The following is a 288,358-nucleotide window of genomic DNA, read 5'->3' on the forward strand; positions in this document are numbered from 1 at the left end:
AAGAAACGACCATGTTTTTGTAGCCATTTCTACTTTTTTCTTTAAACACACAATTCCACAACTGAATGCACTCTTTCATATTACTAAGGCACACAGTAAAAGTCATGTGTGTGTGTGTGACTAAACACTCAAAGAATGCTTAACTCAAAGGTGAGGTTTTCTGCCCCATCTTCAGGGATCAGGAACTTAACAGTAATGCTGCAGGCCTGAACCAGACCCCACCAAAAAAACATGCATTAGAAATGTAAGTGAGCTTTGGAAATGTATAGACCATGAGCGTGATAAATCAGGAAGATATTCTGGAGGCAAAGATTTTATGCTGGCTGTGCAAGTAATAAGAGACTGTGATTTCACAGTGAGTCCAGCATGTCCAGGTGCATCATTTGTGTTGTACAGGGCACTGTGCCACAGGGTGCTGCACAAGCAGTTAGTCACGTTCTCAGAGGCCAACAGCACAACAACATGCCTCAGGCCCTACCAGATACTATCCACAATTTTCATCCAGAGTCTGAGAGATCCCAGATAACCAAGCTAGTCCAAAGCAACAAGGCAGCTCTGAGGCTGAGTCAGAAAGTTAAGCCCAGGGGTCAGAATCTGGCCCTGAACCAGCAGGGCACCCAGGCAGGCAGGACCAAGGGCAACAGCAGGCTGAGGAGGTGCTCCCAGGGCAAGGGAGCTGAGGCCTCAGCCACAGCTGTATGGGCTAGCACAAGCTTTTCTCCAAGAGCCATCACCAGGGCTAGAGAGTGGTGCCCCTGCAGCAAAACTGCCTAGAGCAGGGGAAGTTCAGGAACAACACACCTTCAGGAGGCAGCAGATAATCTAGAGGTACCTGCACATATGGCAGCCTTCCTATTTGTGAGGCAGCATTTGCTCACCAATAGAGAAAGATTGCTCTTTTCCTTTAATTTTGATACGAGAGCCCTCTCAGATCTTGTTTGTATGCTTTTCAGTCTCTGCCTTACTTCACAGGGCTATTTTCTGATGCTCTAATAATAGACCACACTGTAATTCTCATGACTAACACTTAATTCTTGATGTAATCCAGGTCCTACCTCTGCTTGTCTGGAGTTCAATCTTGACTGTCTAGCAATTGCTGGAAATGAAACTCAAACAGAAACTAAGCAATGGTTGAGTGAGCACAGAATTTATTATTCAGCTCCCTGCTAATATTACACATGGCTTAATTATCATCTACCGCCTCTTTCAGAACTCTGGATATGCATGATAGGTATTATTGACACCTCACAAGAAATAGTCATACTGTGTCTGAATCCTGTTCTCTCCCTTTGCTTCCTTGTTTCATTCTTGCATGATGCCTCACTTATTTAGAAACAGAATTACCGAAAGTCTCAGTTGGCTGATCTTCCCAAATACTGTTTTTCTTGGTTAAAAAGAAAAGTACCACCCTGCAGATAACTAGAACTTAAAGGTTTCTACTGCATGTTACCCTGACACCTCAGTTCATCCATTTGACTAGTGCTTTTTAAAACTTAATAGCTGTTTTACTGCACCATTATCAGGAGGCTTACAAAGCATTGCTTTCTCCAGCCAGGAGAAAGTGCAGTTTGTGCAGTCCATCATTTACACAATGACTTTTCAGCAGGTGCAAAAGAAAGGGTAAGTAGAGGACTGTATTACAACTGTATGTTTTATATAGGGTTATGTAAAAGATATTATTGTACAATATATGACCACATACTTTTGTGAATAATATATAATATGAAACATCAATGCATTAAAATTGCATTGATTCCTCCCTCCTGAGCCCTCTTTTTTTCTTTCAATAAAAATTTCACAGGGACATCTGTGGTTTTTTGGAAAGTGCTTTAAGGCATTTCTTTTAAATATGTTGCAAATATGGAAATTGATTGATTGATCGACCTCATTGTGAGGCTAATGTTAATAAAGCTCATTGGCAAGTTATCAAGAGACATAAAACAATGCTGTCTACATCCTTTCACCAAAAGGCAGAAGCACTTTTCCTGACTTTCTGTGACAGCTTATTTGTGAGTTTCAAGGTCACTGTGGCTAAATCTCCATCACTTATTACTGGCAAACTTCGACTGGTCTCACTGCTTGCTGTTTAACGAGCAATGATCAGAACAAGGAGGCTTACTATCAAAAACACGCCTAGTAGTCTATAGCCTGTGTAGCCTATAGAGGCTACACAATAAAGCAGGTTTCCATTGCCTTAAAAGTGGCCACTTCCTGTTGTGACATTGAAATGAGACTGCTCAGCACTGTGCAATGTCAAGATCTGTATGACAGGGACAATGCTGCATCCCCTCCACCACCCACATCTCATTCCCAAGGCAGGGAAAAATTTGAAGACCCACCTTTTACCAGCCTTCAAAAGAAACAGGACTCTTAAGTCAGGAAATCCTTAGGAAAGTGTTCCCTGATCTCTGCTCATAGGAAAAAAAAACTATGTATTATTTTTCTACTATTTTATTTTCCAGTGTGATGGCTGTCAGATATTGTCATGAAAAGTAATCTCAGTGGAATATTGCCTCAGACAGTTCCTCTACTCATCATGATCCCATCTCACAATTCTTACAATTTAAGATTAATGAAACCATCTTATCATTTACACTACCTTGTAACCCATCACAGTCGTGTCAGATTCAGGTATTTATTCTACTAAACACACTAATTTACACCTGCCTAGATTGGTCTATATTTTTTCCCTAAAAGACAGCCTGTCTTAAGACATCCAGAAATGAGAACCTGCTTCTGCCATTAGCACTTTTCTCTGGTGACTGATCAGCACAGCTCAGTGAAAACATTTACTTCACTTTCAGTTTAAATGGCCTCAGCTTTGTCAATTTTTCCTGTTATAGTATTTTTTCCACTAAATTCAATAGCCTTTAGTACCTGCTATAGTCTGTGATTATTGGGTTATAACTAAGATATCTTGCAAGCTGAATTTTGGTGAGGGAAGTGGGCCAAGTTCTTGAAGTCTCCTTGGATGGCATTTTCTCCAAACACAAGAATAATTTCATAGGCATTTTTCTGCCCAATGTTTTCTGTAAATTTTCTTTAAATGAGGAGAACAAAACTGGACTGACTTCCACTGTTGTGTCTACCAGAATCATTAACTCACCCCTCTCCAGTCTTTAACATCCCTGTTTATGCACTTAAGAGCCCCATTAGACTTTTTGCCACTTTATGGCTTGGGAGCTTCTGTTGATTTAGTCACAACTTTTAAGGGTTGCTACTTTCCATGATACCTTTATTAATTCTCTAAGGTTTGTCTGAATTTCCTTCCACCCTGTGTTCATCACTTTACAAATGGCTGTAAAATATGCTGTTTGATTTGGGGCACACCAGGAAAGCAATTCACACTGTTCAGTGTAGCTCAAAAATCCTCAGCATAATTTACTAGTGCTACTCAGGAAAAAAAAAAAAAAAAAAAGTTGAACTGGAATTTCCCTACTTCCCTTGGAGTTTTCCTAATCAAAATGTTTTGGGTAGATAGCTAGATTTCAAAGTTGTAATAGAAACTAGGCACAAGAATGAAGAAATGGAGCTGTGGGTCTTCCAGGGGTCTTCACCTCCACCCTGCTGTGTGGGAAATGTAAAAAGTTATGAAATCTCATTCCAAATCAGAGCTTTCCAACTCCCACAACCTGCAACAAAACCTGATTTGGAAGTTTGAGTCCTCTGCGAAAGAGGATTACCTTTCTCCAGAGCTCCATCACTTGCCCCTCTACTACTCTGTATCATCTGCAGCTTCTCACTAGCAAACTGGAAAAGCCATTGTTTATATGGAGAATAACACAAGGAACATCATTAATGCCTTTTTAATCTGTTTTGAATGTAGTACAGCAGCTGGGGACAAGGAGTTAAGCCAACCCTAGAAGCTCAGCCAACTCTATGGACCATTAGCAAGTGATGACTCCAGTTTCCAGACTGGGAAATCCTACACAATTTGTTTCTATTTACCCTTCTCATTGCATCTCTTCCTTAATATTCCTGAAAGTGGTGTCTGTTAGTTTGCCTTGTATTATATTTTGGAATACTCAGTATGATAATGTTGTGTTATATCTTCTACCAGCAAATTAGTATTTTGTTCAGTAATACTTTGTGTCAACTTTTACCAATATCTTGAGATTCAGGGGAAAAAAAATCCCACATCTAACTTTTCCTTTATCAAGTAAAAAGATTATTTGTAGTGTTTCTAAGTTCCCCATCTTCAAACAGAGGCATAAAGGTTAAGTAGCCATATATTCTGACATGCATAACCCTACCATGTAGCAGAAGTAGTAAGGATCACACATCATTGCTTCCAGTGGAGGTGTACTCCAAGTTGCAGAACAGCTGGTTTTGTAATTTGGTTTTAGTAGATGTTTTGTAAGTCTTTTTCCTCTCCTTTTCTCCATTGCTTCTTTCCTTAGCTTATTTCCTCTCTCGCCACTTGACCAGCAACAGCAGCTCACCATTCAGTAGTGTTATGGTTTAACCCTGTCAGGCAGCTAAGTACCACACAGCCACTCACTTGCTCCCTCACAGCAAGATAGGGAAGAAAATTGGAAAGGTAAGAGCAAGAACTCATGGGTTGAGATAGAGACAATTCACTGGGTAAAGCAAAAGCTCTACACACAAGCAAAGCAAAACAAGGAATTCATTTGCTGCCATCATACATCATGCATTCATTTGCTACTTCCCACCAGCAGGCAGATATTCAGCCATTTCCAGGAAAGCAGGACTCATCATGCATGACTTTTTTTGGGAAGACAAATGCCATTACTCCAAACATCCCCCCTTCCTCCTGCTTTATCCCGCCTTTTACTGATGAGCAGGTTGTCACAAGGTATTATACATGTATATCCCTTTAGTAAGTTGGGGTCAGCTGCCCTGGCTGTGTCCAGCTTCTTGTGCACTCACCCTCCTCTTCGGAAGGGCAGCATGAGAAGCAAAAAAGTCCTTGACTGTACAAGCACTGCTCAACAACAGTTAAAACACTGGTGTGTTATCACCACTATTTTCATCAAAACTCCAAAACGCAACATCATACGAGCCTCCATAAAGAAAACTAGCTCTAACCCAGCCAAAACCATGACAAGCAGAAAACAACTTGCTGAAGAATACTGATGATAAACTCTTCTCCATTCCATTCTGAGCAGGACCTGTTAGATGGTTGTCATTCAGGATGTGAGACCCCAAACAGACACCCCATAGGGTTAGTTGTCACAGGAAGGCTGTCAGTTTGCAAAATAATAATTCTCCAAAGGAAGATGAGTCTCAGGATACCTATAGCTAAGCCACAGCTGTACTGCAGGCCTCCTTTGGATGTTGAGCTTGCTGATTGTTCTCAGCCAGGGAAGGATAACAACATTTACTGGGTTATTCATTTCAATTATTAGCTTTTGGACCTTCTGATTGGTCTTTGCTACACATTTATCCACATGTGCACAGCAGGGCCTCCATCACATTTATATATAATCCACATTATGGATCCCATGGATTTCCTCAGCCCCACTGTGTAAAGAAAGCTTTATAGCAGTGATCCAAAACCAGACAAAAAGTGCCTCAAAGAGTCCTTTTAATAAGACCTGAGGCATAAGAAATACTAAGGAAACAAATATCCAACAATTACAAAAAGCATTTCTAACCCGCTGATTTGACTAGAAAAAGGTTGTATCTGCACACGCAGGCTGACCTACTGTTTGAACTCCAGAGAGTCCTTACTGCAGCCCAAGTCACAGATGAGTCTCTGCTCGAGCTTGAGTTATGTGCCCAAAGTCTGCCCCTTCAGAACAGAAGCACAGAACAGGTGCTCAAGACCTGCATTCATGAGGATCAACCAGGACTCGTCATGAGCAAATGACTCTTTGTACACATTGTTCACGCAAAACTCTGTCCTGAGCACTGAACTGCACCCCTCTGCTCCCACAAATACCTTAGCCAGCATTTCAAGTATTGTAAGGTGGCTGCCTCAAGCTCTGAGTGTCGTGTGTTGCCACAGCCCCTAGATGGCTTGAGAAGGTTCTCTGTAAGACAGGAGAGAGCCCCATAAACACGTGCAGAAGGTGCGAATGTGGTAGAAGAAACAGGTATTTGTAAGTGGTTTCATTCATCACTTGGGAGAAATAAAACAGCAGGAGCTATGTCAGCCACATCTTCAAAAATGTTTGCAAACACCACTCTTCCCTTGCCACCTCCCAGACCAGAGACAGAAAGCAAAAATACTAATACACCACACTCCTTAATATCAATTGAATCTGTTCTGGAATAGTGCTGCCGCCTCTCATTTTCCAGTATTTTGTTATTTTAAAATACTTGGACTTTAATCTCTTCTCTTTCTCTTGAAAGACCAGCAGAAGGACTTGTCAGCAATTTACCATGGGAGAAAGAAGTGGACTGATAGCACAGATCTCACCAGCTGTGAGGATGTACTTAACATGAACAAGGTGCACGCTCTGAATGCAAATACACAGCTCTGGCTTCTGTACTGAGAGCTTAAGGCCAGATGCTCAAGGCACGTGCAGAAAGATGCCTGCACTGCCCCACATTCTGAGGCTTGGTTCTCAGAGCTCAGAAAACAGTACTAGGACCTGATGGGGATCAGTAGATCAATATGTCTAACCCAACAGCTGTGAACATTGGGGAAGTACAAGGGGTGCAAACACGAACAGCAACCAAACTCTTGTTCTCCCTAAAGAGCCTCTTTTGTTTGTCAGGAACCAAGTTCTGAGCTAGATGATCAGGTTTGGCCTAGAAGCAAGAAACTTCAGGCTCACGCAAGAGTACAGAGCACGTACCAGTGCAGCACCACAGGACTGTCCATCCATGAGTTCCTAAAGGGTGCCCCCTCTCAGGCAGGGCAGCACTTGGATTTCACCGCGAGAACACAGCCTGGATTGAGGGTAGTCTTATCTCAGGCACATCACAAACACCATGCAGCTGGTTCTGCACCAGCCCATCATCAGGTCACCTCCACAGCTCTGCTCCCTCCCGGCACACAGAACAGCTGTGACCTGCTCGGAGCAGTGAGCTGGCTGCACAGGGTAGCGAGGCTCTGCCATCCACACTGTGCTGCTCAAACCACCAACACAAAAATCAGGCTACTTTTCCACATGCAGATTGGGAGCAACGAAAAAGAGTCCTTTTAAGGCTGGTGCAAACATTTCTGCAGGACGAAAATAAAAGAGAAACTTCTGTATTAGCTCAGAAATATCCCCCCGAACTCCACCTGCTTCCTTTTAAAAATCTTGTTGCCCAGGTCTCCAATGCTGTGCCTAGAATGGTACTAGTCTAGTTTGGGAAGGAAGAGAAAATCTCTAAAATGATTTCTACCATTACTGTGAAGAAGTTCATAAGCAGAAATAAAGGATTCCAGAGAGTTATGATGCATGGCACCTACCTCCCAGCATCTATTGATTTAAGCCCTTGGAACTTGGTTTCAGCCTTGACCTCTGAGCTGTATTTGCATTTGTTATGCAATACCTGGCAAGGCAGTGCCGTGCATAAGGTGTCAGCTATCCAAGTCTTCAATGAAATCATCAGAACAAATATGAAAGAAAAAGTCACCAGACCAGTATGGCAGCTGTATGTGGTGAGGAAAACTGTGTTTGACTTGAGAAAGAAAGTATAAGATAAGGCTTTAGACTGGGATAGAAAAAAAAAAAAGGAAAAGTATATATACTACACATAAGAAGAATGTCAGGAGCATGGGAGCAAGATGCTGCAAGTTCCTGCAAATGAGCTGCAATATAACTGTGGTACAAACATTTCAAAAAGCATTAGTTCAAGAATATTTGTGGATAATTACCCTCTATAAAAGCTCTAGGGACAGGATTTTCAAAAGCACTGAAGTGCCCCTTCCCCTCTGCTGCCAAAATCCAGGGGGCTTCTGCTATTGACATCATCAGGAACTGCATTAGGATGAAGCAGACTGCTTTTCGAAGTCCCTCTGAAACATATGCAACGCAGCCAAATAGCATAATTCCTATAGGCCTACTTATATTTACTAGGCCGTCAAACTAAATTTGCTATATGATCCATGAAATCATAAAAAGCAAAAAGCTATATACAAAGAAATAAGCCCAAGCTCTTAAACTCAATGCACAATTTTACACTATTATTTTTAAATATGATAGCAATGCCATAAAAATGCGAACTGCTGTCTTTGACACTGGTCACACTTTTAGAAGGCTGTCACTGGAGTACACTGCAGAAGCAGCACGAGTGCACCCCTTCCATAGGCTTTCACCATTTCCAAAGTTTGCTGGAGATATATCCTTCCCTCCTGTTGCTCTGTAAGGAGACAAAGTACGATGGGGGACATGTTTTGTTGGCTTTTTTTGTTGTTGTTTGCTTGGTGTTTTTTTTGAGAAGGAGGGTGGAGAATTGCTTAAGTAGTCCTTACAAGAGGACTTCAGGCACAGCTATCCCCCAAGACAACTCCCAGTGAATTAATTCTGTTATCCTGTGAGAAAATGTTGAGGAAGGAAGGATGGTCTTTGACTCACTGTAGGATGGGTGCTTTCACAAATGAATTCATAAACCCATAGACATCTGAAATGTTATAGCCCTTAAATTCACATTATTTTCCTTGTTTCTCTCTCATGCAGACTATAAACTGTTTCAAACTATTTTTTCTTTTTTTTTTTTTTTTTAAAAAAAAAGGCAGTGCTACTAGGAAGGTGTCAGAAAGTGAAACATAGGAGGCAAGCTCTCTCTCATTACCACTGCCTTGAGGAGGAGAAAGGGTACAGGTTTTCCTCATCACCATGCCCTCCTGCTCACCATTCCCTGCCACCCACATGCAAGGAGACTTTGGGGTCTTGGTGGCTGAGCCACCCCCTTCCACAGTGTTTTACAAGGATGCCAGACCCACCCCTCTCCTGAGGCCATTGACCATTAAAAAGAGCAGAAGCTCCATGATCCCTCTCTTGCTTCATGAGGCAGAGTCAGCTATGCACTCTGGATAAGAAGTGCAAAGCCTCTCACTAAGGACTCTAAGCATCAAAGACAGTGGGATAACTTCTATAAATACAACTCCTCTCACTTACCACGTCTATGATCAAATGCTAAAGAGAATGTGCTGAATTGGAGGATGGTCATTTGAATTTGGGAAACTCTACTGGGATGCCCAACTGTACTACAGATTTGGCCTTGTGTCTTTTCCCATAGTAATATATATCCCTGTCCAACTCCTTGAACACATCCACAGGCACTAGAACATCCCAGAGGGATTTATGGCCAAACTCATCCCAGAGTGAGCTCCCTGTAGTCAAGGAGAAACTGGAGGTGGCCTCTAATGCTGAATGACAAGCTGTGGCCAACGTGGAAGATCAGAGGTCATAGCACCACCTACCTGTCACAGCACCACCAGGACATGCCTCCTCATGGTGACTTTGTCCCATGTCATGCCTTCACGTACGCCATTCCCCAGAGGACAGGCATGAGTCAGGGAGCAGCTCTTGGCACGGCCACACAAGAGACAATAGAGAAAGGAGTGTATTATTGATGACAAAGAAAGCTTTTTGTTTGGTTTTGATATTTTCCAGCTCGAGGGTGGGTGCGGTTGTTTCATTTTTACAAGGCCTGCTCTTGAGGGCAGATCTGGCAGTCAGCCCCAGTAAACTACCAGCACAGCATCCTTACAGACTCGGTGTCCAGACTCAGTTGTTAATGCCCCAGCCCATTAATGGCTCCTCACATGGCTGACACCTCCATTTTCACTGGAGTTTATTTACAAACTGTACCTACAGAAGCGCCTCTTCACTGGCCTCATTCTCCTTCCACGTGGCTGTCCCCTCTTGTCTTTTCATCTGGGATTTGTTGTGTTTTGCATCAACACAGTTTTATTTGTGCCACATAAAAATTCATAAATAATGCCTTTGTGACCAGTGAAAAATTAATAGGGAAAGGCTCTGTGTTGTGCCACAGCTCAAGGGTATCAGAGATGAGCTCAGAAATCAGAACAGACACGTCAGCCTCTGTGATCTTACAAGGCCTTGTGCGACGATCTCTGGCTTCAAGCCACATCTCTGAACTCAGCTTCTGCTGGATGCCAGAGGCTGGTTACCTTCACTTCATCACTGCAAACCCAAACCAACTTCTTGTTTTGAGAAATGGAATCTGTGCTGCCCTAAGAAAGTTCATTTCTCCTGAATGATGCATCACACCTGCAGCAGCCAGAAGAGGCTCTTCTCCTTCACACAGAACTACCGTGGAGCTGCTGAAAGCCCTGACACAAATTGCTGCTCCCACAGAAGGGGGGGAGGCTGAGGCCAAATGCTTCTGTGATCCTCAGGGCCTCGGTGATCCTTGTTACATACAACTTGGCATTCCTCATTTTTTCAGCCTCCACTAATGTTAGGTGGCTCCTGAAACACAAAAAGCACATGTGCTCCCTGCTCCAAATCTTACACAGAAGGTAAAATAGTGAGGTGAAAGAACTGGGTGGAGATGGGTGAAGAAAATAACAGGATACAAATATTCAGCCATATCCTTGGTATTACTACATTACATACTGTACATGCAGTATATATAAATAATAATTAACCGCAAGTACATAAGAAAAGACCATCAAGAAGACAATTGCCAAACAAGAAACATGCCACCACTGAACATGATCATGAAGCCCACCAGCCATAGAGTGCAGAGTAAAACAGGGGTCTGTGTCACCATCACATGCATAGTGGTTACACACAGTTCCCACTCTGTCCATTTCTTTTCTCTGTAAGATTTTCCTTTGTGCCTGGATTGATACCACAGAGGCTTAGAAAGCTTTTTGAAAACAAACAAACAAACAAAAAATAACTATGCTTCTTCTGCATGAGAGATAAAGCATGAGGAATACAGCATGCATAATAGAAAACTCTTAGGAGACGGGGACATTGCATCTTCCTTGGGCTTGATTTGAGTGCTGACAGGAAAAAAGGAGGCAAAAGGAGGCTGCAAGTCTCCACACACTGGTAATTCTTGCCCTCACTGGTGTCCTCGGGTATCGGATTTAGCAGCCCAGCAGTAGCTGTGAACAGCACTCATTGATGACATCCTCCAGGACGTCACTGCACAGGCACAGATCAGCAAGCGAGATAGCGCCTGCCCACCCTCGTGGAAGAGACCATGCAGTCCAGATGAAGAACTTGTGATGGAGCTTCTTTCTTTTCCCACCACCAGTAACATTAAAAGGACCAGAAGAGAATGTGATGCAGAGAAGCAAATAACTTCATCCTAAAGTTAGATTACTTAATATTCCAAGTACAAGAATACGCGAGGATCCTCCCTGGCATCCAACCACACAGCTAACTCCTCCTGCAGAACAGGCTGCCTAGCCAGTCCCGTTTAGAAATTTCTTTAAAAGCTCATCTCTGTGCTTTGTCTCATTGCCCTCTCTGCCTGCCAAAAGCAAACTTCCCCAATTTGGCAGCTGTTTTGCATGTGATGTCATTTTTCAAGTGCTTTGCAGTGTGCTACAGCATTTGAACTTTCCAGGCTGGGTTCAGCACTTCCCCCTCACCACCACCTATGGAGAACATGGCCTCAAAGCATCAGGCACTGCATCAAGAAGGAAAAGCCCAAAGCCATGTGCAAAAGGGTGGGCTCAGCAATCAGTACATGAGGTCCCAAAAGGAAGAAAATGGCCACATAGTGCCATCCCTTCGAAAACACTACTGTTTTGTCATGATTACCTGAATCAGGGCAGATTTCCACACATCCATAGGGGACCAAGGTGCACAGCGACTTCACTGGGGTTGGCAGCACTACCTTCCTTCGTACATATTCCTACCTGGCTCTGCAAGACAAGAGCTATGCAGTTGTACTTCTAGTGCCTATAGGCAACACATTTTATGTTCCTTTTCACCTACCCTCCACACTGGCAGATTTCAGCCAGATTTGACAGAAAGCAGATGCCTCCAAATAAATTACTTTCCAACATGCTTTGGGAAAAGAGGTGGCATGGTGGCAGAGACACCCGAGAGATGAAACCTCAGAGCACCCAGTTGAAGGAAAGGCTGTAGTCAAGGCTCACTGCGTAGCACACAGAATTAACACAGGCTCTCCAACACCCTTCCTGTCTCATAGTTTTCACCAGTATAAACTTAAGGCCCCAAGCCATACTAAATGAGTTAAGGCTGACACAAGCACAGGATTTGTGCCTATCTGTTCTGAGAGTCAATTTTTATTGACTCTCAGAAAAGATAGGTTCAAGCCTCCGTCAATTTATTAACACACCATAAGTAAAACAGTGCACTAATTAGCAGAGAAGATCAGCACAGGCAGACACTCTGAAAAACATTTAGGTCTCACTTACCCAGACTGACTCCTTTCTGAAATATTGCTAGTTTACTTTTACTCATACAGGCAAGTGTTTGCCTATCATTTTAAAAGGCAACACTTCCTAATGCCCTTTAAAACACACAGCAGTGTCATTACTCTTTCTTTGTATGTAAATCCAACCTCTGAGCAAACACCAAGGCTTTCATAAGCAAGCAAAACTGTAGAGCAGACAGCACACTCATTGATGCCACTGAATTTCATCAGCACAGCTCTTATCAGAACATTTTCTGGATAAGTTTTTTTTTTAGTGTCAATTTGACACATCCCAGCACAAAGATCAACAGTCATTCCACCCTCAGCTGCTGAGCTGAGGGGTTTTTCTCCCATAGCAGGCCTACTGTTTTGGCAAGGGCCTCCACTGTTGGTCCATATTATAGCTTGCTTTAAAGTGCAGGGCTTCATGCACATTCACAAGTTAGATCTGCAGGACATCCCCACTGCTTTAAGTGCCTGCACAGAAAATAACCTGTGTACCACAGCTGCTGTCCTAGGGAGGACAGCACAAAGACTACAAGTCTTCTCCTGCCACGGAAAAGAAGGTTTTCCTTAGAGGTGAGGCCATCCCTTAGCAGAAGTCAACATCACTTGTGGGTGCCTGGCTATCTCCATCTGCACCCTGCCTCCTCACCTTCACCCATCCCCACCAGCTCCCTGTCCCCCAGCTCAGCAGCCTCCTGCTTTCCGTACCCATCCCACAGGAGTCAGCACCCAGACTCCAGCCACCTTCAGCAGGTGCAGGACCAGCCTCAGACCGCCTGTGGAGCAGGGCCAGGGTACTGCCTCCGCCCCTTTTCTAGGGCACCAGACATCCTGCCCAGAACCTCCACAGCCAAGCACCAGTCTTCCCTTTTACCATGTGGATATACAATATGGCACAACAGGAAAAGGCATCCCATAAAATCCTGGTTCCTCTGTCAGAGGGCAGCTGGGTCATCCTGCATTGGGTTAGGAGCGAGGGCAGGTCCCCAAAACATGCTACAAAGGAAGCAGCTGGCACAGGATCCATGGCTACGCACATCAAAACCCCAATGATGATCACCTACAACCTCAGGGTTCATCCTAGCTAATGATCCAAGGATGAATTCACTCCACAAGCAGGTGCCTTCATGGCTGCAGGACCAGTCCCAAATAGCTGGCAAAGCTGTTCACAGATTAGGTCCTGTGGGGCATAAAATGAAGAGCAGTGGCACTTGCATTCAGCCCAACCTAAAGGCTCCTGGCAATTCAAGTCCCTCCCCAGCTTACTCATACTGCCAGGGGAGAGCAAACAAACCTCACATCCGTGTGTCCACCTGGCATCCAGGAGACAGACAGCACCCATTTGCCGCATGGCATTAGGGCACTCTGTTAATCCCAACCTCTTTGAAGTGTAGAGATATGACATTTGCTCATCTTTACCCAAAGAGCAGCAGGGAAGACCTTCTCTTACCATGTATGTGGCTGGCAGCAAGCCCAGCAGCTCACACAGGTTTGGTCTGAAACCCTCAGAGCAGCTGTATCCCAAAGAAATGTTTAAGAATAACAAGCACATCAGCACTAACCAAACCCTGGTCATTTCATTGCACTTATCACTTGGAAAGCCACACAGCCAGCAAATTAAACAAGCTAATCCAGCCAGTGTCAAACACTGCCAACGCACATCAGTGAAGATGACGGCAGGCTTTGCCCTTGGCTTCTGCAAGACAGGCAGTGTGCTCTTTATTTGCTCTTCTGCGATAACAGGTATTGAATGCCACGCAGGTGCTAAGTCTGGAGAAAAAAAGCTGTCCCTGCAAGGTCTTCATGCCTGCAGGGAAGAGGCAGCATCAGTGCATCTTCACTGCCCCCATGCTTATTCAGCCACATGTTGTAATAGGGATCTCAGTATTGTGTGGCCGGCGTACAGAGGCATTTTGTCCGCAGCCACATTGTTGGTGTATCAACTGACATTTACCTCAGCTCTCTTCCTCTCCTTTATTGTGATTCATGCTCCATACTAATTAAACAGCACATGACAAATACATCATTATTAACAGCAGCTGGAGAGCTAGTAAATCTTGCAGCAGCCTAAACAGAACAGCCATGCACTGCAATAGCATCCTCTGGGTGCTGAGACAGGGCTAATGAAGAATGCTGAGCCGAGGCAAGGCACCAACACCTCCTGCCAAGCGCCCATGAAGAAGTTCCAGACCCTCAGCAGTGAAAGACATCTGCAGGTAATACCAAATCCCCATCTTACTGCTCTGGTTATGTGCTGCTGGATGAGGGTAGCTCAGCTGATGCCACCTCCCCCTCACCCAGCCTGCAGTCACAGAGAGACCCTTTGTGTGCTGGATGTCTCACTTTGCACAAGGATGCTGCTCCACATCAAGCCCAGAAAACATACCAACATAGCTTCAATTTCCATCCTCAGCTTTCTCCTCCTGTTCTAGGGCACCCCAGGAAAATGAAGCAGCTTGCACTGATGTACGCTGCAAGGGGACAACAGCAGATCATCAGCATCCTAGAGCCAGGCCAAAAAAAATTATAGGAAAACAAAATTATCAAGTTATTGGAAATGGTTGCCAAGAGTTAAAATTCCCATGCACATGCTGCGAAGCTCTTCTTTCCAGGGGGTGATTGCCCAACAGGCTTTTAGGATCCTGTATAGTTATTGCTTTTTTCTCTATTCATCTTCTGTTTGTCTCTATATACAAAAATATTGCTGTCAGACAACACAGCAATGAGGAAGCAGCAGTGATTTGTGATGATTTGGTGGAAGAATTCTTGAAGAATAAGAACTAGATGATGCACTTTTACAGCAAAAGCCTGCATTTTTCTTCACTGTTGTCACGGGTTTATTTATACAGAGCAATTCATGTAGAAAACCTCCCCCCAGCACTGGGCAATCCAGGGCACAGCCACACTGAACATCACAGCCCACTACTGCAAAGTAAGCCTGGACCAAAAAAAAAGAATAAAAATAAATGGTTTGACCGAAAGACCTTCAGGGATTTTACATTCTTAAAGGCTTCTAGGTTCAAGGGATGTTCCCAAAGCTGAAGTGTGAAGTGTTTGCACAGGATAACCCGGCATAGGAAGGGTGTCTCCAGCAAAAAACATTAGAGCCTGGAAAAGCAGACAGATTTTGACTCCTTGTTTAACTAGGAGAAGCTGGAGATTTTCTTTTTGTTGCTGGCAGAAGTACAACATAAAGGTACTCCTGCTAGATTTAGAAAATTGTTTCATGAGTCAGGCAAGCACGAGAGGAACAAACTGCTGTCAGCTCACTGGCAAGGAAAACAAAGCTGTAATCCCCCTCCTTTGGTTTCATTCCCTCCCAAATGCTTCTTAAAGTGCAGGTAAGCCAGACATCACAGAAATCCTTTTATCCTCCACTAGAAAACAGCAGCTTCTAGAGCAAAGAAGCCATCCGTATGCTGAGCAGAAGCAGACAGCAGGCTGCCACAAGCATTTCACACATGCAAAGCCCAACGCTGGGAGGAAGGCCAGGCAAACCCACTTAGGCAGCCTGTTTCTCTAGGACTCCTACAATTCCTTACGACTTCCAATCAATATTGTGACTAAATCCTCACAAATAACAAACTCCTCATTTCAGTCTGACAGACCTCCGCCAGTTCCTGTGAACATTTTGGCAGTCAGACCTCTTGCAGAAGCTACTAGATAACACGTTTTTCCTCTGTATGAATACCTACCTACATGCCCATTTTTATGTGTGCATGAGCCACAAATGCCAGCCCGGTTTCCCAGCACAGATGGAAAAAGCAAGCCCTCTAGATAGCTCCCTGGCACCTGAGCCACTGAAGTGTTGGAGCAGTTACAGCTTGCTTCTGACCATGGCAAGCTCTTTCATCAGGCCACATCCCATATCTAGAGGAGACTTTCCAAGTTAATCAGCTAAACAAGAGCAACAGAGACCCATAAAGTGGAGGAAGAAGGCGTCAGAACCAGCAGCACTCCAGCTGTTTCACCCTTGGCTTCACTGCAAAGCACCCCTAGAAGCTCTCCACATCCCACCTGCCTCCTGAGATGTTGGGGGCTGTCACAGTGCCCACCCAGCCGCCTGTCCTGCCCTGCTGCTGGGCTCAGGATTCACCTCTTGGCAAGGGAAGGGTATTAGGGTATTGGAGAGACAACCAGCATTTGGGAAAGATGTCCCAGGATACCACCAGTATAGCCAGCACATCTGCCCAGCAGGTCTGAGTCATGCCCGTGCCCCTGGATGCCTTTTCTTTGGGACCTGGCACAGAAACCCCTGCACTGGGCTGCTACTCTGAGGCCACGTGAGGCAAAGCCCTCATGCCACACTGTGACTGCATCTTCAGTCAGCTCCCATCCTGTAAGGCATCAGGTTCCTTCACCCTTCATTTTAACAGATCTCATCTACTACACCTGCCCTGCATTTCCTGCACTTGGGCACAATCTGCCAGCGGCAGCCCTGTGCATTAACCCTCTGCTTAAGCTCTGTAAGTATAGGACGGTTTGCTCCTGTGTCCTCCTGGCCCTCCAGCTGTAAATCGTCTTTCCATCATGACTCATCTGATTACTTGCTGCCAGGGGCTCGGGGACTGGTAGCTGGACTAAAGCTGATCCTTCCACCCAGGACACAGAAATTGGTGTTTTGAGACGCTGCATCTGCACCGGGCTGGTGGTAAGCATGTGAAGCCAGCCACTGCTTTCACCAAAAAAAAAATAAAAACAGAAATTGAGTGCTGGTAATCTTTCTATCACTCCCCTGCACCCACCTAGAAGGATCCCCAGGCAGAGGAGGGCAAGACAGACATGGCAAAGGCTGCAGGACCCATCAGGGCTGAGCAAATACCACAGCAGCCAGCTCTGGTGAGCTTTGTCACAGCTCCAACGCTAGCTGGTTACAGCTACCTTGGGCACACAGGCTGTAAGGTGATGCAGCAGGACATGCTTTAGGGGAATTTAGTGAGGGGATGTGATAGGGACGGCATCAGCATGCAGAACTTTTGCTGTCCTTGGCAGACCATTGGACTGAAAGTCACTCATCATGCTATAGGCAACACAGAATTAATTTGGTCGGGCACAAATGACATTTTGTTATCATTACCTGGTGACTCAGCGCTTTATATTTTTCATTTTCTGCCACTGCAAATGAGACAAGAGCCTCTGAAAAAGGGAGGCAGACAGATGTGAGTCCTGTGATAGGGACGATGGAGAAATGTGCCGAAGAGCTGGTACTGCTGGCACGACACGTGAGCCCTGCGACAGCTGGCAGAGGAATGAGTGCAAGTGATGTGAAGCCAAGCCATGTAAATTCATCATGTGCGCAGGGAAATCTCTGCATCTGCCAGCACCAAGTGCGTCAGAGCTCAGGCACAGAGCTGAATCTTACACCCGCTGAAGTCAGTGGTAAGGCTCCCATGCACTAGGACGCATTTCTTAATGCTTTCTGTGTAGGTAAGAGCCAGGATCCCTGCACAAGTCGTTCACTCTCTTACATCATCAGAAAGCAAAGCTCGCTTGGAAAATAAAACACAATGGCTTTCAGCAAGATGTTAAAGCAGCCAGCTCATCGACGCCACACTGCAGAGGTGAGGCTGCGTTTTACATCACTGAAACAACGTGTCGTTACTGGGGAAGAGGAACAGAGCCCAGATTTTCAAATCCAGAGGGGCTCTGCTGCGGTGCCGCTGGCACCCCCTGATGCACAGCACTGCCTGCTAGGCCCACGCCTGCCAGCCCCAGAGCACCCCAAGCGGAAGGGGACAGGTTGTCCTGGTCACTGCGGGGTGCATCACCCACAACAAAAGGTTAGCACAAGTTCTTACCATTGCATCACATCATTTCAGGTAACGTCGGTGGAGGTCTGATGGAAACTCCCACTCCTCCTTTGGGTCAGGACCTATAACTCGCAATGGGTTAAGGGCCAGTTTTATCCCAAGAAGCCTGCCCTCCTCTTGTGCTTTTACAGAACGGGTGTCCCATCAGAACTAGCTTCTTAATCTGTCAAAAGTGATAGCATCCTCATAATAAAACCAACAGCTCTCCTAGATTGCTACAGGCATAATTAAAAGAAACTGACTGACATTTTAATATACGCTGCTCTCGGATCATTAATGGGGTTGCTGAAAAGATTCCTTGGTCTTAAACTATAAAAAGTGAGCTTGTCAAGAGGGAAAGTGTTATGGCCTTAGCCAGCACTTGGACTTCAGTTATGAACTAAAACTAACACAATTCACTGCAGCTTAACTGAGACAATAAGCAGGAAGATTTTGTGCTCCAGTAGGTAAAGAGTTGGAAGCTGAATGGCTCCTACTTGCTTTCTGGAGATAGAGAAGATGAAATCATGATTCCTTCTATCCTGATTGAGACTTAAATTCATTGCTGTTGGTAGAAGCTGTCCCAGGGAATTCAGCAGAGGCATTCAACACTGCAAAAAATCCTGGAGGGACTCAGCAAAGAGGTGTTTACTGTGGATCTCTCTGAGCAACAGGGTGCAAAGTGCCCTCTCCTCTCTCCTTTTCCTTCACATGCACCCCTCTCCTTCAGGAGGGGCAAACATCTCAGGGAGGGAGCTGCATCGAGTGCTTGCAGGGCTCACGTTCCTTCATAGCCCTGCAAGAAGACAGAGCTCAAGCAAGGATAAAAGACAAATGCATCAAACTCACCAGCTTCCCTTACAATTGCTCCACGATGAGTCAAATGTCAAGATTTGGAAAATTTGCCCATCTGGAGATAAATGGATAGACAGATAGTTAATCTGTTTCACTCTGCAGAAGAACTAACCGCTGTTGTTTCCCCACGACAGTTCCCAGTCCCCAGAATACATCTCCACAAGGTACAACAGGGTCGAATTAAAGCATGAAGGCCGTACCCCTGCACCAGCCATGGATCAAGAATATATGGCAGAGCTTATTAATAACTTTATTCCATGTCAAGATAGGTTTCTCAAGACCAGCTACAATAAGTGTGTATTAAATCAATCACAATCAAAACCCAGTCTGCCTTGAAGTGACTTCCAATTAGAAAGCAGTAACATTATTAAAGGGCTCAGACAGCCAAATTAAAGAGCTACACTGCGGAGGAATCATTTCCCAGAGGGCTGATTTTCATCATCCTCAGAAATAAAAGCCTTCAGAAGCTCAGATTCCTCATCAAGAAACACATTATCAAATTAAAAGACTTGCTAACATTATGTCACTATCAAGTTTTCCTTTTTTGGAGACTTTTTTTTTTTCTTCTACCCAACTACCACCAAACTGAACGGGTAAAATCATGAAGCGGTGCCTTCTTCACATCTGAATGCCCACATTTGATCTGAAATCTTGATAAAGCACAGGGCATGGTGACAGGAAAATATTAATTGCAGCTTTGTTGAATGGATTATATTTTTAGCCGGGGAACAAAGAGCTTACTTGATCATTCAAAGAATCAGGAGCCAGTCTGAAATGAAGTGATGAGCTTGGATTAAGGCGACAGATTAGAAAGTGGAGTTTTGCAAACCAATTTCAAAACTACGAGAGCAAAGAGGACATGATCCACTTATCTGCTTACTGATCTGAGCAGTAACCACCTCGGTAACTCCCGGGTGCCTCTGCCATACATTCATAATGAACCAAGGGCAAAAGCAGTACTTTCCCTATGCCTAAGAGGGGAAAATATACACATCATATGCAATATTTGCCTAGCCTGAATGTTTAAATATAAGCCTAGAAAAGCCATAATCTTGTATCTGTATCACAGAGTTCACCAGATATTTGAGACATGTGGTAGAAAAATAATCTCCAAGAGACTACAAGAAAAAAAGCATCCATTATCTTGTCTAGTGGATGTTAGGTGAAGGCCTAGCAGAAGTCAGGAATGTCAGAGTTTTTGTCATATTCTCTGGCAAATGCTATATACATGTATGCACAAATCATCTCTGATCCAAGACACTTACAGTTTACAGTCATGCAATATAAGGCATTTTCTCAATTGGTGGGAGAGCCAAAACAACAACAACCACATTGAAGGAAACCCCCCAGTGTGCATCACTCCTGACCTACAATATTACCTCTCTCACCAACCCGTCCCCACCCCTCACATTCACTTGGCTTCCAGCTCAGCATTTGCTTTCATTCTCCCGCATCCTCAACCCTTTTTTTCACGTTTGTAATTGCAATTAGTTCAACCCCCAAACAAAAGCCACTGAGAAACAAAAGAGTTTTGCTAAAAAGTCCAAAATAAAATGCTTGAACTTTCCCAAGAGAAACTTCATTCAGACAGCTGGCTACATTTGACTAGCAAAGTCTTCTGGCTGACCTGAAGCTGCTTTCCACCCCCCTGCTTTTTTTTTCCTTTTTTTGAGGGGGAGGCGGAGGAAATAACTGGTTGCATAAAAATGATACCCAGAGACATTTCTGCCCCTGTCTCTCCCCTCTGGCATTCCCTTGCACCCACCCCATCTGCCCCTGTGGAGCCAAGGCAGCAGCAGCAGCTGGGGCAGGGCGAGCAGGCGGTCCCTGTACGTGCAAATTCTGTATAGTTGAAAATCAGCTGTCAGGAATCTCGTCCCCATTCACCCATGATGAAATATTTCAAATACAAAATACGTCAGAGCTGATGCCCATTCCTGACAGTACGATTTTCGTTTGAAACATACTTAATGGGGAGCTACCAAACCAGGCATATTTTGAGTCGAAACCGCAGCAGCCACAGAGACCACTGCTACTGCAGCTACAAACATCCGTGCACAGCCTGCCCACATGCAGAGCAGCCCTGGCCTCTGTTACAGGCAAAATACATCAATGGTCCAAACCAGGAAGGAGAAAAGTCTTTCATAAGTTACCATGCAACCTAGGGACGGACTGCACCTGAAAGAAGGGTGTTGATAACTCCGGTTGACATCTTTAACACCTTTTACATCTCCTTTTTGTTCTAGCTTTTGAAACAGCAGCTCGATTGAAATGGCAGAACTGGGAGGGAAAAATGGGGGAAGAGACAGACAATATTAAAAGAGCAATAAACCAGAGCTGAAGAAGTATAGATGAGGCTCTGAACGGCAGCCTTGGCTGCTGTGCAGCCGTGGGTCCAGCTGGCGATGTCTCCCTCACGCTCCAGCCTCTCCATCTCTGTAGGGGAATGGAAATTGCTCTCCACTTCTTTGGGGTGTTCCTCAGCTGTGTCTATTCAGTTGAATCCAAAATGGCTTGACTGAAAGATTGTTCCGTAGCAAAGAAATTTCATATTAAAAAAAAAAAAAATTTCCAAATGGTTTGGCCAATTAACCAGACTTACCCCCATGAGGAGACATAAAGAAGGCATATGCAAGTTTTGTCTTTGTCACCTGCCTTCCCCCCCTTCCCTCCCTCCTTGGAGGCCGTGCAGGAGCCCAGACACGAGGTCACATCTTGCTGCGGCGCTTCTGCAGTTGTGCATAATCCTAACCCTAAATGTTAAACCAGAATGGAAGAAACTGGTCTGCAGGTTCTCACACGGGGCTGCAGGAAACACCTACACTAATTTCGTACGTTGTTGTCAGCAGAATGAACTACACTTGTAGCAGCTGCTGATTTCACGCCTGGCTCTCCAATTTCACAGGCCTGACACGGCAGGGGTGAAGGACAGCCGTGACTCCCAGGCACACAGGCAGCCAGTTTATTCCACGGCTGCCCTGGCCAGTGACTTAGGTGGGCACTGATTTAACTAAGCAGAGCTTTTGGATCCATTGCACAACAGTAAAAAAAAATAATAATATTGTGGACTATATTAGCACTAGTTTATCTATACTGACAGCAAAAAGCAACAAACAAAGTTGGCAAGGCAAGACAGATGATGGTGATATGAATGCCCAGGCAGACAGCACAGCCTTGTGTACTTTGTCTAAGAACTCTTACATTTATGGCTTTATAACTCATGCCAAATTATTTCTCTAGAAGTACCCACCTTTAACATAAAATATACCTTAGAGCACAAAACTCTATCTGCAGGCACAAGGTCAGAAGTGTTTTGTGTGTAGAAATATTTTCAAGCATCACATATGGAATTACCATGCTTCCTATGAACAGCAACCCTGACAACTGCACCTCTTCTGCCTTGCCCTAGGCACCAGGAGTGCTTTATGCTGGAGGTGAGACATCAGATGTGGATGCCACAGCCCCAGCATCTGGTGAGCTATGCACTGAGGCCAACAGATTTGCTGCTTTTCCTTCACATTAAATCTGCATGTAGTCCACCAGCAGCTGCCAGCTATGACAGCTGTTTTTTCCTGTAGCATTTTGCTTGCAGCAGAAGGGACGATCTCTCTCCTGCAGTGACTGGCAACCAGAAGCCCTGATCCCCAGACACGGGCACTGACGCTGCCTCAGTACAGCTGCATGCATGGAGCCCAAGGTCATGGATGTTCTGCTCCTTCTACAGAAGTCAAAACGAATTTGATGAAGTCAAAGGATCCTTCAGCAATGAGAAACAAGCCAGTGTGAGCCAGCACACTTCCTGAAGATGAGAGAAAGTTTGAACCTAGCCCCCCTTGTGAATGCTGCATTTGGTTGTACCTCCCAAGCGCAACACCCTTGCCCAGCTCAGCAAGCCCCTTCTTTCTACCTATGTATTATTTCTTCTTCCTGAAAGGCATCATTACCTTTCTGAGCAACCTTCCCCGGCAGTGGTTTGTCATCTCCAGGTGCTCCCAGCCTGCAGGGGTGTTGCACTGCTGCAACACCAGGAGGGATGTGGAAGGCCAGAAGAGGAGTTCACTCAAGAAGCCCTCACTGCAGAGGCTAGAAAAAGTTTTGGAGATGTAGATGGAGCATGAGAGGGGCAGATGGACAGTATTTCTGCAGCCAGGGAAATAGTTTGGAGTAGAGGGAGCTGGTGCAAATGGCGATTCATTGCTGGGGCATCATACTTTTACAGTAAGACCCCTAATTCACTACTACTTGCCCAGATCACTGAGGCAGACCCGAGAGCCACTCCTCTCAGGGAACAGCACCAGCCAACAAGGTTTTAGCCCCTACTTGTCCCCATCCTCAGGAAAACACTGAGGGCAGCTGACACACATTTCCTCATCACATACAACTCCATGGCTCCCAGCTCTGGCCTGGGACCCTTCTCACCACCAAATTACCTTCCCGTCAGCACTGGGAGAGGGGCAGAAGGATGCAAAGAAGCTAAGGCTAGGACAGGATATGGCCAGCAGCATTCAGAAGGATAAGCTGGTAAAAGAAGCTGTGAACAGCCTGGGTTAAAGTTGAAACCATGTCCTTGAGTACAAAGCAGCTGTGGTTAGGCAAAGTGTGCGTCACAAGCACAGCTGAGAGTTGGGCACCTTCCTTTTCATCACACGCATTATCCTGCTCAGCAGCACCAGGCGTTTACTACAGCTCAGCTTCTCTGCATGGGGGTTGATAAAAGGTGAAATTTTGCAGAGCACCAAGGCTCCAAATAACTGAGCTAAAGCCAGGATTTGAAGGGAACTCTCCAACACCACAGAGCTTTCACCTGGTGAGCATGGTGTGCAATGAGAAGGAAGGATACAGCTCTCTGTAGGCTTCTGCTTGCTGCTCATCACCTCCACACTGGGCTACGCTGAAAGATCTGCTTTCCAAAATGCTCCACAGACATGGAGGGATGACCACTAAAGAGGTGTATACTTTCCCTCTCAAAGTATTCCCCATTTCTCCCAGCTGCTAGTACAGCTGGTGAGAAGACAGGGAGTCCAGCTTTGCTGCAACCCTAAAACGCCCTGCAGCTTGCCCAGCTGATGGAAAGGGGGCAGGAATCTGCACAACTAGATTTGATCAGGTGTCCTTGGCACTGGCATTCGCTGCTGGTCTGAGCTCCCCTTTACAACCAGCAGCAAATGAAATGTGAATTTCATCTGCTGTGAATTTACGCAGCCTGGGTGCCGAGTGGTGGAGCAGCAACTGGAATGGGAGCAGCTGCCCCTCAAATCAATAACGTGCAGAAATGCCATGGCATTTACTGTCATTTCATTGTATCTTTTCTCCATAAGGAGGAAGGATATTGTGCAGCAGGTGTTATATTTGTGGTATGCAGCTAAAGGCTCCTGCAAGGAGCTGACTACTGGCTACAAGATGCTTTTACAGTCAAACCCCGTGAAATAAGAGGCTCGCCTTCCAGTTCAAAGTCACCACTGGATGTAAGGACTTCAATTTCTTCTAAGTCACTGTGGGATTTTGCAGCCTAAGAGCAGAAAAATCAAGTCCTTTTTAGCTTTCTTTTCATCAGTAATAAATATCCTTTTGAATTCACATCAAGTCCCATGAAGCAGCCAGCAGACACAGTGCCTGTTGCTGCTGCAGAACTTTTGTTTCTCCCTTGTCCTCATCTCCTGGTCTGATATTCCGCACCCTTTGACTTTCCTTCCAAATTTCTGGAGGGGTCAGTGAAGGCAAACGTGCTTCTCCAAGGAGCCTTCCCCTGTGCTGCCTCAGCCAACCTGCCTCTGGAAACACTGAACTGAAAAGTTTGATATCTGCATTGCAGAAGATAAACACCTTGGCAAAGCAGGTCAGGCATTACCCAAGGACAAACCTCTGCTTAGAGGGAGGTAGATTCAGACCAGGACCAAGGGGAGGGTAAGTGGAGGAAGACAAAACCACAAAGGTGTTGGAAGTAGGAATAAAGATATTAATTGCAGGATGAATAAGGATAACATTAAAACAGCCTGAACCACAGATACAGGCAAATACATCCATACTGTGGGAGGGCACCAGTATCAGGACTGGCTTTCCAGTCTGATAGTTTTCCTGAAGTGGTAAGGAGCCACTTTAACCAAATGGTGCACTTACAGAGGGCAGACCCACAAGTGCTCCACACAGACCTCTTTGCTTTCAACCCTGATGACTTTTTGCTCACCCAGATGGAAGTGTCCTATCTTATTTTCACCTTTTTGCTAAGCAACACACCACTTCCTAACTTGCTCTTTGAGGTACTTTCAAGAGCCTTCGGGTGGGTGTTGCAGGGTTTTTCTGTACCCGGAATGTCCTTCCCCTTCCACCCCACGCCTCCATCACTCTGCAGCAAGTCACAAAGGGACCCACCAGGGGAACTCATTCCGTACATGACACTGACTCATTCCTGATCATTCAGCAGGTGGTTCAAGACAAAAATAATAACGCACATACTGAAAGAGACATTTCTAACTCCCCTAGCTGCACAGAACACTGGGCTCTAGCAGTGATGATTCGTGGTCCAAGCCTCAAAATTAATAACCACCACCAGAGTTGTTTCAGTCAGCCCAGAACGTTTGTCGTCTCCAAGCCACTTGACACCTGGGGCACTCATTGTACCAAAAGCACAGGCTATGAATAAGCAAAATCAGGCACAGAGAGCTTCCACGTAGCTCACATGCAAGTGAGACAAGGATTGTGACTTAGGAGACACACCTTGTTTAGAGAGAAAATGCAGGTAGAAGATGTTTTCCCCCAGGTTTATGCCATGATAACAAATGGTTGATAACCACTGCCATGCTGTGAAAAACCTTTAATCTCCACTCAGATAAATGAAGCACTAGCAAATACTTAATTATTCAATGGAGTTTAGTAAAAGCAAGGTTATTAATTGAATTAAGTTTTACTAGATGTGCTTATTCCTCAGAAATAAGCACATCTCAGCTAAGCGAGAAGAGGAAGAGAGAGTAATTATTACACAGCCTGCACAGTCACACACATTCATTTATTGTTTCCACTGTGGTTTGGGTTGGCTCCCTAGCATGCTCTGTGTGAAACAGCATGACAGAAATGACTTACCAGCAAGTGATACCTTCTTGCTCTTTTATGAATGATCTCTCTCTCCTTCCTCTTAACCTCTTCACACAGCAGGGAGCCCAGGTTGCTAAATATGCTGCCTGCTGTGGTTTTGCACCGTCTGCTGTCAGCCTTTTTTAATGACATGTTTTTCCACCCAGCAGCACTACCACCCCCCTGTCATTTTGAGTAGCATGGCACACGTCGAGGCACCAGTTGAGGCACAAAGGATGGAGAGCCCCAGCATTAGCTTTTCAGGGGAGGAAAGATCCACTACCCAGCCCTTATGGCCAGCTCCTCACTTCTACGAGTTTTCTGGTTGCAATTTAAGGTCCTGCTGCACTCACAGCTGTACCTAGAAGGACAACTTGGGGCTTGGGACTTCTGGGCAGGTAATGGTCTGTGAAGGAGCAGCCAGCTGCTGACAAGCACCCAGGCCCATTGCTTACAGCACACTACAGGGCAGGCCCCAGTGAAAATGGGCTCCTCGTCAGGCTGTGGGGAGGAGGTGCTGGGGCAATGGCACTGGCATGCACAGGGAAGGTCGTTTGGGGGAAAGGCCATGTAAACTCCATTTTATTTGCTTCAGTGTTTTACAATCCAATGTGCTTCCCATTGACTGAGGGCTGGCCTCCACCCTGCAAGCCATGCCAGGGGACAGCACGCCTGTTTCCAGTGGTGGTCTCCATTACCATCACCACTTATCTCACTGCCTGCCAACATCTGGAGTTTGGGTTACATGAGATTTATGGCTGGCAGTTTCCTTGCTGATGAAAGCCCAGTCCAAGCAAAAGGATTTCAACAAAAGGAGGAGGGTATTTTATCTAAACCCAGAGCCTGATGCACACAGACCCTTTCTCCAGGGCTTGCTTCTCAGCTATGTGCCCTATCTCTTCTTGGAGTCCTGTGTGCAGAGCAGCTGGCTTTTCAAAAGGCATGAGATGCTTTCTGTTCAAATCCACACACAGACTTCATGTGACCTTGACCAACCCTGCAGCTACTGTCCTGAGGGACGTAACCAAAAGGGCATTGCCCAAGCTTACTGCTCTCACTGAAGCTGCATCATTACAGGTGCCTCTGAAGTCATTTGAATTCAACACCACGAGCCCCACGTTCCCTATCTAAATAAGCTTTCCTGCCAAGCTCCTTTTAAGAAGCCAGGGCTACCAGACTTTAATTGCCTTCTTGTTTATGCTTATTCCAGACCGTGCAATGTAACAGATTTTGATGTACTCCGAGTTGTTCTTTATTATCTCTTTTCTGATTAAATGCAGAGGGGAAGAAAAAAAAAAGAAAAAAAGAAAAAAAAAAGTTAGAATGCAAGTAGCCCCATTCTGAGAGCAAAACATATCTGTGCTTTGACTATATTTCATTCCAGTTTTGTGAAAGGCAAAATCTTGCAAAATAACTTTTCAGCACTACAGAGTCAGAAGCAATATGTGCCAAGACAAATTTCCTTCTTATCAGGCTCTTTCCAAAGCAACAGTTCTACTTTTCAAAAAGCCATGAGAAAAATTTGTAGAATTTTCCAGCAATTAAAGTGACAATTGGAAATAAAGCTGTTCAAAAATCTGATTTTTCCATTCTCAAGACAAAGATATTCCCCCTCCTAGCCAAACCAACAAGCTAATAATTTTCTCAGATAAGCCTATTAAAACAGAAATCGATCCCCAGCTAAATGAAGGGTTTACAAAGCCTCAAACTGAGGTTTTATTGGAGACAAATTGATCCTTCTAAAATGTAGTAAACATTCAGTTTCAAGGAAAATAAAAGTAAGTACTTTGGAAGTGTTAAAATGCTTTCAGTTTTCCCATTTCTCTTTTAGAAAGAGAAGCATGAACCATATGATGAATTGATCCAAATACTTGAGCTCCAAATCTTCCTCCTCCTGTTCTCCAGAGACATGGACTGTAGGATGCAAAACAGTCTCAAAAATCTGTGTTGTTCTAGTTGGAAATCTGACCATGATGTCACAAGCTTGTGATTCCTACGATCAGATAATCAGAAGAATCAACTGAGCTCCCTAAAGCTTAATTTAGTGTCAGTACACATGGTATTATCCTGCAGAAACAAAGGGCACTCAGATTTAAAAAAACTCAGCAGCATATTCTCCTGTCAAAGACATCACATTCAGTGGTGCATAAACATCCTGCTAGCATGGATCAGATTTTAGAGTAAGATTGGCTATCCCGCTCCAACGGCAGAGGGAATTTGGCACCTTATTATGAAATAACAGACTGTAATAATCCAGCTGTGATATCAGTTTATGGCATTTACCTCAAGCCTACAAAAAATTCTCAGAATTCACTGACAAACACACCAGTTTTGATCTCTAAAGAGAGATTAGGCTAAAATTCATCCTCAGGCTAGGCAGGTACTCATGATTTGAGTATGAGATAAAACATCCACAATTTCCATGGCACCTCATCCTAGAGGCTGATTTCCCTCTTATCTCTTTGTGACCAACACCCACTTTAAGTCTGTTGAATTTGGCTTCCAGCTACATGCTCTGCATTTTCCTCACCCCTTCCTCCCCAGATACCACCCGTCTCCATTCCCAGACTTCCCCTCCATCTCTGATCTTCTCACGAGGGCTGAGCTTTTGAATTTTGGCATGAAAAGCCATTCTCTCTAAACCAGACCCCAGGTTTGTGGTTCTTGTCCGAAATTTTAACTTTTTTGGTTTTGTTGCTGCTAAACCACATACAGACCCACTAACGCTCCTTCATATGAACCACACACTCATCTCAGCTCTCAAGGCCTCCCCTTTTCATACACAGGAATGACACCAGCAGCCTCCCCCTCCATGTAGAAGGGTTCAGTCCCAGAAACTCATTCACAGACAACCCCCAGAAGATGCCAGGAGGGATGGAGGGTTGCAAGCACCATTTCATTTATTTCAAAATATCTAACCCGAATATCTTACCTGAAGTAGTTTTCTCCTCCTTCCCCAAGAGCATTAACAATTCCTCTGTCTTTAAGGTTTCCTCTTCAACAGGGACTAATGGGATACAAGACTTGACAAAAGCTTTAAGGCACTCTGATGTATATTCCAGTTAATTCAAAGCCAGTTTCACTCCTCCTTGTCATACACAGTTCACAGGCAATGACTTGGCAGTTCCAGATCCTCAGTAGAAAGTACAATGTACTTCTGCTGGGGCCTAGGCAGCAAACGAGGTCCCAGAGTTAGAAAAGGCCCTCATATACCACCTCCCACTAGCACTCAATAGCACAATTGATACAATTTTTATCTTTATTATTACCTTATTTTCAACTCCTGCACATTTTCATGATTTGGTTTTGAACACATTTCATGTTTTACATAGTCAGTCTTGAACCCATTAATATTTACAACCAAGCCAGATGCTGTCAGAAATGCTAACCCCTTGCAGCTTCCATAGAAAAAACTGTATCAAAGAGAGGGAAGGGGAGAAGTAATATGTAGCTTTCATCAAACAAAAGGCAGTGCAAGATCAACACTCATCAGAACCCAGGAAATCCACCAGTGATAGAAACAAGATCCCAGTTTGATGCCCAGCTGGACATCAGCAAACAAAGCCACAAGACCTAAACACCAGGTTTAGTCCTCTCCACCTGCAGGAGTGAATTAAACTTACAGTATATATATTTTTATTATATTTTTGTTATTATTATATATATTGTTATTGTTGTATATTATGATTGTTATTATTATTATTATTAATATTACGTTTAAATCAAGGCTGGATTGTGTAGTAACTACAAACTTGGGACCCTCAGAGAAAGTCTACTAAGGGCTTCAGTTCCAGTTTCTTCAACTCTCATCTCATCAGTTTCTTCAGCTCTCACAGGCGGGATCAAAAGCCTCTGGTTAGTAAGGAGAGCTTTTATAATTATTATTTGTTTCTCTCTATAACAAAACAAACCAAGCAATAACCAATCTCAGGAAAACCTGGCAGATTTGTCAGCTCTAATCCTGAACATACTGGGTTGTCTCCACCCAAGGTGACTTTGGTTTGCTAATAGAACAAGACAGAAGCATTATTGAGCAAGCAAAGCAGAACAAAATCTGTTTGGCAGACATAAACAGTTCATTCACAGTGTGCTCAAATGTGTTAGTTTGGCACACCTGAAAAAAAAAGGAAAGGTTCAGAGTTGGCTGAACATGCCCCAGTAGTTTACACTAAACATCCAAAATACAAGCTCAACAGGTAAAGCCTTTACGGATGTGGTTTTCTCCCCCAGCACTATGAGGCATCGTGCTGTTACATGAGCCATGTGTCCAGTTGCACATAACAGTATCAGGTCTTAAACCTTTAGAAATTATAATGTGAGTAGAAGATGTTTTAGAGTAGAGCCCACACCAGTAGGACCATATTGCCAGGCCTGTTTTCCCTCACTAGACACTAATGGACTTCAGGAAAGAAACATTCCCCATACCCCCGTGCAACAGCCCTCTGGGCCACACAACTTACCTCCCCCCAAAACACTCACCTTCCTCCCACAGCCCATGGGGCCACGACAGCATCCTGATACTTCCAGGTTCCTAACACACTGACCTAGAAATTAAATTAAAATAAAATAAAATAAAATAAAATAAAATAAAATAAAATAAAATAAAATAAAATAAATAAAATAAAATAAAATAAAATAAAATAAAATAGGAAAGTAAAAGAAGTTCTATCACTGCTACTAGTGCAGGAAGCCCAAGTCAATGGTATATTTTTAATTAGACTGCAAAAGCACTGTTCTTGTCCAGCAACACCAGCCAGCACCCCACCTTGCACTGGCATGGCCAGCAATGCAGCTGCTGAACTTTGCTCAGCACAGGCTGTGGGGCAGTGAGTCCTGCAGACTGGCACAATGTTTACTCTGCTTTGCAAAGCTGCTTTCCTGCCACTTAACACGAAAAGGCAAGCACTCAGGCAATCCATCTGAGCCACCGTGGTGCAAGAGGCAGGAACACAGGGGGAGGCAGCAGGTGTCTCTCAAGAGTCCGTAAAATCCCTCACTGGGGACCCCTAATCCTGTCAGAGTCAATTTGTAGTCAATTTTCCACAGTGTTTAAGTACCAAGAGAGAATTGGTTTATCACGGGAAACACTTCCTCTCCAAAGCTGTTTAATTATTTCCGTATCTGTTGGGTAGGCATAAAATGTGTGCAGGAGTGATTTACAGAGAGGGAAGCCAGAGAAAAGAAGAAAGATGCAGAGACCGGGCCAGATCATCTCCTTCATAACGTGTGACTGTTCCTTACAGGTTCTGGGGAATGGTCTGTGCCATCGGGTTTCTCCCGCTATAGAGGGCTGTAGGTTGTAAAGCTGCACTTGGCTGTAACATCAGTATTAATTTCTCTCCCCATTCCTCCATCAAGGAGCGGCACACATGCAAAGAGGAAGTTGAGCCTGACTGCAACATCTCAGACCACGGGAATTAACTTTGCTGCTCTCTCTCCACTGCTGACTTGTTGTGCAAATTTGGCCATTTTACTTGTGGCTTGATTTCCAGAACCAACTGTCCCCAAAAACCAGGTCACTAGCATCTACCAGCAAGTTTTGTGATCTTTAATATGACTGCAAGATCCTTTACACACCATCTCTCATGGCAGTCACGACACTTCAAGTACCGTTGGTAAGACTTTTGTGGTCCCACCAGAAATAGGAACGTACGGATCTCACGGCTGTCATTACAACTGCATGCCCCTTCTCATGTTAACGTTTGGTATGCAATACTGTTCATCACAATAGGATTTGATGAAATTCTTCCAGCTTCAGGCTGAATTTCTTCTCAAAACCAGAAACAGAGAAAAAGAGTCACACCAGAAGAACCAGATGAGTTTCCTAACCACCGGGCTGGTGGCTATGCTGGGTGGTCTCTTGCACTCTTTCATGAAAAGTACTTAAAAGTTCAAGTGTTACAACCAGATGTCATAACTTTGGAGAGTTGAGAAAAGAGTACCTCATTTCCCAACATGCTGTGACTGGTCTTCAAGTTCACCATGAGTCTATGAGAACTTCTGAGGCTCAGCGTTTCCAAAATCACATTTCAGGATTAATACCTAGGGAAAGCCCCAAACTGGACACACACTTGAAAATTTGGGGTAAATAGGCATCCTCTCCATAGCACAGGAGACATCTGGCACAACTTATTTTCTTATAATTCAGCATTACTCCTCATTTTCTTATACAGCACAAACGAATCAAATACGAACAAATGACTTGAAAGCTAGTATAATTTCTTTAAAGAGGCAGTTATAAGATTGTCCAGAGAAGAATGAATATTCTACATGCTAGTATGGTACAATTTGCCCTCTGGTAAATAATTTAGTTATTGAAAATGACAAAGAGTCCTGGGTGGTCTAGCTGCCCCATGGCCTCATGTGGTCAACAGACTCCGTCTTCAGTAAAAACGGCACTAGCTACGACATCCTAGAGGAATTCAAATTTGCACAGAGTGTTTCATAAATGCCCAAACAGTGTTAGAAATGAGCACAAGGCTTGTCTTCACTCTCCAACTTCTCCATTAACATCCACAGTACATTGTTAATCTGGCATTTTATCCTGGCTGGAGGCTGAGGGATATCTGGAATATTATTGACTCCTCCCTGTTCAAAATAAAAATCAGAGGGTCTTGGATACCACCCTGAAACTCACAATGGAATTTCTTTAATGAGTGTAAGTACATAATTTTCTCACTGAAAATTTAATGTACAGCAAACAGGCCACTCTGCATTGAAGAGAAAAAAGGAAACAAAACAAAATCCAAACCACTCAGTGGGAGATACCTCAGAAAAGTACCAGGAGAAAAAAAAAAAAAAAAAAGGCTTTTGCCAGTAATTGATGATTTAGAACATTTTGAATTAAAAGATTAGGGCTGGACATAGATTCACTTCCATCATTATGGAAATCACAAGGAGAATGTGCCTTTTTTAATATCATTATCTTGAATTAGTTAGTGCATCTACTTCAGATTCCTTCAATCACATTTTTCCTCCAATTGAGCTAAAAAACTTTTTTTATTTTTCATATCTCACTTCAGGAACCTTCCTCCTCAGTGGAGCAACATGCCATTCCTTGCTTCTGAAACGAAACAAGCTGTAGTTCTGAAATGTGTCTTTCTCAGTAATGGTGTTATAAATAAGGAGAAATAAACCCTGGGGCAAAAGAAGATATTAGCTGTTCTCATATCTCTACTGGCAGATTAATTGGCTGCACCATGAGCCTGGCTACTTGAATTTGCTATCTGTCACTGCTGTGGCAGGTTACAATTACTTTCTCTTTCCCCCTCTCGCTGTCCCTTTGTCCTAAGCTCTCCCTCCACTTGGGCTCTTGCCATGACCCCTCCTTACCCAAGTCTAATATAACAGCTGAGAGGGACTGACAAAAATCTCTCTTTGCATTGCCCTTTCTCATCTCTGTTACGTATAACATGATACAATGCCATGTGATGTCCAGATGAACCAGTTTTGAGCCCAAAAGACCTTCCTCTAGGAACTTCATTGAAAATTTCTCCACTAAATGACCCAGACAGTCTGCAAAGGTCAGCCCACTCTTCTCCATTTCTCTTAGGGAATCTCACAAAGATTTGTCCTGCTGTAGTGCAGAAATCAGAGCACCCACACCTACCCCCGTGGTATCTCCTCTTCATCCAAGGGCGGATAGAAACACCCCTTTTATTTGTCCTTTTCAAGAGAACCATCCCCATTTAGACTCAAGTGGCTTACAGAGTTGAAAAGAAGCTATGGAATGGGTGAGCCACAGGGCTGAGCAGTGCCTGACACCACTTCCAACCAGAGAGGTGCCCATGCAGCAGGGGAGGTGAGGGGCAGCAGCTCCCTTTGGGGTGAGATGCAGAGGAAGAAGTGACAGGCAGCTCAAGAGGAGATGCTGCCTAGGTCAGTCCGGCAGGATGAGGCTGAGCAGATGTGGGGAAGAAGAGAAAGATGAGCAAAGCAGAGCCATTTTTATTTACAGTGCCCTTTCCCCTTCTGTCAGAGTGTTACCAGGATACTGACTGGTCAAAGGCATGAAAAAAAAGCGGTAATCTGGATAATCAAGGATATGTGAGGAAAGCTGGTGTGACCTGACAAGTGAAACCCACCAGAGGCATTGCCAGATGAATTTATGATGGCAAATGAAGTAGCAATGGCATGGTGTGCCTAGGGGAGGGGATGGAAGGACAATGCTACTGATGCAGGAGGATGAGATGGGAAAGCTGAACAACAGCAATGCAAAGGGGACACTGCCAGAGGGCAATTCAACCATGTAAGAAAGTATGGTCTAACTTCCAAATTTTGTGTCCCCTCCATATGTGGGTTTCATCCACCTGTACTCCTAACTAGAACGGAGCTTGTATTGTTTGAACTTGGAGGTAGCGAGAAGGAGGATTTTAGAGCCGGAGCTGTGCAGCAGCCAAGTTCAGGGTGCTGTTTGCCTGCTGGACCCTGATAACAACAAGCTAAGCCTCTGAAGCACAGCTGCAGTCATCAGCTTGGCTGACATTGTGCTCAAGGTCCATGTGTGCAGCAGGGCTTGTAGCACTGAGATACTTGGTTGGTTTTGTTATCACTGGGAATTTCAGGGCAGGGAAGGTTTTCTGAGAAAAAAAAAAATATATATATATAAAATAAAATAAAATAAAATAAAATAAAATAAAATAAAATAAAATAAAATAAAATAAAATAAAATAAAATAAAATAAAATAAAACAAAACAAAACAAAACAAAATAAAATAAAATAAAATAAAATAAAATAAAATAAAATAAAATAAAATAAAATAAAATAAAATAAAATAAAATAAATTTACATGGCTTTGCTCCCTTGAGATGAAAACAGGAATCTCTGGGAGGAAACAGAGAAGGAGGCTCCAGTTTTGGTTCTCAAGGGGATGCAGGCTTCAGAGGTCCAAGGTGAGCAAACCAGGTTCCCACAACCTTCCTGCAGCCTGAATGCATGCGAAACTGGTTTTGAAGTGGAAGGCTGCAGAGAAAGGGGAAAGAGGCCAGATTAGTATCACTCCACTGAGCCCAGCAGAGACGAGCAGAAGAGGATAGTGCTGTACTCTGTGACCTGTATTTTCAATGTCCTTTTATTTATTAACAGCCTTCCAAAAATAAACTCTCAACTGGCTTTGCTGCAGAGCAGCAACATGGTCCCTCTGAAAACTGCCTGTTTTTGATGGGCCAGTGCAGTGTCCATGATACAAACACACTCCCACCTCCCCCTGGACAGGACATCAGCAGGTCAGTAAGCACCTTGCTGTGGCCCACACCTGAAATCCCCACAGGAGATATCTGGGGAAACTTTTCAAGAATAAGAATCAGTATGATGCCTTGGGTGCTGACTTTAACCCACAGAAGAGAGTCCTTTTGTGGATCAAGTACAGCCTTTACAAGAATGATGTTCCTTGTATAAACACTTGCTGTTTCTATCAAGATAGACTTGCTCAGTGCTTGTCTCTAAGACCCATCAGTCAAGACCTCAGTAGTTACTCTCCGCAGCACAGGAAGAAGGTGTGTTGTGGCTCTGAAAGTGGATCAAGGTCACAACCATCAGTCTGTGCTCTTCTGGGTTTGCTCTCAACCCTGAGTGAAAACGAACAGATCACAAAGGGGTTCACAGAGCTGCAGCCTTACACACAGGCTGACATCCTGGCCAAGCAGACAACAGGAGTGCTGCCAACAAAACTGTATAAAGATTCAGGCACTACATGTGCTGTAAAAAGGTACCATTTACTCAGTTCTCCTTGTTAGTATATATAAGCAGTGGCCTGTTGTCTTTAACTAAGAGCTGCTTCCTTCAGAGTAATGGGATCAACATCTGGTCTATCTCATGGCAGAAGGCAGAAGCCTGACCCCTAACCATGGCAGCAAGTCACTCTAGGCTGTGGCCTTTGCAGGGACAGAAAAGAAGCCTGACGAGGGCCAGTAGAAATTAACTTTGCAGAAATAAGTGATTGTCTAAAGCAATGAAGGGAGGCAGGAAAAAAAATAGCTAGAAAAGTTTGCTGTTTCTCTTTAACCTCTTTCTTTCTTGCAGGTGGCACAACCACTTTGCACCTATGGGAAATGGGAAAGAAATATTGCCTTTTCCAGCAGCTCTGTAGATGTCTACATCAGATGACTCACGGACCTTTTGGCAAGGAATCAAGCTGGGAATGTGTTACTCACTTTTGCTCCTATCCCCAGCTCTCACCCACGTGCTCAAAGACCTCAGCCCCTCCTGGCATGCCGTATGCCATCGGGTGAGTGGTTCCCTTAGGTTGAAACACAAACTATATTTTTAGTCCACTGTGAATGACCTGCAGCCATTTAGTACTTCCCGTGGAGCTCAGGCCCATGCAGGCAAAGAACAGAGCCACCAGAAGACTGCTGCAGTTGTGCTGGGCAGGCAATACACAGTTGTTTGTCTCTTTGAGTCCCAGAGAGTGAACAGTGCCCAAGCACACCTACCAGGTCATTACAACAGCCTAATTTCCTTGGATGTTTCTTGTCTGTGAGGTCACACTGCTATTCGCCTCTGGTGTTGTCTGACTCTGGAACTGAGGAAGGAAGTTACAACACAAAACCCAAACTGGGGGATTTTTTGAAGAACTTGAAGTAGCACATAATAAAAATGCTAATAATATGTCGCAATCCAGTTCTTCAGTCAGATGGTTTCGCACCAAGAGGAAACCAGTGCAGATGCCCTGCAACCTGGTTAGTGTAATATCTGGGCATGAGAGGACATCCAGAAACAAACTGTTCTTCTCTGACTTCCTCAGAGACCAATTAATGCTGAGAGCTCTTTTCTTTGGGACTGAGATGATTTCAATAATTTAAGCAGCATATTACATTTTCATGTTTCCAGTCTTCCCTTTACTAGTCCTTGGTGATGTGAAGTGGAGGGATCAGTGAGAAGAGCAAGCACAAGCCACCGGACAGACCTGATCCCACCTTTTTAAGCAACTCCCTATCCTTGACGTGCTGCTCCCTACTGCAGTAGATGCGATGAGAGACTAGCGACTGGTACGAGTGACCTTCAAAAGGATTAGCCAGAGATGTGTGACTGCCAGTGAATAACTCTATTCATTTATTATCCTTGATGAACAGTAAATCATTCTCTTACGATACTTTCCCATTCATTCGTTGCTTGAGAATGATTAGTAGCAAATAGATCTTAAAAGCTTTTCCAGTGGAGCTGAGCAAAATGTACACAGCGAGAGCCAAAAGCTTTGTCCTATTCACTTGTGGTCAGCTCACATCAATAGAGTTGGCCAAACACTGGAAAAAAATGGAGTGTGAACACACACACAGATGTCCTTTTATCCTCACTGTTATATCTTCTGGTCTCCTGACCATGCTTGTGCTACTACTGGAGACAACATTTGCCCAAATAGATTTTTGTTCTGATGGAGCAATGGCTACTCCCTGAAAAACAGAGCTCCTGTGTAAACTAAGATATTTAGTGGTAAAATAAATAAGTTTCTATGTATAGATATATAGAGAGATACAGAATATAGATAAAATAGAAAATTTTCCTTAACCAGATGGATAGCCAGTGGATGCCAGTGCTTACTTATACACCTATCTGTGAGTAAACACCAACAGAACTGCCATTGCCACACGCCCACAGGTGTAAATACCATACTAGAGTTAGGAAGAAAGATACCAGGACCTTGAACTGAGGTGTGAATCAGTGTCCCATGTCCTGTCCCCAGCCCCCAGCCAAGATACAACGAGATATTCCTGTGTCACGGTCACCAATGTGGTATGAAGGCACCACACTACCAGAGCATGGCTAAACTGGGTGTAGCTTGGCTAAGGGAATCAAGCATCGGTGTGCTCCCAGGTCTGCTGCATGGGGTGCTTCCCTTGCATGTGCACAATCAGTGCTCAAGTCGTTGCTATCTGATCTAGAGCAGAAGCTTGTCTTCACAGAGTAAGAGAACCTATGACTTGGCTGCAGGAAAGGTGACTCTCATGTTAAGGAAACATGTGGCCTAGCAGCTATTCCACCAGATGCAAAACAGGAGATCTTACTTTACCCCTTTCCAATGACCTTGAGCAATCCCATCTCTCTACCCTTTCCCACTCACCTTTTCCATTACTCCTGTTTTATTTTTTAGGTAGTGACTGCTTACAGGCTCATGCCAAAAGGACTTCTCTCTCTGCAGGCATGACTAAATTTTAAATAACAGCAAATGAATTTCTCTTTTCTGCTACACTTCAAAGTCTGCAGAGGCCATGTGTATATGGACACAAGTAGAAAATCAGCGAGGCTATTTGCTTCAGATAATAATGCTGTATTTCACAGCTCTTTTCTACAGAGGCAAAATTGTTGGCGTTTTGCTGATCATATGACTCTTCAGTAGCGAGGCTTCAATATATCATTTGGATGCAACAAAATAATTAACTGTTTCTGAGCACAAAGAGAAAGTCACAAGATTGCAGAGTAATGCAGCTACGTGGAAGAAGAAGAGAGGCTCTCTCTAATCTGACGATTAAACTAGGGCACTGACTGCGGCACTGAATCCCTTTCTGTCTATTCACAGCTGCTCTTGGCCAATAAGAACTGGTATGAAGGAAGCATGGGCTCCAGATTAGCTCATGTTCATATGCAGCTAATAATTACCCTTGGTTTTGACTGTTGCAGGGGACTCCACAGCTTCCTTCCCAATCCACACTCATATTTTCCAACCCTCAAAAATGTCATGAGCCCAGAGAAACAGTGCAAAAGAGTAGGTAGACCTCTCATGTCTTTCATGGGTCAGAGGGATTGCTCTGAGTAACAGCAATTTTCCCAATTTACATTTTTTCTCCATGTAACTTTACCATCCTTCTCTCTTTCCTCCTGAAATTCATGCTGCACAGTTCTTTTCCCAACAGCCATTAAGCTTATAAATCATTCACAACAAGTAGCTACAAGGAATGACTGATGTTTCTTCTTTAAACAAGGGCTTACAATGCTATGACTTCAAATGCAGAGTGGATTCAGGGTTCAGAAGGCTCCACCAGTACCACCAGTGGGGTCCCAAATCACACTTTGCCTTTCCTGCATGGCAGCCCTGAAGGCTGCTGAGCCTCCAAGAAGATTCCTCTCACAAAGACAACCAAGGATAACCATAACTTTTCCTGCTGGGCCCTCCCACACAGCACTAACTAGTAATCCCTGCTGAAAACAAGCAGACTTCGCATGTGAGTAATAACACATTAGTTTGAGAGAAAAAGGAATATTTAGTCATTCAAGTCAGAAGCAGGCGTAGCTTTCTAATTAAGGAGGCAGTTTGTTTTCTTCATACAGTTTCCTGAGCAGACGGATATCTCAGAGACTAACAACTGGTCTTTTCTATGGCTCAACTATGGAAAAGCACAACAAAAATGCATACCAGTCTGGATATTAAAACAAACAAACAAAAAAAAAAGCCAGCTTTATGTGCAAAATAACCACAAATGGTTCGTGATTGATTGATTACACATCATCATATGATAAGCCCAAAGCAAGTAAAGCACACTGATGAATAGACTCACATGAAATGACCTCTATGAAATAACCTACAAGAAATATTTTGTTCCAGATAAGCTTTCTAGACTCTATTAAAAATAAATAAATAAATAAATAAATCATAGTAATATTTAATACCTGGACTGCTAAATGATAAATAATAAATTCACAAAAACTTATTAACTGTTGCAATAAAAAGAAAAAAAGTAAAATAACAATAATAATTTAAAAAAAAAAAAAAAAAAAAAAGATTATTGATCTAAATGAGCCTAATTGTCTGGAGCACAAAAGACTCTTTTGACCCAAAATAACCCAGGGCTGTTAATTCATTGCAAGATCAAAACTTGTACAAGATTATTGCACTCTGGCTATACCAGAAGCTCTGTCCTGGTGTAGGGAGAGTGGTGCCAGCAATTGGTGAGGTCGTGGCTCTAGCTCCAGCCTTTTCTCAGCTGGTTTCCATCTCACTCAGGAGGACCCAAACATGGATAGAGCCATTTCCAAATGGCTGAAGTGAACAGCTCAGTTGGAAAACTGATCCAGTTCAAAACCTGGCAAGGATTTACCACAAACTCGTAGCCCCAAGCCATGTCTGGTTTGCACCAAGACATGCAGGTATACTTCAGCTGGAAACCCACGCACCAGCTGTCTATCATCCTGACTAGGACACTGCATGCTCATTCTTTGCCTCTGTTTTACAATCATTTCAATGGATCATCTACCCCTTTAAAAAAAATAATAAAAAGAAAAGAATATCCTCGGTATCAGCCAAATACTTTCCAATTCAGAGACATCCAACCGCACAGTTTTGAAAGCAGACAACCTTAAGCCAGATACAATCAAGCCTGAAAAGAAACACTAGTGTTTTTTTTAAGCACTGACAGACTCCAGGAATGCTAATACTGAAGCATGAGTGCTCATGGACATATTACACAAGTGAACAAGTATAATCAAAGTATTTTTTTCTCCTGCAACATCTCACATCCTGATATATCAAAGAACTTTACAAGCCAGTGATCTTTCCAGTGCACCTATTGGGTCTGCAAAAACTACACCCCTCTGAGAGATAGAAAAGCTGAGAAATAAAAAGACTATGCTTCTACCTAGCAGAAATCATTTCTTTCAGCTGCTATGAGTGAATATGATATTTTGAGTCTTGAAATGGCAAGTGTGAAGAAACATTCACCAGGTCTCTCATTTTCCACAGATAAGGCAAAACTGCTTCGAACAGCTGAGCTTTATAACACCTTGTAGAAATGATGGCACTTCCATAAAACACATTTGCAGGATTAGGCATTTCAAGCAGAGGTACCTTTTTTTCTTTCCTTGGAAAAAAAAAAAAAAAAAAGCTCCCTCTGATGGTTTTTTCATTGTTTATGTTGGAGTCAGAGTAACTATTTTCGCATTTTCACAGGTGCTCAAACAGCAAATACCTCCCTTGACTCTTCCACATTTTGAAAATCTCAGTAATAATTATAAATGATAGGATGAAAAAAAAGAGACCAATTTTTCTTCCACTAGCCAGCACAAGTGTCTAAGACACCTATGTGTGACACACAGTCCCAGCTGCAAATGAGCAGTTAGACCTTGAAGGCCTCTAGCCTGTGAAACTCATTTGGTATGTCCACCTTCCTGCCACATCACCAGCTCCCTCCTTCGTACCCAGACAACAAACGTCCACCCGCATCCCTTTAAAAACAGTGAGAAGGGGATCAGTTAACACATGAAAATTTTGATGATTGGTATAAATTCATCCATATCTAGCAGCTGCTCATAGAAAGCACAGTGGTGTCAAAGAAACGAGTGCTTTCAGGGGATCTCTGTTCATGTCGGATCACCCAGACTGTGCTGAGATGAACATCTACGTTTCTGCAGGTCAGTATTAGAGTAAAACTCATTGTTACAGAAAGCCTTATCTACCATAATATGGTGGAAGCTCCTTGGAGTTTCTTTACGTTGTACTTTTGATCAGACCAGTCTGCCAGTGCATTCTCCCCATTCTTGTAATGAAAGAGAACAATACCATTATCTTCCAGTAATCATGATGATTTGGTAACAGTAGGTTGTGGTGGCTCAGTGTGATGGAAAGTCCCTCTGGAAATCTTGTGTGACCTCCCATACTTGTTTTGTAAAGAACATTGACACCGTTCACCTCCATTGACACTGATCACTTGATACAGTGACATTTTCCCCAGACAGGGCAGTTAGAAAGAAAGCAAGCATCCAGAAAGGAAGGAAAGAGAAAGTTCATGGGCACACTGTTTTCTATGGAATTTTCTATTAAACCAAACAAGATAATCCTGAGGATCAAAAACAAAGTGTGAAAGTTCATTTCTACTAAAATTTACAATACCTGTTTACCAATCTGAAACAATTTCAGCAACATTTTTAACAGTAGTAGTCAAAATACTTTTGCTGGACTGACTTTATTAAGAGCTTATGAATTAAATTGAGAATGAATGCTTTAGTAGAGGTTTTCTGGCATCAAAGAACGAGCTGCAATAAGCTTTCTCGGATGAAGCTGAATTATTAATGTTGATTACATAAGAGTACCATTCACCTTTCAAATGCTGAGGGTAATTAGGGATCGCTCAGCAGAATAGCTGGGGAGAAATCACTCAAACAACTTTCTTATGCAGTTCTTTTGAAAGAAAAAGAAAATTAAAACCCTGCAAGAAAGGCTGCTGTGCAAATATGCATGCTTTAAGCAGATTTCAAAAAGACCAAAAAAAAAATAAAATTCTTTTCTTGTAAATTACATTTGTAGTTAAACATTCACTTTTGAAATTGGATGTTTTCAGCACCACAGCATTAGAAAGGAAATGGAGATGTTGCTCTGAATGCTTAACGATACACTGAGCTGCTTGTTTTTAATAAAATCTCATTTCACTAAGATCATTCTGCTGAAAAAGATGTGTTGAATAATGCTGGAAAGCCACCGAACCAACACCACAGTATTACATCATTGATATTAAATATTCTCCTTTGTGCATTCATGCCATGTTTCCATGCATTTGATGCATGAGAACTGAAAATAGCAGTGAGCTAAAGCACCTCTGTGTTCCCTTCAGTGTTAATCAAGCTTCCAGGATGTTAAATGCCTCAAGGGTTACATCTCTGACCCAGCCAAAAGACTGCCATCAAAACTTTAGCTCATACAGGCAAGAGGTATCACAAAGTAACTGATGCAAGGACCTCAGGCAGAACGGTCACATACAGGGCAATTACCAGCTGATTTCAGGTATGCTCATTTCCCAGACACTCTTTCTCTTAATCACCAAAAGAAGAAAAAGAACAGCAATAAAATGTGTCATTTAAAGAACTGCTTGCCTTTGAATCAGCCCTGAATGATCAGTGCCTCAAACAAAATGGAAGCCAGGGGCCTGTCTGCACCTCTTGTCTATGCTGAGCCTGCTTCATCCTGAAGAGCTAGCAGGGCTCATTTCTGGGATGGATTTTGGGGACCCAAAAATCCCCTAAAAGCCAGCCCCACATCTCCTACATACTATCGTACATCTCTCAGACCCTGTGCCTTTCTCTCCCTTCACTACCCAATCACAACTGAAAAGAGATCAGCTCCATCCTCTAAACACCCTACCCTCATTTATTTATATACATTAATGAGGTCTCTCCTCAATCTTTCACTGTTTCCTTCCTCTCGTGCTTGCTTATTCATAGCCAATATATTAAGGACATTGTGGATGCAAGCTCCAGATCATGAGTCCCCCCCCCCTCAGAGTCAAATTCAGAGCTGGATGCTGCTCTCTACCCCTCAGGAGGGACAATCAGCATCTGTGAAAGGAGAGGCTTTCCAAGGACCACCATCCCCACATGCCTTCCTCAGCCCTTTCCTTCCTCAGGGGGTGGGACAAGTGAGCAGCTCAGGCAGGAGGAAAAGGTGCAGAAGACATGAGTATCCTGCCTCTGTCCTTTTCCCTTGGAGAAAGAAAAGGAGGTCCCTGGGCCAGCTCTTAGCTCCATCGTTATGCGTATAAAACCCACATCCCCATACAGCAGTACTGTTGATCGTATCACTGCCCAATCCCAAAGCTCAGAGCTCAGTCTCCTGTAGCCTCATTACAGGCTAAAGTATGTTGCCCACATGCAGGTGCCACATACTGTAACTACACGACTGCTTTGAACATCAGGAGAACACATTACCCATCTGCATCCAAGCACCAAGCAAGATGACCAGGTACAAAGAAAAACCAAAAGCAATGAAATCTTTGAAAACCTTGGGAAGAATATAAAGTGTGCTACTTCCTGATGCACCATAGGGAATCTGGTGCTAAAATATATATATATATATATATATTTTCCCCCCCTCTGGTCAATGTTTCATAACTTTTTCTGCTTCTTTTCCTTAATTTTAAATTCTCACTTTCTTATTCTCTCTCGTTAAAGAGCACCCCACACTGAAACCTAGCAAAGCCTTCTCCCTGAAGAAAGCTAACTTTGTTTTTGTGTCTGGCAGTGTCCTGTGTATCTTTTTGCTTGGTTGCCTCCGTCAGACACCCACTGCTACAAAGACTTTACATGAGTGCTTGCAGGTACCTTCATCACAGGGCAGAAGCTACCCTACCACAAGTGGCAGTATGCAACCCAACAAACTTCAGCAGGCCTGGTGGCCAGAGAAAAAGCAACCTCCCTGTTTCAGGAGGGAGCAAATAAATCAAAGGCTTCTTAGACATACTGATTTTATATATTTTTTCTTACTGTATATAGGGAACATTTTTTTTCAAAGAGTCCTGTCATGAAGTAGAACACAGTTTGCGGTCAGCGTAGTGTTGGTCAACCTGAGCTGACCAACACCGTTTCATTTATCCACCTCTCCTGAGAAAAAGCGAAAGAAAGAGACACCCAAACTACTTCCAGAGTGAGGGCACAGAGTGAATAGCCTGTGGGAGGCAGGGAGAAAGGAGGAATGAAGTCAGGGTTCTTTGTTTTACATTTTTAAATCAATAGATATTCTTTAGGGGAAAAAAAAAAAGAATGAGGTACAGCGTATTTGGACACTCTCCTGTTCCCTCTGCCTTTACAAAACATTGCTTCTTCAGGCAATTGATTTGTGCCAGGAAAATCAGCCCACTGAGCACAGTGTTTCTGGATGGGGTAAAATCTGAATGTGTCTCCTGTTGCTGCCAGTCATACCTTGGCAGAAGGGTTACACATACAGTAACTGATCCTTCAGGACTTCATCTTTTGGCTCCTTCACCAGCAGAAGAGTGAGACACTTAATATGTGCTTGTGATGTGATACTTTAACAAATCCGTTGCCATCTACATCTTCATAGGCTTCAGCTCAGCCACCTGGGCTCATGTGTGCAAGAGTAACAAGATACAGGGCTACGAGGGCTACAAAGATGGTGAAGGGTCAGGAAGGGAAGACATATGAGGGGAGGCTGAGGTCCCTTGGTTTGCTCAGCCCCAAGCAGAGCAGGCTGAGGGGAGGCCTCATGGCGGCCTGCAGCTCCCTCAGGAGGGGAGCGGAGGGGCAGGCGCTGAGCTCTGCTCTCTGGGGACAGCGACAGGACCCAAGGGAACGGCATGGAGCTGGGACAGGGGAGGGTCAGGCTGGGGGTTAGGGAGAGGTTCTGCACCCAGAGGGTGGTCGGGCACTGGGACAGGCTGCCCAGGGCGGTGGTCATGGCACTGAGCCAGCTGGAGTCCAAGAAGCTTTTGGACAACGCTCTTAGATAGATTGTCTGATTTTGGTGTGGTTCTGTGCAGACCCAGGAGTTAGACTCAATCATCCTTGTGGATCCCTTTCAACTCAGGATATTCTGTGGTTCCATGATCCTATACAGGCTCTCCATTATTAAATGTACAACTTCCCTGTAAATCAGTGGGATGTGAACACTTTTCTTCTGATACAAGCCAAGCACTCCTGTTTCCTTCAAAGGTTAAAAAAGCAAATTTGCACTTGCCACATTGGTGCTACCTGAAAGAGACAAACCAGGACTCCCAATGAAACTCCAGTTCTAAACTTCAGTTACCCTGGAGAAACGAAGGCCTCATTCAAACCCTGACTTCGGGATCTTTCCATGTCCTTAATGGACCAACCCAAAATCCCACTTCAAACTACTTCTGAATCCCAAGGCAGTTGATTCTTCTGGCTTGAAAGAAGGGAGTTTAGGAGAGGATATGGGGGAACAGAAGGGAATTGTTTGTCAAAAACAAAAAGCAAGCAAGTAAACAAATGAACATATTCTTTAAATCAGAGCAGCACTCAGACTATGACATTAAGAAAAGGAGAACTACAAAAGCAGGATTCCACAAGTACGCCTACACTAGCCAGTGCTGACATGGGCCTGGAAAGGCTGGCAGTCCTTATGGGTAGCAGTAACCTTGGACAGACGTGTGGCACACAGGGAGCAGTGTCCTGGTTATTAGGTGGTTAAATAGGTCACACACATGGAGCCAGAAGACAAAGCTTAGCCTGAGATCCTTGTTAACTTGAACTTGGTTGCAGAACCAAGGACACATAACCTAGCTGATGCTGTTGCTGCTTTCCTAGTGATGTCCTTGTAATTTGACTAGCCTACCCTAGCAGATAATAAATTAGGGGACACGCTAACTGAGCACATGCATACAGAGAGTAACCTCATGCCTGCTAACATCAGTGATGGCTCTGCCAGGCCCTGACTTCACTGTGGAAAGTGACTGTATGCCATTTACTGCAGGGCAGAAAGAACAGCCAAGCTCAGTTCTCACAGATTTTACAGCATTAGATTGTCTACAGGGAGGGAGTTTCACTTTCCTTAGTACGCCATACAAGCATGTCCTACATTCAGACTGATGACATCAAACAGAAGAAAAGTCATCAAGAACACAGATAGCTCCAGGTGTGTGATCTACCCAGGCAGCTGGGGAACACCCTGCCCCTCTTAGAAAAACAACCTTCAAGTCATTCCCATCCTCACCTATATGCACTAGAAACTGCAGCTGTGCAAGGAAAGGATGGTTTGCGTCCTAAAGTCATCAGTTCATCTTTCAAGCATTTTACATGCGTTCATTTAACAATGGCACTCTCTGTGGAAGAAGTGTAGCAAAATGCAGATGGGAATGTAGTGTCTTTGGTCCTACCTGGTCCTATCTGTTCTTACAACATTATCAAAAATCCCTTTTGGCCCCAGATGCTGTGGCACAGGGGAAGCACATGCACAGTGCAGATCCAGATACCAACCCAGACTCGCAAGCAGCGAGGAGTCAGCATGCCCTGGTGCTCTCTCCAGACAGCAGACAGAGGGGTGCCTGAGGCTGGGCTCCAAATGGCACAACCCTGTGATATCTCCCCAGGATAGCTTCTTTTAAGGGGGTGAGGTAATGAAAGTGACCATACTCATACTGCCTAAGCACTCAGATAAGTCTGGAGTGTGGGATGTCCAATGTGTTTTTACTTTGCTAACATTTGGAATATGTCAGAGACACTACACCCCAGCACATAATTTGGAAACTGAGGCACAGGGCAATTAGGCAGTCTAAGAGGATTCTGGCCAGAGGTTTAACAGCCAGAAACATCTCCGAACTTTCACTACGCACCCCAGGAGGGCAATCAAAATTGGCATCACCCAAAGTCAAACACCAAAAAGCCCTGAAAAGTAAAGAAAAAAAGAAAGAACAAAGCATGCCACAATAAACAGGCAGCCTTGTTCTATTTAACAAATCTCTTAAAAATGCCATTAGATGGGAAATTACAAGACTAACCAAAACATTCTTGTGAGTGGTTCCACTGGCAACAAAGGCCAAACATAAAGGAAAGCATGCAGGCTGGAGAAAGAGGGATCAGCTGTATTAGGGCTATTATCCCCCTTATTTCACTGTGGCAAAGAACATTCCCTTAGTGTTCACACAGTGACTGGGATATGCCAAGCGCTTGCTGAATGCCAGGCGTGCTTTGTGGTGCCTTGAATGTGGTGGCGAGCCCTGGGCTCTTTCCATCTCTTGGATCCAGCCTGGGAGCAGCCTGTCCCCGCAGTGCTGGAAGAAGACACCATGCCTGCTCACGAATGACAGACTGTGGATGGGGCCCTGAGGGGTCCTCATTGCACCCCACAGCCAACGTGTAGCCTCAAGACAGAGACTTTTTGTACCTCCATCCTCAGATCTCCATGCTTAAATTGTCCATTCTGTGGACTAAAGTCTTCCTCTTTTGACTTAGCCATCAAAGAAAGAGTTTCTAAATGAAACAGGGCTCACATCTGTGCAGCCAGCACAACATAATGAGACAGTTTTGCCAGTAACTTCTCCTTTGTCAACCAGGGCTGGGAGAGAATTCCCAGCAAGGGAGACAAATGCAGCTAGTCTTTACAAGCACACAACTAGAGCTGATCAAATTTGTCTGAGCAGGCAAGGATTTACTGTGCACTTGTACCAAGACAGAGGCAAGGAGACCCTGACCTCATCTGGGACACTGCTTTTGTAATGTAGTATTAATAATGATGGTGACGAATCCACTACTTAACAAATAATTGGCATTATTGGGTGAGTGTATTTGATGTTCTTAGATCTTTCCATAGATAGACATAAATGATGTAGATGAATCACACTACACTGATCATTCACAATTCATGATTACCTTCTTCAGGGCCAGTACTTTTCCTTGCCTTCAGCTTCTCCCTGTGTACAACCACAACGTGTCATAAAAATCAAGTGCTAGCGGAGAAGTTTCCAAGTTGAAATTGTTTTTTGCCTACCTTGCTATAAAAGCCTCAGTGCCTCCACAGTTTCCTGCAATCTCTTTATGGATCCTAAGCAACAAATGGTATCAAGATTTATATCTTTTCATTTTTCTTTTTCCTTTTCAGACACAGCTTTATCAAAGCACTCCTTCCCACAGAAAGTAGATCCTAAGTGTGAGCTGTGTGTTCCCAGTGGTTGCTAATAAATTTAATCATCAATAATTGTCCAAAACAGATGAAACAGATGCTTGCGAAGATCAGATTACTTCTGGCTTCATCTCTCTGCGTGAGAACACTCTTCCCTCTATCATTTTATAAAAGGTGGTTGCAATGCAAATTGCAGTTGCTGTCTATGGACTTACTTGATAAGTTAATGCTTTTAGTTAGTTGACGAAATGCTCATGTTTCTTATCAGTGTGCAATCCAATCAATAAATAATGGTCTCACTAAAAAATTCTGCATTTAAGTAAAAAATAGTGTGAATGCCAATAAATTCTTTTTTTCTCATGCACTCAGAATGTCTTTCTCAAGAAACAAATTCTGTTACACTTGCTGGAAATAATAGATTTAGGTGGTGAATTCTTGTCCTCAAAATAGCTCAGCTGATAAATAAACTCCAATCTTCTCTTCCTTTATCCGCCTGACTTTAGGGAACAAAATACATCTTCATTTAAAGCCTTTCTGTCTGAGGAGCTGTGTCTTCCTTTTGGAGTGTGATGTCCCTCCACTGCAACCACCCTCAGCTCATCCCCTTTGCTGATGGCACTCTTGCATGCTGAAGTGTGGTTTGGGTATTCATCTGAGGTCTGCAAACTTCTGGCTGTATCTACTTCCATTCAATGTCCTTCTCCCTTGGGGTATCCCAGTAGGGATTACCCCTTTTAAACAGAACAGCATCAGAGGGAGAAACCAAAGTCTATTCCTTCCCAGACCCTTCAACCAAGGAGTCAATGACAAGATACCCACAGGCACTGCATTGCTTCATCTGAGGAGCAGTGTGTTTTCCACACATTTCCAAAACTCTTTCATGGTTTGGGGCCTTCCTCCACTGTACTGACAGGATCCAATGGCCAAGCAGCTTCCCTGTTTTCAGTGGACATGAGGCAGGTCGATAGCCATGAAAATGAGTGAGGCAAGTATGATATCCAGGGCTCCTGCTATACACTTGGTTCAAGGGATGGATGTCTCTGAATCTGAGGCAAAGTCTTTTGGATCTGAGAACGTACATGTTACTACAGCTTTTGCTTATACCTAGCTGCAGGAAATTATGAGCAACATAAAGAAAGGAATTTGGGGAATTTGGAAATCTTCTTTGGGCTATTGCCTGCTACACCACCACTCCAGCACAGTAGTACCAAACCCAAACCAACAAAGGCTGGACTCAAACATCTAAATCAGATTATAAATAAAGGACATGGATTAACCTGGCCACCAGCATGGTAGAAACTCACATAGCTCTTGTTCAAGGAGACCTAATATTATCCTCCCATTTTTCATGGCTTTATAGCCCCGAAAAGAATGATGAGAAGCTAATTCTAGAAATATAAAGCTAGTTCACTGTAAAATGAAAATGTTACTTTTGTCAGTGAAACTTTGCAAGCAACATGAAACAATTAATAATTTTTGAAAACCCAGATGAAGCACTCATCATTGGCCTGTCCAAGACAAAAAGAAACAGATTACACTTTTTTTTTTTTTTTTGAATTGCGACCATATTTTTCTACAGTGGTTTTGAGTACAGGACATATTTTATTTTTGATTTTACCGTCTAAGACCTTCAGCAAGAAAGCACTTGATCAGTCTGGAAGAATATTAAATGAATATCTACCTTCAACCACTATCACAGATACAAGATAGACTGACACCAGTCATGATTCCCCATGGAAGAATAAAGTATTTTCCACTATTGGTTCCCTTCTAGTTTTGAGATCCTAAAATAACTATGGAAATATTCCAGAGTTTCAAGAACACTTCCCATGACCACATAGGGCAGTGCAGATATTTGAAATTCTTCTTTAACATCTTAATCTACCTGTTATTTCAAATTCTTGAATTAACTTGGAGTTAATTTACTCATGAGGTGATAGCGCTTTCACCAGCACATTTTTCCATCCTAAAACTTCCAGTGCAGTCCCCAGATTGTTCCTGTGAAAATATCTCATGGTGGAGAAGAACAAGCCTCTAAAGACAAAGTCTCACTGACTTCCTCACACCACCTTTCTGACACAGTGGCATCTCCAGCACCTCAGCACACAGGTAATGAGAGAGGTGTCCGTGTTGCACCTGTGTGAGGTAGATCCAGTGAGCATGTGTTTCCACTTACTGATTTACAGAGATGAACTAGTGTCCCACATTGCAATGAAAATCTGATGTCAGGTCTCTTTGGGTTGTACCTCTACTGTCTGACTATATCCAATTTCAAGACTGGGTTATTACCTCTTTGCCTAGGTAAGATACAATTTGATACGAGGGGTACTTTGTGTGGGTATGGAGACCTACCGGGAGCAGTTGGTATGGAGAGTGAGCCTCCAGAAGTGGAATACTATATCACCATGAGATTATGTGGGTGGTAGAAAGCTTCCACAGTTCAAACAATAGTCCTGCTATCCTCTAAAAGCCATGAGCTGAGTGAGATATGAGGCCCACAAGTCTATCTCTGTGGAAATGCACCTATCTATTGTCATTAGTGTTGCTCACAGTTTAACAGACACAGAAGTGACAGGCACTGAATAAAAGCTTTTTTAAATACCTATCTTCTGCTTTAGTCAAGATTTATTGTAGAGTTTATACATGATTGCTCCAGTTTTCCGTCAGAGAACCATCACTGTGAATCAGTATCCAAGAGCCCCCTTCATACCGAATATGTAGCTGGCAAGAGTTAATAATTGAGTGAAATCATTTCTATATTTAAGAAGGAAGCAGAATATAGAACTTCAGGCAGATAGTGGACAGGATGACTCACTATGCTATTTCTCCTCCTTCCCTAACCCCTCTCCCTTCCTTTTCTTGGTTCATGTACTAGGTTATTCACAGTCTATAGCTGGCTGAAAGGAAAAAAGACATCAAAAATCAGATAATTTGCTCCTATTTATCTTTCCCCCTTGAAATAATGACTGTCTAAGTAAAATTCAAAAGCTAAGAACTGAAAAGATGTATCTGTGTTTGGTTGGAGGGCTGGATCTAGCTGAATATTTAAAACTCTCCGCTCCTACAAACTTCTACACATAGAAGCTCTTTAACAGAGATAAGACCTTAGAAGTTGTTAATTTTTGTTACTTTGTTCTTCTCTAGATATAAAATTAAGATAACTAGCTGAAACATTTAAGAGAGATCATTAAGACAAATAATTCAATTTACTTCGGTGGACTTTGGGTAAGGACTGGCCAATGGAAGACCATATTACTGCTAACTTACATGAAATGTATATTTACATTATTTTAGACCACTGACCCCATAGTCACAACAGTATGTGGCCCCATGTACACGTACCTTAAGATAAATCTTTCATTGCCTTTTTCTCTTGGGGTTCCAGGCCTGTGCCATACTGAAAGCAATCCTAAGTTCTAAGGATTCAGCTTCTCTAATTGATGCTCTTGTTCAGGTCTGTTCAAAGCTGTGAAAGAATATAAGCTTCATGCACTAGTTGTGCAGCCTGGCCAAAACTGAGCTTCACACTTCATTCAGCATATTCTCCTTAAATTTCAGCTTTCCTTCCAGAAGAGAGAAATTAATTCTTTACAGGATGTTTATTAATTTTGCTGTGCTGTCTGAGATTGTTCTGATAATTTCTACTCTTTCTAAAATCTTTGCCACAGTAAAAGAAGAGCAATCCTGATTTTGGACTGTTGTTGCCTGAACGTATATTGGGAGAAAGGGTAAATGGAAGAGCCATGTGTTAATTGCTTCAGAAATCAATATGCTCAACTTGAATATCCCCGAGCAAAGAGTGTCCTCTGCTATGTCAGACCACAGATACTTTGTGCTCACTCACTTTTTCCCCCAGCTCTGAATTCACCAACAACTTATTTCTCTTCCACTCTATTTGTGCTTCTAACCATATTGTCCTGAAAGCTTAAATACAGTAAATATTGGGGCAAATTGTCCCATTGGCACCGGACAAGTTTGTGGATTAGTCTGAAAAATCATATTTAGCTCCAGACATAGTTTTTTTTAATGTGCTTTCTTAACTGCTGGAAACTGAAAGCCTTACTTTTACACATGACTGTTACAGTGCTAGCCAGACAGCATTGAAGATAATACTTATTATATTTTTATTTATTATTATTTTTATTTTTATTATTTTTATTATTTTTATTATTATTATTATTATTATTATTATTATTATTATTATTCCTGTTGCACCATTCTTCTTTGCTGCAGACATTTGCTGTTAGAAGTTCAGGGACAGCAAAAGTAAATGTTAAACTTTGAAGCAGCCTGTGAAACAATATGCCTTCCTCATACTTTCACCAGAATTTATTTTCACCGTAACCACAGCACCTTATATATGCCTGGTTTAAGACTCAGCCAAGCAGTGATTTAAATTAATTTAAGGTCATAACAGTATAATCAACATCCTTAAGTCACTTCTTGTTCCTCCATGATGCTTTCTCATTCCAAAGTCTGTGACAAGTTTAAAACCATTTACTTTTCCAGGCGTATGTTCACAGAATAATGTACTGGAGACAAACTCTTCATGGAAAAAGTTCCAAGAAAATCTCGGTTAGTCTCATCAAGCACAGATGGCACATCCTTCCTCAGGACCAAACATTAGCTGTGGAGGACATGCTGTAAGACATCTACCCAGGCATTGCTCCCTGCCTCCCGGACACCAATCGTACTTTTGGATAATTTTATTTCTCTTTTTTTGATCAAGGCCATCTCCTGCAAGCGATACACCTGCCCATAGCCATTGTAGGACACCAACCTCATGCAGTTTCATATGCTTGCCAGCTGCCCAAGGGGAGATTGCTTCTCAGCTTAAAGTGCCACGCTTCCCACAGTGTACACAGGTCCTTGTTCTGCCATGCAGTGTCCATAGTTAGACCCAGTCGTTTCATCGCAGTGGGCAGCTGAGCGAATGGCAGCAGTTTCAGGGCTTTATTGAGCAGACGGTGCACTTAAGCACTTGCCCGAACTCTGAACACTTCCTGCCCATTACTGGGATGAGCAAAAAAAGAGGTCTCATATCAAATTATTTTAATCTCTGTGTACAAGAATAAAAACTATGTGATATGCTGTGAAACACAGGACAACATTTATCATGCCATAACTGTAAATGCCGTGTTGGTTTTGTGTCACTGTGCGCCTCATTATTGGAGCAAATGAGGCTCGGGTGACATCGGCTGCCACATTCCAGCTGCTTTTTGAAGCGCTCCCACCTGTTGTTTTGCCCTTCTTAGACCCCAAGCAGTTACATGTAATGAATCCTTGTCGTACCAGAGGAAGATCATTGTTGAACAGCTTCTGCCCGACATACAACGTCCTCAGGATTTACATAATTCTCTCTCAACAGCTCCTAGGGTTGGGCTGCAAGAAGCCTGCCCTCCCCAGGGTTCCTATGTGGCAACCAAAAATAAGCAAATAAATAAAAGAGGAAGAGAAGAGAAACCCAGCTTTCTCAGGGTTCAAAATAACATCAAGAATGTATCACGAACAACTCCACCCTCTGCCCACAAGTGAAAGAGGAAGAGCCGCGCTATTTCTCCCCTACCATTACCCGTAACTGTTGCGCATTCGCTCTGCTCTTCCTGGATGTAGTTCTCATGAAAGATTTTACTGTCTCTGGAGGACAACCAGTGCCCATGGGCACTGACCCACACAGCGTTACACACTGCCACCCGCAAGCCAGCATGGAGTTTGGGTCACTGCCCTGTGCTGCAGGGTGGGATGCCGCCTCCCTGGAGCCGGCCTGCAGAGCACACACATGAACATGACAACAGGGACTCACCTCTTGTGTCAATTGTACAGCAACGTTTCAAGGATTTATTAGCAAAAGTGACTTGTCTTCAAAGATACAGGTCTTTGAAGGTGAGACATCGCTTTTGGAGAGCAGCTATAAAAAAATAAGCGTTACAACCCTCTCATCGCATTTCACCCATTTCTTCCTACAGCTGCTCTCTGGCTATTGTTTTATTACTCATGTCTGTCATTGCAGCTTTTGGCAGATGCTGCTGTAATCTTCTTCCTGTAAAGTTCCATTAACATCAACATTAACTTCAATAAATAACTTATTTCCCTTAACATGCTCAAAGGCCCAGCTTTGGTAGCTTTCTTTTCTGCTTTAACCCACCATTAGAATTTGTTGCAAAATATCTGGACGTTCTCTCATCTCATTTCTTCCTTCATGGTTTTGTTTTACTTTAACTTTACACCATAGATTTCCTGTTCTTTTTATTTATTTTCTGTGTTGGTTAATTGTCTGTTCCAACAAAACAAATACTATAAATTCATAGCAGTTGGCGAGGACTTTTGTTGGTCTCTTAAGCGACACACCTTGTGCTTTGTGCACAGACATCCCTTTGTCTGGGGAGCCACGCAGCAGCTAACCCCAAGTTGTGTCACAACACAAAACCTCCACAAAGTGGGCATAGAGTTTCTACAGCACCTGGCTCTGTCTTCTGCTATCCAAAGGGGAGGGGAGGGAAGGGAAGGGCAGAGAAAATAGTGAAGCTCAACAGTTGTCAAGGAAGTTTACCAGCGTTATACTGAACACTGATATATTATACAGAATGCTTCACAAGCCATTTGTTTTGTTAAAGCGCGCAAGCTCTCATAGCAGGGTAACAATTGTACAAAATACATGAAAGTCAGCCAAAGCAGTTCAATAAAAGCGAAGCAAGTAACACACTGTGTAACAGTGAGCAGGAAAACAATTCTACCTATGAGAGAAATTAGGAAAGGCTCTGCAGGGATTGTATGTGTGATCCCAGAAATAACTGGGAATAAGCAATGAAACAAGTTCAGTCCTGAGGCCATTCCAAAGAAGCCAGTGGGGAATAAATGCACTGGGGAAAAAATTGGCCTTGTTGGAACATTTACAGGGACAGTGCAAATATTTTGATCAATAGCTAAAATAAACATGCTGAAAAGGGAGGAGCAAATTAACTCTAAAAGGCTGTAGATATGTTACTAAAGGAGAAGCATGTTGCTAGTTTTAAGAAACTAATGTTGCTTCTAAACATTGGGTGAATCCCCAAATAGCTATGCATGTCAGCCCAATCTTCTTTTAAACCACTATCATGCCACTGAAACTACATTGGCTTAATGTGAATCACTCCCTATTTACACTGATGTAAACAAGAGTTGGTCGGATATATAAGGTAGAAGAATCTAGCCCTCGATCTGTGAACCATACATTAGAGAAGGCTGGAGGAAGTCAGCTTCTAATCTAAAAAGCTGAGACAAGTTGATTAACATCCCTTTATGAAAAAATAGAAATAAAAATAAAAAAATAATAGAAACAACAACAAACACCTTCTATCTGCTAGAACAACTCAGGTGAGATTAACCTTATAGAAACTAGCTGTCTGTTGAGATATGATTCAAATGGGAGTTGTTCTTATATTTCTTTCTGTTTCTGGCCTAGAAGACAGAGGCTCTCAAGGAGGTTTCATAACAGTGAGATGCTCTAGGAAAATAAAGATGAAAAGGTTGTTCAGAAGCTTCTAAAAATGGACAAATGGATTATGAGTTTTCACCCAGTGATGATCCACAGTTATTTCAATGATGCTTTATGGAGGCTATAAAGTTGTTATACAGCCCCAAGCACAGACACTATTATGGATGTCCACATACACAAATGAACCTAAAGGAAACTGGCCACTTGAATCCCATGGCATTACTGTGGGTTTGGGCAGGAATGCCTTCTGCTCCTTGGGATTCCCCAGACATTTCTGCTGGATGAAATCAGAAACACTTTCTACTTCTACAGCTGAGCCTATGTGATTGCCACCATGCTGATTTACCATGAATTGCAAACAATTGCAGTTAACATCTGTGAATTTCTTCCAAAGGGTTGGATGACAGAGACCAGGGAAATTGATACGAGGAAGTACAGAGCAGAGCTTCCTCAGAGTTTCCTCCCAGTGGACTCTTGCTTGCATGCACCAAAACTGCTCCATGAACCAAACCAACACAGTGCTTGGGGGACAGGTGAGGATTTCCTTCCCTACCATGTCTCTGCTGTGAACCAGCAGCACACTATTCTCAGCTATGAGTGCTTTTGCTTAAGGCTGTGGTCAAACACACAAGCCAGAGTTGAGCACTATTGGTGAAGAAGGATATTGTGTTACTGCTAAATCAAAGCCAGAGAACCAGACCCTCCTCACCCACATTTAGTTGCTGGCTGGCTTTCTCTGGACTGCTCAAAGGCAATCCCCTGGGCACTTTTCAGGGGATGGTCCACTCTGAAATCTCCTCACAATATCACAGATATCATAATCTCCATGCAACACTTTACAGACTTTTATGATAATTCCATTTTCTAGAAGCTTTATGCCTTCTTGAATTTTGTTTTCACTTCCATTATAAATAGCCACTAAAAGAAAAAGTCCACCATTATGAAACTTCTGGCCAAAGGGTAAATCCCAGTGTCAGAGTCATCTCTGTGACTTGCTGCTTCAGAGCCCGGGCCTCTGGGGCTGGGTGCCTTTGGCTGGTAGTTAGCATCATAGAACAGAATCACAGAATGGTGTGTGTTGGAAGAGACCTTAAGATCATCTAATTCCAACCCCACTGCCATGGGCAGGGACACCTCCTACTAGATCAAATTGCCCAAAGCCCTACTCAACCTGGTTTTAAACACCTCCAGGGACGGGGCATCCACAACTTCTCTGGGAAACCTGTTCCAATGCCTCACCACCCTCTGAGTAAAGAATTTCTTCCTAATGGTTAATCTAAATGTACCCTGTTTTAGTTTAAAACCATTACTCATTTTTATTGGGAGACACATGCCTCGTTTTCCCAGAACTACTTTCTCAACCATTCCATTGGAAGTTTTGTTTTCAATGAATTCAGTTAATTCCCATTTCTGATGGTAATAAAATGGTAATCACCATTAAAATCAATGCTATGAAATTTAAAAACAACAAAAAAATTAATAAATAGATCTAGTCACAGCTTACCTTGTTACAGCATTACAGCAGGAGGGATACACACCATGGTCTGTGGGGGGGTTGTGTTGCAGAACAGTTAGGACCACGCATCTTTGTCACTGCAAAGGCAGAAATGTGAGGTTACCAAGAGCTCAGAATGGGGAAAGATCCAGTCTACTAAAAAAGATCTGTCTCAGCAAATCTTAGGATTAGTTTTCTTTAGAATTCCTTCCACTATTTTACACCTGTTTACCTGTTTCCATTACTTATTAACTAAATTATTTTCAAAATGTCAATTCCTCAAAACCACACAAAGCATCTTCCCTTTCAGAACATCACAAATTTACTTATTCTCACAAACCTCTCCCTCTGAACCAGCAGCTAAATGACCCAATTCTGCCAAAAGCGAGGGACAGGCCAAGCAAACCATGGCAGAGATGGCAATGAGGAGAAATTTGCCCCGAGTGCCATCAGGAAACAGCAAGCAGGTGGACACAGCATGCCCAAATGGGGCCATGCAGATGAAGGGGCAACGTGGAGGCACAGCAGTGGCACAGGTGATGCTGGAAGTCGGGCCAAAGCACAAACCCATTTAACTTCAAAGAGAAACAAAGGTGTCTCTAGCTGACAAGGTCTTTAGTACTTTTCTCTCATTTCCAAGTGATAAAGGACAACTGTAAGCCCACAGAAGTTACATGCAGTCTAAAAGAGCCCAAGATGACAAAGGATTTCTCAGCATAAAGGTCAGTTTTGATGGAAAAATATTATTCTCAATTTAGCTGCAAAGTTTTCCACTCAAGGAGCACAGCACAGAGCCTCCCACCTAACCTTTCTCTGTTAAAAAATGTGTTTGGAGTCTTCTGTCGGCATGCCAAGCAAAGCAAACTCTACGAGCTGATTTTTTTTATTCTTTATTTTTCGCCATAAATCATGATAGCATCACTCTGCGGAACAGAAAGCAGCTTGGGAACTTCAGGGCTTATCAAAAATAACTGTGTCCAGAGTGCAGTCCTGGGGAGAGACGTGAAAGACAAACCCAGCTCTGCAAACAGAGGTGGTGAGAGGCTCCTGGCCATTTATCACTCACAAGAAAGCATCATATTTTAAGTGAGATGCAATTGCAGACACAATCTTGGATTTACCTTGCTTCTTAAACCGTAGATTGCACAGATCAATCTCACAAGGTGTCCAAAGGGTAAAGTGTCTGAGTTCATGTGTGCTTTATATAGGGTTGACCAGGTAAGTCAAAGTGGCCAGGTTCTCTGGTACATTTAATAACATTTTGTACAGCACATGCATATTTCTAGTGAGGTTATAAAGCTTTAGCAACAACAGATTTCATAGTTTATGAAAGACATGAGAAAAGGGTACTTTGGCACTAACAAGAAAAAATCTAACTGCACTTTAGGAGTTGCTGAAGATGTTTAAATGAAGCTTAAATGAATTTCAGACCAAAGTGTTTTATTTTTATGGAAATTAAAAGCTTTGTTCCCGCTATTTTAAAATGTTTAATATCTCAGACCCAATGAAGGGCATAGGAAAAGAAGACATTTCCAACTAAAGAATCCAATAATTTTGTTTTGAAACACTAGGAGGGTTTTATTCCTTGATTTTTTACATTTTTTATCTAAACAAAACACCCAAATTTAGAAAGTGCACATATTTGAGTATTGCCAAATCTGCTATCTTTATCCTCAAGAAACATTCTTAAGGCTTTAACTCCCATGACATCTGAGTGCCTCAGTGCACTGTACTCAGCATCCCTCTCCTTTACAGGAGGAGGAAATGAAAAGGGAGGCCCGGTTACACGAATGCAACCTGCTCAAGATCAACCAGTAAAAGCAAAACAGATTGTGGCACCCACCCTGTCCCATGTTCAGAAGTACCAGTCTCCACCAGGCTAAAGTCCTTGCCTTACACTGTGCAAGAACTTTATATGGAAGCCTTTTTCCTTCCTTTCATTTGGTAGATATTATGTCAGATGTGCCAGCAGAAACCGGGAAGATGGGCTGTGAAGCTATGCACTGGACATCTTTTTGGCAAAGGCCTTTTGGAGCATTCCACATCCAAAGCTCATCTAGAAAATAAAGAAAAACCGAGATCCAGGCACGTAAATTTATATCTTCTAGAGCTCTCATGCAAGCCTGTAGGGCTGGTTCCAAGCCCTCAACAAACACAGCAGTAAGGATGTGATGGACTGGAGTTGTTTGGAGCACTTTAACCACATCCGTGGGCTTCAGCAGGAACCAAGGACTTGAAAACACAGCCATGAGTATCTCGTTGCAATTACCTGTCCCACTTGCGTACAGTTCAGTGCTTAATGGACATGAGAGAAGAAAACATAACACAGTGGCAATTATTTTAATGATTGCTTCCCTCTGCACAAGGCAGCACTGGCTCTGGCATGATATAAAGGATTGGTCAGTGAGAGAGGCTGGGAGCAGCCAGCTGAGCCTGCTAGAGCATTTGTGTAACGGGAACAGGCAGTGATGCAAACAGCTGAACTACTCTTTTTTTTTTTTTTTTTTTTTTGAGCCCATTTTCAGACTTCTTCAAAAAACATTCCCTGCTCATTTCATCAGAAAGCAGCCAAATTTACTCTAAAATGACTCAGTCACAGAGGGAAAAGGTACAATCTGCCACATGTGTCAGAGGCCTATGAGGTAATCCCATTCCCTCACCATATGAAATCTATTATTTCCTCATAATGAAAGAGCAAGGATGTAGGTGGCAATCCCCAGATGGACACAAAAGCAAAAAAAAAATAAATAAATAAAAGAAAAAAGCTCTTGTGGATTGTTAATCATGTTTTGAAAAACAAATGCTCTTAAATATTTCTCTGCATGGACAGTAGGCTTTGCTCCTCATCTGCAGCATCCACACAACATTTGGCATAAGCCAGAATCCACATCTGAGTGCATCTCATTCTTGATGCTGACGTTTCACAATGAGTTGAGTTACCCAGGCAATTCAGGTGCTGCAAAGGGTTAGTAGCCACATACAGCACATCTTTCGCTTCCCATGCAGTTCAATTTCTCTCTGGTAGATTTCCAGATCACATGAAATACAATCTTGCTCACCAATTTTTCTGGACCCTCAGCACTCGAATTAAGCACTCACAGATGTTCCCTTTGCTCTCTGTTCCTCTACGCACATGGATCCCCTCACTGCAGGCTCTCTGCTGAGGTACAGTTGTTTCCTCGCTTCGAAAGGGATTTCAGAAACCACTGCAGTTCATCTGTGGAATTTTCCATGCAAGTGTTGTTATTTATTTGCATTGTCACCACTCCTTGGAGGCCAGTCATTAGCAAGACCCCTGCCAGAAAGACACTGATGAAACTCCTATGGTCCCTACAAGTTTCCAAAGGACTGTGACAAAGCAGAACCCGGTGTTTTTTAATTACTTCAAGCAAAAAAGTGTGGGGAAAAGGAACCAGAACTACTGAGGACTTGTCCAGTGAATCAGTAGGCTCAGTGCTGTATCTTTGCTGCCTGGGGAAGTGCCACAGAGACAGAGAGCTGAGGAGCCATGCAGCTGAGCTCCCAAACCAGTGAACTCTTCGAGCAGCCTTTCACAACCTTCAGTTGCATTTATCTTCCCCAAGAGATGCTTTAAGTTCCTAATCTTAGTCTTTGGAAACACACAGGGCTGGGCAAATAGAAATGAAGAGAATGTTTCACCTGCGCTAAGACTTGCATTGAGTGGGATATTTTATACCCAGCAAGGACTTGGTGGCTGGGGGAACCTCAGCTCCTGTTCCTGCTGAGGTGGGACATGCACATCCCAACACTGCAGCACAACACTGAAGGACTATTCACCCTTTAACGAGACTCAGGGGTTCTGATGAACCCTGAAAACTCTCAGCACAGCTCAGTGTAAGCCCTGGTGAAACAGGAGAAATACCAGCCTTTCACCAGCTTGTGCAGAACGAGGTTTACACAGAGGCCACAACAGAAATGGGAGAGGAGCCTCATTCTCAGAAGCAGGCCTCGTTTTCACAGCAACAGGTGATTAACTGGCTTATTTGCTATCCTCCTAGCACTGACAGAGGTGACCTATCTGGTAGAGAATAATCCTTGTGCCTGCTTTCGTGGCCATTACAGCACAGGCTGTAATTTGGGCTTTGCTGTTGTCCTGTGTTGAGGAGTTCCAGCAGAGAGGGCCCAGCAAACACCAAGGGTAGCACAGCCCCGCTGCAGCTGAGGCCCAGCACAGGCATGAGGATGCACATCACCCCACACCACCGTAAGCTCACAACCTGCTGCCCGCCCAGGACAGAGCTGCATCACAACTCCCCCAGCACCTTGGACCCAAACCTGATTTTGTACTCAAGAAACAAAGCAAGAAGCCAACAATAGAAGCCAAAACTTCTCTAGTCCCTCTTGGACTAGTAATGCACCCTCCAAGCTACCTGCAGAAAGAAGTTTCTTCCCCTACAGACAGTCCCTATGTAACAGCACCTGGTACGTGTAACACCACCACACCCCGAGGCCTCTCACTCCCTTGGGGCTGCAGCCTTGCCAAACCATCAGCTGGTACTCGAGCCCTGTGCCACATCCCAGACCCTGCACATCACATCCCCACCAAGAAGAAGCAGGTGCCCTCACCCCTCCTGACTGCCCATGGTCACCACATGGGTGAGTGCCTGCAGGGGCAGCAGACGGTGCCACCATCACAGCCATTGCCATTTCTGTGCCCAGTCTTTAGACAGGAGTGAGGAGTTGTTGCTTCTATTTCTGGGTTTGGAGGGAAGTGGTGCCTGGTGGTTATGGAAAAACACAGCCCTCCATACAAACACATTTAGCCTAAGTACAAGCTGCCCACAAAGCCTGCCACGCAGGCAACCAGAGCCTGCCCCATGGGCTAGGACCTTGAACAGCATCTCCATGCCAGGGGACCCAGACAAGGCTGCCCTGTGGCTTTTCTCAGCAACAGCAGTTTGATACACACTGCCCTTCCTTGTGGCAGCTTGATTTGAACTTCAGCTTCAAACCTGTGCCTTCAGGTGCTCCGGAAGGTGCAAGCATGCTGCGTGACATCAGGGAGCAGGAATGGCCAGTGCAAGGTGGTGCTGAGTGACTGTAGCAGCAGGTCCCAACAGGACTTACTGCCCGTATAGGTGGGGATTAGGGACACCTGTACATCAGCCAGATCTAAGAACAGTCCTGCAGTGGCAGCAAGACATGGCACCTTTGCAGAGGTATTTTTTAGGTGCCTCTTCTAAACTGGAAAGTGTTCCTAGAGGAAATATTTTCAGAAGAGATCAAAAAGACTTTGAGAACCCAAACTATTTTCCTCCAGTTCCTGGATGCCTACTAGTTTACTAGCATTTTCCCCACCCCTGACAATTCGCACAGCCAAGGCAGAAAGCCAGCGTAAACAGTCCATCTGCCTGCTCCAACTGAAAAGAGGAACTTTTGAGGGTCAAGCTCAGCTCATCTGCAATGGTTGCTTCTATCCACGGTGGTCCCATGCCAAGATTCCCTGCTTTCTCCTCCCTGCCTTCAGGACAGCACTGTCATGGGCACCAAGGGATCTGCACAGAGACCCAGCACTTCTTGCGACAGTCCTCTGCAGGGTGCGGAGCCCCTGCGTGCTCCTCACAAGCACAGCTCCCCTTGCCCAAGGCAGTGAGCAGACAAACTTTACTTGCCTGTTGTCCTTGCACTCGTGCCCGTCCTGAGGACTGACGTCAAAGGCGCTGCACATCGGTGCTGGCAGAAATAGCAGGAGAGGAGAGAATCAATCCGTGCTCAGCCAAATACAGGTCACTTCTATCCCCTGGCCAAAAGCACTCACAGGATAGTGCACAATTTGGTCCATTGATTTTAATATATTGGCATCCCCTCCGTTACTGTGTGAACATTTTGTTTATGATTTCAGTAAGCCACTTTGGAAAATGCTGTTATAAATCAGGATAAATAAAACCTTGTCCTGTTTGCCTCCAGTGTGGAACATTGCTAGCTGGGGGGCAAGGCAAACTGGGATACAAAAGTAAAATTAAAAGAAAATGAAATGAAATGAAATGAAATGAAATGAAATGAAATGAAATGAAATGAAATGAAATGAAATGCAAAAATACCAAGTTCTTCCTTCTCTAATTCCTTAGTGTTTCAGGTAGGTCTGGACTGTTAGTCTGTTGAGCATCTCACTCATCATTTCACTCGTCATTCAAGGGGAGCCTTGCTCAGAGGAGGCATTGAACTCTTTTTACCAATTCATTACAGTAGCCATCAGTATGCCTTTAAAGTGGCTGTGGTTTGCATGCTAAATCTCTCGGCAGGGAGGCAAGCCTTGTCCACTTGCTCTGTTTGTGTGCTACTTTAAACCAAAGAGTAAAGGGATAATCTAGATCAAATGTGTATTCCGGCCTGGCTTGGCTCTGTTGCAGGGGGCAAGCACAGAGCTTCTCCTCAATTAGCAGAAGGAAAGGCAAAGCTGGATTGCTCTCTGAACTGCCTATAGCATTCGAGGAGACAGCAGAGGATAGGACTGTGCTTTCCAAAGCAAAGTGAGTCACCTGTTGCCTGCAGAAGCTTATGCCAAGAACGGTCAGATTGGAGCTCAAGGGAGTGCTTTCCAGAGAACCTCAGCCAGCAGCTGTTTCCTTTCAGCTGGATTGCGCTGAGAACCTAGCCTCAAGTTAAATCATGAAAAGAAAAGAAAAGAAAAAAATGGTACTAAATGCCAGGAGAAGTGTGAAAGCCAAATTTCCCAATAAAATGGAAACATGGATTGTTGGAATTGCCTACCCCACATTTCTGCTCACAGAGTATCCCTGGCTGAGCAACCACTGTAAAACAGAATTGGGGTTGGAGTCAACCAAGGGAGAGCCCTAGAGAGCTCCTGCTCTTTTCTGAGCAGCCCAAAGGACCAGTCACCAGAGCACATAATCAGTCTGATCCAGAAGTTCAAGCAGGTAAGTTCAAGCAGCCTTAACAAGCACCAAGATATCTTTGGGAAGGCAATTTCCACAGTGGCAAGAGAGAAGACAAGCAGAAAGTCAAGACGAGGCTGCAGGGTCCTGCTTTATCTCAGACTACCTGTAGGCACGTCACTTATTGCTGACCTCCTGAAGAGATCACGGGTGTCTTCCCAGCCTGCCTGCTTTCAGTGAGAGCTAAGTGCTCTGCATCTTCACAGACATGCAGCTTAGCCATCATCTTGGATAAAGTCAATTTTCTTCACTGTAGCTGGTATGGTGGTGTGGTTTGGATTTAGGATGAGAATAATGTTGATTACACACTGATGTTTGAGTTGCAGAGCAGTGCTTACACTGAGCCAAGGACTTCTCAGCTTCTCCTGCTGCCCTGCCAGCAAGGAGGCTGGGGGGTGCACAAGAAGCTGGGAGGGGACAGAACCAGGCCAGAAGACCCAAACTGACCAAATTGATATTTCATCTTTTTTTTTTTTTTTTTATTAAACTTTCCTCATCTCAGCCCACAAGTTTTACTTCCCCCCCCCACACACACCCCATTTTCTTCCCCCATCCCTCTGGGGGGGAGTGAGTGAACGACTTCACGGTGCCTAGCTGCCTGCCAGTCTAAACCACAACAGTCACCTTTCAGAAACAGGCCTACCTCTTTTCTCCTCCACGCAGGAATTACTGTGAGAATAGCTGAGGAAGCACAGACCTCCTCCCTTTTAAGGGCTGTGCATCAGCTGGGTGGTGAACCATCTTCCTTGCACAGCCACATCGTGCCCCCCACGTGGCAAGTCACTGCAAAGGCACAGCACTTGAAACCATTTTCTTCACCGTGTTGCAAACACAAGCTTGTTTTAAGGAAGATCTTCAAAAAGATCATCTTTTCCACTGCAGTTTTCAATGGAAAGTGTCATTTGAACAGTGCAGGATGCACACATTATTTTGCCTGCTTAGCAGCTGTAGCACTTGGCCAGGTCCTGAAGATCAGAGCAAACTTGTGCCCAGCACAGCAGTGTGCAATCACCCCCTGACCCTTCTCTTCCCAGACATGCACATGACTGTCACAGCAATCGTATTTTTGATGTCTTCAGCTCTCTGCTAGGGAGCCAGAGTGGCTTATATCTCATTTCAAGAAGTATGCCTCCCAGAGACAGGTGATTGCCAACATGGAGGGACAGTAGAAAGTGACTATAAAGCATTTTTTTCTGCATTAGCGCTGAAAGTAATTGGCCAGAGCTCAATTCTGAGTAAAGAAATTACCCCTGGATCAAGGAAAAGACATCTTTTTAATAGACTTCAAAACCAGGAAATATCACCGATCAAGTCTGATTCCCAGCAAAACACAGGTCAATGATTTTACCCAGCGAAGCCTGTATCCTGCCCTTGTGTGCCTGCAAACTCAGCCTCCCAATTAGTACTGCTTAGGGACTTCCAGCACAGAATCAGGAAACACCATTTCATTGGAAGTGAAATGTGTCAGCTTCAATTACCTCTTCATTTTGAGAAAAATCAGCCTGCATATTTCCAGGACAAGCCAAATGTAACATTGTTCTCTCCCCTTTTGTAATTTTGTCTAATTTCTCGGAGGAATGAATTGCACAAACAGATCCAAAAGGAAATGTTTTGATGAATGTTTTACTTTCACATGAAAATTAAACAAATATATTTATTCTTCTCTTTGGACAAAATGGAAAACCTCATTCCCCCAGTGCCACAGACAAAGCAAATACAGGATCATAGACGTACATGAAGGGGAGGGCAAATGGGATTAGCAGATGCATGGCAACGTTTACGCAGTGTTGCTCACTTGTATGCAGTAACCCCATGTTTGCACACAGATGGGCAAAAGCAGGAGAAAAAAGCTCATTGTGACTCCCTCAAAATCTCTTAGAAAGGAACAATTTGGCTAAAACGTGTGTGATGTTCATCCAGAAAATATTTTTTTTCTTCCCTGTATTCATGACAGTGATATGATGGGAAAGAAACACCATTTCTGAGACACAAAGAGGACTATTTAATCACTGAAAATTTTAATGAATTTTCACACCCTATGTCACAAAGCCTTGCTTACAAACATCAAATGATCTCCTAATTATTGAAGCCTTCTTTACTTTAACTATAAAGATGCTTTGAGGGTTTCCCACAGTGCTGAGGCTCTTACTTCTAAGCCAATTTCAAATTATAATGCAGCTGACTAAATGAACCTGCATCTACTGCCCTTGTTTGTGACTGTCTGGGACACCTGTAAGGAAGCATCACAGTGCAGCGTGTTTTCCAGGCATACTGTTACAAAGGCATTTGTCTTCTCATCAAATACCTACCTGTTTGTTTTTTCTCCTTTTCCCAATTTCTCATTTTACCCCTCACAGTTTATATTGCTAATTTTTCCCAGTGGAAATTTCAAAGAATTTGATAATAAATAGAGGAGAAAAATGTAGGCTTTTCATTGGTTGTGTTTTTTTTTTGTTTGTTTGTTTTTGTTTGTTTTTTTTTGGCAAATTATGTTAGTGATGGTCTTCCCTACTTCTTGAATGATAATAATAATTAAAAAAAAAAAAAAAGCTCTAGACATTCAAAACAAAACAAAACATAAAATCTGCTGTATATCATTTCAAAGTTCTTGTTTTCTCACTTCCAGCTGCAGTGAGTCTATCCTTACAAGAACTTGCCACTGTTTTCCTTCCTGAACACAGATATTTTTCGGAACGCTTGGCTTAAGCCTAAGGAGGGCCGGTGTCCTGTGGCATCTACACCACACAGGGGACATAGCATCTGATGGTCACAAGGACAAAACATGTGCAAGACTGAAGGAAGTCGTTCATTATTGAGGGTACTTAATGTTGACACACACTCCCTCTTGGTATGAAAACAGATTTCCATTACCAGAGTACCCTTCAATATTTAGTGATTTCAGGCACTTAGTCCCTCACTAGGAGACAGTGTAGTTTTAACAACCAGCAACATTTCCCTCGGATGCAAGAACCATCTGAAAGGGCAGATAGGGCCCTCTGCAACAGACCATGTCAATGCTAACACCCAGCCCTACGTAAAACAGAGAAGAAACAGACACCTGTGTGTTACAGGCACTGCCTAGGGGTAATTCCGTACCACCATATGGAGGTAGCAGTGGACTGGATGCTTTTTAGGCACCCGGAAAGTCTCAGCATGGAAGAGAGAATTTCTTCTCTAGTTTTTATGGACAAAAATGAAAGCCCAAAGCTGCTTTGTCTGTCAGAGTAATTATCTTCCTGCCTTAAGAATTGATGCTGTTGCTCATTACAGGAGTATGCACATTCCAGTTTAAATCAGCAGGAACAAAAAAATCTGATGGCAGTATTTTTTCAAAACTCCTGTCTTAATAGAAGAACAAATACATACCTTGCACCTATAAAGAATTTTTATTTCATCCGAGAGCCAGCTACTTCCTTTGTTAATGTTTGCAAGGACATTAAGGTCCACCGCAAAACCTGGGCTTGTATTAAACTGAAGCAGTGATGATGTGCCATCAATTAATTTGATAGAGGAGGGAATGAGCCACAGAGGGCCTACAAATGAACCAAGTACTGGTTTTAAATACTCATTTCTGTTGCCACATTTGCAGCTGCCAGAGGCACAGTAAATTCACCTTGAAGTTTCAGGCAAGTGAAGCAGAAACTCCTTACAAATAATTACGATGACAATAGAGGGGCAAACAATGACTACCAAGAAAAAGGTAGCATTGCAATATATGAACTCAGTAGTAATTGATGAAAACCCCTCTGGGTAACCTGTGGCCATTCACTGACATTTAAGGAGGTTATTATAAAAAAGGGGACAGACTGACACCTTCACCTGGAATGGGAAGCCCTGCAATTTGCTTGAGACCTTTCCTGACATTTAAGTCACCTCCTGCTTGATTTCCACTCCAGCTACAAGAAGATTGCTAAGTATCCCTGATGCACAGAGCTTGGAAATTTAACAACTCGTAGCTTATTGCACTAAATACAGCTTTTATGAGCATCAAGAACACCAAGAATCAAATACATGTAATTTATTGTCTCACACTTCATCTTTCTCCAAGAGCAGAAGGAAAAGAAGTCCTAAGTAAACATGTTTGCCTCTATTTCTTTTTCTTTTTTTAATTTCTTTTTTTTTTTTTTTTTTCCCCTCGGAGAAGCTCAGGCTCATCAAAGAACAAATCAGGGCAAGATACTGCATCCATCTGAACCCACCATTCCCTCCACACTTTGCTAAGGGCTGCTTGCCCTGCAACCAAGCTCAGTGCTGCCATTCTGGACAAGTGGGTTTGCACTCACACCCACCACAAGCAGTTTAGCTCAATACACTATCTGTTCTTCTGGATCAAAAAGTTTCTTTAACATCTCTTTGCCCACATACCACCTAGGAGCAATTATCTTGCCCACACTGAAACAAAATAAAACTATAGTCAATTTAGTTTTCTGTTCCCTTTCTGTAAAGAATCTCAAAGGCCTGAAGCTAAGCATGTCCAGGTTGCTCAGGATGGCCTCCTTGAAGCCTTCCTCCAAAGGGTTTTCCTCCTGCTGGAACTGCCCCACAACATTGCTCTGCTTGGGAAACAATTTCTATCCAGGAAAATCTGGTCTAGACAGTGGAAAATGGGTTATTCATTTACAGAATATGTTTTCTGCTTTCCTGGACACTCGTCACCAAGGCAAATGCAATGAGTGGAGATAGGAAACTCTCCAGGCTTGTGCAAAGGACACCACAAAAATTAACTTGGTGCCTCTTCTCAAAATTACAGGGACTAGTTCTGCTCTCAGTTCTATCTGTGAGACCGATTTCACATTTCTCCTACATTTGCCTCCCATGCAGTGCGCAGTTAACAAGCTCATTGAGTGCCAGACTCTGACTTTTCACAGCAAAGAAGTAAAAAAATTTAATATTGGACAATCTACCGCATTTGATGAGACCTTGAGACCAGACCTGTCCACTCTGCAGGAATATTAACTGATTTTACATGAATACTAATGGATTTAAGAATAGAGGGAAGATTTCCTCAGCTTCTCTGGTGAAAAACACTTTACAGTTACTCTCTTGCCCTGGGCTTTGTAGGGTTGATTTTCTACCAGGCCATCACAGTGTACTCCAAGGAGACTGTACTTATGTTGAGACAAATGGGTGAATTATGTATGATCATTTGCAGTCTTTTCACACAGGAGCTAGGCTAATCCGAAAGTGTCAGGGAACAGAAAAAGCAAGGGAAGGCAATGCAGGAGAGACCCCACAACCAGCAGGGCCCATCATCCCACCGCACTGAGCAGAACAGACCTGGATGGCAGCATGGTCCAACCAAGAATCCAGACCACAAGGCAATTCCCAGCAATGAACCAGGTTCAAGGTCAACTTGTGAAGTCAATCCATGAGTCAGGGTTAAAGATCACCCACAGCAACAAGGCACAGCTCAGGCTGAGCAAGGAAGTCATCCTACAAGATGAGGTCTAAATCAATCTGTCATGGTTGTAGCTGGCAACCACTTTGCAGTAGCTTCTGATGGGGATGATCAGCCCAGGGCTGAGCACAGAGCCCTGTGGCACAGGGGTGTGGGGGGAGCCCCAGCTGGGGCTGATCAGGGTCATTACGACCCATTGGTGCACTCAGTGCATGGACAGGAAACAGAAAAGAGGAAGGGAAGGGAAGGGAAGGGAAGGGAAGGGAAGGGAAGGGAAGGGAAGGGAAGGGAAGGGAAGGGAAGGGAAGGGAAGGGAAGGGAAGGGAAGGGAAGGGAAGGGAAGGGAAGGGAAGGGATGGGAAGGGATACGTTTGTGAATTCACTTAGAGCACACACATGGCCTACTCAAATCAATGGAAAGATCTGGGCCAGCCTCAGCAGAGCAACTAAAATGAACATGAAGATGCAGTGAGGTACCAGCACTCAAGCCAGTCCCACGCAGCTGTGGTTGAGGTGCTGCAGGTGATCATGTGGGGAAGCTTTTGTCATCCTCACAACTGATTGCCAGATAAAAGATTTCTGAGAATTGACTCAAGCCTTTTTGCGTAGAACCACCAAGCACCTTCTTTGTAACAGATATGCCACCTAATGCACACACACCCCATCAACGTGGGCTGTGAAGCAGTAATCTGACACGCCAACTCTCCTGGAGTCACTTACAAACAGACCGGGTGTGTGGTCTCATTCTTGTTTGAAAGTGAGAATAAATAAGTATTATCATTTTTGTGAGTATTGCTGCCAGCAGTGATTAATTGGAATAATGAGGCCTGACAGCGAGCTAGCAGAAGTGCCTAAAGAAGAAAGGTGTATCATGCTATGGAGAGAAAATCACCAGCCCTTACAAAAGACATTCACTCATTCACTGTCTTGGGGTGGGGGGCAAGAAACCATAGTGGCAATTAGAGCAGTACAGTATAGATTATCCCCTCCAAGAGCACAATCCTGAAGTATGATAAAATGGTATTTCACCCAGAGATTGTGAAACATTTGTTTCTGACACAGTGGGAGGCAATTTTCAGCAGCCTTGATTTGGTACTGCTTCTAACACAGGGGCTTTGGGGCAGTTAAAGCCTATCTGGGGGCAACACGAACACAGCCCCAAACAGACAGACAGGCGTGCTTAGGGATGTGGCCACTCTCTTGCAATCGTGTGGCTTTGCTTCCTCCTGCCCAAGGAGAAAACAACTGAAGTACATGCCTACCGCACAAGTTTCTTCCTGGGGGCCGTTCTTCAGAATTGACAATTACATTCACATCCAATCATTACAACCAAAATAATACATAAAACATCTAAAATATGTGTGCATGGTCTCGTTTTCCAGACAGCATGGGGCTTCAAACCTGTGACTTTCTTTACAATTGGCTGCACAATTTCTCTAAGGCCCAACCATAAAATTCTGTTCCCACCCTGAGCCCTGCTGAATTCTCGAGTTCCACAAGGGAATTATGCTTTGAGTGGAAGACAATTTTTCCTTCTGCTACTTCTACATTTTCAGCTTTCAAATCTCTTTGAGCGTTTCAGGATGAGAGATAAATAGGAGCATGTGATTTATTTTCCTTAGCTAGACAGAAAGCATGGCTTGAATGATAGATCAGGGCTCCAGACATGCATAACATCCATCAGTCACTGCTTTCCATGGGCGTGCAGCTCTTCTTAACAAGGCACTGTTTCCACAAAGTTCTTTAGCTGAGGGCCAGACCCTTGAAAACGTAACCTTAAATGTGTTTATCTTCTCAAAACTCCCCCCCTACCCTTTGGTGTGGGGCTGACAGTCTGCCCCCTCCCTACCCTCCATTGCTGACTGGGTGCAATTTAATTTCTCAGCAACGCATGGTGCTGGGGGATGGTGGGGATGTGTGGACCCTGCTGGCACTTGTTGCGGAAGGCTTGCAAAGACAAAAGCAAGGGCTTCAGTCACTCCACACAAATGGCAATAATAGCTACACATCAACCCACACCTTTGTGTGCCTGTCAGTACTATCTGCATCTATCAATTAAAATTGCTGATTTTCCTGCCAGAAGTCGAGGCCTTGGAAGGAGACGGTGACAGCTACCAAAGATAACGAAATTTTGAAAGGTGAGTGCTACCTACCTCCTCTTTATCTAATTGTATCAAGAAAGGTTTCATATGGAGCCTGACTCACTTCTCACACTTGCTAATTAAACCTCATTTCAGCAGTAATCCAGAGCGAATACTCCTCCCTTACAAAGCTATCTGAACAACTGGTAAAGACCTCTGTAAGAAACCTTACTGGAAGATTCATCCAGGACTGGACTGAGTCAGTAGCCTTCTGACACTTAACAATAATGGCCTAAGCCAAGGGTTGTCTCTCCCTAGAATCGCCAAAAGCCTGGCAAATATAACACCCTGGTCCTGAGAAACCCAGGTCCGATGCTCAGTTTGGCTTCCCGAGGGCATGGACAGTAGCCTCTCTCTTCACCACCCCAAGCAACTGCCAACCCCATGAGCTGCTGGCCTTGTTACAGCTGGCCTCGCCCTTACTGCATGGGAAAAAATAAAAATAAAATAAAAAATCGACAGCTCTTAGGTCAGTTCTGAAGTGAAAGGAGGATTATGATCCAAAATATTACTGAGATGGAGAACCACTTCTTGTAAGGTCCGAGGTAAGACACAGGACTATTTTGAGGAGCCAAGTGATGAAGAGACAGAAATGACACAATCACTGTGCCCTTTAAAGGTTGCTTATCTGCTGCCCCCTGGCCAAGTGGTTTTGATGGCCTTGGGCACACAAGAAAAGAAAGAAGAAAAAAAACCTGCCTCTCTTCACTCCCACCTTTTTGGCACCCAGACCTGACTGAGCTCCCATGGCAGGGCAATCAAAACCAAAAGGATTTTGATCCTACACCTACACTGGTCCTGGGGCAGCCTGACCCCGAACAGCCCACGAGAGCATGGTATTAGTTCTTTCAGAAAGGTCTGTCTTTTGCTTTGCTTTTTAGAAAACACAGACTCACATTCACGCAGTCATAGAGAGGTGGATCCTGGGAGGTGTTGCTCCACCAGCACCGGTCTATCCATCAGGGTAACAGATGTGATGTTGCATGCACTGTAGCCCTAATCAACCAGTTGCAATTATTTTTCAGATATGTTTATGTCTTGTTTGGCCATCAGCACCAAAAGCATGAAAGGACTCCCCTAGCACAGTCAGCATTATTTCTGTTTCATTGTTATGGCTGAAATAAAGCCTAATAGGGAAAGAGAGGATTTGCAGGGAAGAGTCTGAGATTCAGAGAGGATTAAAAAAGCTGTTCCCAGCTTTACCACAGACCTCATCTGTGACTTGGAGTGAAGCATTTCATTTTCACTCTGTACAATGGGGATTCTCCTCTCTCTTTGTTACCCTTATCAGTTTTGGGAAGAGTATGTGACAGTGTGAAGGCATCTAACAGCCAGCACACAGGCACCCGAAACAAGTTTATGACTTTGAGATGTTTCTGTAAAATGCAAAAAAACAACAACAAAATGCTGTGAAAGATGGATTACTTTGTTCTGTCTCATAAACGCAGTCCTCATGTAACATTAAGCAAGATGTTTTTTTCTTAGACACGTTATGCAGAAAAATGCCATGTTAGCATACTGAGGACTAGAGAGATCTACTGGGTGGGCACCCATGTTTGTGAGTTTAGGAGAGACAGAGAGAATAACCTGAAGAAGCTCAGATCCTTTCCGTTAGTTATTTACCCACCATAGTAAGCCAAGGGGATGAAACACTGCAGCAATGTGGGAAAATCTAAGCCAACTGAGTCTCTGTTCAGAGAACAGCTGATATCACAAATATTTTGCTAGTGTTAAGCTCAAGTGAACACCTTCCTACCTCAGCTGGATGTGAGATTTGGTCCCATTCAAAGGTTGTCTTTACCTTCTTCCTCTGCAACTAAGTAGAATCTAAATTAAACCCTTTTGAACTATTGCTGTGTGTTGTTTTTTTTTTTTTCTCCACAGCAAACACCTGTAGCCTATACTTAAATATCCAGACCAGTTCATCTTCATTGGCTTTTGGAGACAGAAACAAACTGACCTGCACTGGCTGTGTGCTGTTACACTCACCAGCTCTCCAGCACTGCTGAATCTGCGAGTTCTGACGCATGAGAACATTTTTATTCAAGCCATGCACAGGGGTTCACTATGAAATAAAACCCTGTAATGCAGCAAGATGCTCTGTGCCAGGCCAAATAATTCTTTGTTAACTTCAAAGCTCTGGCGAGAGCTTTGGAGCTGACAAGATGCGTTGGGAGCTGGCAGCTGGGACTACCAGGCTGACAAAGAAGCCTCCTGGACACACTTATCGTATAAACAAGAAAGGTCAGACCATTCTCCTATGGAATATGATACTGATACCACTTACCCATGGGATAACGATTGGGTTACATGGACTGGCATGACCTAACCTCTACGTGGGAGACTGAAGAGAGCAGCACACATTAGGATAGCTTTTGTACACCTTGCGAAGTAAAGCCTGATTGATGATCAGCTTTCCAGTGACAGTGCACAGAAAATACCTCTGGCCATGCCCTTCACTGGAAAGGTGAACATAGCCCTCTGCCCTCCTAAGGGAGCAATCAACGCCTCAGGGACCTGGCTCAGCTAAACCAGCAGCTGGCAAAAGCCCCAGGAGCAGGAGAAAAACAACTGTGAGCTGCTTCTCCATGGCTGATGTCTCTCAGGACCACTTCACAGCAGCATGAGGACAACAAGGAACACTCTGCCATCGCCTGCCTTAGCCACCGTCATTCCTGTGGGCTGGCAGCATGCTGGTCTCCCCAGGTCAGCACTCCTCTCTGCAAAAAGGAAGGACCCATCTCAGCTATCAGCTCCTGAGCTCTCAGCAGGGATCATATCAGCTATACATTTAAGCAAAGGAAAGCAGACTGCCGCCAGAGCTATGCAGCATAAACCTTCTTCTGGTGCCTCTCACTGGGGCAGCCCAGAAAAGAGTAGGATGCTTGGGTAGGCTGAGTCACACAGAGGTGAGGTGAGCCAGCAGACCTGCAGCACCACCAGGTCCCCAGATTATCAGAGGGAAAAAATGCGAAGTACATGTTGCAAAATGTGCCTCCCACAGAGACACAGTCACTGATAAACAATCTTCAACTATCATTGTTCAAATAACATTTGAATCATTCTCTGACTCAGTGATCAATGAATGATGAGTGACAGAAATAACAACAGTTAACTAAGACGGCAGAAAATGTTAAGGAAAGCAGTCAACAAGGCGCGGTTTTCGCAGCTTAGCCTTTAGTGAGCCAAGTCAGAAAGCTGTTGAAAAAGTCACAGTTCTGGATAAATCCTCTTTAAAGCTATAACAGTGGGGCTTGTGTTAAAAAATGTTCATCCACTGCTTTGCAGTCAATGGTAATTCTTAGCACTGGATAACATTTATACTTTGCTCATCCAGTTTCTCCTGATCTTCATGTGCTTCTCTGGCACTTTTCCATTTTCTTGCTCTTGATTAAAGAGCACTGAGAATCTCTCTCAAAATAGCAGTGAGACTCAAATTACATCTGCTCCAAAAGGAGGGAAGATAATAAGAAAATGAAGAGAAAACTTAGTTAAATGTTACTTAAGTGTATCGTTTAGGGCCTTGCTAGAGGAACTTTCATTTCAATGAGTTAAAAGTGGAATATAAAAAAAAAAAAAAAAGTTGTCCCATGAAGAAATCCATACAACTGTTCGCTCAGATCAATGGCTTCCTAATAACCTGATAGGAAAAATTAAAGGTTTTCAATAAATGACTAAGTAAATATGAATGTACATGACAAGAATTAGCCATTTCTGTAGTTGTCCAAGATGACCAAAAACCTCACCAAACCTCACCATGCAGTTCTTTTCTTTTTACAGAAGTAGTCCTACTCACAACAATTTACCATATGCAAGCAAGCCTGAAAGATCTGAAGGATTTTTGAGTAAAAAAAAAAAAAAAAAAAAAAAGATTAAAAATTAAGCTACTGCCCAAACAAACCCAGTCAGAGTTTAACACACCTCCTGATGGACTTAGCACACATCTCTGAAGAAAAACAAAAACTGCTGATCTTCAGAAGCACCAAATACCAGAGACACTCCCATGTATATCATCGGGCAGGATTTCAAGAGTAAAAATTACTTGTGATTTAAAGGTTTGCCAGACCACATTTTCCACTGTTTGGCAAAAGTTGCACCAGAAGAAAGTGTCAAAGCAGGAATTTAACCTCTGAACATTTGTCCAGACCTCTAACTTCCTGGCAACCTTACCTCCCTGCCTGATGAAGCCAGACCAAAGCACAGAAGATAGATGAGGCAATCCTGACCGTACAGGTCAGACCAGGCACACCAGCAGCCACTGCTGACATGTCATCAATGGCAAAATCCAGACTGACATAGTGTGCACCTTGAGTCCTTCCCAGGGCATTTGGGACTAGCTCCAAGGCACCTGCTCAGGGCATGGTGCTCCCAACAGGGTCTTCACTCAAGCAGGATGGGGAAATAACAAACTCAATTTCATGGTGAAAGATTTGTATTTGTCCTGATGCCTGTTGCTATTGTGAACTGATAGGGAAGCTTATCTCTCCTCACAATGCCAGCCTGATTAAAAGTGATAGAGCTCCTGTGACAACACACCAGCCTTTCAGAAAAGGCATTATGCTACCTTTACTCTTGACAGGAACAGTGAAGGGGAAATCAGCAGCCTCTGAGGCTTTAAAAGCTGCGTACCTTGCAAAGACCTAGCGAGCAAGGTGTTCTTGGGCTTGAAAGGAGGGGGCCGGGCTCAGGTGAAGTGGTGCTCTCCCAGCTATGGCAGCAGTCTCCAGACTGGGCATTCACTTGATCTCCCTGTGCAAAGGCTCAGCTGAGGTGAGATGAGTGCGAGGTGAGCTCATTTCCCCCTATATGAGATCCCCCACCCACCCCACGAGAGGTGATGTGAGGATAAACCGATGAACATGTGCGAGGTGCTTCAATCTCACCATGGCAAGCCCCAGAAGAGACCCACAGGCAGAAGACAAGATGCCAGCTGCAGTGTACATCTAGACCCCTGCAAGAGCTCACCATGGCTTTTAAAGGACCTGCTCCTGTGGGGGCTGATTTGTTTATTCCCATTCCCTTCCGATCCAATATGTTATCTTTACATCGCAAAGTTTATTTCTGAACATGTCAACACAGTTCTGAAAAGGTCAGACACATGACAGCATGCCTGTGATGGTGCACAGGGAGGCACAGACACAGCTGCATTCCTGGAAATCACGATTTGAAGGCTTTTCACAGGAAAGTCTGACACAGCACCTGGATTGACAGAAAAATGTAGGCAAGCCACCATCTTCCCCTTCAGTTATCACTCCCATTTCATTTCCATGCTTTGCATGAAAAGCGAAAGGTTGCTTCTAAGTATAGTATTTGCTGGCTTTGTTTGAAAGCTTGCCATAGCTCTCAGACATGATAACACCAGCCGGGTGCTAGCTGAACTATATTTATCAATGTATTTCATGAAGGAAAAACTTAAGTGGTTCTGAGGAGTTGAGGTATTTTCTTTTCTTCCTTACTTTGCCTTGCAGCAGACAGCTCAGTCCTGTTATTTACCAGATGTCACCCTGACAAGTCAGATAATATTAACAGAGGAGATCTGTTTATATGCCACAATGCTTTGGATAAGCAGCTTGTGTTTAAACAAGACATGAGAAATGTGTTTGTTCAGTTTTTCTCTCCTTTTTTTTTTTTTTTTTTTAATTTAAAAATAAATAAAGAAGAAACTCCAGAGCACAAGTGGACTCAAGAGTGTAAATGCACTTCTCTCCTTCCCCCAGTTACTGGTCTAACTGGGAATGACACCCTGTCAGCAAGGCTCCCTCACTCTGAGCAGAGCCACTTCTTTCCCTTGCCTCTTCAGCCTGCACCTTCGGGTCGCTGTGGACTGTGACACCCTGGCTGATCCCACCAGGAGCACTGACAGTGTCCAAGTACCTTTTTACCGGTGCAAACAGCCCTTAGAACAACAAAATAAGTGATATGCTCTACAAGCCAGCCAACGTACTCCGGGCAGGCCTGGGATCCCGTCAGGCCCTTGGAGATGGCCTAGTGCTGCCTGTCCACCCTTAGCCTCAGGAGCATGGCCGGGACCTCCTCCCTGCAGAACTGTGAAACTGCTGGGGTCCCACGTGCCCAGACTGATGAAAAGGGCAGCTTGGAGGATGAGAGTGAGGTCCTGAATGCCACCATTTCCCCCATTAACACATGGCTTTGCCCCACACGAGTCACCCAGGGGAGAGGCTTTCCCTGGTGGCAGCAGCAGGGGAGGCTGGAGCAGCACTGGTAGATCTCTGCTCCAGGTCTTCGGACCCAGAAGCACAAGCTTCCACAAAACCATGGCAAAATTAACAGCACTGGTCTCCATGACCATGCCTTTTGCTTCGCAGCCACATCCCACCAAGACAGCAGGGCTGGAAATAACAGGGAAAACACTCCTTGTGAGGGAAACGACATGGGAGAGCTGACAGATAAGAGAGTGCTGAAATGTTGGTACCCAGCTTGTCTGGTACGTCAGCACATTAATGCTATGGCGCAGATGAGATGTCTGCAAGTGGGCTGGCGAGAGCAGCAGCATGCGGTGCTGTGTGCTGTGCCTCCAGTCCTTTATCCACAGACCCCAAACACTTCCCAGCTGGGAACATCCATGAGCAGCCATGCTGGCTGCCAGAGTGCAGGGCATTTCCCAGAGGCCACCATAGCATCTCACCATGAGTCGCTCTGCTTTGAGCAACAATTCCCATTGTTACCTGTTCATTATTAGGTATTTCATACAGGTTTAATGCTAGATTCATCACATATCCAAGGAAATATAATCCCAACAAAATGAAGACAACAAATTACAAGACTAAATATTTGTTTCACCAGCCTTGGAATTTCTTAGCTCCAAATGATAACAAAATTGACTCCATCTATCTGAAGACAATAGTGTAGAAATGCTAGAAAGATCAGTTTTTGTGGTGGTTGTTTTTTGTTTGCTTGTTTTCAAAACAATATTCTGATTTGCTATGATTATAAAAAACCCCTTGTAATACCAATATTTGATAAATCACAGCCCAACCTCCAAACCATCTGTGGAAAATTTTAAAGAAATATACATTAAAATGTTCACAGTTATTCAGAAACATATCATTCACAGTTTCAAAACATTTACAAGCTGTACATAGTGTGACTAACTTGGCAGGATGGCAGGGCTGGATAAAACCCAGCATTGCATGAGCAAGAAATGTACCATGGCTCTTCATACAGAGATTAGCAATGGGGCAGCAACCTGTAATTTTTCATTGTTCCATCTCTCGTTCCCAAGGGTAGGCCATGCTGGGACAAAAGATGCTTCATTTGTACTAGAGACATGACCCAGTGCTCACTGTATCACAAGTCTGCAGGAGAGGTCCTTGGACCACAGCAACACACATGATAACTGCAGCAGTGAAGCTATTCCCAAACTGTTGGTCACATTACACCTCTCTGGTTCACGCCTTGAAATTGCACCGTGGAAAGGAAGGGAACACAATAAAGATGCCTTGTCTTAAACCTGGTAAATCTCTGTCTCAAGTCAAAGTCAACCAACTCAATGCAAATACAAAAATGTATCTTCACTCTTTTTTTTTTTATACACAATGAAAATGACTGTTGACTTTGATGGAACTGTTCACCATTCATAAAAGAACTGGAGGGGGCCACAGATTTATTTGCTGAATGCTGTTTAACAGTCATCATGTTCCATCTCCTAAAGAATCATCTCTAAAAATGGGAGAAAATTCATTCTGCTTCATTTCATTCCCATTGAGTACAGAGGTTTGATGAATACAATGCCTTTGTATTGTCAATGACAGCTCACCCCTTTTTAAAATAATCCCTATCCCCCAGACCTGAGTTTCTATGTATAGCACACACCCTCAGATGTTTAAAGAGTGAGACTCAATGTTTGCCATCATTTCAGACTTATCTTTGGCAAACAAGGAATTGACTCCAGTATAATCCCCAAAAGGAATATAACTGTCCTTCCAAAATCCACATTCAGCCTGGCAGCAGTTGTACTAAGAAATTCAGGTCCAAATCACATGGTAGCAGTCTTAAAATTGCAATTTAACCTTGAGTTCACACTCAGTTTATCTTTTAGACAATCATCCAGATTAGTACCAAATGAGTTTTTTACACCAAAAACAAAACTGAAGTAACAATAGGGTAACTTGGCCTCCTCTGAAACTAGAAAATCTGTAAATACAGCATTACAAGAGCAGGAGGGGAAGGAGGAATATGTATATATATAAATCTACCTATCTGTATCTGTTTCAGTATGAAATCCATCTCTAATAATGCTCAACTGCATGACTACATGGAATTAATTTCACCTTTTTGTACATCTTTTGTACACCTTGACCAAGCAAAATGGGGAAAATTGAGTTCTTTACGACTAAATTGCTATAATTAAGGATTAGTTCACCACTACATTTGAGGATGTTCAAAGGCTGGTTAAAGACAGGGTAAATGAAGAAAGCTCATGCCCAAAAGAGCTCACTGTGTTCATACTGCAGGAGAAAGCACGTAGGTGGGAGAAACAAAAGGGGCCTTGGAGGGAAGGATGAAACAACAATGAAATGACACTGCTGCAGAAACTGTTACAATGCATCATTAAAATTAAATGATAAACTGATTTGAGACATCCTCAGAGAAGGGTGCTCCACCCAATTTAATGCATATAGTTGTTTCTATAGCAACAAATTAGTTTCAATAAAAAATTAAAAGAAGCAAACAAACAGAACAAAACTAACAAAACCAGGCAAAGACATGACACATACAAAATGTGTGATGGGGCTATAAAAGTTTTATCACTGCTTATTTGGCATAAGCTGCATAATTCACCAGTGCTTCTGTCGCTCATATGTAGTGTGGTCATGGCTGTAAAATTTTACAGCCTCCTCACAGCTTTGCAAATTCTCTATTGATTTGCCTCTTGTAAACAGACCAAGTGGAAAATATGAAAGTGTTAAGTCACAGAGGCATTGCCTCTCTCCTCACAACCTGTTGCCACATGGAAGAACAACCTTAAATCAAACAGGGATGTCATATGTGCAACCTTTGCTAGCCGTTTTATATTGGATCTGTGCCTATGTTTTTTGGTCTTAGCCAAAACAGACCAAACAGTCATCAGCGGAGATCTCATCTGCATGGTGGATGATGTCAATGTGCCACATGTGAAGTTTGCTGCAAGCACCAGAAGAACAGAGCCAGGCCAGCCCAGGACATCTGTTTCTGTGCTTCCGCAGTAAGAAGCAGAACATTAGCCACGGGGTATTGGCAGTTCAGCTTGTTCAGTGTCATCAGTGATTCAGATCAACCTGTTGGTGGGAAAGAGGTGACTGCAATGGCACACAAAGTGTGCCTTACACAGTCAGGTAAGGTCCTCTACGAGGTGTGCAAAAAGTAATCACCCTGACACGGTCTCAGCTTCAACAAGAATTCATGGAATCACAGAATGGCTTGGGTTGGAAGGGACCTCAAAGACCATCTAGTTCAACCCGCCCTGCCATGGGCAGAGATGCTGCCCACTACATCAGGTTGCTCAGGGTCTCATCTAACCTGGTGTTGAATACCTCCAGAGATGGGACATCCACAGTCTCTCTGGGCAACCATCATCTGAGAGAAGGATTTCCTCCTAACCTCTAATCTAAATCTTCCCTCTTTTAGTTAAAACCATTCCCCATCTTCCTCTCATTATCTGATTGAGCAAGGAGTTGCTCCCCATCTTTTTTATAAGTCCCCTGCAAGTTCTGAAAGGTTGCCATGAGGTCACCCTGGAGCCTTCTCTTCTGTAGGCTGAACACCCCCAGCTCTCTCAGCCTGTCTTCACAGGAGAGGTGCTCCAGCCCTCTGATCATCTTTGTGGCCCTGCTCAGGACCTGCTCCACATCCTTCTTGTGCTGGGGATGTATCCATTAACACTGTTAATGGATACATTTAGCTTCCAAGCGTGCTGCAAGGCCTCCGAGTCTTCTGAAGGTCTTCCAGATTGACCTGTTGGAAAAGCTGTCACCTCTGTCACCTTACCTCTGCTCATACAAACACTCACTATGACCTAAATCTGGGCTTCAAACACAATTAGAGTCAGACAAATAGATAATTGGGGGGGGTGTCGACAACTGAAAATGCAGGTTTTCCCTTTTTCTTTGAAATGTTTTGTTTAACAAGACACACTTTGGTTTGTTCCCTGGTTTTGGAGCACTGTTGTTTATTTAGCACCTTGAAGATGGGGAGAGGGACAGTGTTCAATCTATAGAAATGACCCTGGTCTCTGCTGATACTGTTCTATGATTGTGCACATGGGAAATGATAGTTGTGTGTCCCAGTTTTCTTAGACAGAAAAACCACAATGGGCTTCAGGAAGGAAATGTAATTTTTTTAATGACCTGATTTAATAGATAAATGTTTTTTGAGAACCTCATTAAAAAAGTAGAAACAGCAGCAGGTCAGAGAGGTCATCTGCAGAATAAATATAACAGGTCAGGTCCTTCAATTGCCATAAAACAGATATAACTTCCATAAGCTGAAGACAAATCCTGCATTTCTAGGAGCCCCAGGGCGCAGTTCTCCCTGCCTCTCCTGTGAGCCTTGCAAGTTCCCTGCTGTTTTCCCTCTAATTTCAAAATGCCAAGCCAGGTGGAATCTGGGCTTTCAGTATTTGCCTAGAAGGGAGAGCAGTCCTTGTAAACCTGCCTGGTGAGAGACAGCTTCTGGGTTGTGATCAGCTAGCCATCACCCAACGGTAAATCTGTTCTCTGAAGTGCAAGACAGGACTGCTGCTGATGTACCTGTAGAAACGCCTTTGCTGCCCTTCACATTCCTCCTCAGTTTAACTGCAGCCAAGGCTGGTTCTTCCTGTTTCCATCCCTGCAAACCCAGGAGGTGCTTCTGTATTCCCACTCAGTGTCCTGTCCACCTCTGCTTGATACTTGTTTTGCTCACTGAGCTCAGTGAGGGGCTCCCTATCCAGCCACCATGACCTTCTGCCACACCAATTTATTTTCTTGCACATACGGGATGGACCACACATCCCTGGGCAGCCCAAAATAGGCTGCGGTACGGGTGATATTGCTGGGAATACTTCGCCACTGGGGGGAAGTGGTTAACAGCCCTCGCTGTGTTTGTGAGCTGTTACTGGTGGCGTCTGCTCTCACAGAGAAAAAAAGGCTCTCCCTCCAGACAGGGAGGGTTCAAGTTTCTCTAGAAGCACAGCTTACTTCTCCCCCAAAATCATATCAATATGGCAGCCACGTGGATGGAGCATAGCCCCTACTCTGAGACCCCCTACATCTTTAAGTGAGGACAAATTTCTGCTTCCTTCCTTACCAGAGGACTCATAAAATCAGGTCTTCATTCATCTGCAGGAAAGGAAACAGTTGTATTCTGTTGAGCCACAGAGAGATACCTGCGAGTGTGCGATCAGCTGTTCGGTGGTGTGGTCCTTTGCCCTGGCTATGCTGATGGATCACAGCACTTGTAGCAGGCAAAAATGAAAATAACTAGCTAAATTCTCCTAACCTTATTCACTGTGCTCCTAAAAGTGTTTGCAAATCATGTCACAAGCCAGATGTCCAAGGTAAGTAAGTGGCCCTGGCTTGTTGCTGTGCACCAGAGCTTTGCCATAAACCCCTTGAAATAGAGCTGACAGGTAGAGTTGTGCCCTCGATTGGACTTTGTGCAAGAGCTGGTGCTGTCACTCGGCCAGCAGCTGTGGCCTGCAGCATCGCTCTGCTGAGATGTTTGAGTCTCAGCAATGCTGGCTAGGGTGGGAGTTTCAGCTGTGGATGCAGACCTCAAAAACACCAGACAGCACAGACAGGCCCTTTGCTCTGTGAAGAAGAAAGATCTGACCTGCAAGGAAGGGAACAGCTGTAGCTGTTTTTATCTTGACTTGGTCTGATCTTGTCAGAGCCACAAGGATGATTTAGAAAGAAACTTGTATCAGCAGACTTAGAAGACAGAAGATGTATGCTCAAGGACTGCGGGGGGACTGTCAGGGGTGAATTTTCTCTACTCCATCCGTATATGATCCATGTGAGTATTCTACTAAGTGTTTGATGAAGTGTATGTTACTTACATTTCCATATGGATGAATGATTAACACTGAGCATCGCAACTGCCTTAAGCTTTAAACAAAGCTCTAGCACACACAACGGAAAATATAGTGGTCATCATTAAAAAGTGAGTATTCGCCAGAAAAAATTACCACACTGTGGTGTATGAAAAGACCACAGTTACTTCCTGCTCTAAGTATAAATGGAAAATGTGGTGTCTCAGATACCAGTAGGCTGGTAACTGTTAGCAAATGTTGACTTTTCTATGGTATCCCAAGCTGAAACTAAGCCTTTTTTGAGGTCCAGCCATTGCTATTTTCCAGCCCACAACAGACTCCATCTCACTGGTGCATGATACGATCCTTCTGCCATGTATAATAAGTCGTGTGACCCTTTGATACAGCACAGAGCTGCTCAATGCTTCTGTGCACCACTGCCCTCCGATGAGTGCAATCAGAACTGCTCTGGGTATCACTTAATCCCCTCGCTGCCCCCCACTTGGGGAAATTCCCCCACTGCAGGATGCTGCACTTTGGAAGCCAGCAGAGTTGTGCTCTTCCCCATCTGTTCCACCAGCTTTCCAGCAGCCACTATGTGAGACAACTAGAGCCGCTTGGAAAAATCGGGCTGGAAAGCCTTCTGATGAAAAACGGAAATTGTTTCCCAATGAAATCTTTGCAACAAAATGTTCTATTTCCTCATTAACTATAGAGGTGGTTGGAAATTTCCATTTTAAAATGTTTCCAATGGAAACCAGATTTCTCCCCTTTCTTTACTACCCTCCTCCCCCCCTTCCCAGTAAAAATTCTGCATGTGGAGAACAACATCATTTTTCAGTAAGGTCTTCTGAAGATCGTAACATTTTTCAGTGGCTGTGGATTAGAAGCAATCCTTAAGATAGCACTCTGTATCCTGTGGCTTAGTTGTTTCAGTTCTTCTCAGCTCTAGTATAAGATCCTGCTGCTTGATTCATTGACAAGGAGAAGACAACCCATCTTACTTCCCTGTTTGGGCCCTCACAGTCTACTCCTGGTTTTGGTTATGTGCACATTTCTTTAAAGTTTTACAAACAATGCAAGTACATCAGTTTCATGCGTCTGATACCATGCTAATTTCCTGATTATTTGTATCACCGTGAATTTGTTCTTAAATGTACCGATTTTTCACCAGTTAAAGTGTAATCCTCAACAACTTTTCAGATGGAGATCTCCAAAACCACTCCACTAGATTTTTAAAATTCCTTCAAAATGCAGATTGATAAAAATACAAATTGATCCAGATTTAGGCACTCATACTTCTCTTTCCCAAATGCATTTTATGCCTAGCCTTTCCAGCAAGCAAAAGGGCCAGACACCATGACATCTCTCTTTCTCTAAATACCCTAGTGAGCCATGTTAAAATTAATCACTTTTTAAGAGGTGCACTCACACAGTCTTGAGGGTAGGCTTGTAACTGGATTTTTTTGGCTCATTAGAAGTCAGCACAATGGCAAATGCAGAACTGAGTCTATGTTCTTGTGAGGAGGGGGAAAAGGGAGACACAGTTTTATACTTACTCAGAGGATACGAGAGGTGCCAAGAGCAACATAATGGGAATACAACCTATTATACCACATATGGTCTCACTTATCTGTTATTCATATAAGAATTCCACTTCTTTCCCAAACAGCAAATAAGAGACGAGTATATATAATACTTGAGGAGCAGAAGATTTCACTCCAGTTAAGCAAGCCAGTGTTGAACAGGGAAATAAGAACCGACACAACCATCTAACAACAGTTAAAACAGAGTTTAGATTTGAAGATTTCCTAATGCCCTGCAATTTTTGACCAATGTAGGTAGTATCCCAGAAAAATAAGAGACCTGCTCAGAAAAAAAAAAAATAAAAATAAAAAATTGGATGACATAAGCATCCTCTTGAAAGACTGTCAGTTAATTACCTTCCAGATTATCACATTCATTTTCAATTCTGCAGGACAAGAAAACTCTATTATGGATTACACAGATTTGCTAAAATGCCCATAAAGAGAAATCTATCTTGAGGACAGTTGTGAAAAACCCTGATCCTGCCCCCCAGCTGTACAAAAACCTCAGTCCTTTGACATGTAATCAATTTATCATGCCTTTACACAGTGCTGCCCACCAGCCAGCTCATGCTAACGAGCTGTCCATGCGTTGGCTTTAACCTGGAAGATATGAAAAGCAACAGGAGAAAAACCCAGGCAAGCTTGCACGTTTAGCAGCCTAAACCTAATCTCAGTTCTTGTTTCCTTTACATAGGCTGTAGCTTTGATTTAAGAGCAAGCTGCAATTCAGGATGAATGAGGGTGGTGGCTTTCAGCTCTGTATGATGTTGGAAAGGTCATGCTTCCCTTTGAGACATCAAACTACAAAGCATTATTTTTGTCTTATTTGACTAACTTGCTTTCTTATTGCTCTTTAAATATGGCAGCTTGTTTGATTTCTGCACTCACTTGGCACTATCACTTTGTCTAATAGTACTCAATACTTAAATATAATGAAAATGTATCTGTTTATGTCTGTGATTTTTCCACTTATATAAGACTTCTTTTGTTTCTACTTTATTTGTTGTAAGTAATACATAAGAAAATAAATCTCATTCATTTACAAAACAACTGGAAATAATGGGTGCTTGCAGCATGCTACTGAAAAAAGGCATTTTTAAGTGTCCTGCTGTGACCCATTCTCTTTTAATAGAAGTTGCTTTTGGATGGCTGCCTAATGCAAACATATTCCTGCACTGAATAAACAAATGAGTAGACAGTTGCTTCCACATCTTCAAATCTTTTGATACTTTCAGTTATAATCCTCAAGAAGTAAATGAGCAGAATATGATCCAAGAAATGCAGGCTGTGCTGATCTTTGGAGCTCCAGTTAATAGAAGTTTATTTGCATCCCCAGCTATGGTTGTGAGTTTGTCTCCTTGGCATTCACATTTGTTGTAATACTCATTGACCAACTCGTTGACAATATAGCAATGGAAACTTCTACTAATTTCACGTTTTCTTTAAAAATAAATACTAGAGGATGAATCAAACAATTGACGCACTTTAAAACATATACATATAAGTTTATTTAGTATTATTTTTGGTGCAGTGTGTACAGTGGAGTTATTCAGCTTCTGTCTAGACTGTGAAGCAGATACAACATACAGGCCACATCACAGCTGAGACGAAGCACAAGATGCTTCCTTCTTCTGAAGGAAATATGCCCCAGCACAGAAGAAGAAAGAAAGCCTTAAAGAGTCCAGACTTTAAAGCACTGATTTAAAGAGTCCACACTGATTGACTGTCATGAGAAGTTTGGATAATCTAAACAAAGGCAGAATAATCCTATGAGATTATATTTTGGGCTCAATGAGGTCACCTATCAAACTCCCACAGCTTCAGCTGAGCTAGGATCTCCCCTCTGAACTGTTAGGAGGTGATGGGAGGACACTGAGCAACACTGAGCTCGTGGGTCGAGGCCATGTTTCCAGCTCTTCCCAGTGACAAGTTTTGTTACCCTTGGCAAGTCTCTTAATGCTTCCCCTTCCTCATTTGTAATTGGGGATGACAGCTATTAGGTACTGTAAAATGTTTTAATGGACGGACAATGCCATATAATGCATGACATTTTAACTCATTCTGAGTTTCGTAGCCCTTTGCCATGAACGTAACAAAGAATCTAACCTGAAACTCACGTAAATCCGAATCTTCCATAACATTTCATCTAGCAAGTAGTCTGACTGGTGATTTCTTCTGGCGTTGACAGGGGCTGAAACATTGTAGTGCTGAAATGCTATAGAAAGGCTGCATCTTGTCAGAAGTTTGCAAGACTTCTGATAATCCTAGACAAAAAAGTGACAGTTTCAGACATTATGAATGGATTTTTCAGACCTTTCAAGATTCCTGTACAACTTTGAAAAAAGCCAGCCAGCAAAAACAATGTTAAAGCCTCTCTTTTCATCAACAGGAAATATGGTGGCCCTACAATGCCATGGATTTCCTCAGAATTGCATTTGGATGGTGCATGCTCTCATCTCGCAGGCAGCTAGGGGCAATCAGAAGGCAAGATCACTACTGGGAGAAGGGAAATGAGGCAGGTCTTCTTAAGGTGGTGTGGAGAATGAAACTCAACAGACTTGGATGACCACAAGTCACAGAAAGCCTGATGCTTAGAACACCATGGACTCTCTTTTTCACCTAAATCTTTTTCTCTGCCACATAAACCATTTTACACAGAACTGTGTCTGCTTCAGGACTCTATTTCCTGTGGGGAAACAGTTAAAACACTTTTTAAAAAATCTTGCCTCTGTTCAGTAACCAGATGTTTCACATGGAAGCAAAATTACATCTGCTAACACACAAGTAGTGCCAGGGAGCTGGATGGCTATGAGCTAAAGAAATGGTTGTACAATTAATTCTTAACTTAAACTGGTGCTTAAGTAAATTTGTTTGGACCTTTTTTCCTAGACAAAATAGACATAATTAATAGAACTGCTGGGCACCAGCCTGGCAGAAGAGATCACAGCTTGAATTTGGCTGGTTTGTTTCTACACAGCTTGGTCTTTCATGATGAAAGATGTGCAAACAAGAGGCATTTCTAGTGCAAAGTCCAGAAAACTGCTGGGGCTTGACAATGCTGCGTCTCAGAACATCCCGATCTGTTGTCCTGCGTAGACCAATTAAGGTTAGCAGATACTAAAAAACTTCAGTATAATATTCCAGATCCTATGGAGGCTTTTGTTATGCCCCCAACACTGGTCTTATCATGCTCCTACTAAAATCAAATATAACCTTTGGTTGGCTTCACTACTGGAATCAAAACCTTTGAGGTACCTGAAATCTGCTGGTAATCACTGACTTAAGGTACTGAAGTTCTTTAGCCTCTACTCTAGCACGAAACAAAATGTGCCCTAAATGTATATTACCCAGTCAATCATCATCTCTCTTCTCTTCTTGCCTGGAAGACCCTCAACAGTCTCCCCATTAGGCTTTCATTCTGAACAGGGTTTGTTTTTTTGTTTGCTTGTGTTGTGTTTTTTTGTTTGTTTGTTTGTTGTTGTTGTTTTGATTTGGTTTGGGTTTTGTTTGTTTGTTTTTCATTGATTGGTTCCCCTCCCCCCCTTTTATTTTCCCTTTAGTTAAATCATTTAATTTTCCCTTAATAATAACTTTACCTTAATAATTACTTTTCCTTTAATTGAACTATCCTTATCTCAAACTATGAATTGTTTTTTTCTTTTCTTCTTCCCCTCCTCTTCTGAGGAGGGGGAGTGAGAGCATTGTGGTAGAGTTCAGCTGCCCAGCAAGGTAAAAGCACCACAACATTTTCCACGGAGCCAGAAGCAGGGTCAGTTTGTAGCAGGGGATAGGACGATATCCTGTCATATCCAGAGAGGAACTATTCTGTATGAATGGAACCTCAATCTCCTCCTGCATCCTGTAACTACCCTTCAAGATGTTTCCATGCGATAGAGAATTATGACATTTTTGTAGCAAATTTTGGAAGCTTCCAAAAGCAACTAGGACAGTCTTAATGAAGAACAAGGCAAAGCATGACACCAAAGTATAGCTACTTCTGTTCTGCTGTCCTTAATTAACTGTATTCTTCATTGGCATGTAATCATGTGTCTGCAGCCCAAGGGTTGTTCTTGAACTCCCAGGATTGCTGCCATTTTCCATTCTGCCAGCCAAATGAGCATTGTATAAGCTCTGTCTCAGCAAGTGAACTCAATAAGTCCCTTTATTCTTCTCTGACCCTGTTATAATGGTTGTTAAAGCTACCAACCATTTGTTCCCTGTGAGTATTTCACGCTTTGATTTCTCATGGCTCCTGTGGCTTTCCCTTCTTTCTTCCCCAATGAAACCAAAGCAAGAGAATTCCCTTCTGCAACCCCACTGATCATTTCCTTCTGAAGATCTTCCCCTTTTGATCACTGATTTTATTCACATCCATGGCGCCTGCTCTAGAGCAAGAGATCCGGGGGCAGTGTATTCCCTCCCCCTGCGCTGCAGAGATCGCTGCCTGCCTAATAGGCAGGGATGATGTCATGCTGCTGCTCTTTACAACCCAGGTTACAGTCCAGCGATGTGCTCACACTGTACCCAAATCTACTAAAATACATTTTAACAAATTACACAAACCTACTAGCGTGACCTCCAAGCCACACTAAGGGCCCCGTGGAAATGAGCTCACTCGTCAAGCTGTAACAGCTCAGCCAACGCACAGGGCCCTGTGTTAGCCTTGTGGATCTGCCCTGGCTCAACCCCTGCATCACCTTCAGCAGCTCACCGAAGACTTCTGTGCCTTGGCTTACTCATCAGGAAACTGAAGACAGTATGTACCTGCCTCGCAAGGAGGGCAGTACATCTGCAAAGCTCAGATGAAACTGCAGCGTTAGGAAGTGCAAAGTAACTTATGGGGGCTGAAAAACAGAAATAAATGTTCAGGAGAAACAGGAGCCAAATCTTTTGATTCACAACTCAGAGGTAATTTCACAACCAAAAAGTAATTTGATTCAGCTGATTTAAGCCTTATTTCTTGTTTAATTCACCTGAGTATTTTAACTGCAAGCCTTTGGATTTTTTTTAATTCTCTCTTATCATCTGTTGTGGGAATCAAAGGAAATTTATCTCAACACAGAGTAATAAAAAATACACTATTAAAAGACAACAGAATGGCATGAAAATGTATTGTTTCATTCCAGCAAAAGAGAACAAAGTACAAAGTCACTTAATCACTTTATAAAATCACAGAATTCAGATCACACTATTCATTCAGAGCAACTGTTGCTGACGTGCTTTTCCTCAACCGCTCAGAAATAAAGCTCTATTTGCAAACACTGTCATCATAACTCTTAATGGAAGGCACTCCTGTTCTTATTCCAGCAGGACAAGTGAAAGCAATGGTGCACCAACAAACACCACTGCTCCCAAAGGCGCGTGATACTGCTCACATGGATTTCTTTTCATAACCTGAATACCACAGGTTCAGAGGTGTCTGCTCCACTCCTTACCTCTAGGACTTTCCCTATGCAATTGCAACTGCCATGAGGAGAGCTGCAATCCACAACTGTGTCCAGTACACTGCTAAATTAATAACCACAACATTCAAGTGATGTAGATAGAAAAGGGTGAATGACTCCTGTTATTCTGAGAAGAAACTTGGTAGAGGGACGGCCGCGTGACTTGCGCATGACCACCAAAAGAACTGGTGTTGAAGCTGCCAAAAGGGTTGTATACCTCCTTCTTCACCATCCTTGTGCCCTGAACATGCCTCATTAAAAAAGCAACCATGCATTTATCACCAAACCAGAACCTGGAGGGAGAGAGGGGCAGACAGAAGAAGATGGAAAAACTTCATGCAAGCAGATACCAAAAGAGAGATTTTAACTGGGAAGTAACTCGTTAAAGTCAGGACCGTGTCAGAGAAATCTAGAGCTTTTTAACATTATTTATCTAAAACCCTCTCTACGTATGCTCAGGGCTCTCGAGCTGAGCTGCTAGTGGTATGGAGGAAGTTTGTTCCCCATCCTTTTTGTGTTTTTGTTTGTTTGATTGTTTTTAATGGTTGTCATTTGTGTCATTGGGGAAAGACATAAAATACTCTGTGTTGAATCCTCCACCAAATTGTTCTGTTCTACTCCATGGAAGTTGATAATGCCTTAGAAGAGAGCCAAGTCCTCAGAGACTGACAGAAAACCATTTTAGCACACCAGAAAGAGTGGCTATCTGCAGAACTATTTTGAGGTGGATCTTTTGTGTCCAAATGTGGTGAAAAAATTTCAGCAATGCTCCTTCCTAGATGCTGAGCTGGGGAATAGGAGGAAATCAATAGAACCAATCTGAAAACACCATGTGTAAGACTACCACAAGCTGTTGCAGCTAGCACAGACGTGGTACTGATGGCACTGAAACACTTACAGAAGAAAAAGGTGGAAGGAAAAAGTCCAAACTCACAATCCCCAGATCTCATTGACACCTCTCAAAATCCTGTATCTTGAGCAACTTGAAGATTATTTTACATGGCACAAACAATGTGGGAATGTACAGCAAGTATCTCAGATTAAAAGTGACTTCATTGACACAAAGCACCTGATCTCACCCGAGCTCCTTGACTCCAGGTATGGAGCTCAGAGCACAGTGTGTTGTGGTGAAGGAGTTCACAGACTGTTCGCACACCCTCCGGCTGATTAACTACTGTAGAGATTGAGAATGAGATAGGGAGAGAGATGGAAAATTACCAAAAGCTAGTCCAATATTTACCTTGGAAACAAGTTCAGCACATTAACTGTGAAACTGAGTGATGTCTGACATCCTCCTCCATTCAATTGCTAGAGAGAAGGACCAATAAATTAAATACAGCCCAAATCTGCTACAGGCTTAGAGGAGTTTACATGTAACTGAGCCCTGCTGCACACCCACTGAGGGCATGTCATCTCAGAGAGAAGGGCCTACCAGCTCATCACTCTTTCTGATGCTGGTTACAACAAATATGAATGAACTTCTGTCTCTGGTTCAGGCCAGATTTCCAGTGGCACTTACTCAACAGCGCAGCCTCTACACATTAACTGTCCCCCCTGCTCCCCAGGTTGTGTGACACCTACTTTGTAAATAGCATACATGGGCACGTTGTGGATGGTGCGGGACTGATACTTCCCCATTATTATCCCAAAGAGCATTTCCTTTCTATCTCCCTCTTCTTAATGGGCCATCATTCAGATGCCATTACTCAGGTATGGACGAGAGCATTTGAAAAACAGATATCAGGCCACTAGGAAACTACTGCTTTTCTCCATGGCCAACACCAGATACTTTGCCATAGCAGTGCAGTGCTGCACAGCACAGATTGTTGGTACGTTCATACTGGGTGTTTCTAAGGTGTCTGGGAGAGAAGCTCACAAGAATATATCTAAGACCCTCCTATTTAGGACATGAAAATGAAGATGAGTTGTTTTCAGGTCTTCCTGCTTTTATTAATTCCCAAGAGATAGAGAAAGTAATAGCAGGAAAGACAAACCTCAGACAGTAACAGGGAATTATCTAGCATTGACCAAGGAACAAAACAATGAACTTACACATGCAACAAGTATGGAGTTACACCCAAAATAAAGTATAATTTGTTTCTGAGTAAGGTAAAAAAAAAAAAAAAAAAAAAGCGCTGTTGCAGCAGTAAAAGCTGCAGGGTGATAACCAGCCAATTAAGGGCAAAGGAAGCCGAGAGCTGTGCATTCACTAAGACGTGTCTAAGCTTTCTGCTTCTAGAGGAGTAGGCTCAGTGTCTGCGTTAGTGAGCAGAGTCCAAGACTGTAGCAATGCAACTGGGTGACAAATGTCTTTTTGCCTCACACAACTGTAAAAGGCAGACTATTCAACCACTGTCCATTTAGATTGTCAGGAAAAAAACACCTATCTTCCCTAGACCAAGTCGCTAGACCCAGTGCTGTTCACATCAAATACTAATATAGACAATCCCAGACACCACATCGTGCTTTCAGAGCTCACCCATGCATTTTAGCCAGCATTTTTCATTAATTCTTGTGGAATATATATATATATATATATCATAATTATATTTCTTCTAAATTTGCTGCCTTTCTCATCATTTTCTGTTTTTATCAGTAGCCCTCAGCTTTCTGCTGTGCAGTTTGCTGTGTCACAAAATGGTAGTGTGCAAGCACAGCAAAACCTTGGCTTAGGCACAAAGGACTATCATTCTGAGTGAGACTTCAGATTTTAGGCAGATGCTTTAGCCCAAGAGATTCCTTCCATTGCTTCCATTGTTATTTAATCATTATAGTGCAGTAGCAGGGAGGAAAAAAAAAAAAAAAAGAGAGAGAGGAGAGAGAGAGAGAGAGAACCCCAGTCATACTAGACACAATACAAACAGTGAGTTAAAAAATAAAATAAAAGAGCTTATCCCCCTCAAGAGTTTGCTGTTTGATAAAAAAGCAAGTGTGACATATAAGCAGCAAGGAGGATGAGGGTAATTGTGGTAGAGAATCTCTAGCTGTATTCAAATTGATTTTATAAATGCAGGACATAAATCAATCCATCTCAGACATCGCTCTTACTCACCACCCAAGTGAAAGCCTAGTTTCATGCAGAAATTAAGCATGATACGAGTCACTCTCCTTTTTAGGAGTGCTTATTAAGACTATCTCTACTGAAGCCCATAGAGTAACATAAATGTGTAGGTATTCATGTAAAAGGAAATTAAAAATAATAATAATAATAAAAAAAAAAAACCTATGGCTTGTTATTTCTGCCTATCATGTTTACAGGCCTCACTCAGGTCTATGCTTTCTCTTGCAGGACAAATACAAAATTTTCCTGGAAAAATGCTATGAAAGAATCTCAGTGATGCAGTGGTCATGTAGTATCATACAATCCTAGAATTACAGAATGATTGCAATAGGAAGAGACCTTTAAAGGTCATCTTCTGCAACCACTCTGCCATGGGCAGGGACATCTCTCAATAGACCAGGTTGCCCAAAGCCCCATGAGCCTGGCCTTGAACACCTCCAGGGATGGGGCATCCACAGCTTCTCTGGGCAGCCTGTGCCAGGGCCTCACCACCTGCATAGTGAAGAATTTCTTCATAATATCTAATCTAAATCTACCCTCTTTCAATTTCAAACTGTTGCCTCTTATTCTACCACTACACACCCTTGTAAAAGTTTCTCTCCATCATTCCTAAGTATTCTCTATCCCTTTAAGTATTGAAAGGCCACTGTAAAGTTTTCCTAGAGCCTTCTGTTCTCTAGGCTAACCAACTCCAGCTCTCTCAGCCTTTCTTCACAGGAGAGGTGTTCTGACCCTTTGATCATTTTTGTGGCCCTCCTCTAAACCTGTTCTAACAGGTCCATGTCTTTGTTGTACTGTAAATCCACACTTATGTCTTAGGTTGAAAGTGAAAATCATGTACAGCAGTATGAAAATCACCATTAGCAAATCCATGTTCTTGCCTAAATCAGATAAAATAATGCTGCAAAGGCAACAAACTACCCAGGAATAATTGGAATTGCTCCCATAGGAAAGACCTCTTTGCTACTTGGTTCAGAGCTACTCTGAATGGGAGGGATGCTCCTTGCCCATTTCACTTGCTGGGATCACAAACAGGCGATCTATAGTGTCCTGTGGCATGTCCTATTACCCACTGATCAAAGACACCAGCCTTTTATTTCTATTTTTTTCGTCTCACTCTATTTATTCTTTGAAACGTTATGATCTTATTAAATGCAAATGCCAACAATATGAAATACAGAAAATAAAAATAGAAAATGGATTTCTGCATAAATGCAGCATGCTAAACAAAGATTTCTATAGTTTTTGACCCAAACTAAGCATTTCAACATTCCTAGTATTTATTTGCCAATAATACTGAGTCATTTCAGTGCCTCCTGCAAGAGTTGTTCTGGATGCCCCAAGAACATAACCATCACATGGTGTACAACAGCAGCTAAGGTGAACTCGGATAAATGGCAGCCAGACTTGAATCAAAATTTAATTTCACCCTTCTGGTGGAGAATCAAAACATCTGCTTCCCTGCTGCGATTTTGCAGAAGCCATCACTTCCACAGGAGCCAAGAATTTTCTGCATTCACCAGTTTTTACTGCAATGCTTACTGTTCATACAAACTCTTTGCATGGATGTACAGACCAACTCCGATGACAACAGATTCTGGTCCAAACTGTAATTTTCTTCAGACAGTAGAGAAATTAATAGTTCAAAATCTAGAAAATTAACTTGAATCCCATCAACATGGTATTCAAGTGTTTGTTCTGTCTAAGTTCAGCGACATCAATGTGAGCCCCCTGCTCCATGATCTGTAGCATACTTGATCGGCATGCTAGAGAATATTAAAGAGCTGGGCACTGTAAGATCCCCTGATGAAGGCACACTCCCATGCATAAATAATTTTATTGCAGCAGAGACTTGTATTGCTGTGCACATCACTGTGTTGGTTGGTGATAAAAATTCTCCCTTTCCCCATCCTCTGTCTGACATGCTTTTCCACAGACTTCACATGCACGTGGCTGACTGAAGGCAGAATATTCAGGAAATAACTCCATCCAAATAAGATACTTCCTCACATCATCTTTGTTTCTTTTCTTTAGGTAAATTTGCAGCTTGGGCTATCTGCTCTGTTCGTTGAAGCAGAATAATGTTAAGGACAGTGTATTGCTCATTTTCATGCTGAGCATAAATGCCTTACCTGGCAAACCCAATAACTCACTTAATATGAAACAGTATACCTGATAAAGAGGGTCCAAGGGAGATGTTGAAAAAAGATATGGGGAAAATGCCCAGGTATTGTAGTAGGAATAATGTACAAGATTTAGATTAAAGTGTAATTTATTGTCTGAGTGATATGGAGAAGGGGATGCTAAATTGGTTCCTGGGATGAGAAAGCAGCTGCCACAAGCACTATGTTCTCTACGCACAGATGAATTGGCCCACACCATAATGCCTCTCTGCTCAGGTAGCTTTTTGTGGCTGGGTTTTTGGAGGCTGGGTTCTGCCACACAGTTAGAAATGCTTTCATAAACTGCACTGTCAGTCAAAAGCCACCTTGGATATAAGGTTGCCTGTCCTACACACCATATGCCTCATGTAAGCGTGGGCCTGTCGAAAAGCCTGGTGAGATACAACTTACTGTCTCCGTCAGTAGCTCCATCAAAGTACACACACATGGCTCCCCCAGGCCCTCACCCCTCTGTGCAGCAAGAAAGAGGACAGGATTGATCAGGTCACGTTTTACACTCACTTCGCATTGGTGAAAATTGACATGCAGTACTGAACGAGCCTGCCTGACCGGTGTTCTGCTTCTTGCAGAAATGCAGAAGAATTTGTGTCCTGGTACAGCTGCTCATGCTTAGCTGCAGCAGCTATGCACTGCCAGAATGGCCAAAGGCAGCCAGAGGATATTCAAGAACGAGGTTGTAGAGATCTAAGTCGTAATGCCTTTACACTTCTTTTTAAGTTCAGGTCTTATCTAGCTAAAACTTTCACTGGTGTCAAGTTAAGGTCTGCCAGGTTTCTGCAGGCTTACTGCAACTGGCCCACAGCACCGGGCCGAGAGTGGCTTTGTGCTCCCCCCTGCGCAGGTTCTCACTCTGCACTCACCACTGCTGGCTGTGACCAACTTCCACCAGGTATATAGTATGGGTGCACGTGTCCCACCTCAGGATATTTGTATACAGCTGAAGGATACTTTCAGTTGTCTGGATTCAGCTGCACGGGGCCATCCTGGAGCACCTGAGTTGTCCACACAGGCCTAGCAGATACAACACAAGATCCATGAGAGGCCCTCACCCCTCTGGAGAGACAGAAACAGACCGTGTGGTATTCTACAGACTCTCAGATGGCACTGAACACATAATGCTGTGTAACCCTGTCTCACTATAGCAGATATATTTCCTTCTCAAAGCCTTTTGAAAGTTTTTTGAAAGTACACATTATTCTGTTTTGGTTTTTTTTTGTTGTTGTTGTTGTTATAGAAAGTCCAAGAGTATTCATCCTGCCCAGACAGGAGAAGATGCACAACAGTTCACGTTGAGTTTGCCCAGAATCACCTCTTAAAAAAATAAAATAAAATAAAAAATCAGAAGAAAACATGTATAGAAAACACCTGACCCATGACACCAAGGGAGCACCTCTGCGAACCACCTCTTCCTCCCAGCCATCTGGTAGGTAGCTTAGGCCCAAGCCAGCTACACAGTTAAAACACGATCTTGTTTAGTAGCTGACGGAAAGCCAGGGCAGCAAGTACAATGCAATTAGAGGAGCTGCTGGGTCACTGGGAAGAAGACCTGCACAGTTTGCATCAGGCTGTGGTGCCCTGGCCATGCTGGTGTTGTGCCCACTGTTGTGCACCAGGCAATGCAGCAGCAGCACATGAGGTCATGGCAAGAAGCCAGGCCATTGTTTGTCGGGATGATACAGGTTCCCTTCTCCTCTGAGGATGGTACTAAGCCACCATAAATGCTGCTACTGAACAGCAGCAAGGAATCAGCACTCAGATGAGCAAATTGAGGGGCTTCACAGAGGAGGTCAGGAGGTGCAGAGCAGTTCTTTCAAATGTTTCCTCTACCTGTCAAAGTCCCCTCAGTCATCAAAGATGCCTGACAGCAGGGAAAATGAAGTGGTTAATCACATCCTGAGAATCTCACAGCATAAACCTTCCTTTGATTTTTGAGTATTAAGCTACAACTGCACTGATATATTTTCTTTTCTCTTTTCTTTTCTTTTCCTTTCCTTATTTCTGCCTGTACAGCAGAAAATACAATACAGAAGACAAGCAATTCCTTTTCCCTAAAAACATAAACCTTAGGAAGAGCTCATTTTAGAGTGATGCTGTTATCTTTTTAAGTTTGCATTTCTTTGTTCCTCTGTGCTGTTTTATTACCTCCCTCTATCAGCCATATCCAATGGCTTTTTAAATTCTGCCTCCAGCCACAAGGAATGTAAGCAAGTAGAGCTGATGTAAAATGACATCCATGCCTTCATTCACTGAGCAGTGATTGTTGAGTACTTGCAAGGAAAGTCTTTTTTTTTTTTTTTTCCCCAGTATAAATCCCAAGGCAGCTGAGGTTACACAACCAGCTTCATACTTAGTTTAAAATATGTCTCAATTTATAAGCCATCTGCAGCACTCGTCATTAAATGAGAAGGCCACAAACAGGAAAACTCATAACAACGATAAATAAGCAGGACTCAAATGAGCACTCTAGTTTGAGGCAAGAATCTGGGTTGATCAAAATGCTCTCTAAATGGTGCCAGCAAAATGAATGGGACAATCACATCACAAACCACTAGTCTGGGGCAAATGGCCCACTTTCCAAAGTCAGTATGTTCTCTGGCTCAGGAAATCCCCAACCTGCAAGTCATTAGAGAGTGGGAGAAGTATCATTAGATGCTTGTCGTTTTCTTTATTTTTCCTTATGAATCTGCTTTGGCAAGGAGAGATGGAGGTAGGTGGGCTTCTGGCTGGCCCCTGTACAACTGTTCTTGTGTTCTCACACATAGCAATAGGTCTGAGAGCAGCACACATGGTGTGCTACATAAAGGAAGAGGCAGAGGGCATTTCAATGGATAACCTCAACTCCTACAGAATCCTCTCTGTCAAAATTAGCATGAATTTCTTCATTTATTTAAGGTCCTACTCATTCAAGAACAAATATGTGGGGAAGATTTGTTACCAGGAAAAAAAAAAAAAAAAGACAAAAAAAAAGGACAAATCAAAGAAATTGGATTCTACATTTAGATCCACAGCTGACAAAGTTAGAGGCTGTCCTGGTACCGTTCACAGACTAAAGCACTCCCCACAACATCTGAAAGCATTACAGGATGCAGCCAGGAGTGATACCACCAGAAAGAAATGCCAGACTCATAGAAACTGGAGCCCTCATCTTTGAGGACATATGAAACCAAACATATTTCGATCCCATGATGAAAATTACAGGACAAGTGGCATTTATTTGTTTGTACAGTGAAGACTAGGCAACTTAGGTCTCTTGAGATTTCCACCAAATACACTGATTGCCGTTGGGATTTAGATTTGCAGAGGTTTTTATGACTGCATTTGAAGGCACATTATGTGCATATACTGAAAAGGCAGTATATGTAGGCAGTATATCTCTTCATTTTTGCAAGGCCCCAGAAGGTTTCCTAGATTTTTTGAAATTAGAGATGGGAAGATTTAGCTTTCCATCCAACAAGTCCACCAGTAGGACAGGACAGCCTACTAAAGCATACCTCCAAGGCTTCGTGTAGTCTCATGTGGAGTGACATATCTTGTATGTAGACAGCCCCATTATTTCAGAGGTTTTACTTTTGTGGTCCTTATCATCAGCTATTCCTTATTAATTCTACCTTTTTAACACTCTCTTCCTTTCCTCATTTTATTTTACCTTGTTTTAATAACAAATTCCTGTTGAGGTCATTAGGGTTCTCTGTACAGTAAAATCAGCAGGCTTTGCCTCAGAGCTCTCATGCAAGAAGAATGAATCAGAATGCACCGGAACAAAATCTGTTCTTATACTTTTGTCTAAAATTTTTGGTGTTACTATTTTCTTTCAAATCTCTTATGTTTGATTAAGGAAATTTCTCCTTGGTTTTCTGTTCTGTTTTTATTATGCTTGTAGCTAAAAAGCCTTTTCACGGCAGGAAGAAGAGCAACAATTTGCCAACTCAAGCTGCATTTGCCATCTGGTATCCAAGAATTTAGCAGACTGTCTGCTCCATCAATGTAATAATATTATGTTGTTTTAATGACCCCATGCTCTGATTTGAAGATAAGCAAGTTGGACTCAGATGACAGATATGGACATTCACCCTCTGCAATAGCCAGCATTTCCTCAGCTGTTGTCACCAATTACCACCACATTGATCACAGGCTGATAACAAAGGTAGCACAATTTCAGAAAATCAGCTTTCACTGCTTTTTCTTTCTTGTGCTTTCTCTAATTGGGTTTAGATGGCTGCAGTGCCAGATGGATGCAAGCTGTGCTGAGTAAGACAACAGCATCCTGTTTCCCTAGAGAAGGCAGGGAAAGGGGGACAGGGCCCTGCTCATGTGACTATAGACAAAAATTTCCAGAGGAACTGGCAATCCTGAAGGCTTGGTGTTAGGCACCTTATATGAGACCTATTTTCCAAAGAAAGATGATCAATGTATTATAATAAATAATAGTGATTTTTGAAACCAGGCTGGTCAATGATTGTGTCTGATATCAGATCTCCAATACAGAAGTGCAGCAAGTGAAACGACACACAGATTTCCCAGGATGAACACTGCAGTGTGAAAAGCTTGGCATGAAGTGGAAGGAGTACAGAATCACACCCCCATGAGATCCAAATGAGCAGTGACAAACAGAAAAACGCAGTGACAACCCATCTAGTCCGTGTATCTGGCATTCCTCGCTACCTGTCTACCCAGCTCTGCTTCTGCCTCCAGTGGCTCTTATTTACTGGAAGCCACGTCCTTCTCCTTCCCCATCCCCAAGTTACTCATCAACTTTTGCTGCAGTGAACAAGATGTGTATTGCACACTGGGGAGTATCCACAAATCTGTTCCTATTTTCAAGGACAGGGATGACAAATTGAATGTGAAGCAACTGTTAGTTTTACGGATAAGCTGCATGTCCAGAGTAGAGGGGGAACATACTCAGTGCAGGCTACTACTATATCACCTGGCGCTAAGTGATAACAGTGACAGCCACTAGCAACCAGCCATTCATCTTCCCGATAGTAGGAGCCTAAATAATGAAAACAAAGGATAGGGAGCTCACGCGAAAGAAGTCATTAACAAAGTGTTCCCTGCAAAGAAAGGCTTGGATTTGCTAGAACTGTACACAGAAGCATCATCCTTTAATAGACAGAGTAAACATTGAAATAATCAGATCATCATTTTTGAGACTTAAACAAATAAATAAATGAAATTAAGACTTACTCCCTTCCAGGGCATATTACAAGTAGAACTCCCTACCCTACCCCAGTTTCTGCATCTATCAAGTGAGAGAAAAAGCAGGACAGAAGGGCTGATTTCCACACCCTGTTTTCACATCTCCGTGTGATGGTGAAGGAGATAATACGGCAGAGGAACAGAAAGGGAGTGTACCCCAGCTGTCCCCAGCCAGGACATCCCTTTGGAGACCACTTTTTATAGGCACACTGGCCAATCCACAGGCAATTGAACAGGTGTCTAAAGGAGGAAAATAACAAACATTTCTACAAAATATGGGCAGGTTCTTCACATGGGATGAATTGTAAATTAACCAGTTGCACTTTGCCACATGATAAAGAGAGGAGATGATATAAGTCAAGGACATTTTTATCCAGAGCTGTCATAATGATTCCTTCCACCGTAATACATTTACTAAAAGAGTAATAAATAAAAGCTGAAAGGAAGGATACTGTCTGTAAGCAGAAGTGATGAATTTCAAGCCAGAAAGTGAATCTTGGCTCCCACCCATAGGATAATCGACTTCACAAGCATCTATACAAGTTTAACAAGACTACTCATAACGTGAGGGAACCCACGATGTGAGGTGTTCATGACACACCCACTGATTGAAAAAAGATAACCTTGACCTTGAGATATCTGCATAGTTTAGCTATGAAAACAGCTATAAGTAGGATCTGGTCCAGGGAAGGGTTTTGGAGGAAATCTCCAGCAATGCTGGCAGCAAAAAATGGGTGAAATTCGACAGTTTTTAAGTACCACAAGAACAAACTCTTATGTAATTCCTGCTAGAGTTTCCTAAGCATTATACGCCAGATATATATTATACAATGTCAATCTTTAATTAAAACATGATCTCATTTATGACTTGGTGGAACCTGCAACTTTATAAGGATCCTTTAGGATACAGCCACTGTACTGAACCCACTAGGATTCAGCAGGCTTCAGTAGGGAGAGATGCTGCAGACTTGTGGAAGGGGTGGAGATGTGCCAGAGCTACAGCTGATCAGACTGACCACAGTCCAATGTGGCTCTGACTTCCTTGGTCTGACTGTCTGTAAAGGGGTTGTTGTGCCCTCTTAATCTGTTATCTATGTGAGATAGATCAGTAAGGAAATAAAACCAATACTGACCTTGAGTTAAAGGCCTGGTAGAAAGCTTTTTATAGTTAATGAAAAGAATTACATAGACTTCAGGCTGCTTTGTATCAGTTCCTAGCAGAGAAATTGGCTGTATAATGCTGAAATGCGAGGCACAAACATATTAAAGTATTGTCATTTAACCATTGTTGCTCAGGCTAAAAATACCAAAAGCAGCTGAAATCCTTATCATCTAAATCCTTCCACCTTGAACAGTGACTCTGACTGAATAGTACAGCAGCCTAAAGCTATTAAGATTCTTTTGTTCATAGCCTTGTTACTACGAAATGGTTATTAGAGAAATGTCATTGGGGAGGAAGAGATCTTGCTTAGTTTTCTGGAACAGGAACTTTTTCAGAAGATAAATTCATATTATCATCTCTTACATTTTTCTCAAGTGTGTTTACTGATGTTCTGCCCACAGGAGAAGCCGATTGTTCCTTATGAAAGAGTAAGCTGTTTGAAAACAAAAAAGTACATCAAAGAGAAGAGCAAATCAGTGATGGAAGATGTTAGCTAAAGGAGGGGGATGAAAGCTAATGTGCCTCTGATTGAGGAAGCCATTTTTGTTCAACTCCACATACAAAAGATAAAAGCCAGGCTCTCTTTCTGCATATCTGTTCGTTTCACAAATTGCGATTTATTATTATTTTTTTTGGAATAGGTTTGCCTGGACAGAGGGATGTTTTGAACCCTTCAGCATCACAGAGACTGATTTTGAGGCAACAACTCAAGGTAACACCATACTCTTAGAAAATCTCTGCTCTCAAATAATGAATGTTCTCCCACCTATATTTGTTGGCCTCTTCACCAAGACCCCTTGCATAGTTTCATATGACCATGCCTCTTTCCTCACTTCTGAGCCCATCCACAGCACAGGGACACTTTCCATTTTCAAACCTGCCTAAAAAACTCACAATGTCAGACTTCCTTGGGAAATATAGGTGTTTTGGATTTAAAAATATCTACGTATTTATTCCTACCCTTTCCTAGCTGTTCTTAAACAAATCTCCTCAGAACAGGGACATTGTGTCCATATGTACACAGGCCATTTGGCAAGACATGAGCACTTCAACAAAAAAAAATGAAGAAGAGTGAAAAGTTGTTTATGCTAGGTCTTTCTGCCCCGTTTGTCCTGGCTATTTAGTATGCTCAGGCTAATTATTGATGGGTCTACTAAACCTAAGAACCAGGTATACACCACTGACTTTTAAAGCTCCTAGTATGAACTTTCAGTACAGGTCTGGATCAACTCACATTGCAGTTGACTGAACATCACTAAAACTATCACTGAGCAAAGGGAGAAGAAATTAAATGTGAATGCTGATGTGACTTTTGAGTCTCCCTCAGATTCTTTTAAATCATCCTTGAAACAGAGAAACCAGTACATAAAGCTGTTGTCTTGTTTGCTGTGGTGTTCGAAGATTTCCTCCTCCTCCAAAAAAGCCAGATGGAAAACTGATAAAGAGAACCTTACTACAGATTATGCTGCTCAACTGGAGGCTACCAAGGCTTGATCATGATTATCAGACTCAATAACTGGAACTAATTCCTTTCCCTTGAGCCTCTAAGCACCTGTAACAGAAACCCTCCTTATTGTAACAACAGTGTTTGGATTGACTTCCTACCACAACCATTAGTCAAAGTTCACCAAATGGTTTATAAAGATTGGTGCCACGATTTCCAAATGAAATGCAGGATAACAAGCTGAATGCAAATTAATGGATTATCCAGGTTCACGTATGGAATCAGCGGTAAGCACAGCTACACTCAGGTCTCCTCGCTCAAAATAAGCTGTTAAGTCATTGGCTTGCCATTACAAGCAAGGAACTTACTGGCTTGCAGGTATATCCAGCCACCTATAATGAACAGTCATGTCAGAATGAAATGGGCTGCCTGAGCATCCAACACAAAACCCACACCACCCACGTTAGCTGGGAGTAAAAGTGCCCTGTCTTCTTCGTAACATTGACTCAGATATGACACGGGACAGTTCGTGGTTATGCAACCCTTCCACTCAGAGCTGCAACTGAAATATTATTTCACATCATTTCACTCCTGCTAGGTGGCCTGGAAATAATTGGCTGGAAGAGACTGGCTTAATGTTTTTTTCTAGGGAGAGAGCACTTCTTCTAAAAGAGTGGTAGCCCCAGATTTAGATTGTGTCTAAAAGAGGGTTATATAAAACTCAGTATTACTGTATGTGTTTTCAAGGGATAGTTTTTAGATTTCTTTGGGATTCAAGCAGTTCCCCATGGATCTGCTCTAAATCTAAGCAGAGTGGTGTTGCACTGCTGTGATACATGATGCAGAATGAACAGTGGCACTGAAACTTTCTCATCTTCTGCAATACCCAAAGCAAGATCAAAAGGAGAAGGCCATTATAATACCAGCTCAGCCTTCTAAAAAGTGGTGTAGCTCTCACAGTATAAAACATTCTGATTTATGCCAGCTATTAAAGCAACTGGATTCCTAGTTATCTATAAGCAGAATATAGCAGATTCTTGCTACCCTGACATGGGATTTGTGGGAGATTGCTAGATGGGGCAGAGTAAAACTTCATCATTGAATCATACAATTATAAAGCAACATAGTGATTAGTAGTGGAAGAATGAATAATACAGGAAAGTCTTAATAGCCCAATAATCTCTTGATCATTCTTTACTTCCTATCCTTCTCCCATTTCATATCATGAAAGCAGATTAGCCTCACGCATATCTCCATGCCACACACACACTGGAGACAGCAAAGTAAGAACACAGGGACCTAGCATCCATCAAATCAGCTTGTAAGATCAGGTGAAAGGGCTCTCCACGTGGATCTAGGAAGATGTACCCCTACTATAGTTTTGAGAGGATGGACACTCACCTCTATGTTTCGAGACAAGCCACTGCTTCTGATCGCCAGAAACATATCAGTTTCCTATCACTATACTGTAAGAAAAATGTAGTGTTTATAACTCAGGAGAAAAGGACTACATCAAACCTGTGTTATCAGGGTAGTTGCGGTGGAGGAGAGAGCTGGGCCTCAGACATTGCATATTGCAGAGCCTGCCACTGAGGAATCTGGCAGTCCCATGTAACAGGGCTTAGCTGGCAGCCATCCTTGGGATTTTGGGGGCACATGCAAAAATATCTCCAAAGGAGTATACTCCTGCAAATTCTCTGATGGGCTACTGCACAGAAGACCATTCTTAGACCATTACACCAAACCTGCTCTTGCTGCTTTGAACAGCCCCCTTGAACTCTGATGGAAAAGCAAAGCTGGAGATGAACAATGGCCAGAGGATGGGAAGGCAAATCCCAGCTTTAGATTTCATTCCAACCACAAAGCTGCCTATGCTCCAAAAGGGATACCTGAAACACGTGTAGTTCCAACCAGGACATGCACCCAGACATGCAGTGAAGTGAGGGAGTGACTCCCCTGTGACCTGAGCCTACTTTCATTTCCAGACCAGAGAATGGCATCACCCCTTTAGAACTGACACTGATGTTATCCATCCCATTAAACTACATCTGGTCAGATTAACTAACAGTGGCCTCTGTTTGCTAGTGAATGCCAGCATTAACTGCAACACAATAGGAGCACAGGCCTAAGCCCTTTTTTTTTATTATTATTTCTTTGCAGATAGCAAACCTGTCAGCGGAGCGCGAGTGTTGATCTCATCTTCTGACTGCAGCAGCCACCCTGCATTCCTACACCATCAGCAACCCCTACCCAGATCTCACCTACTATTTGCTCACTGTCATTAGATTTTTCCTGCAGGTAGAAAGGAGCAAGGAGCAGGCTGACAACACCTCCTTATTAATAGATGGGTAGAGGAGAAGTAAAAGCTTGGGTGAGGAGGGAGCTGATGTTCTCACAGGGTGTATTCAGGAGGACGGGATGTCAATGAGCAATAATGCTTGCAGCCTTTTAGGGCAAACAAACAGCTGTCTGCCCAGTGGCAGTTTCTGAACCCTTGAACTATAGTTTACGGGTCTTTCAAGGGCACGATCACACCTCAGCGGAAAAAAATGGTGCCAGGGACAGTCAGCAGGAAAGGGGTTCATGTAAAAAGCAAAGTCAATTGTACCTGTAAAGGAAAACAGCAAAATTCCTTGGAGACAGGTTGTGATTCTGGCACAGCAAAGCAGTGGCTCCCACCAATGCCCCTATAGCCATCAGTGACACCAGGTGAGGGATCGGTGTGGAGTTTCTGATCTGGCTCTTGGTGCTGACCCATTCTAGCTTCCAGGCTGAGGCCTGCAGCTGGATGCAAATTGCAGCAGCTGAAGAATTTGAAATATCTCCTGTAATCAGTTGATCTCCTCCTCTCTGCTTGCCTGGTTCCTGATAACGGTTGGAAATGTTATCAAAGACATTTGATATTGAAAACTTTTTGTATTAAAACCTGCAGGAAATAAATATTTATTACAGCTCAGTGTTAGAAGCAATTACTTCAAGTCATATGAGATTTTCTTACTCTTTAAGTAGTTGTATGAGACTCTTGCTATTAGGTTTCCACAAGCAAGACCACAGGGTTACAACTTCAAATTAATTTGCTGTTAATCAACTGCTACATTAAGGTCAAATGCACTTTCCCAGCAAACTTCCCTACCAGTAAACTACAAAATTTCCCTACTGAAAAGTAAACCCAGAACAGGAATAAATGGAGTCGAAGCAAATTCATTAGAAAATGTAAATACGTATTTGTAGTTTTCCTGTTTCTACCAGCTGAAGGGAGGAGCTGTTAAACAAGTTTGAGTTAGCCAAAAAAAAAGAAAAAAAAAGAGAGAAATTAATAGGTACTCATGTTTCTAAGGCTTCTTTAATACAACTCCATACATATTGTTCCTATTTACCAGTTTCCAAGACATGGAGATTCCAGCACGAAGCCTCCTCTCAGCAGCACCACTGCAGGGTGAAAGATTTGCTCGTTTCTCTCAAAAAAAGTACAGAATATTTCAGTATTCCCTGCCAAGGGAACAGACTGATTTACCCATGCTCAGCCACATTGGCCATTCCTCATAAATTACCACTACAAAAACTAAGCAGAGGCCAAAGGCGGCCCAAACGTTACAGCTCAGAGGCAGAGCTGAGGTCTTGCAGTGGGGTAGCACTGACCCCATCAGTGAAATGCTGGTGCCTCTGCCACAGCACAGAGCAGTGCTGCTCCTTTAGGACAACCACACAACCTAAAGCACAACGCTAAAACCAGGGGCTCTCAACAGCACTAAAATGGTGTTTTTTTCAATTTCATTCTGAAAGTGCCATAAACTGAGTGGTCTAGTGAGAAGGAACCCTTTTAATAAGACAAGGGCTTTATTTTTTTCTCAGAGGGATGATAACTTCCCAGAAAGCAATTGCAAAACATCAGGTACAGCACATCCCTCTTACTTCTCTCTCACAATCAACCACAAACACAAGTTCAAGCAGCAGCCTCCTGCAGTGTCTTGCTCATGGACCTGAGTATCCTGCTTCCAGGTCTGGCACAAGATTCAGATAACTTAAGTCTTCCAGAAAGTCATTTTCCCTTTGCTAGCTGATTAATTTGCTAGCTTACTTCTGTTTTCAAATAAACCCTTGTTTACAATCCTCTCTGGGATTTCTATCAGCCAGTGCAAGGGGTGGGATGCCTCCTTCCCACACAGCATGCTTTGACCTTCAGAGTGCTGCCGTGCCAGGAGAGCTGGGCCATTTCCGTGCTCCAAGCCGACAACTGCAGAAAAGCAGCGGTGCTGCCTAACACCTGCAGGCACCTCTCACACCTCACATAGTGGAAAAGGACTAGAGCCACACTACACCATGCTATACACACACAGAATGAAAATTTTCCCTGGCATGTATAACTACAGACTTTATCCTAGGTGATAAAATTGTTTATGGTGCAGTAAGCATGGACGGGAATTCAATAGGTAGAACACCACAAATGTTTGTTCTTACTATTTTTATGCCATGGTTCTACCAGAGATAACAGGGTCTTCTGATTCCTGCGTTGATGTATGATGAACAGTAATAAAAATAGCAAAATACATTCATTTCACCTTTTTCATGCTGTTCGTACAATACTGTCTGCTACACACTGATAGTACCCAAGTGTGACAGAATATCCAGATTTGAAGACTTTGGGGGTCTTCACATCTAAAACTGGATTCTGACCTGAGTCTGGGCCAAATCCAGAAAAGTGAATCTGACAGATCTCTGCCCTTTGCTTTCCTCTGATTTTTTACAGTGTGCAAAACTTACATAAAATGTTCTCATCATACAGCTTTTCACAGCTTTATTTTTGAGTTTTTAAAGTTTTATTCCATTCTAAGAGAAGGACTATGAGTGATGAGCTACCTGTTGCTTTCTCTTTCCCTAAAAAATGTCTCAGTTTGAACTCAGCAGTACCTACAGTAACCACCAATTGCTTGGACAATCTCTGTAACTCACTGATATTCAGAGCCAGGTTCCTGATCCAAACTCTCTCTTTCAGTGGCATACACCAAAGCCTAGACTTTGAATACCTGTAACCATAGAGGGCTTTGATCCTGAATTATCTTTGAACTTTGCTATCCAGATTCACCTTTTATCACTATTAGCTTTGAAAATCAGGATCCTCAAAGCACATTGTGCTGCTCAGTAGTGACACTGCTGCAGGTTTTGGTATCTAGATATGTGGAAGAAACATGCCTCCTAAGGACAAAAAAAAAAAAAAAAAAAGACGAAAAAGAAGATAAAGCCACTGCTACCCAAACCTCTCTTCTGCTCTTCTGGAAGGTAGGAAATATACAAAATTTGAACTTTGAATAGTCTGTGGTTTGAAAATACTAAAGAATTTCTTGGGCCTAGCCCCTGAGTCCCATGTTTCAGCTAATGGCTATATTATTGTTTTCCATCAGATGTCTTCAGAGAACGTGCTGTCAAATAGGCACTAAGCTATGGCATTCTCATTTCCCCTGCCAAGGAACTGTTTACACAATAGTTCATATACATGTATTTGTTCAAAGAAGCTTTGAAATTGACCAGAGGCCAAATGTTTGCAGATGGGTTTTATAAGAGAGAACAGTTCAGTGCCCAGCTGGATGTAGTTCTGTCCACACACACAGCCTCCTTGGGGTCCAGTTCTGCCAGAGCACAAAATAACCCAACACCAGAAGAAAAAGCTGCACTGACAAGCCTGAGTGTCCGTGTGCTCGGAGCTGTTCCTGTCCCTCAGCAAATCTACCCCTCACCTGTCCTCCTGGTTTGCTTATTAGTGGATGATTTCATTTTTAGGGAACCCTAAAGCTACCTGATATAAACTTCCACTCGCTTGGCACACTGCACCACCTCCCTACTCCCTCAATAAAAAATAAAAATAAAATAAATGAATGAATGAATAAATAAAGCTAAGGTGTCTGTTCACCTGTTCAAGCTAATTTAAACTGAATGTTAAATTGAATGCAGAGCTCAGGCTGGTCCTGCAAAGCAATGCTCCATTTGCCCGCAGGATTTTCTATTTCTGTGCTGCTCAGGATAACAACAGATGGGACCCCTGATTCAAAGGAAGATCTCAAGGCTAGAGGCAACAAAACTAGACTGAAAAAAAAAAAGAATGCAAAAAGCAGGGTTGTTGCAGATGTGGGGGGAAAAAGTATGTTTTCAACTGAAAAAAGGGATGGAGTCCAGATGGCAGGAGAGGGTACTCTGGATGCTGAAACGTTTCAAGATCCTTCTGTCTTCACTCCTCCAAAAACCCAAGCCAAGGGTTCCACCAAGAAGGCCAAACTAACCATGAAATCCAAAGAGGGGTCTTTTCTAGAAGATCCGGAGCTGGGTATAACAACTTACTGCCAGCTCAGAGTAAGGAAATTCTGTTCTGTGCTGCCATCGCAGCTGTTTGGGTATTTGATGCCAAAGACTTCTGAAGGAAAACAGGCTTTTTTTTCTTTAATAAGAAAAACAATATGGAAGATGTTCCAGGTCTTCTTGACCCAATTCAAGCACTTCAGCTGACCCATTTGAAAACACTTATTTCTAGGTCAATTTTTCATTAATTTCTCTCTGCCTTGGCTACCACATTGCCTCAGAGGAGTTATATCCACTTTCTTCCTTTCTTTTTCCCCTGCCTCTTCCTTCCTCTGCATTCTCCAGACAGATTTGGTCTGAGAAGATGCTATGAGATGTCCTCCCCAGCTGAACATCTCCATGGTGTTCGAGCCACAAACTCGAACAGAGGCCTAAGGCACTACCACTGATCCAGCGGATGTGGTCAGCACAAGCTGAAATCAGATGCTTCAACTTTCAGAATGAAAAGAGTTTGGAACATCTGATAAATCCATGATAAAATTCAATATTTTCACTCTTTGCTGGACAGAAACAGCCCTTTCCCACAGGATTGGGATTCAAATTTGTGAAAAAGCCACGCATGGCTGTGCTGGTCACGGTGCTATCCCTGACCTCTTGGCTGCTTCTCCGCTGCTTGAGCTGGCTAGCTGCAGTGCCATCTCCTGCCTGCTGCTTCAGTTCATCTGCCCGAGGTTGCTGTTCTTTTGGAGCTGGTGGCAACATGAGGTCCCTACCCAAGCTGAAAGCCTCTCTGAACGTTGTTCTTCATGTCCCTACTGACATAAAAATAGCTTAGTGGCCAAAATAGCTTTTAGCTTCTCATGGTGGACTGTCTGGGGCAGCTGGCAGGCACCAGTACCGAGTGGGGCAATCCCAGCAAAGAGCCAGAACTTCTGTGCTGGACTGGCAGCCCTCCGGGGCTGTCTCAGCCAAGCAGGTGACACCAACACCAAGTGGTGGTGAAGCCAGAAAAGATTTCTTCCATGCAAATGCCAAGCAGCAGACAGATTCTTGCCTCAAGGCTGGTATGGTTCCTCAAGCTGCTATGCCCTTCTGCAACCATTTTAACTGGACTATGTAAAAAATAAATAAATAAATAAATAAAAATAAATCAGGGACATTCCTGAAAGAAGTGGCACCTTGAAACACATCAGTCTGTATGATTAGTGTAGATTGTGTAGACTTCGTATACAAGCAGCATGAATCAGCAACACTTTCCCATGCTATAAGTGCTGCAAAAGAAATCACATCCACTTTCCCCAGCCCTCACATTTTCCCTCTTTCTCTCCATGCCTCAGTTCCCTCATTGCATGCTTGTCTGCTCTGGCCACTATTTAGGCAGGTAAGGAGTGTCTCCCAGCCATGTTACGAGGCAGGCTATCACGCTGCCTTTAAGCACTGTTGTACCACTCCTCAAAATTCTGGTTTTGTATATTTTTACCATATAAATATTTTCTTGCATAGCATCTGTTCAGCTGCAAATTAGCAGGGAGGCAAAAATACCCGAGAGTGGTATTAAATGACATTTTTTCGTGAATGACTTCGATCTGTTGCTTTGCTGTTTTTCACATTCACTCTGTAAGCACAACTATCTCTTGTTAACAAAAGGCAGCTGCCACAGCGATTTTTTTTAGTAAAAGTGCGTTAAAAATATACTTAAAGACACGTGTTTTAGAAGCAAGGTGGTAAGCAAAATATTACTTCAATATTTTGATGTCCCTAACTGCAGTAGATGCCCATCGCACAGCCAGCTCCCTCTGGCACAGCAAGTTTGCAGTGCCCTCTGGAGGTGAGTGCTGGGCTGCTGGCAGGGAGAGAAATAAAGAGCATTACTCTTGAAGGCTTCTTTTTGGACTTTCAGGGAATGGGCTATAAACGTTGAGGAGCTTCTGATGTTGGGGTTCACAACGGCATCCAAGAGGATGCACAGGGAGCATGGATTTTTGTAAGCATAGTCAATGACATTGAGAAATACACACAGAAGTTAATTTGTTTCTTTGACCTTAACTCACTATCAATTTCCTACACACATATAGTCATAGGGTTAGAAGCACAGAACTTGGATCTCCAATTCTGAGAGATGTAGCCAGGAGAGAGAAAGACCTGGGGGGCAGGGGGACATTTGAAACACTAAGAGCCTATCGGGTTCCCATTGGACCCCTTTTACTGAACAGATTTCATCCATGCTGCAATGAAATTCCTACGTGAAGGACATTTTCTTTAATCCCATTTTTCATTTTAAGGAACATTTGAATTTCTAGGTGCTGTTTTGTACTGGAAGCAGAAGTGACAAAATGTTAGGAAAAATATAATATCATTCTTGTAGGATTCCTTTTGTAAGCTTTACAGGGTTTGTCCAAAAAAAAAAAAAAAAAAAAGAACAAAATCATCAGACTTGGAATATAAATACTTCCATCCTTGTTAGCATCCCTAGCTCTCACAAGTCAAGAGAAGAAGGGAAAGGTTCCACATCCTTCAAATACCCGTAGTGCTAAAATTCCTGCCAGCACCCCAAATTAAAAGCCTTGGAAAAGCCTGGAAAGCAACACAACAGAAAAACTGAAATTAAGTGATATATAAATAAAAGCAATTCAAAAGCTTGTACTGATTCTGGCTGGTCTCAGTGTGGACCTGGAACAAAAAAAAAAAAAAAAAAAAAAATACAGAAGCATTGCTGGTACCTCTAGTACCTCTAGATGCTTTAGTCACAAAGGTAACAATGAACGTGTCAAAAACTAACCGGATATATCCTAGCAGAAAACGGGAAAAGAAGAAGGCACCAGGGGAGAATGAGAAACAGCCTCCCTTATCAGCCACTATTACTCACCATTCCCCCCTGCGGGATCACGGCATCAATAATCTCAAGCAACTAAGTGATCTGGAGAAACTGCCGGTTAAATAATTCATCTCCTTTCTTATTCTGATGCAAGAAATGGGAGACAGCTGGTGATATCAGAAAGGCATCAACTTAAAATGTGCATATTAACCTCCCCCCTGCCAGAGTACACAGATAAGATGCAAAGCTGAGCGTGTTCCTTAAGCCAAGGCCCCAGCAGTACCAGAAACATCGCGTTCACTAGCAAAGATAAAATGAGAGATAGTCACAGCCCTTGCAAACCAAAATGTACGAAGTATCAACACTTGCCAGCTAAGAAATGCTTTCTCCCCCAGCCTAGACACACTTGAAATAGCAGAAACAGGATTTCCAGGGCTTCCAATTCACCTGCAGGCTGGTTAGGATGCACTCAGACCCACGGGGCAAGGGGCATGATTCACCAGCTTCAGCTGGCCTGCTGCAAAGGACCAGACCCAGCTTCCACAGTGTAGAGGAGCACAACTGCAGTACGTGGTCTGCTTTAGATAGCTTTACGTTTATTTAACACTATAGATTACGGCCCAAATGCAGTAACATGTTCTTAAGTGGGCCCAGCTTATGTCTTGCAATGCTTCAAGAACCTGGAAGGGGAAGAAACAATGCTTTCAACAAGAAGAGGATTTGTCTGCCCTTGTTTTTTTGCCATCCATTTCATGTATGAGATAAGCACTACAGTGAGAAGACAAAGGAAGCTTGCCAGGAAAGAAACAGTACATGAGAGTGTTTTCCAAGGCTGCACTGAACAGCCCGCTTTTACCTCATGGAGACTAAAACTTAGCAAATTCTCATGACCATAAAAAATTGTACTAGGCAGTAACATTTAAGGCCAGGAGCCAAGGTTTCTCCTTTGTTTTATAGGGATTTTAAATCTTGACAAGTGTTACGAAACTCCTTTAACCCCACAGTGCCAGAGCACCATCACTAAGGGGATGATCAAGCAGCAGGTAGCAACCGGGTTATCCAACCTGGCAAAGCCCTACAGCCACACCAGCAGGACGTCATCTCTCTTGCTGAGCTACAAACCTTACAGCCTAGCAGTGCCGTGGGCTCATGCACTGCCTTGGGACCCCATAGCTTAGTGCAGCTCTGCGACATGCAGGGCACCTCTGCCTGGAGCGTGGCGATAAGCCCATGGCGCACAATGCACAATCTGTGCTATTGCTCCCGCCTGTTTTAACCTTGGTTTTAGAACGTGAAATTAAAATGGCATTTAGCAATAAGTATGGGATGCATAGAAATGCATGAGCATGGCTCATATGAGGAAGGTGCATGTTAATATGTTTCAAAAGCTACTGGCAGAAAAGCAAAACACATTTCTGCATTCGAAGCAATGAGTTAAGCTGTACATTGTGTTGAGCACCAGGCTGGTTTATTAGTTTGTTTTGCAGATACCCTGGGAAGTAGCAGATATTCCACAACCACAGAGAAAGCCATGAAATTAGCCCTAGCATGCCACAAAGCCATGAAGTGATTGTGGAAGACAAGAGAGTTGCCCAGAAGAAAGCAAAGCTTCAGAAACATTTCTGAAAGCAAACATGCTCCTCTCCATAGGAGCAATGAGAGAAAAAAAAGCAGGGATCCTGCTGCTCAGCACACATTCAGGTTGGAGAGTTTTGTAGTCTCAGACTGGACATAAAATGAAATTCACAGTACATAATTGAAACCACATAAATCAGAATTGGTGTTTTTCAATATAGCAAATTATGCCGGCTTTACAACCCATGAAGAACAATTACGGACCTAGAAAAGACATTATGATTAGCAAAATAATGGAAGGGGGAACACAGTTTTCATTCTGGGTGATTGATGAGTTGTCAGGGATAAAATGGTCCTGAAAGAAAACACATCCTGTGTTTAGAATAACTGCATGCCCACTGCAGTGATGCTCAGATGGAAGAGAGGCACGAATAATTGGGGACACTCCAGCTTCTCTTGTCTCTGGAAGGGATTCGTTTGAATTATTCTGCTTGTTAACGGGAAAGAACAAGTCACTTGAAAATAGCCAACCCTTCACGTGGTTGAAATGAAAGGGGAACGGCATCCCGTTATTTAATCAACTTACATCAAATGCCGCACCCGGAGCTGGCTGCTAATAAACAAATTAATAAAGTCGCATAAATCTGAACCACCCTCTTTGTGAGTTTCACTGTGCTGCCAGATGAAAGGCTCAGCCTTGCAGCATGCTGAGTTACTCTCTCATCTGAGTTCTAGCTTTGCAACTGGACACTTCCCCTCCCGTCGCGTGCTAAAAGCTCTGGCTGTCTGCAAATGAGCAAGGTCCGGATGCAATCCAGCACAAAATGCTGCTGCCCTGGTAAGATCACCGGCTAGGTCCAGTCCCTGTATCTTTTTGGAGTTTCACAGAAGCTGGGTAGCACAGTGGTGGGACAGATGTTGCAGATGTACTTAGGCAGTCTGGTAACAGCGCTCTCTGGCTAAACTGAACTAACAATAATGATGACATACATGTTTTCCTTACCAAAACCAACAGGATGCGCTCCCTGCTTCTGATGACTAACACGAGAAATGCCACTAGAACTGACACCAGAGCAAGGGGTTTACAGTGAGCGTGGATGAAAAGGAGACGCAGAAACACTGAAGTAACCAAGGCCAGTTTGTGGCTGCTGGAAGGCTCAGGCAGGAGACAGCACGACATCGGCAGTGCCTGCCACTCTCCCTTCGGATCCCACCTACCTTTCACGAACTGCAATAGGCTCTAAGACTATCTTGACTGAAACAAAACTCCCTGGGCAAACACTACAACCAAAAGCTTTCTCATTAATCCCCAAGTTAATTAATGGAACTTTTTGACTACAGCTCAGAGTTCTAAGGATACCATTACCCAAAAAAAAAAAAAAAAAAAAAGTTCGGCTAAATATTTTTTGACCTCTGAAGTCCTGCTTGTGCTCACAGCTGAGCCCCGAGCTTAACTGGTAAATATGTCCATCCATACTACTGATGCTGTGGTTTTCCACAAGCTTTTCTGCTTCACACCAAAAAGGAAACAATATTGTTTGTGAATATCACTGGGTTTAAAATTGTAAGAGAAGACAGTCTCTTCTTTAGTGCTATACAACATCAGGAAACTCATTTGATTATCCTTTGAAGCTCAGCAAAATAATTCTGTGTAGACAAGGTAAGGTTTGGAGCTCTTTGCTAGGAGCAGAAATGAAACCATGCATTTATTACACAGACATAACTGTGCTTTACCTGTGCATTAGGCAGATGGTTTATTTCCTATTCCTAGCAGTGAGCGGGTCTGTCAGAAAATGCATAGATGGCCTGAAGCCATCTGGTCACCTGAGGGTAAATGAAAATGGGATACAGCTCCAGATAATACAGACTTCCTAAATGTTTCAAAATCAGCTCTGCTCCAGCCAGTTTCCTGATGTAGAAATTAGGGTTGGCATTGATCACTGAGTCTCAATTTGTTGCTACAGCTTTTTACATACGTAGTGCCCTATGTAAATGGTGTGCACTTTCAAAGAGCAAGGCAGAGAAAAAAAATATTGAGGATCTCAAGAAGCTGGATTATGGACTGTTTTAGCCTTCATCTGGAGGAGGAAAGTAGGAAACGGGCATTGCTGTGCTAAAACAAGTAACTGGGTTTTCCTTTTCTGTTATCTTGCATTTCTTTCTTTTGCATTTCCTGTAAAGATAAAATAACATGTGTTTCTGAGATATTACTTGAAGCTTTAAATTTATGATATCAATATGAGTTTACACATTTTTAAATTATAAGAAACATAGTTGGGTTAGGATAAGCCATGTACCAAGGCCACATACAGCTCAAATAAAATACATTCATTTCCTGTGGCCTACAAATGAGAAGTGTTTCTGACTTCCAATCACATAATCAATTACAAAAGCAAAAAAGCACCAAAAAAAAAAAAAAAAAAAAAAAAAAAAGCTCACAAAAGCAATCACAAAAGTCAGGCAATCTTTAGTTGGTAGAAATGGTGCCTTGTCCCTAAATAGATGCATATAAATTATCATAGAGTCACAGAATGGTTTGGGTTGGAAGGGACCTTAGAGATCCCCTAGTTCAACTCCCCCTGCCATGGCAGGGACACCTCCCACCAGACCAGGCTGCCCAAAGCCCCATCCAGCCTGGCCTTGAGCACCTCCAGGGATGGGGCATCCACAGCTTCTCTGGGCAGCCTGTGCCAGTGCCTCACCACCCTCTGAGGGAAGAATTTCCTCCTAACTTCTAATCTAAATGTTCCCTTATTTTAAAACCATTCTGCCTTGTCCTGTCATTGTCTGATGGAGCAAAAAGTAGTTCTCCACCTTTCTTATAAGATCCCTGTAAGTACTGAAAAGCTGCAATAAGGCCACCCCAGAGCCTTCTCTTCTCCATGCTGAAAACCCCCAGCTCTCTCAGTCTTTCTTTGCAGGAGAGGTGCCCCAGCCCTCTGGTCAACTTGGCCCTGGATGATCATATGGCAATGAAGCTTTGATAAGCTGATTAGACAGAAACACTTTCCATCCTGCCTTATGAACACAAAACCTCCGAAAGAGAGGCTTAAGAAAGACATCCATTAAAAATATAAATATATATATAAATAAATAAATAAATAAATATTTAGCCTTAAAGTCTATGGCTTTAATAGTTAAAAGACTGGCTGAAATCACTGATTACAACAGAGTGTGAGTACTATATCTGACATATAACTTTTGACTTTTTTTTTTAAACTTTCTATGCACTAGAGAATTTCAGGGAGAAAGTCAGTGATACCATGGATTCATCTCTTTTTGATAGGGCAGGCTGCTCGTTTTTATCCCTTTGTATAATGCTTTCAGACACAACTGTTACATAAGGAGGAGTATTAATTATGATATGGAAATAGTCCTTAAACGAAATCCATCCAGATGCAAATGTTCTGAAGCATTCATTGGGAGCCAGCATTTATAAGTGCAGACTGTAATGAGGAAAGCATTCCTGCAAATGATTTATTTCCAGATTTGAGGGAAATTGATATTTAGGATTTACACCTTTCAGAAAAGGTAAAGCTTTCTATTTAAGGTCAGTTTGAGGTCTGCGAGACCTCTAGCTGTTCCACAGGAACGTAACAGAATCGGTGATAGAAAAGATCTGAGCTAGGAATGCACAAATCGAGCAGGATTTCATTTTTTTTTTTACAAAATACATTTTTAAATATGAAAAGGGAAAAATACAGACTTGTTGGCTTAATGGTCATTCCCAAACAAAGAAAATATTGCAATATGCCCAATTACGGCAGGATCACAAAGTCTAAGCAACTTAAGATAAACATAGTTCTCTCCCATTTTTTAGGAAACAGATAAAAGATAATTTCCTGCTAGAAAACTAATCACCACATTTGTATTGTGAAAGCACTTCTGCATTACCTTTTACTTGACTGAGTCTTCTGAATCCTACAGTAAGAAGTTTGAGGTTTCTCCTGTTTGCCCTCACTTCTGATGTGTGCATTACTAGCTGAGCTTGCACTAGAAATCCATTACACTATAGCTCAAGAATGCAAAGGGGAAAACACTTAATTTCCTCCCATCTTTAATATCTTAAATGTTATTTCATGCCATCTATTTTATGTTATGTCTAGAGCTCTGGGTAACAGAAATGACTCACGTACCCCATGCTTAGCACGCTTTCTCTAGGTAGATAACCTGAGCCATAGCAAAGCTCTCTGACCCTTGCACGAAACCATAAACAGAAATTTCTTTGCACAACCAGCTGCTTTTGGGTGGTCTTTGCACAGGGATAAGTTTTATAGGTTTGGCTTTGAATCTGAAAATGCACTAGATCAAGTAGTGCTTTGGGAGGAGCCTTGTAGTTTCAGAAAGCTTTTACAGACTTCCCAAGTGACTGAGCAGTAGTTAAGACACAGCCTTGCTCCCATAAAAGCTGTCTCTTTCCCTAGTAATGCATCTACGCTACAATACCCAAATCCTGTGGGGTCCTTCCTTGGCAACCACAGCTCTGAGCGGGGGTACTCTGAAAGCTGAGTTGGCTTATTGCCTCTCGTGGCCGAACCTGCAGGAAGAAGGAGAGGTGTGGAAAGTTTTCTAGAGATGCTTTTTAATAGCATTCCCCTTAAATATGTCCACAGGGGACAATAAGGAGGAGGGGGCTTTGCCTCCCTGTTCAGGCCCTAAGAACTAGAATTGCTAATGGAATATACAGAAGGCTAAAGCCAGCTAAAGCCTGGAGCTTAGGGTTTTGTCAGGCTCATGCAATCAGGGACACATTTCACACTGGAGCTCATAAGAAATGGTCCACACAACTGAAAATGTCACCACTTTCTCAGCCAAATGCAAAACCAAAACTGATTCTTGGATATAAACGTACACTTGCTATATTTACATAGCAAACTCTAAGTGCTCCTCTGCATATGCACCGGGAAGAGGATGAATCCAAGCCATTCATCACCTGGTACATTACTCCCACATAACATAACGTAGCAGTAGTAGTTGTGCACTCAGGCAGCATAATGATAGCGCAACCCCAAAGACCAACATGAAGTAAAAGAGAAGACGATTTTCCTACACAACAGTGAATTTGTTATTCACTTATTGAAGTAAGTTTTTAATATTGGTACTAGCAATCTAGGTGTTCACTCCGGACTTGAAGAATTAAAGTGAACATAAGTCCTAAAAATCTTTAAGTGCTACTGCAGCAAAAAGGCAGGGCACAGTAAACCCAGATCTGCAGGCCTCCAGGAGAAGCTGGACCATTCTTCTACAGCACAATATCATGTCTGAAAAGAGGCAAGTCCATTTTGTTTAATGATCCCAGACCTAAGCACAGCAGGTAGGATGATCTCTCCAAAATGTCATACGAAAAACAAAAATACATTTTCTAAATTATGAGTCAATATCTGTTCCTTATACCACCCCCTGTTAATGAAAATAAATTGCAAAAAGTATCCTATCTAACCAAACCCCATTAAATGACATTTTTACGACCTGGAGAAACACATTTATTATCCAAGAGCCATACACACTTTACTGAAACACAAGTTGTAGGTAGACAGAGAGAGTAATCTATGCTGAATCCAGCTCACTTTTAAAATTACGGTACTTTCTTCACTGGACTTACACATCTGGCCTCTTCTAAGCATCCTAGATAGAGCTGCAAGGAAAAAAAAAAAACTTGGAGCCCCAACTAATACCACCATGCAGAATGAGAGAGAGAGAGATTTAATCTCTTCCACTCCTTGCTTTGAAAAGCAAGGAGCTTTTCTTTCCCTTCTCTTCCCATCCCCTCCAAACATCATCACCTCAACCTCCCCGCTTTGCCTCTGCAGCACTCCTTCAGCACTGCCCACCATGTTTGACACACAGGGAGAAATTATCATGTCATACACACACCAAGCAAATTATACGTGTTTGCAAATGGCACAAATCTCTCTCCTCATGCCTGCCGGGCAGATAGATAGTAAACATACTGATCCCCATTTTACAGATTCCCATCGGGTGTAAACTGGTGTAGCTTAATTGACTCCAGTGCAGCTGCCCCACTTGAAGCAAGTGTAGGTCATTGCTTAAAGCTCACAGAAGGGAAGCAGTTTGCCTTCCAAAAGGCCACCCACAAATATGGGATTTCAGTGACAATGTTTTATTCCCCAAGTCCCATGCACAGTTCCCTCCATCACCCCACCCAGCTTTGTTTAATGTCTCAGCAGGGAAGCCAGCTCCAAGGTTTGCTTTTGTGCTGGGTAACAGCCGTAAGAATCCACTTGCCTTTAATTACATGGCATTTATTTCACTTGCCCAGCACACTGAGACCATACATACTGGTGAGTATTTATGGTGTTCTCAAAAAGCCCTACTTCTGCGCACGGTGGGCCTCTGATTTTATGCTGCAAGGCACTGACTCCCCCCCTTACTCCAGCTCTTCAACAAGCTGCTGCTTTGTTTCCAGTGACTGTGGTACATTAACGCTGGCTGCCAGCTTGCTGGCACATACTGAAGTGGTTCCAGTTCAGCTGAACAGCTGGTGACTTGTGCTCCAAGTATCAATCCCAGGGCTGAAGAAGCCAAACACTCTCGTGGAAGGGCTTTTAATTAAGAGCTGGGAATGCTGCTTCAAGGATCTGCATCCGGCTTCTGACAGCAGCTCACGGCCCCGTCGGGTTGCACATCACCAGATCTAAGGACACTAATTGTTTCCGCAGGCTTGGAAAATGTATGAGAACAGGTGCCTAGGGCAGGCAACGGTAGTCCCTGAGTAACACCATGGCTACTGCTGGTATACAACAGGCCAACAGTTTTCTTCAGCGATAGCACAGACGTGCTTGGCTTCAAATTCTGTATCAACAGCTGAATTTCTGTGAAGTCTGATCCAGACCCACTTTGCAGTTTTCCACAACCTTACAGAGTGAGCAAATTATTTTGAAGTGTATCCAGAGAAAAACAGCTGAGACCACATGCATTAATCTTGGACCAAGTACTACAACTGCTTGAAACTCATTTAAAACTTCCTAAATGTTTGAGAAGCATTTGTTACCTTGTGTGAATCTTGACAGTGATGGTGACAAATGCAATAGGACTGTTTGGTCAGCAGGAACTCAGAGTGGCACATGTCAAGTTCTCTCCTGAGGAGAATCTCTCAAACTGAAACCAGCTCTGACTGACATTTCTTGTCCTTCTTCTCACCTGTCATGGATTTCCAGTCAGATTTGTCTTCAGAACCACATGAATTGTGAAGTGCCTTGTAGCCAGTAGAGTTGTCCCAGTGCTGTTCTGTGAATTAGTCCCTTATAAGATTACTTGGCTTTCAACACAGCTTCTCAGAATGCCCTAGAACACTAAAATTGTCTAACCTCTCTGTCAACTTCAATCAAGAGAGGTTAAGTAACCTATAAAGCACCACAAAACATATCAGAAACACATCCAGAAATTAAGTCTGAAGATTCAGACACCCTATCTTGTTATCAACCACTGAATCACCCCTAACCTCCCATCAAGCTGAGCCAGTGTCTCGTGCCAGGTGACAATACACAGCGTGCCTGCATCAGCTCCTTGCTGCCCATGGCAGCATGCTGTGCTATCCGCATTAGAGTGGGGCTGATTTCAAGGTGAATGTCATGGTCTGGCAGCTCATAAACATGTCATCTGCTGCCTATGTGCTACCAAACATATTGTTCTTGTTTGGATTTTGCCTTTGTCTCCTGGGGTTGCACACACTCTCCCAAGGCACCACTTTGACTGAAATTATCTATCCAGCCACCCCAGGATGGCAAACGCACCAGCAGTTGTCAGCCTTTTCCCATATGGCTCTACTTAGTTCAACCTAATAAAAAAAAGAAAAGAGTTTGTTCCCATTGGCTCTGAATAAAGCTGTCATTTGGATGGTGAGCTTTGCGTCATGGCCTCTGTTTTAGCCTGCCAGCTAAACCAGTGCAAGGCACTGTGCTCAAGAAGTTGCAGGACTGCAACTTTCCAGTGGCATACTGGAGCAGAACATCCACTCCTCTTGGCTGGCACACAGAGGACTGAAGATGACCTTAGCTTTTCTCACAGCTATTTTTAGTGTGCCCATAACCTGAGTCCCTCCTATCTCTCCCTAAAGCCACGAGCAGTAAATCAGATGGTTCTCCCACTCATCCTTGGCAGGATTTTAACCAACAACTTATAACAACTTCACACAATATCTAGGCATCCAGGTCCCCGAAAGACATTGCGCTTCACAGGAAGATGATATGCTGAGAAAATCATCCATGGTTTTCCACTCATTCATTAGGGGAGCAATAAAACATCTGTATTCATTTACTTAAACAGTTAAAGCAGTGAAACAGAAGGAAGTGACTTATACCCATATTTAGAAATTTGCAGTCTGCTCAACAGATCAGTTAGGGAGTAAATTTACAGCAGACAATATCGTAACACTGGTTAGTTAGCTCCTATTAACAGCTGAGAAGAGCTATAGCATCAAAGCAGAAAGCAGGGAATTTTTTTTTTTAAACTTCCCCACTGAATGACACACTAATTCAGCAAAGCAGGCCAATTCTTTGTGAACTCTCCCAGCTGTCTGGCACAAGGGTGACCCTGCTCATTAATAGTGACACTGCCAAGTTGTATCACAATCACAGTCAGGCTTCTGGAGCTGCCATCCCCTCTTGTGGGGAAAGGAGGAAGGCTTCAGACAAAAGCAAACAGAGTAGTCCTATGCTTAAACCAGTCGCAAATAGCTTCCATTAAACACAAAATTTTAAGAAACAGAGGTGTTATAATTAAACAAAAAAAAAATCTGCTCCACACAATTGCAGAGATTAGAAGTCTTTCCACACTGCTTTATTGATTACTTAGAAGCAGTCTGATATATTTAACTAAAAATCAATGGGAAAAAATAAAGGTCTGCCTATTTGACTCAGAGGAAGAATTTCATTCAGGGGATGAAAGAGCCTAATGAGCCAATTCAGAATTCAAAGAGAGCTATTAGCGATGAAGGAATGAAGTGGTTTTGTAACGAAATGATGAGCACTGAGTGCAGATGGAGGAAATAGTGTTTTGTAAATTCTGAATCCGGATTTTGTTTAATCTTTAAATACTTCATTGATATGCTCTCTGCAATATATAGCATGATTTAGGGCCTCATTCATGGCCATTTTTCCCCAACTGTGGCACCTGCAAAAATATACCTCAAGTCAGTAAAAGCACTTGCATGCAGTTAGAGACCACTTATTCACATGGGCATGCCCAGTACATCCTCTTAAGAGTCAACATTTTCAAGACTTCAGTACTTCCCCCAACAAAATAAACAACTAAAGGAGGCCATGGACAGCCACAGCTATCATTTGTAACTCTGTCTTGAGAGAAACTGATTTCAAAAACCACTGTTTATTTGGCTTGAGGGTGGGGACCAGGTTGGGGAGCAGGTTGGAGACTGAGCAAGGCAGGACTCTGTCCTTACAGTGTGGCACAACAAGCCCAGCTTGGTGAGCAGGGGATGAAATGAGGGCTGATGTTTCACATGGCTCTAATCAGTAAACTCAACCCAGCATCAGGCAAAAATAAATAAATAAATAAATAAATATATTGGCTGGCCTTTTGGGGTCCTAAATCTGAGATTTGACTGTAAATGTGCTGAATATAACAGTGGTCCTTACACCAAGAACCTAGTGTAGCCAAGCTACGTTATCTATAAAGCCTTTATTGTGGCCATCACAACCTGCACATTTTGATGCTTATAATTACAGTTGCCCAACATTTTCTATTAAAAGATGCTTCTCTCATTTGTTTGCACATCCATAGGGCTTTATTTGAGTGAAGAGCGTTTCATGTCCACAACCACCATGACATAAGAGATAAGAGCCTGACTACCTCTCCCAGCTATATATCTTGCTAATCTAGATGAAATCAGGGCACACATCCACTGTCTGCGCTACCCACCTCAACGCCAGGACAAGAGGCTTGTGAGAACACAGCACAGCTCTCCTACATGCTAGCTAGTATGAGAAGGAAAGCAGTTTAGCAGGGAAGGAAGGTTTTACAGGGAGAAGGAATATCCTTGTTTTACCGCCTTATAAAGCTTGGGAAAAAAAAAAAAATGGCTCAAATCCCCACATTTTCTCAGGCAACAAATAAACTCCAGACAATATACGCTTTAGACATAATTATTCTAAAGATTCACAGCTAGGAATCACGTTCTTTGTTAGCAAAATAACAAAAATAAAATAGGAGGAAGGTAAAAAAAATAATACATATCCAGAAGGAATGAACAACAAGGAAAACCTAATTATGTGACTGTATGAATCTATGGCTCTTCTATATCTTCAGTGCAGCATGTGGTTCTTTTTCCCTTATCTGAAAGAGGCTGTATGAGAATAGAAACTTTCAGAGAAAGGCAACTACAATGACCACCTCTATGGGACAGCTTCCACACAAGGAACAATTTCCATACAACCTGTTCAGTATGACAAAGGGTTGACCTTAGTGCGGATGTGATACTGACCTACAAACCAAGAGTGGCCAAGATCCAACAGGCAGGCATCAGATATGCACTGCCAATTATGCTCTCCACTGGCTGGAGGAGCCAGCTTCACGAAGGCAAAGAAGATGGCTCTTCATGCAACAGGGAGTTAGCCTGCACAACTTCTTGCTGAAGGATGTTGTTGCAAAAAGTTAAAAAGGGCTCCAAGTACTTGCACCTGGGCAAGTACCTGGAAGGAATATCAACTGAGAAAATGGACATGAAATAATTAAAAAGTCAGTGAAAAGCCTTGCATATGCCAATCCTCCAAGTAGCTGCCACTGGCTACCACAGGCAGAGGATGCTGGGGTAGATGACCTTTGTTCTGAACCAATGCTGCTGTGCTTTGGTGCATCTCCTGCTTTTTGTCCTGTACTTCTGCTGGGTGACACAGCCTAATCTGGCTGCTTGCTTCTGGATGGATCAAATGTCCTATTTTTATATACACTAATGAATAAGAATTGAAGTTATTTCAAAAACTCATCTTTCCCACTGTGAGGACTGCACCACAGGCCCAGGAGTGACTTTACCTCATGCTTGCAATGTCTGGCAAACCATTTTGTATGGAGCTGATGATAATGAACCCAGCAGCTTGTTTTTCTGAGAAACAGGAGCTTGCCATTTCTTTGTCCAGTAGGAAACTCATATCGAGCATGTTCAAGCTAGCAAGAGAAAGTGAAAGAATTGAACTTCAAAATCAAAGGATTCCTGCTTAGATATAAAAGCCATCTGAGTCAATAAGCACAGTCTTTTAACTCTTCCACTGCGGGTATCTATGAAGAGGCTTCACCTAACCTTTTTGGTACAAGAACCACCATGCTACTTCCTCATGAATATGTTTAGCAAATCTTTGCCCACTGACGAAGCTGGACATGCACAGATAGGCAGCACAGATATTCAAGGGTAAATAACATGAAGATGACTGACAGAGGAGTGTCAATGCCAGTTTTCCAACTGTACCTTTGAGAGCAAAAAGGTTGCCACTGGAAAGAAATTACTGACAGAACGACAATCCTTCACTTCAGTGTTCTGCAATGCAAAAGGAAAGTGAGAATGCTGGCAGAGGTTCACTTGGATAGTGCCATATCAGGATACATCAAATAAAATACGTCTTACTTTCTCCTTCAAGCTCTGACTGTGCCTGGCCTGACAGGGAATTAGTGAGACATTTCTATCTGCTGACTTATTTATTACTGAAACACTCTTGTTATAGTCTTTGAAATGTCGTTCACAGTTTTAGCCATTTTCTGACTTAAATTCGGTGACATTTCTGCAAAAACATTCAGAACCAAATGGCCATAATATGTTCTGCAGACATAGGAAATACCCTGAGGAGGGAGTTAATGGGAATGAACATAATAAGGCTCTTTGAGGAGAGTGAGATGTGGTATATATTTTATCTTAACAGATTTTAACTAAATCCCTGAAGGTTCTTTATGTGGGAGAAGTTTTTCTGTTTAAGTGAAAGTCTAGTTGAATTTTAAAGGACAGTCTCATTTTGTTTTCTCCCTGAAGAAAAAAAAAAAAAAGTGTTGATAGGTTTGTTCTGTTATTTTTGTTTGGGGTTTGTGGGTTCTGTTTTGACAAGGGTTGTCTAAGTGCTGAATATTCTTCATCAGCATAGACAACACACTAAAGAGAAACCAGAGTATTTAGATTGCAAACAAAGATTAAGACAGCTCTCCTTTCAGGTCTGTTTGTGTTTCCACGACACTACTTTTTTCATTTACATAGCTAGGCATCACTAAGGATCTGATTCAATTTCCAGTGAAATGAGTGGAAAATGTCTCCAAGTCAAGGATCACGGGAAGGCAAAAGTGCAGAAAGGCAGCATTGCATCTGCCCGCAATGTCAGTCCAACCCAGCCTCCCCTTCCAGTCTCCCCCAAGGGAGACAACAGGAACTAATAATATCTCACTGAGACCACCCTTTCCAGGGGCAGTATGCTCTCAGTGATGAAACTACAGCTTCTTGCCAAAGCTTGGCAAGTCTTTACCACTGAAATCCTCCAAGCCATTAAAAAGGCAGCCTCACAACACCCTTTTCTCTTTTCTTTTTATAGAGAAAAAAAATATATATTTTTTCTTTTTCCCTTTTCTTTTTATATAGTGACTATGCAGTCACTGTATATTTTTGCTTAAGACAACTTGGATGTCTCGTTCTAAGATAGTTTTTATGATGCATTGCAGAAAGGTTCGCTACATATCTATCATATCTTGTGGTTTTGATCATTTGTTTCACAGATGTGCCAAGAGCCTGATTTTACAAAATAAAGCAGGATAAATCCAGGATTTTCACAGGTGTTTTCAGTGTCTTTTGTCTAGTCCTTTACTCGCAGTGCCTCAAATGAACTCTGCTGTTCGTGCCCTTCTCCATAGTTGGACCAGCGTGCCAAGGTAAGGTAACTAACAGCTTTAGGTTGCAAGTTCATGCCCCAAACACTTACAGCATCGTCACACTTTAGGAAATGCTGACAAGAAACAAGGGGCTGCAAGTTTCAGTCTTGAACATGTGATCACTAGCTTCTTTTTCAGGTATTTAACGCAAAATAGCTTTTTTTAGTTCAGTCAATGGTTTCAACTTTCTGACCCCAGGTGGTTTCCACAGTGAAAATATGAAGGTCCAAAAAAAGAAGTATCTGGCTTAGAAACCTATTCACCAGCTGTGAGCAGGCAGAGGTGAACACCGCGCTGCCCACACACCCAACAGCCTGTGTGAGCATGCCCTGGATGCAGTATAAAACAAGACATGCTTTCTTTTGGGAGTATTTATCTTTTCTATTAGTTTCAACTTGCTAGTTAGGGACCTCTGCATATTATCATGCCAATTTAAAATCCTCTGTCTAGTTTGGTATCACTCACCTCTGCGCTATGGCCATGACTACAAAGCACCAAGACTGGCTCTATGCACTCAAACAGAATGCATTTTAGGGCTGAATACATTTCTATTTCTCCAGACAAGTCCACTGTGAGAACGGAAAGAACTGTCCTCCCAAGAAGCAGGATTATCCAGACTTACCTAGGCCTCCATATCAAGCACCCAACTGCTGCTTTCTTAGTCTGTAACCCAACCAAGTTCCCTTTGGACTGGTGGAACTGGGAGGTGATGTTATTTTCCCATGGGGCTCTGGAAATGGCAGCCTCCTTCAGCTCTCTGTGTACATTTCACAACGTAAGGCAATGCCTGCTGTTTAAATAAACCTCAACATGCAAAGCTTACCAACCATACTGAGATCTTTTCTCAGCAATCTTCTTGTCGCTGCCAAGTTAGCTGGCATGCGGAAACTCAGCGCTCTAACTTACAGATATTACAAAATAGGTGGAAGGAAGGCAAGAAACTTTTATAGACTTCTTTCTAGTTATATACTAAAGACAATGCATGCAAGTTTTAGTTTTGTGCAATACACATCTTAGCAGAAGCAGTACCCTGAGCCCTGCAGCAAATGTGCTTCATCCACCTCCAGTTAAAATACGGGGAGTTTATCACCCACTGAACTCACAGTGCTTCAGGCAAAACCTCTCATGAGGCTGCAAAACAAATCCAAGACTTCAACGATATATTGTAAAACTCCTTTACGGATATTTTTACTGTCATGACTAATCATTTCTTGGCACCGTGAAAAGTTCCTGCATTTCCTCTGTGATCAGCTGTCAGTCAGGTGGGTGAAAGACTTGAAACCTCATCAGGCTCAGCAGTTTAATATATGTTATTTCTGAAATCTTGCAAAGGGTTGTGAAGAAATTGATCCCGTTCTTGGAGCTGTGTACACTTCAAAAACCAAGCTGCAATGCAAACTTTTTCTTCCCTCAGTTGTAGCTTTGAGATGGGAGAATCTGATCCCCTTAAAAGATCAAGTGCAATGTTTCATGTTCCAATGGTTTCCCTGCTGAATGCGATAGGCAGATTAAGAGCTTATTGTTAGGAAACAGTTATGTAAAGGTCATCTCAGGAGTAAATCTTTGAAAGTTAATGCTCTATTTGTAGTTTCATTTGGTGACTTTTTATAGGATTTCCTAGTAATTTTGTTGTTTTCCACAGCATAATAACTACATATTATAATCATAAACCGATGATTAATTGCTCTGAGAGCCAAACACCATCAGCCATCAGTAACTGAGCTTAATACACAGAAGGGAACTCTCACTCAGTGTCGAACACTGAGCATGTTTCTAGAGGATTCTGGTGCTGGTTCAGGAGAGAGCTGCCATACCTGCCCTAGTGACCCCATCCGCTACCTGCAAGCAAGGCAGATGAGAAACACTTACTACATTTTCAGGCATGGAATATTTAACAGTTTAGCAGTGCTATCACAAAGGCAGCCTGAAAGGTTTCCAAAAAGTGCTGTTTAATCATCACATCTAGTATCCTCAGAGTACAGAGGCTGGCGCTGAATGCCAAAGGAGTGCAAGACTGGGCCCCACACTCGCATCTTGGTGTAGCCTCTATTTTCACAAAGCACAGACACATCCCTTTATACTTCCCTGTGCACTGACATGCCAGCATTTCTCCCTTTTTTACTGTTAAGGACTCACAAGAGTTTTGTTTCTCCTCACATGGGCTAGAGTGAGATGGGGGGAGGAGTTACATTGCTTCTTTTAATAAAGTCCAGAAAAAAAAGGCAAGTCAAATTTTAACTCCTAGATGAACAGATTAAACTGTGCTGTAAATCTTGTATAGACACTCTGTAGTAAGCACTGTACAAAATAAAGAAGGGTTCAGCTGTGAAATTCAACTCTGCCTATGCACAGTCTCTCCTAGAGTTTAGCAGTACTCAGCTTCTGGGCCAGGCAGTTGCTGTTTCTCCCCATTAACAGCAGAGGTATCTGTCCCATCCTTTAAATTACAAACCAAGCCTAGAACCCAAATTTAAGGATTCACAGGCCTGGTGTTTTGATTTGGGCATAACTGTAGCTCTTAGAAAAAAAATAATAACAATAGTAATTAAAATAAAAATTAAAAAAAAAAAAAAAAAATGAAAGGCATTTTTTCCTTTAGAAAAACTGTTCCAGAACAGTATTAAGGAGAGAAGAGAAATTATTTTAGCTAACATCTAATGACTTCTGCAGGATACAGAGACTGCTAAAGTAATTGCATTTTATTGCAATATTATTTTTTCATTGCAGAGACAAGGGAGGACCAATGCAAGTAGGAAGGGTGTCTGGATATCAGTCTTTAGCAAAGATGGACAGCATATGCCAGTGCTGCGTTATATTGCATTAATGAGAGTGTAATGTGCGAATCAAGTGAGATCATCCTGTGGTGTTTGGGCCTCATTTGTAGTGTTAGATCCACCTTAGACAGATACTGTATTTCATTTTGAAAGTGAAAACTAACCTGGAGTGGAAGAAAACTTGGTGGGAGGGTGATTTCCTTAAGGCTTGTACATTGCCTAGCACATCAGGAAATCCCCGGCCAAATACTTTATTTATGTACACCTAAACACCTGGGATACCTTACCCTTCTCAGTGCAAATCGGGATTGCTCTGCAAGGAGGGGAAGCACTACCAGTGGACAGTAAGTCAGTAAGGACCTGTGTCCTTGTGGAGAAGCCACCTACAGGTTAAGAGCTCTACCCTGGTACCAGCACCAAGCTGCCCTGCTCAGAGCAAAGGCCTTTGCCATAGTGCGGACACTCAACAAAGAGCAGAACTGAAGGGAAACATGGAAGAGCCCTGCAGATCTGGCTCACAGTGCTCAAAGGAATTATTCACTCTTATTATTCTCATTAGGTAAGAAGGACACTGCAAGAATGAAAGGATCTGCTCCCGGTTCAGTTTTGGTGTTTCACAACAAATTCCCCATGGCCAACAGGTCGAGTTACAGACCAGACTGGCAACTAAAAAGGTTCAGCAACCTGGCAATATACTTAATAATCTGGCAAGTAGACTAAGCTACCACAGGAGGTAAATATTTTCCTTGGATTTTTTGCCTTTCTCTACTAGGGAAAGGGATAAATTACGTACAGGAAAAATTTTCCATTTGTGTGCTGCATCTGGTAGCACATGCTGCAAATGGCTGATATCAAAAATAGTGATACTGTGGGATTTGAGCCCTATGCAGCTGACCGTGAATTTAAATGCAGTACCAAAACCCTCTCATAGAATAGGGGATCATTAAGATCTCCAGTCTGAAGAGGACAACTGCAAAACACAAAGGTGAAGTGACTTATCCACAAACATGCAAAGAGCACCAGCAGCTGATACAGGAACGGAGCTCATATCTGATGTGTGCCAGGATCATCAATTCCCCAAAGCCCTGCTTTTTTCCTCCCAGTGGGAATATAGCAATACTGTTGAACCTAACTCAGCACTCCCGAAAATCTTTCAGTGAACAGTTTTGATGCAAGCAATGAAGCAATGAGAATTATCAGAATAGGTGGAAAAAAAAAAAAAAAAAAAAAAAAAAAAACAGGAGCCCTGTAAATTTCTGCAGAGTGCACATGAGCATGCTACATGCCTTCAAGTGTTTCCAAAGAACAACCTCAGGTAGAGTGCACATGGCACTTGTACAAGGCACAAGAGATTCATCTCTATTTATTTCCCAGAGTATGGCAGAAGGAAACAAATTACCCCACTGACTATTTTTTAGATAACTGGATTTGAAAAGGAGTAGTCAAGCATTACGTAAATCATGCTAAGCACAAAGCCGCTCCAATAACAACATACTCCCTATTGCTTTTGCTTTACCGGAGTCTCGGAGAATTCAGCAATAATCAAATTATTTAAAACTGACCAGTGAGCAAGACTTCAAAACCATTTTCATTGCAAAACATTTGCCTGCAATTTAATAATAATAAGGACACTGCTTTAAAAAGAAAAAAAGAAAAAAAAAAAGCAACTAAACCAGAATTACTGTGGAACCCTTACCTTTGAAATTGTCCCATTCTTGAAGCCATAAAAAAATAAAAAGAGAGCAGGAATGAGAGACTTATGTAAACCCATTCACAGTGTAGTCAGAAGTATGAGAGAAAAATGTCAATACTTGTCAAGTTAGATCTAACAGACATGAGAAACTGGCCACAGATGAAAACAGAAGCAGACAACTGCATTCATATTAACATGGGAAAAGTGTCCATATCTTCTTACCTTGCTCTTCTTTGCAATGGTGTAAAAGCAGGAGGAAAGGTTACACTGGGAAATTGGAGTGGCTCTGATAGCCAACTGTGAGCACATTTATTCGTTTGGTTTGGAGCAGGCTGAAGGCCAAGTGAACTGCAATGTGTATCCAGATTTGTGCAATCTCCAGAGTGAGGGTGCAAACCCAGATGCAGAAAGATGTTCCTCATCCCTGTCGGGCTCAGGCCTCACATCCTACAATGTCTGGCACAAGCCAAAATGAAGACGCTAAATTTTATGGAGATTATCAGTTTGCTTCTGAGTTAGTGAGGTCTTCCAGGAAACTTGTCTCTACAGCTTCACCTGTTGTGTAAATACATTTCTGTTTGCAAGTGGTTTAACCTTTGGAGTCACAGAATGTAAAGGATTGGAAGGGACCTTGAAAGATCACCTAGTCCAATTCCAAGAACACAGTAAGAAGCTTCAGAAGCCCATACTATGCAGGCAGGCAGAGTCATTCTCTGCCCACTAAATGCTAGACACTGATGCAATCGTGGGTTTCCCATCTGTCATGGGAAAGAGTTCCCTCTAATGACAAGGACTAACAAACCTCCCGAAGTCTGTAAACACACAGCCTCCAACTTCACAGCTCCAGCCTGCCCAGAGCTGTCCTACGCTGACAGCATATATCTTTAGGCGTGTAATGGAAACTTGGAGGTCGGGTGACTTGTGTTCATTCTCCATCACACCAGCATAAATAACAGCAACACAACTGAAGCCCCAGCTGCACAAGCAGCAGCATTGCTTCCTCTCTGCCCTGCACAATGAAGTTAGGTATCACCTGTGAAGCATTAAACATGCACGTATTTATTGGGTTGCTTTAGTATGGAACAGAAAGAAGACAGAAGAAGTGGTATCTGGATTTGCCGTGATTTTATTTGGATTTCTTTCAAAGTCTCCCAACCTCCTTTTAAGGTTTTAACAGTGCTAATACTTGATGGCACGGACTGCTTTCTAGCTTCACATGCCAGATGACAGGATGTCATTTTTGCCTTGGTTACCCTTTGAAAATCATATTACACCTCTGTTTCTCATGCTGCCCTGATTGCTTATAACTGAGTATTTGGCACAGAAGCGAGTGTCTGCAGCAGGAGGCATTCCTGACTGCAGAAAAAGGACTTTGTCCACAACGTGGGCAGGATTAAAGAGGTCTTGTATGGATCAGCAGCAACTCTTTGCTCATCTGCAGAGACACTGGTAAGAGCTTACCCAGCACTGAATAAGGAAACAAAAGTAAAAGATACTATATGGCATTTGGGGACTGTTTTTTTTATAACCACTGTATCCATATGTGAATTATCAAATGTGCTAAAGGAGCATGAATAGAATCCAGAGACAAGTGCCAACTTATACACATTGCAGGTTGCACAGTGAAGGCTTTAGCATCTCTAGATGGGAAATTGAGGTATCAAAAGGCAGATGCCAGTCAGGAAATGAAACATCTGCAAGTTCATTTGAGGTGAAGAATTTTGCCAGAGAATGCATTCACACGAAGGCAGCAACCAGGCACTGTGTGGTTGGTCTCTGAATTCAAAGTGATAAGCCAGCTAAATGAGTTCCTTCAGCTCTCTGAAATGGCTCGAATTAATTAACGTTCAACTTCCTTCTAGTGCATGATAAGATGCATGCAGTGAGGATTGAATTAAAAGAGAAAAATGTAAAGGACTAATTATGTTTACAATGCTGTGCTGCAGCACAGCAAGCAAAGAGATTACCTAAGCACCGGAGTCATCAAAGAGACCTATATTTTATAAGAGATGTTTTCTTTGTTATTAGAAAACCCAAACAATGCAATTTGTCAAGTGGTGCAAATCAGTTATGTAATTCTCCTCAGATAGCCTCTTGATCGTTAAAAATGGACAGCTAAAACCTAAGAGAATTCAAGTTTCTTTGGAAATAACTTATTTATCACTAGTACAACATATCCCAAATACTGACATTTAACCTGCTCCAGAAAGCTAAAGTGCAGTTGTTCTCCCCATCAGCAAGACAGGGCGCACACACACACACAGAAAAGGAAAAGCACTTGGGCCAGTTCACCCAGTGAATCGTTTGTCAGAGCCAGTATAAGCAAAGTCTGAAAGTCTTTGTGTCTCAAAGACTTTGTCTCTGTGCTCCCCCGTGTACTGGACAAGAAAGCTACAGGTTGTGCTTGTAATGTCACTCCGCAGCCATCATGATATCAGTTACCTTTAATCTATTCACAAGCTTTTCGACAACATCGGGCAGGTGCAATTAGACAGCTACGGCTCATGGACTGGTAGGAAATAGAAATAAAAATTTATCAGCCTTTCTACTAGCAGCACCTCACCAAGAAATGAAATTTTACAGTGCCAGTTGTAAGAGCATCACTAAAGCCGTCTCTTCCATGACCTTGAGATTTTATCACCAGGCAGCAGAACAAAATCTGATAAATCTTCTGGGAAAAAAGTTATGAATAAATAACCTGCATTTTGGATGGTGTGTGTGTGTGTCTCATACACAAGTAATGCACATAATACAAATAATACACAGATTCCCCCCTTCCCCAATACTAGTTTAATTTTTAATGCATTATTTTGGTTGCATCAGAGCCCTTTTTTATTATTAATAAAGGATTATTTTTACTGCAACATGTTCTCCAGCCTCCAGACCGCATCCAGGAGACCATAAAAACACCTAAGAGTGCTCCTGGCAAATGTGTTCTAAAAGATGCTCCCTGTCTGCCATGAGGCATGAATAAACTAAATAATGTGGATGGAGAGAGTTATTTTCATGGCTTTTCTGAACAATGGGGGCCAAGGTTCTCCTATTTCTATGGGAATTACACGCAAAGTGCTTCACCTGTGGTCATGTAGAAAGTTGGTGGCAGAAGTGGAAACAGAACCCAGATTTAATTCCCAGCTCATTTTTCTAATCTCCCTTCCCTTCACATTCATTATGAAGATTCGGATTACATCTAGGTGGCAAGAACATATCAAAAAAAAAAAAATGGGCATCTTTCCTTTCATTAAAGAGAAAGAAGGCAAGACACCAAATAGATTTGAGACGTAGAAACCTTCATAAATCTAAGCTTCCCCTACCTCTTCCCAACAGAGCTCTCCGTGCGGGAGGTGCAGTTCTCTGCAGGAGGTGCTCTGGGGAGCAGCGCCAGTTCTCCATCCTTTATAGCAGTCACCATACTCGGTCAAATCTCTCCATCCACAGCCACTGTTTGTGAGTGCTGCTGGGGCAATGCAGCACTGGTGCATGTCCTGGTGCTTTGTGCTCCTTGAGCTCCAGGAGCTCCTTTTGCAACTTGTCATAAAACAGTGTAGCTTCCCACGTCTCTCATACTGCTGCCTGTAGTTTAGCTGGTTTTCTGCCTGCTTCTTGTGTTGTTTTCATTCATGAGAACAAGATCAGGACCCCATCATTCCCACTTGTCTCCTGGATTAGCTTTGCTTACACTTCAGCATCTGATACTGCATATGTGGCTCTTTTAACCTCTCTTGGGATACTCCGGTCCTGATAAAGCTCTCTTGCTCTCTGGAAATACTTCCCTAGGGTTGCACTTTTCTCACCTTATGATCTCTCCAAGGGTTTCCTCATCTGCCAGGCATCAAAGCTTCTCTTGTCTCTTAAGACAGGAAGGGTTTTACCTACCAGCCCCTAATAATCCCAAATGCTGACGTATTGAGTTTCACTGGTATGTTGCTTAACAAAAAGCATGAGATTTCTTCTCTGTTAAAAACACAGGAAAACTCTAGATATGGAAACAATAGCATCTAATTCAACTACTGCCCAAGAAACACATCATAGGTTTACCCATCATCTTTTACTTTCAGTAGCCTCATAATACTCCTCAACCACAATTCTCAAAGGGTACTGCCGTAGATAAATTTCCAGAATGCACAGTGGAGACAAGAAAAGCACACTGTGAAAACGCATGTGTTATTTTTATGATCAGAATTGACAAAATCTCATTGCTAGTTTTATAATAGCCTGCTAAAGCCATAAAAAAGAAAAGAAAAAAAAAAAGATGAGGGATATCTGTAAGTCAGTGCTTTGGCATCAGCTTCATGGTATGGAATATACGAGCGAGCATGCTATTGCTCTGTTCTCAAAGCTCACTGCACAATTACATGCTACAGATTTATCTGCCAAGCTGCAAATACTTCTTTTACAGCTACCTCAAAAAAGGCTTTTACTCATTCCATTGTATTGAACTCATGTATAGGTCTGCTCAGAATAACATTGGCAACCGCTTCTTCTAGCACCATCTTTTCGGTAAATTCTATTGAGTTTGGGCAAATAGATGAGCTCTTCACCAAGCACAATGTTGTCTTTGTCCAGGCGCATGAATCCGTTCCTGAATTTTCAATGTGTTTCATAGATTAAGGACAGAAAATGCCATCTGCTACTCTGCTGCTGCCACACACACAGAGTTGCTGCGTGTGCTGTTTCTGAGGGTTTGAGGTTATGGCCTTTCTCCGCTGCTTGGGAAAAATATGCAATGTATGTCATAAAATCAGTTACATTGGCTTCTTTGTAGTTTATCCCACATTGCCACTGTCTGCCAGGGGGTTTCCTGCTCACCAGCAGCCAACGAAATGGTTCTCCTCTTACATATCATGTGATAACCTGACCAGCTGTAATGGTTTTACCAGGCACTGGTATCCAGCAGTGCCTGCCAGCTACACAGATACCTACTGTGCTGCCAGAAACAAGTGCTTATGCAATTCTCCTGACTTCTTCTGGGCTTCAGCTCGTCTTTGGTCTGAAACACAAGCATGTAGATGCAAAGCTTCAGCACTAGCAGTGCTGTCTGCAGGTAGTCACCCATTGATGAGAAAGCACAAGGACATACAACATGGGAAGGAAAACACAATCTTTGATCAACCTGCACATGGCTTGGGAGGGCCTGTTTTTTGACAGGAGAACTCACGTACATAGCAAAGGAAGAATACATGTCAAGAAACAGATAGCACTGCCTCAGGACAGTCAGCCAGACATCACTAACAGCAGCAGCAGGGACACACAGATGAACTTCTCTCTTTCTAATATGAGAATTTCAAATGTCACTCCAGCCCATATTATGATTTTAAACCTTTCACTTCTTCGCAAGAAATGACTCAAAGCACCCAAGACCCAGGAATGGACAACCACACAAAGTTGGACCAGTACTACCTGCGTTAGAACCAGTGCCACCAAAAAAAGCATGAAAGGTGTTAGTAATGGGTGACTCCTCCCAGCTGGAGACTGAGACCTGAGAAGGAGAGCAATGGATCAGGTGAATGACTGGCTGTGCGGCTGGGGCCACTCTCAGGGATTGGGGTTCTGTGATCCCAGATGCACCTTTGAGAGACTGGGCATGTTGGCACTGGATGAGGCATACCTGACCAGGTGGGGCAGGAGTGTTCTGGGCAGCAAGCTGGCTGGAACATCCCCAGATGTAATAAATCAAGCAGGAAGGCAGGAAACCAACATGGCTAAGCAAGGACCTGCAGGTCAAAATGAGGTTTAAAAAGCAAATGCACAGGCAGGGGAAGTGGGAACAGGTGGCTGGGAAGAGTACAGGGATGCCATGGTCCCACATGGCATTCTGGAAAGATAAGCATTTGAAGGGTGGACCATTTGGTGGATAAGGCAGTGTTCAGCTCTATAAGCTCTATATTCAGGCAGTAGCCAGTGATATGTGGTGTCCCTCACAGGTCTATCTTGGGGCCACTACTTTTTAATATCTTTATCAATGACGTAGTGGAATCAGCAAGTTTGCAGATGACACCAAGCTGAGTGCTGCAGTCAATACAAAACAAGGGAGGGATGCCATCCAAATAGACCTTGACAATCTTGAGAAGTGGACCCACATGAACCTAATGCAGCTCAGTAAGTCCAAGAGCAAGGTGCAGCACCTGGGTCAGACCAGTCCCAGATATGAGTACAGACTGGGAGAAGAACTCATTGAGAGCCTCCCTGCAGAGAAGGATTTGGGAGTACAGGTGTATGAGAAGCTTGACATGAGCCAGCAGTGCATACTTGCAGCCCAGAAGGCCAACTGCATCAACAGAAGAGCGGGCAGCAGGGTGAGGGAGGTGATTGTCCCTCTCTCCTGTACCCTTGAGAGGCCCCACTTGGAGTGCTACATTTCAGGTCTGGGGCACCCAGAACAAGAAGGATGTGGGGCTGTTGGTGTGGGTCCAGAGGAGGGCCACAGGTTGCCCAGAGAAGTTGTGTACACCCCATCCTTTATGCTTTTTTCCCAGGCCCTGGGAAACCTGACTTCACGTCCCTTCCAGCCCACGCCATTCTATGATTCCATGATCATGGACTGGTCACCATCAATAGATACGAGAGGAAGAAAAAGTAGAACGCAGATATGAATACTTCAGAAACTTAACTAGAGCAGGTGCATCTGTAAATGGGATGTGCAGAGAAGGAGGATTATTACTTTTCTGATTAGTTCACTATCTCTAGCGACCACCTGAAAATCAGGCCTCTCCAAACTGTCATGACGAGCACTGCAAATCACTACTTTGAAACTCTTGACCTAAAAAGCAAATGTGTATTTTTAAATAATTAATAGCATTCTCTAAATGGAATTTTCCAGCCCAGAATGAGATGTACAGCTGGGTTCCCTAGAGAAGAGGTATTTATAATGGAAACACTGACACAACCGAAATGATAATGTATTGAGTAGCAATAAAGCTTAACACATGCTTAGTTATTTATTTTATTTTTTTTTTAATCAAATTGGACCTGTTCCCACAAAAACATCATGCCACTCTTCTAGTTTGCTTGACCTCAGTTTAAACATCTCTACAGCTTACAAAAAAACAACACTGACAGTCCAAATGGTTTCAAAATCTAATAAAAAATACAAGTAAAAAATACAAAAAAATACATGTACATAAAGAGAAAGGCTTGTACCCATCAAAAAGGGCTGGTTATCTCTGCTGTCACTTTTTAGTAATGTCCTTGTCCTTCATCAACAGGATGCTTTCATCAATTTCCATGAGACCAGGAGCCCATCCTCTGCATTCTGTCATGACTTAGACATGTGAGAATGGAAATCAAATGGCTGGTGATAAAATTCGGGGAAGGGAAGATAGAAAGTTTCCACCAAAATGCCAGTTTTTCAGCCAGAAATCAAAATACCCCAGCCAAAACCAGTAACAGCATATATACTTCCTTCACTCAGGAACCACGGGTGATCCTGCCTTACATTAACCATACTATTATAACCATTAAAATTTTATATACATAACCATTAGAATTTTTCTAAACTCTCTACCAGATTCACATCCTGCTCTCAACGATGGGCTAGACTACTTGTGTGTCAGACTCCACTTGCCATGATGAACTACAGTTTCTTCTTTGTGACAAGAACAAACACAGCCCAAGAAAACCACTGATACATTTGTCACATTCATGATGAAAAGCTTTCAGTGGAGATATAAACCAGATATTTCCCTTCTGGAGCTTAATGATCTTCTGAGGATATAAAACTGCATAGCCACAAACGTCTGTTCAGTCATCCTACCCATTCTGTTCCCCTTATACTCAAAAGTCTCATCTTTGCTCAAATGAGAAGGGAAACAAGACACTTCTGTAAGTATGCTTCAATATATTTCAGGAAAAGTCTCCTTTTAAATGACACCATTCAGCATTTTAAAGCCTAACAGCATAGACTTACTTACTCTGAAATATACCATGATTAAGTTATAGACCCAAAACATAACACTACAAAAATGTTACTGTAAAACAATCTAATAAGTGGCAAGAACCATTTTGTAAGGCATACCACAGTGGCTACAGACAAGAAATTCCTTCAGTGTCAGAGAAATGTTGAAAGATGAATCAGGAAACTGCTACATCAGCATCATCATGAATAATAAATTACATGCTGTAATATTTCCCTGCGGTGCTCTGAAGCCAGTCAAGAGGGTAAAAATAAAAATTAAAAAAAAGAGAGAGAATAACATTAAAAAAAAAACTTTTAACTGTATAACATCAGCCCTTAATATACCATTTAAATTACATTAGTGCTGAATTCCATAAATAAATAAATAACCAGAAGATTCAGAAAGTGCAGCTGAGCACGTTTTATCTTGACGTAAGTCCGTGATGTTTTATTCATCTGATGAGAAGAGAGAGCAGCTTGCAGCTATCCGGGGAGAGCTGTTACGCACACGTGGGGAAGCAGAAGAACAGGACGCAGCTCAGCAAAGCTGTTACACAGCAGAGATGCAGGGAGGGGAGCGGAAGGGGAAAAGTCTATTTTTCTTTAGATGTTCAGGTGGCTTCAGTGGGTATTTGTTAATCAAGGCAAGAACTATTTATTCCAGAAAGGAGGAAAGACAGCCACTCTGTGGAAAGCAAAATAAGTGAAGCTCAGGATGGAGCAGACTGCTGTTTGTGTCCGGTGGCAAGCATGAGGTGTCCCTAAGCCACACCATTACTGATGGCAGCCACGTGCCTAAGGAAGAGCAGAGAGCAAATCTCGGTTTAGAGGAGGGCGTACAACACTCCCTATGGGATTTATTTTCACGGGGCCATTTACCCTCACCTTCTGCAGAGTACAGAGGTATCTATCACATGGGGGGAAATTGGAGAGGTGTTTCTCAGGCATGTAACACCTGCCTGCAAGATCAGCACCCTACAATCAGACTGAGGCAAAGAATGGTGTTTGCTACAGCATGACATGCATCTTTTGTGGTAACTGCCCCTGAGGGAAAAAATAGTGGTGTTTAATAAACAGAGCAGGCTGCAGTGACAGAGGGCATCATAACTTTTGCAGAGCAACATCGTTTCAGAAATGATGAGCTGCAAAACCTCCCATTAAACTCAAGAGCGGCGGCTAACAGCACTTCTGAGAGGCAGGCCATGCTATGTAAGCAGTCGTGAACCTTTGGAGATTCAAACATCCTAAGTAATAAGCTGAAAAACGCAGATGATAATACAGAAAAGAGAAAAAAAAGCAGGACAATCTTTGCTGTGAAGTAACAGCAACGAAGTGCAATGACAAGTTTACTGCAGATTGCAGCATGAAATGATCTCCCTTATGAACCAGAGGAAATAATATCCAGGAGATGCAGAAAAGATCTGATCTTATGTTCCAGTTCACTGACCCTCTGTTTCGTTTACACTAGCCACACATAGGTGTAATTGCACATGGGGACTTAACAGCGCAATTTAAAACAACAGCAAGAAAGAACCAGCAGGAAAAAAAAAAAAAGAAAAAAGTAATGCTGCCTCCAGACATCTCTATTTTTCATATTCATAATCTTCCTGTCCATGTACCAAAGAACAGGTTATAACAGCAGGAGGCCATGCACTTCTACAGGAACTCTGCAGGAATATGAGCCATACTCCAACTGCTAGACACGTGGGTTTGATGGATTGGCCACGTGGTGGGTAAGGAATAGCCTGGATGGTCACGTTCACAGAGCTGCTGTTAATGGCTTGATGTCCAGGTGGAGACCAGTGACGAGTGAGTGGTGCCCTCAGGAATCTGTATTGGGACCGTATTTAACATCTTTTTTGGTTACGTGGGCAGTGGGATTGAGTGCACCCTCAGCAAGTTTGTAAATGACACCAAGCTGAGCAGTGCAGCCTTACAGTGGCTTTCAGTACCTTCAGGGGGCCTACAGGAAAGATGAGGATGGATTCTTCATCAGGGCTTGCAGTGATAGAACCAGTTTAAAGCTAAAACAGAGCAGATTTATATTAAATATTAAGAAGAAATTTACCCAGAGGGAGCTGAAGCACTGGAACAGGTTGCCCAGAGAAGTTAGGGATGCTCCAACCACGAAACTGCTCAAGCATAGGTCGGATAGGGCTTTGGCAACCTGACCTAGTGGGTGGCATCCCTGCCCACGCAGAGCGTTTGGAACTAAATGAACTTTAAGGTCGCTTCCAAGCCAAGCCATTCTATCATTCTGCCTTATCACCTAACCTTAACTTTGGGGTTTCCCATGGCACCTCAGAACCAGAGAAGAATGAAATCAGTCAAGTCACCTACTTCATCCAGGGCTGCCAGACCCTGGTTTCACACATCTCCATCAGGGAGCAGACAACCTTCCCAGATGCCCTAGAGGTACACACATTGTGTACCCACCTCTCTTCCCTTCCAGGTTGAAAAGACAAAGTCTTGAGTCATTACTCACACAGAAGTTATTCCATATCTATGGTAACCCTTTAAGGCTTACTGCCCTTCTCTGAACCTTTTGCAGCTTTAATATATCCTTTAGAAATGAAGAGAACAGCACACAGTAATCAAAGATTGTGTGAATCATAGATCTATAGAGTGGCACAGTGACATTTTCAATTTTGGTCTCAATTCCTTTCCCAGTCTTTGCAAATGTTTGATTTGCCTCTTCAACAGCTGCTGTGATACAGGTATCCCCAAATGAGCATCACAAAAAAAAATTATTTTATACTCCTCTTAATAAGGTTCACCATGGGCAACACTGCAGAAAAAGAATGTTTTCATTTCAAAACGAAATATTTCCGGGCAGATATTCTCCCACCTGTGCTCTGTTGTGAGCATAAGGAGATTAATAAACATAATTAGAGCATTCTGAGTGCAAGAAGGAAAAATACCAGAGGATCCTCAGCTCTCCATCCCTGGCATCTGACGTAAGCTGAAACTTTTGAGAATGAAGGGGTGTTGTAAACAGGCAGCTTTAACTGACATTACTAATGGAAGCCTAAGAAAAAAAAAAAAAAAAGAAAAAAAGAGAGGTTTGGTGGGGCCTCTCTCTCTGCACTCCTTTTTATTGAATTTGCCCCATTCCTTGGCCTTCTCTACAGACACAGTGCCCAGCCACCCTGGGCAGGGCCAAGCAGGATGGCAGTGCTCTTTGGCCTGCCCCACACAGCTGCTCCCCAGAGAGTGTGTCCAGCCTGTGATACTTCAGGCCTGACGTTCAGCTTCTTGCAAACAAATCACAGAAATTCTGGCATTAGGAACTCACAAGCCCCTGCCTGTCCTCTCTCATGTGAAGCACTGCATGCTAGGATCTGTCAGCAGCATCACAGGAAGACTCCATGAGTGCACAGTTGGCTATAAAGGTTTTTACACCACTTATATTACTGTTATCCCCCAAGAGTCACAGTCACCAACGTGAAAATTTCAGGACGAGCTGATGTTGTGCTGATGCATTTCTTTTACAACCTTCCTGTCTCAAAACAGCGTGGATATAGTTCCCTGCAGCTGAAGGATATGATAGAGCAATGATCAGCGTAGTCTGGAATTTGGCAATACAGAGACAACCTAATAAAATAGATAAAGAAACAGCTGACAGAAGAAAATAGTTATCTGTTAAAGCATTTCCTCTTAGTACACAGAAACCAAAAGCAAGAGACACCAGCAAGGAGAAGCAGTACTCTTGGGTGCTAAAGCCCAGGAAATGAGTGCCAAGAACAGCACCAATGGGACAATTTGAGAAACATCTTGTTTCATCAGGTCTCAGAAAATTACTAAAAGCAGAGTCTTTTGCAGAAATGAGCCTGTCTAACAAAAGCAGCCATAGCAGACAGTCTATGTTCCTTCAAATGCCTGATTTCCTGATATCACCCCTTCTCTAATCTCTGACCAATGGCCTCCTGTCTGGCATCAGAAATAGCATGTCGAGGAGGACTAGGGAAGGGATTGCGTGCAGTGTGGGGACCCTCACTACAATAATTAGTTGAGTTACTCAAGCACATGCAGAGAAAAGCAATGAAGCTGGTGGAGGGACTAGAAAACAAGATATAAGTGACTGAGGGACTTGGGATTGTTTAGCCTGGAGACGAGGAGGCTGAGGGAAGACTCTTTGCTCTCTACAACTATCTAAAAGGAGGTTTCAGTGAGGAGGGTGTTGGTCTCTTTTCTCAGATGAGAAATGATAGGACATGAGGAAAATGGTCTCAGGTTGCATGAGGGGAGGTTTAGGTTGGTTATTAAAAAGAATTTCTTCACAGAGAGGGTGGTCAAGCATTGGAAGAGGCTGCCCAGGAAAGCGGTGGAGTCCCCATCTGCAGAGGTATTTAAGAGCCGTGTGAATGTGGCACTCAGAGACATGGTTTGGTGATGGGATTCAGCAGGTCAGGCTGATAGTTGAACTTTGTGATCTTTAAGGTCTCTTCCAACCTAAGATGATTTTATGATACGAGTAATCCTCCAAGTAAAAAGAAAAAAAGGAAAAAAGTTCTGATCTTTTTTAATGTGGAACCAGGCTGACAAGTATGACATAGCCTCCTGAATACAAGAAGTAATCATATACAGCTTTCAAAAGTACCTTTGCCACTTGAAATTCTAAATCCTGCAGACCTTCAGTAAGAATTAGCATCAAATTTTCATAAGCACTGAGGAATTTATGCAGCATTTTTGTAACTCAAATTATTTTGAGCTTACAATGACATACAATGATGCAAGGCCATGAAGATTGAGTTCCTTTACCACTGCTGAGAATGGAACCCAAGGATCCTAAACCATGTCCACAGTGGTGGAATTTTTATTTATTTTTTTTTTTAAAAAAAAGAACATGTCAGGCACACATACCCTTGAAATATTTTGTTCTCCTAAATGTCCTGTATAAATCTGACCACACTGGCCAGGTCTTCAAATAAAGTAACTTAGAAATCAGAATACAGTAAGACAGATGTTCTTAAAACCCAACCCTCTCTTCTCCAGCTCCACCTCATCATACTGATCTATTAGCTCCATATATCACCCTGGCACTGCTCTCCTAGTGATTACTTACAATGCATTTGGCAGTGGCAGTAAGAACCCCCAGGGAACCTGTTTTCTTTCGATATCATTATTTTTCAATGTTATAAATGAAGTATTTAATAAAACCAGAAAAGCACAGCTTGGAGAACCATGGAAGAAGGAGGAGTGTTAAATCTTGGCCTATACTGTAGGTGGCTCACACAACTGAGATGCCTCAAGATGAAGGTAAGGAAGTGGTAGGCCACATTACAAAACGTTCTCCCAGCTTTCAGCATGGACACAGTCTAATAAGTGTCATGTATTTGCAATTCCTGGTTAGTCTACCTGTCTGCTCAGTAGTAGTCAGGGCCAGACTTGAGATGTGCAGCTGGACAAACCACATGAACTGCGGGGACACCTGGAAGTACCACAGGCAGCCTCCCACTCAGTCACAGCCAAGAGCAAACTGAGCTGAAACAGAGTACGTCAGCACCCAGGCTGATTTTCTAGAGATCAGTTTAAACAAAATACTTTAAGCTCTATTTTCAGATTTAACTGGGCTCCTGCCTTACAGCCCTTCAGCTGTTCTGTTAAGATGGCAAATTAGGTCAGAGTATGAGTCTGCAATAATGAAACCTAAGTTGTTGATAAGAGTACTTCGGTTTCCAGACCCAGGAAACTGCTTCTAGTTCACAGGACGAAAAATAATCTTCTGAGACAGGTGCAGCTGTAACATACTTATCTTGTTTAAATCTGGAATTTAAAAGTTTTTGGTTGTCAGCACAGCAAACAGAAGTGCTTCTAGGGCCCTTGATCTTATTGTGGATCTGGTTCCTACCACCAAATTTCTCTATATTGTGATTTCCCTCAATTTGATTTACCAATGAAACTGAACTTATCAAGAGATCTAAACAACCCCGTGAAAAGGTGTCCATACTAAAAAATACCACATTTCAGAGTGTATATGGGAGAAAAAAAAAATGGAGACAGATCTCAGGGGACGAGAAGGAAAAATATGCTCTGAAGAAAGTTGCCAAGTAGATGATAAAATTAAAATTGGATTTCAACAGGCTTATCATTTCAAACCTAGCCGAAGTTAATTAAATGTGATCAATAGCACACATTTTATCACCAAACAGTTAGAAACCACAGTTAAAACCTACATGCATTGCTATTCATTACAGTTCATTTTAAGAGATTTAGATTTAAAATACAGAGCCCTCTTAAAAGCACTGGTCGCTTTTAGCTTACATGTCAGTTTCTGTCCTCCTTTAACCTATTTTTGTGAGCCTTTAAATTTCATATTCCTCTCTTTTTTAAAAAGAATATAGCCTTACATAATTTCCTAAAATTTTGACTGTATTTTCCAGTATGTGTGCCCAACTGCAGAATCTCAAATTCTTAGCTAAATGCCTACATGAGGCCAGATTTTTAAGGGCAAACAATCCATCAGTTACAATTGTTCCTAGAACCCAACTGGTGTCTATTTCACTTTTTAAATCTTAACTTGTGGCTGAATTCCACAGAGGAGCTGGGAGCTCATAACACAGCACTAATTGTGTGATATAATTCAGCTTTAACTAGCCATCTCCTTGACACTTCTTAAAATAATTTGTCTAAAATTCATGTAAACCCATTTAATTACAGAATCAGTCAAAGAAATGTAGCTACATATCAACAGTCTGGAATTTTAAATAGCTCTATTTCTAATCTTAAATCTAGACAGACATCACCAGTCACCCTGAAAGACACAAATATGGACAAGCTGGATGTTCCTGCATGTTTGGAGGACTATAATATGCTGGCCTAAATGGCAATAAAAGAAAGGGTTGTGATCACAAAATCCTTTAGTGTTTGGTGCCAGAATAACAACAGAAATTGGTGGGAAGTAGGAAACCTCAAAGGCCACAGGTTCTCTACAAAGCATCAGTCTTTTGGGGCCATTTTAGTTACAGCTTGGAAAAGAGGGTCTTCGCTATTTTCTCTGTGAAATAGCAATCTGTCATGTCGCAGAGAATCAGAAGCTGTAGTCCCTTTTTAAATTTCAAATATCCATTCAAGACCAGGCTACTGGAATTCTTTATTAATGTAGGATCAACAGGGTCATCACTATTTCAAACAGTGTCAGAGGCTGAGCCTGTTAAAAATACATACTTTGTGAAGAGCCTGTCTCTTTGAACAGATGAGTAAGCAAAATCCCTGTAAGTCTAGAAGCAGTGGTACAGCAGAGCAGTATTCTGCATGTGTTAAGCCATTGTACTACACAGCAATCTAATCACCAAGTATACAGGATTTACCTCAAAGATATTTTCTAGACACAAGTTTCAAGAAAGAAGCATTCCCATCCTTCTGCCTGTCATAGCAAGGTTTTGGCTGAGGACATCCTAGCTTTCCCCTGAGTGATTCACTCTTCAGTTGTACACTATTTAAAGTATCCAGTGCTATTCCTCCTTCCCCAATAGCTTCAAAGGCAGAAAACACTGTACCTATTTGCAGCATTTATTCACCAAGGTTTATGTGGTAATCTGAGGAAAACAGATCGAGGGAATCATTTTTAGATGCAGTGCTGGAAGCTGCTCAGGGCAGACAGGGAATTAATATGCTTTTTCCCTTCAAACATTACTGTAAATCACTGCATGTTCTCCTTTGCCCATTTCCATTCAGACAGCAGTAACTTCTTGGCTTTTAGTTGGATGGCACCAGATAAACACCAGTCTCATTCACTGGAAAATTATTTTCCACTTCATCTTTCAAGATAGCCCCAAACACTCACTGAGTTTGAAGACTTCTTGAACAGATTTCACACGTCTTTGATTCAAGTCATCAATTTTGGAATAGACCCTGCCACATTTTTTTCCACCTCCCAATTTAAATTGCAAATCCTTTGCTGCATTTCATTTTAAATAGTCTTGTTTCATTATCATTTTCAAGCCATACTTGAAGACATATGCAATTAGCAGCTTTTTTATCTCACTGTGATAGCATGGGCTGTGTTTTAAATACAAAGAGCCATGAAAACATATACTAAGATAAGCAGCTCTGCTTCTCATGCACTTGCTTGAAAGATAGTAGTTTCTGTATAAAGTACATAATGAAGACAGCTCTCTGTTTTCTGACACCGTGCCCTTTATGTCACATAGACACATAAGATAACATGGAACTCATGGGTGCATACAGGCATAAGTGAGAGCAAACTATAAATGACAGTTTGGGGGTTCATAAAGTGTTCTTTTTTCCTGTCTCCATGGTGCCTGTGTCCCCATCACTTCTATTGCTTTCATATCCTGGATGTAAGCAGAACTTAAATGCCAGTGGTGTGACATGCACTGCCTTACCATGCTAGAAGCCAATTCCCTGATACAGTCTAAGAAAATCCTTTCTTACAGCATATCATGCTTAACTAGAGAATTACTAATAAGCAACGCAATTTGTTGCAGTGTGGACTGAATGCAAAACCTTTCCTTGTTTCCCTGATTTTCACTCTTACAGCTTCGTTCATTGAGTAATCCTTCAAAACAAATCAGTTCTTTCCTTATTATCATCATCAACAATGCATTTTTTTGGACTAATGGACTATTATCAGAAGAAGAGCAATATGATTATATGCAAAGTGGCTATTTAGCAACATTTTTAGAACTGAAATAATGCTTTTTCATAAACCAATATGATAGTTTGAGAAAATAGAAACCATTCTGAATTGCTTTGCTTCAAACTGCAAAAGGGTTATTTTATGCTAGCAAGCCAGTGCAAAATACAACAGGCTAATCTGACCTGACAGCCAAGAAACAGGGTGAGAGTCAGTTTTTTAAAGTGGAAATCACTCTCTATTTATCAGACAATCTATTTGAGAAACCCACTACCATTTCTTCTCCCTCGGGGCACAAGAATATGGGACCCTGCATCCCATGGCCCTGAAGGATTTGCTGATGTAATTGCCAAGTCTCTCTCCATCTTATTGGAGAAGTCCTGGTAGCCAGGTGAAGTCCCTGGTGACTGGAAAAAGGGAAACATCACTCCCTTTTTTTTTTTTTTTTTTTGAAGTGGTAGGAAGGAAGACCCAGGGAACTACAGACCAGTGAGCCTCAACTCTGTGCCTGGAAAGATCATGTTTGATATGTGAATCAAAGGCCAGGTTGGATGGGGCTTTGAGCAACCTGATCTAGTGGGTAGCATCCCTGGTCTTGGCAGGGGGGCTTGGAACGAAGTGATCTTTAATTTTCCTTCCAACTCAAGCCATTCTATGATTCTATGATACAGAAAGTGAGGCTGCACGATGCTGCACCTCAATCCAAGATGTAACCTGGCTTCTGTAGCTTCAACATGTTTTTCTATGGCATTTTTCATGCAACATTCTCAGACTAATTATTAAATGCACTCAACTTCATTAGTTATAAAATATTCTGCTTCTAATGTTTATACACCATTTTCCTGAAGAAGACAAATGTCAAAGCACATATAACAAGCTACTGATAGCATCCAGCAAAAACTAGGGTCTGGCAGTCTTTCCCTCATACCAGATGCAGTTCTCTTTACACGGGAACTGCATATAACATATTATCCACCAAAAAACATATTGCCACATTGGAACACATCACAATAATGTGTTACATTATTATTTAGATATGTCAGTGTTTTGCAGTTGTTAGCATCTTACTTACAAGGATCATTAGGAACTATTTGATTAGAATCTAAGTTTGATTCACATATTTATAATAAAAATATCTATTGTTTAAGTACAGAACACATTGCATTCTCAAAAATTATAGTGACTTTGGCTCTATTGAGGATTTTCTGTGATTTTAAACAGAAGATACTATTTTTCCAGGATCTAGAAGTCTTGGACAGCTTCTTCTTTGACAAAAAAATAAATAACCAAAAAACTGCTGCCTTTCTTGTCATTCAGGCCTGAATATTCTTGTGTGCCTATGATGCCTAGAGAGGTATGTATCACTTTTACAGAAGAATAATACAGAACAAGTCTAGAACAAGGATAAGAGGCAGTCTTGCTCATTTTGTTACATTTTAAGAGCAATAGTACCCATGTTTTTTTTTCCAGAAATTTGTTTAGCCTGTTCTTAAAAACCTCTGTAACAGTAGTTTATGCAGTCCTGCTGTTAGAAAGCCTTTCCCACTGCTTAAGACTTCATCCAGTGGCATTTTAGCCTACTAAGTCTTGTGCTATCAGCATCAGGCATTTTATTTTACTTTATGAAGTCTTGCATACCTGTGGTTATTTTGTCTCTAGATTAAATAAATTCAGTCCTCCAACCTTTCCTCACTGCCTGTGAGTTTTAGATCTCTGATGTCCATTCAGTACAAGTCAAGACTATTGCCAAGCTTTTGGCAATAAGTCCTTGCATTAACTGCATTGCAGGAACTTAGGTTAGGAGGTGATGGAGCATTCACGTGTCCACTGAGCATGCACAGATTTCTTAGCTCCATCTGGTGGGCACACAAGCTGTTTCTGGGCCACCACCACTTAATTCCTTTAGACAATTAGTTACTAAACTTTCTTCATAACAGCTATTTTTGCTTCCCTTGTGAAGAATTCAACTTATAAAAAGCAAAATATATCACTGTGGTTTGGATTATTTCTTTCACATCTCTATTTCCACATATACAGTCCTAAAAGGCAGAAAGTATGCTTTTACAGTCATCACTCCTAGGACTACAAATGCTGTGTTGATAGCAATCAATTTGTGAGCAGTTCCTATGCAAAAAAGGAGCAAATACACAATTCCTACAAGTCAACTGTGTTCTTATTACTGTGCATAACCACAGGGAAGTCCCTGGGCTCAATTTTTTCAGCCATTACCAAGGGATTTCACTCTGCCTGGAAGAACTGAAGGAGTTATAAACTGCATGCCCACTATGTACTTTTCCTCATCAGAGGCCTTACTTAGTTTTTCCACAACAAGACGGATGAGGACTCAATGAACTATAATAGCAGCCCATGACAAAGAATTCAGCAATACCTTGAATTTGTCCTTGTCCTCATGATTCAAAACAATGTAAACATTACACAGGAAAAGTTCTGTTGTCCAACAAAAGGCAGGACATTATAACATGGCTTCATTTAAGTTCATGATGAATTTAATTTGTTGGTCCCACTGGCAGGCTTTGGAGTAATTTTTCATCCTGTGTTGTCAGATTTTTATGCCAGAGAAACAATAGAGGTCTATTAATTGAACTAAAGAACAAGATAGTCCCAGCCATTTGGGCTACGCACCCCAACTAACGACAGAAGCAAAAAGAAGAATGTTTAGTTAAGTATCTTTGCCTGCAAGCTGGATGCAAACCAATGACATTAATAGCTCTCATTAAGACAGACATATGGACTAAAGCCCAAGATTATATTTCTGTGATTGCAATTACAACAGGTTTTTAGTCAGTGAAATGTGTTCCAGTTTATCAAGGTCCCTATTGTTACTAATTTTACTGAAGTTAAAGCAATAAACAATTCTGCACTCTCAATTCCTGATTTGAAAAGAAAAAATCCTGATAGTATTGCTGTGTCCTTTTCAACATCAGAGCTCCTGTCTTTATCCTTTTCATTACATTTGAGTTAATTACAAAACAAAAATATTTCTCCATCTACAACAAACCACTAGCAATAGCAATTGTATTACTTGATCCCAGGGTTGATTTAATTCATTTAGTTCTGCTGAGTAAAATGTTTTCCTATTAAGCAAATCTGTTCCTTCTTAGGGTACATTTACTCATTATCATAACCAAAATGCATTTTGGTATTTTTTAATTCCTGAAGATGCAGACTGAGCTCATCCTAGAAAGACTTGTCACATTAAAGCATTTTATAAAGGAAGATATTTTCCTTATTGTGTAGGTGATAGGATAGATGAGACAAAAAGATTAAGTGATTTCACCTCTGGAAGTGAATTCAGGAACTGAACCCAGCTCAATGGACTTCTGATGCAGCATTATGTCCCTTTAAGTGACGTAGATCCTTCTTGTACTATATTGCAAAAGCTGCTTGCTATGCTCATACACAAGCTTCTCAGTTTGCAGACATTCCTACTGGCAGCTCTGAAAAATGAATAGATTCTGCTTCAATTCTGCTACAATTTCTGCTTGAACTCACACCGTGGAAACCCTCCTGGAAAAAAGGAGCTGTGCCTCTTACTTGCTCATTAACCAACACACCGCTGTTCATCACCCACAGTATCTGTGTTTCTTACAGGAGACAAACTGCTTAAATACGCAGATACCTACTCATATGTGAACAGCACTGACGAGATGTATCATGAAATTTTACTTGTCTAACCTAATTAAAGCTATCTGAGACAGTAATAACACTAAAGAAAAAGAGGAATTTCGCAGCCTCAGTTCCCTTTCCCTTTTTTATAAAAAGCTCAACTCAGAGTAATACACTGGGGCAATATTTGAATGTTACAGTACACAGACGCAGTCACACAGAAAATTAGAACTGTTCCAAAAAAAGAGACAAAGAAAAAGCACATAGCTGCATCAGAACCAGCTTAACAGTGGAAAAGTACTTCACTTTAGTTTAGCCCCCTTTCTTTCTACTCCATTGTGACGTCAGCCAGGCCCTAATGAAAGCCCAATTAGCATATCACCTTGTGTGTTTGAATGCATAAGTGGAGCGGGTGATGATTCTCTTCTGAGATTTTAAGTAATCACCGAAGCTGAGCCAGAGCTGCTGCTTGGTAGGAAAGATTTAGCTTCATAACATGCTCAGTTCCTTATGCAACGCAAACAAATGTGCCAACAGAGGGGAGAAAAAAACAGCACAGATGTGTTTCTGAGGGAAGCAATGCAAACCAGCTTCGATTTTGCACAGAGCTTTATTCCAGAATAAAGATCTTAATTCCTGATTGAGTTTGAAAACTACATTGACTATTTGCACACAGAAGTGACGGTACAGTCCTCTGTGGGCTTTGGAAAAGCCAGCACCTTTTCTTAGGCCCTGACTCTTTTTCAGATGACAGTGACTAAAAAGCAAACAACCATGGCCTAGAAACTGCATCCTTGTGCTGTAAAACAGCAGCCTGCTACCACCCAATGCAGGAAAAAAAAAAAAAAGGTATTTGCAGACTAACTTAGTCTTTAGAGTGGAGTTATTTCATGGAGATTCATGGCAAAACAGGGACCATAGGGAGTGGTAGATCCAAGAGAGGACAGCAGTATATGGATCTTCTGTGATCATTCTTCTAATCTGAACACCTGTACCCAGCTATTTGTGCCATAAGCACTGAAATGAGCACTGCCATCCAAGGTGCTAGAAATCATTTTCAGTATAGAAATGCAACAATAACTGGCATTATTGGTTTCAGTCCGGATCAAAATGAATACTGAGGAAGGAGGTGAGACATGAAGTCAAAAAGGAACTCAGAGAGGCAGTATAACATTAACAAGAAAGAGTGAAAAAATGAAAAGCCTAAAGCTGTAGCTCAGAATTCTCTATTAAACACCCTAGAGATGGACTGAAAGCAGAGTCTGCTGCCAGACTTTAAGGAAACCCAAAGGGTACCACTGTTTTGCAACATTTAGGGGCTCGAAACTGGAATATCTGTCTCTGTCAATCCAAGGAATGACAGGGAAGTGCAAGCATTCTGTAGTGCTCTGATCAAGAGTTTCAACCTGGTCCTACAAAAGACTATCTAAAAGAAACAGGAATTCAAGCACACCTGGACTTCGTTTGGCAACTCTCTTGAAGAGACAAGGCTCCTTATGGTGTCCATCTGATTTTGTAGAGCACTGATGTTCATCATTTTGTCTAAACGAACAGCCTCTGTGAAAATCAAACTGAATACAACAAAATACAGCAAAAGTGAACCATTCAGTTCATATACACTTCTAAAGAGCTTCTGCCCACACCCTACTCCCTCCAGGTCTGACCATGTCCAGACAGGTGAGTCCACCTGTCTGACCATGGCACTCGTAGGACACAAAACAACCTGTAACCATCAGCGAACGCTTCACAAGTAGGCAAAGCTACAGCAGTTTTTACAAGGGCTATGTTAAATGAACTCATATCATTGACTGATTTTCAGCCTTGATCCACACTCCTACTCATAATCAATCATACCAACAGGTGCCAGATTTTCAAAAGAAAAAGCAGAATGCTACTAAGTCAAATAGGAAGATGATGCTGCATTTAGACCTTTATTAAACATGGCCACACTGCGTGAATGTAATTAAAGCTCGGGCTTGGACTTGGCAAGCAGCCTCTATAAATAGTCTTTCCATTACACTGTTCTTTCTCCTTGGTGCTTCATCAGAAATAAGAGATGTCCTTCAGCTCCCCCGCCCCCCATCCCTGGGATGATCAAATGTTTTATGGCTCTGCAAACCTTAAAACAGCCAAACGCTATAGCAGTAATATTTAAAGTAACTCATTCTGAGAAGAAAGAATTATCTTCAAGGTGCTTTTCTCTCAGTGGTGTCTTCCATTTTCTTGCCTGGGGTGGGAGACTTACCAGATAGCCAGAACAAAAGAGCAAGGCCCCACTCCAGAGTGCAGAATAAGGACAAAGACTCAGTATCATGGCTTTTTCCAAGTGGTGATCCATCTACTACATGATCTAAGGGAAATGGAAACAATATTAAAAATCATAACAGTGGAGCTAGCTACTTTTTGCCAACTGATACACTTCATATCATCCTTTCTCTTAGCATAGATTATTTTGCTTAATTATATCTAATACTTTTTTTTTTGTAAGAGACTGTCCAAAAGATTTTGCATTCGTTCTCATAGCACTGAGGAGATCCCATCATGTTGCTCGAAGTTTGTTTGTTTTAGCAAATAATGAGGGTACAAGTAGATTTTTTGAAAACATATAAATTGATAGAAATACGGTTTATTTTTAGGTTTGAAATATATATATATTTGTTTTGGAACTTCCCTCCACTGCACCAGACAGTAAAACACAACAGAAATATTGAATACTAAAAGGGCTCAGCTCAATTCATAAACTCAAACAACAAAAGTCAGGAAAACAAATACCAACTGCATAAGCAACCAAAAGTAATGTTGACATACAATGGTAATTATTTTAACACTTGAAATAGAATCTAAGATCAGCATTTAAAAAAAAAAATTACCTTGAATTAGCATACAAGAGTGTTTCTTTACACTATTCTAATTCTGGAGAAATTTAAAAAAATCTTTATTAATAGATCAGCTGGTAAATTAGTTCTGACAAAAGGATATTTGAACTGAGCAGCAGCCCCAACTGTATCTAATCTTTGGAAAAGCTTTCTCCCCAGACAGCTTCACAGTCTGAAAATCCCCAAGAAATACCTAGATACAATCCAAAGAAACAGCAATATCACAACTGAGACAAATATCACAAGATCTTCTCCACAAATTGATTTAGAGACTGAGGGTAAGAGAGATCTGGAAGCGCTATTGTCCATTTTCAAGTCAGTTAAAATCCCACAGAGTGCCAGTAAACTGCTGCCACATCCAAATGCAATGGTTTGTACTAACTTTCCTAATGCATCAGTGACTTCAAATGAACTTCCACAATGTCTCAAGTTTGCCTGTCCCCACTCTGCCCTGAAACAACATGCAGCTAGCTATAATCTCCATTATTCCAGGGGAAACAATCATCCCAATACAGTAAGCAGTTTCAAGAATGTAAAATGAAAGGAAAACTGAGCTTCTCCTTTCTAAATTGATAACGTGATTTGTGAGCTGCAATGGGGAATTCTTGCTTCCCAGTCCTGGAGGCAGGGTAAGGCATCTGCACACAGGGTATCTGAGAACCTGGAAGTACCCAGTCCTCAAAGACCACTGCTTAAAAGGATTGATCTCAAACAATAACATGGACACAATTAGATCTTTTTTTGCTTCCAGTGGTTGCCCTTGTTGGCTTACAGTGTACTACTTCTCTAGAAATCATAGGGCTCTTTGTTTGCTTCCAGAGAAAACACTTATTTCAGATAATCTTGCCTCTATAAAGTTATTTTTCAATGTTCTTCAGTCACAGCTATGCCTGCAGGAATGTCTGATTATCCATAAAATGCCTTCTGACAGCTCAGATTCATTACTAAATTACCACATTTGAATTTTCATGTGCACAGGGCAATTACTTTTATGAATGACTGCCAGCAACATTTCACTAAAAATGAATGAACTTTTAAGGCATTCTAATTGCCACTTAGATGCCCTATAACTCTTTTTTAAAGGTTTTCATTTCTTTTAGTCCTAGAGTTACTTGTGTTCAACACAAATGTGTTCCCTCTCACATTTCGTATCACTGAAAGTTATTTACATCATAAACAAAGAAATATGAAACTGGCAGTGTTACATAAACAGACTGAACAGCAGAAATGATTCATAGGCTAAGTCTTGAACATGAATAATTATCTATAACCCTCATTTGGAGATTTTGCGTCAGCTTACATTATTCATTTGGGTTTTGGCAGGGGAAATTAATGAACACCAAGTTGACAGACACCTTAAAAAAAATACATTTTTCAAGTTGTTAAGCCAAAGCAGTGTATCTAATAAAAGAAAAGGGGAAGGTGCTCAAGGAATGTGTTTTTACCATTGTAATATAAAAAGGCAGAGATACAAAAAGATATTCAGGGAGGACAGGAGAGCTTTTAATTACACCACTAAGATAGGCTGGAGTGCTCTTTTGTCTCCCTTTTGCTCTCTTTTGAGTGTCATCAGGAAATTTCATTAATACAGCCCAATCTTTATGACAAGGTAGTTCATGTAAATGCTAAACAATATCAGAAGCAAACTAATCATTGATGAACTACCTCCAGTAAACTCCAGCTAGACTATTGTTTCTGTTTGCATGCTACATTTTGCATCATGATCCTCAGCCAGGTGTTGCCCCACTTCAGAGACTCAGCTTCAGGCATGGCTGGCCAAGGTCCTTGCACATCCCCAAGCATTTGTCCCCATGCAGCTTTCTGATCTCCAGGATCTACCCCCACTTACAGAATCTTTTCTCCAGACAGGATATTCACCTTCTCCTTTCCACTTCTTTCCAAGGCCACTTCTTTTTGGGAACCCTTCTAATTGTCTTTCTTTTCTTTCCAGTCCCTCTAGCCTCTGTTTTTCCTAATCTAAATAGGTTAGTGCAGAAGCACAACATGTGATCAGCCTCCTTTATTGCTGGTTCTGTCTCAGGCTTGTTTATTAATTGAAGGATTGGGGACATTAATTGGGGGATCTGTAGTGTGCCATTATTTTCAGTCCAAGATGTTATCAAATTTACAACCAGAGAGTTATTGATAGCAGCTAGCAATTAGCAGCTTTCTGCTTAAGAGCTTGAAAGTTCAATTTCAGACATTCACACATACACACACAATTATCTGCTGGTTGTTTGCATTCACAGTTTAAGCTATTTTTTCACCTAAGAAATAAATATTTTAGCCGCTTTGAGACAAACTGAAACCTGCAGATCACTTCTACTTATGAGCCGTTTCCCCCAAGAGACCAGCAGGGTAGCTAGATTAGGTAACATGTCATCCTCTAGTTTTAGTGAACTCCCCACACACGCTCTGGAATCAGTTAAGAAAGCAAATTGCCTTAATTCAAAATGCACTAAAGTCTGCGGATGGATTTCTGCACTGCAAACAAGCAGATCAAGCCCTCAGCGAGGGCTGTCACACTGAACGTGCTGTTTTTGTCTAGCCTGCTCACACCAATAGCAGCAGTAAAGTATTGGCAAGGCAGCACAAAAACGAGAGCCCTGATTTATTTTGATTTGTTCATGTCTCAACAGGAAAGAAGCAATTAAAGATATCACAAGAGTATTCCCAAATGAATTTTAAAAAAGTTTTGAGACTGGTTAAACATTTTATTCCCAAGCTGACAAGGTATTCTTAATGGCTCACGATAGGAAGATTTAATGGCTTATGTAAAACCAAATGACAGTCAGAAAAATTAGAAAAGCTGTAGGCCTTCTGCAGGACCTATTTTGTTCTAGCTAGATCAGCAGACCTAATAAAACTTTCTGCCTCATATCCTCAGGCTACTAGAACTGTAAGAACACAATTATTCTTAATAACTTAACATCTTGCCAACACTGGGAATCAGACTTCACGACATGTTGCCTTTTAGAAAGGAGACATAAACAGAGGAATCATGCTTTGGAAGACTTAACCTGCCATTTACACGTCAGGAGAGGTATTTACATGGAAATTCAGAGCTATCCAATGGTATTCAGTTCATTTGATAAGTATAACTTAAAGTTCTCAAATGTGAAAATAGACAGTATAGCTGGTTTCACTGCTTTTTTACCCAATAGATTAAAAGACTCAATCTGTTGAGTTTATCAGTAGCAGAAACTTTCATTAGCTTACAAATAACCGTACATTATATGCACTCAGAGAAGAGGCCACTTTGCCCTGCAGCTTCCATCTGTCAAGCTACAGCCTGAGCACTGCAATATCCAAACAGTTCAGAAATCTCTCTGAATACAGCTCATCTCATGGAGAGAGGGGATATTGCATTATCCCTAGTTTGCAGGTAAGGAAGTCAGGCAAGGAGAGATGGTTGATCAGCCCACAGACATCTAAGGTCTGCCTAAAACTGCTGTAATCTAAGAACTGCTGTAATTTGAACTTTACTTATCTGAACCCCAAGATAACAATCCTCAGTCCTGAACACTCCCTCCTGGTGGATGGTCTTTGTCCTCCACAATTCACTTATGCAGGCCCTCTTCCTACCTTGCTGACAGAATTATCCATCCTGTTACTTGTCCTTTCTTCATGAAGAACTGATGAAATGTCTCCAGAGCTAAAAATCCCCCAAACATAGCTATATACAGCACAGACAGTCACAGCTAATGGTCTTGCAGTAGGACAAACAAAAAACATCAGGACAAGGAAAAAAGGTTATCTGCAGTTGTGCACATCCCTGTCTCTTTAATTACAGCAGCCAGGATGTGAACAGATGCTTACTGCACCCGGCAGCCCTATGATTCAGGCAAACTTAGCTATTAGCAAATCCTTTAGGTAGCTAGCTGACTCAGGCAAACAAGATGTGCAAATTCCCCCCAGCTGATTAACCACTGGGTTTGCACAGGCTTGACTTATTCACCACAACTGTTGGAGACACGAATGTCCTCATCTGACAGCCCTGTCCCCAGTTACATCATTGTTTTTGTCAGCATTCACAGACATCTTGCCTGGCATTGGGAGAAGTTTCCCCAAATTTGTAAGTGAGAAATTTCCACATGAAATGAATCACAGGTTACAGTTATTCAAATCATAAAAAATGGGAAGGGGAATGGGAAGGAAAAGGGAAAGGCTGTGGGCTACAGTGAGAGCCAGACTGCAGTTCTCTAAATAAATGCCATGGATTGATGCACTGCTTACAGACATCTCAGTTATGAGGCCTGGCCTCCCAAGGAAACAAAATCCACATCAATTTTCAATAATATCTAAACAGCATGTGAATTCAATTTCTTTAATTATCAACCCTGTGTTCCTGTTGTGGTGTCTCTTTTCAGCTTGTACAGGCTCTTCATCAGTCATCACTTACAGAGCTGATGTGACAACACATCCACTGGCTACTGCTCCCAAACCATCTCCAGTTTTACACCTTCTAGAAAGATCCTCCCCAGATCCCACGCTGCACCATGCACCTACCTCTTGACAGCCTCTCCTGCACCAAATGTGCACAGACACTTCTAGATAAACAGAAGCAATCCTACAGTCCTTCATCTCACATCACATCTGTCTGTGGCTGCTCCTGCCATATCTTGTAGAATGACCTCTCCCTCTGCATCCATAGAAACAACCCCCCACCTGATAATAAGGAGACTTTCATAACCCACGTGTTAATGAAGAAAAACAGAAATGGAAGCAAGCATAAATGCCTTTTTCCTTACTTGCTTTTAGGGTGCCACAGAATTTACCTTCAGCTCTGACTGGATGGATCTGAACGCTGAAGAGGTAGGAAATGAGCTTTGGGGTGCCTGTTGTAACAAAATAAGCATTATGTTTAGAGCAGAAATGATGGAAGAATGAAGTCAGGCTAACTGTCAAAGCTGAAGTTCCCCACTGTTTTACAGGTTTTTGAGGCATCACAGCTAATTCTATGAGAGTTCTGGACTCAGGCCCTGAGAACGGTAGCACAATGAAGAGTGCAAGACTGAAAGACGATCAAAGACAAGAAGTCTCTTCCTACAGGCATAGTAAATAGGCTCTAGATCAGATCCAGGGCACAAGGAGCTAGAAACCCATTCCCTCAAAATCTCTACTTGTCATCCAACGTTGCTTCTATCTAGCAGAAAGTCATAAAGGCATTTGTGAGTCACTGAAGCTAAAGGGTCGATGGAGTCCATTTGCCTGGAAAACAAAGATTTGCTTTTGCTGGTGAAAAAGGGTAAAAGGGGAAAGCAGGAAGAAACCCTTTTTGCTACTGTGAAATAAAACACTCTGGACCAATGACAGGAGCAAAAGAGAAAACAGCATTACCAGTCATCTCTCTGGAAAAAAAAAAACTCATCTTGCATATGCAAATGCAGTGCCTGGCAGTGACTTTTTGGATTAGGAGATTGTAGCATCACTATAACCCCTTATCAAATAGTTTCCAAATGATTTCCCAGGTCCCAAGGAACCAAGACAAATATTTATCATCAGTGCCCAGCACTAATACTCAGAGCATTTCAGCACTCTGAATATTTAACAGGAGAAATGACATTAATAATTATAATAACTCCACAGATTCTTAGCCCTGCTAAAATAAACTGTATGATATACTGTCCTATTATAATACAAAGACTTTGAAGTTTTCTATTTTCTCCCGGTGCCTGGAGCACTAACCTCCTTCTGAATGATAGGGAGGTCAGATAGTGAGGGGAGGATCTTGTAAAACGCTAAAGCTATGAGAGCTGAGGGTGCTTAGCACTCTTCAGAGTGCAAACAAACAGGTATAGAAAAAATAATAAATGAAAGAAATTTAAGTTACTGTTCAATCCTTACCTGGGCAGTTTTAGTGGTGTGTATTGGATTTTTACTGCAGAAGAGCCAAGCAAAAGTGTACAGGTATTTGCCCCTGTAGAATCCCACTGCAGAATTTGCTGTGTAATGAACTTTTTGCCCATGCCCAAGGTGGACATGAGCAGCAAGGGTCAGCCTAACTGAACAGCAGTGCTGACATCACGGTAAAAAATGAGAGAGGAAAGGAGAGTACTAAGAGGCTAGGATGGGCCTTCAAAGTAAAGCTGAGTGATTTCATATTTAATCTAATGGGCAGTGCAGGGAGAAACACAAATAGAGAAGTGACAGAGACAAAGGGACAGACTGGGAAAGTCTGCTTGATGGGAAAATTTCAATAAAAAAAAAAAAAACAGGTAAAAGGGGCCAAAGAATGCTGTAACTGAGAAACAAGGAGTTACGTGGTGGGGTGTGACTTCACTGGAAATTTTAAACAGGCTGAATCAAGGCTCAGACACAGACCTGTCCTGTTTTGTAATACCCAAGACAAGAAGAAACCATCTGTGCTTACAAATCTAACAGACAGGGATCAGTGCCCTGCACAGGGATCAAACCCAAAGCAGTACACAAGTTGAAGAGCTTGCAGGGGAAGATGAAAAGCTCCATGTAAATAAGGTTCTGCTTGAGCTAGGCTTGCATCTAGACTTGTATCTGTGACAGTATCTGTGACAGGGTGACTAAAACTGCAGCCTGGGTAGAAGATCAGCATGGAGGTAGATCTGTGAAAGCAGAGTGCCTACAGTTTATGCAGCATATTCCTTTTAGTCCATTTATAGAAATTAAGAGAGAGAAGGAAAGAGCAGACAACCGTGCATCTTCCCAACAAGCACAGAGGGTAGCAAGGGAATAAATTCCCTCACACTGTCCTGTAACTGAAGAACCAAGATCTTGGGGGAAGACATGCCAAAGAAACAGCAGCCCTGCAGACCAAAGAGCACCAACCCAGAAGCAAACAGGGTTTAAAATGTTTTTGTTTCCTCTATGACTCACCAGGCCATTCCAGACCATGTACTGGTACAAGACATTATGCGTAACAGTCCGGAGATCACTCTGAAAACTCACCAACACCGACCACACAATAAAGAGCAGTAGATTAAGAATCTGAACCCAGCCACCTTTTCCCCAGCAATGACCCCATCCAGCAGCGGAGAGAAGATGGTCACAGAGACACCACCACAAAGCTGTGGGCTACCCTCTGCAGAATGCAAGTTCTCTGCAAGAGGAAATCTCAGAAGAAGAAGGATGCTAGGGTAACCTTTACACTGCAGTCTTGCTCTAAACACTTCCAAAGCCCGATGGCACCAAAGCCCACACATAAGCACATCAGTAGAGAAAGTGAAAAGCACTAAATGAAATGAATTTAAAAAAAAAAAAGGAAAAATTAAGTTTGAATTGCACCTATAACTGATATAGATGTTATTGCGGGGGGTTATGGGTTGATCTGTGTTGTTTTTTTTTTGTTTTTTTTTTTGTTTTGTTTTTTTTTTAATGTGGACTGTTCTATTTCTTCTCTGTTTTAAAAATGGTTTCTATCAGCACATACGACTCATTGATTACCGGGTGTGCTATTTCACTGTAGCAGGTTATTCCCCATAATGGATATAGCCGTAAATTGCTTTCTTGTTAGATTTGAGCTTTTTCCCCACTCCTCCTGTTTTAAAAAAATGAAATTTTAAAGGGAATCATCAGCTTGTGACACACCTAAATGCACACCTACAAAAATGTTCTTAAGGGAACTGAGAGTTAAAAAATAAAAAAAATTACACAGTTGAGAGAAAGAGCAGCGTTTGCAGTTATCCAAAAGGGCATATGCTAATCAGCAGCTGGAATCAAAGAGGTTTTGTCACACCCCTTCTCAACACATTGCAACACCAACTAACTTAGGAAGCTGTTCCTCCAAAGCTGTACAATTCCCCAGCTTCCACTGGAGTCAGTGATAGCTGTAACCTCTCACAGATACAGCCCTCAGCCACATATACTTATAATATTTTAATAATTCAGTTTAAATAAACTTTTAAAAAAAAAAACAATTTTTGCATATTCCATAAGGATTAATTACTAACTTGGTTTCTTACTCAGCATTTCTGAATTCAGAGATTTTAAGCATGGAACTCTGAATCAGCAGCTACTCACAGGATACACCCAGCCATTTTGAAGAATAAATATTTAAGATCTTTTTTCAACATAGAGATTTCACATTATAAAATGTACCAGAAATAACCTTGTGCTCAGCAGAAAAGAACTGCTTGTGTAACCATACTGAGGAAATAAAAACTACATAGCCAGGTGAACTGCATGTGAAAATAAATTTATACTAAATGGCCACACTGACAGCTCTCAAAGTTCTAGCGGACAGTGTTACTCAGTTCTCTCAGCTGACCCTACTCAAAATCCAAGCAGTGAATAATAGGTTTTCTACAGATCTGCCTTTATCTTCTCATCTTATCCAGCAAGGGAAGTGAGCTTTTTACTTTCTTATTTTTAAGGCCATAATTTCAAGATACATCCCATGAAAGCATCCTGAGAGCATTGAAGCTTTCCATATCTGTGCATCAACACTTTACTTCAGTAAATGTCACGACTCTTCGTTTTTCCTCCATGTCAGATGGGCCATGTAACTTTAAGGGTGTCATCATTTCATCTTTACATGAATGGATCATACTCTCCTTTCATCCATTTCTCAGACTTCTGGATAGCTCAGATTCCTTCAAATTCCCTTATTACAATACCCTGTGCTCCAAAAGACTCTCTTCATTGTTCATTAATAATTTATCTTCACAAAGTTGGTCATGTTCTTCCCCTTTTTCCATACCTCTAAGTATAACTCCTACCTTTTGGATGTCAACGCATTGTTGATACAAAGGGAAAAACCTTCCTCTTTTCTCACATGACTTCTATGAGCAAGTGATGTTCTGTTTTATGCCAGCATTCCAATGCACACACAGTTCTCCCAAGAAGTCTCTTGATACGCAGGTAAGCCATACTGCTTATGACACGTCAAAACTTCCAGTTCCTTTTATTTATTTCTTCACTTCAAAGTAGTCTTCATCTAAGACACAATTTGTTGTAGGCATTATTCCTACCATCTGCTGTGCTGATATAAATTTTCCCTTTGGATCTTCAAAATTCCATCCTTTTAAGACCTTTAATTTTACGTTACTGGGGTTAGAGAGAGAGAGAAAGGTTTACAAGTTATGCCTTGGTAAAACACGCTTACCTCCAGTCCTTCCTACATAAGCAACAGGTTATAAAAAGTCTAACTCACACGCAGTATTTTTGCCTACCTGTTCAATGTCATTAGAATGTTAACACTGCTGTTGACAGGCGGTGTTACCAGCAATAGGCCAAGTGGAAACATTAATGTGACAGTTTATTAATCAATTCTGTCTCACGAAACTTAATGTAACATAAAGAAGCATTAATAAATGCCTGATGTGTTAATATACATCTTTCACACTGAGATGTACAACTATTCTACATTTCTTGGCAGTTTTAGTTCAGGCTGCTAACACTTTTTGGAAGATAATATTCTTACTAAATGTATTAATGGTTTAAGTTTGGTTTATGTTTGGATTTAATTTGCAATGAAGTTCACTACTGTTGAAAGGTGCTGGTTTTAAGGATATTTGTCTTAAATATATTGGCTGTCAGATGTGAAACAGGATTCAGCTTCAGCAGTACTTCATAAGGTACTTGCTGGTTTGTCAACTTCTGAGAAACAATACTAATGAAAAAATAACATGGAAAATAACAACCATGAGAAAGAGGCACCTTCCAGATGGGAATTCAGCCACCCAAAATATTTTTGTGTTGACTACAGAGAAAGCTCAAGACAAATTTTCACTCCTTGAGTACCCTGACTCCAGCTCCTTAGGCTGGCAATATTTACAGCTCCATGCAGGGTAGCCCCATTCCCACTCCCATGCTGCCCCTTCTGTTGTGCTGACACGAGGCTGTGCCTCCACGTGGGAAACCGATGGGAGAACTGGGTTAAAACAAGGCCATTCTTCACACAGCCACAAAAACCCTTGCAGCACCAGAAGGAAGGGAGCTGTGCAGGAGTGAATGGCCAGACAGAGTTTGGGCTGTTTCTTCCAGTAGCTCTGCTGGCTTCTTCCCTGATTAAAGAGCTCATGAAACCCTGATGTCTGTTTACTGCCTAAAATCAGACACAATGAGTCCAGATCTTTTTTTCTTTTTGTGGTACATACACAGACTGAAGTAGAACCGTAAGGTTCAGCTTGGACAACATTTTAATATGGGGTGATAGAGAAGCAGGCTAGATAACGCTTGTCACATTCTTTGTAATGCTTGCATGCAGATGTTCCATATTAAAAACTAATATTTACTGAAATACTTTCAAAGTTGCATCAGAGCCCCTCAGAGTGTGTTAAAAATAAGCACATGCAAAATATTACATTTAGCTGGGAGCCAGATTCCTGCACCAAGGCTACAAACAGCTATACAACTGTTTCTCCGCTAGCATGATGAGCCAAATCAACCCCCTTCATCTGAGCACCTCTGAACTCCGGGGCTGTTTTTATCTGAAACGAAATTTGGCCGAATGATTGTTACCCTCCAGTGAGTACATGACCACATAGAGAAAAGTTCACTGCATGATGGGTTTATTACATAAAGTAATGTAATAAACTGTGATCTCAATTTAATAGCTCTGGACAAATTTGCCTGTTTGTTCAATGGAGCGAACTCTTAACCTCTGCTCATTTACAAGGATCCAAGATCCCTCCACACTACACAGAACGATACATGTTGCCTCAGCAATTTGTTAAGAAGTATTTGTTTCCCCTAATAAGTAATAATAAAACAGCACATGTGGTTCTGATAAGAATGAGCTAAATAGGATGGCCTTGAATTCCTATCTGATTAAGAGGCCATCATATGACAAATACAGCAGAACCAAGTATCTGCCTAAAAACCAGGGAAAGCACTTGATTTACAGCACTAAGTGGATGCCTGCCATGATTTTCACACACTTTGCTATCTTGGCTGACCTCTCCCAGACTTATTTTCTGCACACCAACAGATTTCACATGTTTTTAAATATGGTGACAACTGGGAATTCATAAATAATCCATCTCCACTGAAATATAACTACCAAGTCTGAGCAGTTCCGGCTCCAGGCTTGCTCTGCAGCAAAAGCCAGACTGCTCAAGTTTGGAGCATCTCTCCACATTCTGCAGCCACACTGCTAAAGTGACTCCACTTGCACTCTGCTGCCCAGATGTGGACAGCTCAAACTAAATGCACCTAAACGTGAGCATGATACACTGCCTCTTGACAGGAAAAGCTACAGTCAGACGTGACAGTTCTAGGTAGGTTAACACTGCAGAAAAAAATGCAACAGAGGAAGTGTGTACATCAATACCTTGTTTCAAAAAAAAGCTTGTCAGATTTCTGTATTTTCAACAGGCTTTTTCAGAGTCCTTTATGCCAATGAAGTGGGAATGGCAACCAGCACTGACAGACTGGAGCATCACTCCTACAGTCCAGGGCACATCCCCTACACTCCTCATGCTCTGTCCTGGAAATAGCAAAGCATAGGAGTGTCATTTGCAAAGGGACTACAGATTTTCTGTTTGGATGCTAAATATTAGAAGTCTAGCTTGTTGGCAATACTGCTGTTCATTCTTGCCTCACAAATTGTCTGAGCCACGATCCTGGGTAAGAAATCTGATGAAAAACAGGATTCACTCTACAAGCCAAGTTTGTGATTCTAGCATTCAGGATGAAAAGGAAGTCAGAAATAATGTACATATAAGGGAATTTTCACAGTGGAAAGAACACATCAAGAGATATTCTGATCTTCTTACCATTTTCCCTAACTTATTTTTGTCTTCTGAAGCTTTTTAGGTTTGGTTTTGTCTTGATGTTTCCTGAATATCTACATTGAATGTTATATCCACGCTACTTGCTGCTTATGTTATCTCATCAGATTTATCTTGATCTGAAATCATCACTCACAGGCTGATTGATGAAACCCCTTCCCTCTGTTCCCCACTCCAAGATAATCAGAAGCCACCATGTTCTGCCTGATTACAACCATACGGCACCATCTGAGGCACTAACTGCAACCAGATTGTTGTTACTTATTCCAGATTCAACAGATTTGTAAATATAATGAAGTTCCACCTTTCTCCCCTGTAAAAGGCATGACATGACTTACTCAAGGGAAGCTGCTCAAAATGCAAAACCATCCCCCCTCAGTCAGGCGAGGTAGGACTTCTCATTATGCATGAAACTCTTACCATTTTTAATATCTCAGGTGCTCAGAACTACTCAATTTACTTTGAATACTCCATGTCACCCCCATGAAGATGACTTATAAGTGTCCTAAACATTTTTTTTAGTACTTAGGAAAATAATTAAGACCAGCCACCATGGCACCTTCATGTGCAAGAGCCTGGCATGCTGTGGATGTGAAAATCACAGGAGACAGACAAGACCTTTTGGCACAGAGAAAGGGAGTCCTGTTACTCTGTTCCCTCAAACGCACAATTCTTGAACTCAGACACTGGAAAGTCCAAGTCCATCCCCCAGTCTAAAAAGAATCACTTATTTCCCAGGGCTTATCCACCCACCAGTTTTTAATTACTCAAGCAAGGGATTCTTCTACCTTGTGTCCTGGGAAAACGTCTGTTGGTGTAATGAATCTCACAGCTACACAGGTTTCCTATGTACTCAGCCTAAGTTCTTTTGTCTCATTCCATCACTCTAAACACCGCTCTGAAAATGTCTTCTTGGGGCTGTTGACTCCCTTTCTATGCCTTCTAAAAATCACATTTGACTTTCTTATGAGCACGTGGTTCTTTTCTACTGTTAATGTTCTACTTACTGTCTTGGTGGAGGAGAAGGAGCACAGCCCGTCAACTGCCTCTTCTAGGTTTCCTAGTTCTTCTTTCTCCTCCCAGCTCTTCTTTTTTTCTAACTAGCTTTTTTCTAACACCAACTCTTTAAGTAGCACTAACTTTTTTTTTTATTACTCTTATATCCTAATGCTCTTCTATATCTCAATCTTACCTTTCCCTCCTTGGGGGTGGACATTTAGCATGATTTGGATGGAGAGTTGAATACTATATGTCATATATGTTTAGCATGTACTTCATTAAGCTCATTATCATATTCAGCAGTGTTACCTGTAATATTCATTTTACACATAATGAAAAAAGAGGTTTCACTTCAGGTCCTGTGGCCTTCAAGATTCTGTTCTGCCATCAAAACAGGGTCGTCCCCCCAGCACATTCAGCAGCCTCTCACAGCACGCCTGCAGACCTCCATCCACCAAGTTTGTATAGGAGATCAACAAGAACAAGCTGCTCAACTCCCCTTTGCCCAAGGCTGCTGCTTATCAGTGACAATAAAGATCTGACTGTTCTCCACACAGGTACCCAGACAGCGTGAATTATTTTGCCTTCTGACAATCTTGCAATGTAAGCAGAATAGATTCTTCTGACCCCCCCAAAAAAAGCCCTAGGTACCAGCCACTGAGGGACAAAACCAGCAACCACCTCATTTATGGTTCCCCTCCTGCCTGCTCCATACTCACCCTCCAGATAAAAAAAAAAAAAAAAAAAAAAAGCTGCTCTCAGCACCAGCTTTCTGACAAACTCTTGATTCCTTCCCCAACCACCAGACTGCCCTAACAGTTCCCAAGTAGACTGTACCAGGACAACTGAAGATACTTTTCCAGACATTCACTGGCACATTTGGCCTATGACGATCCTACCATGTTGGTAAGGTGTTAAGACATCACCAGAGCCTTCATGTTAGCTTAACAGCACCAGCACAGCCTGCAGCAGAGTTTGAGTACAGAAGGACACAAGGGCACAGAACTATGATGCTACTGCCATCACTGTGGCATCTGAGCCCCTTCTCGCTACACACTAGTGAGCAATTCCTCCCCCTGTGGTCTGTCCCTCCATCCTGTCCCAGAACAAACCACAGTGCAGGAGAAAGTTCTGTTTTGGCAGAGCTCATTCATTTTAATGTGCTCCTTGTCGTGTGTTTGTATCAGTCACAGAAATGTGTTGGAAGAGGGAGCACTCTGGCTTGTAGCTGTTATGTGGAAGATCAAAGCCATCACCAGAAGGACGATTAAGGTAGACCTGTGAAATCTAGGGCAAGGCCAGATGCAGTGAGTGGGTTATAAAACATGCGCTCCTCTACACTCACAAGCTAACCGCGTTGGCTCACTCTCATCTGAGCACTCTCTCCTGTGGAGAACTGTGACAACTCTTGCTGATATATGAAAGCCCACGTGCTAGTGCAGATACATCCACCTACTCCACTGAGCACAGGACAGCTCCAACGGCACAGCCATGTGTTTGCCTGAGTGCAGTTAAGTGCTTTTTAGTACCATATGCATGCACTGGGAACTGTAATGGCTCTTCATGAGACATTTTCCAGATACTTCCTGACTCCTTTGCAGCATAAGCAGCTCTTATTAAGATTTTAATAAATTAGGTCAGTAATTGCAGCAAAAACCCAATGCTCTGATATAGTGCTAAGCTGAAAAAGCACAGGGAACAGCACTTGTCTGGAGCACATCCCAACACTACACAAGGCCACCTCGCACTTAGCAGGGTTAGTACTTGTAAGTCTCTTCAAACTCAGTCTGAAGGTCATGTTCACCCTCTTGAAAAATCCCATGGTGGCGGAAATTGAAGTTGGCTGGGGACAGGCGTGTTTCGTGACTTGATGCCGGTGAACACCATCAGTGACAGGACCGCTCTAGAGAAAGGGCTGCAGTCAGGCAAGGGCAGGCAGGAGTCAGAGGAGCCAGCGAGCTTGTGCACCCAGTCAGCATTGCTACACAACAGGTAGCTCTCAGGAAGGCAAATGTGAAGGGGAGGCACAAGGGTTTGTAAGGGCAAGGTCATGCTCTCCTCTGATCCACTGCATGCCTTATTCCTTGGCTGTGATGGGTCGCAAGGCAGAGAGGCAGACCCTACATCCCACCATTCAATATCGGCTCCCTTCCACTGGGGGAAAATTCTAGAGCAATCTTTTGGATTTCCCATATTTTTCAACTCAGAGCCTGTATCCCAGCCACATCAAGCAGACACTCACCTTAGGATACCTGGCACTTTACTCAACATGGCAACAATACAATGTATATCATGCAAACTAACTGCTGCTGACAGCGAGCTTTATCATGCAAGACAAATTGCCCCAGATAATTGAATACAACAAACATTGTTCCAACACTGTAGAACTTTTTTTTTCCTGTGGGAGGGAGGAAAAAAAAAAAACACGAGTTGAAACAAACACAGAAGTTCTTGCTGCTCTTTGAAATCAAAGATTTCCTTCCTCACAGTGTCTTTCAGAAGAGTCCTAGTGCTGGTGGTAAGAGCATGTACTTCTACAATATAAATATTACTATCAAAATTGGCTGTGAAGCTGCTGCTAACTATTTGCCCTATGCTACACTTCCTCCAACAGCTGCATCTTGCCTTGTTGGCTTGCTAAATTACAATGTACAATCTCCTTTCTATTCCTGCGTGGCACATTGCCTTAACTGCTGCTGAAAAGGGATCCTGGGGGAATGGAAACACTTTCATTCTGCAGCACATATAAATGGTTGTCCATACTAGCTAACGCCTCTGCAACAGAGACTCTTCTTTGCTTGAGGGGATAACAAATATGTACAATCAAATATGACACCATTATGGTTTGTTAATTGGGAAAATTATGAGCTTTTATTTACTACTGCATTGCAAAGAGTAAGAACATTTTTATTCATTTTATATAGGTAGATATTTATACTTTAACCTAATTGTCATAGGCTAATCTTTGTCAGTAGTTTGTTCCTTCTGCTTTCTGTCTTGTTTTCAGATTTAAATCATTCCTCACAGAAAATAACTACTGAGGGGTTTTTGTTTGTTTCTTTGTTTTTAAGATAAAGTAGTCCAATTTTATGGAAGGCTATTCTAGAAGGGTACAAAGAAGGACTTGAGCACTTAAAGGTGATAAAAGTTCTGAGATTTAGACTTCTACCTCCAAACCACCCTAAAAAAATGACAGAGGAGTTTATCTTTTCACTCAGGCTATCAAACATCTCCTCTTTATACAGTTCAAGTTACAGGAGAAGTGGTCAGAATCAGCTTCTGCTGTAAATTTGCAAGATTTCCATTGATACCTCACCGTAAATGGGAACAGAGTTCAAACTGTCTGGAACAACTATAAACTCAGAGAGACCATGCCTCTGACCAGAAAATGTCATTTTTCTAAATGCACATAGTGAAAAGTACTATGAAATATGAAACAGTAGGAGTAAATGTGACATTTCACAATGTAATCCCTTGTCAGGTAAGCAGTTTTAAAAATTCATGCTGTTCAACATGTTGAATATCTTCTAGGACAGAGAATTATTTTTTTTCCCTGCATTAAAGTGTCTGATAATGCCCTCTCTGGCTTTCCTGTCAGTCACCTGCCCTGATATTCCAGTACCTTGCCTTTGCTTTCATCAGTGTGTGACAAAATCAGTTCTTGAGGAAAAACATATTTCAAAAAAAAAAAAAATCACTTCTTCCATTGAGAGCAAGAGCTGGCACCCACGTGTCTACAGTGGATTTTCACCAGCACAAAGCAAACTGCCCTTAAGTGGAATTCTGACTGAGAGGTTGCAAAGTGACAAGGCTGCTTTTAAACTCAAAAAAAAATTGACATCAAAAACATGCAGTTGCAGAATGAATGTAGAGCAAAGCCTGTTGTATTTTATTTTCAAACAAGCTACTTACTTTCTAGGAGAAAAAGAGGAATATAGGTTGAAGCCCCTCCGAAAACACCGACAACAGTGATGGTGATGAAAAGGTCATGTAAAAAATCAGAACAAACTAAACCAAATATTTTCACTGGAGCACTGCCATCACTTGCTCTGTTGTTGATGGCTTACCAGAAATGGGTCCTAATAGTAACTCAAATGCTGGTTTTATTTGAATGTTTGTTTTTTTTTGTGATAATGAGTAACTGATAAGACAATGTAATACAAAGGATGTTCATATTCATTCATGTTGGGTCACAGCCAAATTCAGCTCCATATCTGAACTCCAAAAATACCAAAGTTTAGATATAGCCAGTGTTTTTTTTTTTCCTGTATTCATTCTAATATTAATAAAATTATTTCTAATTTCTATTTCACTTCTGGTTTCTGCTGGGAACTGAGAGAAGTCTTGAAATAGGCATATGTTTTACCAACCATTTGTATACTTAAACAGGAAGGGAAAACACTAAACCCACTAAACCCTGGAATGTGCAACAGGACTGAGTCAGAGTTGCAACTGGAACCTGAGTTTTGTACTTCCGGCCCTTTAGCTATTTTCAACATGTAGCTGTAACACTGAGTTGGCACGAGATTTTGCATTTCTAATATAAGCAATAATTTGACTTCAGTAAGCAAATACAACTCTATTTTCAGGAGTTGTATAGGGACATAAAAGCTTTCCTGTAGCCTTGCTACTACCTAACCACATTTGTTTTGTGGTACAGCAAGAGATGTCTGACCAGGAGAGTCCTCCATGCATTGCAAAATGGTAATAACAGGTGAGAGGGTGAGGAAACTGGGTTCCAGGATTTTCTTCTAATTTAATAAATATTTCCATGAAGGTCTGTTTCCCTCCTCCGTCCAACATTCTGGACTCTTGCCTGAACTTGGCTGCCTCTTGGCAGCATCACTCTGGTGTTGTGGCACTGCACTCTTGCTGGTAAGGACCCTGCATCTCCCAGCCCCCTTTGTGCTGAGGAACAGCCTGCCCCTGCAGCTCCCTGACACTGCTCATGGACTTGAACAGCAGCCCCACAACTTTCCACCAACCTTTGACCCCAGCTAATCCCATACAATGTGCTGAGATCTAGAAGGATCTCAGCATGGTAGCCACCTGGCTCAGGAGGCTTCCTTTCATCCATGACTAAGTTCCCAGGGATTTGCTTTCTCTCCATATAATGAGAAAGGAGAAGGAATGTGGCTGTTGAAAAAAAGGCTGTCAAGTTTTGTATTCACTGAAGCTACCATTACACTGAGATCTAGAGATGAAAACCTCTCTTCTGCTTTCTGGAATAGCGCATCTTAACATCTCTTTTCTTTGGCTATTGCTTAAAAATGACGAAGTACCTCAGAGAGCAAACTAAGAATAGATGATAAAAGCACATTCAGTAAGAATCTTATACCATTTCCCTCTCCCTGTTGGCACTAAAACGACCGTATGCTCTGATCATTTATTTAAATCCTTAAAGCACAATCTCATATGGATATCAGATGAACAATTTTCAACCGAAATCAAACCAGTGGCCCATTACCATCCATTTTAAGACACTGCAGTGGAGAGCACATTCTAAAACAATACAGAAGAGGAAAACCCCTCCCTTTCAGAAATGTGTCTCTCACCAGGTTCATATCTGCTCTGGACTAGGCTCAAGGCGGTGTGAACAAGGAGTCACGATGCCAAAGCAACCACACATCATGACATCCACCAGAACGCTATCAAGACAATGAGGAGTGGTAAGAGGTAGGTATGATTTGACAACTAGGATTGGCACAGTACACAGGATTTTATATCTAGGAACTGCCTCTTGAAATATCTGCTGGCATGGTGAAATACAGCTTATTTGTAAGGACCTGGCACTGGTGCTGCACAAGCTGCAGAAAAACATAAATAAACTGACACAAGTCAGCATAAAACAGCTTTGTTGATTCATATGGGCTGAAAATTGGCCCCAAAGAATTTGTAAACCTGGAGTATTGGAAAGAAGCTAAAACTTCTTGTACCATCGGAATTGGCAAGACTGAGCTGTTTTCAAAGTCTGTTTTTGATCAACATTTTCAATTTTTGCTTTCTAAATTATTTGTTCCCTTCCAAGATGAACTGTATACGCCTTAACCCTTACTTCTTTTCTGATAAATTTTCCAGGCTTGTTAATCAAAGCAAGACATGGGGTGCTCTATGCAAGTGCAAACAACCCCATGATATCAGCACCCATCCATACCAGGTTTCTCAGTACTTTTTCAGACAGGCATAGCTGACATGATGCCTCCTTAAGCCCAGCTTGCCACCAGAGCATCTAGAGTCATGGCTCTAGCACTCTGGAATGTCCAACAGCATGGTGACATCCCAGGTTGTGCCCCTGGGCCAAGAGTTTCTGTTCATTGGTTCTGCTGGGCAAAGAGGGAGCTGGTTTCCCTGAACTGGCCATACTTACAGCTCTTGGTACCAATACTACTCCTTTTCAGCACACTGGCCAAGTACAGCTCTCAGGGATGTCTACCAAACAGACAAGGTTTTCAGGAGTAAAGATTTGTGTGCCTCTTCTTTCTCCCTTCTCTAACATGGAGCAATACAGGAATTGATTCTGTGCACACAATATCAGTAGAACTCAGCCAGGTACACAGCACATTCTTCAACTCCTGCATTGTATGGGAGGGTATTAAAAGGCAGAGTGAGACAAGCCAGGCCAAATCCTGGCACCACAGAATACACATGAGATTCTTAAAGCCCATGGCATACATTATCTTGAAAAAGATGCCATTCATTCTTCCTCAAAGTAAAACATGCAACGGATTCTCAGGGAGTTACACTTCATAAACTAGAATATCCTTTCCCATATTTCCCTGAGTTCACAGAACACACGCATCTGCAGACAGCATAGAAAAGACTGGGCAGGCTCATCTCTAATCATTATCTGACCTAAGTACTTGTCTTTGTAAGGCTCTGCCACTCCATTTGGCAGGATCTGAACAGAGCAGCAAAGAACACAGCAACTGGTCCAGAACCCACATCACTACAACGGGCACAGACCTGGTCAGAGTCCTGCAGGATCTGCACGATAGTTTTGGAAGGAAATTCCACATTTCAACTGAAAGGGACTGATACTTCATGTTCAAACAAGATGTTTTAGTCAGAGACCACACCACACTGCATGAACATCAAGCACAAACACTGTTACATTCTCACGTAATGGAAAATTCGTTCTATTGAACAGGCTTCAGTGAAGGAAAACTCAATTGTACATAGTTTGCCCAAATAGCGATGCAACATTGAGAGCTGGATGGAATGCTTCATGGGAAGTTCTTCCAGAAAAAAACACCTTTTTTTGTTTGCTTTGTAACCAGAGAGGTGGTTGTTTGGGATAATATCAGCATTTTTCAGCCTTCACACACTGTTCCACCAACATAGCAGCAGCTACAGAGCAGCACAGGACCTACACACATTTGCAAGGTACTACCATCTGTCCTTGGCACAGGGGCAATGTCAGGGAGGGGGACATGATTGAGGCATTCTGCACTCCCAAAACAGAAGCAGCTCGGTACAGCAGCTGCAAGAGCACCCACAGGGACTGCTCTAATTTAAACTGGCCCCTGAGCATCTGAAAAACAGAGGAATAGAAGCAGAGATGGCCTCAAGCCACTGTTGTACTCTCTTCCTGAAACTGCAAGTTCTGAAGCGCATCAGAAAACAACAGCAGGTTGTGTTCTGCCCAGTTCTATTCCTGGTTCTCTTACAGTCTCTTCACCCAACAGTCTTTTTACTCAGACATCAAAAAGACCCCAAAACTGCAGCCCTGCTGCAAGCTATCATTGCTTGCTGCGTCACTTAAATAAGTACTAGAAAGAGGGAAATGGCTCAGCTTTTGATCATGTTTATCCCACCTCAAGTACTGAATTATGCAATTTCACTTCCATGGCATTGCATCTGAGAGTTACCCCCAGGAAACCAGGAGGAGTTAGCCCCTCTTAGCACACAAAAATGATCAAAACTTGAGTTTTCATCCTGGCATCATACCAGGCAGTCAGAGCCATCACTGCTCGACATTTTCTAGCCAGAGGAGGAAGGTTAAGGAGGTAAAAGGCAAAGAATTCCTCCAAGTCTTACAATTAATGAATCTTATTCAAGCGTAGTGTGCTCATAGCAGGGCTGCCCTTGTGTGACAGACTAGATCAGCAGCATAAGTGAAACTGCTCTTTGATATGTCCTCAATGGGAAGAGCTGGGAAAGGGACATGAGAGGGGAGCAAAGAGGGGAAAAAGGTAATTCAGCATCTGCTCCATGACACATTGAACTCATAGAACCTGAAGCAGGGAGCCAGAAAGTCACCCATATTACACACACATCTGTAACAGCCTCTTGGGTGGTCAGGTCTGCAGGTGAAATGCTTTGGCAAATCTAGAGAGAAGGAAAGCATCCCCTTCTGGCACAGCTGACCACCAAACATCTGTGATCTGATGGTGGAGCACAAGTTCTAGCTCAGCTGACTTCATTTTTCATTTTGACTCATTTACTTTAAATCTGAGACTTGGGAGGGATCAGATAGCCTCCAGATGTGTCATCAGATGCAATTCAGGTTTGAGGACATTGAGAGTTCAGGATTTGATTTCAAACCAAATCAAAGTTCGGGTTCTCTTGTAAATTTAAAAGTGACTCTCTGGAGAGTCAGGCTGGTAGAACCTCCCATGGCCCACAGTGTTCCTGGACACGTTGCATGTTCTTAGGCTCAAATATCTCAAGTTTCATGCACACAAATAAATCCCTAGTCTCAGAACAATTTTAAACAGGAATACTTGTTTTTATTATTGGCCATAGTCTTGAAAACTGAATCAGCAATAGCTTCAGCATATAATTGAGAGCATTTCTCCAACTGTTCGTCTTGCCTTTCATTATCAGTCACCCTGACTCCCCTTGCCAGCACTGAATATAGATCAATGCAAAAGAAAATGAAAACTGAACTTCACTGCATGGAAAGCCAGTACCCTGATAGCCTTTGGGCCTGACAGCACAGGGCAGATGGACCACATCAAGAGCAGGCATTAACCATCTCCTCATTGAGAGAGGAACTTGCTTGAGCCCACGTGCACTTGGCCTGGGGACAAGAGTTGCCTCACAGCCTCTGATCTCCCCCCCAGGAATCATTTTGAGCTTTATGTACAGAGTTCTTCAACCTCCAAGAAAGAGAGCAAGCACACAAGAACCAGCAGTCATGAAGAGGCCTGCATGGTGCACTCCTCAGTGAAAGTCGTCTTCTCCTAAGTGACTTCATTTTTCCATACATCCCCTCATTGCTACCGTGATATAAACATACTGCCCTTCCTCACATAGGTGTTGCAAGCTTGTAAGACTTGATTACCACAACACTTAACTACCTGAAAGACAACATTAATTTGTTTTAAAAGTAAAGTGAACTTTGTACATTTATAATAACAGAGCAAGTAAAACAACAATACTGCTATTTAATGGTTTGGACTAGGGTGAGCAACTAGTCTTTTAGCAAAGACAAGGAAACTGTTTTTAATCTGATCAATCAAAACTAATGAGCCCCTAAAACCTTATGTTTTTCTCAATCAGCATACTATCAGCAGTGACACTATACTAGCCTTTCTCCATCAAAGAGCAGCCCAGGAGCCATCTAATGAACCTCCAGTGTGAGTGACTCAGAGTTTCTCCATAAACTAAATCTTGCCTAAATTTCCAGACCAGATGGCTGAACTGTGAGACAATCCGTCAGATGGCTCCAAAGTGTTTCATACAATTAAGGATATGCATTCTGGAAATGCCCTGGGCTTAGTCAATTTGTCCACAGATCTCTGTAAAGTTTTCAAAAACAAATCTGCCCACACTCCTTTTGAATAAGCTTAATGATCTCACAGCCAACAGCAAGGGAATCGGACATTAAGGAAAGCAAACTGAACACCTTTCTAATGCCTCCTCACCCCTCTAATGGGCAAGATAGTAATAGAACAGAAGATCAGTTGTTGATGGACATCATGAAATAGGATCAGTTTGACAACAGCAAACACTCAGTGTGCATAGTGCTTTTCATCCAAGCAATAGAAACATCAGTTCTACACTCCTCAAATATTTGTAATTATACCCACTATGCAGACAGCAGTGTGCCTCAGTTTTCCTACACAGCTTTTTCTCCATCCAGAAGTTGGCGAGAGAACAGCATGTACTGGGACTGCCTTCCTTTTACTCATTACTGACCCTCCTCTGCCTTTGTTTGCTTTCCATCTGCACCACCAACTGCCTAAGTGGGTGGCTCCCAAGCCCCTCATGATTTTCCAAGCTCAGGAAGACAGCTTGCCTTTTATACCAGGAGGGACAGATAGCTCCCACTGGAGGGGACAAGCTCAATGCTTCTCACTTCAGAACAGCAGAACTGCGTGGAGAGCAACTGGGTACAAAACCATACCAACACATTGTTCTAACTACCCTTTGTCAGCTGTCACACCAACAAGAGCGTCCAGGTACCAAGAAGAGGACTGTCTGCCCCAAGTGTCACACCTCCCACTTTTTTTAAACTTATTTTTACTCTGGAGTAAAGGAAGAGAGAATTATTACCCAAAAATGTATGCCCAAAGAGACAGGAGGAGGAAAGGAACTGGATGGACTTGAGGCAAACTGAGAGACTGAATTGCTGTAGCACAAAGCTAAGAACTAGTACCCATGTGTGAGTTCAACATCTCCTGCTTCTAGATGTGCTTTTGCTATCTGTTAAAGGGCAGCATGGAAATGAGCATAACACCATACCTGGATGAGCCAAATCCGGGGATTCCTCCTCTTTGATCTCCAAATAGAAAAACATGATGAGTTTGAGAGTGTTTACCGATAACTTCAGGTACACTGGGACATAAGGCATATTGCAAGTGTCCCCAAAACAAGGATATTTAACTAAATGAAATTTAATTGTGTTAAATCTGGGGGGCAAAAAAAATCATGGCTACAACTACAACTTGTGAGTAACCATATTTATCAGCTGTGGTTCCATGACTACTTCAAGGAAACCAGCTGCAGCTAAGACAGACTCATTTCCCACTCCTGACATGCCTTCCCATTTCCACTGGCAACTGGGAGCTGCATCAAGTTGTATTGGTTTTTGAATGTTTGTGTTGGCACTGGTAGCATGATCAGAGAGGCAGAGGTGGGAGTGAAGGGCTGGAATCGATTCTGGCATTGTCATCTCAAATTAAACTCATCTGCCTTTAAAAGATAAAAGTGACTTTTCTTCCTACCCCTCACACTGACCTCGTGTCCACATAGCCTCCTCTCTGGGCAAAGCTTCCCAGCACATTTCCTTTTGATCCTGCAACTCAAGAAGGATTTTTTTTGTATGGCAACACTAATATCATACTTAATGCTGCTCAATAGTGAAACAAGGGAAAAAAAATCACATGCAGTTGAGAAGTGTATTTGTTGCACATGCTCAGATGGACAACTCAGGGCCCATCTCATTCATTAGCTTCAGTTCCTGCACCACCAAACTGCTGGGTGTTTGTCCTTATCTCATTTCCACCTCAAGTTTTCCTTTGAGATATAATAACTCATACACAGAATATCCCCTCCTGTTGTGCAAGATGCCTGACACAGGTATTACTGGTCAAATAGTTAGGCACCACACAGTAAGTTCAGCAAGCATGCCTTTAACAAAATAGCATCACCAAGCTTGAAAGTGCAAGTCAAGGGTACCTTGCAGCCTTTAAAACCATGGGTTTGCAGCAGATCAGAACTAAAAGGATGACAAGCATTGCTACTGTAAATACCATGTTTTAAATCCCTCTCAGACTTGCCACTGAACGCAAGCAAAGTGCACAGGGATGTAACAGTAGCACTTACAGGGAGGCTGCTTGCCTCTTTGCATTACATTGCACATGAGTCAACCTCAATCGGTCGCTAGTTGGAAACCTCACCAGCTCATGATGACTTAGAAGTAGGGTCACACAAAGGCTGAGCATGGTGTGAGCTCCCTTCCAGTTCCTACATCACAAATTCACCACTACGTTTTGTTCAAGCTGGGAGATACACCAACAGGCAAGAACTGCAGGAGCCACACTGACAGAAGTGTCACCGTTCCCACCAGCAGATATTCTTGTGTTTCTTCTTGAATCAGTGTTGGACAAGGCTGGCAGGTTTACAAGGGTGAGAACTGACCTGATATAACCTTACACAGCCCAGTACTTTTGAGCTGTCCAACAGCATTAGATTTATAGAATTTTCATGCAGATTATTTGCAAGTGAGTTCAACAGACACAAGAATTTTAGGGTTACATAGGCAGTTGCACAAAGTTTAACAGAGCTTGAGAAAAAAAAATCTCTAATTTCTCTAATATATATTTGGGATCTTCTCACACAAGCTGTTTCACAGGCTGCTCACAAGCTACCTGTGCTTCACATTCTCACCTCCCATGATCTCACCCTACCTATAATCTCTAAAAAAAAAAATAAATAAAACTACATAGCTCCAGATCCACTCTCAACCTTCTTTATATACACCCTCTTTCCCCAAGCTCATGAAAAACACTTTCCCCAGACAGCTGCTTCAAAGAAATTCTTGCCTACAGTAGCTTTGATAAACAGCCTATATCTATTAGATAGCATAACTGGCGATTCTGGGATATAGTCCCCAGGTACCTTTCCCTAACATTTTATTACTGCCATTATTGAGCAGAACTGCAGATGGTGAGATGATGAAGATAAAAAATCAGTGAGATGATGAAGATAAATAGCAAAAGGCAAATAAACTCTATATGCATTGTGTCACTGCCTTTCTTTCAAAGACAGACAGCAAGCTGCAATATGCTGAGCTCCATTCAGTATGTGACCCAGTGGATTAGTGACACTGGGCATTATCAGCTGCCTAGCTGCAGCTGGGGTGTCAGGAACAGGTGGGATTATATAGGGAGAAGACTTATTTGGCCCCTGTGAGTAGTATGGAGGCTGGCAAATCACTTCATCCTGTTCTAAATCTGCAAGGTGTGACATTTTGGCTGACACAGACATCTCCCTTATTTTCTTTTTGATCAAAACTTTGGACAAATTATGGTATGTACAGTTTTATATATTCCAACTCTGACAGTTTCAGATGATGGCCCTCCCTGCACAGCAAGGTATGTAATTCAAATCTCAATTTCATAGGGCAATTGCAGATTACAGCTCTGAAAAGGTCCCAGTTTCTTCCCCTTGTGTCTGAGGTGAAAATGAAAAACAGAGGGGAGCACTCAATAGGGACTATGCTGATGGGATCACCTACAGTTTTCTCTGTTGGTACTAATCACAGCTTATAAATTCAGACATGAAGAATCATTTTTTTAAATAGCATCCCACGAGCCAAATGATTTCTCCATCCTACAACAATCATGAGAGTCAGAAGGATCTTAAACATAAGCAATGTAGCTTGAAATATAAGCACCTGAAAACAATGCCCAGATCCTGAATTACACAGCTAAACTTCTCATTTAAAATAACAGGCTTAGATTGTCATTGACTCAGGTTGTCATCTAGCATAGATTAGAACAGCGCAGTATAAGGCAGTACCTGTTCTTCACAACATGGACACAGTACACAGACTTGTTTTCTCCTAAAAGAAACTGTGTCCTTTGCTTCTATCTTTGACCTGTTACCCAACTTCTGTAAATTGTTCCTCTACAAGATACATCAACTGGATGTACCACAGCTCTGCCTCTAATGCAGGAACTACATTCAAGCTTGAACTCATGATCAGCCCAAAGAGCTTTGAGAAGCTCAACCTGTCATGTTAATTCTGAGTAGGAGATTCCACATTTAGAAGGGAGAATAATTCACGCTGCCAAGAGCACAGAGTGCCTTCACCTGGGCCTAACAAAGAAGGATTGCTCAGCTGGACCCCAGAATCTAGGATACACCCACAGGGACCTGCAAAGCAGCCATTGTCAGATAAGATAATCATCTAGAGTCTGACAGCTCCATCCAAGCATAAAAGGAGCACTTAAGGAAGAAGATTCCTCAAGGGCAAAGCTTTGTGGTCTTTCACAGGTGAGGACTGATACCATGAATGTGGGACTCCTTGCACAGACAGAGCCCACCACCGTGAGTAAAGTTGGTGGTAGCAGCATCCAAAACTGATAGGAAGATGGATGCACCCTATCGCAAACACTGTTCCAGCCTCTGAGGCTGTTGTCTACCATGTCCCAAAACACCTATATTTCAACCCAAGCTGGGCCACAAGCACATTGATCCACAGCAAGAAGTCTCAGCAACGCTCTTTTCACAAGTAATACTTAAAGAGGACATGATGAGCTGAGAGCTTCTTTTTATTGCTTCACAGGAGAGAAACACTAAAATGGGAACTGGGAGAATGATCCTGGAGAAGGCATTTAAGGGAATAACCGTAGGTCAGAGAGATGAGATAAAGGTTTTCAGACTCTGCCAATTCATCTAAACAACACTGTGGTCAGGGCCTAAGGGCTTTGGGATTTTCATCTACATAATCTTCATGTTTATTAGACTGGCAAGATTTCAGTTTTGCTTTTTTTTTTCTCCTCTTGGCAAAGTTGTACTTGTAAAAGGAGGAGTGTTTCAACTGAAGTGGAAAAAACAGTCCCTCCCTGCTTCCCTCAAATGCATAGAGGACACTAAAAGCACACAGCAGCAGCCAATAGCTGGTGTTATTGGTATTTTCTGTCTCCTAGCAGATCAGGTAGAAAGGGTCTCTGGTGTTTCTTCAGCTATGGTTTGATTGACCAGCTCTTGCTGAACCACATTGTTTCTGTAAGTGCTTCTCTAAACAAGCTAATTAACAAACCCCTACTGTTGTAGGGGTAGATTGTATCCAGTGCAGATTCCACAGCTAAATGCGTAAACTATCTAAATCAGACTAGAGTAATCACATCTACCTTTGATACAGTGTCCAGTGGAGAAAGGATATTAAGCTTCTTTTTGTTCACAATCTTTTTTCCTTCCCCTCAAACCTGATGGCCCTCTAGGGCAAAGATTTATAGAACTAATAGTCTGAAGGGAGTCAGACTGGGAGCAGGCTAATATGGAAATGGAAGAGGTAACTGGAGATTACCTTAAATCTAGATTCACGTGGTACAATTATTACTGCAAATTCAGGAGTTCAGAGGGGACACCAATGTGCTATTCCTAATCACCAAGCAAGCAGGAGTGATTTAGAACAAGCAACATTCAGTTCAGTTCAAAACAACAACTTAGTTGTGAAATTATCTTGACTTGCTACTTACGGCTTTAAACATAAGCTGCAATGAACCACCTTCAGTCTACAGTTGTGAATTCTCATGAGGACAGCCAGTAAGATCTGAGATTTTCAGCAAGGCATTTATAAGAACACCCCCTTGCTAGGATAGCTGAGGAACATTTACTGGGAAAGAAAAAAAGAGAAATGAACGCCAAAGAACTGAATGTCTCTTTGGATTGATTTATTCCCCAGTTCACATTCTTAGGCATTGAATTATCCACCCTCCATATGAAATGGTGTATTTATCATCTTTTTTCCAGACATCCCAGAATATATACCAAGAATTCTCCCTACAGAGAGCTCTCAGTCCAATAACATCTGTAAGGGAAAGGGCACAAGCAAAACCCCAAACTTCTTTGCCTTTTTTTTTTTCTTAACTTAGTGCACCAGCAAAACAACATGGGTCTGCATACGCTTCCTTAACAGACATGTTTAAGGACTTAAAACGTTAAACATGTGCATGTGCAATTATTGGTATGAGAATGGTTTAGGAGTGAACACGTGTTCTGCACACTACCACAAAATTATCTGTTGGGCTAGAGATAAAACTGGTACTTCTGTATTACTGCTGTTTCTTTTTCTGTTCTCCAGAGGACTTCAGTGTGTGTATTTGTTCTGGGAAGAATCCAAACAAGTTTCAGTCACTCATCCTATAAAACCACAATAACTGAATCTTGAAAAGCATTTATTTTTTTTAAGTACTATTTCCTCCACATATTTATTTATTTACTTGTCCCTTGTTAATGGTCACTAGTGCCTTCAAACCTGAAGCAAACCTGCTTCAACTGTAGAACTAAACAGAAAGTTAGTTAACATTATTGACAAGAAAATAGCGGTCCACTACTAGCCAGGAGATTTATTGCACTGCCAGAATTGCTTCCACCAGAAGAACAGCCAATTAAACAAGTGTGCAATTTCCTGTAGGTTTTTGTCTATAGTTGCAGTGGTGGAAAGGACACCAGAGCCTTGCCCTCTGTACATAAGGCACATCTCATCCCTTCTTCTTGTGATTTTTCTGGAACACTGATACAGAGTTTTCCTACCATGCAGAAATGCTAGCAGGGAAACAAGAATGTCTTATAAGCACACCCAGAAAGTCTTATGTCTTAATTGGAAGACTAACACTATTTCATAGATACTCTGCTAAATTATTGCCTACCTCATCAGGTAAGACACATTTGAAGAGCCCCAGACATATAAAAATCACCGTGATATATAACAGACATAAGGCTGAGAATGTTCAATGTGATCTATATTTGAATTGCCCTGCTGATAAGGAATGTGGTCTTAACACACTTGATTTCATGCTTGAGGTCATATTAGATGACCCTGCTCTCTGTTTCACAGTCAGTATTTCAGTAAACAATGAATCCTTCCTTCTCTCCTCATTCTAAATGGGGCTGACTGTGAAGACTGGCAAAAAAAAATACAAAAACAAATAAGACTTTCTGAAAAGATAAATCTGAAAAGTAGCAAGACATTGGAGCTGTTAAATGAAGGCATATTAGAAAGCAGAGAAAAGGATTATGGACTGTTATCATCCAGGCATTTCAGCACACTTCTGAATACCACAGATAGTGACACCACTTAAATATTTTGCTGATCTGAGACCTAAACAGGCTCCGATTCATATATACAGACTCCTTACCACCTCCACTCAAGACTGATTTGATTCTTATTTACAGGGCAAAAGTGCCTCTGTATCCTGACGCTGATCACTTCCTGTTTCCAACAACACAAATATTAACCCAGACTTTCCGCAGGCATTGAATCAGTTGTACTCCATGCTGTGGAAATCATGAGCTTGATAAATCCCCTGCCCTTCAACCAGACCTGACTGGAGGTTACAGATGAGTCACTTTTAAATTTACTCACATAATAGCTAAGTAAATTGGAAAGAGCATTTCCAAACACAGTAACACCATTAACACATCAGTTACCCAAGTGAATTAATACACTTGGGTATCTTCTTTACTCTATGGCAAGTTGCTGTATCCTTTAAAGAAATTTCAGTTAGGGAAAGAATTAGTATACATGCATAACCTTTGAAAAAGATCCATCATGTATGAAGAACAGCTGCTAATATTTATGCCCTGCAGAAGCTTGCTCAGAGTTTGATTACAACAGTCCAACTTTCTGATTTGTGAATTACAGTCAGTATTTCCAACTGAATCAAAAGGAGGAGAAATGGCAGAGGAGATAAAAACCAATTAGAAAGCTGAACTGTGGTACTGAGTTTAATCAGAAGAAAGAACATTTGAGGTTCTGCAAACAGTTTGGTCCTTCAGAAGCAAAGAAGAGACACAGCCAGTTACCATTTTTAAAACACGAGATTTATCAGCAAAAACATATTCTGAAGCAGCAGATCTGCCTAAACCCACAAGGAGGTCAGATCTTTGGTGCTCAGTTGGCAGGCTTATGGAAACAGTGTCAGAAGAGGAGTGGATGACTCGAAAGCTGGCCTTCAAATATTTCCAAAAAACGGTTCAGGAAAGCTTTACAGCAGCAAATTTGGGAGGAGAGGTTTCTAACAATTTCTAGCATAAAGTTTGAAGAAGAAACACAGCTTCCCAGCACTCAGTAGCCCAATGTACTGTCACATTAAGCCCTGAAAAACAATCCCTCCCCATCTTAAACTAGATTCAGCATGAGGAGATTAGCCTCTGAGTGAGAGAGAAGAACCAGTGAACACCAACAATTTAGAAAGTAACAGGGAAATACCTGTGAATTGTCCCAAAAGAATTAGGGAGGGCTCCTCTAAAGAGATAATAAGGCCAACAGCCCCACTGAAGTGCCTCCACACCAATGCATGCGTTATGGTAGACAAGTAGGAGGCATTGAAAGCCACAGTGCAATTAGTAAACTATGATCTAATTACTATCGCAGAAACACACTGTGATGAATCCACAATTGGAAAAGTAGAACAGAGGACTATAAGATTTACAGAAAACACAGGCAAGGAAGAAAGGACAGTGGTGCTGCCTCCTTTTGTCTTGCACATACCTTAACACAGCTTCCAGGAAAGCCTGTTCCATGACCCTCCCAGGCACTGAGGCAAGGCTCACCTCCTTTCGCTATTTAAGAACTGGATAGATTGTGCACAGCTGCCTCTGATAAACAGCCACAGACAAGTTGAGAACTTGTGGGTAAAAATCAAGGACCAGATAATCAAGGACACCTTGTGGCTGAGACCTGCTGCAGGCCACCTGATCAAGGGGTGGCGGCTGATGAGGCCTTCCGGCTGCAGCTGCAAGAAGCACCCCACTCACACGCTCCCATCCTGGTGGGGGACTTCAACCACCCAGATATCTGCTGGAAAGGTCACCCAGCAGGCTGTGAGCAATCCAGGAGACTCCTGGAGTGCATCAAGGATAACTTCCCAGTCCAGGTATCAGACAAACCAACCAGAGGAGAGGTGTTACTGGACATGGCGCTCACCAGTGCAGATGAACTCATTACAGAGGTTAAGACTGGAGGCAGTCCGGGCTGCTGTGACCATGCACCAGTTGAGTTCATGGTGTCAAGGAATATGGGCCTGGAAAAGCAACCTTGAACTTTCAAATAGCAAAAATCCAGCCATTTAGGGAATTAGTAGATGAAATCCCCAGAGAAACTGTCCTTAGGGACAAAGAAACATATCAGAGCTGGCAGCTCCTTAAGGACACTTTTCTTAGAGTGCAAGAACATCCCCAAATGTAATAAGTCAAGCAGGGAAGGCAGGAAACCAACACGGCTGAGCAAGGACCTGCTGGTCAAACTGAGATTTAAAAAGCAAATGCACAGGCGGGAGAAGCAGGGACAGGTGACTGGGAAGAGTACAGGGATGCCATGCAGATGTGCAGGGATGGGATCAGGAAAACCAAGCCACAGCTGGAAGTGAACTCAGCAAGGGATACAAAGAATAACAAGGAGGGATTCTGTAGGTACATTGGCCAGAAAAGAAAGATCAAGCAGAGTGTAAACCCTCTGATAAATGAGAAGGGGGAACTGGTAACAACAGCCATGGAGAAAGCTGAGGTGTTCAACAACTTCTTTGCCTCAGTCTCCACTGGCACTCAGGCTTCCCACGTCTCTCAAGTCCCCAGACCTCTAAGTGAGGGCAAGGGGAGCGAAGTCCTTCCCACTGCAATCAAAGAGCAGGTTCGGGACCACCTGATGGCACTGAACAGGTGCAAGTCCATGGGGTCTGATAACCACATCCCAGGTCCTGAGGGAGCTGGCTGATGGAGTTTCCAAGCCTCTCTCCAACATATTTGAGAAGTGCTGGCAGTCAGGTGAAGTCCCAGTGACTAGAAAAAAGGAAACATCACTCCCATTTTTAAAAAAGGTAGAAAGGAAGACCTGGGGAACTACAGACCAGTGAGCCTCACCTCTGTGCCTGGAAAGATCATGGAAAAGATCCTCCTGGAAGCAATGTTAAGGCCCATGCAGGACAAGGAGGTGATCCGGGATACCCAGCATGGCTTCACCTAGGGCAAATTGTGCCTGACCAACCTGGTGGCCTTCTACAATGGAGTGACTGCATCAGTCAGCAAGGGAAGACTGACTGATGTCATCTACCTGGACTTCTGTAAGGCCTTTGACATGGTCCCATGTGATATCCTGATATCCAAATTGGAGACAGATAAGAAAACAGAGCCAGAATATTCTGAACTGCATAGAAGAATAACACATGGCCACTTTTGTGTCTCTAACCCTCACATGTTTGTCTCTAGCAGCAAAACCAGTAAAAGAGCTGGGAAAAAAAAAGTATTTTCAGTTCATTTACTTTTCCTGGGAAAAAAAAACAAATCGCCTAGCTCTACTTATCATGTCCAGCACTTAAGCAACAGTTGGCTTTTCACAGTTTATGTACTATTTATTATACTTGCATCTTTCTTCCATCTACCATAAGAGAGCTCCAGAACAACTTATTTCTTGATTATCATACAGACTGTCTGCCTTTGAGACTCCAATGTGTTTCATAGGAAAGGGAATGTGAGCACTTGAGAAAGAAAAGTGCCTGATAATTGTGGCAGGATTATTTTTTTTTCCTTTACTAGTAATTGAAACACAATCTTCCTTGGGTAGCTGCATCTTCCGCTAAACCAAATATTCAAACCCTTGCAAATAGGACATGATTGAGACAACTACTTCTACAGTAGTGTTGGCCACATTGGAACACATGCCCATTTTCCTGCCTCCCACTGAGTTTCAAAATGAACTTAGTACCTGTAGTTTTACAGCTCTTAGAAGAAATCACCATAAAATATTTATGTAAAACAAAAATTCTGATGCTTATTAAGAACTGTTGTTCCTTGCATCTAAAAACAGCAACAGAAAAATTAAACTTTTTTTTTTTTTTTCCCAAGACAGGGAATTTTGGGCCATCCTGTTACATTTTTATTCCATTACAGACCACCATCTTCTGAGTCTATTTTTACACTAATAATAATACTTAGTATTTATAGAGCACACTACAAACAAAGACACACCATCCTTTTGTGAAGTCAGGAGGGAAATGCTGGACAGCTATGGAAACAAGGCACGAGGTTAAGTGTCAGAGTCCATCCTAGAGTATGGATCTCCTGGTTCCTCTGCCTCACACTCATTCCTGAATTGTCAATTTTCCAAGGAATGTTAAAGCTTGCTTGGAAAATGTGATTAGGACATTTTTAGCTTGGTTTTCCTTGGAAAAAGGTTAATGAAACTACACTGTTTGCCAACCCCACTCCTAAGTAACCTTCAAATCTACTAACTGGTCTCAGCCAAATTTGACAGGATTAACAACCTCAAAGATTGTCCTGCATTCCTCGCTTTTTGGAAAATGTACAGCCAAGGCCTTAAGGTTAGTGTCTCCAGACAAGAACTCAGTTGCTGTATACTCTACTTGGCAGCATGTAACCAGACAGCACAGCCATTGGTATGTATGTACACACACACGTATTTATTGACAGACTGACTGGCACATGCACAGCTGTGGGCTAGCTATTTCCTACCACGTGGGCTTCTAAAGGTGGCAGTGAGGACAAGAAGCAGGGCAATGGCAGCACACAGCTTTCAGCATGCTCTTTGGGGCAGCTCTCACAGCTGACATGCTTGCCAGGGCTAAGAGGCATTGTGCAGCCATGCTTAGTCTGCAAGGAGCTCTGGGTAGGTTTAACAAGGTTCAGAAAGAAAAAAAAAAGCACACCCAGGCAGAGGAGTGTGCACACAGCTTCACTGGTCAGAGCGTGGTGAGACATAGTTGTTACAGCACTTTCTTTACCCACAGATAACCATGTGCTTAAACACAGACAACCGTTCTGGTGGCTCCAGACAAGAAAGCCCAGAGATGTGAAGTCATCTTCTTCAGAGACGTGAGGTCATCTCTCTCAGTCCCTCCACATCTGGGCTTCTAGAGTGTCTCTGTCTCCAAGGCAAAGGACAGATGTTGTCAAGTCCTCTACATAGTGAAGAATACAATGTCCTATGGCTAGCACGATATCTAAGCGTTTTCAAAAAGGAGATATTTTTGATAGCAATGTACATAGACACAACTTATTTTTAATCCAGGGCAGGGTAGAAAAAATATTCTAGCTCTGTCTCAAACTGCAGAACTGTCACAAAAACATCTTTCCTTTGCAGCCAGTTCAGCTTGGAGCAGGTAACATCTCAATTTTTCAAAGATCTTAAGGATCACCAGATATATCACAATCAGAAACACTTTATTTTAGCAAATACCTTCAAATCTGATCTGGATCAAATAAATAACTTGGTTGCAAACAAAATTAAGTCAGACAACATCTCTTCTTCCCCTGCTTTAAAATGTGTGTAAAATGTATATTAGCCTGAAAAAAAAACATATATATATACTGCTTTATATTCAACAACAAGAATGCGCAATGAGGCAGAAACAGAGCTGTTACTTTGCAGTCTGACTTGAGAATAGTGATGGCTTCTCCAAAGAAAAGTAGTGATGCTCAAATATGAGTGATGAGCACCAAAACACCTATTAGATGAGCTGGCATAAGAGCAAACAGAGATACGTGGGAAAATGATCTTCTCTACAGGTCCCTTATGTACTATGCCATCTTCCTGAAAAAAAAAAAAAAAGAAGGAGAATTTAATTTTCATAAGACAATCAATCCCTGGCTCCCCTCCAGATCTGCACAAAATGCTGTTAAAAAGACAGGATTTTTTTGCATGTGACAATGGATATTTGTCCAAAAGATGACTACTGACACACCAAACTAATTTTGAATTGTCACCATATCTGCTGCATGTTTGAACTTCTTTCCTCTGGAAAGCAGAGTATCAGAGAGGGGGAAGGGTGCTCACCAGCATCTCATGCTAGAATGGAGTAGGGATGCAAGGAGCACACAAGCTCAAACCTGTACATAGGCTTTGCAGCCTCTGCTGCAAATGGTAACTGCTAGTGGAAAAAATAATGACAGGCTATTTTTGGTGGTTTTTATCTAGTCTTTTTGTTTGGCTGGTTATTTTCTGTACTCTGTGCTTCAAGCACAAGTGAATCATTCCTGTATAATTTAAATAACTTAAAAAAAAAAAAAAAAAAAAAAAAAAAGATTGCTCATTTCTAAACCACAGAACAGGACATTTCAGGTGTTTCTCAATCAAATAACACCTAAAGCTTCATATGCAGGAGAGCTTCATAGGCAGGACTCAACCACACCCTGAGATCCTTCAGTACCTGAAATACCACAATGACCAGCTTCAAAAGTCGCTCAAACTTAGCTGGAAGTGTTCCTCTGACTATAATTACATTTTATTCAAAAAAAAAAAAAAAAAAAAAAAAACTGTGCTTGAACAAAACAAATTAACCCATCAACACTTGATAATTAAAATGAACACATCAAACTTGGGCACCTTTCAATTACTACAGTTTCTTTAAGAAACAAAACTGATAGTACTGAATCTGTCAAATAACTAAAAGGCCCAGAACATCACATTTCACAGAAAGACTGGTGCTGTGCTGAAAATCCATTCTCATTGACAAGGAAACACAAACATGTGAGTTTTGGTGATCCGTACTTCTGCTGAGAATATCCCTGGTGCACCAGGCTGCCCTGAGACATAGAGAATGAGATGTAAAAAGGACAAAGGCAGGCAAGCCACAACAACCTGTTATGAGACACACCACATCTGCAGAGAAAGCTCTCACTGCTATTTATCTCAGACCGATGCAGCCCAAAGCTGATTTGTACAACAAAGAACTGAATTATGCAAAAACACCAGTAAAATTGAATTCATCCTGGATGGTTAGCCAGGCAAAGGAGTTTAGAGAAGAGAATACTGGAGTGTAGGAGAATTTCTAGGGATGAATCATGAACTTGTTGTCTAAAGAGTCAATCCTTTGGTTTGCTTCTCCTTTTAACAGTTGAATGTAAGTTATGACAACAAGATCATCTGGAATGTGTGTGAGATTAGCTCACTGCTCTTAACAGTGATGGATGTAAATTCACAGCAGCATGGTTGACATCTACAAACCAACATCAGCTTCACACACAGTTAAACATACATTTGTTCAGTGGTGCTGTTAAGGACATTCAGGGAGCTGATCAGGAACAACTAATTTTTTTATTTTTTTTTTAGTAATGGCCTTGGTGCAGACTGAGGGTAAAATTACACCTGCGCTTACACTGGCCATGAACTTTTCTTGCTCATTGCCTATCCTTGGTGTAGATAAGGTTTAGGATGTGTCTTTCAAATCTTGCTCCTTCTTAACAGCTTTCCTCAGGAAAGGAAAATGTGCTATGTGCTGCTCCCAATGACCTTCAGCATTCCTCCGTACCTTGGGAGTGACTCTGTTACAAAACTGTTCTGTATAAAAGAGAAAAAAAAAAAAAAAAAGGGTTATACCAGCAAGGCAGTTTACAAAGGGCCTGCCTGCTTGCTTTCACACTGCTTTTACTATACCACTTCTATTAGTCCTCCACTTTTATCAGCATTAATTCAGTGAACCAGACAGAAAAGAATGAACGTTTGGTAAAGGCATGATATGGCAAGGGGGACACGTAACAATTTTAATCTGCAAATCAGCAGAAAATTTACAGGGCATATATCAATACAGATTTTTCATGTTTGGAACATCTTTAAAGGTAAATTGTCCTACAGAATTATTTATTTATTTATTAAACCTGTATGTTAAAAATGCACACTTACCAGCATTCGAAGTCTGTTAAAACATGAACATTTTCCCCAAGCTTTCACGCAGTACTTAGGTTCCACCTAGTGGCTTTCAATGGCAATAATGTCAGCCTGAAGACTAAATGGGCTTTTTTTTTTTTTTTAATTGCCCAACTGCTTAACTTTCAAAATCTATATGTTTAGTTGCAGAAATATTCTGAGAGTCTTCTCCAGACATTTAATTTATCTTTCCATCTACCTAAAAGTTCTCTTGGTCCTCTGATGGGAACACTCCAGCTAGGTAGAGTGTTTATTCTAGTTTAAACATCTAAGCAAAATAGTCTTAAACTAAAGGTTATTCCCGTGCAAATGTGACTGAGAGGATGGCCTAGCTAAGGGCATTAGCAGCTTGCAGACAGGAGCTATGCGGTGCTGTTATGTCTGTTAAACATAGCAGTTACCACATCCATCCCACGCCATGCCTCTGCAGGATAATGCCTGGTCAGTAGCAAAACTTAGTTGGTAACAAACCTGTCAGCACCAGGGAGATCTGCCTCATTTAACAACTGACATTTTCAGCACAGACTCCCTTTACAGTCAACTGAGAAACAGGCAATTTCTAGACCATGATTCAGACAACCTACTTTAGTGGTTTACCTTCAGGTGAAATCTGTGAGAAGTTTCTCATTTCCTCATTTCTATTATAAAGAGAAGCTAAAGGTCTTACTGACAGCATGGTCTCTCCATCACCTCTTGAATCCTACCCAGGGTGCCTGACAAAGACTGTGTGCTACACTGCATAGAGCTCCCAGTGAGCTCGAAGCAGACAGTAAGGGAATCTGGAGGCAGGGCAATTATGGCATTTACAGACTTTGCACCTAAAAATCAACATTGACAAGTAGCCATACCACCACAGAAAACTTGATTTCAACACTGTTCAGTCCTCAGTATACATCTCACCCTGATGTTCAGCTCTGATAGATTGGTTAAAGTAGGTTTGTTTTACTGTAGGAAGAGTGTAAGACCATTCTGCTCCTATCTAGTTTAAAGGGAAAGTTACAACACAAGCTACAATTATATTTCAGTTCCCCTTTGCAGTAACAGAACACTCACCCCAGGCATTTTAGCTCTCTTTAGAAGAGTTTCACCAGCTCTAAAGAGTCACCAACTTCAAAGGGAAGGAGAAAAAAAACAACCATCAAAGAAATGTGAAACTTCACAAATATATCAGCTGTCACATTAGAGGTCAAAAGCATTTTGATAAGATATTTTAAAGTAATTTTAGCGTCTTACATAAACAACAAGACAGAGTTCACCAGAACAGGTTTAGTTTGTCCACAGAGATAATAGCCGTTTAAAGAGAAGGTATAATAAAATAAAAAAAAGACCTAGCTCACAATCTGTGGAGTGGATGAAAGGTCTCTAATGCCTTAATGCAGTTTTTTCTCTGCCTTCTTATTTCAAGGAGCTTTATTTTTGGTTACGTGCAATTTGAGGCTTGTACCTAGCAAATTGTGGCTGCTTTTCTAGATGTGATTCCAGCGTTCAGCAGTACTGCTCAGACTCACTATGCCAGAGCAGTGTCTCCCAGTTTGGTTGCCTTTTCACCTTCTCCTAAGCTTTCATGGATGAAGACTTGGCATACAAAAGACCAGCTCTTGTATGCAAAGAAAATTGGAAAATCTTCAATGGCTTCAAACTTTCTTGTGCTGTAAAAAATGAAAAGAGAAACGGAGGCTGTACAATATCTGTCGGGCTGTTGGTTTCAACATATGCTCGTGGTTTATTTGCAAGAAAATTAAGCCCATTTTTCGGCAACAGTTATTTCACAAAAGCTGTTCGGATTTACAACACCAGTTGTAATCTCTCAGTGTAAGCTGTTTGGGGTTTAGTTTGGGGGGAGGAGGGGGCTTTCACCCTGCACAGAGCATCACGCAGCCCGACCTCACAAAACCTTCACTCAGCTTCTCCATAGTGGGTTACGTTGCTAGGTGGTTTGGGGGCTGGAGAATACTTTAACAGCCCTTGAAGAAACACTTTCACAAGCCTCAGTTTGTCGCTGAAATACTTCTTACTGCAACAGTGTATTTAATTATGTGCAAATGTTAGTTTATTCCACATTTTTAGCAACTCCACACGCAGTTGTGGATACACCGGGTACTTCAGCCATCCCTGGGCAATATGGCACAGGTGAGTGTGCTGTTTGAGGGGGCTCGGGCTGTGATTCCCATTCACCTCAGCTCTTCCACCTCAGGGTAAATTTGGGGGGACACAACTGAGAAGGGGCAGGAAGACTGAAGCGCCCCCCACAAGACCCGAGAAGCAGAAGTGTGGAGCCCGCAGCTCCCTGGCTCTGGCCTAAACAGCTTCCAGCCGCTGCCGAGCCCCGGGGGCAACCGAGGTGGCCCCGAGCTGGCCCCAGAGGACGAGGAAGCCCGGCTGGGGTCTCCAGAAGCCTGGCTGGGGCCACCAGGAGCCCGGCTGGCGCCTCCACAGTCCCGGCTTCGGCGGGCGCCCAGGAGGGGCCGGTGCAAGGCAGGGGGCGCGGGTACAGCAGCCGTCGGCAGGGCTGGAAGTGATAGGTGGCTCCATAGCTCAGTGGTTAGAGCACTGGTCTTGTAAACCAGGGGTCGCGAGTTCGATCCTCGCTGGGGCCTCCCCAGCTTTTCCCGTCCATAGTTTGATTTTTTATTTTTTTTTTCTGCCGTTTCTGAGGAGGTGATTTTCTGCCGGAGCCACTGGCCCGCTGCTGGGCGGGTCCCGGTTCTACCCCGCTCCGGGTGGAAAAGACACGCGTGGCCCCCGGGCAGCAGGAGCCGTGTCGGCCTAGGGCCGGCCTCGGGCCAAGGCTGTGTCCTGGAACAGCCAGTCCAGAAGATGGCAGCAGGAGAAAGCCCAAGGCGGTTCCATCTTCAGCTGAAGCTGCGAAATGGTGCAGTTGGCTTTGGCTCCACGTCAGCCTGAGGGGAGGAGGTGCGGGCCCAGCCCAAGCCAGGCCATGGCTCCGCGAATCCAGCAGATGCACTTGTCTGTAACAAACACACCACTGCTGTTTGTTACTCTCCAGCTTACCCCAAGAATAACACAAAACCCTTTTTCTCCAAATCCTTGTGCACATCAGTGCCTGTGCATGAAGGAACTTTGCCATTGCCACGGTGTCTGCACCCCAGGAGCCCTCAAGGCTCAACACCTCCAACACCTCCCGCAACACCTCCCAAAAACAGAGAAAAGACTCGGGAAAGGAGAGGTGCTGTGCCCAGGAACCTGCCCCTGGCTGTACCACATCCTTGCTGTTCTGCAAGGTCCATGTTTCTGTTCCCTCTGGACACCTGTGCACCTGGCAATGGGGGGAAAATCCATGTGGTGCAGTTCATGCAGTGGAAGTGTTAAGCAACACAAACTGCCCCGTGTCATGGCACACAGCAGGACAGACTCCAGCTGCGGGTTTTGTGTTCAACTAGGAGCCAACTAATCACTCGATTTGGTAGCTCAGCTACAACTGGGTTTTGGGGGGTTGCCTGGTTTCTGTGCTTTCAGCTTGGGTTTTGATGGGTTGGTGGGCTTTTTAGATTTGCTGAACATTTCCAAGCTCATATCGAATCCTTCGGAACCTGTGGGTGGATCTACAACTCAAATAAAATCTTTTTAAAAAAATGTTAATTATATTGTCACCTGCAGGACATCTACTTTTAAAATATACTTGAACTGAAATTCAGTACCAAGGACCAAAAAACTAACCATACCAAAAGAAAGATGAGGCCAATGAAATATTCTTGTATTAATGATGCAAATCTTGAAATCTGAAGGCAGTTGGATTTATTAGACAGACAAACATGGTCAAAACTTTCCAGTGAATGTCCATCAGACTCTCTTATAACGACTTATGTCAGAAAAGGACATCACAGCAGCATTTGCAAAGCAAGTTGCTATTAGGAAGCTGGTGTTAAGGTTTAATGGAACATGATATAAAGACCGCTAACACTGACATAAACAGAGGAGCGCCTGAGAGCAATAGTGAGCTCGTCCGTGAAAACATATTGGCATAAGAAATCAACTGATTCTTTTTTAGTTAGTTGCTATTCAAAATAATTGTTTCACCATCTTATAAATATCTTTGGCTTTTTCAAAAGCTGCTGCTTAATCTACTCTCTTTCCTCCTCTTCTCCAGTTTCCCTTGGTTCGTGCTGCTTTCTTTGGAAGAAGCTTCTTGGTTCCAGTTAGGTGGGAGCTCTTCTTTTTTGGCACAGGTGGTGCTGGTGTAGTTCTGGAAACCCTTGCAACCTTCTTTTTCTGCTTTGACCTGTGATGTTCATCTTGAGCCTTGATTTTCTGTGTCTTTTTACCAGATGGAGCTGTTCTCACAGTTGATGCTTTTATTTTGGGGGATGGTGTCTTTTTAGATTTCTTAGAAGAAATTGTTGAGACAGCTTCAGCAGGGGTAGAAGATTTTTTCAGAGGTTTGGTTGCAGGTTCATTAAGCAACTCAAGGACAGTCTCTGAGAAAAGCAATTAAGATGTTTCATCATCCCTGCTTTAAGGCAGAAGGCTAATTTAGAAAATTACTGATATAAACCCCTAGTAGAGGTATAGCTAAGAAAAAAAAAAATCTAACATTCTAGGAAAAGAAATAAAGACTGTATAAACATCTTTTCTTCTACCAAAAGACCCTTGGGTTTCTTGGAAATTAAATTTGTTTAATCTTAGGAAGTATGAATTTAGGAAAATAAGTCCAGAAAGAATATGATGAGACCTTACACACTGCTCTTTGACAAACTTAACAGTATGGACTTTTAATGTTACGCTAATGTCTGGAAATCCCAGATAAAAAGACTTCAGCTTGCTGAACATTTTCTACTCAATAATATGATGCAACCCTTGCTCTGGTTGCAAAGGACCTAAAACAGAAAAGCCAGAGAAAGGATCAACTCCCCTAGATTTACGGAGAAGGGATTATGTTGTTTGACCCAAGGAGCTTGTCACAGAGCACTCCGGACAGGCTCTCAGAATTTCCCAGACCAAATGCTTACATCAAAGCCACCAATTCTTTTGTGATGCCCGTTTACACTGTTACTTGACAATATTTAGAAAAAATCAGAGACTGGGGTTAAGAAAAGGTACAGCATCTAGTAGACAAAAGAAGCACACGTTAAACATGATTACCTAACTTCAGGACACGTCCTGCTCAGTGCTTTCGTTTTTAAGATCACTAGCAATGTCAATCACATATACGTAAGACTTGACAGTTTTGTTTCTTGGTGAAATTTAAGCCGAACAACTTACTTGCACGTGGAACAAATGGTATCCGTTTACTCTTTATTTTCACTGGAACAGGCTTGTATTTACACTTCCCTGGTGGAGCTCTCCTTGAAAAACAAAAAGACATGCAGATATCTGAGAAGTTGTTAGGAAGTTTGTTTATTCCAGAGGCATATATCAGCCCCCCTACACACACACATCCCTTGCCTCCACCAGAACAGGTATAAAAGGACTTTAGGCACCTAGAGTGCTTAAAGGTATAATTTGAGAGCTTAATTCAGGGCACAAACTGTAAAATCCCTGCGTGAATAGCAGTAGCAGCTGGAAAACTACAGCTTCTCTTCTACCACCCTTCTGGTAAGCTTTCTGCCATCACACGGCCTGGACTGTCTTTATTCAACACTGATAGCTGAACCGTCACTCTACGGGATACCTGCCTGCCTGCATGCCCTTGTGGTTTACCACTGAATTCGAGGGTACTGACTCGGTGCGTCCAGCTACGTCCTGCTGCTGGAGGCACAGCACAACACTGGTTCCAGAGCCCTGGTGGTATAATGCATTGATTGAACTCCAGCTTAAAAAGCCACTTTGGGTTGTTCTCTCACCCTGCTTTGGAGGAACAGCCAGGTTCTGGTTGTTCTACCCCACGCTGAGGTAGAAGAATCTTGTATGTGCATGCTTGCACATGAGGCTTGTCAACGACAGTGCTTTCCACCCACTGATGGTACAGCATAAGGAACTCCATCCACATGGGGGAATATGCCCACTCAGCCCCACAGAAGTTGGTGTGATGTTCAAAGGGCGCTGCTTCAGACACAGCATGGTGCTGACGCAGGAGCTGAGCATGAGGAAGGAAAGGAGCAGGCAAAGAAATGCTATCCCAGCTCCTCTCCTGGCACTCCCCAACAGCTTCCTACGATACAAAAGCACCCCCAAAAAAACACGTTACATGACAGTAAGGTGGGGTGCAGAGACCTACATTTGCTTATGTTTTTTTTTGTTCTCCACCAAAGGATATGCTGTAAGATAAATAAGAACAGGCATTTGGCATGCTTGGTAGCACAGAGTAAAGCAGAGCATGACCTCAGGCATCACATTTTCTTGTAATTAGCATTCTCCTTCAGACATGGGCAACTGCCAAGGAAGTGCTTCCTCCATGCCATTTCAATTAAAAAAAAAAAATACTAAAGCAGGGTTGATAATGGCTTTTTTTTTTTTTTTTTTTTTCTTTCTGCCTCTCCAAGTTTTAAAGCACCTTCTAACACCTTTTCTTTCCAGTCCTAACTGGGGGGAAGATGGAGGTGTGAGGGGGTGCTGGTACCAGTCCAGGCAGAGGCACACCAGCCCCTCTGATGTCTCTGAGAGCATGGCTGGAGAGGCAAGCTGACATGGGGACACCAGGCTCTGATGCCCTTCATTTTCCTGAAAGGTTCATAGGGAAGCTAGAGCTGCCCTCAGGCAGATGCCAGTGCCCCCACCAGCATTTCAGAGCAGGTGATTGTGTGGCTTGCTACCCTTGTTGAAACATGAGGGGAAAGCAGGGAGCATCCAGGCTGGATGGAACACGACTGCGCCTGTTAGAGGAGCCTGTTGTCCCAGCCACAGCTCCCTGTGGGACGGAAAGGGAATAATCCCATGAACAGCATGACATCGCAGAAGGAAATGGAAAAAGCTCTGCACGTAGTAAGATCAGAAGACCAGCGTGCAACCAAGGATCTGGAGGTGTAAGGTCTCTGCTCCAGAAGCAAGCTTTGCACACCCTGGACAAGCTTGTATTTAATAAAACAGGCAAGGGCAACACTGAGCAGGACAGCTGCTCAGAGAGCCAAGGGAATAAGCGCCCAAACCTGCTCTAGAAATGATGGGTATGAAGCTCCACAAAGCCCCAGGGAAGAGCTGGCTTCTTTCCAGAAAGGCTTTCAGGGCAGTGATATCATCCTTTCTGCCCCCTGTGGAGTCAGCCTAACGTGGCGCATTACATCTCTTCCTGGAGAAGCTCCCACAGGGTGCTTGGGATACAGAAAGCTGGATGTCTGCCTTTACAGCTAGGAAGAAGAGGATTTATCATTCTGATAGGCTTCATGACAGAGTAAGGAGTGGCACAGGGGCTGCATGGCTTTTATTGATGAAACAGAGCATGCTCAAGTAGTCAATGTTTATGCAAGTTCACAGTATTTTATTTTTAGAGATTAAAAGGTTAGGTTTGGTTTGCCACAGTTCATGCAGCTCAAAGGGTTCCTGGCAGACAATGAGCTGCCAAAGACAGGAGGCTCCTTGTAAGCAGTTGCTGCAAATGCACCTAGAGTAAAGGACTCGAGGTCCTCTTCCCACCACCTTGGCACAGAGCTCAGGTCAACTACCTAGCTTGGGATTTAACTTCCCAAGAAAGCATTTCTTGTTTTCTTCATGGTGTTAATGTCTGAAATCTCAGCAACAGCAGACAGACACTTTATCTTCTTTACAGGGTGATTTGAAAAACTCATTTAATGCTTCCTTAGCGTGATCCAAAAAAATGCTTTAAGTAAGAGCCAAAAGTTTAGTAGGGGAAAAAATTGCATAAGCATGCTTATTATTGTAAAACCAGACTTTTGCAGGGATAACTTCATGGGGAAAAAACATTTTGCTTAGAAAACTTGGGTTCAGGCTCCAGTTATTTGAACACTGCATGAAGCACCAGATTTCTTTTTCCCCTCAATAGAGGGCTTCACAGCTAAACTGTTAACTGCTTTTTAAACTTTTGTTTATTAAAAATATACATCACAAATATGTCACTTCAGGTCTCTACCAATTAAAGAAACCTTTCAGAGATTCCTTATCAGACAATTTCCACCAATTTCAGGGAGAATTGGATATTCAATCTGCAGAAGTGATCTTGCAACCTGTTTCTCCTGTCAGCTTTAATTTTCATCTGTGTAAGATCTTCCTCAAGGTCTCTGCACTGAGAGCTAATCTTCCTTCCCAGTTTCCATGGAGGGCAGGATTTTCACATGGAAAATTAAACAAGGATTCAAAATTACTCATCTGCCCGCCACGGGGTGTTTCTTAAGGGCATATGATATTGACTCCTGCAAACCAATTTTCCTTTGCATACCTTTAGGGACAGACAGCCCTCCAGTCCTTCTGCCAAGTCAGGAATTACAGTAAATCATGGAAGAACCAGTACTTTTCAATTACTTAACGACCAGCAGAAGATCACTCTTAAATGGCCCGAAGAAGATTCATAGCTGATCTTGTCAAACACCGTTGGCATTGCAGAGTTCACAAGAGCCTAGGAGGGTGGCCCCAGTGGAGCTTTCTGCATCTGTTTTCCATTTAAATCACTTTAGCAGCAGGGAATGGTCAGTGCTGCTTTGACCATCCAGAAAAACAAAGTCCTTTGCAGACAGAAACTGCGTGGCAAGAGGGTTGGCAGTGCCTTCTTTTTCTGACAGATGCATGGTGCCCACATCTCTGGGCAGAAAGTCACCTATCCCTGCACAGCCCATCCTGTGCCTGCTTGTGCAGGCTGGGGGACAACATCTCAGGCACACCTGAGTCAGAAAATACAAGTCCCAGTAGGACACGTGGTAAAAGAACTGATTTATGTCTTTAATTTGCTAGTAAAAAGGAAATAGTTTCAACCTTTCACAGCTTAGTCTAGGTTTGAACTTGTGAGATGGACCAAGAGCCATAAAGACCATAACTATTTACTTTCATGTTGCCATGCACCAGTCGCCTTTCACTGTGTTTTACTATTTCATGGCTTATCAAATCATTTTCTGACCTCCATTTCATGATGGAAAGGTAATTGCTGGCCAGCACAAAGTGTTGTTTTTTTTTTTTTAAAAAAAAAAGAAAGAGAGAGAAAGAGAAATAGAGGGAGAGAGAGACATTAATTTGCTGTTATCAAGTTTATTTTGTTTAATTTCACAAAATCCTTGCTTCAAGTGTAGACAAAATGTTCTCCCTCCTGACCTTGAGAAATATGGATCATTGTCTTTAACCACCACTGTGTTATACTTTAGACATGCAAACAGGACAACATTTTGATCCTTACTGTCCCAGACCCTAAAGATCTGAACTTGGTCCACAGACATGATAAGTGAGGAGTACATTCACTGAACCTGATAAAGTTGCACCACATGTACAGTGGGTCAGCAGAAACCAAGGCCTGGATGTAGACACTAGTGAGATTATGCATTGGAAATACTTTGCATTCTGTCTGCTGTGATAGCTGAAGAATGCGAGTGATTATGAAAGAATTTGGCAATGAAAAACCATCTTTAATTACTAACCTTGCAGGATCCACAATTTTGTAGAGAGATCCATGGGGTGCATAGGCACTGGGATAAGAAGTAGACAAAAAATACAGCTCACCTAAATGGAAGTGAAAAAAAAAAAAAAAAGCAGTTTCAGATGCAAGTGCCCAAACTGAGTCCTCCTTCTCAATTTCAACTCTGTTTTCTGTCTCTTCACTGATTTACACGGTTAGAAAAGAAAACCACTTCAGCCATCCCCTCAGTTGTCTCTTACTTCCAAAAAGTGGGCTTTGGTCTCACCTTGCCCTATGCAGGTGGACCTGGGAACATCAGATGAGCCCCTGGTTGCAGCACAGAGCCAGCAGCCCTTAACCAAACAGTGCATGAGAAGGGCCTTCATTACCTCTTGTTGGTGCCCTACCAAGAGGTTACCTTCCTATGTAAAAATGTTTTTTTAATCTTGTTTACACCAAAGAAACATCCAGAAGCTACAAATTGGAAGGGGAAAAAACACACAACAAATATTTAGCCATCTCATAGTGGTACCAAATATATACTTATATATACCCAACGAGCTAAATTGGCTATCCATGCAAGACAGAAGCTTCTTATTACTGCGTGGCTGCTGAGACCAACTGTTCCTGATGCCTTTTCTTCAGCAGCCACTAAAACAACATCCAGGCAAATTATAGTAGCTTGCAAAAGAGGCAACACTATTGTTGCATTTCAAATTACATTACAATACTGTATTATTTTCTAAAATAACAATCAGTGGAAGAGACATTTAACATCCCCTCACTCTACATGTTGTTAGAACAGTTAAAAATTGTACATATTTTACAACAAAGACTACATCTGACAGATATAAGCTAGCCAACTGATCTAAGATCTTTGATCACGACAAGCAAAACTCTTTTCTGCTAAATCATGAAACACCAGAGCTCACTAAAGCACGTCTGAGTTCTGTCACTTTTTGCGTTGCACAGAACTTAGTCAGGAGACTGAGCAAAAGTTAACAACATATGCTTCAGTACTTCTACCCTGGTGAAAGTTCTGGACATCACAACCATAGTAATCCTTGGCACCGAGGCATTTCCACTAAGCTTTGAAGTTAGCAGTTGACTTCATCCCCAAATAAAGCCTTGATCTATAATGCAACCATGTGAAGTGCTATTATTGTTAATAAGACTGAGGAATTTGTACTAATGAAGAGAAAAAGATTCAGATAGATTATAAAATTGACAGTATAATTTCCAATAAAGCTGTGTCTAGCAAGATACTTCACCTGCTTCATCCTCAGCAAATGAGATGATGAATTTGCTATAAGAACTGATCATTCCAGGAAAAGCACAAACTTTTGTGCTACCAATACAGATATCTCTCTTCTTCCACTTATTTGTCTTCTCATCTTCCTGTAAAGCCATCAGTCGACTAGAAAAAAGTAAAATTCCTTGTTTTATGTTTTGGTTATCAAGATTAGTTCCTGGTAAAACCACTTATTACTGAAATAAAATGTCAGTGAGCAGGGGATGGTTGACTAGCTTTGTCTTTCAGAAAAATAAGCCCAACCATAAGCAAACTTATCCTAAGGACCCTACCTTTGAACAAGTTTATATCCTCACCAAAATAGCGTTATAATGGTCAAATGCCTTAACCAAATTTGGGATTCTCATTTACTGCAGCTCAATAGGTTTCAGAATGCTCTGATATATTTAAGGTAAATGCATGTACAGAATGGGAGATTGAGAGAAAGTGATTTGTGTTACCCATTCATGAAATCACCAAAAATATAGAGACCATTCAAGTTGGGTGATTCACATCCTCTGTATACGTAACCTCCAGTGACTGACTTCCCCACATTGCGGCCATATGCAAATATTGGAAGAATGTCATCTGTTAAACAAAGAACCATGAGAAATGAGAAAGATTACATCCAGGGAAAAATCAAAAAGCAACTGTTCAGTAACAGCAACGGGCACAGATGTAATGAGAAGAATTGGTACAGCACGGGACATGCATAAATGTGCAACCTACAAGCAACTTTTGCCATAAGGCCTCTAAAGATAAAAATTTTGTCTCTGGCAATGTTCACATTGAATTCAACCTTTTCTGGAAGCACAACATCAGAACCCACAGAATTTGGTCTTGTCCTCACTTTTTTCCCAAATATCTCATCTTTGATCTTTAATGATGAGCATAAAGACCACAAATGTAGCTCATTAAAAAATTAACAGGACAAACTAAAGTAGATGTGCTGTCAGTTGACACTTGGGCCATTGTTAAAAACAGTGATTTTTTTTATTTATTTATTTAGGAAAGCCATGTGGGCACCAGCATAGCAGAAGAGAAATGTTGATAACAAATACTTGGTGTGTACATGCTCAAGCAATATTTCAGAAACATGAGTTCAAGACCAGGTGTTTCCTTCCAACAGCTTAAGGAGCTTCATGATACAGAGTTCTTCTACCATGCTTTCCAGTAACCACTAGCAGCCTCTAAATAAACTAGCATATCATGTTTGTACTTAAACTCAATCCACTGCCTTCTTCCTTGGGAAAACTGTCTGCAAAAGCCACAGGCTTTGACCCTAACCTCCACCTTCAGAACAGTTTATATCAATGCTGCCCTTCCCTAAAGAGGAAGGGCAGCATTTTGTACCAACATTTAAATGCTGGGGAGAATGGATTTCTGCTCTTAACAAGTCAGCAATCTCCACTTAACACCCACTGGATTATTTAGCTACATGGAAGAAGTGATACTATAGTCAACCAAGTGCATCGAGTAACCTTCTGTAAGAAGCCTCTTCCTTACCCAAGGAGGAATTACGGCAAAGCTTTGTGTCGTAGCATTCAAATCCCTCCTTTGCTCTCCAGCCATAGTTTCCTCCTTTAACAATGATGTCAATTTCTTCAAATCTGTTCTGCCCAACGTCCCCACAGAATATCCTCCCTCTTCCTTTCTTCGTGACAGGGTCCCCCCTGTCAACACCACAGCGCCACATATTCCTGACCCCATAAGCATAAACTTCAGGGCAGGCCTCGGGATCAGACACAAAAGGGTTATCAGGAGGGATGCGATAAGGTTTGCCATCAGGACTGTCTCCATCCACATCAATCCTCAGGACTTTCCCCAACAATACGCTCCTAAAGAGAACAACAGATAAAGACTGGTTTATAAAACCCAACGTGAGAGAGAACTGAAAATATGGACAAATTACATGGACAATTCCCTCCTCTTCCCCACTTTCCAAAGGAAAAGTTACGTCTAAAGGTAATAAAACAACAGCTGGTATGCCTTCCAAACAAGTCACAGAAGACTCTCCCCCCTCCCCCCCCATTAATGAATTGGGTACCCACAACTTTCAAGACAAAATTTTAACTAATTTTGAGATACTGCATTGGACTGCCTGCAGACAAAAAACACTTCTAGGAAGCACTCTTAATTTACTCTTCCACATTGTCTCATTTCCAAACCTAGTGTCTTGATGGACAAGCTCAAGGTTTTTGTTTTTGTTTTTGTTTTTTTTTTTTTTTTTTTTTTTTTGCCTTTTCTACTTACTTGTTCTGAGCATTGCCAAATTTTCCAAAAGGGTCTCCAGCTTTCCCTCCGTCCCCTGTGAATACATACATATAGCCATCAACCCCAAAGAGCAGCTGCCCACCATTGTGATTCGCGGCTGGTTCTTCAAGTTCCAAAAGATTCCTAAAAAAATAAAAAATAAAAATAAGAATGACCTCCAGATGTAGTTACTAGAAAGACTTGAGGTAGGCCACAGAAATATTGCATCACTTCTGGAGAAGAAAGCAGCATTTCCCAGCCGTGCAGACCTTTCAGCTTGTCAGATATGGTGCAAGGGCTGAGCTGCACCCTATTTCCAGTGAGCCTTCAGTATGGTGCTGGCTGCATGCCTCACAGCAGAGCTCTTTCCAGTACGGCATCACTTAATGAACCATGTTTGCCACGAACCATACAGCACACTCCTGCTCCATGCACCATGTCTGTAAACTGCACTGCATTAACGCCTTTGTGCTAGCTACAGTTGTTGCCCTTTAAATTGAGACTGTGACAGGTGGCTTCTCTTTTATATGAGAAGCAGCTGGTGAACCTGAGGGATTCAGGACCATCTCTGGGGGCTTTACTTGTGAAACTTGGAAGAAAGTCTTCTATTAATAAATTTTTCTCCATAACTAAGAATTAGCCTTGGTGGAGGGATGAACAGGATGGGGACACGTCAGATCCAATGAATATATAGTGCTACAGTGAAACAGTTTCTACAGTACAAACAACTTCCAAGGCACTTGTTAACTCCTCAATAGGTTTAAAGCTATTACTGTTCTTTAAAAAGGCAGGAGTACAAGACAGGAGAATATGACCTGAAATCTTGGGTTCTGTTTTCTAATTCATGCCTTAGCTTGCTGCGTGGCCCTGAACCGAACTGCCTCTGGTAGCTTCATAACAGCCCCAGTCACATCCCTAGATCATGGTGACTGCACATGAACAGATTCTGCAATGGGGAAAGAAAGGGACAGAGGAAATTATTTCTCATCAAGGCATACAGCAGCATTCAACATGGACTTTACCTTTCTGAGTGTGGATCAGCTTTGTTGGCATCAGAGGCCAAAACCTTCAATTCGCTGATTCTGACCTTTTCCACTCGCTTCTTATCCATGTATGAATAGTAGATATAAAATTTCCCATTGTGCTTGTAGTTGGGGTGGAAAGCCATCCCCAAAAAGCCTCTCTCGTCCCCTATCCATGGCGTAGCCAGCACCATGCTTTTAATATCCAGAAAGGGTTCCTCCAGCCGGCTGCCATCAGGTAAGTAGACCCAGACCACCCCCAGCTGCTCGGCGACGAAGGTGCGGTGGGTACGGTCGTTGGCATGCAGCATGAGCACCGGGTTCCTCAGCCCGTTGGCGACCTCGGCCAGGCAGAGCTGGAGGCAGCCCTTGTGGCCCTCCACCACCGAGCCCAGGTTGCGGTTGAGGACGGCGTTCTTGAGCACGTTGGGGAAGCAGTAGTCCTCGTCGTGTAGGTGGAGGAGGTTGCAAAAGCTCGTCGTGTTCCTCTCGCAGCACTCCCGGACGTGCTTGTCGCCAGTCAGCAGGCCGATGGCGGAGTGGCAGTTGAAGTGGAACTCGGAGCAATAGTCAGAACAAAGCCCCGGGAGGTTCCTCAGAGGCGTTTGGGGGTTTTCAGCATCATAGAGATGTGCAGCGTATGGAGAACATTCCTAGGAAGTAGAAGAAATCAGATGTGTGGCTACGTACACACATCCAGGAGAAGCCAGGACTCCTCTTTATGGAGCAAAAGAAAAAAGTTAAAAATAAGACAGCACAATAAGTCATTTTTGAAGTGGAGTAGCAGAAAGTCACTCCATATATATGGCTAAACAGGCTTTAGAGGTCAGTAGCAGTTTCCTTTATCACAGCACAATCAGCTCCACCTAAGTTCCCAAAGGAAGGGTGTCTATGGGGGCTGTGTATTCTCCAGTGCTAGAGGTTTTTAAGGGCATGAAAATCTCCTCTACCAACCTGTTCTTACCTTCCCTTTTAGATATGCCCTTTTGTTGCCTCTACTAGATTTTAAACTTGGTACTCTGGAACTTGTTCCCAACAGACTGGGAGAAGAATTTTTTGCTCCCTTGCTGCAGTAACCCATTGCTCTACAGAGAACAGTGGACTTCATACTTCTACAGAAGTCTTCTTCAAGACTTCTGCAGACCAGCAGTCCCAAATGTGGACATACCCTTCAGGTCAGACAGTACCACTGCCTTTTCCAGATAAATTTAAGATATCACTTCATTAAACCACTTAAGCCCATACCTAAATCTAATCAAGCAGTAGGGAAAAAAAAAAAAAAGAACAGAGACGCATTATTGATTTTGTATCTATATTGAAGTTCCTCATCTTCCAAAAAATCTGGGCCAGAATTTCTGTAAAACATCTCTATTAAAATCCCACCTATTCATATTAGCAGGAAAAAAAAGTTAAAAGTGAAGGACCTAAATTCTACAAACAGATTTTACTGGTTTTCATGCTCAGCCTGAAACAGTCTATCCAGGGCGTTTAGTGGGCAGAGATAATAGGAAGTGCATGGACAAGTTCAAGAATGAAGAATTACTTAACTAGTATTTTTTTTTTCTGCTTTGTTAAATAAATCTACTTCATTAAATGAAAACAAGGCACATCTCACTGCCTCAGAGCTCCATCAGCTCTGTTTTGCTGGCAGCCTGCACTATGAGGGTCTCCCACAGTCTGTCTCAAGTAATTGGAGCCCCTGAGCTGCTACCATGCTTTTCCAGCCATCCAGTTCCCCAGGCATTATTTGCCTGGCAAAGAATATCCTGCAGTACCCAGAGCTGGCACAGCTCACAGGGTGGAAGCATCCCTTCGACTCTATACACACCCCAAGGATCAGGTGGCCTTGCTCTTGTTATTGGTTATCTGCATTCATTTTGCTCAAGCATGCACGAAACAATACAATACAGGGAAGTCACTGCACCAAGCCTGTCTGAGTTTAAGAAGCGTTTGGACTGTGCACTTAGTCACATGGTCTGAATTTTTGGGTAGACCTGTGTGGTGCCAGGAGTTGGACCTGATGATCCTTATGGGTCCCTTCCAACTCAGGGTATTCTATGATTAATGCAGCTACTTTATAGAGCAGAAACTGCCCAGATCATGTTAATATTTCTTTGCTATTTTAAATCAGTTTCTCTGAAAAAAAACAAAACAAAACAAAAAAAAAAACATTCAGCAATAAAGTTAGGCCTCAGATGGAAGCTGGCTTTAGGAGTAAGTTAATTTGCTCACACCTATTCCTTGCTACTATCATGGCTTTCAATCAGCTTGAAAAAGGCATAGCTGGCCCTTTGTTTTTCATGATCATTTGGTTTTTAAGCCTTTCCTTTAGCAGCTCTCAGAGCACAGAAAAATCCTCTCAGCCAGTGGCCGAACAGCTGTGCTAACGCATGTAGCAAAGTTTGCATCCGGGGCATTTCACAGCCATGCTACTTGTACATCCCCTTAAGAACATTTCGGGCAGTTTTTGGCACTGGTGGAACATCTGCCAGAGTGAGTCACTTTGTTACAACGCATCATTGCTCTCCCAATCTGCCTCAAAGACATGGAATTACATTAGTTTTGCTTTAGAGCAGCCACTGATTGTTCAGATGTATTAATAGGCACCTACAATATTTTTTTCTGTTTGTTCAAAAGAAAAGTGCATAGCATTTTGTCTGCCAATGCTTCTGAATCCAACCTTTCTGCCTCAAGTTCAAATAGCATCAGTAAGAAAACTTGCTACCAGGAACAGTTTATCCTCGTACTGCTGCACACAGCAAAAATAAGCATTCGGCAAAATCACATCCTGGTGATATATAAATGCATCTGTCATCGTGTATTTGAGGGTGCACTAAACATGCCAATGCTTCACAGGTAGTGCCCACAAATTATTGTGATACTGTGGAGAGAAGGTAGAATAGAGACTCATTATTTTCCATCCCTTCCATATGAGATCATCAGTAATAATACGACCTAGCAAAGTGACATCCCTGAAGTGGAACCACGCAGTAGATCTTTGCTTCTCCGCTAATTAAACAGCCAAATAATATTTGCCAGATAACCTGATTTTATTCCCATGGTTGTCACCAATGTGACCAGGAACAGCAAGATGTAACCCAACTGAAAGTTCCTCCCCAAAGGCTGAAGAGCAATCTTATTCTAGGAAAAGATGAAAAGAGTATAAATGAAAATGAAAAGGTGAAAATGTATAAATACATTTATAATAAATGCAAAATTCAAGTTGGTTCTGCAGAGCAAAGGCTAAAAAGACAGCAGTCACATTTTTACACTGTTTCCTTTCTACCTGCAAGATGCAGAAAGTCTTCTTAAGCCCACCACTGGTGGTTCTGCTGGGACCTGTAAGGCATCATTTGCTGGCTTGCCAATTACAAAATGACAAAGAGAAGGCAGCTGTCACTTTCTCACCCCTGGTGCTGAAAGGGTTTCCATCCCCCAAGCAGATCCAAAAATCCCTGCCAGCAACCAAGAGAAGGGAAACATTTTGGTGCACAGATACTGTTCTAGGACTAAGGAAATTTTAATGGGAAGAGTTTTTATATGTTCTCAGTAAAACTAAGTGTGGCTTTTGGCTGCTTGGTGTTTTGGCATGCAGCAAGTCCTGCTCTGCATGACTAACAGTTGTTAAAAAGACAGGTCAGGTCTGCCCTTTATTCAAAAGCTAGGGGGGACAGGCAGGGAGAGCCCAGACAGAACAGAGATTTGGTCTTTTGTCACTGCACCATGCCTGTTTCTGCCAGCCAGGTGCACAGCACCCATGGAAATACAGGGACTGAAGCCCCAGGGCCTTGCAGCAGCTGCCTGAAACCACTGCCTGATAGATGTTGTCCAACTTGAGCCACCACAACATTTGAAACATTCTCAGCAGGAGCACTATCAAAACACATCCTTACTGGAACCCAGGGATCTAAATCCCTTCCTGATCATTCTCGTGTCGCTGCATCCTGCGGCTTGTAACCCAGCCCCTAGCAGCTGCAAGCAGAAAATAAATATTGATCTGTAACTCTCCCCTTCGTTACAGGAAAACAGGCAGAGCAGCAGGATTCCCGTCATCACCTGAGCTGAGCAGAGCTTTCACATAAGCCATTATTGCTATTAAAGCATCAGTATTTATTGCCAGCTACCACAGAGTGCTGTCCTCACACCAAGCACTTGGCAGACGGCGTGCTGAGGATCCAGCACCATTACTCTGGCAGCCTGCTTTTCCCCTGCTCCCACCTCTTTTGCAGCAGGACAGCTAGCTACGAGAGGCTACCAGAACCACAACTGACTCAAGAATCAGCCAAAAGCACAGGATATGGGTACTGATTTTCCACCCTACCTGACAGAGAATATCTTTGACGTACGTCCCGCACAGCGCACGCCCCTGCGGATCCATCGAATCCATGATCTCCCGGTACCTTGCTGCAATGCTGCTGTCTCTCTGCTGGTCACAGCAGCCAAAGTTCTCGTAGGAGGAGCAGAACTCCAAGTGAAGAGGGGGCTGGAAAGGTGGCCCATAATCCAGGCACTGAGGGTGCCCCCAGAGACCGCCTGCCCAGCATAACAAGGAGAGGCAAAGAAAGGCACGTGAGCAAGAAGAGGAAGCTCTAGAGCTGCTGCTGCTCCTTCCAGCACATGGCCAAATGTGTAATGTCTCCAGGGTAGGTTTCCTGAGGTCAGATATAGGGAAATCCTGGGCCTCTTGGTGGTACGATTCAATCATCCTTTCTGCTTTATGAATTGCCAGCCAGAGAGATCAACATTTGCTCAGGTTTGCTTACATTCTCTCTTTCTCTCTGAAGTTTACTATTTGGCTGGAGAGAAACCTTCCAGGCTGCCTCCTTGGTATTTCACACGTCACATAGCTGAGCCCTCCCCTCTGGGCTTTTCTCATGCCCCTAGAAGGGCTCACTAATCTAATCCCTATGGCTTAAATAGGCTAAGAAATCACTCACCAAGAAACACAAGCGACATTAAAATGTAGCATATGATCCATACATAGAGAACGTGATCATCTCTTTCCATTTACAAAACACAAGATAAACAGTTCCCAATTACTAACTACCATTTCACCTGGCTTTTAAACTGGGTCCAACTTGGGTCTGGTTTCATACAGACTGAGCAAGGGTGATGAAATAGAACCAAATTAAGGCAGTAGTTGACCAGAGATAAGTCATTTTATGACAAAAATTTTTGCTACCCACAAATCTAGGTGCAGATTTATGGCTAATATGAGAAGAAATTCAGAAAGCATGAAAGAGAAAATACACATTAAGACATTAAGAACAACCGGAGCTTGACTGTGATGTTATGTGGTAGCCCCAACCTTAAGCTAATTGATTTTAGTGGTTCTGATCCCAGGGGATGTTAACTCGATTTCAAGACGCACAGGATTTTTGCCCACTTTCCCCTCTGGTGAAGAATGTGCAAATGCCTCCTCCACTTGGCTTGTGAAGTACAGCACCAGCTGCACACTCAGGTGTACTGTGCTGGCACACACCGTACTCAGCTTGGGTTTCTTGACACCACGAATGACACTTGCCTAGCTCCACTCTCCCCCAGACCATTCTGATCATAACCAAGCGCCTTTATCACATAACCAAGTGTTTTCCTCGCCTGTATGCACCCCTGCTCATAACCACACCAGAAACCCAGACCCACCTGAGCACCCATCACCCCTGTGCCATCACGGGGCAGGAACAGCCACACACCAGGAGCCGAAGAGATGTGGTGAAGAGAAGCAAGCTGTGCTTTCCCTCGCAGGCAGGATCAACGCAGCCCGCACGATGCGGTGCGCAGAGAGGCTTCAGCACACACTCCCCCACTAGATGCTTCCATGCGACAGACCTTACTAAAGGACAACACTTAGCAAGCTGTTCTTTTGCTTCTGAAATGTTGGTAAGGAACCAAGCAATCACAAAAAGCAGTTAGATATCTTCTTACCACGGATCCTAGGAGAAATGATTACAGCAATATACAGATATGCTTTAAGCTGTTTCTTCCAGCTTCCTACTCTTTTTTCTTGATGGGACACAGGAATAGAATGGGGAAAGGTAAACTGAAGGGAGATTTTCTTGTACAGGAACATTTCCACTCATCCAGAACTTCCTCTCTCCCCATACGAAATTTACTCCTATGGTCTTATCTGTGTGTGATTCCTGGGGAAGTCAAAGCTCCAAGTCCTAGATCCTCAACACAATCAGGGCAATGTGATAGCTGAGAATACTCTGTGATTATGAGTCTCCTCATGGGAAATAAGTATTTAAAAAAAAAGAATTATTTTTTTTTTTTAACCATCCCCTCTTTTACTGTAGCTCTTACTTGTGGCAGTTTGCCTGTCCAGCCACCTGTCAGTAACACCGCCTCTGCTTTGGCCTAACTGGACTGGAAATACCCCAATCACACAGCTCAGTTGTCACAAAGTTAAAGCATTTATATCAAAGTACTTGGATCTGTTCAAATATCAGCTTATCTCAGTTATTGCTCTTATACATTGCAGTTTTCTGAAATTAAGGCATTACCTGCATCCCCTGGCAACTGTGTCATTTTGAAATGGTAACAAACAGCAAGGACAATAAATAAGTTTTTCATTTATAACCACAGCCTAAGCTTTTTCATTCCTTTACCATTATCGTCCCTTTGGGGTAACTAACATTGTCCACTAGTTCAACTTTTTACTGCTAAGAGCATTTAACCCCCTCTCCTCCTTTCCCAGAGACATGCAGACAAAAAATAAAAGTAATTAAAAAAAATATTTATGCACTTAGAGAACTGCCCTTCCAAGTTACTGGAGATTTCAGACCAAAAGACAAGAGCACTCCTTGCTGCTCCCCTGATGAGGGTGGAAAGCTAGAACAGCTTTACTGGTATTTAGACAAGGAGAGCACACACCACCCCCCACAGAGCCTGCTCCTCACTTTACCCAAGCGCTCTTTGCAGCGGTCAGTCTTTTTTCTTCAGCTAACATTCCACCCTGAGCTTCTTTTTAAATGCAACAGGACACGTCTGAGTGGAACTTTCCATTTACCATCACATGTAAGAACATCGATCACAGAAATCCTCCTAAAACTTTAAATTCAAAGCAGTACAAAGTACATCAATGCTCTGATTCCACAGGGGCTACTCCAAGAGCAGCACATGCACCTGTTTAGTGCTAACAACCTGCATACACTGCTCTGAAGTCCTGCCTGAGTTCCAAGACAGCTGCTCACGATGCAGAGAAACTGGTGGGGAAGGCGGGGAGGGGGCCAGAACAGGTGGGGTCATTGTGCTTGACAAGCAGCTGACATCTCATTAGCTCACTTTTCTTTGCCTTTAGGAATGCAGTCTTAAAGCTGAGGCAGTACAAACACGAACAAACAGAAAGCAGAAGGTAGAGCTGAAATGAGTTTTGCGAAATCATCATGTTCAGTTTGAATGTTAATTGTACCAGAACAAGAGGTGGAATAACAGAAGGACAACACACACTGGGTGGGTAGCCCGGAGATGCGGATTCCCTTAGCAAGTTCCTTGCCTCAGCATAAGTGGGAAAAGCAAAGATATGCTGCGTGCTTCATGGAAGGGAAACAAGCACCTCACAGAAGTTTTGCACACAGAACAAAGAGTTAATTCAGAAGAAAACCAAACCCAGACCACAGAATTCAAAGCCAAAGCAGAATATTCCGATTCACTGGAAGTTACCATTCAAAGTCCAATGCACAGGCTTGAAACACAGCATGTGCTCAATAATCCACAGAGGGAATTCCACACAGGACTTGAGATCTGCAGGTAGTACTTACACCTGAGACAAACATGTGAGGCAGAACTCAATTCCATTAAGACCTACAACAAAACCCTACACTATTACAGAATGAGGCAGCAACATTCTTATGGAGTCAGAACTAAACTAGCACACAGGTTGAAAACAACTTGGATAATTGCTGGTCTTTTTACCTTTTTTTTTTTTTTCAGATAGAGCAAGCAGTTATGGCAAGTAGCTCATGATGTTTCAGATTCAAAGCACATCACAAGACTCAATATTAACCCAGACCAAACTCCCAGATAAACACTTGGCTATTAAAAGCACAGATGAACTTATCCATATACCACCATGCTCTTAAAGACATCTTTATTTCATGCCCAGGTGTGGTTCAGGCAGGTCATCCACAGGAGTTCTACAGACCTGCCATTAAGACAGCAGTAATATTTGGAAACGTTGTTGTTTTTAAATGAACCAGAATGCTAGCTTATGACAACACATTAACGTTTGCTTTCTAAACACAGCAGCAGTGTGTATTTCAACTCCTAGGCTAGACTGCAAAAAAAGGTTCTAGCAAGTCTCTTCCAAGGTGGTGAAGTTTTCAGTAGTTCTGCGCCTTTCTCTCTCAGGCACTGGCACGCGAGCTTTCCTCTGTAACCGTGCAACTGCAGCAACCTTTCCCTCACTGCTACCAGCAGCATGAAGAGGTTCCTTGAACTGGACCCAACCCACAGATGCCACATGCAGGAAGATTGATATTGGATACGTTGAAGTGCCTCATCTACTTGAACAGTCTGCAATAGACCTTCAGGACCTGTAATTCTCAATATACAATGAAAAAATAAGGTATAGAGCTCTCCTCGTTTTCCATATATTTCAGGAAGTCAGTTATAAGCACAAGTTAACATAACATGTACAGGTTGAGAGACTTGTTTTCACAGTGTACCACATACTGTTCCTAGGTGAAGACACCAGCCATTATGAATGCTACAGCTGGCTGTGAATCGATTTTGAACTACTTTCCAGCAGCCTTTTAAATCACCATCTATACGTCTGAACATAAGAAGGATCAACCCTAAAACATTTTTGATACAAAAGTTCTATACCACAATTACCAAATACAAGGTGTATTTGAAATCAGTGTTGTTTGCATTTCACACAAAAGCATGGGACTAATATTAAAGAAATTCTTCAGCCCCATATGTTGGTTGATATTCACTTTATTATAAAGTAAGTAAAAACCAAAGCACTTTCTTTTCAAAACAAATATATAAAAAACCTACTGAGTTGATAGGGTCTGCCTTGTTAGACCACTACCAATACACAAGTCAGTTTCACAGAGGGGGAAAAAAAAAAAACACAGCAAGAACCTCAAAGACACCTTCTGATCACAGCTGTACAGAAAAACCTCAAAGACCAGATATTCTCAGGCAGACGGGACCGTGCCTATTCACAAATTTCTTCAGTGTCCGAAATCTTTTCACCTGAGCTTTGCAGCCTTGGTGTGATACGTATTTAAAGTACTTACAATCTAAGCAAAAAGAAGAAAAAGTGATGTCAGTTATACCATGATACAAGTAAACAAAATCCTTCCACTTTTTAAACAACATGCAAACATCTAAGTTCTCAGTAACAAAAAGCAATAAAATAACCCAAGGCACATTAGCAACATAACTGCAGTACTAAATAAACTATCCTCATCTTACCCAGGAAACATTCTACATTTATATAATTGTATGCTGTATCTTGCAGAAAATTGTATTACTCTTCAGATACAATAAGAAATAAGATGCCAGAAGTAAAGAAATATTTACTTATCACATTGGATAAGTAAAATAGAAGCTTGCATCAGCACCAATACACACAGAAGCTCCATTAGAGAAACTCAGGACTGGAAAAAATTTATTAGACATCTGGAAATAAAAGCTGGGAGACAGTAACATATTACTGAAAGCAAGAAAGGTCTGCAACATAAGAAACTGTTTTTATGAATTCTGGAAGTTACAGAAAAGTTACCAAAATGTCTAATCAACCAGAAGTCCAAATTTGTCTGTATATTTTACTCTCTAGACCATATTCTCATTCTCAACTTCGCTACTGCTTCTCGGCCTGATTTACCACTTAGTTACAGCAGCATTTCAGAGAATACTACCAAAGAGGTCAGTTTGATAGGAAGATGAGGATCATGACTGTTTCCACTCAAGACCTCCCTCCTCCTCTTTCTAGCACTACAACACTCACTTGGTCCCTAAGGACGAGGGGGAATGGGCTTAAATTGCGCCAGGGGAGTTTTAGGTTGGATCTTAGGAAGAACTTCTTTACCGAAAGGGTTGTTAGACATTGGAACAGGCTGCCCAGGGAAGTGGTGGAGTCACCATCCCTGGAAGTCTTTAAAAGACGTTTAGATGTAGAGCTTAGGGATATGGTTTAGTGGGGACTGTTAGCGTTAGGTCAGACGTTGGACTCGATCTTGAGGTCTCTTCCAACCCAGAAATTCTGTGATTCTGTGTGATTCTGTGACCATCTCCTCCCCAGTATTTGCTGACACACTGCACCAACTGCAATCCAGCAAGCAAACTTTTCACAGTCCTCACAATACCCATTCAGGAGCTTGTCAGATACTTTAAATTGTGGTTTCAAGGTTATAAACAAGAGAATAAGTAGTATTGTGACTGCTCAGCAAGGCAAATAAAATGGAACCCTAAACCAGGATAAAACAAGTTACACAAAGTATGTCTTACTGAGGAATACCCAACCATTTTAAACAACTTTCTCATGTTCAGCTTCAAAGACCGTAGTCAATAAATGAATGGATCTGCACTTCTTACAGGGAGTCGTCCAGTTGCCTGTCTTGTTCAGGCTAGAGCTAGACATTATTTCTATCCTATGTAGTGAAAAAGGAAAGAACATTAAGTATTACCTTTTCCTAATAAGACTCCAGCCACCAGAGCTTTTTCATACGTAAGGCTTTCATTTTCCTGCCAATTCCTTTTTGCTGAATAGCGGCTAAAATGGAAGGCAGGCCACCAGTCCTTTCTGGAGTTCCACTCTTCCTTGATCCAGTCAAGATGCTTCTCAGAACTAAAAAAGGTAAACAAAATATAGAAAAACTTAAATTGGGGTGAAATGATGAAAAGGAGGTGCTGAATTTTATGATCAGCATGCTACAAGTCTCAGCAATTGCTAACAGACTGGTCTTACACTGCAGACTGAAATATTAATTGTAAACAGAAATGCCTTTATTTTTTTTAATTAAAGTCCTTGGCAGCACTAGTGAGGCAGGAGGTAAACTCAAACAGCTTTATTGAAAGTTGGCAGTAATGCAGATTATGGTGTGAAATGAAGTAAGTTTGACTCCTATGACAGTTTGTCAATAGTAATAAGACATTTGATTCATGTCAACAAATTAGTAGTATGAATAGGTTTGTTTTTTAAAAAAGGTTTGTGTTACCCTAGGCATACTCAAAGACTAACTTATCCTGAATACTTATCCCAGTAACTCACATAACAAAGACCTTAAACCAAGCATTTCAGAAATGTAAGCAACTTAGAATGAGAAAGTGATATTCCCCTAATATGACCAAGATGTCCTCTATATTTGAAGATACTCTGGAGTTGTGTCTTCAAGTAAAAAAATGCAGGAAAAGTTCAAGTATTACGCCATTTTTGTTAACTGTATGCAACACTCCCAGCTTTAATCCATTAACTTCTGGCCCTTAACAGCAGATGTTGTACTAAGAGATAGAAGAAGCAATGAATCAGAAAAATGGGTCAAATGCAGTACTGAATTAATTTACTATAAATATATTTAAGACTTAAAAATAAAATCTTGTTTGTTGGGAAAAAAAGTCTAGACGTTAGAGGCCTTCTGGGCATGGATTGCCTGGAGATGATTCCTTCTTAAATCAGAGTCCCTGTCTGGCAGCAATGAGACATCAATCCCCAGGCTCAGCTTTTAAGAATACACTAGCTGCATTCTGTAACAGTTACCATCATCACACAGCAAAGGAAAACACAACACACCAGTTTGTACACTATATACCGTGCCCCTATTGCAGCCCAGCAATTCTCAAACCACCTTCTAATAATGTATGCATAACAGAGCAGAAAATCAAACAAGTGTTTTGTTTTGTTTTTTTCCCCTTTAAGTGTTTGAGCAGTTCCTTTTACATAAGCACATAGCCTGGTAAAAACCTTTGTCAGGTGATGACAACACTGGAAACTTGAGAATTTCCTTTAGTAGTTTCTTCTTTTCTCCCAGTGAAAGCATAGTGAAGCCAAGCACTGCCACAGGATTCAGGTGAACTGACTCTTCCATTCACCAGCATGGAAGATGAAGGCTACAAATGGGAACTTTATCAATTTCCCAGAGATGAAGACCTCTAACTGACACACAAGTTTGGTTTTAGTATATTGTATCAGAGATAACACACTTACATTACAATTTGTTTCACCTGTCTTGCCAAACAACTCCATGCTTTTATGTTTTCCTTTGTGCCAGCATAATCCAAGGCTGCAAAAATTACTTCTAGCCCCAGTCGACGTTTTTTTCGTTTCTCTGGGAAGAGATTAGGCCAATTAACGAATTAGATTAGAACTCATTAGTAAGCAACAAATGAAATACTGTTCTCCATCCAGCCTTCCCACACGTTGCTGCTTTCCCAATTACTGAGAGCTCCCCCATTATCTTCTGCTTTTTCCAAGCCAGAAAGTTAAGGAAGACTTCCTGAGTCTAGAGCATAACTCATTAGAAAGATCCCCTCTCCCTACTCTCATCCTGCTCAAAAACTGCTGACTCAAGAGGCACACATAGTACTGCTCACTTAGCCCACACTGCCTTGCTTACAACAGTTGCTGCTGTTGTAATCAGAGCTACCAAGCTGGTGCTGGTGTTCAACATGTTCTTTCTACGGGAAGAGAACACAGTGCCCTGGAACACTTCAAGCCCTGAGATACCAAAACAAAGAATTTGGATTGATGTGAATAAAACAGGCATTTCACATCAGCAGCTAATGTACCAGAGGTGTTCTAAAAATGACCTATCACAGCAGGTAAATGTAGGGAAAGTTATCTTTATCATTATAAATTCCTTCTTCAGAAATCAAATTGTCCACAAGAGCTACAAGAACTTAAAAAATGTGTCATGCACAAACAGGAAAAGGGAGGGTTTAACCAAGAGGGTTTTTTTCTTTCCAGAGAAAAAAAAAGAACAATCTTGATTCCATGACATTTCATCAATCTGCCAACTAGCTGAAACATACCAGTTTGCAAGAAAATATGCAGCTTGGAATGCAATCAATGCATGGAAATTAGAAGAAAATTAGAAAAAATGGAAGTTAGTCTCCAAATTAGAAGACGTTTCTACCAGTCTGAAAATAAAACCTCCTCTGAGGAGGATCAAGATTTTGTTCTTTGATTGGTAATGATAAAAGAAGGCATAGATACATCTCAATTCCTCCAGAAGAGAAATAAGAAATGTCATGGAGGAAATGGCAAGCCTGGCATTCAGACTAGTGTACCACAAAAAAAGTTATTTTTGAGATCCTAGCTGTGCATTACAACATACTGCTCTGATCAGCCTTTAGACTTAGAAAGGTATTTGCTTACACAAGTTTGTAAGTGCCTGCTGACTCATATGCATTAAAGTTTCCTATAATCAGAAAGTCAGGTTTGGGGTTTTTCTTTTAATAAACAGAACTACTTTAGTAAGTACAAAGAAGGCTGCAGAACAATTTCTTATCATTCTAGATTAACAAAATCAAAAAGAACAAATATATTTAAAGACTTACTTGATTTTTGAAGCATGATATTAAAGTCTATCATTAGTTCATGAGAGGGAACAATATCATGCAAGATCTGAAACAAAAAACAGATAGATTATTTCAATGTGAAACCTTCAAGACTACTGCCTCATCAAGAGAAGCACTAACATCGGAGTTTTGGGTGTCTTAGGTAGGAAAATTAAGCGATCTGGTACCCAAGTATCTTGATACTAAGAATGATGATCAAGGGCTATTTTGCATGTCTTTGACACAACACTAACACAACGCTAAAAACTGCTGTGAAAATGGAATTTTAAACATACAGACTGCAGTTTAAAAGCCTAAACTTAATGAAGCTTTTCTTTGAAGTATTTGCCCTAACAAAAGCATTTTAGTGCCATCAAGTGGCAGAAGAGATTGAAAACCATTGTTGGAAAGAAGTCAACAAGATCAATAAGCAAAGACAGTGAAAGTGGGAATTTAAAAGCAACTCTGCAAAAGCTTAATGCAGCAAGGCCTTATCTGCCAGCCAGCAGAAGTGAACTTCTACTGCAGCTTAAATGAACGGCTAATTGAAAATAATGCAACTAACTGCTAGACAGGATCAATATGTGAAAAAAAAACAAACGTCTAATAACTTCTTGAATATTGTAAAGATCAAACTACAACAAAAAAATCAATATATGTTGTCTACACGCACCTTCAGAGCCATGTAAACATGCACTCTGAGCTCATTTCTGCCCCAAGTTACAGGATGCAATCATACAGGTAGAACAAAGACCTGAATACGAAGATGGTAAGGGATACTGTTTGCTCCACCCATCAGCACCCCTCCCACTAGCTTTCCTCTAACCCTCTACTTTCCACAAAGAAGAATGTAAGGTAAATACTGTAACAGAAGACAACTGAACTGTCAGACCACCACGTAACACAAATGACCATGGGCTGTATTCACTATTTAATATATACCTTGAGTGCAGATACGAGTGATTTCTTTGATGCGCCGTGTCTCTTTAGGAACTGATAGAAGTAAACGTGAGCATTGGGATTAGATGGAAACTTTGAGTTGTAGGCATATTCACTTAATACTTCGCGAGCTTCCTGGTGGTCTCCATAGAACTCCAACAACTACAAGAAGTTAAGTTCATCATTAGCTTGCCACGTTACCAATCAAACTTTTACAACTCATTTTGGGCTGCCATAGAATTATGCGATAGCATGGTCTGTGTCTAATAATGCAGCAGATTAGATGTAACACCAGCATATTTTAATTTTACTGGTTACTCTTACCACAGGTAACCAAAAAACCGCACATAAAGGAAAAGGAGAAAAAAATTACATAGGAGAAAATTATATCAACGCTTCTTTGATTGTTAAAGAATTACCATTACTGTTCACTGGAAAAAGACATAGAAGCAGCCTGCCATGTCTTTGAAGAGAACTCAGTGACAGAGCTTGGCAGCTGTCAGCACCCAGTAAAATTCCAGAAGAAATACTCAAAGAACTCAGAGCTTATCTGCATTTAGAAAAAGTAGATCTTCTCAAAGTGATTTTAAGATTAACTTTATTTCTTAGTTACAACTTCTAAGAAGATATTTGAAAAACAGGACTGCATGTTCGGCGTCCAAGATCTAGCATAGCAAGAAAAACATTGCCCTGCCAAAAAGAGAACTTGCTTTCAGGAATTTAAACAAAGCAGCTGTGCTCCTATTTCTCTGCTAGCACCATGAAAACAGAACACGCAAGCTGGTTGTCTTTCTTTTTCCTGGCAATGCAGAAATAAAGTCCTTTTTGTATTCTATGGAGGCTCTGCAGCCCTACCAGGAGCAAACACTCCAAATCAAAGCTAGTGAGGTACTATGTACTATGTGTTTTTAGAAAAAAAACTTCACTGTCACTCACCCACACACATGAAACTAAACTGCAGACAGACATCTTAATGAAAATTAGACAGGGAAACACAAAAGGAAGATGATCTGCAAAACATGCTCTTACATCCACATAGGATTTCACGAAGAGATCCCAAACTCCAGGTATTTTAATGATCTCCTTTAAGCTCATTGCTGCCTTCCGAAAGCAACTGTGCATTTCCCGTTCAACAGACGAGTCTTCAAGTCCTTCCTTCTCTAGGAAAACAGGAAAGAATGCCAGAATTAACTTTGCTAATCAAGAGAGTTCTTGAAGTGCTGTACCTACAAGACAAACATTTTGCTAAGCAAGGACTCCAGTCAAAGTTTTTAAGAAAAAAAGGACTCAGTTGCACCAGTATCGAAACAAGAATTTTTCATTGCTCTTCACTTCAGTTGAATTGATTGAATTTACAATCAATTTGTGGGGCATAGCAGGCAGTGTTCCAAGACAAGAACACTACCAGCACAAAGAGTTTAAACCAACAATACTTAGTTTCAGAGAAACAAGCAGAGATCCAGCCATACAGCCAAGCACGTATATGCAAAATTAGGCACCACACACACATAGCAGCCTACATATCTTTACCTTTAGAAAAAGGGAAAACTCAAATACGGGTTTTGGGAGCTTTTGTTAGCACTCAATTCTAGCAGCAGTAAAGTACTGATGCAAGAATGAAGAAGTCACTGCTATAGGTGAATACATTCCTTTGATGTTTCTTTTAGGTGATGTTGGCTGGATATAAGAACTGTGATTCGGGGTAAAAGCATTGCTTTGTTTGAGAATAGCATTTCAGGACAATAGAAAAGTGCACGAGTGTTCTGTTTTGGCACTATCAGTGTTGCTGGTACAGAATTACAATCCACACCCTCAACTTCTGAAACCTAGCATCTCACCTTGGTGCCTTCATATGTAGACACAGGCAGAAGAGTAGCCCACATGGAAATGCTGCTGCTACAAACACCAGAACAAGGAAGTTGAAGTTCACAGCTCAATACAAAAACAGTACTAGGACTTACCATACTCTAAGAGGGTGTTCTGCTTAGACCAGCTATAGTAGTCCAGCAGTCCCCTGTAAGCCTGAACCAGTTTCATCTCTTTATCCTGAGCGGTTGTTTGTTCTCCGAACCTCCAGCTTTCCGCCAGGGACAGGTTTTGGTACGCTTCATCTATCAGTCCATTACAAAGGAGATGGAAGGCATGCTCTAAACAAACCTGCAATTCAAACAGTCCATACCACAGTGTTTCACATCAAGAATGGAGAGAACCTCAGCAAAGGTCTACACAGATGTGCAGGGCAAGAACAGAGACTCATTACTGACACCCATGTAAAAATATTGCAAACATAGTAAAACATTTTAATTAGAAGCATGTTTTACACATTGTTTTTCAAACAGTATCTTTACAAGGAACTTTGGAGAAAAATGCAAGAAGGGGAGAATATGGGTGCCACTGGGGGACAGAGAGGTGCATCAAGAACCTAAGTCATTTTCCTGTCAGAAGGTGCTGGAGAAAGATTATTAATCAAAAGCATATCTGACATACAAAGATGCATCCCTGGGAGGGAAAAGGGCTTAAGCTCTTGAAATCTGTGTGGCAGGAAGTCATCATTCAAGTGGTAAACATTCAGCAGTACTTACCAGGGCAGCAAAAAGCAGCTGTCTCAAAAACCTACACCGCCATTAACAAGTGCTCTACCTATTTTAGAAGGCCTAGAAATGACCTGAGGAAAACCAGTTGGGTTACACTTGGTAGCCTACTCAGTTTGTTACCCAACTGCAAAATACCTAAAAGATGGATGTTCTAGCACCCTGTCATGTTGATTAGGCACTAAATCAAAGTCTGAGCCTTCAGTTAGCTCTAGTAAACTCTTGTACAGAACTTTCCTTGGAGGCCTTGAGCAAATACAACAGAATGAAAGAGAGAAGCATTGACACAAATGAGAAACAGTCAAGAAAAACAGAACAGCAGCAGTTTGAATATACCATCATAGGAAAAGAACTACAGCTGGGTGACACAGGGGCCACAGAATAATGCTTACTGTTTTATACACAGATTAGGTACTTGGAAAATGAGCAGATATTGATGGCAAAATTTAACTACAACTGTAGTCAGGAGCACAGTGGCCAAATTAAAGACTGGACACAAGATTTCACAGGTGTTAATGTGCAATTAGACGTTAACAGGCCACGCATGTAAATGAATTCAACAGTTTTAAATTAAGAATAACTGCAGAATCTAGGCACTACTAAAGACTGACATATGTACCTATGATCAAATACATAGATCAAATGAGAAGTGATCAGCTATAGAATAGCCCTTGAAATATCATGCAACTGGCACCATCTTTTTTGGCACTATTATCAACATTGAGAGAGCGCTTTCAGAGATAGCAATACTCAAGTAAACATTCAGGTAAACGTGTGGAAAATCATCAAGATTGCATTAAGTACACTCACCTTCAAATACCTTTTTACTCCTAAAGTTTTCATCTGTTCCATGAAAGAGTTGAACTCTCCTACGCTGCCATGTGAATGGTTGCACAAAATTTCTGTTCCTACTCTCCAAATAATCTGGGGAAAAAAGATTCAAAATAACCTTAGGATAAAAATGGGATCAGTCACCATATGCATATGTATAATCTTATCAAACTTGTAGCAACTGTAGCATATGCATAAAATGTACATTTGAATTGCAAATAAAAGATGAGTACTAAGTGTTGTCTACTGGTATTGTTACCTACATATTAATCTAGCATTGTTATTTATTTTTTCAACTGACATTCCATGGGTGCTTCGCAATTACTCATTATAAATACAGCACGTCAGTAAAGCTTATGAAAACTGTATCTGTTAAAAGGCTTCCCCTCCTCTTACTAAAAGCAGTATGTTTCAGAATTATTGAAAACTTCTGTTTTCCTTTAACGTTTTCCCACAGAGATGTGAGGTACATGGCTCTTCAGACTTATCAATACAGATCATTTCCAATCAGATGTAGCTTTCCCACCTACATGCATTTGTTTTCAAGGTCTGCATACAGAACATAAACAAATCAAATTAGTTTATTTATCAACTCTGTTTGATCCCCTTCCTCCTGCTTCTATCCCAATACCTGGTTGAGTTTTGGAAGCACTGGAAAAGCTAGCAGAGGCCTCAATGAGCCACTAACTTTCAAATAGATTCTGACTGATGGCATGCCATTTGAAAACTAATTTAATAAGGGACTAATTTAATTTATGAACATTTTCTAACTTTTCAGCTCTTACTACTTTTTAATAAACTTATGATTAACTTGCTAAGACAAATGGTGGTCTGAAGATGACAGATGCTTCTTGCAAGTATTTTTTCTCAACGGCAAAAAAAACTCTGATAAGGGACACGGACTTACCTCTGAGGGACCCATGTATTCCACGGAATAGTCTTTCTCTATTGACTCAATGTAGAAGGTTAGAAACTCCGCAGCTCTTTTCCACTGCTTCTGTAATATGGCATCCTGAATGTAACTTAAACATACTTCCTTGCTCTTCTTGAAGCTTGACTTGTGTTCGTGGGAAGATGCTAAACAAATCAAAACACAAACAAAGTGAACTAAACCCACTATTACGTTTTACTCAGAGAACATACCTGCTATTTTAGCTCTCTTGTATGATCTCTCTCAGACACTACATAGAGTCATCTTAAGCTACATGGTCTTGATGTTAAACACACCTATTTTCTGCAGTAGTAAAGATGGCAACAGCTGGAAATATGAAATGATTTATTCCACACACAGAATGCAACTGAAGGCACTTAAAACAGCAAAGCACCAACATCACATATTATTGCCCCACCAGACTTAGAAGGCCACAGTGCTTTGATAACTTCACAGTATGTTTTGCTATATTTTGGGGACCTCTCTCTTCAGTAATTTATTGTCAGCTGAGCTTAAGGCTCCAGCACACTGATGATTCATATACACACATGCAAACAGGCCGTTCCAGAACTAACAGTTAAATAATCCCCGCTATAAACACAAATACACTTAGAGAATTATTCTCTGAAGCACGAGTGTGGAAGGAGGCCACTTACTCTGTTTACATGGACACTGCTTCAAATTCTGTTATGGCACAAAACTGAATTCTTGTTCCCACATTTGTTTAAAGCTTACAGCTGTGTGATAGCTGCACACGACAGTCCAACACACCCCCACACCAAAACCCATGCCACAGGAGCCTTCTTCATCAAACCCACCCCCTACCTGAACGCTGTAGGAGAAGGAGTAACTCCAGTACTGGCTCACAGCACTTTTAATACAGCGCATTCTACAGAACTACCTCTAATTAACCTACAGTATCGTATGGTGTGGTCTTCATGCATATTTCTAACTTCACGGGTTTTAAATCCTTTGAAAACAGAACCCATAAGGAACACCCGTGGCTCAGAGGCCAGCAGCGGGGTGTGCCAGCAGCAGCACGGAGGCTGCACAAACCTGCAGCGCCCCGGGGAAGGAGGTCGGGGGGCTGCGGCAGCACACAGCGGGAGAACAGAAGGCGGCGGAGGCCGTCCCGTCCCGGCCCTTACCGGCTCGGTAGAAGTGCTGCGGCAGGCAGGGCAGGTGCAGGGCCGGCAGCAGGGAGCTGCCCGCCTCAGCCACCAAGCCGTCCATGGCGCCGGCTACAACGGGCAGAGCCCCAGGGCGGCCGCCATCTTTGACCCTGGCAGGGGAGGGGCGGCACTGACCCCGGCTAGTGGCCCCGGGTCGTCATAGCCGGCCCAGCCAAGCCCAGCTGCTGCAGAGGTACAGCCCTCAGGGCTCGTTGTCACAGCCACCGCGCCATCGCGAGCAGCTCTCGGCTCCCAGAGCGTGTAGGGCACCGGCATAACCCGCCGAGGTGCCGCATGCGCCCTGAAGGCGGCGGCGTCACCGCCATGATGAGACCGCCCCGGGCGCCTGCGTAGTGAAATGGCTGCCGGTAACCGGCCGTGTGCTGGGGCACCCCACACGGGGGGTATCCTAAACCTGTGATATCCCAAAACATGGGGCGTTTAAATCCGCGTTTGATTTTACAAGCGAGTCCGTCCAGCCCCCGTGCCCACCTCCGCCCTCCTTCCCTCCCCTAAAACTCAGCCACGTGAGGATGAGTAAATAATAAAGTACACAGCAAGCTGGCTCAGGTTAAAGGTTCCCCTCACCCAGCATCCTGGTTCAGCTGTAATCAGTAACAGATGGCAAGAGGAAAAATACCAGGCAGAGCAGCCGTCTGTGGTGTCTAAAGATTTAACCTCAGTATCGTACCTTAATATGACGTTTAACAAATCAGGGGGAGGCCGCAGATGTGTCCCTTTACTGCTATTTTTCTTAAAGCTGTGTTCTTCCTGTTTTTGACAACAATTTCAGTTCATAAATATTCTGTTTTATTTGTTGATAGCTAACTTGACCATAAACTGTCTTTGTTCTGAAGCACAAATTCTTAACCAGTGTCATCTTCTTTGTCTATCCTTCACAATTTGCCCTTCCTATCTGTGTCTCACTGATCACTGGTGTATCAAAGTGTGGCATCACATCCTATTACATTACACTGCATTAATTCACCTTATACTGTAATATACTGTAATATACCAGTATACTGTATACTACCCTAATTTCACTATCCAGCTTGCCCACAATTTATTTCTCAGATGTGTGTAGAAGCATGTTTACATTTGGCTTGCTAATTTTTATCTTCTTTTGCCACTCATGAATCTTTGCTGATTGTTATGTGAACATTGCCGATGGATCTTGTCAATAAGTATTAGTTATTAGTTTGATAGATACCTTTGTGCAGGAAAATTGCTTTGCAAATGTAGACACACACAAACCTTTACATTCCCCATAGTTAACGGAACACTCGTACTGGAATACATGCGTTTCCAATGTTGGGGTTGAAGGCTGAAGCAAATTTTGCCTGAAATACCTAAAATGAAGTGAAATATTTCTCTTTTACATCATGCACTGGGGAAAGCTGTGGGTACCTTGTTACTATGAGATACTTGAAGTTGTAGGAAATGCTACATGGTTGCAGTGATTAGACTCATGTATACATACTGACTGCAAGCTACCAATTATTGCACAATAAAGGCAATGACTTATGCAAGAAGTATGTGATCTTGTTTCTTTTCACATCTCCCTTTCTTGCCCTTGTCTTTATGACTACAGACACCGTTACCTTTATCTTGGTCTTTTACTAAAGATAAGCTTGATAACCTTTACTGACACCTAATTATCCAACAGCTCTGCCTTCACAAGCAAGTGGACCAAATGACCAGGCTGGAAATTACGTCAAGAAATAATAATAATAATAATATCAAGGGAAAAATCACTCATCTTTCATTCATCTCGTTGTTATAAAACGTAACTTGAATATACTTATTCCATATACAGTAGTGTTTTACAATCTTATAATTTTGTTATGTTTTTACTCCATTGTTCTTTGGTACAGCTTATGTTTGTATTTCTATGGTTATGTTAGGAGTTAAGCATTCTTATGAGGTATTTTTCAAGAGAAGTACAGCTGACAACTCAGGCTGTTTGCAAGTTGTGATAAAACTGAAATCTAAGCTTCACAAGTTAGGCTTTCCTAGAGCTTTCATCAGGCAGTACTAGCAATGACAAGTAGGTACCATCTCTTTTACAGAAGGTGAACTACAAAAATTTCAAACACAATTGAAATTTCAAAAATGTCAACAAAAATGTCAAACACAGTTCCAAAGCTTTTTTATAAAGTGATTAAAATACTAAATTGCTGTAGATGGAGGATGAAAATAGAATGGTTATGTTTTTCTCAGAGATGATGTAGCATCATCTAACTAAGCCTAGCATCATGTAGCTAAGTATCATCCAACTCAGCTTAGATCTCAGATCCCATTTGGTGAGGCTGTAGAAATAAGTGTGTGTAAACTAAAAATCAATAATTGTGATGATACGGTAAAAACATGAGCGGTATCTCTAATGCAATTAGCAGTGGTGATTGCAAACTCTTGTGATGGGAGCTGGCAATAAGTGCAGCAGTACAATCAACTGTTCCTTCAGCAGTTGCAGAACAAATTCCCAATAGCTAATGTTAAGTGTGCTTGCGGATATATCATTAGAAGAGGTTCTTAAAAACAAGGAAAGCCAACTTAGTTGTCTGGAGTTGCTCTTTGACATGCACGAAAAAGCAGAGTCCTTCACCTTAACATCAGTTCTGCCAAACACCTGTTCATTTTTGGAGCAGCTTCAGCATTTGCCCTTTGGAAAGTGTTTTTGTTTTTGTTGTTTTGTTTTGTTTGTGTGTTTGTTTTTGTTTGTTTCCTCCCCCGCCATTTGATAAGCCATCAATAAAACTCTCTGATCATACCTATCCCTTCCCGGCTGGCTTTTATGCCCTTTGCCCAGTCTGCGATGAATGAATGATATGGGTCTGAAAACAAAGGTGGAGAAGGTGCTTTATTAATTTCACTTCTGTCCGTGACTGTTGTGACTTCTGCTGCTCTGCCATTTTAGCAGCAGAAAGCCTCTCTAAAACAATATAAACGTACTAGATGCAACGAGGAGCTAACAGAAAGCTGTAAGCGTGAGCAGCACACTTTTGCCTTGCAAGCAATCACGACTAAAACGGGGCAGCAAGCGGAGACCGAGGCCGCGGAAGGCCGGGCCGGTGCAGGGTGCGATGTTTGGGGCACTTTCGCCCTCACCACTGTATTTGCATGCACTTTCTTCGCCGGGACAGCTGGCGGGGGCTGGCAGGCTGGCCCGGCGAGGGCTCCTCACCAGCAGCGGCGGCGGCCGTTGGGGTCCCGTTGGGGTCCCCTCACGGCCTCCCAGCCCCGTGCAGAGGCTCCGGGGCAGCCCCCAGCAGGGGCGGGGAAGGTGCCGGGGCCCCGTCTCGGCGGCGGCGGGCGGATGGAGGAGGGAGGGTCCGCGGCGGGCCCTCCCCCGCCACATCGCCCTCCCGCCGGCGCTGCTGACGTGTCTGCTCCCTCCCTGCCGCCGGCCACCGCCAACATGGCCGCAGCGCCGCCGCCGCCGGACCCCCGGCTGCTCCTCGCCCTGCTGCTGCTGCTGCTGCAGCCCCTGCCGCCGCCGCTGCTCTGCGCCGCCGCCGGGCCCGAGCTGGGCCGCCGCTTCGCCGAGCGCAAGCGCTGCGCGGACCCCGAGTGCAGCAGTGAGTGGCGGCGGCCGCCCGCGGGCCTCCGAGCCCGGCCCGCTCCGCCCCGCGGGGGGCTTAACGAGGGAAAGGGGGCGGCGGGGGCGCAAGGGAGAGGGGCCCGGGGGGTGCCGGGGGAGCGGTGCTGGGGAGGGGATCCCCAGTGATCCCCAGCGATCCCCTGCCCGCAGCTGGGCGCTCGCCAGCGGCACCCACCCGGCTGGGCTCTTGTCACAAGTGCCCCCCGTGGGTGCTTTTTGTGCTTGGGGTGATAGGAGGGCTGCTCTGCCGTGAAACAGGTCCCAACCCATCTTATTTAACGTTAGCGCTTAGCTCTGTAGCGTGCTTCTCGAGTAATCCTCGAGTGCTTTATCACGCACTCCATCAGCGAGTTTATTTCTCTCTAACCTCCCATCTTACTCCCTCAATCACATCCTCCGCTCCTGACCTGAGAGTTGCCCCCTGTGAATGCGGGGAGGCCTCGTTTTCGGCGCCTTCCCATCAGGCTGCCTTATTGCGCTGCCAACACTAACTCTGCTTTTCGTTTTCTCCCTACAGTGTTAATGTGCCGAGGGAAGGCAATGAAGGATTTTAAAGGTCCCGACTGCCGCTTTGTAAATTTTAAGAAAGGAGAAGCGGTGTATGTATACTACAAACTAATAGGAAAATCTACAGAGCTTTGGGCTGGAAGTGTAAGTACTGCAAAGCTTTTGTTCTCTTTGCTCTTCTTGGTACTTTCTTCTTGTACAAGGCAAAAGGAAAAAAAAATTACAAGAAGGAGTGGGGTTTTTAACATAGAGAAACAGCATAAGGAATGCCATTTTGCCTTGAGACCAACGTAAAATTGGATGGAGTTGCATCAAACTTGAGACACTAAGATCTGTGGGAAAATGGGTATGCTAATACGGGATAAAAACAGTGTGTTTCTTTTAGAAAGCTTCCCTTGTGTAGAAAACCATACTTTGCATCACTTTAAGTGGTGACCCCTGCGCTACCTAGAAGCTAAGCTTCCCATCCCATCTAGGGAGACTTAAACCTGCGCTTGTATTTACCCATGACGTGGTCTCATCCTGCCCTCTGTGGGATCTTGCTAGATTGTTCCACATACGTGTTTTAATTACATCTCTCTTCCTAATGTTCAGCTGCCGTTTTGTCCTTTTTGTCTAAGCTGCATGTGGAATTGAAGGAAGAAAAAGTAACACAACTAAAAAGAATTAAGGCAAATTGTATTTTAAAAGGTCTATGTCTTTCAGCTTTAGTAACTCATTGTAGCAGCTTGCAGAATAGCGACTGTATCTAGGCCGTCATTTTCTTTTGGCCATCTGAGAGAGTGACGTTAATAGGAAAGGAGTATCCCTGTAGCAAGCCCTTCTTTAGATGTGAACTTGCAGTTCTATTTATTAAAAACAAACAAACAAAAAACAACAAAACAGAACTTATCTCGGCTTTCATGATATACAACTTACTTGCCTGACAGAAGCAGAACTGAGAAACCCTAAAGGAAGAGACGGTTTTGTGGGCTTCCCCTGAAAATTGTGGCGGTTGTTTAGTCCCCTTCCCTTGCTTCCCCACACACCTTCTTTGTGTGTCCGAAGTGTTTATTTCAATCTCGTTTCTTACTCTGGCCTGCTACCAAAGGAAGGCAGTTGGCTGTGACAGTGGTCTAGACTGGTTGAAAGCCACAGCTGGGTGTTTGCTGTGGGCCCAGTGATTTAGTGGAAAGCAGGATGTATCACTTTCTCTAACCTGTTCAAGCAGGGTGTGGACAGCCAGGCTCTCAGCAGGAGCTGAATCCAATTAGAACAATACAGGAGAGAACAGAAAACTGCAGCAGTGGTTAAAGAAGAAGGATTTATAATTGTATGGTGCTGTTAATTCCCTTCTGACATGTACTGTACCATAAATAATCTGGTTAATTAGATGTTACAGGTTTCCAGGCCTGCCAGTTCTTGAGATGAGTGTTAGTAGCATGGGGCCAATTTTGCATCTTTTACTAACAAGATGTAGCACAGGCTCTAAGATCAGACAACATGTTTAAGGTAGTTGCTTTAATTTGCAGTTTAACCATGTTCACCGATAGGAAGCTCATGCAACAGTTAGGTGTGTCTCCAAGTTAAAAGGATTTTTGCTTTGAGTTTAACAAGTAAAAACTGAAGTTGGCACATCTAAAAGAATTGTGAAACTCCGACTTGTTTGTTGTATTTTTTATTGTGTCACATCGTTTTCTGTTTCTTACAGGACAGTGATATTAGGCTAATTCCATTCAGTCAGTTGCTGTGGTCTTTTTTTCCTCATTTCCCTGGTTTTACTGACTGCTTTTACACAGCTGGTAGTACTGAAACTAGTTTGTAAATGCTGCGGAGTGGTCAGAGGTGCCAGAGATCCTTGCACGTTCAGTAGGGGACTGTGTGAACAGGCCATTGACCCTACTTGCAAACAGTGCTGCGGTCTCTCTCAGGCTTTGTGACTTCCTATGCCAGGTTCGGCTGGCCAGCTTGATTTATGCAGGCAACCCATGCCTGTTGTGTGCTGCTGGCTAATTAAAAACAAGCTACCTGGTGAGCTCTGCGTTGAAACATAGTCCAGTGGAAGGCACGTTACTTTCTGCTACAGCCCTTTTGGTATCTTGTCTCATGACTTTGTGCCCATGTGCAATATTTGATCCCATGTGTCTATCCTACTGACTCTTTCCATTTGATGAAGTTCTGGGGGAAATTATTTATGAGGGTCTGTTATAAGCTATGAATTCAGGGGACAGCTTTGACTTTTTGACCTTCAGATGGGGACAAAGATCAGGAGAACGTCTGTATGAAAAGTCTGACCTACTGCAACCTGGGGTTTATTTCAAAAGAGTTATAAATACAGGCTCTAATCCTGGAATTGATTTTGAGGAGCCATGAAAATTGCAATAGTATTTCTGACCAGAAGGGAAATGATCTGTTAAGGAAAGATTCACCAAAGCTGAAAAATCTATACCAGTTGGGTTTGGGCTTTCTTTTCTTTGCTTATCAAGTTCACTCCACCCTTTTCAAGCTACTGTTGATTTTTGCTCAGTGTCAGTAAACATACTGTATTATAACAAAACAGAGCCTTTATACAAGACTTGGGTCATACTTCGTTGCTTGCAGAATTCCTGTTGAGCTCAGTATTTTGCACACGGAAAACTTCTGGCACCCAGCTGTAATACATATTCTGTACATGACCTGGCATACAGTTTTTAGCAGACCTGCTTAAACCTCATTAATACCACAAAGCCAAACACTAGGAGAATTCTATGAACATTATTTAACAGTGATTTTATGTCGTGAATTTCATGAGTAGCTCAGTCCTAAGAAAATGCTTTTTTCTTTCTTTTTTTTTTCCCAAAAGGCAGGGCGTATCTGGTACTGTCATTGTCCAGTGCATCATGTCCTACTGTACAAGTAGCCTCTTCTTTAGCATCCACCTCACATTGTTTACAATGTCAAGTTTTGCAATGTAGATTTTCCTCTTATGCAGTTTGCCTGCATTCTGCCTTCATCTTTAGTAGGGTCCAGAGCTCCGAAACGGCATAGATAATTCAAGTTAAAACCACTCCTTTTTATCAAAACATTTCATCAAAGAAGCTCTAAATTCTTGCTGCAGAAGATTGTTATTTAATCGTACAGCAAAGGGCTGAGGTTTATTACTTTAATTCAAGGTTGAGAAAACTATTTCTGGCCTCATGTTACAAGAAATGGATTTGGCTGCAGATCACACTTCCTCCCTGTTCTTATATGTGGGGTAATAGAAAAGAAGAAAGGTAAATTTTGGATAAGACAGGAAGGCAGAGTATGTCTGGAGGATCCAGAGGATCAGGAAAGCTGTTCCCATTGTCTCTGTGTTTTCTTAACAATGCCAGCATTCAGAAAGGGCAGACCAAATTGTCTCTCTCCTTTAATCAGTGTTTTGGCAGTTTTAGGTACCTATGGTGTTTGTGTCTGTTCTCTCATGGAGGTAGGTGGTGTAAGGGTCTGGCTTCTTAGCCAGCAGTGTTTGATGAAACTGCCACAGCTGGCTGTCGCATGTGGGCATTGGTGGGGATAGATGCTGTGTACACAGCCTCGTGGTTTTGTCCCACCAGGACAATTTGTCTGGGAAGGGAGTGAAACTGTTTTTGGAGTGGTGTGAAGGATGCATCTTTTTCTCCCTCATTGACTTGGCATTCATAATGCCTTTCCTCTATCATATCTGTATAGAATAAGGAATGTTTCCTTTATTTGCACAGTGGGGCATATTTTTTTTCTCTCACAAGACTGGACTTGTAGGGAAATAAACAAAATTTTGGGCATGCAGATCATGTATTGCTCATAAACCACATAAGTGGCAAACTGGGTCATTGCAGAGGACTTGTATGGTCAGCAGCTAGGGTTATACTAAATGAGTTCCAAATTGTGATGCCTAATTATAATGGTAGTCATGGATATTAGTCTGTAAGGAGGCTACTTTGAAGCTTCAGCTTTTGTTTTCAAGAAAGATAGTTTAAAACTGGAGTACGTGTTTGTAGAGAGAAATATGTCAATTTAAAATAAAACTGTGGTATTCAGCACAAAGACAAGGTTTTAATTTGACTTGTTTAGTTTAATTCCAATTCACAATAATAGGTTTGTTCTATTAAAACCTGCATACACGATCTCTCTTCCTTAAGAGTGTAATCAGTTGTCTCTCTAATGTGTGTTCACAAAGTAAGTGTGTGTGATTGGGGATGTAGTAGATTTTTTTAACCTCTTCTCTAACAATCTTCAGGGGTCTTAACTGTGGATTGTAGGTTAAGAATGAGGAATAGTTAATAAAGGAAATCCCATAGTGTACCTGTACTTACTTTGTTTGCTTAGCAAGCAAATTGGCAATTGTTTTCCTCCTTCAATAACAAAAATTGAGGAAATGACCAAATTTTTTTTTCTTCCAGATATTTTGGTGCTCTAGGAATGCTGCACCTTTCTGGGTGTGTCCACCAGGCTCTAATTGCCTGGATTATCTAATCTGTGTAGCGATAGCATGCTGTTAATATTGGCTTCTTGACAGCAGCTGTCAGAACTCTCAAGTGAGCATTACTGTGTGTCTTACCAGTGAGTGATAAGGGAGATTCATGTCTTCCACTGTTTGCCTTGGCGTAGCATCCTGCCTCTCGTTCAAATAGCCATCTGTAACTAATTGTTGTTATATTGCTCACTGCACATCAATGATGCATTGACAGGTGGGGATATATACTTTCCACCCAGTTTTCTAAATATATTATTATGTTACCTCAGGGACGATTTTTAACTTTCTTAAAATCTGCTTTAAGAAATATATTTTTTTCCTTGAACTACAATATAAATTTATTTACAATCATGTAATGTTGTGCACGAATGTAAGTCTTATTAGTCAAAGACCCTCCTCTACTTACTGCTTGAGAAAATACTCAAGGCAAATATGGCAGTAATGCGAGCACAGAATAGCAGTTAAGGCACATGTGAGCCAGAGTGCTTGGGCTTCTACTCCCAATTCTGCTAATAATGATGTCAGTCTTGGAAGCACAAATGATTAAACTTAGCAACTTCACAAAAGTACTGTGCAATGTAGGTATACAACCTCAATGAAAACTCTTGTAGAAACAAGGTGTTGCTAATCTTTTTCTTCTACTTACTGTGTTAAACTCCATCTAGAAATACTCAAGAGTGAGTCTGACGTGTTTGTGACTAGTGTCTGTAATAAGTATTTTAAGTCATATGATTTCAGAAACTTCCTCACTGCTTTTTGTTTGCTTGCTTATTTTCTGGCAGGTTGGAAGTGATTTTGGATATTTTCCAAAGGATCTACTTGAAGTAAATCATAATTATACCAATGAGGAGCTAGAGTTACCAACAGATGTAAGTTTTATTTTTTTATTATTTTTTGTGATGTTACTGTTTCCTCAGCATTCAATACAATTACTGAGAAAAAGAACGGAGATACCAGCAATCCTTAGTTATCTGTTGTTGGTAAGCAGCTACATATGTGCACATACATGTTGGGTGGCAAAATGTTTGTCACAGGTATGTATGTGGATGGATGTGTGATTACCAAAATGTGGGCACTGATGTTTCTTTTCTTGAAAAGTTCATTTTTGATCCAACAAAATCTGTTTGGATTGAGCTCTGGAAACACTGCTAACTGGCTCACACATAAGTTGTTTGGTATACAGAATTGTTTTCAAACTTTAGAAGTTTAAAGTACTATCAGAAACAAACAAAACTTGCAATGCTGGCCCTTTGATTTTAGAATTGATCCTTTAACCCTTACACAAATGGCTCTTGTGTACTAATAGTTAGTAACTCTGGAACTGCATGGATGCAGCTTCAGACCCTTATGAAATTGTATTCAGTGGTTTGCACGACTTTAATTTCTTTTTCAGAAACTGTGTGACAGGCAGCTCCTGCTTGGAGGGCTTAGTCATCTGAGGATATACCAGCTAATAAAGCCTTGGACAAAGAAGCTTAGTGGCATTTTCTTCTTGTTATTTGCATTCATCAATAGAATAGGTTTTAATTCAGGACATAGATGAAGAGTAAATTACAATACTGTCAAGTCCATTGCTGGCTTCCATTTTGTTCCTCGCTAGGAGGTCTTTGACGGGGTTAAGGCATGAACTTTTTATTAAGGTTTTTACGAGTCCTTGGGCAAAATTTCAACTGCTTTGAAAAGGAATTCTGAGGATGAAGGATTCTGCATGATTAATAACATTTAACATTTGCTTTGCTGCTGCATCTCTGCAGTCAACCAAATGGATTGGATCTCCTCACTGTAGAAAATAGAAATTGACTACATCTTATTTTTCATTTCAGGAAACAGACTTTGTTTGCTTTGATGGCGGAAGGGATGATTTTGATAATTATAATGTGGATGAACTTTTGAAGTCATCGAAAGAGACAATAGCAAATGAGAGGGAAACTGAATCAAGCGATCCAAGGACAAAAGCAGCTGAAGGAACTGAAGGGGAGGAGGAGGTTGAAAAGGCTGATACAGTACAGTCCCTTGATGCTTTGGAGGCAGACAATGTTGAACTAAGCATAGAGAAAGACAAGGAAGCCCTCACCATGACAGAGGAAGTAGATAGTTTTCTTATAGAAGGAACTGAAGGTACTAGGGTAGACTCCAGTGCCAGTAGTCATGAAGAAAACTCTCAGGGAGATCAAACTGCACATGAGCACTTGCAAGGAACACTAAATGAGAGACTAAAAGGGCTAGAAAGTGAAAATACCAAAAACACTAGTACTGCTCAGGGTGAAACCAGTCAACTTGACAAAGAGAGCGAAGAAGTCGATGCCTATACACTTTTAGACAGAGAGCTCTCTATAAACTTGAAAACAAAATTTGGCTCAACTGCTGATGCTGTTGTATCAGATGATGAAGTGACTCGTCTTGTTACATCATCGGAAGATGATTTTAATGAAGACTTGAGCATTAATGCTCACGATTCAGACAAGGAGTCAGACTTTGCGGATCCATCTGAAGAAATCCCTTTGCTGTCATTTATGGCGGAAGAGGAGGAATCCCTAGGGGATTCAGATGCTGATGAAAACAACAGCTTTGAGTCAAAAAATCATGAATTTGACGAAAATGAAGGTGCTATGGAGCTAAATAACCAAAGAGATGATGAGGAAGAACTTGATTCAGATGCATTAATTAAGGATGCCTTCACTAAGTCAGGTGACAGTATGAATGTGGACAGGTTTGAATCTGAGCAAACAAAGGAGAAACAGGATGAGGTGATGCTAATTAGCAAGAGAGAAGCACCAACAGCTCAACTTGAGGATTTCTCCAAAGAGCTCCTTCGAAATGAACCTATAGGTGCAAGAGATCCAGGTTCAGAAGAAAAAGCAAACAAAACCGAAGAGCTTGAAGAGCCGCTTATGGCTGATGAAATGGTGTTGCATACTGAAGAGCTGAAAAGTACAACTGTGCCTGATCCTCATGCTTTACCCAGTCCACGAGATGGTCTGAAGACCAAACCCTCTGTTGAAAGCAAGCAAGATGCTTTAGGTCTACCTGCTGGTGATGTGAACATAAGTCCAGAAAGAGTGCCACTTGCTGAAATAGAGAAAGAGGAGAAAAAGTTTGAGGACGACACCTTGGAAGAGATCTCTGAAAGTGACTTAAAGCACAAAAAGTTATGGGAGAAAATGAAGGAGAAAGGAAGAGATCGGTATAAGCCTTCTGCTGATGTTCCAACCAAACCAGTGGAAGAGGTACAAAATGGATCTCAAAGTGACACAGGAGATACAAAGCTTTTAAAAGCCAAACTGGAGCATGGAATGCCTTCTGTGGAGAAAGAAATTCTAAGACATGAAGAAGATTCAAAACAAAAAGGGGAGGCTGATCATGAAAGTCAAAAACCTGCCTCTTTTAAAGAAGAACCTGAAATAAAAGGGAGAAACATGAAAGAAACCCCTGCAGGTGAGGGAGACCCAAGCCATAGGGGAGCTGCTGAGCAACCTAGGCCATGGGAAAATGAAACTGAGTATTCAGAGGCAGATGTGAAAGAAGAGCTTTCAGGAAATCTTGGCAAGATGACAGGATTTGAAAAAAGCATTGAAAAAAGTTCCCCTGAAGAAAAATCAAGAAGTACTGCACAGAATACTAATAGAGCAAATTTTACACAGCAAGGAACTGCTCATACTGAGGATGAAGATTCAAACAAAGATCTTGGCACAAATATAGCTAGCGAAAAAACCCTAAGGCCAGAATTGCAACCTGGAGAGACAGATGCTGATGACGCTGACTTGAAACAAATGGAAGAAGAACTACTGGAAGATGAGAATGCTGCAAGTGCAAAGCTGTTGCATGCAAGGGTTGCAAATGTACAGGGTAATACACTAGATATTGAAAGAAGAAACCCTGAATTAAAAGTACCAAGTGAAGCTTTTTCAGGAACTGCAGATCCTACTTATGAAACAGGAGAGGAAACAAACTTGTTTTCTGAGGAGGCTAAAAAAATAATAAGCATGCAAGATGAACACGAGACTGGAAACAAAGAGTTTGATGTACCAGCGAATGAAGATGCTGAACTGGATGAGATGGAACATACTGCAGAAGATGATGAGGAGTCTTCTGAAGCTGAGGAACCATCATCTGTGGAAGAATATAATTTCAAATCTTCTGACATGGAGGACAGCAGTGACTTTCACCAAAGGAAAGATCATGTCCCCGAGGACATTCCACAGAGAGGCTCAAAAGAGAAGCAAAATATAACGGATACAGGAAATGACCACCAGCAGTCTGCACGTTTCCCCAGCCCTGCTGACATTTCAGCAGCCAAAAATGACACGGTGACAGAATACAGTGAGTCTGTGAAGCGGCTCACAATCATTAGAGGTTTCCTTGATGAAAAGCGTGTAATGCGTCTATACAAGTATCTGGGGCTCCAACACGTGATTAAGATAGAAGCCATGTTTCACGACATGAAGGTGGAGATGGAGCTTGCTCGGAAGGCAAGCAATAATAATGAAGACATAGAAAAAGCTTTGGACCAGATACTTGAGTTTTCAGAATCAAGCATTATGGATGTGGTAGGGAAAGTTCTGGATTCCAGGGTAGCAGAAAATAAAGAGGAGGTGGTGAAAGAGATGGATTTGTATGATGAAGAGAGTGCACTGATGGATGATATTCAGGAATTAATATATTCTTTAAGAAGTAAATATTCATCTGCTAGCGAGAGCGTCCCACTGGCATCTTTTCTCGAACAGGAGGATGATCAGCTGAATGCTCAAGGTAGGATGTTTAAATGCACATACGATGGCCATTCTATGTAGATTTCAGGAAAGCTTTGTGTTTTTCATTTGCACAGCAAAAAACAATCAAACAAGATCAATAAATCATTAAACCCCAAACCAGTCAACAGATGTAGTAAAACCATATCCCAGCCAATGCTATGTAACCTAGAGAAGCTTTAAGAGGAGGGTGAGGGAGCAGAATTGGAAAAAACCCTGCAGAATCTGCTGGCATTTTATTTCTTTTTAATGAATATTTTTGCCATTGTGCTGGGTGGGAAATCCTGTGAGAGATTGTGCTCGCTATGTTTGTTTTTATGGACCAGATTCTATGTAAGAAAGGGGGATCAGAGGGTGAATACAGCTGGGAGGAGACATCCAGCTCCCCTTTCAAGAAATGTGGATATGCATACAGTGAAGTGCTGAATGTTCTAGGATACTGAGAGGAGTCTTTTTTTCTGAACTAGCTAGCCCCTAATGCAGTGACTAATGCAGCATTCAGGCACTAAATCCACGCACCTAAAAATCTCACATGTCTCTATTGTCTTATTTTGGTCCACGTTCATAAAAAAGAGTAGAAATACTGAACAAACTGATCTTTTAGCAGGGGAAGAACCCGTGCTGGAGTTTGCTACAGTCTTGCTATTTTTTTTTTTTTTCTAATTAATGTGTAAGGTAGTAAGACATGCTCTTAGCAAGACTTCTTTCATGGTAATAAACATTCAGTATGTGATTTCTGATAAAGTCACATCACAGACAATGGAAATGTCTCATTGCATGGTCAGTGGTTGATACCTTCTGTAAATTCCATGTGAACATTTGATTAGATGCCAATAAAACTTGACTGAAAATATATTGAAGCAGTACAAGTTGAAGTGTCAAAAAGTGCCAAGATCGCTTTGCAAATGCAGTATTTCACTGGAGATTGCTGGGAGTAAGAAATGCACATCAGTTCAATACTTAAATTCGTGTCTTTCTGTTACAGGTGATGCAAAAGAAGATGAATATGACACAGATGCTGTCAGGAATCCAAATGCTGCTGATGAGAGCAATCAGAAATTTCAGCAGCTTGAAGATAAGAGGCCAGTTCAGAGTACTGAAGAGGAGGATGAGGAAAGTGTTAATGTTCCACCTGAGCTTGAAGAAGCCAGCTTTTCGGATAATACAGAAGCCAAAGAAGTGTACAATAGTGAAAGAAGATTGCCACTGGCTGATACTTCGTTTGGGTCAACTGATTCAGAAGAGAGTGCCAGGGAAGATACTGCTGCAGGTAACCTTTTTGAATCTGGTTGTCTTGTTATGTTGCTCTTAGAACCATTCAGCCATGCTCCTCTTATAGGCAAATAGCAAGATTTTTCACTAACATTTCCATTCTGTGTTGCTGTAATCCTAACAGATTTTAATAATCTGTGACAGTCCCTCTAGTGGTAGTATTGTGTAGCTGCCACTCATCTCAGCAGAGATTTTTCTACTACCTTTTTGTGCTATAGAAATGAGAAAAATAACGTTCTCTTGTAAGTACTGTAATCCTAACTCTATGCAAGGGCTGGTATACTGTGTCTCAGGGTGGTAGCAGATAAGAGCAGAAATGACTGGAAGCCCAGGTTTCCTCACTTGCAGAGTGGACTGGCAATCCAGCCATTAGGCTGTAGAATCATGATCTTGTTCTTTCAAACTTGTGACTCTGGGCTATATCCCTGCCAAAAGTACTTTTCCAGCAGGACTATAGCCTCACTTAAGCCACCTAGTCATTTCTGGCTAAAGGCTTTGTTGGAGGAGGAGAAAGGTTTGACTCAGTTCTGCTGAGGGGAACAAAATTAAAATCAGTCCCGCTCCCTCTGGAGCAAACATGCTGACCTCTGCTGACCGCTCCTTGTGCCAAGCAGGGATCCTGTTACTGTCATCGTCCCGAGCTCTGTTTTGGTATCAAATTGCCTGTGACCGTTCTCTGTGCTAAGCCCAGCCTTGCTGTTCTGCGTTCACCTCTGATGGTGCTTTGCTGAGCATTTAGCCAAAATTCAGGCGCTTCTTGCTCAGCCTGTGTGGGCCCCTGAGGTACTGAACCTGAGGTACTGCACCCTTAGCCGAGCATTTTTAAGCAACTGCTGAGGGGAAAATTTGGATGTAAAGGTAGCTAACGAATTTTAAGTGGCTTTTGGGTTATCTATGGAGTCGAGCAATGGGATTCAGTTGTATTTTAGCCCCTCTTCCACATCACGACGCGTTTCATTGCGGTTCCACGCTGTTCGCCGGCAATTCCTGCGAGAACGGCTGGCCAGGCAGGGAAGCAGCGAGCCGGCTGGGACCCCCCGTGTAACACCGGGCTGTCCCCGGGGGCGAGCTCAGGGCGGCGGGAGGCGCAGCTCGGTGCCTAACGCTCCGCTCCTCTCCCTCCCGCAGCCCCCGGAGACGGCGACGGAGGCGGCGGCGCCTCAGGGGCCGCGCTGGGCGGGGCGGGGCCCGCTGCCCGCCGCCTGCTGCTGCAGGTGAGTCGCGGCGCGCGCCGATGACGCGGCGGGGGCGGGGCAGGGCGGGGCGGGGGGAGCCGCGGGCTGACGTGTGCCTGGAGTTGGCTCGCGCCGCCATGGAGGCCCCCCCGGCACGGCGCCTGCTGCAGGTGAGGGGCAGCGCGCGCGGGCGGCCGTTAACGGACGGTGACAGCCGTTAGTAGCCGTTGGGCTCGGCTCGGCTCGGCTCGGCTACCCACCGGCCATGGGTGGGGGGCGGCCTGCTGGGCACCGCGGGGGTGAGGGGTCAGGGGGTCAGCCTTGCTCGGGAACGGGGCGCCGCGGCGTTGTCCCGAGGCTCCGACCGCCTCGAGGTGTGTGGGGAGAGCCGAGGGCTGCCGGCGCCCCGTCACAAAATGCACGGGGAGCCGCGTCCTTCGCCAGCGGGGGGTGGCTGTCGGGTGGCTTGCAAGCACTCGCTCGCTATCCTGAGCGCAGCAGCCTTGCGGTTTTCTCTCAGCGTTTTCGGTTTACAGAAAGGCTGCAAGAAAGCTCTAGATGGTTCTCTGGGTCTGTGAGAGGGATAAAAGCGTTTGTCAGGCTGCTTGTCTTACCCGTGTGCTTGGTGCAAGCGTGTTCACAGTTTTCAATGTTAATTGGTTTTTAGTTGGTTGCTACGCTGCCTGAGGATATTCGTCCTGGGCCTGATTTCCATGGACTTCCATGGGAGCCTGTTATTATCACTGCCTTAGTGGGAATTGCCACGCTCGCTGTAATCTTCTGGAGAACCTGCCTTTCAGTGAGTACAATTCCTGCTTAGGAGCCTACTGATACTTAACTGGCTGAGCGGTCTTCTGTGACTGAACTTCCAGCATTACCAACGCCAAAGCGATATGCAGTCTTTGGCATTTTTACCTTTTCCGTTTAAAGCATTAATATGAACCAAATGCTGGGGTTCATAGCTAAAGTAATTTGTAATTTTCTTCAAACTAAAAAGGCATTCCTTTTAAGCTGTTAATTGAAGATTTCTTAATAAAAGGTAGTTTCTAAAGCAAAGCAGGGGAACATGATATAAATCTAGAGGGCCGAGAAGAGAAAGGGTCAGTGAATATTTGCAATGAAAAGCCTTCTATATTCTGGAGCCTGTTGCTGTCTCCAAAACAAGCAGTTAATCACACCCTTCATATTGTCCATAACACCATACTACAAAACCTAAAAACCTGATCATAATTCTCACCGAAGATCCTCTTCCTCACTCTGCTTCTCACTTTGCGTTTCTCCCCTTCTTTCATGCGTGGATAACTTTCAGTGCAAGAAAAATGCCATCATCAGCTCTCATTATGTACAGCTTATATTATAGCTATCCAATTCAGTGATGGCATGCACTGGAAATCTGTGGAATACTTCCAAATATTATCTGGAGTAACACCGGTAATTTTTTTCACTGCTTGACTTTTGATGTTTAATGCACTATGTCAGTTTCAAATGCAAAATACTGTTGATACCTAACAGCATAAAAAGGGGAGCTTGTGAATTTCTTTAATGATGTTAGTTTTGAAATGAGCCCCTGTAATGCAAACATGCATTGCTTTAAGATGGTGGGTCAGGCTGGGGGTGCAAGTGTTTTTTATGTTTGCAGGTACATGATTGTTGTTTGATGCAAAGCAGTTCAATTTTATTTATTTATTTTTTTTTTATGGGATGTGACCAGTTACTGGCAACCTTTCAGTGACTAAGTAAACAGATATTTACTTCGGCACTAGGACAGGGCATTAACCTAGAAGCTTTTATTAGAAAACAGCTTAAGCTTGTTTGTGGTGTTATTCAACACTCTTGTTGGCAGTGGTGGATGTACTTTCCGTATGCTTCTTTAATCTGGGTATATGTGGTAACTTGCTTCCATGGGGGGGGAAAAAAAGGACACTTTCACTTCATTATGGCTAATTTTTTTCTTTTTTTTTTCTTTTTTCTGTAGGTAAAGAGTAGAATCTATCAAGGTAGGTTTCACTGTGCTTTTTGGTGTACTTGATGGTTAGGCATATAAAAACGTTAAAGATCATTTCAGTGGACAGTGTTAATCTTCACTTCCTTTCAAGGATAATGCTAAATCTGGTTATGGTATAAGCTAGGCTGGTGGGTGATGCTTACTTAAATCTGTCTATTTGGAACATGCTCTGATCGGGAGAAACAATGCATTCCACACCTGCAAATTCAAAAAAAAAAAAAAAAGGCAAGGAAAAGCTCCACATGGTTCAACTTAAATGCGATCCTTGGTTAATTGGTATGATGGCAGTGGAGAAGAATTTGTTCTGTTTTCTAACACAGTGAATTTGCTTTTGCTTGGTGCTTCTCACAAAAAGCAGTATCTAATTCCTCTTGCCATTTTGTGTTGAAGGGAGTCTGAAACTGGTTGCTTTGCGGTTGTGAAGAGACCTTCTAAATGTAGATGTAAATACGCAGATATTCCTGTGGCTAGTTCATAGCTTGATGTATGTAAGATTAAATGGTACTGAGTGGAAAGGAAGTAGAATTCAAAGTATGGTGACTGATACAATTTGTAATTTAATACAAAATGAAAACATGAAAGAATCATCTTCGTATATTCTTTCTGCTTGTTTCCTCACAAACCATACTATTTATTTGTCATCTCTCTCTAGTTTTGTTTTAGTTGTACGGCAGTTTCTTTCCATACAGTTCATGCAGATTGGCAAGACGAAAAAAATCCATCTTAAGTCTGTAAGGGGATTTTTTCTGGAAAACATGTGTTTTTCTCTCTTCACTAACACTGTTATTCTGGTATATAAATTACTTAAAAGCCTTTCCTGAAAAAACGTGGAATGTAGGTCTAATCTTTTTTTTTTCTCCTAAATGTTTTCTTGTATAGAAACTACTGAAGCTAAGTACAAATACTCTTCAAGTATGATAGATTATGTTGATACTGAAAAGCCTTTATATAAAATAGAGGAACGCTAACAGTGACAAAAATGCATTAAATGATAGATTACATTTGGAATACTGAAGATAAAATCTATTACCTGCTGTTTATCACAACAGTAAAATTGGGAGAGTGGGTTAATGTGGGGAGTCCTTCCCCCTTAAAGTGCTCAGAACTGTCTTGTACTTAAGCAGTTGTTGCTGGAAGCAGGAAGGGCCGGGAGACATCTAGGCCAGGAGCCCTCACGTAAAAGAGGGCAGAGGAGTAGCAGTTGCAATTGCACTGTGTAGGATGCAGTTGGAACAACCGGTGCTTCCTGTTGTTCGTGCTCCAGGATTTGCTGTGAGGCAAATGGGCCTTGGGATGTTCAAATATGGGGGTGGTTTAGGACTTGAAAAAGAATTCCAATTGGATCGGCATTAATTTGCAATAAAGTAATTTAAGTATGTTAATAATGTACAATGAATCCTAAAGGTTGGTTGGAGAGTTGTTGGGGTTGAGAAACAAATGCATGACTAAAGAACAGTTCCTAGAACCTTCAGGATGAAAGGTCACAGCCCTCTTTGAAGCCCAGAAACAGTGTCTGTTAGAAAGCCGTGCAGCTCCGTGAGGCTCGGTGATGCCATCTGCTAGCTGACGGTCTCTTTTCTGTTCCCGCTAACTCAGAGCTTTCATCCTATTTTTTCATCCTTTGCTGACCAAACATTCAGTTCCTGTACAGCAGAAAGAGGTAGTTGTTAGGGAAAGTGGTTGCATCTCCCTTGCGTATCACACAGCAGTCTGAGACCATTCCAACATCCTCACTGTCAATTCTTCCCTTGAATGTACCTTTTCTTTTTCTAGCCAGCACCTCACTTCTCTCTGCTGCATGGTCAGTGACCAGCTCCTGTGAACTGGATGCAAGAGCCCTATGCTTTGCATCAGTATTTAATGCTTTATGGTCTTGTTTTCAGTCCTAGCTTTAAATGAAAGCTGGAGATGCTCAGACTACAGCAGAAAGGGCTGATTGCCAGGAAATTTACAACTGTCCTGACTTGTGCTTTATTCCTTTCTTGAAAATGTTCCCTAAAGTGATAGCTCTGATTAATTTTTTTTTCCTCCAGGGTGTGAAGTACAGTTACTATAAGCTTTCTTTTTCTTCCTAGTGACTGAAAAGCAACTTGCAGAAAAGATTAAAAACCTTCTACAAGAAAAAACAGAAATCCTAGACAAGATGTCAGAATATGACGAAAAGGTATCATTCTAGGTTCTTGCCTCTTGCCTTCCTGACTTTGTTATTGGTTTGTTGTGTTGTCACAGTATGTGTAACAGGTAGTATATTCTTATTTTTCTGTTCTTACTGAATATTACGTTGACAGTTTGCTCAGTTCTGTTGGTTGTTCTTGTACTTAGATAAAGCAAGCAAAGGAATCAGTGAAAGCAGCCCAAGAGCAAAAAAATATTCTCTCTGATGAAACTGCAGGGCTTAAGGTAAGGAGTAGTTAATCATCTCTGTACTAAACACAAATGTGCTAATAAAATAACTTGCTTTAGTTGCTGTTGTACCCTTTTTTTTGTTTTTTTGTAGGACACTGTCAAAGGGCTGGAAGAAGCAAATCGTAAACTGGATGACAAAATAAAAAGTCTGCACTCAATGCTTGAAACTGAGAGAAAACAGAATGAGAAGAAACAGAAAAAGGTAAGAGCAATCATACTAAGGTCTTGCACTGTCCTTAAAATGCCCTACAACTGGCTGCATCCTGTTCATTTACGGAGAGAAGTATAGAAAATGAGATGACCCACCTCAAAAGGAACTGAAATGAAATTTCAGGTTCATTCCAAGTTCGGGGGGAGATTCTGTTGACTTTTGTTGTTTTTTAAGATTTGGTGAGCTTCTGTAGTTATACTTTCATACACAAACAGATGTATTTCACTTGTGGGCTGGTCTAATAAATCCTAGCAAAAGCCAGGAAGTTCCATAACAATATGGGCTGAAGGTTTCAGGCTGGTAAGAGAACTGTTCTTGTGATTAGAGGAAGCATCTAATTTGATAGTAAATGTGAAGATCTCTAAGCTGCCCCTAATTTGTGTCCAGAGGTGATACTCTTTTCTTTTTTTTCTTCCCCTTTTTAAAGCCCGATTTGCTGAAATAATAGAAAGCTCCAACAAGTTCTTTAGTGTTTTGATCAAAGGTTGTTGCTAATGACAGCAACACGTGGTACTCTTGTTCTAGGCAGCGTAGGTATAAAGGGAGCTTTCCCAGCCATGCACAGGCAGAGTCAAAGGCGAAAGGTGACTCTAAAGTGCAGGGTGGTTTTTATTCCTTGCCCTGCTGATAAGGCAGCGCTGTTGCTGCTAGTCTAATGGCTTGTGTGAATGGTAGTTTGTTGGCATTAAGAATTCTTTTTATGCTTTTCAAGATGCACAGGTTAAAATAATGACACACGCAGGTTATGCCACGTACTAGGCTAATACAGACTCACTGCTCATCTTCTTGTATAGATCTCTGAAAGCCAGAAGTCCTTGGAGAAACTTGAAGAGGCTATCAGTGTGCATTCTGCTGAGCTGTCAGAGGTAAAGATTACCTGTCATCTACAATCATAGAATGGTTTGGGTTGGAAGGGACCTTAAAGATCACCTTGTTCCAAGCCCCCTGTCATGGACAGGGACACCTACCATTAGATCATGTTGCTCAAAGCCCCATCCAGCCTGGCCTTGAGCACCTCCAGGGACGGAGCATCCACAGCTTCCCTGAGCAATCTATTTCAGTGCCTTACTGACCTCTGAGTGAAGAATTTCAGCCTAACAACTAATCCAAATCTCCCCTATTTTATTTTAAAACCATTCCCCCTTCTTCTGTCATCGTCTGCCTGAGCAAAAAGTTGCTCTCCATCTGTTTTTTATAAGCCTCCTTTAAGTATTGAAAAGCTTCGGTAAGGTGTCTACATTCTTTCAACAGTCACAGGTATAAGTTCTGTGCAGGAAAATTCATGCGTAGTATCTAATAGAAAATGCTAACTTGTAAGATTTCACTTTGTGCATGTATAACTTTTTTTTCTCTTTCCCGGTAATATGTTGCTCTTACTCTATTAAATTTTGACCTTTATCACTCTTTTTGTTCATTTTTTTTGTTTCATTTGTAGGTGCAGATAGCCCTTAATGAAGCTAAATTAAATGAAGAAAAGGTAAAGTCAGAGCTCCAGCATGTGCAGGAGGAGAATGCTAGGCTGAAAAAGAGCAAGGAACAAGTAAGTTCTGACCAGACGCTGTTTCTCTTTTGATTTAAATATCAGGGCTTTATTCCTAGTTTTCTTGAGTGTATCTTCACTTCATCTGAGTTTTCTTAACGTATTAGAATTTTCACTTTTAATATTTAAACCCCTCATGCTTCTTGCACGGGCTTTTTGTGCAAGTTAGCCACGCCTCCGTTACGCAGGCTTTGCCAGTTCCAGTGATTTGTTTATCAGTAACTTCACAGAAAACTTGCACTGATATGGTGTCACTGTGTGATCAGGAGATTGGTACTTGGGATGTCAGAGTCACGAATTGCCAAAAAACAATTCTGAAGCAAAGCTAAATGAAGAGCCCCTTTAGCCCTGAAATGTCATGACAGTACTTCTGCAGATACTTGCAAGTGTCTCTGTGCTTTCTTTTTTCATACATGAAGTAAATGCTGTTTTAAGGAATCTGGTTTGGTTAACCTCTGGGCTGCAATTAGTTGTTCATGTTCTGAAGTATGTGAGCAGTTTGTTTCTGATGTTGGGATACCAGATGTGAAAACATAAAAATTTGGAAAACTGCTTAATAGTGTAATTTGCAAAAAGATTCCCAGCATCCAGTTCTGCCAATAGACTAGTAATGTGTGTGATAATTAAGTTCACACCTGATCTGTGACCTGTGGTGATTGGTTATCACCAGAGCTGGTAGTAAAACAGATTTCTGTTACGCATAGCCTCTACTCAAAATAATTAAAAAAATCGTCTTGCTTTGGTGTTTCATACAGCTGCTAAAAGAAGCTGAAGGCTGGAGTGAGAGACATACTGAGCTCAGTGAGCAGATTAAACTGTATCAGAAGTCTCAGAAGGACATAGAAGAAGCACTTGCCTATAAGGAAAATGAAATTGAGGTAGGTTCTTTGTAACAAGCCTTAAACAGTACATGTTGTTAAATACTTTGGAATACTTAAAACGTAGAACAATTTTCCTTCAGTGATCCTATGATTTCTGTACTAGGTTTTAACTAACTGCATTATGCAGCTGAAGCAGCTTGACATAGATTCTTCATCTGATGCCAAGAAGGATGGTGAAGGGCATGAATGGAGCAGAGGGGACGATCTGGCCAATGGAGAGTTGCCAGGTACAGTAATCCTACCTGCTGGCTGCTGCACACAGTAGCTAAAGGATATACATGTAAGGTGTTAAGTTTGTGTCATATGGGGAACAAGGAGAATCCACGTGTGTAGCTGCTTGTGGGTTTACGAGACTGACAGGTTGAACCTTCAGTCAACACAAAATATCCAAATGAAGGGAGAAGTGGATAAAAGCGCTAAGATTGTTTTTAGATTACTGTTCAGGTGTGTTGTAAGTGTAATGAGTTTTAAAGATAAACAATTAAATGTGTATGGAAGTTAGCAGTTAGGACTGTTTTGAAAGCTGAGAATCTCAGCTCTGTTGCTAGGCTACAGTTATTTTAATACGAGTATTACGGTTACCTCAGGATAGATAGCTAATTCGGGTAATCACATCTTTTAACATGAAAGACTGGAGTGGAAGTTTGCAAGACTATTCAGGAAGTTTGTTTTGCTTAATATTGTAAACATTTGCTGTGTCTGTGATTCTGAATCCTTCCCCTTTCCTGTGGTTTTTCTAACTGTACAGTATAAGTGGGCTGGAAATTCCCACTTGTTGATTTTCATATACTGTGTCCAATAATGGATGCTGCATTCACATTCATGTTAGTGTCATGGCTAGAAGTAGTAACAAGGAGGAATCTTCTGGAATGTTTTTTGAAATAAATCTACCAGTTTTGTTGTTTGAATTACTGTGTTTTGTCCTGTTTCCCTGTCCCCTCCCCCACCTTTTCTTCTTTGGACCTCTCCCAGGTTAAAAGGCAGGGAGTATTATTTTTAACAGCTACAGAGTCCAGAGAATTGGGGTTAAAAAATAAGGAAAACAAATTTATTTTTATCTTCTAGATAATGAGAATGAAAAGATGAAGACTCAGATTAAGCAGATGATGGACGTCTCCAGGGTATGCTGCACAAGATATCTAATAAATGCAGCCATGTTACTGCTATGCCTAAGAACCTAAACATTTCTTAATTTTTAGGTAAAAACTATGTTATCCATAGTTGAAGAAGACAGAAATCTTCTGCAGTCCAAACTGAGTGACGAAGTAACAGCAAGACATGAGCTGGAAGGTGGGTAGGCTTAGCAAAAGAATCGCTTAGGACAATATGCTGTTTGTAGTTTAAAAAGAAACAGAACACTTAAGTGGCATAACAGTTCTCTTTGTAACTTCCTTTCAACTTTTTCGCTTATCTTTGCTTCTCTGACAGAGCAAATAAAAAAGCTAGAACACGACTCCTGTTCGCTACAATCAGCCAAAGCTCGACTGGAAAATGAATGTAAAACACTACAGCAGAAAGTAGAGATTCTCGGTGAACTTTACCAGCAGAAAGAAATGGCGCTCCAGAAGTAAGCCTTTCATTACTCTTTCACGAGATAACATACTTGATCATAAGCACTATCCGAATGCTCTTTGTTCAGTAGGGTCAAATGATTTCAAGTTGAACTTATATTGAAAACTGATGACTGCCATTTAAGTACAGTTCAAACTAGCAGCCTACCCACAGATTCTCAAGAATGTCACTTGAGAACAGTGTCACTTTTCACACACAGTATTGTCTTCTACAAAAACAAAAATAAAAAAAAAAATAACTGGGGGAGACCAAGAATGGTTTGGTCTGATAATTCTGTGGTTGGTATGTCGTATTGTCAAGGAGAAGGTAGAGAATGTTGATAAAGACTTGTTTCACTTATTTTGATTTTTTTTGTTGTTCAATGAATCTAATTTTCATAATGCAGCAACTTACTATTTTAGCCTTGTGAGCTTTTTGCTTTTTTCAAAGGGCTAAATTGAGTTCATGGTGATAGCTGAGGCGAATGAAACACCACTGGTGAAGAAGGAACGTGTATCTATTCATGTAGCATTCATGCATTCGTTTATTTACTTACTAAAATGTCTGTAAAAAAAAAAATTGTTCCGTGGAGAAAACTTTAGGTAGGATTCAGGGACATTGTCAGTTAAATTCTGTAAGAAAACTGGAACTCGATGGAGAAGCAATTGAAAGCGCTAAGGTTCAAGTGTGGGGGAATTCGGAAGCTCTAAGGTTCAAGTGTGTGGGCTGGGAGAAGCACAGGGTTGGAACAAGCTAAGGAACTTAGGCTTTATAGCACCTCAGTAGTGAGGCTCTGATCTCGTAACCTCAGGACCTAGATGTAATAATCACGTATTAGAGAGGTAAAGGATAGCCCAATTTTTAAGAAGAAAAAAAAAAAACTTGGTATCTCTGACAGAAGGATTTATATTCCTTCCAAAACTTTTAGGAAGTTACACTGTCTGTTGTTACGTATTGATTTGAATTTAGGACTACCTGTATTTTTGAAGAACTGTTTCTACATGTAGCTATTGTGGTGGATTACATTGAACTGGCTGTTAGCAATAGTTAACTATGAGTTTAATGGCTCCAGTTTTGTGGGATAGCTTTTGTAAGATAGAAACACACAGTGAGCCTCTTTAATTTTTTATATTATTCTGGAAATATTTTTATTTAGCAAACCATAAGGTTAAAAATACTGTGAAAATTGGTCCCATAATAAAATGATATGGAGAATACTGAAAAAAAGCTTCTTTCCACACATTTGATGACTGTTGGTGTTTGTTACCTGGGTACTAAATTCCCCCTTTTTCTCTAGACCTTTCCTTAGTTAGATGTTAGCTCTGCGTATTTCTTTGTACCTTTCTAAATCTGGATTATCATCTGTAGAATTGTTAAGTAAATTTTGGGATTGAAGAGATGAATTATTCTACAACTGTTAGATTCTGACAGGTCTTTCCAGTCAATTCTACATTGTAAATGTTCAGGTTTTACACACAGTTTGTCTGTTGGTTTTAAAAGATGGCATTTGTCTTTTTTAATCTTCCTTGATTTTGAGTTGTAGTAGATGTAGTATGGTTGTATGGTGTTGCTGCTTTGTTTGTTTGTTTTTGTTGTGTTGCACTGTTCAGTTTTTTTTTTTCCCCTATGTAGAAAACTAACTCAAGAAGAATATGAGCGCCAGGAGAAGGAGCAGAAGCTGTCTGCTGCAGATGAAAAAGCCGTGCTGGCCATTGAGGAAGTGAAAGTTTACAAGTAACGTATTTTTTCTGAAAACTGTTATTTTCCTTTATTTCAGCTGCTGGGAAAAAACTCATTTAAGCCTCTTTCCTTTTATACAGACAAAGGATTCAAGATATGGAAGAAGAATTGCAAAAAACAGAGAGATCATACAAAAACCAGGTAAATGACCTGCTTGCTGGCTGTTGTGTCACCATTTCCTGCATCCTTTTAATGCTCTGAGTTCTTGGAAATGTTAGTTGTTGGACAAATAAAAGCTAATACAATTCTTTTTTTCTCAGATTGCTGCTCATGAGAAAAAAGCACATGACAATTGGGTAAGAATGTCCTTCCATTTCTGATACCAAAAAATATATATATATTTGGCTTCAGGCTGGTCCAGTTAATGCAGCTGGCAAAATTTTCCCTCACAGCTTATTGCCCGCTCTGCTGAGAGAGCTCTGGCTGAAGAAAAAAGAGAAGCAGCCAACCTGAGACAAAAGTAAGTACAGTACAGGCTGTCTTTATTGCGCTGTGAACATGCTGTGTTTCTTAGGAGGGGAGGAGCTCAAACTATGCCAGTTGCTCAGTTTGTTTGTGTAAAATGTGCAGTGTGTATACAAGGTTTAAAGTATTAAACTGTTTTGATGGTTGAAATAAGACTTTTTGGTAAAAGCTGTAACATTTTACAATGCAGTTTGCTTGTGATACTGTTTCATGCTAATGAATGCAACTCATGTGCTACTTTAATTAAAAATAACTTTATTTTTTAAATTTAGATTAATAGAAGTGAACCAAAAAATTGTTATGCTTCAAAGACCGTTAATTGTGAAGCCAACTCCAGGCAGACCCGATCGTCAAGTTCCACCACGACGAGGTAAATGCTGCCATTTCTCCCAAAACTTTGGTCTTCAAATGATTTTATTCTTAAAAAAAAAAAAAAAAAAAAAAAAAAGGCTTTGATACATTGTAGAAAAGTATATCGCTTTTTTATTTCTTGATGTAGGGCCCTTAAGTAGAGATGGCTCTTTCGGCCCATCGCCTGTGAGTGGAGGAAATCCATCACCGACACAGATGATAGAAGTTCCTGGTCGGCCCCTTTCTGCTCCTCGAAGGGAAGGCTCAAGAGGTGAATTTGGTAAGCAGTGAAGCTTCTTTCCTGTCCTGTGTATCCTATATGCTACAAACCCAAGGGGGTCTGATCTTGATTGTAGGGACATTGGCACCTGCTTTAGTAATGCAGAGACTTATTTATTTTAATAGAAATAGCTTGAGCATGTGTTCATTAGAATCTCTGGTGTTTCCCTTAAGGTACAGTGGTAGATGGCCCCTCTGTTCCACGAAGGCCACCAGAGATCCCTGGAAGGATGTCTGTTCCTGGTAAGCTATGTGGTGTCTACAACCAATTGCAATGTACTTGCTTATTTTTTCACTTCAGAATTGGAACTTCAAGACAAATATTCCTTTTCCCAGAGCATCACTAAAACATATATGGCTCTCTCTACAGATCTTGGGCCTGCTGTAGCATCCCTGATCAGTAGTGGGCCAAGAACCTCCTCCCCGTCCACAGCAATGGATAGAGCGGTAAGCTGAAAAAAAAAACAACCAACCTTCAGGAACCATTTCTAATACATGATTCACTGTACTTCTTGCTGCTTCTTTAACTGTGTCATGTTCTGTCTTGTCTATATCCTGTCACTATCCTTATTTGCTGTCCCCTTCCACCCTCACCAAAAAAAGCAGCCCTCTCCCAAAGAGTCTGAGGCCCCCTGTGTAACTACTGATTCACCTTCATCTATTGAACCACCTACAGTGAGTATTCAGAGGCGGAATATGGTGTTACGCTGCTTTGATGGAGAAGAGTAACAGGCTTGGTGTTCTTGTTCTGAACTGCTAAATAACAAAACACTCTGCAAAACTAACCAAGGGCTTATATCTTGAAAGGTTTCTCTAATGATGAACGGTTGCTGTCTGTTTGTCTGTTTTTTTGTTGTTTTTTTTTTTTTTTATGGAATTAAGGAAATGAGACCTTTCTTGTTAAGGGCTGCAGGGAAACACTTAACTTTGGAGTGACTACAGTAATCTTAAGAAACGGACTTACCTGTACTATTTAATTCCACATGTACCTTACGGTGCTGGGCCCTTTACCAAAAAGGTATCAGCCAAAAGAGATCGGTCGATCTTCTCTTTAGCTAAAGCTGTACTCAAGAAACTTGCCATCTCAGAAGATACACGAAGTATTCACTCCTAGGTAGTGCACGCAGCCTTCTGGGTGAAGGGACAGTGATGGTGCAGTGTATTTCCTTCTCCTTGGTTACTGCAGTTTGGGCTGTCTTTTTTTTTTTTCTTTTTTTTTCCTCCACCTTTCGGCCTTCAGGTGAGTGGTTGTGGTGTTCAGTAGTGTGAAGGTTTCTCTGATGCAGTGAGTAACATACTGGATTTTTAACCTGATCTCACGCAGGCTAACGTTAGTCCCAAAGGCCCGCCTTCTTTCCCTGGGACACCCATCATGACCTCTCCAGTGATGGGACCTCCGCCCCCACCACCTGTTCGTTACGGACCGCCGCCAGCTCCTCTGCGTGGACACTTTGGGCCCCGGCCTCTTCCTGTGCCCCTAGGTACAGTTGTATTGCCTTCTGCTGAAACTGGACTTACCCCACTGAGCTTCTCAGGGAGACTGCTATAGAGCTGGGAATCTGCCACCTGGTGGAATGCAGCCTCCCCGTTCTTCATGAGGTCTAGCTGTCTGGCTCTGAAGGTTTGGGTGGCTGTGTTTCTTTTTCCCAAGCCTCCTTAATGCTAAAGTGTTTTTGTCTGCTTAGTCTAAAATTGAAACGAGCAGCCAAAAGGCATGAGAATATAACTAATGCAGACTTCACAGGCCATGTGACAATGACCTACCCCAGAACTGCTCCAGCAAATTAATAAGTGAGGAAGAAATCAGGAGCATCAAAGTTTATGTCAAAGTAAGCTTTAATTCACCTTTCACGTTTTCCTTTCCTTCTAGTTCGTGGCGCTCCCTTACCACCTCCAGCTGCAAGAGATTTCTTACCTGGCCCACCATTAGGAATGAGAGATCTGCCCCCTGGCCCGCTACCACCCCCTCCAGATCCCAGAGCATACGGACGTGGGCACCCTTCCTTCCGACCTCTAGGTCCTCCTGGCCCGAGAGATTATCCTCAAGGCCCACAGCTACCCCCGCCTGGCTCAAGGGACTATACACCTTCTCCTAGCAGAGACTTGCCTCTGTCAGCACCTAGAGACTACCCTGCAGGCCCTCCTCCAGCACCAGCAGGCTCCAAGGACTATACACAGCCTCCAGCGCAGAAGCCCTGACTGCAGTATCTGGTCAGCAGCTCAATGGAATGGACTCTAGCACACTTCCTGCGGTCAGGATTTTAGGAAATGGTTTTCTATTTGAAGCCATTTGTCTCATTTCAGTATATTTCAGCTTTTGCAGGATTAATTTTTATCCAGTTGCTGCAGACATCTTATGTGCATTTATGATCACCTTAAACTCATCTATCCTCTTGGGCTGCAAGAACCTTTTTGTGATGGACTTGAACCTACTCTAAACGTGCAATAGAAAGGAAGTACCTGTGTGGCTAGTTCTAATTAAATGTAGCCTCTGTAACCAGTTGGTGAATGAACTAATTTCATGAAAAATGTAAATCAAATCATTTCCTGTGGAAATAATTTTTAAGTAAAATGCTATCTTACCTGCCTTCTCCATCACATCATTCAGCTGCAGCTGTTCTAGTCCAGGAGTTTACATAAGGACTGTGAGGTGTGGGTTGTTTTGTTTTTTTTTTTAAACAGATGTCTGGTCAGAGATCAGAAGCACAAATGACACTGTATTCAAAGGAAGGTTATAATAAAAAGCAAAATTCCTTTTGCTAAACCCTGACGGCTTTGTTTCAGTGCCATTTTTCATTCAGAATGGACATTGTAACCAGAGAATGCTACCTTACTGAACCAGCCCTGACCAAGTTCAAGAACTGAGTCAAAGCTGAGTCACTGCAGCTGTTGCAAGAGGAATGATTGACTGAATGTTATGCTGGACTGGCCTAGAAACCTGATTTGCTTCATGCATGAAGATGGTGGGGGATACAGACCTCCTCACCTGAAGGGCAGGACAGAGCTGGAAACTCTGAACACCCTGAGCTCTTGAATTCCATGGTCACGTGGTTAGTACAGAAACATAGGCTGGGGCTCCAGCACTCTAGAAGTTAAGGAATTGAATAACCACTTTCTGCATTCAAGATTGGCTTGGGAGCATTAAGCAAGGTTTGAGAGGTGAGTTTGCATCTTAGTGGCAAGGAAGCCAAATTGTTCTTCAATACTAAGTCTATACTTCATTAGATTATTCATTTATATTAAAAAAAAAAAAAAGAGAAACAAAAATACTAGGCTTGCACATAAGTACTTAGGGAGGTTAAAAAAAATAAAGGGAAGAGAAAACTAGGAATAATAAAAAATCTAATGAAGGCCATTACAGCTTTACTGCCAGAGTACAAGTAGCCATTAAACTTGCCATGTAGGTGTTACAGTCTTACAGTACAAGTACTAAACTTCAGAGTTAAGATGAAGGACAAGATAGAACATTACTAAAGCATAAAATAATACAAGTGCTTGTGGAGGGAGAAGTAGTAGTCCGTTCAATGAAAGACAGTTCACAGAAAAAAAAGTAAAAGGATAGAAGCATAAAAATGGTATTTCACACTTGACAGACATTAATTCACAATTAGTTAAATACAAAGCTCTACTTGTGTATTTAACAAAAATACTTCAAAGTTGACATTTCATATAACAAGTTCATACAGACATCTACAAGCTGGGGAAGAGTCAAGGTAAGCAGCTGAAACAAGGGGTTTGTAATTCAAGTGAAAATGTTCAATTTGAATGGCGGCGAATTCCATATACATAGATGAATATTTGTATTTGAAAGTCAGGTCCTCCAAGTTCAGAATCTTCCTTTCCCCAACACCAAGCTTTGTGATGCTGAACATCTCTTCCCTTCCCCACCCCAGCTGGGATTAACTTAAAGCTGGAAGGAATCATCTTCTGGGAGCAACGGGAGGGCAGTGAGCGTGCTGTGAGTCCCAGGCAGAACATGTAACTTACTTCAGTGCTTTCACTGGGCATTGACTGATTCCCAAAAGCAATGGCAGGATGGCAGAGCGGGGACAGCCACACAACTGTCACTTGCTGAGTGAGACAGCCTGTACACATTGCACAGAAGCTTGGTGCTACAGATTCCTAGGTCAGAAAGAGACCTGAGCTAGCCCAGGGCTGTTGGCAACACAGCTATTGCCCTAGCTTAGATTTATTTGCAGCTGTAGAAGTTAAACTAACACTTTGCTCTATCCTTTAGTAGAGTTTGAAGGATTAGCAATTATTATTTATTTATTTGTTTTTTTTTAGAATTTAGAAATCCTCTTTTTGTATGTTATTCAAAATGCTTCATTCAGAGGTATTTTTTGTAACTCATAGGGATATCTTTTCAGGGCTTTATATTCTGATATTGTCAACATCCCAAACCATTGGAATATGCACTTCAAAGACCTGTAAACAGGAACATTCAAGTACTTTTTTTTTTTTTTTTAAACTCCAATTATTGGTAGAATTTGGAAGAAGCATTGCTGGCTTTTATCATATTAGCCTATTAGTTACTCAGCAAGGAAAATTTATTCCTAGTTACACCAGAACAGAGGAAAGGCTAGGACAAGACAACAACAAACAAAAAAGAAGATTCAAAGGTGAGGACAAAACAAAAACAAAGCTGTTTTTTATCCTCATCAGTATGGTACAACAAAAAATGTTGAATGCCTGTCTACAGGCAGACAACTATCATGAGAAGACGTAACATCCTTTCCATTTAAAGCACACTGCAACATCTGGGGGGGCTACATGACATTAAAAAAAAAAAAAAGACTAGTGATAGATCTGCATCCAGACTGTTTAAAATAAACTTAATAGTTGACGCTAGTTTGGGTGCTGGGTCTTCTGTTAGCATAGCAGAGTATTTAGGCACTAATTAGATATGCAAGAAATACATCAAACCTTAAAGTATTGTATTAAATATATGAAAGATTTGACTGGGTTCTACTTCTGTCCCTTTATTAGGTCAAAAGGTAAATGCAAGAGTGTCATAATAAGCCCATGTCCTGCAGCTTATTATACACTGACTCAAAAATACAGAAAATGATAATCCTATCAACTTACATAAAAAGGTCATTTTTGGAGTAAGTTTCCAGACTCGCACAAAATATGCAGAAAACTGCATACAATCAGTTTCCATAAGAACAGCAGTTTCTTGTAAAAGATGGGCCAACCTGCTAGCCAGATCTATTGTATCAAAAGCTCTGGAAAATCAATCCTGTTGAACACGGAGGGGCCTGTCCTGTCACTGAAATGGTGAAATACCCATCGCCGTGAGGATGAAGCCCTGAAGAAAGCCTCTCTCCTTTCCCCACCCATCTTCGCAAATCATTCTATGAGGAGATGCACAAAAATTAGTTCTGTTAGGGAGTACTTGTGATTGAAAGGACTGACCCATATCTATTGTATCCAAAACTCAGTAAGAGTGGAGCAGGCACGGCTAAGAACTAAGATTCAGCTGTTAACATCATAGTTCAGTTTTCTCATCTGCAGTCGTCCTCCTCCTGGCCTGACTAAAGTGGAACAGCTGACTGAGGAGCTCTTTCGTGGCCACTTGACCCCACATCCTCCTCCCTCACCTTATAATCACTTGCAGTAGCTCAAGCTCCTTCCCACCCCACCTTGTCCCTCCCCTCCATCTTCTGGCACCCAGCCCCCTGCAGAGGACTCTGAAATGCAGATGAGAGGAACTACAATAGCACAGCGAGTGTAAACAGGTTAGTAGGCCTGCCACATCTTTATTGCTACAGGTTTGGCAAAGGGGCAGTCTCCAACCTTCGGTGGAGTTTGAGGCAAAAGGATAATAATGGTTACGATAAAAAGTGATGAACAGCAAAATTAGGAAAAGCAGTCAAAATATTTCAGGGCTCTCAGAAAAACCTGTATCTGGAAGGTACTGAAAAAAAAACTTGCACTTGGCTGGTAGGCTTGCCTCTGACCCTGAAGGAGTGCTGTGCAGGATGTGATGGTCCCGTTTGACCTACTGGCATGGACACAGTCGTTCTCCTGCCACTTGAAGCCTAAGGCTACTACACACAGCTACCATGACTTGTGGTTCAGTTCACAGAAGTCTCACAAATAGGGTCATTCCTTGTGCAACGTTTGATGGAGGTGAAGGTAAAGTGGTTTCTTGGTCAACAGTTGTAATTTCTTCCTTTTAAAGTCAGTGGGTTTTTTGTACCTGTAAGCACAAGAAAGTAAATTACTGCAAGTCCTACTGGCTATGGGGAAGATGAAAGCACACAAGGAAGCCTGTCCTGTCCTGATCCTATTACCATAATCTTTAAATACATCAGATGAGATTTACTGGAACAACAATAAATGGATTTACAGGAAGAAACTCAAAGAAGTACTCCAGCTAGCAAAGATTAAGTTAAGCACTCTTCCTACAACTGTCCTCACCTGCAAGGTTCACTCCTTCCTGGAAAGAGAAAACAAAAACTCAAAACGCTCACTTGACAGACCTTCACCCATGCAGTAAGGTTAGGATGCACATCATAACCACTGCACTAAAACTGGCTGATCCATTTCTTTACATAGAGTGAAAAAAAAAAAAACACCACCTAACTGCTTTGAAGTGTTCATAAAAATCTATTTCAAATCAGAATCCCATGTCTCAATTCATATTTCCTGCACAGAAGTCCTGTATCAGAAGATGATGGGAGTATGGGAGTTCAAAAAAAAAATTTTTAAGTACAGCTGATCTGACATTCAAGAGGACATCAAAATGAAAATCTCCCCTACAGAATTTGTTGAATTGATACAAAATTCAGTTACAAACACCAGCATTTTATTTGGATATATATATATATAAAAGGAAGATTTATATCTCTTTTGTTTGTCTAAAAGCATTTTATCTTCCCTTCTTTATTAAAAATAGAATAGTCCTTCTATAACTTAATCCAATGAGTTCATTAAACCTTCCACGATACAAGCTACACATCCTAACAGAAGGATAGTTCAGTTCCTCTGTCATCGGCATCTAATAATTGCAAGTCACTTACAGTTCTATAACAATTGCCCCGGGTTTAATTTCATCCATCTCCATGAAAGCAAAGCACTTGGTGCTAGTAAACCTTTTCTTAGGCTTGTAGTGTTTGAATTCAAAGAAAATAGCTGCACCTAAAACGGAAAATGGGTTAATAGTAAAGTTAGCAATTATGACCAACAGTTATCCTAATACTTATCTGCAATTTAAGATGCTCTACATATATTGGATTAAATTATTTCCAACACTTTAGCAATTTACTTAAAAGATACACCATGTTCTTACAATACTCGTCATCACACTCGCAAGAGCTTGTACTCTTCACTCAATTATTCACATCCAGGTAACTAAAAGCATCACAAAGAAACTCAATACCTGTGCTGCAGAGCAGACTGCTGCATTTTTGTTTTCATCCATTCCTCCCTTGTCTGCAAGTCATCACAGTGACCAATTTGGAAAAGATAGGATACAAACATCTATTTTTATCCTTGTCTGGATCTTGAGCCCTGCAGCAGCTCGGGCATGGCCTGTTCATTAGATAGGAGCAACCTACTACCCACACTTCCAAAGCTCCTGGGCCCCGCTTCTGGTACTTCATACCACGTACCTTTTGTTAGTTTTTCAACATGTTTCTGAATCTCGATGTCCACGTTAAAATGGACATACGTGTCCTCTTTCCTCAAAGCCACAGGAGTATCTTGCACAGGAGTCAGATCTATCCCATTCAAATCTGCAGGAAAGAAATGGCACGAGAATTGGGAGAAGCTTCTCAGACTTTAAGGTTCTGCTTCTTTTAAGATGCTTATGAATCAATCCTCATACTCTCACAAAAAGTTAATGTCCACCTGGACGGAGAGGGGTAATCATACCCCTTCAGAGTCAGTGAGTTTTATCTTTTACAGCAACGTGAAAGCAGGTAGAGTTCTGACAGTTTAAGATGAGAATTTGGAGTGATTCCCATTTTTAAGGGGACATTTCTGTCTGCTGCCAACAAATGATTCCGTTCCCTCTGCAGGCAGGATGTCTGCAGGGCTTCAGAACTGCCAGCAGAACCAGCAGAGAGTTTTATGCACCGAAGGTGCCCCTCTGTGCAGGTCAAAGCTGGCACGGCTCATACAAGCTGCAATCACTGCAGGCCCCCCTGCTTTGTTGCCTTGATGCAACAAAATCATAGAATCATTTAGGTTGGAAAAGACCTCTAGGATCATCGAGTCCAATGGGTAACCTAGCACTGCCAAGTCTACCACTAGACCTTGTCCCTAAGAAACACTTCTACATGTTTTTTGAATACCTCCAGGGAATGGTGACTGAATTACTTCCTTGGGCAGTCTGTTCCAGTGCTTCACAACCCTTTGAAGATTTTTTTCCTAATACCAAAACTAAACCTCCCCTGGCACAACTTGAGGCCATTTCCTCTTGTCCTATCACTTGTTGCTTGGGAAAAGAGACTGACCCCAACCCTGCTACAACTTCCTTTGAGAAGCAACTTAACTGTAGAGAGTGGTAAGGTCTCCCCTGAGCCTCCTTTTCTCCAGGCTAAATAACCCCAGTTCCCTCAGCTGCTCCTCATATGACTTGTTCTCTAGACCCTACACCATCTTCATGGCCCTTCTTGTAGTGAGGGGCCCAAAACTGAACACAGCACTCGAGGTGCGGCCTCACCAGAGCCGAGTACAGGGGGACAATCACCTCCCTGCTCCTGCTGGCTGCACCATTCCTGACACAACCAGGATGCTGTTGGCCTCCTTGGCCACACTGCTGCCTCATGTTCAGCTGGCTATCGACCAGTATCCCCAGAGCCCTTTCTGCCAGGCAGCTTTCCAGCCGCTCTTCCCCCAGCCTGCAGCACTACATGGGGTTGTTGTGCCCCAAGTGCAGGACCCGGCACTTGGCCTTGTTGAACCTCACCCCATTGTCCTCAGCCCTTCAGTCCAGCCTGTCCAAATCCCTCTCCTACCCTCAAGCAGATCAACACTCCCACACAACTTGGTGTCATCTGCAAACTTAGTGAGGGTGCGCTCTATCCCCTCATCCAAATCATCGATAAAGATATTAAAGAGGACTGGTCCCAGTACTGAGCCCTGGGGGATACCACTAGTGACCAGCCTCCAGCTGGATTTAACTCCATTCACCACAATTCCTTGGGTCACCATGCATTCTCTCTCCTGTTTTTTACAGTCAGAGGCACAGGGGGCCACAGGTTGGACCCCAGCCGTCAGCACCAGTTGCGCTGCTGAGGCACAAGCCACCAGAGACAACACTCCTTCTGCTGAGGTTGGGGCCCTGAAACACTGCTGAACACACTTCTTTCAGGGAATGGAAAGGGATCACCAATGTGGCAGCAGGAACATCTCTCTGCTGATCTGCAGGAGAGCAGCCTAATTAAAAACAAAACAGAACAAAAACACACACACAGACCCACACGCAACAAAAACACCCCAAAACAAAACAAAAACACCAAGGAAAACCAACAACTAATCACCCTAAGACTCCTTATAATATGGACAAAATGACCTTTTTGAGTCACTTTTACTCAACAAAAATCTTAAAAAATAAAGTTTAAGGTCACCATTACTAGAAGAGGTGATACACCCCCTACACACACACCTTTTGACCCTAGTTTCCTACATCATTACTTGGCAGCCGCTGTTTGCTAATAAAGTGCCACACGTTAACGGAATGAGTGGTTGGGAAAGCAAGCCTAGAAATACAGCCTCCCTCAGCTCCAGAAAGGAAATGAAAGCTAGCTCTGAAGGCAAGCAACAATTTTAACAATATGCAGTAAGTTAGGACTGACAAACACTTTGGTGGAAAGGAACAACGAATGTTTGCTTTACAAATTCTGATAAGTTCCAGGATCCAACGTTAGAACCCTGTTAGCGCTGGTATTTCCCTGTTGGCCAAGAAAAACTCAGCATGAAAGAATTAAGTTTGATTAAACCCACATCCATCCAGCTAGCCTCACCACTGAAGTCACCCGTCCCTCAGCTTTCTGGCATAGCGGAGGCAAAGAAAGATCCAAAAGTGACTAGAGAAACGGAGCCTGACAAATAGTTACATAAGCTAAAAATAATGCTGCAAACTTAAGGCAACACCATAAACACAAATACTGTGCATTTCTAAGACTGAGAACACAAAAAGGCAGTTGTATCAGCTGAGGAAGGCGAGAGTCATGCTCCAGCTTCACTGCTGAAAAATGATCCCAGGAAGCAGGATTAGGTAAGGCTCCCTGTGTATGTACGCTGGCAGGTAACATCTGAGAACATCTCTGGGATTCAGCGCCGTGACCCCCACTTCTGACACAGAACTTGTCCAGCAGGTGAAGCAGCCTGGTAACGCAGGCATCGCATCCCTACGCTTGGGACTAATAGCACGTCAAAAGAGGATATAGAGAAGGTCACTGTCACAACTGAATAGAGACTGCCACCAACAGAACAGAGCTCAGCTGCAAGTTTTTATCTGATAAAGAAAAATCATACACCTCAAAAGATTGTAAAGATGAGCACAAGTCAAGCAGGATGGGGTAAAGGTAAGCAACTCTAACTACAGTGGCTTCCTTCTAAGAAACGGGGACAAGACAGATGCTCCTGCCAGAAAGACTGAATACCAAAAATCTCAGCCTCAAGCAAAAGCCATCAACCACGTTGTTATCTGAAACAGTGAGAAAACCTCACCTCACATATCCGCAGCTGACAGAGACACAGGTTCTTCCAGACTCACGTAGACTCTTGAGGAGGGGACAGTTAGCCCAACACATGAGCTGAAATATTTCGGTGCCAAGGCTGGCACTTTAAAGCTTTGCTTCTCAACTTCATACCCATTCCTTTTGGTAAGAAGATCTTTGTTTTACTAAAAAGTTGGCCTAATGATAGGGCAAGAATGGAGCCAGTGGGCTGTGGTTTGCTGTCTCCAGGAAGCCCAGAGACCAATATGCGCTTGGGAGTACAAGCAGTCCAAACAGATCTGTACTTAAGAGTCAGCTAACGAAAGTGAAATAGAGAAGTACAGTCTGCCAAGTCACTAATACTCGTCCTCCAGCTTGGGGAAGGCACAGCTGAGCGCTTCTCCTGCAGTGATTCACCTCGCAATATCTCCCAAATACAGGATTTTTCCACCCTCAAAAAAGCAGAAGCCTTAAGACCACAACAATAAATGCAAGCCCAAACAAACACTTCTCCCTGCAGGTTGAATAAATAAGAAATGCTACTTTCAGAAAATACTTTCTGCAAACTAGAAATGAGGAGCCAGGAACAGAAATCATTACCCTTTACACTGACTGTGATGTAAGGATCAATGCACTGCCCAGCATCTTTCAGACCAATTTTCTCTATGTTGATGGTGAGTAATGTCATCCCGGGTTCAGATGGCAATCTGGGTAATAAAGTACCTGAAAAGAGTAAAGCACATCATTAATCCTTTGAGTCATTTTACAGCAGAGGCCTTGCTCACCCCATCACCTCTCATGGAAGAGGCTGTTTTCCAATAGGAGTGCCAAGCCCAAGGTTTCTTATCCCACCAGCACACAGTGTGTGTCTACACATTAAATGACAGATTTCTAAGTCCACATCAAAAAAGCAAACAAGCAAACCAAAAAAAATCAGGACTGCCTCAGGTTAAATGAATTTGTAAAACAAAACAAAAATTAAAAAAATGTCCTAAGAACAGAGAAAAGCTTTGTTTAAAGTGTTCCTTCTTGCTCTCATGCAGAGTAACTCATGCATGGAATTCAATTTATATAGTTTTTCAGGATTAAATTTGGGAAGCTGGATTCAATCTGCAGCTGCAGGAAGTTCAGACACATAATCAAGAGTACCCACCCCACTGAACATGACTTGGCTTCATGCTGAACATTTAGTCTGGGAGAACAAGGAAGAAAATGGCATTGTTGCGAATCCCACTGGGTGCAAGGGAATCAAAAGAGACATTCTTAATTATCCAAGTTGTATTGATCTGTACTTAAACAGAGGAGTAAAAAAAAAAAAGTGTTTGAATCCCTCAAGTTTCCTGATGCATTAAGGAAGTAGTTCCTAGCTCTTCATCAAGAAAATTTAGGATCAGGTAATCTTTGTGGTCACACACTGTGGACGATGTAGGAGAATCCTTGTAGAGTTGAGGAAGACAATGGAAATGACAAGAAAACAAAATTACCCAAACTTACTAAAAGCTGTAAAAAAAAAAAAAAAAAAAAAAAAAAAAAGATTCTGTAATCAGTAGAGGGACAGCTTCTTCATGTGGATTTTAAAGAAAATTGACAGGCTTCAGGCCTGTCTCTGGTACTAGATGAATAAGCACCAAGACAAGAAATGCTCAGACTCATGAGCAAGTTTAATTTAAAGTTTTGTTTTTCTAATTAAAAAATAAAATGTTATCCCAAGGCTTGAGATCTAAACAAAGTAATAGTTTCCTTTGGCAAGTCCAATCTGGGTTTTCTTTGATCCTTTTTTTTCCCCCGATCAAGGCTTGAAGAGCTGGAGAACTGAGGAGTTTTCATCACATTAGAGGGACTAGCTTTAAAAGAGGGAGCAGTGTATCCAGTTCTAGCACTACAGCCTCAGCAAGATCTTATGAGCACTTCTGCACTAAGTCCCCCATTCAGGACCACCATCAAGGTCTGAATTCCCATCTGTGAGATACCACCTATCTGTAACTCCCTGCCTTGGCTACCAGCAGAGCCATGACCTCCAAGGTACCACCTCTGTGGACACTTTACAACACATCATGGCCGAATTTGACCCACTCTTCTAAAGTAACGGGACAGACTTCTGACCGTAGTATATGATATCTTGAAAAGTGAATTTATTCGACAGCATCCCTTTCTGCCAAGAAGCATACACAATCTAGTTCATCTTGCTATATCACTTGAACAGCTGTTAAAAGCCAAAGTTTTTATTACAATCTAATGGAAGGCAGATAAGGGCCTTCTCTTCAGCACAAAACTTTGGTCTACCGCCTTTCAGTTGTCTCCAAAAAGCAGCATGCCCTGCCAAGAGCCACGAACTGTAACTTCCAGTTTTCCTATCCATCTCTGAAATATGCTAAGTGACGGGATAATTGACACACCAAAATCATCTATGAGATGTATCAGACTCTGGTACTTACTATAAAAATTCTGGTTTGAGAAAAATTCTTCCGTTCTTGAAAAATGCTTTCCAGAATGTATGAAATTCCAGAATTGCAATGAACAAAAAGTCAAGCCCACTTCCAGCAGGTAAGGGCACATTGCGATAGAAGGTCCTTAACGAATGTGTTCTCCTTGCTGCCTCAGCTAGAGTCACATCTAAACCAGCAATGGGCTAAAGCAGCTGACTATAACCTGTCCCACATGAGCCACAATCACCCATCGCACTGCCAGTCTTCTGCCACAGCTTGAGCCCGTAAATCTTCAGCAGGCTAATTCTGAGGTTTTCCATTAGGATAGTACCAGCCATTTCCAGCACAACTGCAGGAAGTCATCGCCAGAGAGGGAAGAGAGCATCTACATTTTATTTTATTATCTGTTGTTAGTGTCCTCCTACAGGTATGTTTCAGATGCATGAAGGTGAGCCAACCTAATAGCTCACTGCCAGCAAGACAGAGGTGCCCGGTCTCTCCAGACCCAGCCCCCAGTTCAGAGAAAGGGGAAAAGGTGACGGGTCTCCTGCTGGGTTCACAAACAGAAATGGACCACAGAAGAATCTCTTGTCAGCACAGCAGTGGAATAAAGTAGCATATAACCAGGAGAAAGGCAGATGGGAAACCTCAGCTGGCAGGGACAGCAAGACCCTGGTCAATTCATCTTCACACAGCACAGAAGTGTAACTACGTCTACTTTTTTTTTTTAAATGTAAGATTTCTCATCGAATGCTTATTCCACTAAAGAAAATCTAGCTACCCCTGCTTTGGCTACTCTACAAGTCAGCACATCTTTATTAGCACATTAAGACTTCTGGAGAGCAATGTAACATATGTCACCAAATAAGAGTTTCCCTTTTCCTGCAACTGAAGGGAGATAAAACCAACACCTAGATGCCTAGTGCCGTGTTACTGAAGGCTGTATTTTGAGCTTTGGAAGCAACAGCTGAATGACAAACATTACAGCTACATGACCGTGATCAGAGAAATAACAGTATGTACTAAAATGTTATCATCATACCTTCATTGGCTCCTGGGTTAGATGAATGGTGCAATGTGATAACGATGAAGCCATGCATGTAGAAGACAAGACAATGGTCAGTTAGACAATAGTTATGCACTACGGATTAAAGGCATATTGAAGCAAAGAGTGCAACACTTCTCTCAAATCGATATGGAAAGTCCGTTTACCAGGCTCACCTCAGATGGCTGCAAGTTGCTTTCGCTTAAACCTCGTCACCCACAGAAACAGCAACCAACTAACATCCCATAAGGTCAGAAATGCCACACAAATTTACATTCAACAGGGAAACAAGATCTGCTTTCAACTCATACAGAAACACCCTAGGGGTTCAGATTATCATAGCTACAGGGAGGTTTACCTTAATGCAAAAAGGTTCAGAGAAGTCAGACAGACAGTTCATGAAGTAGATGACAATGTAAAACATCAGTAAGAAGAGGTGTGAGCAACTCTTCTTAAAAGCATGGTTTTACCAAGGAATAGTTCCGTGAGAAAATATATACTTCAAACCTCCCTTCTTTCAGATTTAGTTACCCTACTTTTTGAGAATAATTTAACTGTAGACAAAATCTGCCTACAGTCAGCTTAGAAAGAATTCTTTCTTAAGCACACACACCATCTCTACGTCCATTATATGCATGCAGTGCCAACAGGGTGCACAGAGGTAACTATGGTAATAGTCACAACCTGATTGATTCACAGGCATATCACGAGCTACTCAAGATATCTCTCACTTTTCCCCCAGCTTACACCTTAAATAACCAGTGTGCTGAAAAGTACAGAAAAAGAACCAGAACCAGAAGTATGCATCTCCCTTTTCCTTGAACTTGACATCTATCTACCTACCTAGAGTTGTCAAAGAAAAAAAAATTAATACTTAATACCATGCAGGAAAAAAATGGAATTATGCACATTAACATAATCAAAAAGACTTTAGAGTTTGACATTCACACACACACATACTCAGAGGAAGCCTTAAGTGAATTTTCCAATAGGTGTTATACTATCTCTTTCAACCATAATTCCAGTTCTAGTTTCCCTAGTTGTTATCTCCTTCTTGAAATAAGAAGGTTGCTGGCCTGCTCTGAAACCAGAAACTTGTTTTTACTGCAAATAAACATCAGGAACAAAACAAAATAATAACAAAAAACAACAGCAACAACAAAACTTTTGTTGTAACTTTCTACTTCTTCACCTATTAAATTGTCAAAAGTTGAGGCTCCAAGACGACCTTCTCCAGAATCAGTAGGTATATCCACTTATAAAAAGCCTTTGTGTGGACAAGCACTAAAGTTAGCAAGCCAAAGCTACTCTTCGTTCTCCTCCCCAAGCTTGACTTTAGTCCAAGCTATTGTCTCACCAGATGACATAACAGAAAACTAACCAGCAACAACTCCCCACATCTCTAGCAGGATGTGATGCTCCTTGAAGGAGCAAACATTGCCACAGTTTCTACCTGTATTTATTTGGAACACTTCACATAATACGGTTAAGAAAGTGCATGGAATGCACAAATTATATGAAGTTGCTGGTACCACCTCACAGATTATGGGTACAACTATTTGGAATAGAAGATAGTTTGCTGAGGAAAAAAGTCCACAGGTCACTTTTGTGGTTTTCCAATACACCACTAGAGTTTCCAATACAGCCTGGTGCTCCTCATCCAAACTTTTAAAATCACAGGTGGAGAAAGAGACAGAACTTACACATGCTGTATAGGTTGGTACGGCAAAGCTGGTGCCCCTACCTGGAACTCTAGCAGGAAATGAGTCTGGAGACCCTGCTCCAGCTCCTCCTTCCTCATCATCTTCCTCAAACTCCAAGTGTTCCTCTTCTCCTGGTGCTAAAATCTTCCTGTGAGATATGAAAAAAGAGTGAGACCAAAGATCACTCATCATCTCGCTTTCAACTTGCACATCAGCAACTGAGTATAGAACAGGAGCACACACTTTAATGTCATTTCACTTTTCTCGTTAGCTACTACTGTAGAAAGCTTAGCTAACTGCTGTAGAAAGCTTTCTGCTACACATAAAGCACAACATCTAAAAACAAGAGAAAATACTGACAATTCCACAGAGATGTAGGGCCTACCAAATACTGATTTTACCAAAAGCAAGGGCTTTGGTTTTAGTAGTACCTAGAAAACCTGAATTCAGAAGTTCTTTTTAACCAGTTTACCTAAAGCAATGCAGCAAGTAGGTGGCTCTAGAAGTTCTCGTGTGTCTCATATACAGCAGTTCCCAGACCATGCCCGTTCAGATACCTATGCGTAACACACAGTGACACAGTTCTCTCCCTTACCTGAGTGGGACAGGCTGAACATCAAAGGGGAACTCCTTATTGTAAGTGAGGATATTCTTTAAGACTGCAGAGAAAAAAAACAGTAAGAATCTATTTTCCTGAATAAGTATTAATTCTACTACTTTGCACAACTAGGTCCATCTTCATTGCAACTTCACAAAATAAATACAATTTTAAAAGGATCAGATCATGGCCAAAAAAAAAAATTCTCATACTTTAAACATCAATACAGACCTGATGAGTCATATCACTACAACTTTCATACTGGGTAACTGTGACTGCAGTACTTAATCACCACATTTATACAGGCAGGGAAGATAAACATAGCAAGAACTAAAAGCACCATGAGGAAAAGCTACAGGCCCCTGAGGTAATGGTAGCAATCTTGGGTAGCTATTGAAGCAAGGGTGATGTTGTTACTGGAATCGGCTCCAAACAGTCTGAAGTCTCCAGAACTGACATGCTTAAGCATACATGTACCTACCCTGCACATTCAGAGAGCCACCGTGGGAGTCCAAGAATGCTGGTAACACAACTTAGTTGAGATTTCCTACTTCCTCCTGCATGTGGAGGGTAGATTTGCAAAGTTCAAAAGAGACACAGAGCAATATCTGAGCATTAGATCCAGAAACGTTGGCTATACCTTCCAACATTCACTGTAATACCACAGCTTTGCCATTTGTATTAGGACCTTACTCAAATTTTAATAATCACAACTTTAGCTTTTATTTCTGAAAGCATTAACTAGTAAAAGTTGTATTTCCAAAAGTGTATAAATGAAATAAGCATTTCACAATGGCTAAAAGGCCTAAAAAGAGAAGAAAGCTTGCAGAGAGAGGCAGTCCCCTATCAGAAAATGAGGATCCTGGCCTGGGCAGGGGAGACAGGAGGTATTAAGAACAAGTCCTCTCACTGGTCTCACTTTGCAGTAAGCCCTCTCAAAGCACATTTTTGAAATCTCCCCTTGGAACTTTCGGAGGAGAACAAAACTGTGTTAAAGCAGTGCTAACATAACACAAAATCCCAGACGTACTTAAACACCAGCTATGTTTAAAGAACCACTGCTAGGCCCTTTCTGTCTCTGTGTGTTATAACTCAGCCAGTATAGCAGGAGAGCTTCTCTGTCTTTCTTCATAGTCACATCACTCCGTGTGGGCTCCATCGTTAGCTACCAGACATCCAAACACTACCGTGAATAAAGAACCCCTCAGTAAACTAAACAGAGACAAACAAAAAACCTTCCCAGTCTTTGCTCATCATTTTTTTCTGATTTCTTTACCATGACCTGAGAAGGTGGATGCTATCTGATTCCAGGGGGACCCAATACATACATACAGAGAAAGCTTTAAGTTGTCTGCTGTTAGATGTGTGACAGACAAAACTGATGCCAAGTCTCTCCTTCTCTCAAGGCTTCTGCCCTGAGGGATCAGCAAGGCAGATCTCAACAGGGTGGCAAAGAATCGCAGCCGCTTCCCAACAGGAAAGTGGCTGATTATCAGCAGACAACAGCCTCCCAGCACAGCTCAGGTTCAGGAAAAGAAGGGATTTTATCTCCCTCTGAATTCCCCTGCTCTTGGAAAGCTCTATCATACCAAGACAGAAAGCGAAACTGCCCCAAATAGAAAAACGTCAGTAAAGCTCTCATACAGCTCAGAGGCACGGCATACAGAAGTGACAGAAATTGCAGTAGTTCTCCTTCCCTCTTCCAAAGTTTGGTATGCACTAGGTTCTGCCCTCTTCCCGTAACTGGCTTCTCCCACGACACAAATGAACATCCCCTAAAAAAGCTTTCTCAGAAATAATCTCAGTTATCACTAGAGGGCACAAAGTACTCCAGCAATATGAGCACCATGAGAAAAAGGTGAACAGCTTTACAGCACCTGCAATGCACAGGTAGGCATACACACTCCTACCGCAGAGCTGCACCTATACACGTGTTGGCATCAAACCTGCTTCTGGCAGTTCAGTGCTTTCCAAATTCCTGGAGACAGTATTAACAAAAATGATGCTAAGTGTTCAGATCAGAAACATTTCTGGCAATACCACCCAAAATCTCTTGCCTTTTTGCAGCAGAGCACTGTGGATCAAGTTTTTAGAATGCATTCAACTCTGTTTGGTCACTAGTAGCAAGTAATTTTGCAAAGTCAAAATACTGCGATTTACTACACACACCCCTTTAAACACATCATCAGGATAAGAACCGGATCTGCAGCTCTCAGTCTGATGAAATATACAGAAGCAATGCAACATCCACCCTTCGAGGAAAAGGAAAATCCTCTTTACACCTCTCACGAGCTACAGTTTCAGTTGATTTAAATCAAAGTAATCAGATAACAGGAAATATATTAGGTTATAACGAGTAGGAATCTCCTTTGCAACACTGCATAAGACACCCACACTTCAGAGCTACTTTTATTTATTTATTTATTTTCAAGTGTGCATGTCTTCTGGAGTAAAGAGGACTTCCCCTCTGTAATGCTGCTGCTTAGAAAATGATTCACAGAAAGCTCGCAGTTTGTGTAACTAAAGGGCAGATCCCCAGCAACGTGCCTTGTATTTATGCTGCTTTTACAACAGAAATCTTTTTTAAAGACTGTTCTGCGCCTTCCCAAATACACCTTCTTGCCAGTGTTACTCTCATGCCCAAGGAGGTCACCGAACTGACCCACCAAAACACATGGTTTTCAGCTAGAGCATTTCTGGATCCACTTCATCTCATTTACACACAGATGCCAGTACTGGCACACAGCCTGTCTAATTCTAAAGTATGTTATAACACTGGCATAAGCCTTAACCAGAAAAAGATCTGCAAGATGCAGCGTGTGGGCAATGATTTCACACAGCATAATCTCAAAAGAACTGTTTGTATGTATGGACTCTCCGGTAGCATTATCCTAGCACAAGAGATTCAGTGACAAATCCTACAAACAAAGCCAGCCAACAGCTTCAGTGCAAAATGCAACCTTAACAATTAAGAAAAGTTAGAACCTGACAACACAGGGAAAAAAAAAAAAAAAAAAAGTAAATCTAAGGGCCCTGGTTGTTAGAACAACACCAAAAATAAATTTCTCAGCCATTTTGACCACTTCAGGCACAAAAGTAATTAAATCAACTGATATTGTATGAATAGCTGTTTTCATTCCACCCTAACAAAACGTTTTGACCTAACAAAGGAATTGCTTATTTGCATTGCCAGTCCTTTTATTTTTATTAAAAAAAGCTTTTTCTTCTGGAATGTAAGAAAAAAATGACAACAGAAAAATTAAAACACTTCACGGGGTGTTTTTTGAAATGACTTGTGTTGGCCTGATTAAGATTTACCCTGTTCAAGATATACTTATAAACCATAAAACAAAGGCACAATTCAGAGGGAAAGAACAATCCAAGCCAGAGAGCAACATCAAGGACATCAATGGTGAATTGTTGTTGCAGAAGCACCCGTTCTCCTCCAAGGAAAATAACTCAGTGTCTTTGAAGACTGATGGCCACACACTCTTCTTCAGTTTTAATATAGTCGCTTGTTGCATGAAGCGCGGGTTGAATGCATTTAATGCTGGTGAACATTTTTTTGACAGCTAGAAATCAATTCTCTGAGGAAGGGGACTGTTGCACTGTAACTGAAATACTGGCTTTTAAGAAAAGGAGGCATTTCAAGGGAAGCTTTACCCTTCAATATTCATTTCCTTGGATTTGTAAATGAGTCTTCTTCCATCATTTAGTCACTCAAAGGCCATTTACCTAATGGAGTCTAAGATCTACAGTCATTAAACTACTTCACCAATTAAAATACTTCGTAAACAGAATGTGTACCTATGAAATAATCCCAAATCAGACGATGCAGAGGCAAAACATGCAATATACAGAGTGAGAAAAAACTCATACTTTTAACACATGGTTAAGACTTTCCTGAGTTTATGGTTTTCATGGACCTAGCAGTCCTGTAGCGTACCTCCACTTTCTTTTTTTCTGGGAACAGTTTAAAAGCATCTGGACTCAATATTTTTGTACAGACCTTAGGAACCTCTCAGTTCAATGTCCTGCTTCTCCACAACCTTCTCTGTAGGATGCTGTGTTAGTTACTTAGAGAATGGGAACAGAGAAACTGCTTATTCATCAAGTGGCAACACTGCCTGCACATCATTTTTATCCCCAACATCTCCCTAAATGATACCGTTGTGAAAAGAGCAAAATAACCCCCTTTTTTTCCCATCATGAAAGAAACTCTTCCACGTCTCCTGTTCCCCAAGAACAACAAATGTCAGTATCCAGGATGACACTGCTTAGATGTGGAAGCTCTGATCATAAGGATACTTTGCAAAAAAAGCAACCAGTGTTACTGGAAGGAAAACATAGCAGATAAACAGGTATTTCCTACATGAAAAAGTTACTTCTGGATTGACATACCAAAAATTGACCCAGGATCAGATTGAAAAAAACAGCCACAACATGAAACGCTTCAAAGACTGACTCTCATCCTCACTTTGACTCCTAATTTTGTTAGCCTCAAAACATTACTGTGTTAAGTGGCAGGGGATCGACTACCATGAGTACAAGTTAAATATTTTCGGAAGAAAAATACATTCAATACTGTAACTTGGAAGACCACAGAGTGTTGAAATTCAGTTCAAGTAAGTTATGTGCAGGTAAATTTTCCATCTGATTACATAAAGCACAACTGATAGCCTAAATTATGATTCTGTGTGGAGTCAGCAGTACCCAAAGAATTACTTGAGACAAAAAGACTAATACATTATCTGAAACATTAGGGCTACTATACTTTGAAGGTACCCACATTAAATTCCTTAATACACATCAAATTCTGCCTATGTGGTAACAGATACTTGGAAGAACTATCTAAAAACAACATTACTGTCAAACCACACTGTGGTCAGTCAGTATTCATCCCGCTGTCATATTTTCCACTGGTGAATGTCACTCACTTGAAATACAAAGATACTACTTACTTGGTTCCAACTTCTTCAGATCCTCAAGCTTAAATTCATCCTGCGACTGGGTGGACTAGGACATTACAAAGAGAGTGTTAAATCTGGGTATGCCCTTTCCCCTCAGACAAAGCTATCACATCTCATAATAAGCATGCAAGCTGTTCCCTTTATTCAAGCATACCAAGTTACTTCAAAGCTACGTCTTAAAAAAACAAAGCAAACTACAACAACAACGAAACAACCAAACAAAACCTCCCTGACTGAGGCTAGGTTCACAGATGAGGCAGAAAGTTAGCTACTCCTCATTTATCAACAAAACCGTATCCCATGTTCCAAGTTCTAATACAAGATAAAAAGATTTAAATGAGCTAGTTGATTTTTCATACTTACCATGCACAGGAACATTTGGACAGAGGGACTTACTTTAACTCTTTCCCAGTCAAGTTGTTCTGAAGTAATATCACCTCTAAGACTGCAAAAGTGATGCTCCCACAGGAGCCCACATTGTTCAAGGCATAACTCCAGCATTGTTAACACTAGCAGAAGTTACAGTATACAGGATATGTCAGTATTTTGTTAAGCCTAAGAGTTCACCACAGTGATTCTCATCTCTACCAACCCCGATGATGAAGCTTCTTCTGTCTAGTAGCACATCTGCTTCTCTGAGCAAGCCTATTCAACTTACTAACTCAACAGAAAAGGTTTTATCACCTGGGGCATCGTGTAGACAACCTGGAAAGTCCAAATGTTCAAGGAGCTGTTCGTTCTGTTTCCAGAAGCTTTAGCTATGCCTGAAGACACAAAGCTGTCTAAAACCAGCATTAATTACCTATCACCAAAGTATGAAATCACATGGGAAAGAGAACTATACCTGTAAAGCTGCACTTCTCAGTTCCAAGCATGTTGCAATTTTAGCTATGGTTTTCTGAAAAGAAGAAAGAAAATATTGAAATTGTGTTCTTCCATATTCACATTCTTCTTTAATTCTTCTTGTAAAAATTTTCCCTTTTAGGGAATTGTAGGGTACAATCCCAACAGACCAAGTCAGCCCCCCTCAGAGTTTACAAATGCTCAGTATCTCAGCACTGAAAAAGCATGGTCCACTTTTGCAGGTTTTGGTGCAAAATGAAGTATAAAGGTAGAGTATGTTTCTGAGTTTTTGTTTTTGTAATTTGCTAAGACACTTAAAGTCTGACAGAAGCATGAAATAGACTTTCTTGGATTCAAACTTGCCAGCTAAAATACCTCTGAGCAAAACTGGGAAGTAATTTCTCATCTTTATTTTAAAATGTAGAAGGAAAGAAAGAGCTTCATAACCATCCTTCACTAGCAGTCTGACTTTTAAGACAGTGCTACTGAAGCTTTTATGCTTCACAAAAAAAAGAAGCTTGAGGAGCAGCGGTCACATTTGTTTCTATTACTAGCAGATGAAAAACATCAAGAGGAATTCAAACAATGTAACTGGCATCAAATGGACACACCTGCGTGGTTTATTTTACTGTTTTTGACCACACAAGTTTGTTCGTTAACCAAAAGACTTTAGTGAAGAAAAACTAAGTCTATATGCAGAGATAAAATACAATTCCAAACAGTCTGTGGAACATTTATAGGACAAGAGAAACAGCAACAGTGAAGCTATAAAGAAAAGTAGTTCATTTTCAAAGTTTTCCCCCAGAAGTAAGATAAAACTTGAAATATGCACGAGAGACTCGTTCTCTCCTTTTAAATCAGACAGTATCAAAAAATAGTCCTCCCCTTAAGCTAGATGCAAGGGGGGGGGGGGGGCAAAGATTTCCTAGAATACAACTGTAGCAAAGAACTTCAAGGGCAGGAGCATCTGGCAAGTTATATGGTATCAGTCGGAAGCCAGAACTTCCCTTTAAAGGAGGGTTATGTTTTAGGGATGTGTTTTAGGACTACAAGAGACTTGGAGCAGCAGGCAAGAACTGGGCATGCTTTCACAGCTACTTTTGCCCTGACTTCTGCAGGGGGATATCAGCTGCTTCTAAATCTGCTCCTAAGCCACCACCAGCTCAGTACCCTGGGCTGACAGCTAAGCAGCTCCAGTGTCTGTTTGCTGTATGCCATGCTGAAAGAGCAAAGGAGCTGATCTGTAAGCAGATCGGACATCACTACCTCACGGGCAGAGCCAACAGACGGACTGTGTAAAAGCCTCAGATAGCTGATTTTTGTCAGCCACCACGGGCTCAAAGCTTCCAAAGCCATTTCTCCCCAGCTGGTTCTCTCTTCTAAGTGCTCTGTTACAACACAGCATTAATCCGCTCTTTACATCCTTGCAGTTTATGTTACTGCCCATTGTAACAGAATCTTTAAAAGTTCTTTTGAGAACCTTCCAGGAAAGCAGCGAGTGACACATGCATTATTAGCATGGGGCATTCATTGTTCTTTCCTCTGCCTAGGATATGCAGTGGTGTCTTGTTTGGGAATTTTAACATTGGGCAACCTGACTGCATGCTTGCATGCAACCTGGCAAAGTAGAAGTATTATGGCTCATCATTTCTGTGGAGCTTAATTCCACAGCCTAGGTTCAGTCAACAAACTTCTACCTCTCTGAAATAAATTCTGCCACATAACAGAGATTTACAGCTGCGTTTCCAGCACAGATTAGGGAAACAGATTTCTGAAAAGGAAAGGAGCACATACGAATGTCCACACACTGTTTTTGTAGGTGTACATACATATTCAGGCTTGGTGCGAGGACATCAGGCAGTACTACAGAAGCAGATTGTCAGTCCCTAGGCAGAGCACACACTGCATCCTTCTCATCAGCTGCAGTGTAACATAAGGAATTCCTTTTTATATGAGAACATCTGGAAAGATATGGTTGCAAAGGTACAATCTCAAAGAGGAAGGTGTGAAGTAATGGATAAAAGAAAGGAATGCAAAGAAGTTCCCTGGGGAAGGGAGGGGAAATCTCTGAGGCTTGCCTGCAACTGCATGATTTGCAAAAACCCAGCTGTTCCTATGGCTCGAGTGTTCATGGCTGAGCAAAGAGCATGCCAGTTCCACGTTAGATCAAACCCCCTTCCAAATGCACCAGAGAAGGAGAGCTTTGAGTAAGTTTGCAGGGTGTCAGCACAGTCTCAGTGCCCCACTATGGAATCAAAACTTGTGAATAGATTTTCACACTGCTCTCCTTCTCGCCATCTTGTACACAGAGCACGAAACCCACACTATAAGTTAGGTCTCAAGAAAGACTTCTCATCTCCAGTCTCGTTAGTTAGCTCACTGATAAGCTCAGCAACAGCACCATTCCCAATCCTGCAGATTCTTAACTCAGTATTCTTAGAACTGCCTGAACTAGGTAACTCGTGACAGGACAAACAGCTGTATAAAATGTGTGTCTTCTGGCTCCTGGGGGCTGAAGGGCAATAATATCCCTAGAAACAGATTAATTGAAGAGAGTTTGGGAGTCTTAAAATAGTAAAGAATAGGTTTTATATGGAATCTATTGAAATATGGCAAGCTCCCAGCAGGCATTATTCATAACTATTTTTTTAAGGAACCACACCCAACCCAAAAGTTAAAAATGCAGCTAAACACTGCTATCATTTTCAGCTGCAACTATCCCATGCAAAAGCTCATTTTTGCAGCAGGGAAAACATTCTGCATCTCATTAGAAAGGCTGAAGTCATAATTAATTTTGCTAGATTAAAGTGGTTAAGAATCAGTTTAATGTAAACTGGTGATTAGAAAGGAAAATGTCAGTTGATCTCGTAGTCAAGGTTTCTTCAGTGTAGTTGTGTGAGTAATGACTGTGCTAACTGTAAAGCAGTCAAAGATGTTTGCATAAATACGGAGCCAGAGCAGAGTTTGGCTTTAAAGAGAGGTCTAGGCTGTTAGGAGACCAGTAGTTCAATGAATCATGCTAAGACTGTGCAACAGTGCTCGTATTTCAGCAAGTTACCATTGCACAAAAAGCATGATTTTCCAATACTGCACAAAACCCAGCCTAGCACAAAAGAAAAAGAAAAAAAAAGCTACACAAGAAACAACAATTGCGGTTAGCAGAGGGCTTTAAAGGTCAAATTTACTGCACAGAGAACTGGGTGACGATAGCTATAGCCGAAGGAAAGCTGACAGCTACAGCCAAACCGAACTGCATCGACTCATGTAGCAAAACGCAGTGATTAATCATGAGTGAAGGCATCATTTTAGAGAATGAAGGTAAAATAAACAACAGCAGGATGCAGATGTTAAGACTGAGGTTAAGTCCATTGGTAAGAATATGTTAATATCCCATATTCACAGCTTCTAGGTGATGAAATTGCTGCACAGCCTCCTTAAAACTGTTGCAGAGTAACTAGATTTAAACACAATGATTTGTTGTTTACTGTATTTTTCTATAGTCCTCAACAAAATGAAGGTGCAAGACGATGGAATCTTTCAAAACAGATTCTGGATTGATAGCAAAAAGGCAAACTGTACAAATCTTGAAATGTCTAAATCCTTATCATAAATTCTACATTTACTGTGAAGTAAATAATAACTGACTCACACTACATCTAAGAAATAAATTGGTACTATCTATCAAGTGCTGTTAGATTACCAGACTGAATGATCACGTTAGCAAGTAACATGCCATCAATTACAACATAGCCATAGCTGCACTGTACCACCACCTGTGATGCATGAAGTAAACCCAAACACGTTAAAAGTTTATACAGACAGACAGGACTGAGGATTTGAACCTAGTCATGCCCTTTCCTTGTAGTGGCAAAGCTAGTAGTTTTCCCCCTGTACAGAAGAATCACTGCTGAAATCCGTCTTCTTCACATGTAACAAGACACAGTAACAATCTCACAGGAATTCTCATCAATATTTACAGTCCTTTAAAAGAACACCTAGCTGTAAATCCACACAAAGATTGGAATGAGGGTAGACCAAGCAACTGGAAGTCATAACTAGCTTCACAAACTCGTCTTCTCCAACCTATGAAATGCCATCTGCAGCCTGGGCTTGTGAGATCAGATAGATAAACCTTGAAGTGAATACAAATATGCATTCAGATAAATACAGGGCTCTTACATGATATACAGTACCTGGAAAAGACAAGATATTAGGGAATAAAAGAAACTTTCCAAAACCCAGAAGAAATAGCACACTGGTGGATGCCTCAGCAGGAACATTTCAGCAAAATTTGCTGTTTAGCCATGGACATTTTTGAGGGGTGGCAAGAGAGAAGATATACTTCTAGTTAATTAAGCTGCTCGAAAGCCTAGAAGCATGCTAAACTCTACTCCTAGACACTGAGTGAATGGTAGCAGTGATGATAGTAATTGCTCATAGTCGCTAAGTTATACCAACAAAGCTCCCGCAGAGATAGGGAACACCAGGAGAGCAAGGAGCTGTCAGACTACAAGATTTTGCTGTACAGAGTTTCACTGAAAGCAATAGCATAAATATTAAAAATAAATAAATAAATACAAATAACTAAAAATATAAAATGTAAATATTTTTTAAAACTTTAAAGTGATTTAAAAATTGTTACTATAAATTTTTTATTAAAAATAAAATAAACCCATTCTTAAAATGATTGAGCCCGAAGGACAATGAAATACCTAAAGGAAAGCAGAAGGCAGCTGTCTCATTTGTTGTGACCAGCATCACTTGTGATAGAGAAGCGAAAGAGAATGTTCTTACTGAAAGACTACACAGAATGTTGGAGAACTTGGCTACATGCATGTTGCTAATGAAATAGGCATCACAATTTGAGAACAAGGCTCAAAATTCAAGTGCATCAGCTGATGACAAGAGAGGAAAGCAGAGAGATAAATACAGGTATCATTGTGCAAGGATTCAGAACAGCCACTCCTAATTTTTTCTTTTTGGAAGACTCTTTCCTTAGAACATGATTGCAGTGGTACAACTTGCATCTGAGGTCATTTATCTCTGCCTCCTCAACCTCTCAGGCCTTTCCCTGTGGCTGATCTCACTCATTTCCACCATTAGGTCCTCTCTCTACAACTCAGGGAACATCTGGAAACAAAGTCCTGTGTCATTATGGCTCTACACCCTCAGGAGATGGTACCTCTGAAGTGGTGTTAACAGCTTCTCCTGCACAAAATAACCATATTTTCAAAAGCAACCACCGAGGGGAAACACGTAGTAAGGGGGAAACATGCAGTAAAGACGACTATAGCTGAGAGCAATAGAGAAAGATACCAGCAAGGGATACAGAGCAGAACTGATAAAGGAAAAAACATCTGTCCAATGTTAACAAGGATCCTTCAGATCATGAAAGGTGGTTCCAACCCTTCTCCAAGATTCTGACTCAGTTTAGGACTATCATGAGCCTTATCCTCTTCTTCACAGAAGGTAAACAGAAATGGAGGCCAGCTCTTTGCTTTCTTTTATTGGTACATGTCAAAGAAACATTTATAAGCCACTGACAGACTCTATGTAAAGCTGTATTTCTTTGTGATAAATGAGGTGGTGTTTGTTTTTTTTTTAAACACATCAAGTTCATCTCCAATTTCTGTAGCCAAGACCTGTTGTCAGGACTAACATTTCCAAGCACAGATCCCACTACTCCAGCACCCTTTAACCATACATTGGATTCTGGGCTAGGAAATGTCACTGCTCAGGCAATGCTGTTGCACAAACAAGTGATCTTATCATCTGGAAGTCTGGGAATACAGGCATTCTCTGATTCAGTATTCCTAATAAAAACATGGTTTTATACAAGGTACTAAAGTTTAGCAAGACCTCATATTCCAAAATATTTCCTTTTATTTTGCTGAACATGTTTGAGTTTGTTGGACCTTAGCTAGCATTTCCTTGTTAAATCCTGCCATCGAATTGCATCAATATGATGCTCAGACAAGAAACAGCCTTTTCATCCGAGAGGAGAGAGGAAGGAGTAAAATCAGCTCAATATTTTGAAAGATTATAAACAAGGAACATTGAGACTAGTAGGGAGTATTCTGCCAGGACTCTTCCCAGTCAGGTGTTACATGTTAAACTAAGATTGTCCGCACATACCCTCGATGGCTGCGGCTCAAGACAATTTGTATTGAGGCTTCACAACATAAATTGTGCTAATGTTTTATAAGCAAGTTATCAAAAGGTCACCCACAAAAAGAAACACCCAGGTTATGAAGGGCTCTGGCACGTGAGACTTTCAGTATTACACAGCAGGGCATCTGTCACATCTAATGACAACAACTGTTTCAGCCACACTGGGCTCTGCTTGTGTTTTTGCATATTATGGGAGGAAAAAAAGGTGTCATAAGGCTCTGGTCTGCAAGACAGAAAGAACAATACACCACATCAACACCCCTGACTCAAGTTCCTTGACTGAGCAAACGGTAACACTTACCTTTTGATCTTCTGTGAATTCTGAGTTGTTGTGCTGAGACTGTGCCTCCTTTTGTAGATGTCTCGCTAATCTGGGGAAAGGGGGAGAAAATCGAAGAGTGAGAACACAACACAACACAGAACCCTGCCGCTGCCACCACCACCACCATCTCCTGCAAGTGTGCCAGCAGAAAGGTTACAGACTGCTGCTCCAAAAGGTTTCTTTTTCACATGTATGGCAGGCCATACAGAAAAACAAAACAAACAAAACACAAGTCAGACATGGTAAGTACCTACATAAGGCAGGAAAGACCACATATATAATGTGTCATGAAGAAAGAACAGGTATGAACGATCTTCTAACCAACAGCCCCTTTTATAAGCACTGACCTTTTTCCCTCTCTCCATCCCTTTTTTGCATGTTTTGTTTTTTTTTTACATAAAGCATACTGCTTATGAAAACAAGCCCACATGTTTCTCATAGAGAATTTGATGGCCAGGAGAAGAGGCTGTAGGCATAAAGAACTGGTCCCCAGGTACTGGCCACACACCCTCCCACCACGAGAGTCGGGGGCACCTTGGCTGCTGCCCTCAGGGTGCATTAGCTCCCATCTGCCCCCATCAGCACCATATGCAGTGCCCAGCCTCCACCCGTTACCAGCACAGAGACCGGAGTACGAGGGGTTTGGGAAGTAACAGTCAGCAAACAGCTGGAGAAAGCGAAAGGAAGCCAGAGAGGGAATCTATGGGAAGAGTCACCGCTTCCGTTTGGGGAGGAAGGGGAAAATTAAACAAGCAAAACTGAGCAATTGCTGTCATTCTCTGCAAAAATATACGTATGTATACATAGATATTTATTTAAAGGCAGTGCAGAGGGGTGTTGAGGGGAAAACTCAGGCAAAACAGCAGCATTTGGGACACCCCAGTGTACTTCCACCTTGTACTGCTATACTATTAGGGGAATTCAGCTCCTCACCATGGGTGCGGTGGGCACCAGTCAGTTTGGGGGTGGGGAGGGAAGGTTAGAACAGATACATACACAACAAGAGGCTGCTGTCAAAGCCTGCGGCAGGAACAGACACCAGACCTCAACTATTTCTTTGCTGTTTCCCTAAAAATAAGCCCTATTAACAAGACACAAGGATTGAAGCTACTGCAGCTTTCAGCTAGCAGTAGTAAAGCAGCAGTCAAAGGGGACAACATAACTTCACAGCTCAGTGCCATAACCTTTGTTCGTAATGGGGAAAAGACGGTGGCAGAGTAAAGTCACAAAGCGCAAACACGCTGGAACCCAAACACACAGTCAGTCCCTTGGTGCTGCCCTGGCGGTAGAACGTGGGTGATAAACAGCAAACTGTGTATGTGCACCACATCGGGCATTTAAAACCAACAATTTAAGAAAAACATATCACCATAGCAGCGATACACCACCCACAACAGACAGCATCACAGTACGAACAATTCTGCAAGCACTAGTGACACAATGCTCTTTCCATTTGTCACCAATGAAAAAAAAAAAAAAAAGAAACACCACACACCCTAATCCACATCAAGGCATCTGGTGTCCCACTTCAAGCTTGTTCGAAGCTGGATCGGACCAAGTTCCACAGACTGGAGTGTTTGACACAGAAGATGCTGCTGGGGGCTCAGGGGGCTCTCATGGGATTAAGCACCTGAATGAGCAAGGACTGATACTTGCAACAAACCTCCCAGATCATCGACCTGAGCAGATGTAGGTCCCCCTGGACACGGGAGGCAAGTGTTCCACGCCTGTGTTCTAAGTCAGCAGCCATTAAACCCCTGAAAGAGACTAACTGCAACTCAGGAAGATCTTTTTCAGTGTCAGCGAGCTCATCATAACCAGTTTATGCCCAGCCTTCCTACACTGATCTGTACCGACCTTGGCAACGCCAGCAGCATCCAGCCAGCCCACCAGCACGCTCATTACTCCCATCTCAGGTTGCCCTTTGAAAAGGCAACAGCACAAAACCATGCTGTTATATCTCCAGAGCTATGTGGAAGTATCTTGCTCTGTGCTGCTTACTGGCAGCTTCTACTCTAGAGATCCAAGTGGTCATGAATCCACCTGCTGTACCTAAAGGAGGTGGATACGCACGCTGAAAAGGTTCTGCTCCTTCCCAGGAAATCCCTGCAATCCTTTGATCTTCTCCCCCCTTTCTTCTTCCTCTGGAGCTGCAGAGTTCATCTATTGACTACTCTGTTCAGAAGAAAGTCACTGATCAAGCTTGCGAGAGTAACTTACAGTGTGACTACCAAGAGGAGCTTTCTAACAAAGATCTCACACTGCTACAAAGCCAGAATAAAGCCAGGGCGCGGAGATCACCTCAGTTCTCATCAGCCACGAGTGATGCTGGGAGGCAGGCAATATACGCCATGCTTCATCTCTTGAACTGGGCTGCCTGCGGACATTTAGTGACCCTTCTTCTTAGCAAAGCAGGCTCAGACTGGGAAGCCTTTATGCTTTCCGTTCTGAGGGAAAGTCGTCAAATGGAAGTGACTGCTGGCACTGCCAAGGTGGTCTGAAGCATTAGGATCCTACTCCGCTCCTTGTAAGTGCCCAGGTAAGGGCAGTTATTTAACTTCGTGAGGGATGTTTTCCTTCCTTTACTTTCCAAAGGAAGTTTTTGTCATCTGAGATACGGGTCTGGAGAAGATCCCCGTGGCAAGGTTTGCAGTAACGGCCTGGCCCCGATCCGGAGCCCACCATTGGACTGCAGATCCCTGAACCCACAGCATCCTAACCACGAGCTGACGAGGCCGGGGCACCTCAGGGCTGCGGGCACCTCAGGGCTGCCGGTACCTCAGGGCTGCGGGCACCTCAGGGCTGCCGGTACCTCACGGCACCTCAGCCGTTAGCACCGGGACGCTCTGGGCAACAAGTGCGAGCCCCCTGCCCCCCCCCCAGCACAATCCCACCCGCACAAGCCGCCTTGGGAGCCCCCGGGACAAACTCCGAGCCCGCCGGGCCCCTCGCTGCCGCCGGGGGTCCCCGCCCGGCGCCGCCCTGCGCTGCCGGCTGCGTCCCGGCGGGCCGGGCGCCATGGCTGGCCGCGGCCGGGCGCCCCCTCACACAGCCCCGGGAGGGGTCCGGCGGTGCCGGGGCGCCCCGCTCCGCCCCCCCCCGCGTTGCATAACGGCACCGGGGCCAGCCCCGGAGCGGGGGGGACCCGGGGCACCAGGCCTAGGCCCCGCGGCCACCTGCCCCTCCCCGCCCCGGCCCGGGGCCCCTGTGCGGGGAGCCGCGCGCTGCGTGCCCGCACTCACATCTGGTACTCGTCGATGGCCTCCACCAGCTGCCCCCAGGAGTCGAAGTCGGTGCCCTTCCTGAAGCTGGCGCCCCAGCGCTGCAGGAGGCTCCGGGCCGCCTCCGACATAGCCCCAGCACTAGGGCACCATGCTCACCCCGGGACGGGGCACCGGGACTGGGCACCGACACCGCCGGCACGGCACAGCCCAGCCCGGCACGGCCCGGCCCGGCCCAGCCCCGCCGCGGCGACAACCAAACGCGGCGGCCGCCTCCCGCCAGCGCCGCCCAGCGAGGGCGGCTGCGCCGGCCGCGCCCGCGACATCGCTACCGGGGCGGCAGCGCCCGCCCGCGGCTGGGGGAGCGCCGCCCCCGGCCGCCACCGTCACCGAGCCCCAGCCCCAGCCCGGGCGGGGACCGCTCCGCTCCGCTCCTCCCCGCCAGCGCAGGGCCCCCAGGTGAGCAGCGCTGCCCATGGGGGGGTCTGGAGGGGCGGAGGGGGGCAGCGGAGCTCCGCGGGCGCTGCCTGCGGCCGGGCGCGGTGCTGGGTCCCGCAGCGGCCTCGCTGCGGCCGGGGGAGGGCGCCCGGGCCGGCCCCTGCCCGCCTGACCGAGCCGCCGGGGCCGGGCCGGGCCCCTCCGGGCTTTGTCCCGGGCAGCCTTTGTGTGTCCCCGCCGGGAGGAGGCTGCTGCTGTGGCTCCGTACAGCCCGCACGGCTTCCTTGGCTTGTTATAAGCCGGCCTCTCGCCGGGCATCGCTGCGGGAAGCCTGTGGAAAGCCCTCGTCAGGGTGCCCGTCGTAGCTATGAGTCCTGGAGCTGAAGGAGAGGAGGAAGGATAGGCCCTTCTGGCCGTGCTCCACCACACCTACAGCTCTGTTGTAAACACATCCAGGGTTTTTTTAAGGGTTATTACACAATTACCTTCATCGGTATCAATAGGCCTCGATAACGGCTAATAACGCATCGATCAGACACAATGTAATGATAATGAACCGAGATGTGCCTGTAAATGACATAGGAATATTCAGCCTTACACAAGAGAGAACAATTTTTAGTTTTTTTTAATTAAGGAGGTGTGCAGGGACATAGAACAAAGAAGGCAGAGCTTTTTGTCCCACCTAAAATAGTTACCTCATAAAAAATACGTATTTTAACAGAATGAAATTCTAAAACTAATGTGGATGATGAGGACAAGGCCCATGAAAGCTTAGTGTTTCAAGTGGAAAACATTCCTTAGTGTAATTATATATATAACTGCTCACATTCATTTCTTTTCCTATTGTTTACATTTGGATTTTGTTGTTGTTTTTTTGTTGGTGGTGGGGTTTTTTTGTGAGCCGAGGAGCACCCAATTGTCTCTGTTTCTACAGGCACTCGCTTCTTTCCACACTTCAGACTTGACGCAAACAACACTACAGCGCAAAAATGACTCACTGGTTCCATCGCAACCCTTTGAAGGCTACAGCTCCTGTCCCCTTCAATTTTTACGGGGTAGCCACCACTCCAGCTGCATCAAAGATCTGCAAGTAAGTGTGCCTGTCATTAGCTTGAGTCTGTCTCTGGCAGTTTGGAGGACCTCTTGAAAAATGATGGTTATTCTTCAGTTTTTGTTCTGAAGATAGCTAGAAATGTGTGGGCTGGGAGACAATGAAACAGTGATAACGCCAAACATTTACTTACAAAGAATGAATTATCCAGTTTTAAAGTTTCTTAGTACGCAGCAAGACCTATTACAATAATTCAGAGGCAAAAGACTGAGCATTTCATTGTCTTTCTGATGACTGTGCATTCTTCTGCAAAAGATTGGTTGAAGTAATTTCCCTAAGTAAGACATGAATGTTCGATTGTAGCTAGGAATATAATGGGAAGAGATCTCAGTTTTCGTAGATCTATTCTTATCTCTTCATATGCTTGTCCTATTCTAATGTTGAAGAATGCTTCTTTCCTTCTCTTGCCCCCAGCCTCTTGGAGATAAGGGAACATTTATTAATCTATAGTTCTATCACAAACTAAAATAATAAATGCTGGTTACCCATTGCTATCTGTCCACAATGGATTACACTTTAAACTAAGAAAATAAACCTTTTGTATCCAGAGGTGAAAGGAAGATTTTTCTGTATTGATTGGCATCTTTCTTTCAAAGCAGCTTTCCTTGTGTTAAGGTAGCTAAATTGCATGCTTAGCTTCCTTAGCCAGAAGAGTGGTGGTAGACATGGGTGAGTTTAATGGTGTGTTTTCAGGTTAAACTTAGTGGTTTTCTATATTTTTTTTCTTTTTCTCCACCCCATACAGTGATTTGCGATTGTCTCGAACGCGACTATTGGAGCTATTTACAGACTCGAGTTGTAATCCAGAAATGATGAAGAACGCAACTGATTTGTACTTCTCACTCTTACAAGGTAAGAACACACAAAACTGCTAATAAAACAAGAAGTATATAGTTTGTGTTTTAATGACACTTCTCAGATTGTCCGTTGAGCTAACCTTATTGTAAGAAGCTCTGCAGTTCTCAGGAAGCCAGGTATCTTCATGGCTTTTGTGCTTGATACCAGTCATGGGCACTTGTGAGGCCCTTTCTGCAAGTTTCAGTGTCCTTTGTGACCTGATAGCAGAAAGCGTTGGCAGTCTTGCCCTCTTGCTTTTAACCTCATTCTCCTTGCTGGAGGAGGAGAACTGTCTCTTACCATTGTGGTGAATTGCTCAGGTATAAACTGAATCTGTTATGTAGTTGTTAGGAGTCCCTCTTCAGTGTAAACTCCTGGTTTGTCTATTACTAGATAATAGAACTTACTGCAAGTTTACACTTCTGCTGCTTGGGTATATACAGTTTCTCATTAGTGTAGCATCTGTATTTTCAGCAGGTGCAGGAGCATTCCCTTGAAATCTTCCTTCTGACGATATTTTTATGACTCTCTCTGTAGCAGTCAGATGCTCAGACAAGTTACTGAGGATCAGGTTTACAGGAATCAGATGACTGATGAAAAATATGTTACCCTTCAGTCCGGAAAGTGAAGCAGCTCAAGTTGATGTAGTTCCCTCAGTCTTTGCAGGGGTGTAAGCTAATGAAACATTTTAGAAAAATAAGATAACAGTCAAAGTTACTCCAGATAAGAGTTGGAGAGTTTCTTCAGGAAAGCACTGTGTTTGGTCACTAAAATCTCTTGCACGTGAAAGAAACAAGTATTTTCTGTCTTTATAAATGTTTTATAAATGTGTCAGAAATGAAAACTGTAGCCCAAATAGATGGTGTTGCAAGTCTCAAGTTCTTGAAGTCTGTAAGACCTGACTAGGCCCCAACCAGTCTTCTTCCTCCCTGAAAAAATCTTTCTTAGCCTTGCATATGCTGACATT

At 42.4% G+C, this 288,358-nt stretch overlaps 5 protein-coding genes, 1 long non-coding RNA gene and 1 other non-coding gene across 19 annotated transcripts in view; 3 read left to right on the forward strand and 4 right to left on the reverse strand.

Moving 5' to 3' along the window:
* Positions 1-9,338: 9,338 nt before the first annotated feature.
* LOC137853566 (uncharacterized) lies at positions 9,339-185,899 on the reverse strand. 6 transcript variants are annotated; one of them, XR_011094577.1, is made up of 11 exons: positions 185,694-185,883; positions 163,508-163,835; positions 154,184-154,288; positions 57,262-57,350; positions 31,569-32,579; positions 30,471-30,535; positions 29,261-29,404; positions 28,924-29,158; positions 14,666-14,782; positions 13,579-13,793; positions 9,339-13,459 (listed from the first exon to the last, which is right to left on the reverse strand). It is a non-coding gene; the product is annotated as an uncharacterized lncRNA (long non-coding RNA). The 6 variants fall into 6 exon arrangements; XR_011094576.1 differs by lacking the exon at positions 31,569-32,579 and having other exon boundaries at positions 185,694-185,858; XR_011094578.1 differs by lacking the exons at positions 13,579-13,793; positions 31,569-32,579 and having other exon boundaries at positions 9,339-11,755; positions 185,694-185,834.
* An 8,483-nt stretch (positions 185,900-194,382) lies between these two features.
* Positions 194,383-194,455, forward strand: TRNAT-UGU (transfer RNA threonine (anticodon UGU)). Its single transcript has one exon. It is a non-coding gene; the product is annotated as a tRNA-Thr (tRNA).
* A 1,136-nt stretch (positions 194,456-195,591) lies between these two features.
* On the reverse strand, positions 195,592-210,721 carry HHIPL2 (HHIP like 2). Its single transcript, XM_068676049.1, is given in 10 exon segments — positions 195,592-195,965; positions 195,968-196,294; positions 197,079-197,161; positions 201,329-201,410; positions 202,578-202,723; positions 203,059-203,185; positions 204,104-204,435; positions 204,851-204,994; positions 205,873-206,525; positions 210,194-210,721. Coding segments are annotated over 10 exon segments (2,322 nt in total). The 5' UTR covers positions 210,578-210,721; the 3' UTR covers positions 195,592-195,921.
* A 4,073-nt stretch (positions 210,722-214,794) lies between these two features.
* On the reverse strand, positions 214,795-226,246 carry TAF1A (TATA-box binding protein associated factor, RNA polymerase I subunit A). 3 transcript variants are annotated; one of them, XM_068676050.1, is made up of 10 exons: positions 225,822-226,246; positions 224,650-224,819; positions 223,722-223,835; positions 222,282-222,477; positions 221,350-221,480; positions 220,324-220,482; positions 219,382-219,448; positions 218,030-218,150; positions 216,513-216,673; positions 214,795-215,123 (listed from the first exon to the last, which is right to left on the reverse strand). In XM_068676050.1, the coding sequence occupies exons 1-10, from the start codon at positions 225,904-225,906 to the stop codon at positions 215,002-215,004; spliced, it is 1,326 nt and encodes a 441-aa protein (XP_068532151.1). In that variant the 5' UTR covers positions 225,907-226,246; the 3' UTR covers positions 214,795-215,001. The 3 variants fall into 3 exon arrangements, with proteins under 3 accessions (XP_068532151.1, XP_068532153.1, XP_068532152.1); XM_068676052.1 differs by having other exon boundaries at positions 225,981-226,245; XM_068676051.1 differs by lacking the exon at positions 225,822-226,246 and adding an exon at positions 225,499-225,677.
* Positions 226,247-229,198: 2,952 nt separating this feature from the next.
* MIA3 (MIA SH3 domain ER export factor 3) lies at positions 229,199-255,800 on the forward strand. Of its 3 annotated transcripts, none has more exons than XM_068676053.1 (29): positions 229,199-229,423; positions 229,964-230,097; positions 235,189-235,275; positions 236,230-239,155; positions 240,140-240,424; positions 241,555-241,640; positions 242,269-242,400; positions 243,577-243,598; positions 245,682-245,770; positions 245,929-246,006; positions 246,104-246,214; positions 247,018-247,089; positions 247,659-247,763; positions 248,519-248,641; positions 248,748-248,871; positions 249,710-249,765; positions 249,844-249,934; positions 250,073-250,211; positions 251,828-251,929; positions 252,016-252,076; positions 252,196-252,231; positions 252,328-252,395; positions 252,673-252,770; positions 252,900-253,031; positions 253,205-253,273; positions 253,401-253,477; positions 253,634-253,705; positions 254,355-254,511; positions 254,901-255,800. In XM_068676053.1, the coding sequence occupies exons 1-29, from the start codon at positions 229,264-229,266 to the stop codon at positions 255,227-255,229; spliced, it is 6,021 nt and encodes a 2,006-aa protein (XP_068532154.1). In that variant the 5' UTR covers positions 229,199-229,263; the 3' UTR covers positions 255,230-255,800. The 3 variants fall into 3 exon arrangements, with proteins under 3 accessions (XP_068532154.1, XP_068532156.1, XP_068532157.1); XM_068676055.1 differs by having other exon boundaries at positions 253,637-253,705; XM_068676056.1 differs by lacking the exon at positions 253,634-253,705 and having other exon boundaries at positions 229,200-229,423.
* Positions 255,801-258,759: 2,959 nt separating this feature from the next.
* Positions 258,760-285,290, reverse strand: AIDA (axin interactor, dorsalization associated). 4 transcript variants are annotated; one of them, XM_068676061.1, is made up of 12 exons: positions 285,027-285,097; positions 281,764-281,833; positions 275,293-275,346; positions 275,133-275,212; positions 274,440-274,494; positions 269,476-269,539; positions 268,922-269,028; positions 267,175-267,186; positions 264,307-264,429; positions 260,650-260,772; positions 260,059-260,176; positions 258,760-259,235 (listed from the first exon to the last, which is right to left on the reverse strand). In XM_068676061.1, the coding sequence occupies exons 3-12, from the start codon at positions 275,321-275,323 to the stop codon at positions 259,139-259,141; spliced, it is 810 nt and encodes a 269-aa protein (XP_068532162.1). In that variant the 5' UTR covers positions 275,324-275,346; positions 281,764-281,833; positions 285,027-285,097; the 3' UTR covers positions 258,760-259,138. The 4 variants fall into 4 exon arrangements, with proteins under 4 accessions (XP_068532162.1, XP_068532159.1, XP_068532161.1 ...); XM_068676058.1 differs by lacking the exon at positions 275,133-275,212 and having other exon boundaries at positions 285,027-285,288; XM_068676060.1 differs by lacking the exons at positions 267,175-267,186; positions 275,133-275,212 and having other exon boundaries at positions 285,027-285,288.
* Positions 285,291-285,322: 32 nt separating this feature from the next.
* BROX (BRO1 domain and CAAX motif containing) overlaps positions 285,323-288,358 on the forward strand; it is a 14,927-nt gene continuing 11,891 nt past the window's right edge. Inside the window, exons 1-3 of the mRNA XM_068676057.1 lie at positions 285,323-285,464; positions 286,378-286,533; positions 287,300-287,406. Coding sequence (XP_068532158.1) covers positions 286,433-286,533; positions 287,300-287,406 — 208 coding nt within the window. The 5' untranslated portion in view covers positions 285,323-285,464; positions 286,378-286,432. The remainder of the gene's footprint in view (positions 285,465-286,377; positions 286,534-287,299; positions 287,407-288,358) is intronic.

This window comes from Anas acuta, chromosome 3 (genome assembly GCF_963932015.1).
Source record: "Anas acuta chromosome 3, bAnaAcu1.1, whole genome shotgun sequence".
NCBI classification, from domain to species: Eukaryota; Metazoa; Chordata; class Aves; order Anseriformes; family Anatidae; genus Anas; species Anas acuta.

Bases quoted from the DNA above. Each gene is read 5' to 3' on its own strand.
- AIDA (XM_068676058.1), bottom strand. From the start codon at position 285,136: ATGTCGGAGGCGGCCCGGAGCCTCCTGCAGCGCTGGGGCGCCAGCTTC. The intron at 275,347-281,763 runs GTAAGTGTTACC...TCTTCTTTTCAG, and splicing joins AATTCACAGAAGATCAAAAG to AAAACCATAGCTAAAATTGC. The intron at 269,540-274,439 runs GTAAGTAGTATC...TTTTCTCTGCAG, and splicing joins TCTGAAGAAGTTGGAACCAA to TCTTAAAGAATATCCTCACT.
- MIA3 (XM_068676053.1), top strand. From the start codon at position 229,264: ATGGCCGCAGCGCCGCCGCCGCCGGACCCCCGGCTGCTCCTCGCCCTG. The intron at 229,424-229,963 runs GTGAGTGGCGGC...TTCTCCCTACAG, and splicing joins CGCGGACCCCGAGTGCAGCA to TGTTAATGTGCCGAGGGAAG. The intron at 253,274-253,400 runs GTAAGCTATGTG...CTCTCTCTACAG, and splicing joins TGGAAGGATGTCTGTTCCTG to ATCTTGGGCCTGCTGTAGCA.
- TAF1A (XM_068676050.1), bottom strand. From the start codon at position 225,906: ATGGACGGCTTGGTGGCTGAGGCGGGCAGCTCCCTGCTGCCGGCCCTG. The intron at 222,478-223,721 runs GTGAGTGTACTT...TTTGAATTGCAG, and splicing joins GAGTAAAAAGGTATTTGAAG to GTTTGTTTAGAGCATGCCTT. The intron at 221,481-222,281 runs GTAAGTCCTAGT...CTGTTTTCCTAG, and splicing joins GAACACCCTCTTAGAGTATG to AGAAGGAAGGACTTGAAGAC.